We start from the raw sequence: 288,358 nt of genomic DNA on the forward strand, positions 1-288,358 counted from the left end.
AATAAGAAGCAAAACACCCCATCCCAATACCATTTCCCCCCCCAAAAAAAAACCCTCAAAAAAGTAAAAATAAAAGGCAGAAAAAATACCCATTGTAGCTCAGTGGTTACGAACCCAACTGGTACCCATGAGGTTTGATCCCTGGCCTCAGTCAGCGGGCTGTGGTGTGGGTCTAAGATGCCCCTCAGATCTGGCGTTGCTGTGGCTGTGATGTAAGCTGGCAGCTGCTGCTCCAATTCGACCCCTAGCCTGGGAACTTCATGTGCCACAGGTTTGGCCATAACAAAAAAAAAAAAAAAAAAAAAAAAAAAAGAAAAGTAGAACAAGTCCAAAGCACACAAAGCACAAGCAAAAATAATCACCTAGAACTGAGAATATGAAGTTTGCAATTTTTCTTCGAGTTATTTTCCAATGACAGTGGTTTCTATTCAAGTTTGCCATAAAATTAGAATTCAAGATACTTTTTCCACTGAGACAAAGTTAAATTTCATTGAGGTATGCATTTAATATTCCTACTGGTTACTGGATAACCATGGGTAAATTTGGAATAGTCTGCAAAGGGAGATAAAAGTCCAGAAATAGCAATGGCCCCAAGAACAAAAGGCGATCGTCTTTGTTCGGCTCATTTTAAAGGAAAATGCTCCCCTGCTCCCCCCGCCCCACGGCGGCTCCAATACCTTGTTCTCCCCGGTTCCTGCCCTACTTCCCTGGGCGGAGGGTCGGCGCGGAGCACGGCCTGAAGCACGAGGATTTCCGCGAGACGCCCCTCCGCATCGACCCCTCCGTGTCCCCACGTGGCCCGCCAAGAGCCAGCAGCAGAGGGTGAAGCCAGGCACCCGCCCGTGACCCCCCACCGAGGGAGGCCTGGGCTACAGGCAGCTGGGCGGCCACGGCGACCTGAAGGAAATGGGTTTCCACCTCACCACCACCGACCAGGGCGCCTCGGCCACAGGACCGGGCAGCAGCCTCAAGTTCTGGGGTTCAGCTCGCCCTGGAGCTGTCGATCTTGGGGGTCTGGGGGCGGCTGGGTCCGGCTGGGTCTAGCTGGGTCCAGACCCAGGTCCCACTTTGGAGAGGCGGGGGCTGGGGACCCACCTCAAGTCTCAGACTGCTAGTCTTAGGGAGTTTTTCCACATTTTGGTTTTATTTTATCTTGATTTGTATATTTGTATAATTAGATCATTTTCCCTGTCAAAAAAAAAGCCAAGATGGCTAGTACTGTTCCAGTTGTGGCTTATCTGCTATCATATATGGATTTATGTTTAAGTATTCAAATTCCATATATGGAGTTCCCATCTTGCCGCAGTGGAACCGAATCCAACTAGGTACCATGAGGTTGCGGATTCCATCCCTGGCCTTGCTCAGTGGGTTAAGGATCTGGCAATGCCATGAGCTATGGTGTAGGTTGCAGACATGGCTCAGATCCTGCGTTGCTGTGGCTGTGGTGTAGACTGGCAGCTGCACTTCCAATTGGACCCCTAGCCTGGGATCCTCCATATGCGGCAGGTGCAGCCCTATGAAGCAAAAAAAAAAAATCCATAAATATTTAACTTTTTTTTTTTTTTTTTTTTGTCTTTTGTCTTTTTAGGGCCACCTCTAGGCATATGGAGGTTCCCAGGCTAGGGGTCCAATCAGAACAGTAGCTGCAATCCTTTACCACAGCCATAGCGATGCCAGATCCAAGCCACGTCTGTGAACTACCCCACAGCTCACGGCAACGCCGGATCCTTAACCCACTGAGCAAGGCCAGGGATCGAACCCGCGTCCTCTTGGATGCTACTCAGATTCGCTTCCACCAAGCCATAACAGGAACTCCTCATCGTACTGTCTTAATCTCGTTTCCGGTTTGCACCAATTTGCCTCATTAATTTTGAAAGGTGCTGAAGACTACACAGAAGCGTACAAGCTGCTAGCAGTAATTTTTCAAACAGGGCAAAGTGTAAGGGGAAAAAATGAATCTACTATGCAAGTTATATTATCTCTAATTCCCACACTGGTGTGCTCTTCACTGCAAAGAACAGAAAGCCTGAGATAAGTTATCTTCCTCCTGCAGGTGTTGACAGCCTTCACCCACCCGCCTTCACTGCTCCCTCCTAAGTACTTGCTGCCATGTTTAGCAAAATAATTTATGGGTCAGTTTTCCGGATCAAAATCATGCAAGTACATGAACACACGCACGCACACACACCCTTATCTATGCTTAAGTGATCTGAAAACCCATTGCCACGGTTTGGAAATAAAAAGCCCTTAGTTCTCCTCAGGTACATATGCTTTTTTGTTTGTTTTTTGTTTTTATTTTTTTCCCTTAGGGCCGAACTTGCAGCAGATGGAGGTTCCCAGCCTAGAGGTCTAATCAGAGCTGCAGCTGCCGGGTCTATACAACAGCCACAGAAGGACTAGATCCGAGCTGCATCTTCGACCTACACCACAGCTCACGGCAACGCCGGATCCTTAACCCGTTGAGCAGGGCCAGGGATGGAACCCGAGTCCTCATGGATACTAGTCGCCGGGTTTGTTAACGGGAACTCCCAGCTTCTTCTTTCTGGTGCATATTTGTTGTACACTGTCTACGTATAATATAAGTATTTCCTCCCTACTTTTTTTTTTTTTTTTTGATTGGACTAAGTGGCTTTATTAGAGAAAGCCAGGATTACAAAGGACCTAAGAGTTGGCATTGGGTCCCTTCTTCTTGCCAAAGGTGGACGCAACGTTGACAAAGCCCCGGTTGTATAGCACTGTCTCTTGGCCCAGCCGATCTCCTTCTTTTTCTCGTGTTTGGCCACCTTGGCAGGCTGACCTCCGAACTTGGGAACATGGCCAGGGAACCATGAACTTTACCTCCAAGCATACAGCCAGCTACTTCCAGAGTGCTCAGGGCCTCCACCCCACACTGGCCCAGGATGCCCTCATCCTCTAGGGGCGTGCCTGCCAGGAGCAGGACTTGATCTTCTGGAGCGATGCCCTCCAGTGAGGCTACATGAGCCTTGATCTGGGAGACCGTCTCCTGGCTGGTCACCTCGAGAGGACGTAGCTCCTGGGCGCGGTCAGAGATTTGCATGTTGGTGACTGAAGCGCGGACACTGCTGCTACTACCTCAAAGATGGAGTCGAGCCTACTTTTTTTTTGATAGGCAAGATATAGATTTATTAGGATAGGACGCTTGTGAGAGATGCAAGTGGGCGGGCAAGGAAGCTCTGCCCTCCCTATTTTATTTGTATTGTTATGTTTGGTATCTATGAGACAAATTTTAGAAATTAAACATAAAATTCTGTGAGAAAACATTCTCATGATATATGACAATCTGAGCATCACTGTAAGCGCTCAAGTTCCCCTTGACTGTGCTTTTCCTCGGCCCCGCTGTCTCACTGAGGTAGCCACGGTCATCAGTTTGCCGCACTCCTTCTAAATGTCACCTGCGCTTTTGCAGATACATGCATGTGTCTATAGCAATGTACTGGTTATAGTATGTGCATCTGGGTGTTACCTGTACATTGTGCTCTACACGCCCTGCTGCTCTACTGCCTGCATTTTCCCCTGAGCGGTATGTCTGAGAGCATTATCCTGCTTCAAAGGATGAGCGCTTTTCTTTCTTTTTAAAAAAATTTTTTTAAAAATTATAGTTTATTTACAATATTATGTTAGTTGCAGGTGTAGAGCACAGCGATTCAATTATATATATTTATACACACTAATATACACATATATGTATATATAGTCTTTTTCTCAGATTCTTTTCCCTTATAGGTTATCACGAAATATTGAGTATAGTTCCCCATGCTATATAGTAGGTCTCGTTGCTTACCTTTTTTATATCAAGTCCTGTTTATATGAGTTCTCTTGTGGTGAAGCAGGTTAAGGATCTGGCATTGTCACTTCAGTGGCCTGGGTAGCTGCTGTGGGCGGGTTCAGGCAATCCCTGGACTGGGAACTTCCACTTGATGCAAGTGTGGCCAAAAAATAACATGGAATGATGGAATGTACTCCTGGGTTCTGTTAGCTGTTCTAGCACATATACATCTATTTATATATATATATATATATACACACACACATATATATATACACACACATATATATGCACACACACACATATATATTATATATGTGTATATGTGTGTGTGTGTGCATATGTGTGTATCTGCCTCTAGTTCCTATCTACAAGAGCTCCTACAATTCTTATAGATAAGGGGGTGGTGGGAAAATAGTTCGTTCTAATATTTAGACTTTAAACTAGATCTGACACAGAGCCTTTAAGACCCTTGTAATTTTCTGAGTGATAGAAGGGTCTTCTATGCTAATGAGATGATGCTTGGTGGGCTCCCGGATGGGGCTGTTCCACAGAAAGATCATGCCATTCATGCCGTGATTAGAAGCCTGAAACTTTCAGCCCCACCTCTTATCCTCCAGGAAGGAGAGGCTGGAGACTGAGTTAAAGATCAATCACATCTATGTGCCCAAGCCTTCGTAAAACTTCTAGAACTCGGAGTTCCCGTTGTGGCTCAGTGGGTTAGTAACCCGACTGGTATCCATGAGGACATGGGTTTGACCCCTGGTCCCTCTAAGTGGGTTAAGGATCTGGCGTTGCTGTGGCGTAGGCCAACGGCTATGGCTCTGACTTGACCCCTAGCCTGGGGCCTTCCATATGCCAAGGGTGCAGCCCTGAAAAGACCAAAAAAAAAAAAAAAAAAAAAAAACCCAAATCCCAGACTCCAGGTTTTGGAAGAACTTCTGGGTTGGGGAACACAACTATGGGGTGGAAGGGTGGCATATCGCAACTCCACAGTGACGGAAGCTCCTGTATTTGGGGCCCTTCCAGACCTTACTCTAAGGATTTCTTAATCTTGCTCTTCACTTGTACCCTGTAAAATATCTTTTAAAATATCGATGGAATTCCCGTCATGGCTCAGTGGTTAACGAATCCGACTAGGAACCGTGAGGTTGTGGGTTTGATCCCTGGCCTTGCTCAGTGGGTTAAGGATCTGGTGTTGCCATGAGCTGTCGTGTAGGTCACAGACACGGCTCGGATCCTGCATTGCTATGACTGTGGCATAGGCTGGTTGCTACAGCTCTGATTCAACCCCTAGCCTGGGAACCTCCATATGCTGTGGGTGTGGCCCTAGAACAGACAAAAAGATCCAAAAAAAAAAATATATATATATATATAAAAAATTAAAATAAATCAGTAAGAGTAGGAGTTCCCTGGTGGCCTAGAGGTTAAGGGTACAGCATTGTCACTGCTGTGGCGAAGGTTCAATCCCCTGCCTAGGAACTTCTGAATGCCACAGGCACAGCCAAAAATCTAAAAAAAAAAATCAAGCAGCAAGACTAAGCAAACTGTACTCTTGGGTTCTGTGAGCTGTAGCTAACCACTGAACCCAAGGAGCAGGTCATAGGAATCTCCAGTTGGTTACCGTTGCACAGAAGCAGTGGGTAACCTGGAGACCCACTCCTTGCCTTTGGCTTCTGAAGGGGTGGGGGGTGCATCTGAGTTTCCTGATACTGAGCCCTTGACTTGTGGAATCTAGGTAGTTAGTGTCAGGACTGAACTGAACTGCAGGATATCCAGTTGGTGTTGGAAACTTTATCCATATGGGAAAAAAATGGACACATCTGTCATCAGAAGGCCTGTGTATGAGGGTGAAGGAAAACAGTGTGTTTCCCCTAGACACCTTCACAGAATTGTGATGGGAAAGACTTCTTGGAAGTATATTTCCTCAACAACAGAGAACTATTTGTTTCAAATCTAATTCTCGTCATTTTTGGACAGTTTTTGAGAATGGTATCAACATCTGTATCAATACTAAAGGGTATACAATATGGGATAGGGCAAAAATGGACCAAAAAATTATATGTTCATTTATATATATATTTCTATAAACATATTTATATTGCAGATATGACATGTATAATATATATATATTTTTATAATCTATTTTACATTTAGAACATTTTATATAATATATATTTCAGGTTAAAAATTTTAAATATATATTGTATATTTACATCACATATATTCCTATATACATTTCTATAGTTTTTTTTTTTTTTAAGGGTCGAACCTGTGGCATATGGAAGTTCCTAGGCTAGAGGCTGAATCAGAGCTGCAGCTCCCGGCCTACACCACAGCCACAACAATACGGGATCCGAGTCTTGTCTGTGACCGACGCCGCAGCTCACGGCAAGGCCAGATCCTTAACCCACTGAGCAAGACTAGGGATCAAACCCGAATCCTCATGGATGTCAGTCGGGTTCTTAACCTGCTAAGCCACAATAAGAACTCCACATTTCTATAATTTTAGATCTTGGGCTTTTGAATACATTTTTACACAACTGATATTTCAAACAATTAAATTGCACTAAAAGCAGTTATAGATGACTATGCCTTAATATGCCCTATGAGCGCTAAAGAAAAAAATGAATTCCTTTTCATAGTTAACATTCCAGTGACCCCAGCAAAAGCAGCCTTGAGAAGTAACTGTTGCCATGCCAGCAACTTCATAAAGAGATCTACTGTTTTCTTCTCTATTTGTCTCAACTATGTGATAAATCTGAAAAATGAATTAGTCCAATTAAATACTGCCTTCGAAACACCCTGTTTTGGTTTTTCACTTTTTTTCATTGCTGCCCATATCCTAACTACAAGTGTTGGGTTAATTCATTCTAAAAAGCTTGAATTCCAGTCTCAGAATTCAAAGTATCTAGCTATATTTAACCATTTATTTGTTTGTTTATTCAACCAAAAGAACCTCATTGAGAGCCAGAAGTCCATTTTAAAGCTGGATCCTTCCCGTCTGCTTTCCACTGGCTGTTTTCCATTGGGCAAATCACTTGCCCTATCTGTGCCAAGCATAAAATTATGGGAAGAAACCCAAACAAAAAAGCTTTTTTTTCTTCTGTTTTTTAAAGTTTCATTGAAGAATAAAAGCGTTTTTTTCTTTTTTCTTTTTAGGACTGCACCTGCGGCATATGGACGTTGCCAGGCTTGGGGTCAAATCAGATGTGCAGCTGCCAGCCTATGCCACAGCCACAGCCATGCCAGATTCTTAACTCACTGAACAAGGCCAGGAATGGAACTCGCATCCTCATCGTTCTTAAGCCACTGAGCCCCAATGGGAACTCCTAAAAGTTTCTTAAAAGATCCAAAAATGAGAAAAATAAGGACAATGTAATGAATTTTTCACAGAATTAAATGTATTCAATTTAGATTACCCATATTTACAGATTATGTCCTTTCATGAAACAGAAATTATAGACCAAAGTTATGTTTAATTAATTTATTTTGGCCACATTCGTGGCATGTGGAATTTCAGAATATTTATTTTTAAAAATTTATTTATATTTATTATTATTTTTGCTTTTTAGGGCCACACCAATAGCATATGGAGGTTCCCAGGCTAAGGGTCTAATCAGAGCTGTAGCCACTGGCAGCAGCCACACCAACACCAGATCCGAGCTGGGTCTGCGACCTACACCACAGCTCATGGCAATGCCAGATCCCTGACTGAGGGAGGCAAGGGATCGAACCTGCACCCTCGGATTCATATCTGATGCACCAGAACAGGAATGCCAGTGGTAGATCCTTTAAGCCACTGTGCAGGGCCAGGGATGGAGCAAGACTAGGGATCAAACCCGAATCCTCATGGATGTTAGCCGGGTTCCATACCTCTGCTGAGACTGGAATTGCTGCAGTTGGACTCTTAACCTACTTTACCACAGCAGGAACTCCCCCCTAAACCTTTTAACTCAACAAAATTCCATTTTATACTTAGGCTTAGGGAGGCTGACTTTCTCAAGGTCACAGAACTAGTACCAGATAAACCCAAGATTTCAACCTAGGCTGCTTTTTTTTTTTTTTTTTTTTTTTGTTGTTGTTGTTGTTGCTTTTTAGGGCCACACCCACGGCATATGGAGGTTCCCAGGCCAGGGGTCTAATCGGAGCTGTCGCTGCCCACCTATACCACAGCCACAGCAGCGCCAGATCCTTAACCCACTGAGTGAACCCGCGACCTCATGGTTCCTAATCAGATTCATTTCCACTGCGCCACGATGGGAACTCCAAACCTAGGGTGCTTTGATTTTAACTTTAGTACTCTCTTTCACAGGGCTGTTTATAAAACTTGAGAAAAAGTTTTGACTGAACAAACCTGGAGAAAAGTAGCAGCAATAACGTTTGACAGTAATGTATGGGTGATGGGAATATTTCTGAATAATTGGAAAATGTTGAAGTTGAGGAAAATCATTAAATTGTGATATGCCTGGGATAATAATCTGTTCCACTCCCACATCCAGAAACCACCTGGTGGACCACCTCTCAGAAGATATCCACTTGCTTTCAGATCCCCTTCATCCCACTTTCAGCTTCCTCGCAGTTACCCAGTGTCTCCTAGGGTGTCCAGTGCAGCCCTAGACGTCATCTCCCAAGAGGGTCCCATTTCCTGGCTCTTTTGCATTATGATTCTTCCATCATCTCAATTCAGTGTCCTGTGCCCTGTTCCTTCACAGGGGGTGCCCTGTCTTACCCTGGGGAATGCTTTATTGTTGAATCAGGGAAAAACCATTAATGTGCTATAATTGGCCAATTCTTTGATTTACTAGAACAAAATTTTCTGTGAGGGTAGGACTGGATTTAACCTGTTCACAGTTGAGACCTCTGAGCAAAACCCCCCGCTAAGGACAGAGTGGAGCACAAATACATTCGTGGTATGGAACAAGTTCTCCGGTTGCATACTGGCATAAATCTTTGCCTGAAAGGGCATTTTTAAAGTATCTCATAATTAGGTCCAAAGTCCAAATAAAACTTGGGCAGGTGGGGAGCTCCTTTTCCTTTTAATGTTTAACCCTCTGGCACCTGGCATATAATTTCGATCTTAAAGTGACAACATACCCTCTTTTTCAAACGACCTAATTCAAGACCAAGTGCAAACAGAAAAGGTGAAGATTCTAAACCTGTGTTAGGAACCGCAAACTTTCACATACAGGACCAAGCCGAGAGATGGGAAAACTGTGTAAACTCCCGCGACACTTTCCTCCCCCCTCAAGTCTTTTCCTACACACATCCCCCACGATTATTCCGAAGGGGCAGGAGGGACGACCTGGGTCCCACAACCCGGACTCAGCCCTGCCCCCACAAAAGCGTCCGAAAACTCGATGTAGGGGGAGAGCCCTAGGAGAAAACGCTGAAAAGTTCTCCGAGACCCCAGAACTCACAGGAGGCGGGTCATAAACCCAGCCCCCCTGCCATCATCCCCGGGGACAGAGTCGCGGTCTCCCAAAGCCTCAAAGGGACCCTACGTAAATGCAAAGTCCTTCCCAACAGCTGACACTTTGGTTCCCAGAAAGGGTGGGAGCTTGCGCCGGGCGAGGCCTGAGGCGGAAACTTGAAGCCCCACCCAGACCCAGCACCTTCGAGGGCAACCCTGGCGTAGGGAGGGGCAGAGCCCCAGGCACCACTTCCACCACTCAGCGCCCGGAAGCCCTTCCCTCCTCGCAGCCCCCCGCACGCTCCTCCCCCCACCCGCTCCCGCATTTCCCTCTGCCCCGCCCCCCGCCGCACCTCCTTCCCTGCGTCGCCCATCCTTGTCCCTCCCGACTTCTCCCCCCTAGGAAGCCCCGAGGGCCCAGCGTGGGGCACGGCTTTGCAGCCCAAGGCCAAGTCCCCGGATGTCCTCCTCCCCTCCCCACCCCCGGCTCGCGCTGTGGCCCCACCCCACGCGCCGCTCTGCGTGCCACGTCACCGCTTACGGCGCTTCCGGAGGCGCAGCGGGCGATGACGTAGGGGGACGTGCCCTCTATATGAGGTTGGGGAGCGGCAGAGTCGGCCTTTTCCGCCCGCTCCCCCCTCCCCCCGAGCGCCGCTCCGGCTGCACCGCGCTCGCTCTGAGCTCCCGGTTCCTGCTAAGCTAGCGCCGCCGTCGTCTCCCTCCAGCCGCCATCATGATCATCTACCGGGACCTCATCAGCCGTGAGTGGGGACTGCACTCTTCCCCACTGCCGCGCGAAGGGGATGGGGGTCTGGTGGGGGGCGGGGAGACGGCCGCCGCCGCCGCCGCCGCCGTCCTGGGCCTGGGGGACGCCGGCGCCCTCCCGGGAGCGAGGAAGGTCGGTGCTTGGCGCGCGCCCTGGGGTTTCGAGCGCCGGGGAAGGGCGGGGGTCGCGTGCGGCGGGCGGGGCGGCGCGGGAAATGGCGCCGGCTCGGGCTTCAGGCGCACGGTTGACTGGCGGGTTTGTGTTCTCGGGCAGATGATGAGATGTTTTCCGACATCTACAAGATCCGGGAGATCGCGGACGGGCTGTGTCTGGAGGTGGAGGGGAAGGTGAGTCGGGCCGGGTCGCGGCGAGGAGGAGGCAAGGCCAGGCAGGCTCGGGTTTCCGCCGCTCCCCCGCCCGAGGTTGTGCAATCCTCTCCGTTGCCTCCTGGCGGAGGAGACGCTCTTTCCGGGCTCGGGTTTTTCTAGAAAAGTGGAGGCGGAGCTGAGTCTGGAAATAGGTCCGCCACTTGGGCGCCCATCCTCCCAGGCGGTCCCGGACAGGTTGTCTCCTGTTTGGGAGCCCGAAGCCCTCAGCGGTTGCCCTTTTCAACCCGACTGTCCACGCAAAACTTCCACTCGTTGTAAACAACCCCCTTCTCGTGCTGGTCAACAAAGAATTGTTAGGGTGTTTTAGGAAATCGAGGGGTCATAAATTTTTTCCCCATGTTTTCAGCAAGAAACAAGAATCTTTAGTGGAAGGCTGATGGGATGTATGAGCTGCTTAAATTGTTTTGATGCCTTTGTGGTAAGGTCGAGGATGTGTTAGCAACTAAACTTTTCCTTAACGCAGATGGTCAGTAGGACAGAGGGTAACATTGATGACTCGCTCATTGGTGGAAATGCCTCCGCTGAAGGGCCCGAGGGCGAAGGTACCGAAAGCACAGTAATCACTGGTGTCGATATTGTCATGAACCATCACCTGCAGGAAACCAGCTTCACAAAGGAAGCCTACAAGAAGTACATCAAAGATTATATGAAGTCGTAAGTGATCTTGGCACATTCCGTTGATGTCTGGAATCCTGTAGGATTTAGGGATCTTCTAACTATGGAGATTTTTTTAGCAAGCAGGCATGGTTGTCAAATACTTTATTAATGAGCTCAGAAGGGTGGTTGCTTTTCTATCAAATATGAGCATAACAGGTGCATACAGGTCTGGCTTTACCTTTTCAGAACAGCACTTTGGAAAGAAGCTGACAGGAAATTCAAAGTTGTGAACAGTCATAAAACATCCCTCCTGTGAGCTAGGAATTTCTTGATTGTGCTCAGTGATAGCTAGTTGCTAGTTTCAGTTTGGAGTTTTTGGAGAAAATTTCTTTTGCTCAGAGCTCTGTAACGAACTTAACCTATCAATAAAATACTTGTTTTAGAATCAAAGGGAAACTCGAAGAACAGAGACCAGAAAGAGTAAAACCTTTTATGACAGGAGCTGCAGAACAAATCAAGCACATCCTTGCTAATTTCAAAAACTATCAGGTAAACAAATGTGTGGATTAAAGGGCTATAGAGTTTAACTTAGAGCAAAAAATGAGTTTGAATGTCTGATGTAATTTAATTGTGGGTATTTTCTTAGCCTTTTGAGCAATTAATACTTGATATATTCAACGCCAGTAGTCTAGCTGGAGAGGGTAGCCTTCCCTACTCCTTCCCCAGATGGCATCTCCCAGTTCTTTCTCTAGAATTGCTCAGTTTGACCCCTAAGTGGTTTTCCACTTTGCTTTCTTTTTACAGTTCCATTGGGTCTCATTGCCACTGGAGCTCTTTCTGATGTGAGCTTGTACTGTTGAGGAACGTAAAGAATTCCCTTACCGCCAAGCGAAAGTTTTGCTGTTTTCACACATCCTGTGTGTGACCCTAACTTTCTTTTCATAGGGTGTGCATGCTCTCATTGCTAGCCTTACTACATTCCCTGTGGTTGACTGTAAACAGGCTTCTTTGTAGGGCTTGGAATTGGCTGTGTGGGGATGAGAAAGCCTAAAGTTTCTAGAGTGCTCTGTACTCTTTATTTTGGCTCTTTTAGTACTTTGGGTGAACAGATTGATTAGTGAGCATTTCTCTTAGGCATCAAATCAGAGCCTCTGGTTGCTGAGAGTCTCGATTAAATAGTGGTGTTCTGAATCATTCTTTGATTTGTTTTGATACAGCACATTTGTATAATCTAATTCTGGATATTTGTTTGCTTCCTAAGTTCTTTATTGGTGAAAACATGAATCCAGACGGCATGGTTGCTCTGCTGGACTACCGTGAGGATGGTGTGACTCCATATATGATTTTCTTTAAGGATGGCTTAGAAATGGAAAAATGTGTAAGTACAAAGAAGTGGGTTGAAATCAGTAATGTAAAAATGGAGAGTGTGGGCATAATCCCTTGTTTCATGCCACTGGGACAGTTAGAATGGGTTCTGCAGCAGTCCTTTGAAAATGAGGGTGCAGGTCTTTTTTCTTGGGGATCTAAAGAATGTTGTGATTCACATGTAAAGGATTTTTATGGTATAGAAAAGCTTAGAATGGATCTGCAGGAAACTTAGCATAGATGACATTATAAATAGCTTAAATACTGAGCCTAGAGATCAGAGATAACGTATATAATCTAAATATTTTAAGTTATTTTAAGGGATAACACCCTATGTTGACATTTCTTATGGAAATGGCCCATAGAAATCAGACTGCTTTTCTCTTCCTATTTTGCCACACATACTGAGCATTAAAACCCTTTTCAAAGAAACTAGTCTCAATTTACAGTAATTGGCAGGTAGTCTTGATGTTACAAACTTTTAGAAAATACAGTTTAGAGCTGGAAATGAATGTCTCATGCAAGGAGCTCCTGGAGGCATTCATTATCAAGAGGCTTCCTTGTAAATTAGGAGTAAGATATATTTAAGGATACACTAAATAGGGTCAGGGGCCCAGTGAACTGGAATGTTTTGCTCAATGAATTATTCAGAATGTCTTGTGTTTAGGTTGGTAGAACAGGGTGGGGCTTTCTCCCAGAATGAAAATCTGATCGGGTAAGGGTGGTTCTGCATCCACTGATAGACCTTGAACAGTCTGCTGTTGTTCTTTCGGTTTGCACTAGGATGCCAAAGCAAGCTCCCTGCGCTTTCTGTCTGCCTTCGTGGCAGCCCAGATTGAATAGGGGAAGACATCCTCAGGCTAGACGTGTTAAGTACTTTCATGGTGGAAAAGGTGTTAATGGAGTCTTGTCTTTGCAGTAACAAATTTGGCTGTTGGGATCGGATCTATCACCCGTTGTCATAACTGGCTGGCCACTGCTTTCCATCCACAAAACACCAGGACTTAGACAAGTGGGACTGATGGCATCTTGAGCTCGTTATTTTGACATTGATTTTTCTTTGGAGCGGAGGCATTGTTTTTGAGGAAAAAAACATGTCATGTAGGTTGTCTAAAAATAAAATGCATTTAAACTCATTTGAGAATGCCTCTTAGTTTAATATGTAATACCTAAATCATGCTGTGTAGCCTTCCTGGAGAAGCTACAACCTGTAGACCACAACTAGAAAGCCTAAGACCATCTTCAGATAACTTCTGCAGTTGAAAACTACTTCCCGGACTTGGAATATAAACAAGAATCAAAATAATTGAGTTGAAGGGAGAGACCATGGTCATAGCAGTGCCAACACCTGAAGTGGATTCCTTACACTTTCATCACCTACAAACGAAGAGATTAACCAAAAGAATAAAAAGACTAATACAGTTGCAAGCAAAGTATTGCCTGAGCTTTTTTATAAAGCAAGTAGAGCCAAGTTCTAGAGAAATCCTGGAATGCTTGTGCCAAACACCTTGGAACAGGGCTGGCAAACTGGGTTGTCTTAACCACCTGTTTCTGTGTGACTAGGGTGGTGCTTACGTTTTAAAGTGGTTGGAAAAATCAAATAGCTTATGGGACATAGAAAGTGTCCAGTTTAATTGGAACACTCAGTGCTTATTCATTTAGGTACTGTCTGGCTTTAACACTGCAGGAAGAGGGTTAAGGGACAGCCCGAAAGGTCTGTACAGGAAATGTTTGCTGGTCCTTGTTTTAAAAGATGAAATTAAGAATGGAATGTGGGATAATTGGTGGGCAGAGGAAAAGGCATCTGCTTTGTTACGTATCAACAAGAATATGAAAATGCATCTATTTGACAGGCCTGGAGCAGTTACTGTCTGCTACTCAGGTTTCCACGACAGATGCAAGAAGAAGGCATCCTCGCGCTTTCTGTCTGTCTGATGGTGGCAGCCCAGATTGAATGGAGGAATACAAGGGGAAATACTTTGCAACTCATAAATCTTTACCTAAAAGCCTGCTTTAACTCTGAAGAATTGTAAGTTTATTGGAAAAGTACTTGCCTTCTGATGGACTCTACTTGTAAAAGCATATGGGTTAAGTCCAAAGGCAAGCCAATGCTTTTATGTGGTTCTAAGCCATGTAAACCCAGGGTGCATGCAGTGATTTGGCAGTCTGGAATTTGCCCTGTGACTTTAAGTCTGGCTGGGTTCAGAGCCTGTCAAGTGCTAATCAGGTTGTTAGTGCCCCCTGGTGCCTGGTAAGTGCAAACCCAAATTCTAAAAACCTCAGTCATGCTGAGGGCGGCTTTAAGCATTCTAGTTTTTGACATTGAAGTGTAGAGGAAGTGCAGGTGATTTGGGGGGGCCACTTGCCTGTCTGAATCTAGTAGTAGTGAAAGAGGGTGTTCAGGCACTGAGCAGCGCAAAGGTGAGGGTAGTGGAATTTTTGAGGTAACTTCTAAGCTGCAAGCTGATTTAGTAAATTAGGCATGGAAAGTCTACAAGAACAGGAATGACCTGCAGAGCCTTTGTGTAGGAAGTGTAGTTGCCTTCATGCTTATTTTGGATCTTTTTCTAGTTACTCCCAGCTAGTTGGGTAAAGATACTTGGTTCTAGAATAATAGGTCAAGTGTACTTTGTGGCACTGCTGCCTAGTTTTAATGCAGGCGTGTTTCTGATGGCCTTAGTGATGCAAGATACTTGAACAGGAAGCTGAGGAGGAGGTGCAGTGTACATGGGGGGGGGGGAACAGAACATTCCAGGTAAAAACAGCAAATTGCAGAGTCTCAAGTGGAGTGTGCGTGACATGGTTTGGAGACAAGGTGGCCAGTATGCTGGACCCACGATGGCAAGAAGATTGAGCCTGGGAAGTAAATGCACAGGGAAAGAAACCACTTGTGGAGTGGTGACATGATCTGATCCATTTTGATTGCTGGGTAGCAGGGTAAAAGCAAAGAGCAATGATAGCTCTTTAGGTGAGATGACTAATAATGTGGAGGTGTCTGGAAATGAACAGTTTGTTGATGTGTTGTATGAGGTGAAAGAATGGATTTAAGGGCGGTGCCAAGTGTTGTCCCGAGCATCTGGAACAAAGGAGTGGACACAGGTGAGCAAGACTAAGGAAAACAAAAGTTTGGTTTTGGGAAGCTCCCTCTTGACTTTGGATCACGCACTATTACTATTGCCTCAGCTATGGCAGGGGTTCAGTCTCTGGTTCGGGAACCTCTTCTGTGCTGTGTTGCAGCCAAAAAACACTTGGTTTTGGACAGACCAAATTGAAGTGCAGTTCTTGATGGAAATGAATCAGGTAAGCAGTCAGGAAGAGCTGGAGAGTTCGAGAGAACACGTTTCCCTCAGTGTCTGAGTAGAACCTTCCTGTGAAACATGGTATGAAGCAAAGAAGCAATTGCCTTAGGACACATCTTGTTCATGGATGCACAAAACAGAAAGCATAGGAGCTTGCAGTCGTAGTTCAAAGCCATGGTAGCCTGGTACAGAGATGTTGAACGTAGTTCCAGGGAAGCTTCTTGGGGTGCATTCTGCCTCTTGTGGGTTCGCTATTTGATTCTACTTGAGGAAGAGGAAAGGTTTTGTTTGTTTGTTCTTTGTCTTTTCGCCTTTTCTTGGGCCGCTCCTGTGGCATATCGGGGCTATAGCCACCAGCCTATGCCAGAGCCACAGCAACTCGGGATCCCAGCCGAGTCTGCGACCTACACCACAGTTCACAGCAACGCCGGATCCTTAACCCACTGAGCGAGGCCAGGGATTGAACCTGCAACCTCATGGTTCCTAGTCAGATTCATTAACCACTGAGCCACGGCGGGAACTCCACAAGTACAGGTTTTTAAATTACATGTGCATTTGCTTAAGCAATAGGTGTGGAGGAGACTCACTTGAACCATGTATGGGCGCCCACTGTGCATGGAGGTTCTGAGGCTAGAGGTCAAATCAGAGCTTCAGCTGCCGGCCTACACCACAGCTCATAGCAACACCAGATCCCCAGCCCACTGAGTGGGGCCAGGGATCGAACCCATACCCTCATGGATAGTCCGTTACTGCTGAGCCACAATGGGAACTCCTCAACTGCTTTTAAGTTTAGGAAACATTGCGTTAATAAATTCCATCTGAACTGCAGTTTAACCAGTGACTACAAACTATACTGGTAAAATTGCAAGAAGAGCAACAAAACCCTCAACCAACTTGAAAAAACACTGATAACAAAGCCTCCTTGTAAAGTTCTGAGCATCTGTGTGTGCATGTGCTTGGGGCTAAGTGGCCTTGGCGTGAAGCCATAATGCTCAGTAAAATGGAATGTGAGTCAGGGGCACTCGAATTAGATAGAGACCACATCTTAGAGGCTGGTAACTTGCATCTAGGAGGTCACTACAACACAACTCTGAAGTCTACGGTTGCTGAGTATTTCCAGAGACTTTGTCCATAAGAACTGAGAGCCCAACTTGCTGTTTTCTGGGAAGATTTAATAAGTACAAATAACATCCTGGAGAGGGTGTGGAGAAAAGGGAACCCTCCTATACTGTTGGTGAGAATGTAAAGTGATAAAACCACTATGGAGAACAGTATGGAGCTTCCTCAGAAAACTAGAACTAGCACATGACCCAGCAGTCCCACTCCTAGGCATCTCCAGACAAATGACATGCACCCCTGTGGGCACGGCAGCAGTATTCACAACAGCCAAGACATGCAAACTGTAACTGTCTGTTGACAGGAACGGATTAAGATGTACGTGTACACTGAGGAACGCTGCTCAGCCATTAGGAAGGATGAAATAACCATTTGCAGCAATTCGGATGGACTTAGAGATAACATCCTGGGCCAAGGAAGTCAGAAAGGCAAACACCATATGGTAGCACTTCCATGTGAGATCCGAGATGCACCACAAGTCAACACATCCGAAACAACGCCCGTGGCTGCCAAGAGGGAGGGAGGGATTGGGAGTGTGGCCTAGAGACAAACTAGGATGGATAAACCAGGTCCCGGTGCATAGCCCAGAACCATATTCAATGCCCTGTGATAAACCATAATGGAAAATGGTGTGTCTGAGTCACTGTAGTACAGCAGAAAGTAACAACACGAAGTCAACTACAGTAACATTTTTCAAAAAAGTTTCCCTAAACTTGGAGTTGGCAGGTAAAGTTAAGCACCGTAATGTTGGTAGTTTGTTCTCCCCACTAAAGGCCCCCAAGTCCATCCCTCAGTACAGCGGTGGTACTTAGTACTCCGACTCTGCTTTTGGCTGTCCCGAGCAGATTTTCACCACTGTGGGGCATGCTTGCAGCTACCGGCGCAGTCCAGTTTATTTTCTTTTTTATGGGCTGCACTGGCAGCATATGGAGGTTCCCAGGCTAGGGGTCCAATCAGAGCCGCAGCTGCTGGCCTACACCACACGCTCACAGCAACTGTGGATCCTTAACCCACTGAGTGAGGCCAGGGATCGAACCTGCGTCTGCATGGATACTAGTCAGATCTCTTTCTCTGCTGCACCACAATGGGAACTCCAGTTTATTTTTTGTGAGCTTGTACATTTGTGCTGCTATGTGTGGTTTTACACACCTAAGAGTCCACACTGAGCCACAAGAGCCTCAAGTGGATGTGATCCTAGCAAGAGTTCATACAATTCAGTGAGAAAATGCGATGAGCCTGGGGCCGGGCCAGGGTAGGGGGTGGGAGGGTCCTTTCCAAAGCGATTGCTTGCTCAGTGATGTGTCCCTCAATGACTACCCCTCCAAGCTCCAGGATACACGCAACATCTGCTTTCATTTACATAAGCACAGTGCTCTTCTCCGAGGGTTTTTTTTTTTCCTCTTGTCTTTAGGGCTGCACCTGCGGCATATGAAAGTTTCTGGGCTAGGGGTCAAATTGGAGGTGTAGCTGCCAGCCTGTACCGCAACTCATGGCAATACCAGATCCTTGACCCTTTGAGCAAGGCCACGGATTGAACCTGCATCCTCATGGATACTAGTTGGATTGTTACTGCTGAGCCACGAAGGGAACTCCTCTGAGTTTTAACATAGAGCAGGGAGCACAGAGGTAGGGGACACGGTATGCCATGATTTTGCATGTATGAGTCACCATTTAAGAGAAATGAGAATTCAGATACCAGGTGGCTCCCTTGAGGGGACACAGGCCACAACTGCTAGTCAAGATTACAGTATTTTTTTTTCCTTTTCTGGCCGTGCCTGCGGCATGTGGAAATTTCTAAGCCAGGGATATAACCCAAGCCACAGCAGAGACAATGCCACATCCTTAACCCTCTGTGCTATAACTCCCAAGACTACGGGTTCTTTTTTTTTTTTTTTGTCTTTAGGGCCGTACCCATGGCACATGAAAGTTCCCGGGCTAGGGACAGCCACAGCCACAGCAGATCTTCATGTTATCTGCCACCTACACTACAGCTCACGGCAACGCCGGATCCTTAACCCAGTGAGCAAGGCCCAGGGATCGAACTTGTGTCTTCATGGATATTAGTTGGGTTCATTACCACTGAGCCATGACGGGAACTCCGAGACTACAGTATTTTTAGTCGTACCATAGAGCTGCTAGTCATCATTCAATCCTGAGTTTCCAACGTGTAGCCTGACACTGGAAATCCAGCTGTGTACCTGGTAATTTTCCTCACGTGTAAGACAGCAGGAGAACCTAGTTTATGATCAAATGCAGCCTGCCTGTGGCCCCATCTGCGGGGCAGGATTACACACTTACTCCACTTGGAACACGGTTTACCATCCCCTAAGCAGGTGGGAGAAATGCGACAAATCCCAGAGCAAGCCGGCGTTTGGTGGACTAATATTCCAAACAGAGCCTGTACGGTAATCTCCTTGAGAACATTAGTTTGGAAGCCTCCCTCGAGAACTGCCAACTTTTAGTTTGAGTCAAATACCCAAACTAATATTCAGCCTGGAGGGAAAAGGCGCATGGGAAAGGGGGGACATTCTTGCATAGCTCTTCTGACTGCCTCACGGAGGTGGCATGATGTCTGCAAGCATAAAAGCGGAAGCCGAGTCAACTCGGCGCTCGGGCTGCATCGTGATGTCTTTCTCCATCTCCCTCCTGGCACCCCGTCCTGCCCCCCCGCATCCTGCCCAAGCCTCCTGCATGGCACTGGCTGGAGGGGAATCCACACGGGTGGGTTTGGTCAAGTGGAACAGGGGCTGGGGGGCGGTACCCTTGGTGGCTGCCGTAACACCAGCAGGGCAGTAAATACCAACTGCTGGCACCTATTAAAAGCAAAAGTGACTAAGCCTTTGCAAAGTGCTTAAGTAACGTGCCACCTGGTCTCTGTTCCACAGACGAGGGAGGAGGAGGACTGGGGGTGACTGTGAGAGCGGCAGAGACTGTAGCATCTCGGGAGCCACATGGAGGCCTGGTTGGCAGAGGGAGTTACCAGCCCCTGTGGTTTATGGGCGTGCGAAACGCTTTCCAGCTACTGCTTCCTGTGTCGGTGTCCTGTGAGAATTTTGCCCAATATTCTCTTCTATCCCTTGAAGTCGCCGCCTACCCCCTCATCCCCCGATCCGATCTGCCCGTATCCACGTGGTTTTGCTCCTCCACACGCCCCTTGGTTTGGTGGCATGCGTGGGCCAGCCTCGGGCATGCGGCCCACATCAAGCAGGGCTGTGTGCTTGGTTTAAGGCTCTGCTTTTGCTACCTTGAAATCCCTAATAAAAGGGAGGGCTCGTTTCATTTTGCACTGGGGCCCACAGATTAGGTAGCCAGGCCCCAGGGCCAGCACGGGCGCCCTGGGCGAGGTATGTCCTGTGAGAGGCTGGTAAGCGGGGGCGGGGGGTGTGGGGGTAAGATGGTCAGGAGAGCTGCAGGCGGCTTCTTGGCCCCAGGGAATTTTGCAGATATGCCGCTGACCAGTGTAAGATCCAGCCCACCCAGGCATACTAAAAGTGCAAACGTGGAGTTCCTGTCGTGCCTCAGTGGTAATGAATCTGACTAGTAACCATGAGGACTCAGGTTCGATCCCTGGCCCTGCTCAGTGGGTTAAGGATCTGGCGTTGCCATGAGCTGCGGTGTAGGTCACAGACAGGCTCGGATCTGGCGTTGCTGTGGCTGTGGTGTAGGCTGGCAGCTGTAGCTCTGATTCAACCCCTAGCCTGGGAACCTCCATATGCTGCGGATGCGGCCCTAAAAAGACAATAGTAATAATAATAAAAGTGCAAACGTGAGCTTCAACTAGGTGGATTTTGACATTTGGCTCTTCTCCAAGGGAGACATGTGAGAGCAGCCGGAGACTCCCGAACGGTGCTGGAGGTTGGAGCGGGTGAGCGCACTCCACCAGCCACCACATCCCAAACTCAGACTCTTATTTTCTCTAAATCATAGCTAAGGCCCCGGAGCACCCAGCCCAGAAACGACGCATTTGATGGAAGGACCAATAGGGAATTTCAATAGGGCTGTTCTGCATGAGGGTGTGCCCGTATTGCCAGCTGGGCACTGTGCAGTTAGCCTTCTACTCTGTGTCTGTGTGTAGAACTTGGGAAGGTGAACATGGGAAAGCTGGGTTGGCTGGTTTGTTTTAAGGAAGAAACTCATCATTTCCTTCAATATACACTTATGATGAAATTCTGTACGAAGCCCTTCGTAACACCGGCCACTTGCTTACCTGTCCAAGCTTACCTGCCTCCCCTTTCCGTCTGCCCTCAGCTGCCAGGGAAACCAGGGGGCATGGCTCTGATCCTCAGCATGAGTTCTCGCTCCTCAAAGGCCCGTCTCAATCTTTTCTACAAGGCAGCGCTGTGTTTTATCCTGGAAGAGGGTACCGACTCCTCCAACCGTTCCCGCCATCCACACTTGCGCTCCGGCGAGGTGACCGCCTTCCATTTAACCGAGGCCACCGGATTCCTGTCTGCGTCACTGCTACTCCTGAAAGCAGGGATGGGCTTTCCTCAGTCTCGCGTCTTTGCCATTGCCATTCCTTACAGATCTGCTGATGCAGTCAACAGTGAGCTTTCGCCCGTCCCTGAAGTGAAACCCCGGACCACATTTCTCCGTGTCGCTCCTGTTTTCAGACACAGTCATGACATTTATATGCAGGTTCCCTGGCTAGGGGTAGACTCGGAGCTACAGCCGCCGGTCTAGACCACAGCCACCCAATATGGGATCGCAGCCTCATCTGTGACCTACACCAGAGGTCAAGGCAACGCTGGATCCCCGACCCTCTGAGCAAGGCCAGGGAACAGACCCGCATGCTCATGGATACTAGTCAATTCATTTCTGCTCCGCCACAAGGGGAACCCTAAGAAGAGCAGGTATCTTCTGTCTGAAGGGCTTTCCGCACAAACCACGGGTCCTGGCTGTCATGAAAGGAGCAAAGGTTAGGTACCTAAGCTCCAAGACTGCAAAATGTTTTTCTGCCTTAATGATGAAATCATTCTTCTTCGGAGAGCTCTTCATGTCTGTGTGTGCTCAGCTTTCCCGAGTGTCCGGACTTAACTGTATGTGATGCTCTTTGCATGTGCTGCTACCTGATGGACTTTTTCTTATCCTCCACCATAGAAAAATGGGGGGAGGAAAAATGGGCAAGGGGTATAATCAGAGAGTTCACAGAAAAGAGACTCCACCTCACTCAGCAGACAAGAAACAGAAGTTAAAATTGGGAGTTCCCGTCGTGGCGCAGTGGTTAACGAATCCGACTAGGAACCATGAGGTTGCGGGTTCGGTCCCTGCCCTTGCTCAGTGGGTTAACGATCCGGCGTTGCTGTGAGCTGTGGTGTAGGTTGCAGACTCGGCTCGGATCCCGAGTTGCTGTGGCTCTGGCGTAGGCCGGCGGCTACAGCTCCGATTGGACCCCTAGCCTGGGAACCTCCATATGCCGCGGGAGCGGCCCAAGAAATAGCAAAAAGACAAAAAAAAAAAAGTTAAAATTGCACTCTGATACTATTTCTGACCTATCAATTGCAAAGACAAAACATTGTGCTCCCCCTCTGTCATGGAGGTGGCAGGGGAGCAACCCCCCCCCTCACATCACAAAGGTGTAAAATCACTGGACCAAGTCCTTCCACGTCTAGGAAGTTATTCTACTTATAGAATCACTGCAAATGAACTAATGTGTATACAGAGTTGTTCTCTGAAGTAGCATTTGCGACAGTGATGGAGGGCTGTTTGAATACGTTACGGCATCCTCTCAATCCATTTAGGCTGCTATAGCAAAGAATCATAACTGGGTGGCTTGAACAGCACAGCTGTCTCCCACAGTTCTGGAGGATGGCGCATAATTGGGTTCTGAGGAGGGCCTACTTCCTGGTGTGTAGACAGCTATCTTCTCACTTTGTCCTCACTCGGTAGAAGGGTCAGAGAGCTCCCTGGGCTCTCTTCTCATTAGGGCACTAATCCCATTCCAGTGACCTAATCACTTCCCGAAGGCCCACTCCTGATACCATCACACTGAGGTTAGGAGTTCAACATATGAATTTTGGGAAGGCACAAACATTCAATCCATAGCAGGCATTGTATAGATTAAAATATTCTGTATATTGAAATATATATCAACCATAAGTTTAAAGAACTCTTTATGAACTGCTGTGAAATGATCACCAAAAAAAATTTTTTTTCTCTGAAAAAGCAAAGTTTAGAATAGTATGTTTGGGGGAAAAAAGCTTATTTGCTAGGATAGGCGTGGAAGGTCTCTAAAGGAGGCATAAAGGAGTTCCCATTGTGGTGCAGTGGAAAAGAATCTGACTCGCATCCATGAGAATGTGGGTTCAATGCCTGGCCTTGCCCGGTGGGTTGGGGATCCAGCATTGCTGGGAGCTGTGGTGTAAGTCGCAGATGTGGCTTGGATCTGGTGTTGCTGTGGCTGTGGTGCAGGCTAGTGGCTGTAGCTCCAATTTGACCACTAGCCTGGGCACCTCCAACCTCCATATGCCTTGGGTGTGGCCCTAAAAAGCAAAAAAGAAAGAGAGCGAGAGAAAGAGAGAAAAGAAAGAAAGAGAGAAAAGAAAGAAAGAAAGAAAGAAAGAAAGAAAGAATACATAAAAAGGATACATGAAGGAGTTCCCATGGTGTTTCAGTGGTTAGTGAATCTGACTAGGAACCATGAGGTTGTGGCTTCTATCCCTGGCCTTGCTCAGTGGATTAAGGATCCAGCATTGCTGTGAGCTGTGGTGCAGGTCACAGATGCAGCTCGGATCTGGCATTGCTGTGACTCTGGTGTAGGCCGGCGGCTACAGCTCCGTTTAGACTCCTAACCTGGGAACCTCCATATGCCGCGGGTGCGGCCCTAGAAAAGGCAAAAAGACAAAAAGACAAAAAAAAAAAAAAAAAAAAAAAAGGGATACATGAAGATAGAACATCTCTTGAAGGAAACAGGAAATACCCCAGAAGGGAGACTCTTCATGGTGTACCTTTTGTGATATTTTTTCTTCCTTTTTTTTTTTTTTTTTTTTTAAGGCTGCACCCACAGCATATGGAAGTTCCCAGGCTAGGGGTCTAATCAGAGCTACAGCTGCTGGACTATGCCACTGCCACAGCAACGTGAGATCCCAGCCGCATCTGCAACCTACACCAGAGCTCACAGCAACGCCAGGATCAACCTCTGATTTTTTTTTTTCTTTCTATGGCATATGGAAATTGCTCAGCGATAGGGGTGGAATTGGAGCTGCAACTAAGACCTACGCTACAGCTTGTGGCAACGCCAGATCCTTAACCCACTGAGCAAGGCCAGGGATCGAACATGCATCCTCATGCATACTATGTTGGGTTCTTAACATGCTGAGCCACAATGGGAACTCCACCTTTTGTAATTTTGGAATCATGGGACTGTACCACCTACTCATTAAATGAATGCAGCTTTTTACAATGCCGAGCCCCACACCACACCTACTGAGTCAGAATGTTTGGCATTTCAAAAGTCCCTCTGAGATTCTGCTGCCTCCCGGGGGTTGAGAAACTATGCCTGCAGCAGGAATATGGGTAGGAAATGACTTCATCAGATAACCGAATGGGAAACAGCCAACACAGCTGGCCCGCAGTTCCCGTCCTCTTGCTGGAACAAAATATAACACATCTGGGTGGAAAGGAGTCTTGAAAGCCAACGAATGCTTCCACCCAATGCTCAGGACCCTCTTGACCAAGTGCCCTGAGAGCCTGGCATTTCTGCAGGTGTGTCTTGGCCGCATTTTCCACATGCTATGTGAATGTGATAACATTTTAATCCCGCCTACACTTATATTTTGTGTGTAGGGTGTTGTTACAAGGTCACACAGGTGACTCATGTTGACCTTTCTACCAGCTGGCACGCCTAAGTCTTTCTTCCTGACTGCCGCCGCAAGCCAGGGGTGCCCCACACAGACACGGGTGCCACTGGGCTTTGGACTCACACACAGGGACTTGCATTGTGAAACCTTTTTTTTTTTTCGTTTTTGTCTTTTTAGGGCTGCACCCGTGGCATATGGAGGTTCCCAGGCTGGGGGTCAAGTCGGAGCTGCAGCTGCCACCCTACGCCACAGCCACAGCAATGCCAGATCCAAGCCGCGTCTGTGACCTACACCATAGCTCATGGCAACACCGGATCCTTAACCCACTGAGCGAGGCCAGGAATCAAACCTGCAACCAATCGGATACTAGTCGGATTTGTTTCCGCTGAGCCATGACAGGAACTCCTGAAAGCTTTTTCTCACTTTGCACACCAGATGTTTCAGCATCTGATTTGTGCTGCACACGGTCTCCTTCCTAATTCTTTTTTCTTTTTTGAAATTCCATTTTAGATTTGCTAAAATAAATGAAAGATGATACCGTTTTGCATCAGTTTGGCAAACATGAGAAAAAGTCATTATTTCAGTTTCTAGAAGAAAGCATGTGGGATGATTACTGCGCGGTGGTGACGTTTTGAAATCTGAGTTCTAATTAAAGCCCCACCGATCTAACTGTGAAAACTGCAACATCTCAACTTCTCTAAGCTTTAGAATATTCATCTAGAAAACAGAGACTAATACTTAAACCTCATTGGCTGGCTCAGTAAAAGGAGGTTATCATAGGAGCCGCTTTACTGTGAGAAATTCTTTTTTTGGCTTTTTAGGGCCGCACCTGAGGCATATGGAGGTTCACAGGCTAGGGGTTGAATCGGAGCTACAGCTGCCGGCCTACAGCACAGCCACAACAACAGGGGATCCAAGCCATGTCTGCAACCTACACCACAGCTCATGAATGGCAAGGCTGGATCCCCGACCGAATGAGTGAGGCCACTGTGCCACAAGGGGAACTCCTACCATGTGAAATTCTTTTTTTTTTTTTTTTTTTTTTGCCTTTTTTAGGGCCGCTTCCTGTGGCATATGGAGGTTCGCAGGCTAAGGGCCCAATAGGACCTACAGCTGCCAGCCTACACCACAGCTCACGGCAACGCCAGAGCCTTAACCCACTGAGCGAGGCCAGGAATAGAACCCGCAACCCCATGGTTCCTAGTAGGATTCGTTAACCACTGCGCCACGATGGGAACTCCCCATGAGAAATTCTCAAACACTGGTCTCTACTGTGAATCAGCTGCAAAATACAGGAGTCTGTTCACATTCTCTTCTATGTAGTCCTGAGAAAATCTTTCAGGAATATGTTTCAGTCCATGTGCATTACCTACTGCCTGGTCATCGTCCTCAAACACTGTTTTCACTCAAAATCTCCTGGCCATCACACATTCAAGATTTGAGAGAAGGCTGGGAGCACAGATCTGTGGAGCAAACCCTGGATGGGGAACCGTGAGTCCCAGCTCTGGTGTTGGCCTAGACCCGCAAGGCCACAGAGCCGTCATCCAAAATGAGATGAGTCCTTGCCACCTTCTGTACATTTATACTTCCTGAGCCTTCAGAGTCTTTGCTTCTTTATTAAAAACTCTGAGGAGTTCCCACTGTGGCACCATGGGTTAAGGAGGCAGTGTTGCCACAGCTGTGGTATAGGTCACAGCTGCAGCTCAAATATGATCCCTGGCCAGGGAATTCCATATGCTGCCAGTGCAGCCATAAAAAGAAAAAAATTAGGAGTTCCCATCACGGCTCAGTGGAAACAAATCTGATCCCGGCCTTGCTCAGTGGGTTAAGGATCTGGTGTTGCCATGAGCTGTGATGCAGGTTGCAGATGCAGCTCGGATCTTGCATTGCTGTGGCTGTGGTGTGAGCCAGTGGCTACAGCTCGGGTTCCACCCCTAGCCTGGGAACCTCCACATACCTCAGAAAAAAAACCCAAATAAATAAAATAAAAATGTAAGCTTAAAAACAATAACAAAAAACCCTCTGCGCCATTCGGAGATTCGCATTCAGAGTTAACAGGTAGTAAGATGGCACATTAAAATGGGCGACCCTAATGCCTTCCTGGACTGTGTGAATCTTTTCTCTCTGTACTCATGTTCTTCTTGTTTCCAAAAGAGAGGATGGAAAATGCAGGGCTGATGCCAGTCCTGAAAGCTGGTGCCTTTGCTCTTGGCCTGTTTTTGGAAGAAGCGCTGGGAAGGTGCACGAAACGCCACAGCCACAGCCACTCGGGATCCCAGCTGTGTCTGCGACCTACACCACAGCTCATGGCAACATTGGATCCTTAACCCACTGAGCGAGGCCAGGGATCGAACCCATGTCCTCATGGTTCCTAGTCGGATTCGTTTCCACTGAGCCACGACAGGAACCCCCTTACTTCCTAATCTTGTAAGGGGCCAGGATGACCCCTGACCAACCACTCACTTTGTGGTGTAGATCTGGATTGTGTAAACTGTCAATAACACATCGTGTAATGGACAGTCCTCTGTCTCTATAACTGTGCCTTGACCGCTAATGGGTGGAACAGTCTGCAGAGCTTCCTGAGAGGCTGTTCCCAGGTCATGATACTCATTTTGGCTGGAATAAAATTTTCCATTTCTTTCTTAGATTGACTGATTAATGTTTTCGCTGACAGGACATTATGGAGAATAAACACCTCATTGGATAACGCTAAAGTCATCTCATGCAATAAAAACCGTTGTCCTCTCCCTTCTGAGAATCTGAGGTCTAAGGAGACCGAGGTTTGGAGGGCTACCGAAATAGGGATTTATGATTTGAAAAAAGGAAAAATCTCCTAACGGCCAGGCATTCAGGCACTGACACGACTTGCTCACAAGGTTTTATGGGCTGATTAATGTGGCAAAGCTGGATATCATTCTGGAATTTTTTCACCTATCCCTTCAAAGAGGCCTGGGGTTGCATGAAAGTGCCAAGTGACAGATGGGGTCTTTTAGCCTCTTCAGGGTTGACAGCTTCTCCAGGCCTTATGATGTGGTTATGGAATATTGTCTTTTCTTCTTGCTTGGGTCCCGCTTCAGTCTGTCCTGGTGTTCTTGGATGCTGCCTTCTTCCTACTGAGCTTCTAACAGAGGCCAAAAACTGGGCCAAACTCATTCATTTCATACCTATCACAGGCGGATCTGGTTTTTGTTTGTTTGTTTGTTTTCGGGCAGGGGAGGGGCTCATGTGAAAGTTCCAGGGCCAGGGATCAAACCCATGCCACAGCTGTAACCAGAGCCACAGCAGTGACAATGCGGGATCCTTAACCTGCTGAGCCACACAGGAACTCCCACAGGCAGATCTTTTCAAAGTCTTTTGAAAAGGTGACTCTGAACTTCAATATGGCTGGGCTGAAAATGTTTCAGAGTTGGGACATGTGGGAAACTGATTGAGTGAAGGGCCCCGAGGCCCGTCTGGATCCCTGTCCTTTGTAAAATGTGACTCGGTAGCTGCTCCATCAAGAGAGGAAATCTCGAGTTCCTATTGTGGCGCACAGGAAACGAATCCATGAGGTTGCAGGTTCGATCCCTGGCCTCAATCAGTGGGTTAAGGATCCGGTGCTGCCGTGAGCTGTGGTGTAGGTCAAGGATTCAGCTCAGATCCCGAGTGGCTGCGGCTGTGGCAAAGGCCGGCAGCTGAAGCTCCAATTCGACCCCTAGCCTGGGAACTTCTATATGCAGCGGGTGCAGCCCTAAAAGACAAAAAAAAAAAAAAAAAAAGAGAGAGAGAGAAATAAAATTTGTTTCCCGCCCCTCCCCCTCCAGCCTGTGACTTGCTTTGACTATGAGAACGTGGCAGGAGGGTCAGTGTGGCAGTTCCAGGTTCGGGCTTCCAGAGGCCTTGAGCACTTCTGCTCTCTCCTGGGGAGCACCGCCTCCAGCAGAACAATCCTGGCTATAGCTGCTGGGAGATGGGAGACCACGCAGAGGAGAGGTGAGTCGGTTCAGCTGAGATCACCCTAGAACGGCCAGCTGACCCGCCAGCTGACGCAGATGCATGAGAAAGTCTGGCCAAAATGAAACAAGACCAGACCTGCCCAGTTAAGCTCTGCCTGAACTGCTGAGCCACTAAATCTTCCGCTAAGCAAGTGGTGGTTGTTTGAAGCCATTAAGTTTTGTTAGTTTATTCTGCAGTCGGTTTATCGTGCAGCCTTATTTCAGTAATTGTTAACTGTTTCAGGAGAAGACAAAGGAATTAGAACTATGATAATTAGATTCCCACACTTATACCACCAGCCAAGGCTTCTCCCTTAAATTTCTGACCCATGTAGCCAACCACCACCCCATAGTACGCCCAGATGTCCTCCTCCTCTGGCCACAGCCTTCGCGAGCTCAGCAAACAAGTAACAATGTCATCTTGCCCGAGGTTCAGACTGAAACCCTGACCTCATCTTTGGCTGTTCTTTTTTCTTTTTCTTTTTTTTTTTCCCTAGGGCCTTGCCTGCAGTATATGGAAGTTCCCAGGCTAGGGGTCTAATCGGAGCTGCAGGTGCCTGTCTACATGACAGCCACAGCAAGGCCAGATCTGAGCCGCATTTGCGACCTACACCACAGCTCACGGCAACACCGGATCCTTAACCCACTGAGTGAGGCCAGGGATCGAACCTGCAACCTCATGGATACTAGTTCAGTTTGTTACCGCTGAGCCACGACAGGAACTCATCTTTGGTTTTTCTTTCTTTCACATCCTATTAGCAAATCTCATGGGCTCTGCCTTCAAAATATACCCAGGACCTGTCTACTCACTACCTCCACGGTTACCACCTTCATCCAAACCGTTACCATCTCTGGACTGGATTATTTTTTAAAATTTTTATAAATTTTTTTGTTTTTTTGTCTTACTATTAGGGCCGCACCCACTGCATATGGAGGTTCCTGGGCTAGGGGTCCAATCAGAGCTATAGCTACCAGCCTATGCCACGGTCACAGCAAGGCCAGATCCGAGCCGCATCTGAGAACTTCACCACGGCTCATGGCAACACCGGATCCTTAACCCACTGAGTGAGGCCAGGGATCGAACCTGCAACCTCACGGTTCCTAGTCAGATTCGTTTCCGCTGCGCCACGACAGGAACTCCTGGACTGGATTCTTAAGAGCAGCCTGCTCACTAAGTTCCCTGCTTCCAAAGTGACCCCCTACAGGCTAGTCTTAACGCTCATCAGAGTGATCTTTCTGGAACAAGTCAGAAGATGCCTCTTCGCTCAGAACCCTTCAGTGACTTCCCATCTTTCTCAGAGTAAAAAGCCAAAGTCTTCACAGCGTCCTAGGAGGATCTTCAGGAGCTGGACCCTCACTATCTCGACCTCATCGCCTTCCCTCTCTTGACTGCCACACTCTTCCCACACCAAGTATTCCGAATGCAATTTGGGACATGCTTATACTGAGAAATTCTTCCTCTTTTACCAGAAATTCCGATTTCACTGGGCATGCTGCACTTGACCGGGCCACCCTAACTGGGCATGCTTCCACTGCGGTTTGTGCACTGGCTGTCTCCTCTGCCCAGGTGTTTTCCCAGACAACCACGGGGCTCATCTGTGACCACCTTTAAGTCTCCGATCAAAGGTCATCTTGTCAGAATCAGAAAGGCCTTCCCTGGAGCTCTCATCATGGCTCAGCGGTTAACGAATCTGACTAGCATCCATGAGGACACAGGTTCAATCCCTGGCCTCGCTCAGTGGGTTAAGGATCCGGCATTGCCGTGAGCTGTGGCGCAGGTCCAAGACGTGGTTCGGATCTGGCATTGCTGTGGCTGTGGTGTAGGCCAGCGGCTACAGCTCTGATTCGACCCCTAGCCTTGGAACCTCCATATGCTGCGGGTGTGGCCCTAGAAAGACAAAAAAAAAAGGCCTTCCCTGACCACCACACTTACACCTGCACCCCACCCTGGTATGTCCAACCCCCTTCTTCACTCAGTTTTCTCCAGAGCACTTATCACCACCTTTTTTTTTTTTTTTTTTTTTTTTTCAGTCTTTTCTAGGGCCAAATCTGCGGCATATGGAGGTTCCCAGGCTAGGGGTCTAATTGGAGCTGTAGCTGCTGGCCTATAACACAGCCACTGCAACGCGGGATCCAAGCCAAGTCTGGAGTCTACACCACAGCTCACAGCAATGCCGGATCCTTAACCCACTGAGCAAGGCCAGGAATTGAACCCACAACCCCATGGTTCCTAGTCGGGTTCATTAACCACTGTGCCACGATGGGAAAGCCTATCATCATCTATTTTTAACTTGCTTATTTATCACCAAGAGGGCAGAGGCTTGGCTCTACTTCGGTTTGCTCACTGCTATCTTCTGAGTGTTCAGAACAGTGACATTTAGCAGGCAGGTGCTGCATGCATGTGTGTCACAGGATTAAAAGAGTGAAGGGATAGACTACATATACTGTGCTCAACGTAGCCTGGACATGTTTCTTTTCTTTTTTGCGGAGGGGGGTTTTTTAGGGCCGCAGCCGCGGCATATGGAGGTTCCCAGGTTAGGGGTCTAATCAGAGCTACAGATGCCGGCCTACACCACAGCCACAGCCACACCAGATCCGAGCCTGTCTGCGACCTACACCACAGCTCAAGGCAACGTTGGATCCCCGACCTACTGAGCGAGGCCAGGGATCGAACCTGCTTCCTCATGGGCACTAGTCAGGTTCCTCTCCACTGAGCCACAGTGGGAACTCCCTCTTCTTTTTTTAATCCTTTCTATCCCTTCTCCCTGCCTCCCTTCATTTGCCACATCCACAGGGCATGTGGAAATTCTGGGGCCAGGGATCAAACCTGTACCACAGCAGCGCCAACGCTGGAGCCTTAACCCACTGAGCCACCAGAGAACTCCTAATCCTAATTTGTGAATAACTTGCTTCAAGTGTAATTCCTTTCTTTCTTTCTTTCTTTTTTCTTTTTGGGGCCGCACCTGCAGCATATGGAGGTTCCCAGGCTAGGGGTTGAATCGGAGCTGTAGCTGCCGGCCCACACCGCAGCCACAGCAACGCCAGATCCAAGCCACGTCTGCGACCTACACCACAGCTCATGGCAACGCCGGATCCTTAACCCACAGAGCGAGGCTAGGGATAGAACCCTCAACCTCATGGTTCCTAGTCAGATTTGTTTCTGCTGCGCCACGACGGGAACTCCCCAAGAGTAACTTCTTGATCTTTCGGTTTCCAAGTTTAGATTTCTCCTCTGAAGCCCAGGATCTGGCTTTCCGGCTGCCCTTCACTCCGATCTCTCCTCTCTCCGAGCCTTGTCACATCTCCCTCTCCATCCGCCCATAAAATTATCTCACAATTCAGTTACATTAACATTCATGATATGACTGGGTATTTTTCCAAATTGAGCTGCATAGTACAATTTTTAATTTTGCTGGAGTTAATATCTCTCACATTCCCTGCTGCTTCGTGTTCTAGGCATTCGTCACTCATCCATCCTCCAAACTCTCTGCAAGAAATGTAAATTTCCTCTTGAAACCTGATGAGCTCCAGGAACCACCTAGCCCACGTTTTATTCTCTCAAAGGCCTTGCTGCTCCAGTCCCACCTGGTGTCCACACCTGCTGCCTGAGGTCACGTGGAGATTTCTCTCCCCTCAGCCTGGGATTCCCTTCACTCCTCACCTGAATCCCGTTCTTGGTGAAACTGCTCTCTAATGGCTTATTAGGAACCTGAATTCTTTTTTTCTCCATTTATGATGATTTTTATTTTTTCCATGATAGCTGGTTTACAGTGTTTTGTCAATTTTCTACTTCGCAGCAAGATGACCCAGGTACACATACACGTATGCATTCTTTTTTCTGAGATCCTCATGTTCCATCATGAGTGACTGGACATAGTTCCCAGTGCTACACAGCAGGGTGAATTTTTTTGAGACTTTGCTTGTATAAAAAACCCTTAGGCTCCCCTCACACTTGATTGATAATTTGGCTAAGTTTGGACTTCTAGATTGGGAAGAATTATCTGTCAGATTTTTGACATTGTCCAAAAATCCATTGTTGGAGTTCTCGTTGTGGCTCAGTGGTAACAAATTGACTAGTATCCTAAGGATGTGGGTTTGATCCCTGGCCTTGCTCAGTGGGTTAAGGATGTGGTGTTGCCGTGAGCTGTGGTGTAGGTTGCAGACACAGCTCGAATCTGGCATTGCTGTGGCTGCGGCGTAGGTTGGCAGCTACAGCTTCCATTCAATCCCTACCTTGGGAACCTCCATATCCCGCGGGTGCAGCCCTAAAAGGAAAAAAACAAAAAAAATCCATTGTCTTCTAGCTCCCAGTGTTGCTCCTGGGAAGTCTGCTATTCTAATCATCAGTTCTTCGCAGGTGACTTGCTTATCTTCCTTTCTGGGCATTCTTAGGCGCTTCTCTTTGCTGCTGGTGTTCTGAATTTCCTTGGAATTTGTCTTTGTAATGCCTGAGATAGTTCAAATGAGTATGTTTGTAATTTCTTGAGAATTTTCTTGAAAAAAATATGTATTTTCCTTCCACTTCCTCAGTTCTTCCTTTCCGGCTTTCTTATTAGTCAAATGTTGGGCCTCCTGGGCATGCTTCTCCGGGGTGAACTTCAGTGTCATCTGGGTGTCACAGAGCTGACAGGGCCACGGAGGAAGTCAGGGCAAGTTCAGGGTCAGGAGGCTACAGCGTGACGGCAGCACGGCAGCGCGTCCCTGCTTCTAGTTCGTGACTCAAACGTGAGGAGCCCGCCTCGTTAGCACGGGGCTGGGTGCTGAAGAGTCTGCAGGTAACGGGGTGGGGGACGAGGGGTGATAAGAGCACGCAGGGCAGCTTCTGAGAACAGCAGGTAGGGAACATCGGAATATCCTCGTCATGTTTGTTCCATATTTTATGGATTGAAACACCTTTTTTTTTTTTTTTTTTTGTCTTTTTAGGACCGTACCCGTAGTATATGGAGGTTCCCAGGCTAGGGGCTGAGGCGGAGCTGCAGCTTCGGGCCTACACCTCAGCCACAGCCACAGCCACGAGGGATTCCCGACCCACTGAGCAAGGCCAGGGATTGAACCTCGTCCTCATGGATTCTAGTCCGGTTTGTCACCGCGGAGCCACGACAGGAACTCCTGAAACGCATTTTTACATATGTCACATAACATGGGTCAGAACCTCAAAATCTCAAAATCGTGGCTGCCCCCCCAGAGTGCAGGCTACTCAGACTCCAACCAGCAGTCCTCAAGAAGATCACCTGCTCCCTCTGTTCAAAGGTCTGCTTGTTGCTCACTGATTGTCTTTTTGTCGTGGGAATGTGCCTGCTCCCCTGGTTCTCCGTGTGCTCTGCCCTGGCACAGTGTGTTGCGGGGCAGGGCAGTGAGGCCCGAGGAGGGCATAGGTTATTATCTAAGGACACAGGGCACTGTCAGGTGCATAGCCCCAAACCTGCCACCCACCCCAGAGGAGAGTTCTTACACAGTGACAATTCCCGGCAGTGTCTTGTTGCATTAGCCTTTCCTTTTCTTTCTAGATTTAAAACACTTCCCTGATGTATAAGTGATTTCTTTAAAAAATCTGGAAGTAGCTATAATGTTACAGCAGGAAGTTAGCATTAGGAGACCAAAGTTTCAATTTCCCCCCATTATTTTGTTCTTCATTTATTGAATAGCAGCCTAGACTTTAATCTGTAGGTTAGCATAAAGTTCTGTGCCCCCTGCAGGAGTCTGGAGCCAATAGTGCCGTCATTCAATTGCCACTTTAAGGCTCCGCTTATCCTTGCAGCTCACACTCCTTCCCCATCTCCACACCTTGGGCAATCACATGTTTCTTAACAGCCAGATTTATTTATTTATTATTATTATTGCTTTTTATAGCTGCACCCATGGCATGTGGAGGTTCTCAGGCTAGGGGTCTACACCACAGCCACAGCAACGCAGGATCTGAGCCACATCTGCAACCTACGCCACAGCTCACGGCAATGCCAGATCCTTAACCCACTGAGCAAGGCCAGGGATTGAACCCGTGTCCTCATGGATGCGAGTAAGATTCGTTAACAACTGAGCCAGGATGGGAACTCCTTAACAGCCAGCTTTTAATTAGTTCTCTCTCTCTCTCCTTTTCCCAATAATCTAATGTAACTACTAGAGAAAAATCTTGTTTTGCATTGCTCTGACTCTAGTCTAGTGCTGCCCAAACAACCTATGGTAAGGGGCTGATTTCTTTACATTTCCACTGCAACTTTGTAAAATGCAATCAAATGTAAATTAGCAGAAGTGAGAATTTTAAAATCTAAAGGAAATGGGAGTTTCCACTGTGGCACAATGGGTTAATGATCTCTCTTGTCTCTGTGGTGGTGCTGGTTCGATCCCCAGCCGAGCACAGTGGGTTAAAGGATCTGAAGTTGCTGCAGCTGTGGTGTAGGTTGCAGCTGTGGCTCGGATTCAAGCCCTGGTCTGGGAACTTCCATATGCCACAGATGTGGCAATAAAATTTAAAAAAGAAAGAAAAAAGAAATTGCTGCAGCCACCCCAACCTTCAGACACCACTGCCCTGATCAGTCAGCAGTCATCAACACTGAGGAAGACTCTCCAACAGCAAATAGATTACAATTCCCTGAAGAATGTAGCATAATGACAGGTAGCATTTTTTAGCAATAAAGTCTTTTTTTTTTTTTTGGCTGCATCAGCAGCACACAAAAATTCCCAGGAAGGGATTGAACCTGCACCACAGCAGCGACAATGCTTAACCTGCTGTGCCAAAAGAGAACACCAGCAATGAAGTATTTTATTTTTTATTTTTTGCTTTATTTATTTATTTTTTTTTAGGGCCAAACCCTCGGCATATGGAGGTTCCCAGGCTAGGGGTCCAATCAGAGCTACCGTTGCTGGTCTACACCACAGCCACAGCAATGCAGGATCCGAGCCTTGTCTGTGACTTACACCACAGCTCACAGCAACGCCAGATCCTTAACCCACTGAGCGAGGCCAGGGATCGAACCCGCATCCTCATGGGTACTAATAGGGTTCATTTCTGATGCGCCACAACAGGAACTCTCAGCAATAAAGGATTTTTTTTTTTTTTTGGTCTTTTTGCTATTTCTTTGGGCCACTCCCGCGGCATATGGAGGTTCCCAGGCTAGGGGTCGAATCGGAGCTGTAGCCATTGGCCTACGCCAGAGCCACAGCAACGCGGGATCCGAGCCGCGTCTGCAACCTACACCACAGCTCACGGCAACGCCGGATCATTAACCCACTGAACAAGGGCAGGGACCGAACCCACAACCTCATGGTTCCTAGTCGGATTCATTAACCACTGCGCCACGACGGGAACTCCAGCAATAAAGGATTTTAAAATTAAGGTATGTATGTTGTTTTTTGTTTTGTTTTGTTTTTTGTCTTTTTGCCATTTCTTGGGCCGCTCCTGCGGCATACGGAGGTTCCCAGGCTAGGGGTCGAATCCGAGCTGTAGCCGCTGGCCAACGCCAAAGTCACAGCAACGAGGGATCCGAGCCAAGTCTGCGACCTACACCACAGCTCAGCTGGATCCTTAACCCACTGAGCAAGACCAGGGGCTCGAACCCAAAACAAGGAAAAAAGGGAAAAGAAGAAGAAAGCAAAAAAGGCATCAACCAAAGCCCCCGACTCGCCCTGTCAGAAGAAAAAGAAGAAAAAGAAGAAGACGGCAGAGCAGACCGTCTGAGGACGCCAGGTGGCAGACGGCGGCGGCCGGCGCGGGCCCTGCAGAGCCGGCCCGGGGAGGAGGAGGAAGCACCCCGGCTCCCGTCACTGCCCCGGCTTCTCTTCGGGCACAGGACGCTTCACACGGACGTGTGTTCCTAGTCGGATTCGTTAACCACTGAATGACGGGAACGCCATATGTTGTTTTTTTAGATATAATGCAACTGCACACTTAATAGACTAAGGATTAGTTTAAAATTTTTCTTTCATTCCTTGTAATGATTCTGAGATTCATCCATGTTGTCGGATGTATTGGTGATTGTTTTTCCTTTATGTTGCAGTGTGGGATTTCCGTTGAAATTCTGGTGATGTTTCTAGTGTTTGGTTATTGTAAATCAACCTACTATGAACATTCGTGTACAAGCCTGTGAGTGGACATATGTTTCATTTCTCCTGGGTAAACGCCTCAGTGTAGAATGGCTGGGCTGTGTAGTTGGTAAAGGTTTAACTCTAAACCTCTTTCTTTTTTTTTTCTAGGGCTGAACCTGTGGTATATGGAGGTTCCCAGGCTAGGGGTCTAATTGGAGCTGTAGTTGCCAGCCTACACCTCAGCCACAGCAACTCTGGATCCCAGCTGAATCTGTGACCTACACCACAGCTCACGGCAACGCTGGATCCTTAACCCACTGAGCGGAGCCAGGGATCAAACCAGCATCCTCATGCATCCTGGTTGGGTTCACTACCTGTGAGCCACAATAGGAACTCCCCAAACCCATTTCTCTAACTCTATTTCCCACTATTCTTTTTATCCACCTTTGAGCCAAACTTAATTCTCTACTTTTTCTCAGACATGCCCCAAGGTCTCCTGTCTACATGCCTTTCTTCATGTTACTTCCCTGGCCTGGAACACCCCTTTCCAGGTCACCCCATCCGCTTTAGCTCATCTCAAGTACCGTCTCCACAAAGCCTCTTTCTTCCTCTCAGAAGTGACTGCTCCCCCTTGGGAAGTCCCCAGAGCTTTAGCTGTCTCATCCTTTTCTCTTTCTGTGTTTCTTTCTTTCTCTCTGTCTCCCTTTCTCTCTCTCTTTCTCTCCCTTTCTCTCTCTTTCTCTCTCTCTCTCTCGTATTTTTACAGCCACATATGGAGGTTCCCAGGCTAGGAGTCTAATCAGCTGTAGCAACTGGCCTACACCAGAGCCACAGCAACTCGGGATCCCAGCCTCGTCTGCAACCTACACCACAGCTCACGGCAACGCCGGATCCTTAACCCACTGAGCAAGGCCAGGGATCGAACCTGGGTCCTCACGGATTCTAGTCAGATTCATTTCCACTGAGCCACGACCGGAACTCCTGTATCATCCTTTTCATCTTCGAGCTCTTGTCTCCTCTACTAGATCCTAAGCACCCCTTAGGGCAGGGAGTGCCTTTCATCCACTCCCATATATTCAGTTCTTTGCATAGCGTAGGTACTCAGCAAATGTTGGTTGAATTAAGGACTATCATTTGTAAAGCATGGAAAGGGTGAGCAGAAGGCTGTTTGAGAATAGGGAACGGGTAAATTACTTGGAGAGAAGAAACCAAAAAAAAAAAAAAAAAAAAAAAAAAACAAATTGGTTACAGTAGATCACTCAGGACCACCTTCTTTGAAAAAGAGCAAGGAGTTCCTGCGTGCCTCAGCAGGGTAAGGATCTGGCATCATCACTGAAATAGCTTAGGTTGCTGCTGTGGTACGAGTTCAGTCTCTGGCCAGGGAACTTCTGCATGCTGAGGGTGGGGCCAAAAACAAAAAACACAAAAAAGAAAAAAGACAAAGACCTTGCCCACCTTATGTGATGTGGAGTGTTATTTAAAGAGTGCCAAGATGCCCCGGTTCTCTGTACCCTAAAACAGTCCTCCCCCAACGGACCTGCTTGCAGATCTGAAATTCTGACGTTACATGTTCGTCATATAGACACTGAGTTTCAACTATCCGCAATATCGCAAAAGAGGCACAATCAGGCATTAAGTGCTTCCTGATGGAAGGCCACACCACCTCCCATGAAGCGATTTTGTCGCAAAGATCACAGCTGAATCTGACTGACAGGCGACAACCAACGTCCTGCAACTTCAGGGGCAGAGGACGTATTAAACTACATTACCGGGGAGTTCCCGTCGTGGCGCAGTGGTTAACGAATCCGACTAGGAACCATGAGGTTGCAGGTTCGGTCCCTGCCCTTGCTCAGTGGGTTAACGATCCGGCATTGCCGTGAGCTGTGGTGTAGGTCGCAGACGCGGCTCGGATCCCGAGTTGCTGTGGCTCTGGCGTAGGCTGGTGGCTACAGCTCCGATTAGACGCCTAGCCTGGGAACCTCCATATGCCGCGGGAGTGGCCCAAAGAAATAGCAAAAAAAAGATAAATAAATAAATAAACTACATTACCGTGATGCCACTGCCGAGGCTGGACTGCGGGGCAGTCTAAAGGACAACTCACCTATTTTATTTATTTTTTAAAACAAGTAAATGGAAAAGGAGTGAGAAAGGGAAATATATATATGTATATATGCATATATATACATACATATATTTATTATTATTGGTTTTTTTTTTTTGCTTTTTAGGGCCGCACTCACAGCATATGGAGGTTCCCAGGTTAGGGGTCCAATCAGAGCTGTAGCTGCCGTCCTATTCCAGAGACACAGCAACACAGGATCTGAGTCGCATCTGTGACCTACACTACAGCTCATGGCAATGCCAGATCCTTAACCCACTGAGCGAGGCTGGGATCGAACCCACAACCTTGTGGTTCCTAGTTGGATTCATTTCTGCTGCGCCATGACGGGAACTCCAGAAAGGGAAGTATAGATTAAGAGACTAAAAAAGATCAACCAATTGCAGTTTGTAGAACTTTTTTGGATCCTGATTGAAACCAACTGTAAAAAAAGTTATGATGTTGATGACATTGCATTTTTTTAAATTATTTTTTATTTTGGGGCATGGTGTGCAGCAACTTGACGTGGGATCTCAGTTCTCAGACTAGGGACTGAACCCAGGCCACAGTGCTGAATCCTAATCACTAGACCACCAGGGAACTCCAAGTTATTTTTCTAAAGAGTCTTAATCTTTCAAAGAATATTATATCTGAGTTTTGTTTCAAAGCAATAGAGAAAGTGGTGGATGGTGAAATAGATGAAACCAGATTGTCAATGAGTTGACAATAACTGAAGCTGGATGATGAATATATGAAGGTTCATTATATAACCTAAGTTTTCCATAATCAAAAGTTAAAAAAAAAATTGGGGAGCTCCCTGGTGGTCTAGTGGTCAGGACCTGGCACTTTCACCACTTTGGCTCGGGTTCAACCCCTTGTTTGGGTATAGAGGTCCCACATCAAGCCACTGCACACCGCAGCCAAATTAAAAAAAATTTTTTTTAATAAAAAAGACTGCCTTTGGATCAGCATTTGAGGGGGGCTCCTAAAGGCCTTTTTGAAAATGTAAGCGCTCCCAACAGGCTGGCACATTAACACATCACAACCGTTAACATTTCTGCCCTTGATGGTTTCCAACAGCTTAAATGAAACGTCTTCCTCAGCCCTGCCTTTCACTTCCTCAGCCCCACCAGCCTTTTCAGCTGCTTCCAGAGTGAAACCCCCAGCCCCAGCACACCCTTCACTGTCCTGCCCACAGCACCTTGCAGCTCAGGCCACTTCACCTCCTGGACCGCCGCTCTCTCTTCCACCCACTACCTGGCTGAACCCACCACTCCTTTTCTGTTTGTTTGCTTTTTAGGGCTGAACCCATGGCATAGGAGGTTCCCAGGCTACAGGGTCTAAGCTAGGGGGTCTAATCGGAGCTATAGCTGCAACTGCAACCTATACCAGCCGCAGCAACATGGAATCTGAGCCCAGTCTGCAACAGTTCCCTGGCTAGGGGTCAAATCCGAGCTGTAGCCGCTTGCCTGCCACAGCAATGCCAGATCTGAGCCAAATGTGCGACCTACACCACGAAGCAACACAGAATCCTTAACTCGCCGAGCCCCTACAGGAACTCCCTCGTCGGGTTCTAAACCCGAGGAGCCACAATGGGAATTTCCTGGGCTCCAGCTCTTTCTTCCAAAGGCTCTCCTATTAGAAAGGCCTTTCCTGGCCATTTCACGCAGCAACCCCATCACTTTCCAGCCCCCATCACACTCCATCCCCTTATCCTGCCTGATAGAGTATTACTTCCTTTTTTTTTTTTTTTTGGTCTTTATAAGGAGGTTCCCAGGCTAGGGGTCCAATTGGAGCTGTAGCCACCAGCCTACCCACAGCAACACTGGATCGAGTGCCATCTGTTACCTACACCACAGCTCACGGCGACGCTGGATCCTTAACCCACTGAGCGAAGCCATCGATCAAACCCATGTCCTCATGGATACTAGTTGGGTTCCTAACTGCTGAGCCACAACAGGGAACTCCCAGTACTACTTCCTGATCAGTCCTATACTTATTTGATGTTTATCCCCTTCCCTGTATCCCGGAAAACGTAAGTCCCAGGAAAGCAGGGACGTAGGCTTTGAGTTTCAGGGTCTCGAATCCTCTCATAGGCCTGACATCCCAATTTCTGTAGCTCTGTCCTGAAGCTCCCCACCCTCCCCGCAGCTTCCCCGGTAGAGAACCGCTGTCTGTCCACTACTGCTGGCCTCTAGGGGACACACATTTCAAAACATTTGTCCGCAGAATAATTATCACTGCGGTGATATGCAAAGGTGTTCACCTGTCTGCTGTTTGGTGTAGGATCACATCTTCTGAGAAACACTGAGCGAACACACAGACTTTTGGGAGTGACTTGCAGTTTGGGTCCCCACCCCCACCCCTCCCCGGTGATACCCGGGAGAAAATTCTAGGACCGAGGTTCAGAACCACACCCACGCATTCCGTCTGCCCGCCCCGCGCCCCTCGGCAGGGCCTTAGCCAGAGGCCCACGACCCGCGCCCTTTGCGTCCGCCCCACCCCCGGATCGCAGGCCGGTGCCACCTTTGCCGCCACGGAGAGGAGAGGAGACCCGCAGACACCGAACAGTCCCCTCGCCCTGGAAGCGCGTTTCCGGGCTGAGAGCGCGGGGACAACGGGGACGGATGGAGATGGAGGCGGAGGTCGGGGAGGGCGTACCAGGGGTCCCAGGGGACCGCAGCTGGCTCCGCGCCACTGCTTTTATGCAGAAAACTGATGCTGCTCAGGAGACGCCCCCACTTTTTAGCCTCTCCTGTACTGCCTTTTCCTAGCACTACGTACTTGAACTTGTCCAATTTTAAAAATTAAAAAAAAAAAAAAAAAAAAAAAGGCAACTCATCAGCATTATTCACCTCCTCCTCCTCCTTCTGGGGACTCTGACCAGCAGCCGCATCTCTTGATTACAGAGTGTGGGCCACCGCGTGGCAGCGACTGTATGAGCCACACGGCGGCTGCTCGCTTTGGCTCCGGAGAACGAAAATGAACTCCTAGCAGACCATCGGGTTTGCAGCACGAGCATCTAAACGGCCCAGGCTCTCGCCTCTCTCCCGCGGCCGCGGATGGGATATGTCGCCTGGAGCGGGGGCCTGCTCTGCGGCTTCGGCTCTCAGTGTCGGTATGTCTCTACTGTGAGCAGATCAGGGACATAAAAAGAAAAAAGGTCAGGAGGCAAACCACCACGAAGAGCATCTTTTTGATATAGTCAAGTTTCCTTCAAAACCATTTTTTGGCCCCCTGAAGAAGAGACCAGACTTGTCCTGTTGCTTAGCAACATAAAGTTAAAGTGTTAATAAAAACCGTTAAGGTGAACATTTACAAAAGCCAGGTGGATGGATGCCGAGCATCTCATAATTGAAATGCTTGAGGGCTAAGTGGAGGGAGGCAGTTTTGCTTCCAAATATGTCTTTGCGGAAAGCTACCAAACACATTCCTTTGGGTATAAATGGAAGCAGAGTCTAGTTCTGCTATTAATTTATGGTGTGGGCATTCTCAGATGGCTGAAGTGGTAGGCATGTTTATTATGAATTTGTTCCTTCTGAAGATATTAAATACAGCACAAAGTGCCATGTGCATCACGACGGAACTGCCTTCATTTATGTGAAGCGCTTCATGCCTGCACCTGTTATCACCCTTTCCTATCTTGTGATTCTGTTTTGCCCTCTCTATCCTGCCCTTTCCTACCCCCTTAAAAAAGACAAAGGCAGGGAAGATGATGACTTGGTAGGGATGCAGGGTGGGGAGGATAAACAAACTGAGAGTTAATACCTCAAATCTTGTGCCAAGGGCTTCGGAAACCAGCAACATGAAAATACAAGAGAAGGTGAGTCGTCTGTTGCTAGTCTAGCTCTCGAGAAAAATTTAATAAACTCTGCAACCACTCCTCCAAAACTTCCCAAGAGAATTCGACTGGGTGAAGGGATTGTTATGATTTTGTTAAAATGTGTTCAGCCAATAACCATAAACCACTAGTTGCACCACTGACGTACAGATAAATGTGGGAAGGAATGAAAAATATCTGCAACTGGTTACAAAAAGGTATGTAGGTCAATTTTTCTTTTTGGGGAAGTCACATTCCCAGCTGCTGCATCCATAGTGTATGTCTAGAAAATGGACTTCATTGGAGTTCCCGTCGTGGCTCAGAGGTTAACGAATCCAATTAGGAACAAAGAGGTTTCGGGTTCGATCCCTGTCCTTGCCGTGAGCTGTGGTGTAAGTCACAGATGCAGCTCGGATCTGGCGTTGCTGTGGCTCTGGTTTAGGCCGGTGGCTACAGCTCCGATTAGACCCCTAGCCTGGGAACCTCCGTATGCAGTGGGAGCGGCCCTCAAAAGTTAAAAAGGCAAAAAAAAAAAAAAAAAAAAAAAAAAGAAAAAAGAAAAGAAAAGAAAAAAAAAAAAAAAACGGATTTCATTAAATCCACAGGAATGTGGCCAAGGTACTTACAAAGGGCCCAGAAATGTTTGGGTGGTGTAGTTCCTTACGGCCACCAGAGGGCGTCCAAGCTTGCATCCTAAAAACTGCAAGTTGCAGTTCAAAAGCCAGATGGACCCCATGACAGTTTCAACACTTAAGAGGTCACCTTCCTGGAAAGTGGCATGGAGAAGCAGGACTGACAACTTAGGACCATCAGTAGGAACTGGAAGATGGCTGGGCTAATGCTCACTGGGGGAATAGAAGATCTGGACTTTATCTCCAGTTGCGGTGTGTTGCTATTTAGTCACAAGTTTCCTCTCAAATTGGCCGCCTTCAGGGGTTCTTAGAGAGACCGCAGACAATGGAAATCCCAGAAAAGGGGTAACTACAGCCCAACAAATGGACAGGTATGAATGAGGGGGTGTGTACATCCACGGAGGAGAACAATGCTTGAAATGAGCTCTACTTAATCAGGAGAACCGTGTCATACGTTCTAAAGTTAAAAGTTCCAGAGTTCCTGTGGTGGCTCAGTGGTTAACGAATCCGACTAGGAACCATGAGGTTGCGGGTTCGCTCCCTGGTCTTGCTCAGTGGGTTAAGGATCCAGCGTTGCCGTGAGCTGTGGTGTAGATTGCAGACTCGGTTGGGATCCCGTGGTGCTGTGGCTCTGGTGTAGGCCGGCAGCTACAGCTCAATTCGACCCCTAGCCTGGAAACCTCCATATACCGTGAATGCGGCCCTAGAAAAGACAAAAAAAAAAAGTTCCAAATAAATACTGGGATTCTTTTTATTTTCAAATACATTTCAGAATCTCTTTCATCTTGTTTACTGTGATTCATTGTATTAATTATCTCTTGTTGGGTTACAAATAACCCTCAAATGTAGTGTTTTTAAACAAGAGGAGTTCCCGTTGTGGTGCAGTGGAAACAAATCCGACTAGGAGCCATGAGGTTGTGAGTTTGATCCCTGGCCTCGCTCAGTGAGTCAAGGATCCGACGTTGCCATGAGCTGTGGTGTAGGTTTGCAGATATGGCTTAGATCTGACATTGCTGCAGCTGTGGTGTAGGCTGGCAGCTGTAGCTCCGATTAGTCCCCTAGCCTGGGAACCTCCACAGGCCGTGGCTGTGGCCCTAAAAAGCAAAAATTAAAATGAAAAAAACCCAACAGGAAACATTTATTACCTTGCAGTTTCCATAGGTCAAGAATTCAGGTGTGACTCAGCTGGGGGGCCTGTTTCATGAACATGTTGTTGTCAAAATACGAGCTGAGTTTGCAATCATGCAAATGTCTGACTGGGCTGGAGGATCCACTTCCAAGAGGCTCATTCTCGTGGTAAGAGGCTTCGATTCCTGGATCTGGTCATAGGGCTATTCGAGTGTCCCCACAACAGGCAGCTGGTTTTCCCCACAGTGAGATCGAACAGAAAGTGAGGTAGAAACCACACTATCTCCAGTGGCCTATCTTTGGAAGTCAACGCCCTTATTTCCTCAGCATCCTAAAAGTTTTGTGAGTCAGCCCCATGCGGTGCTGGAGGGGACTGACAGCTCAAGGGTGTGACCCTCGGGAGGCCAGAGGAGAGCCTCTTGGAGGCTGGCTGGCACTCACTTGGTTTTCAGTATGCGTATTTAAACTTTAACTTTTTTTTTTTTTTAGGGCTGCACCTGCGGCATATGGAGGTTCCCAGGCTAGGGGTCACATCGGAGCTGTAGCCGCCGGCCTACACCACAGCCACAGCCACGCGGGATCGAGCCTGGTCTTGGACCTACATCACAGCTCATTCATGACAACGCTGGATCCTTGACCCACTGAATAAGGTCAGGGATGGTCGAACCCGTGTCCTCAAGGATGCCAGTTGGGTTACTGCTGAGCCTGACAGGATCTCCCCAGAAAACAGTTTCTGAAGAGGTGTGTGTTGGTGTGTATGTTGCCCTATTGCGTATACATATGACATCTCACAGTGTAAAAACTGATGATTTCGGGAGAAGCTGTCTCCTTTCTGGCTGGGCATGCTCTCATTGCCTTCGGCCTGCATTCTTTCCAGAAGACAAGTTACACTACACAATGAAATTCAATAAAGTCCTTCAGGGAGTCATGGATCACTTTGCCAGACTTTTCTTGTAGGATCTGCCACTAGCCATCCCTGACTAAGACCTGGAGTGGGTTCTTAAGCTCTCTTTTCACAAATGAGGGCTCGAAGCAGAGAGGCTCTGAGCAGCCTCAGAACTGGCGAATGGCTGAGAACTCACGGTTCTAATTCACAGTGACTTTGAGTGACATTAAAAAGCTAAGAAACGCCAGGACAATCACTCAGCAGACCCCCCCCCCCCCCCGCGTGCGTTTCTGTCAGCAGCAGAGGCAGTGCTCAGGCATCTGACAGCTTTGTCATTGACCCCAGCACAAAACCGTGCTGCAACAGTCCGAACAGAGTGGCCCTGGCTTCAGAAACATACCTGAGCACAAGGCCCTCTGCAGGGACCTTTGGTGGGAAAGGGCCTGAGAGGGCCAGGCCAAGCCAAGAGCTTCGCTTTGTGTCAAGAAAGTCCAGCCTAACAAACATCAAGGGAATCAAGCTGCTTCTTCAGAGGATAAAGAATAAGACTGAATAGAGGCTAAAGGCCAAGGGACTCTCTGAACACGAAGACCGTCCAGTTTCTCTAAGAGACCCGAACAAAAAGCCTCTGTGGGGAACGGGGGTAAACTAAGCTCCGTCTAAACCATCCACCTCTCGTGGTAGGAGCACGTGACTTCTAGAGTTCGAGAGACCCGAGCTTCATTCTCCCTTCCCTTCCCAGGGGCTGCGTGACCCTGGAAGCTTTACGGAACCTCTCGAAGGCTAAACGTATCCCTCTGAAACATGGGGATAACCCTTGCTTTCCCGGGTAGTTGTGAGGTGATCTATCTCTCCATCTAAAACACATGACATTGCATGGGACGTTTCTCTTTAAAAAATTGGATGTGCAGTTCTCTTCATGGCTCAGCAGTTAATGAACCCAACTAGGATCCATGAGGACACAGGTTCGATCCCTGGCTTTGCTCAGTGGGTTAAGGATCCCACGTTGCCGTGAGCTGTGGTGTAGGCCAGCGGCTACAACTCTGAATTGACCCCTAGCCTGGGGACCTCCATATACTGTAGGTGCAGCCCCAAATAGCAAAAAAAAAAAAAAAAAAAAAAGGATAAACTCTAGGAACATCAGGCAGAATGTGTGATGTCTCAAATTTAGGTCCTCCACATGCTGGCATTTCAGGATCTCCAGAACCATGGCCAGCTTCCCACCTGATGGCCACCAAGCAGAGTCTGTTAGTTGAAAGTCCTGCCCCCCGCCAGAGCTCCTAATCAATCGTGCAATTCCCTTGTTTAAAAAATGTGAACAAATAAGCAAGAATCATCCAGAAAGTCTTCGGTGGAAAACAGAAAGAGGAATTTCACAACGAACAGAGAAGAGACCTAATTCAGGGGACAGAAAAGAACCACAGCAAACAGTGCCCTCTAATTACCGTCCTGAGAGGAAGTGACAAAGATAGAGCATCTGTAAAATCAGCACACGAAGCTAGGAAACATGAAAAGGCAAAGAAGAACCGAGTTTTTGGACATGGAAATCTTCTTAATTGAAGGATAGGAAGATAAAGATGAGGAAATCTCTCTCTCTCTCTCTTTTTCTTTTTTTTTTTTTGCTTTTTAGGGCTGCACCTGCAGCATGTGGAAGTTCCAGGCTAGGGGTTGAATCAGAGCTGTAGCTGCAACCTCATGGTTCCTAGTTGGATTCCTTTCTGCTATGCTCCGACAGGAACTCTTTTTTTTTTGGAGCCAAAATATTTTTATATTTTTATTTATTTTTTTTTGTTTTTTAGGGCCATGGCTGTGGCATATGTTAATTCCCAGGCTAGAGACCAAATTGGAGCCACAGCCACAGCAATGTCAGATCCGAGCTGCGTCTGCAACCTACACAGCAACACTGGATCCTTAATCCACTGAAGAAGGCCAGGGATCGAACCCGTGTCCTCATGGATACTAGTCAGATTTGTTTCTGCTGAGCCACAATGGGAACTCCCCTGAGTTATTAATTAATAAAGGAGACCACTTACTTCCTTTAAATCCTTTCTTAGGAAGTTACTTAAGGATGAAAACAACAACAAGGAAAAGAGTGATGAGAGAACTCCCAGGATGACAGAGGGATAATCTAGTTTGGAGAAAGATGACTGACGGTTCCAAATGGGAAAGAGGAACTCTGGAATTATTGAGAACTTGAAAACACTTGAGGGTCAAGATATAGAGGGGAACCAAAAAAAAAAAAAAAAAAAAAAAAAAGGCATTTTAAACTTCAGGAAAACAAAAAGTTGCGGAAGTCCTGGTTTAGATAAGAAGAGACTGGGGAGGAGGCGGTGGGATGCTCTAGGGACTGCTGCCTTTCCTCCTAAGTCCTTGGTGCTAGTTGATCTTCTCGCCTTACGCACAGTGGTATGGTATCAATATGTATAGCTATGACAAGACACAATTTAAATTTTTATTTTTATTTTTACTTTTACAGCCTCACCTGCAGCATATGGAAGTTCCCAGGCTAGGGGTCAAATTGGAGCTGCAGCTGCCAGCTTACACCACAGCCACAAAAACGCAAGATCTGAAATGCACCTCCGATCGACACCACAGCTTGCCACAACACTGGATCCTTAACCCACTGAGGGAGGCCAGGGATTGAACTCACATCCTCCCAGACGCTATGTTGGGTTCTTAACCTTCTGAGCCACAACAGGAACTCCAAGGCATAATTTTTCAAATGAGTTAAATGTTCACAGTTGTGTGGGTAGAAAGAAGGAGAAGCCTTTATGTAGGAGTGGATCCTACAGCAAGATTCTGAACCAAACAAAAATATGAACAGGCAGGAGTTCCCCATGGCACAGTGGGTTAAGGATCCACTGTTGTGGCTTGAGTCACTGCTATGGCTTATGGGTTCAGTCCCTGGCCTGGGAACTTCTACATGACACAGAGAGCCCCTTCAAAGTCTGAGGAGAAAGTACAAAAAGTAAAAACCTGAGCTTTCTTAGGTAGAAATAAACCTGTTTTTGGTTATCGGCGAAGGGAGAGAGCTCACTGCGTGGATATTTGAAGGTGGGTAAACAGGCGAGGGTGCGACTGCTAATCCCTGGTGTTTACGGAAACGTGGCTCTTCATGCTGTTCTCAGAGTTCCCTTCGTAACGCAGCCAAAAGGAATCCCACTAGGAACCATGAGGATGCAGGGTCGATCCCTGGCCTCGCTCAGGGGATCAGGGATCCGGCGTTGCCATGAGCTGTGGTGTAGATTGTAGAGGCAGCTTGGATCCCATGTTGCTGGGGCTGGTGTGTAGGCTGGCAGCTGTAGCTCCAATTCGACCCCTAGCCTGGGAGCTTCGATATGCCAAGAGTGCGGCCCTATTAAAAAAAAAAAAAAAAAGTGGCAGAGGTCCAAGCAGTGATGCACAGAGGTTGGTGAGGATGAGCAGATAGAAAAGAATCCCCAAGGCCCCATATGACTGGAGGGAGGCCACCAGCACTGCGGGACCCAATCCTACTTGTCCACCCCGCACCAGGAGCTTGTTTAAGTCCAGAGGCATTGTCAGCACCGCGGCAGCAGTTACTCTGTTGTCCTGCCCAGAGCGCCCTCGCCCAGGGTGCTAAGCGGGCTGTGGACGACAGCAACTGACACACCACCCATGTCCTGAGCATCTAATCCCAAGAGCAGCTACCACTTTCTTTTTTTTTTTTTTTTGGTCTTTCGGCCTTTTCTAGGGCCACTTCCCATGGCATATGGAGGTTCCCAGGCTAGGGGCTGAATCAGAGCTGCAGCCGCCGGCCTACACCACAGCTCACGGCAATGCGGGATCCTTAACCCACTGAGCAAGGCCAGGGATCAAACCCGCAACTTCATGGTTCCTAGTCGGATTCGTTAACCACTGCGCCACGAGGGGAACTCCAAGAGCAGCTACCATTGATACCAGTGCCTACCATTTGTTAAGCCTTACTGTGCGCTACAAGTATGAGCTCGTTTCATCCTCAATGTTATAATATCCGTGCAGCATCACTACTATGTGGACGGGCTTAGAGAGGGTAGGTCAGTGGCCTCTGGTCACACAGCTATAGTAAGAAGCAGGGCTCAGAATCAAACAAGACCAAATGTTAACCTCTATGAAGAAGCTTAATTATCTACTTAGTCCAGAGATAATCTATTTTCTGCCTCTCTTACATGTTTCTATACTTTCTCAATTTTCTATAAGGGACACCTGCATTTTTTTTTTTTTTTTTTTTTTGTCTTTTTTTTGCTGCACCCACAGCATGCAGAAATTCCCAGGGCAGGGACTGAACCCGTACCACGGCAGTGACAATGCTGGATGCTTTAACCGCTAGGCCACCAGGAAACTCCACATTCCTTTTTTAAAAAAATTACAGTTGATTTATAATATTATACTAGCTTCAGGTGTACAGCATAGTGATTCAATACTTTAAGAGATTATACTCTACTTAAAATTAGGGTAAGTACTGACTATATTCCCTGTGCTGTACAATACAGACTTGCTGCTTATTTTATTCACAGTAGTTTGTCCCTCTTAATCCCCTACCCCTGTCTTGCCTCTCCTGGGACATGCATTCTTGATGGGCAGGGGTGAGGAATCTATTTAAAAATTAAACAAATTATTCCCAGGAATGGCCAATCAGAGGAGGTTCTGAGTGGGAGGTTTCTCCAGGCAGCTGAATGCGGGGACTGAGGGGCTGCTGAGGGGGAGCTGGGGACATGTGGGAGGCCGAGGGCTGTGGGGACGGCCCCTGGGGAGCAGCGAAGTAGAAGTTGGGGGCAGACCCTGGAGGAGAAAGCTCTGATGGGTAAATGTAGACGCAGCAGACAGACAGGTAAGGGCTTTGTGGGGCCATGGGAGACCAGCCAGAGGCCAGATCAAGCCAGTGGCTGCTTGGCCTCCTCTGCCCCAGGCTGCCCGCAGGCTGTTGGCTGGATTCCTTCAGAGTGGGCACCGATGGGCAGAAAGCTGGGAAGAACTCACTCCTTTTGGAGGGTCTTAGTTTCCTCCAACAGAGGTTAGAATTAAGCCTCTACTGAGCTTCTGGGCACAGGGGTGATGGCTAAATTGGGGGTTTACACTTAGCTGCCCATGACTCCTAAGACTCTCTCACCCAGGAAACGCAGCCGGCCTCAGCTCCTCAAGTTCAATTAAGGGAGACCAAGGTTTGCCCCCCAAGCCCCAAACCCATCCTGCATGCCCTGGAGCTGAAGTGTGGTACGTGGTTACAAGCGTGCCTGGCACTCCTGCGCACAGCTTTGGCACATGGTGTGAAGTGGGGGCCACTTCAGAGGGGTGGGGGGATGATTACACTACCCATGGCGGGGGGGGGCAGCTCCCCGCATCTCAAATAAAAACAATCTTTTTTTTTTTTTTTTAATTTTGCTTTTTAGGGCCACACCTGTGGCATATGGAAATTTCCCAGGCTAGGGGTTGAATCGGAGCTGTAGCCACTGGCCTACACCACAGTCACAGCAATGCCAGATCCAAGCTGCATCTACGACCTACACCACAGCTCACAGCATCCTTAACCCACTGAGTGAGGTCAGGGATCGAACCTGCCTTCTCATGGATACTAGTTGGGTTCATTAACTACTGAGCCACGATGGGGACTCCAACCTTTTTTTTTTTTTTTTTTAAGGGCCGAACCTGAGGTATATGGAAATTCCCAGGCTAGGGGTCGAATTGGAGCTGTAGCTGCTGGCCTACACCACAGCCACAGCAAGATCTGTAGGAGAAAATGTCCCAATAAAATGTAGGAGAAAATGTCCCAATAAAATGTAGAAAGAAGAGACCCCAGCCATGATGACTAAGCAAAGTCTAGCCAACTGCCCCAACCAGTCCTCCCCCATGCATCTGCTTCTGTAAATTTGTTTCCGCATCTACTCCCTTGCCTGACGTCACTCCAGTCCAACTAGTCAAGCTTGGACCCGGAAGACGTAGCCCAGAAAAGCCTTGGGAAACCCTTCTTCCGGGCTCAGACTCTGGAGAGCGATCTCGTCTGAGCCCGCCGGCGTCATAAACCTGAGTTCTCCAACTCTCCGAGTGCTCCCTTGGTTTCTCGCCGGGTAAAAGAGCTGATCCACTGCGGCCACAGAGCTACTGGAGCTGGTACACGACAGCCACGGGGCTGTTGCCAGAGCTGATACGCCTGCAGCACAGGGCTGCTGGGTATCTGCTGTAACAACATCTGTGACCTACACTACAGTTCATGGCTACACCAGATCCTTAACCCACTGAGCGAGGCCAGGGATCAAACCCAAATCCTCATGAATTCCAGTCGGGTCCACCACCGCTGAGCCACGACGGGAACTCCCCAATAAATACAATCTTCACCACCAGTCTCATCAACCACCACCACCTGCCAAACTCTCCCAGTCTCTCTCCTCTGCTCAACTCCTCCACTTCCAACAACTGTCACTTCCATGTCATCGACTGCTGTCCCTGGACTTCCAGTCTCTAGTTCCGCACCTTCAACATGAGTGCCCTGACTGCAGTTCAGAGTCAAGTCCAAACAACTGCCAAGGCTTTCCCCTATCAATCCACAGTAAATAAAGAGAAAAACCCCTATCATTTCATTTTGGATCTTCCTTCTCCCTCCTCCCCCGTATAAGTTACGAACTCCGGCTCTTTCTTTCTTCACAACATCTCTGTTCTACTGTTCCTGTCCGTTTCCATCTTAGCTCTCAACTTTATCAGTGTGTTCATTTAACACGTATTTATCAGATGTCTCTTGTGGGCCAAGCGCTGTGCCAGCTAAGGGTCAAACACTGATTCCACTTGCCAGTTTGGTAGGGGGAGCAACCCATGCGTGCCCTCCTCACGTGGCCCCTGGTGTCCCCCTCCTCCCCTTGCCTGGTGGCCTGCCAGGCCGGGCAGTCTGAGCTTCAAGAGCAGATGCCATCCCACGAATCCTTCCCAAGGGCCTAGGAGTTTGAGCAGGGCCAGTACTGGATCATTCTCACATCTCTCGGTAATTGTTACTCTAACAGCGCTTCTTAGAGAAGGAAATTTAAAACAGCAGCCCGACCAACCCTCCCGAGTCCCCTGGAGCATGTCTGCCAGCAGAGTGACAGGACACCATGCCGCGGAGAAGGAGAAGGTCAGAGCTCTGAAAGCGTGGGGATCTGGGAACCACGGACAGGACACGTACCAGCTCTGTCGGCTTTGTAAGCCCAGTGTTTGGACTGAATTAGTCTCAGAATGTGATGACCTGCACGGCGTGAGCTTAGCTCTTTATTGATACGCCTCCGAGAAATTACGACATTGTGTAATGAGTGTTCGAGAAATGGGGCCATAAAGTACATCAATAAACCACTGCGTTTGTATCCCACGGGGGGCAGAGTTGCTCTATTTTTTAAGGCGGTTTGAATGTCTGTCATTTGCAACTGAAAGGCCACGCTAATAAAGTCGTTAACACCTGCGTGCTGGCTGACAGCCTGGCTGACAGGAAACTCGGTAAGGTAGGAAGAAGTGCCAATGCAGAGAGAGGCTGTCCCCAAACAGCTGGAGGCTGAGCCAAGGTTCCAGCCCCAGAGCCCTGCTCCTTCCTCTCAGCCCCTCCTCAGGAGTTTTCAGGGATCCCAAACATTTTCTGAGATTGGGGTGGTTCACAGTGCGTCTGCAAGCTAAACTGAAGTAGCGCGATTAGGAGCTAGGTTTTCTTTAAACATTAGTTTGAATATTTCCACAGCCTGATTCCTAAAGGTTCTTTTAATTTCTTCCAAATTCTGGACCATGAGGCCTGACCTAAACGGAGATTTTGCCAGACCTCAAACTTCCCTTTACCCAGGTTAAAGAAAGCCTGATGGGAACCCCTAGCTTCTCAGCCAGCACTGCCCCCCTTCACCTCACCCCTCTAGAGGAATGAGCTATTTCTTTTTTTTTTGTCTTTTTGCCTTTTCTAGGGCCTCTCCCGCAGCATATGGAGGTTCCCAGACTAGGGGTTGAATCCGAGCTGTAGCTGCCAGCCTACACCACAGCTCACAGCAACACCAGATCCTTAACCCACTGAGCAAGGCCAGGGATCGAACCCACAACCTCTTGGTTCCTAGTGGGATTCGTTAACCACTGCGCCACAATGGGAACTCTGAGGAATGAGCTATTTCTGCAGCCAGGTGAGGGGATGGTGCCAGGTGCCAGAAAAACTAGGGGAAGCCTGCAGGCCTGACTGATAGAGCATCTAAATCTCCTTTGTCAGGTCCCCGAGCCAGACGCTTAGAAAGACAGCCCCCGGGCTGACCCCGCTGCCTGCTGGCTCTCAGCTGTTTTCCACCACCGCGAGCTCCGAGGGCGGTCGGAGTGTTTTCAGCCCGCCTGCTGGACTGGCTCTTCTCCCCGATTTAGATGAGCTTGGCGAGTCAGTCCTCCTGAGCTGTGGCAGCCCCACCCTCTCCAAACCCAAAGTAGATCGTGTAGGTGTAGCCCCTGCTTGGATAAATAACCGAGTTGTGAGCTTGGTTCCCAATGTGGATGGAAGGCAGCAAATAACTGCTTTCAGGAAGGTGTGTTCATCATTAAACAAAAATGATCTGGAATAAGTTCTCCTATCAGGCTCATTCAAGGAGTGAGAAACTAACTACTGCATCAAAACAAAGATGTGCCCAGATTCCTTGTTCCCCAACGTGTGGAGGGTCCCCCAGTTCAGAGGCATCTACTTTTCTGTGTCAGGAAAGCGAGTGAAGGCAGGGACCCGGGGAGAGCTCCAAACATCACACACCGTCTGGTTTTCCCCACTCCGTACCCGGAGCAGGCAGGGTACCACTGAAAGCACCTGCCCTCCAAGGGGTGACCTGAAGATGTGTTTTCTCCATCTATTCTTAGCGCTCTTATCTCCTCAGACATGCGAGTCAGAGACCTCGACGAGGAAGGACACTGGAGCAGACGTTGAAGGAAACCAAGGGACCTAAAATCCCAAATGACTGGCCTGGTGCTGTGGAGGCTAAATTAAGGCACAGCCCACAGGGGGCCCGTCTTCCTGCTCCCATGTTTACACTGCGACACTCACTCCTCCGAGGCTCTTGGTAGGAAAACCGGCAGGAGGTGGGGGATGTAGGGCAGGTTCTCCCACTGCGGTGGCCCCAATGGGGCAGGTGAGTGTCCCAGGCAGGTAAGGGGAGACCTGGCCTTGGGGCACCTGAACCCACAGGGTTGTAAACCAGTCAGCAAGGCTTGAGGGCCAGTCGATATTTACCTTTTATCTTACACTGAGTTGCTATTTGGCCTGTTTGATCAAAAACAATTGCCGTTCTCCAGTACTGCATTTTCCTAGGTCTTCCGCTTTCATCCCTGTTAGTGCTTTGGGCCATTTCCTGTGAAATGGCTAGAACTGAAAGATGGCAAGTGCGTGTTCCCTTTATCGTTTGGTGACCACTCTCTGGAACCAGATTCCACCATAAACACTTACTGGACACATACTATCGGCAGGCACCGAGCCACAAAAGCCGCAAACTCTGACCTCACCCTCCGGTGCTGGCAGGGAGGGGTATTCTGGTCTTTGTTGCAGAGGAGAGCAGGGAGGTCCCCTAAGGTGTCCATGTCCTACGGGCAGTGTGGATTCATCCTCCCGTTCTCAGGGCCAGCGGTGTGTGGGTGTGGTGCGTACATACCACCAATTCGATTTTTCAGGGAAGTTGGGAACTTTCCTATGCCCAGGAAAACACAACCACCCTTATTTACTTCTGGGTTGAGTGTCTTGATGGAAATGCTATAAAATTGGATTGTGATGATCACTGTACAACTATAAATGTAATAAAATTCATTGAGTAATAAAAAATAAAAAAGACCCCCCCCCAGTTTATTTTTCATAGGTGTAACTTAAAAAAAAAAAAAAAAGGTCTTGAGGAGTGCAACTGTTTCCAGACCTGGCTGATCATCAGAAATAACTGTGGAAGTGCATTAATACAAAGAGCGAGAGCTCCCTTCCAGGGGTGTTTCGATTCTCAGGCAGTGCCAAGGACTCCGCACGCTGTGCTCGCCCCCCAGTGATTCTGTTGGCGACTAGATGGGCTTGAGAGGCGGTGGCGCTGGGCAGGAGCGCTCAGTGGCCCCAGCTCGGCCACAGAAAGCGGGGGTGGGGGTGGAGGCACGGTTCACCTCTCTGTGCCTTTGAGGTCTCTGGGTCTGTAGATTGGGGACAGAAGAACCGCTCCACTGCAATGTTCACAGCGCGTTGTCAGTGCACATTCACAAACGGTGTGAATCCAAGTAGCACCTCAGCCTTCTCAGCTGGGAATCACGTATTTTTATCGTTGCTAATTGGATGTGTGAAATGGTCCTGTATTAGCTGAACCTGCAATGTGAGCACGTCACCCTTTTATCTTTACAGGAGAATCACAGGAACGTTAAATCTGGAAGGCCTTTTTCTTGTAATTTTCCCAGCCATTAGCCGGGGCCGCTGGTGAATCTTGGCAGGGCTCTCTCTTCAGTGTGGACCCTGAGGCACAGCGATACACCGCGGCGGCAGCGAGGACCCCCGAGGTCGCTTTGGCCGGGGGGCTTGGCTAGACAGACTGGCTTCCTTGGGAACCTCTCCTGTCCTTGTACCGGAGGGGGCTCTGTGGATGGGAAGCAATCAGGTTCTTGGTGGAAATCAGGAGACGGGACCCAAAGTTAGGCCCCCGAGCTGCAAAGTCTGGAAAAAGGAGGCTGGAGCAGGAGACAACAGAGCTCATGCGGCAGTTCTGGGGGGCGGGGCAGGCAAGGCTGCGGAGCGCAGGGCGGAGGCGGACGGCGGCGAAGACCACGTGGCCCCCGAGAGGGAGGGAAGAGGGGCGGGTCCTTCCTGCCTTCTAGCCCGCCGGAGTGGGTTTTTCCTTCTTACAAACAAGGAGCCTGGAGTAGAGCGGAGCCGAGTCAGGCCTGGGCGACGGACAAGAGCAGGCGGGGGGCCCGCAGCGGGGCGGCGGTGCTGCAACACCAAGTCGTGAAATGGTCTTTCCCCGGGCCCACACGCCTGTGTGGTGCCTGCCATCCTGTCCCCGGCGGGAAGTCCATGTGTCCACGCAGCGTGTGCTGCGGCTGTGGCCCATGCCATGTGCAGAAGCTCCGAGGGGAAACAATAAACCCCTCTCTGCTCCTGGGATGGGCAGGAGCAACAGGCAAGCGCCGGGGTGGGGGGGGGAAGAGAGAAAGACAGGGTGTAGATATAGGGAATCTTGGCAGAGCCTCCTTGCCTGCCTGCGGCTCTCACAAGCGCCCTATCTTAATAAATCTATTTCTTGCCTATCACTTGGTCTCTTGCTGAATTCCTTCTGTGTGGACACATGAAGAACCTGAACCTCAGTGAGTCCAGACACCAGTACTGTTATTCCAGGCAATAACCCAGAAAACCACCACCAGCATCATGCTGAGATCTCCTGATGCCAGCTTGGAGGACTAAGATTCCCCCAAAGAAAGAAGAAAGCATGTCTGCCCCAATCCTGATTCTTATCTTAAAACCTGTTTTTCTCATTTTAGACTATAAAACTCCTGCAATGCTTCCCCAAAGGGGTGGGGGTACAGTCTTTAGGGCATTAGCCTGCTGTGGCTTCGCCTGGCAATACAATAAAAGCTATTTTTTCCCCTTCACCCTCCCACCAAAAAAGAAATATGGAATCTTAACATCGGAAAGGACATCAGAGATCATCTTTGCCAACTTCTCCCCATGTACAGATACCCTTTTCTGCTGAGCAGTGTCTCTCTAGCCCCTTCCCCTAAACCACAAGTTTCTCCATCCTAGAATACCAGGGATAGCAACTGCCTAAAAACACCTGGCAAAGGAGTTCCTGTCATGGCGCAGCAGAAACAAATCTGACTAGGAGCCATGAGGTTGCAGGTTCGATCCCTGGCATCGCTCAGTGGGTCAAGGATCTGGCGTTGCCGTGAACTGTGGTGTAGTCGTAGATGTGACTCGGATCTGGCATGGCTGTGGCTGTGGCATAGGCTGGCAGCTTCAGCTCTAATTCAACCCCTAGCCTGGGGACCTCCATTTGCCGCGGGTGCGGCTTTCAAAAGACAAAAACAAAACAAAATCTGGCAAAAAAAAATAAGTACTAGATGCAAGAGAGAACATGGAACCCCGGTTCTAACTTCCTGGCCCCTCTCATTCTTTTCTAGCACATGCAATGGCCTCGCCTTGACTGACATATTCAGGTTTTTTTCATGGGGAATCAATAATTGGGCCCAATAGAAAAGTGTTTTCTCAAAGTGTTTTCAGAGTTCCTGTCATGGCTCAGCGGTTAATGAACCCAACTAGCATCCATGAGGATGTGACTTTGATCCCTGGCCTCGCTCAGTGGGTTAAGGATCCAGCGTTGCTGTGGCTGTGGCGTAGGTTGGCAGCTGCAGCTCCAATTCGACCCCTAGCCTGGGAACCTCCACATGCTGCAGGTGCAGCCCTAAAAAAAGACCAAAAAAAAAAAAAAAAAAATCAATACTGTTTTCCTTTCTTGTCCTTTTCCCAGTTGATTACTTGGTATCCATCTGCATTTAACCAGAGACGTCCACATGCTGAAGTGTTCTCTTCTCAATGTTCTAAGCTTGCAGGCAGAGGTTTACAGGCTTTTGGATGAATCTCTGTGTAGGTGGTTAACAAAATGCAATCTCAGAGCTGACTGATGCTCCTCAGAGCTCACTTGCCAATCCTGTCTGAAGGTGATTAAGAGTCTTCTGTTTTTGATACAAAGCTTGGTGAATAATAAGTACTCACTACTTCCAGAAGCTGCTTCTGAACCGGTCCATTTGCCCGAGCCTGGGCCCTCCTCTCCATCCCCGACTCACTTGTGGGGATCAGACTCCTCACCCTGAGGCATGAGACGTGAGAAAGTGGTTGTTGTGGGGCTGGTGACATCAGCTGACTCCAGTTCTGGCCTTAGCTTTTCCACAGTTTCAGGGGGACACGGTCAAGAACTGACCTTGTTCTTTTTTTTTTTTCCCCTTCCTTTAAAAACAGTAGATCTCTTACTTCCACTACAGTAGGAAATAATTATTCAAAGTTGCTTTCTCGTGCATTCGGCAAATCAAAGAAGCGATGGGTTTCTCCTTCCTCAGTGACACCCATCTTCCCAGTCTACTGTGGGCATGTCAACGACTCAACCCACTGTTGACATCCTTGTCCCCTTTCGGCTGCACCCGCAGCACATGTAAGTTCCTGAGCCAGGGATGGAATCTGAGCCGCATCTGCAACCACGCCGGATCCCTAACCCACCTCGCCGCGCTGTGGATCAAACCGGCAATGCCAGAGAGACAAGCCAGATCTCTGACCCACTGCGCCACAGCAGGAACTCCCCACGGCTGATTTTTGGTGGACCCTCTTCCAGTGCGCTTAATTCAAGGCCTGCGTTGTTGCACCCCGGCACTTTCTTCCCTTTTGGAGCTGGAACTGACCCACTTCCTTCTCACCTCTCTCCCTGACAGAAGCGATCTGCACTCCCGGGCTGAGAACTGAGCCTTGCCCAGCTCCCCAGCGTTAGCAGCTAGGGTGGCACCTAGGGCACAGCAGGCGAAGTTCGTTAAATGTCTGAGGAGGTGCAGTCCAGCTCCCTCCCACACTGAGTCCTCCAGGGAAAGGTTCTTCCTTGATGGCAGGACTTAGGTATGCCTGACCCTACAAGGCTCCAAACGGAGGATTACATACCTTTGGAGTTGGCCTTAGCTTCGTTTAATTCAGAGCAGGCATGCTCTCCTTTTTAAACATATAAACATACGTGTGTGTGTGTGTGTGTGTGTGTGTGTGTACATTCAAATATTCAAATGATTCGTATAGTCCCATTACCTGAGCTATCTCTCAGGATCTGCAGAGGACTGGTTCCAGGAGCCTCCTCGGATGCCAAAATCTGGGTGCCCAAGCCCCTTATAAGGCTGGTGAGGTACAAGGAACACTCCTACAGAGGACTGACTGTGTGCACATAAAGACAAACTCCCCCCTTGCCCTTCTCCCTATTCTAGTCTCCTTCCTACAGGTAGCTGTTAAGAATTTGGTGTGTGTTCGTGCATCCTTTTTCTTGTGTTTATATACAAGTGTGCTCATGCAGAAACTACTTTTTTAAAAATTTTTTTATTTTCTACTGAAATGCATCTGACATAAAAACACTACGTTAAGGCACGTAACATCATGTGATAACTTACATCTTGCGATATATTTGCCACTGTAGTGACGGTTAGCGTCTGTATCACATAATTACCTTTTTGTAGTTTTATAACTAAGATCTAGTCTCTTAGCAAGTTTGGTGATTATTAACATAATAATGTTCTTTACTCTAGGTCGTATTTACTCCCAGCTACGAGTCTGTGTCCTTAAACATCACATTTCTCCTACCCCACCCCCACAACCATGGTAACCACCGTTTTCCTGGTTTTGAGTTTAGCTTTTTTTTTTTTTTTTTTTCCCCCCCCAAGAGCCGCACCAGGGGCATATGGAAGTTCCCGGGGTAGGGGTCAAATAGGAGCTGTAGCTGCCAGCTTACACCACAGCCGCAGCGATGCAGGATCCGAGACTTGTCTTCGACCTACACTGCAGCTCACGGCACTGAGCAGGGCCAGGGATTGAACCTGCATCCTCATGGATACTAGTTGGGTTTGGTTCTGCTGACCCACAATGGGAACTCCAGAGTTTAGCTTTTTTACATTCTACGTGTATGTGATATCATACACTATTTGTCTTTCTCTGACTTATTTCATCTAGCTTAATGCTCCAAAGGTCCATCCATGTTGTTGCAAATGGCAGGATTCCTTTTCTCTCATGGCTGAATAACTTCCCATTGCATAGACATATATATACGCCGTACCTTCTCTATCCGTTGATGGGTATTTAGGTTGTTTCCATTTCTTGGCTACTGTGAATAATGCTGCAATAAATTAATACCCTGTTTTCTTTCTTTCTTTTTTAGTATATACACTCAGAAGTGGGACTGTTGGATCATATGGTAGATCTGCATTTACTTTTTTGAGGAACCTCAATGTTGTTTTCCATAGAGGCTGAACCAATTTACATTTCTACCAACAGTGCACAAGCGGTCCCTTTTCTCCACCTTCTCACCAACACGTCTCTTGTCTTTCTTGAGGACAGCCACTCTACCAGGTGCAAGGGGAAAGCTCACTGTGGTTCTGACCTGCCCTTCAGCTCACTGGTCTGCATTTCCCTGATGATTAGTGATGTTGAGTATTTTTTTCATGTACCTGCTGGCCATTTGGATGTCTTCTTCCAGCTGCTCCAGATTTTTCACCTGCAAATGGTAAGTCAGGCCAACCTCCCACCAGTGGCCAGCCAGTTGTCAGCGAGGAACAGGGTAAGTAGAGAAAATTCTACTTATACTTAAGTCTCAGCTCTTAGCTAGGTCCTCCAGTCCAGCTAAGAGTTATTGGGCCTCCAAAGCCAAATCATTTGACCCCATTTAGCTTTTATTCCCTATTTATCTTTATTGGTTAAAGTTTGTAGTGGTGAGGGGTAAATGACTGGGACCTCAAACCTCTAACACGTAATTCACTGAGGCTGGTTTCATCTTCTGCTTTAATAGGACTACATTAAAGAAATGTGTTCAAGGGATGAATCAAAGTGAAAAGCATGATACAAGGAACGAAGCGACTGGGTTGTTTGCATCATTTTGAGCTTGTGGGTACAACTGAAGGAGGTGAGCCCTGCCCAGCTCGTCGTCTGTTCCACGTCCGTTCCACCTCCGGGCCCCTGACTTGGACGTCAGGGTGCGATTACCTGACCTCCAAGTTCTGCCATCAGACTCAGGCTGGACTCAGCCTGCCCAGCCTCACTCCTTTGCTACTGAGTGCTATGGGTAAAAAGAGTGAAGGCGTGTGTGGGTTCTCATTCCAACCACCTTGAAAAAAAGGCTTCCCCTAAGGTCCTTGTTCTTTGTGTATTCTCTGCCTCTTGACTTGTATTAAACTCCCAGACCCTTCAAAACCCACTTCAGGAGTTCCTGTTGTGGCTCAGTGGTAACAAACCTGACTACTATGTGTGAGGACGCAGGTTCGAGCCCTGGTCTCGCTCAGTGGGTTAAGGATCTGGCGTTGCCGTGAGCTGTGGTGCAGGTCACAGACGTGGCTTGGATCTGGCATTGTGGCGGTGGTGTAGATCGGCAGGTGCAGCTCCAATTCAACCCCTAGCCTGGGAACCTCCATATGCTGCAGGTGTGGCCCTAAAAAGCAAAAAAACCCAAAAAACCCCCAAAACCCCCCAGCGCCCCCAAACCCACTTCCGATACCAGCTCCTCTAAGAAGACTTTCCTGATTTCCCAAAGATGTAATTAATCATTTTACACTCTGAGCTATTTCCATATTTATATATATATATATATATATATTTTTTTTTTTAAATGGCCACATCTGCAGAACATGGAAGTTCCCAGGCTAAGGGGCTGAATCACTGCTGTGGCCTACGCCACAGTCAAAGCAATGTGAGGTCCAAGCTACATCTGTGACCTACGCCAAAGCTTGTGGCAACAGCGGATCCTTAACCCACAGAGTGAGGCCAGGGATCAAACCTGCATCCTCACGGATACTGGTTGGAATATTAACCTGCCAAGCCACAACGGGAACTCACATTTTACATATTTTGTATATGATAAAGCTGAAACCAGTAAAGGACTTTCTATGTGTCACATAGTACACAAGGTAAACAACTTTGCTCTAAGTCACTGACTTTGTGTTTTGTTTTTTTTTTTGCCATCTCTTGGGCCCCTTCCTCGGCATTCGTTAATCACTGAGCCATGACGGGAACTCCCTAAGTCACTGACTTTGAATCCAAGTAGCTCTTAAAACATTCTGCCCTATATTTCTATTGATGCTCTTACTATACTATGTTGCCATATATTTGCTTCCAAGTCCTCTTCAACACTGTTTCTCTCTCTCTTTTTTTTTTGGTCTTTTTGCTATTTCTTGGGCCGCTCCCGTGGCATATGGAGGTTCCCAGGCTAGGGGTTGAATCAGAGCTGCAGTCACCAGCCTACACCAAAGCCACAGCAACGAGGGATCTGAGCCGTGTCCGCAACCTACACCACAGCTCACGGCAACGCTTGATCATTAACCCACTGAGCAAGGCCAGGGATCGAACCCACAACCTCATGGTTCCTAGTCGGATTCGTTAACCACTGTGCCACGACGGGAACTCCTCTTTTTTTTTTAACCACTGAGCCAGGACACTGTGAGTTTCTGAAAGAAAAGACCTGTCTTACTTGCTCAGCCCTGTACCTGTGGTCTTATGTTAAAGAACCTTTGTGCTCACTGGACCATGGCAGAGCCCCTCAACTGTCACCAGCCAAGGCAGCATCTCTTTCCTAAGCCTGGGACTGAACACTCACTGGGCTCAGGGATGTATGCAAATCAGGTGCACTGGCCATCTGCATATTCATTCCTGGGAAATGCCTCATCTGAATCTAGAGCATCCCACAAGTAAGAAACTCCAGGACCTGAACAAGGAGTGAAAACAAATCTCTAAAGGCAAGAGACTTTGCTACCCATGAGTTAGTGAGAAGTCAAGCATGAGCTATGTACATCAACTACACCTCGATAATAATAATAACAACAAAACACTGCCCCCCAAACATGAGAGACTCTGAGCAGGTGGATTACAGCTCTGGGTATCCAGCAGCATAGCTCCCATTATCTGCACGTAATAGTAACCAGGAGCCCGTGCCGCAGAGTGCTGCTCTGTGGTTTGAATCGGACTCTGCCTGACTACTACACGACCTTGGTCAGGCTTGGTAACCTTTCGGTGCCTGGAATTCCACATCAATGTAACAAGGGTGATAAGAGAACCATGCTGTGGGGTTGTTGTGGGGACTAAGTGAGTTAGCACAGTGCCTGGCACACAGTAAGAGTCTAATAAACACAAGCTATTCTGCCTGTTTAGTGACACAGGCAGAGAACTGGTGGCACGGAAGGCACGTGATCACCATCGTTACCCCTGGAGTGGGCACTCAGTGCGTTTTCATTGAATGAATGAACAAATAAACGGCTAAAGCGGTTCAGAAGCTTTTGTTCAAGGAGAAATTAGAATGGCAAAAAGAAGTAAGGCTTAAATGTCATGAGGACTAGCCCAGTAAACACTTTAATTTAGCATTCTAGTAACGAGATCGATGTATCACTGACATCCACTGTATGTACTCATAACGATGACTCAGGCACTGCAGAAATCCTTTCGTCTTAGGAATTATCAATGGTTGAATTATTTTCAATTAATTTTTTTTTTTTTTTTGGTCTTTTTAGGGCCACACCTGCAACATATGGAGGTTCCCAGGCTGGAGTCAAATTGGAGCTGTAGCTGTTGGCCTACACCACAGCCACAGCAACATGGGATCCCAGCCGTGTCTGCGACCTATACCACAGCTCACGGCAACGCCAGATCCTTAACCTGCTGAGCGATGCCAGGGATCAAGCCTGCGTCCTCATGGATCCTAGTCAGATTCATCTCCGCTGAGCCATGACAGGGATTCCCAAGGAAGTGTTAAAATTAAGTACGTACTACTACATTCAAATGCTTTAAAAACTGGAAATCCATGTAAAGCATAAATGGCGACAATGAATTAACTGAAATATTCTGACTGATTGCAACTCGTAGTTCACACTTTTGTGCCCACATGCTGTTATTATCCATCTACATTCTCTATTTCCAACTAGATTTTGAACACCTCTAATGCCTAGTACTCCTGTATCCACAATGCCTGGGATCAACTAATACTCGCCAAATAAACAGTCACTGTGTTCCATGACCACATCACATTAAAGATTTAGGCCAGCAACATATTCCTTTGGTGTATTTATATTTATAAAACAATTAAAAACTCTTTTATCTTTAAGACTTTTTAAATACATACCTCAACATTTAAAGACAGGATCTACTCTAAGAAGTCATTCTTTTTTTTTTTTTTTTTTTTTGTTAAAAAGGTGATGCATGACTTCCGAGACCACTTTATTATTATTATTATTATTATTATTATCGTTGTTTCCTTTTCTAGGGCTGCTTCCCACGGCATGTGGAGGTTCCCAGGCTAGGGGTCGAATTGGAGCTATAGCCACCGGCCTATGCCAGAGTCACAGCAACACAGGATCCGAGCCGCATGTGCGACCTACACCACAGCTCACGGCAATGCCAGATCCTTAACCCACTGAGCAAGGCCAGGGATCGAACCCGCAACCTCATGGTTCCTAGCTGGATTTGTTAACCACTGCGCCACGATGGGAACTCGAAAGAAGTCATTCTTTAAAACTGTAAAATTTAAGACTAAATGACATGACAGCATCTAGTTTAAATTGGCAGTTAGAGCACTGAAAGAGTCCCTTTTATTTTTTAAATTTTTTTGTCCTTTTAGGGCCGCCCCTGTGGCATATGGAGGTTCCTAGGCTAGGGGTCAAATCAGAGCTACAGCTGCTGGCCTACACCACAGCCACAGCAACTCGGGATCCAAGCCTCATCTGTGACCTACACCACAGCTCATGGCAATGAGGTGAGGCCAGGATTGAACTCGAGTCCTCACTGGTATTAGTCGGGTTCGTTAACTGCTGAGCCACGAGAGGAACTCCCAAGAGTCCTTTTAATTTACAGGATTTCTAACAAAATCAGACAGAAGTTGTTGATTTTCTGTACTATTTCTGCTGGGCTGTCTGTTAGATGTTACATCACACTGTTGTATAGTGAACGGTGGTACCTGCTCAGAGGAAAGAAGGAGAAAGACAGGATGGGAGTATGTGAAGCAAGTAAGGTTCCAATGTGCTCTCTGGGCCCTCTTCTTAAGTACATTAAGTTTAGGAACCTACTCTGGACTCACACGGCAATGAAAACTGAACCAAAAAGATACTCGGCTTACCACATCCTGGACTGTCACACAAATGCCAGGGAAAATGACCAATGCATTGAGACAACAGCTGGCTTTGCAGTAGGTGAAGGTGGACTCTGAGGCAGCATCGCTTCAGCTAGTGCCCCATCCTCCTGTCACCTGTCACTGCGGATTCTTCACTCCGACGGAGCTCGAAGAGTCTACTCTAAAGGTGCACACCCTGTCTGGGTACCTCGAGTGTAACAGGGAGGAAAATTTCACCAAAAGGAGCTTGACTTTAAAGGCGGGACTTTAATCTCCATCCTGTGGGTAAGGGTCGCTTCGGTGTCTGGATTCAAGCAGGGAAGCCAAAGACAATTTGGCTGCCACGCTGCTAACCGTTTTCCTGGTCTGGAGGTAAGATGTGTGGTTGGGGGCAGAGGGACTGATGGGCTCTTGGGAAAGTGTCCTCGAACAGTCACTCTGCCCCAAGCGCAGACTCCCCCTATGGCGGGATCAGTACGCATGGTAATATGGGCAGGAAACGGTTCTATACAACGGATATTATCTACCTCTCAGCACTAACGCTGGGGATTAAGTGAGATAATATTTTAGGGCATTTAACACACTGCCAGTCACTTTTTACTCTTATTTTCACTAATATGTACCAACAACGATGAAAACAGATTCAAAGAAAATGCGTTCATAGACTGTAAGGAACAATTGTAACTCTGCTGAAATTCTTGAGAGCTGCTTCTGATACCATGGAGCAAACCCTGTTTACGTTTTAAAAGACGTATCAACTTTAGATGTTACTGTGGAAACATGTGATTTCAAATCTTTCTAAAGCTCAGCAACCATGATCTTATTACATTTTGTCAGTTAAGCTATCGCTAAGTGTGTGCAGTAGGTGAGTTTAACAACCTCATTTATCACACACGGCCTTCCTGTCCTCTTAGGACGTGACATCTTACCAGATGTGCATCTCCTTATCAGCCTTCCTCTCTCTCCATCTCACCGTGGTCCTAAGTTCAGGATTTCTGGCTGCTAAAACCATGTTTATCAGAGCAAGAGAGTCCTGAAATAAAGAAAAAGGAACCCAGGTGGAAGGAGAGTCTCCTCCATGACCAAAAGCTACATTTCTGCACTAAATAAGAACGCAATTTCAAAAAATCAATCAAGAATGGCATCAGTCTAGGAGTGCCCATCATGGCACAGTGGTTAACAAATCTGACTAGGAACCATGAGGTTGCAGGTTTGATCCCTGGCCTTGCTCAGTGGGTTAAGGATCTGGTGTTGCCGTGAGCTGTGGTGTGGGTTGCATCCCGCGTTGTTGTGGCTGTAGCGTAGGCCGGCGTCTACAGCTCCGATTAGACTGGGAACCTCCATATGCCGCGGGAAGCGGCCCTAGAAAAGGCAAAAAGACACACACACACACACACACACACACACAAAAGAACGGCACCAGTCTACCACGTAGATGAGCTATCCTACTGAACAGCTAAGTCTTTAAGATGCAGATACTGTCAAGTGTGACGAGGCACAAGGTAACCAAAATAAGATGAAGAAACCGGTTTTGTAGAAAATACTAAGGCACAGCTTTGAATGAGACAAAGCTCTGCCCTGGAAACTCTACCAGCTGCCAGCAAGTTCCATCTGGCAGGTGCTGTCACCACAAAAACAAAAGGTGGGTCAGGCAGAGGAGACACAGGTCTGCTCAGGGCAGCACTATCCATCCAAAAAGATGAGGTTTGGGGGGCAGATGTACACTATGAACAAGGCGTATGACAGGTGTCCTGAACTCTCAGCTCCGCAGATTTATCACACCATCCCCACCTGCTTTCTGCCACTGAGCCGTGAGGAACTGGGAAGTGAAAGGTAATGGGGAAACAACATTTGGTTCCCGCACCACAACGAGGCAGAGGAAGACCACTGGAGGCGGGTGGGGAATGGGAACACCCTTCTCCATTGACCTGATTTACAGTGGGAATGCAAGGACAAAAGTTTTCTTAATGCAGTGGTAGGCAGCCTCCGCATGCTGGTGTGCCATTGCTAAAAATCATGTAACACGGGAAAAACATCGATCTCAACGCATAGATTATGTCCTTGGTTTGTTTTAGTTACATAACATTTAAAATTGTTGGCATTTGCTGCTTTTTGGTTGCAAGCATACAGAAGCAGCTGATAAACTGAACAAGTAAAAAGCAACTTGCCAGTGTGTTTAGTTTGCGAAAGCTTCTTCTTTTTTTTTTTTTTTTAAGTGGCGCACCCACGACATATGGAGGTTCCCAGGCTAGGGGTCGAACTGGAGTTGTAGCTGATGGCCTACATCACAGCCATGGCAACGTGGGATCTGAGCCGCATCTGCAACCTACACCACAGCCCATGGCAACACCAGATCCTTAACCCTCTAAGCAAGGCCAGGGATCGAACCTGCATCCTCATGGATTCTAGTCAGATTAGTTTCTGCTAGGCCAAACGGGAACTCTTAAAGCTTCTTTTGTTTTGATGGTCTTGTTACGAGGTATGCTTTTGGATTGCCTAATATATAATACTTTGTGCTGGAAAACCTTTAACCATGGACATGTATTGCTTTTACTTTAAATTAATTAAAAAAAGAAAGATAAAAGAAACATTTTTATTCCCCAGGAAATGACAACCTGTCTGTACATATCAGCCTTAGCTGTCCAATCTTCCTCTAGTTTATAAACAGCATTTGTCAGTCAATACATGTCTCCTGAATGTGCAGTAAAATCTGGGGTCAAAGACAGTCTTTTTTTTGGCTGCGCCCGCAGCATGCCAAAGTTCCCCAGGCCCTTAACCTGCTGAGTCACGAGGGATTCCTAAAGCCAGTCTTTGAGAAGCTTATAATCTGGATAGACTATACACTAGAAACAGTATTTAATTTCTAATTATTTTAAGAGCCTCCCCAACAAAAAAAAGAAGGAAGAAAGTAAGACCGAGTGACCGTGACTTTTTCCATTTCTCATGTCACTGGGGTAAACTAAGCTAGTGACGAAAACTGCTGTCTTAGTACAAACACAAATGCTATCCTTTCATTAACGTGTGTGAAGATGAAACACAACCAACTGTTACAAAAAATAAAGACAGCTTCATACTTGGACCATTTCAGAATAAGGAACTTTGGCTTTTTAATTCCTTTTGAGAGTCTGTGGCTGACTGCTTTTCTCCTGCTATGCCATTCTCTTGGCACAGAGAGAAACAGGGACGGGGAGGCATCTCCTAATTTTACATTTTAAAAGTTAACATTTAAAAAGAAAAACCTTCTTCAACCCCCAACCTCGAACCCCATCATGAATAATCTGGTTTAATACAAGTTAAGTCTATAAATAAATGTGTTCTTTTGCCTCAAAAATCAGTTAAGCAACTTTACAAGAATTCTTGTTTAAAAACTTTACCTAGAGAAATTAAAGTACCAGTCATTTTCCCCCTACACAGACGGTGCTCAAGTCTTCAGGTATCAAGGCCGCTTGCTTATTATTATTAGCGCGTCACCCTTGAGTTGTTCTGTTAACAGGCGGGCCTGAGTCTTCTTAATCACTCTTTTCTTCTGCTTGATAATGTCTGTACTCTGGCTTCAGCTCCCAAGTGTTTTTGTGGATCCCTTTTACATTCTGAATACCGATTTCTTTTAAGATTTCCTTCAGGTACGACTGGAAAACAAAAAAAAAGTTTGACAGATGAGATTATGAAAGCAGGAGACAAAATTTAAAATAAAATGATACACCAAGCCACATTTACAAGTCATAAAAACTATGACCCAGAAAGCTTAACAAGATTTCTTAGAGTTTCAGTGTGGCTCAGTGGTAACGAACCTGGCTAGTATCCATGAGGATGAGGGTTCAGTCCCTGGCCTGGCTCAGTAGGTTAAGGATCCAGCATTGCTATGAGCCACGGTGTAGGTTGCAGACGTGGCTCGGATCTTGGAGTTGCTGTGACTGTAGCATAGGCCAGTGGCTGCAGCGCTAATTTGACCCCTAGCCTAGGGACTTCTGTATGCTGTGGGTATGGCTCTTAAAAAAAAAAAAAAAAAAAAAAAAAAGACAAAAAAGATTTCTCTGCAAAGAAGTTTACCAAACTGCATCGTTTGATTTTATACGTACAATATGTAATAACTGCATTAAATATATGATCATTGCATTAAAGGGGTTGGAAATCCTGAATGCCAGCAACCTTGAAAGCTTGAAAAAAAAGTCTAGATGAAAATATACTAGAGGAATTCCCTCTGTGGTGCAGTGGAAATGAATCCAACTAGTATCCATGAGGATGTGAGTTTGATCCCTGGCCTCACTCAGTGGGTTAAGGAATCCAGCATTGCCATGAGCTGCAGTGTAAGTTGCAGAGTGACTCAGATCCTGCATTGCTGTGGCTGTGGCGCAGGCCAGCAGCTATAGCTCTGATTTGACCCCTAGCCTGGGAACTTCCATATGCTGTGGGTGTGGCCCTAAAAAGCAAAAAAAAAGAAAGAAAAAGAAAAAAAGGAGCAGGAGCATATATTTAAAAAATGACATTTATCTTTGGAACATTAATATTCTATGAAGCAAGCACATGACAGATACTCAGAATGCTCAGTTCTAAGGTGAATTCTCAAACTCGCTATTAGGCCACTTATTTTTCTTGGGTAATAAGGTAAGTTATCATGTAGGTTTACTATTATTTGTATCTGGGCCCAGCTTGCTGAGAGAGGGTGAGGCATAGTAAGACACGTTAAAAACCCTGGCGGGCGTGGCTGTGGCTTTCTTGTGCTTGGCCAGCACAGGACAGGGGAGTGACGATGGAGGGCAGAACTCACCCTGCGGTACTTTAGGCACCTGACAATTCAGTGTGGCCCAGAGGACTACATCATGGAAAGGATGGCTATTCGACAGATGAAACACCAAACCCCACCTTTGCCTGCCGATGCCCGAGGTGAAAGAGCACTGCATCATAAGCTGACCCATACGAGTTACAGTACCTCCTTTTTGGAGGAGACAAAAGTTCACCATTTAACACAATTTCTTTTGTGTGTGTGCTGCTTCCAGTTACAGGTACATTACACTGACTCATTCCACTGATAGAAGGTGTGATTTTTTCCTATTCATTGAAATGAGGCACTAATTAGAAAACTAGCTGAGAGCATTCACCTTGTTTAAGGCAGTGCCTTTCTCGAGTGTGGTGCTAGAGAGACTACGTGCGTCCGAACCTCACGGGAGCCTGTGAGATCAGCCTCGTTTCAGGTCCCGTCAATCAGAATCCTGGCGCCAGGCCTGGGAATCTGCACTTCACAAGCCCCCAAGAGCCTGGCTTAACGGAAGTTCCGGAGCATCTGTTTCAAGGAGTCTTTTGGCTCTAAGACTCTAGGATCTTTGGGTCGTTGAAGTGCCACTTCGTTTTCTGAGCCCGACAACATCTACCACCACCTGACAGTGACTGTACGATGCTCTATGGTTGATAATGTACTTTCTTTTAGGGGCTCCCGTGCAGCACTGGAACTACATATGGGCCCCTCAAACAGCCCCCGCTGGCTCAGCGCTCACCTGAGCCGCTTCCCCATCCGGGCAGCCAGGCCCCAGCAGGTGGCAGCAATGAATCGAAGGAGGCCTGGATTTCCTCAGGAGGAGGCCGGCCGGCCTGCCTGCCTGCCTCCCACGTCTTCAGTAGCTGGCTTCACGGAAGGACCCCGGTAAATGAGTAAGCATATTACTCAAGTAAGCCGCAGACAACCAGGTAATATGCACGCCTGCCATCTGCTACTTCAGATTGCATTAAAAAACAGGGACTCTGTTCATTAATTACTTTCTAATTAAACATGATTCATAAATGGAAAATGATGGGCTGGGCTTTGATTTTCAGTTGAGGTGCCAGAATGACTTCTTTGTAAAATTCCAAAGAATGGTTTATTGTGAGAATGGCGAGACCCTGGGCACCAACAATCATACTACTGTGGATGCACTGCAATGGGTCAAAAATGAAGAGAGCAAGTGCCACTAGCACTGTGGTTGCCTGACAGATGCTCTCTCCACTTCAAGTCTAGCACACTCATTTATAATGTGGATACAGAAGATGAAAAGCCTACAAAGGGTTAAATACAAAATATTAGGAGTTCCCCTGGGGCACAGCAGGTTAGGGATCCGGCGTTGTCACTGCAGTGGCTTGGGTCACTGCTATAGCACAGGTCTGATCCTTGGCCTGGGAACTTCCACATGTTGTGGCACGGCCAAAAAAAAAAAAAAGTCTTAAGTGTACAAATTCAGCTGCCTTCATGTATAGTGCATTCTCATTTTGGTGAAGTAGTATAATGAGGCTATGGAGTTTTTGGGTTTTTCATGAAGACACCACTCTTTTCTTCTTCTAAACAATAAGAATGGAATGAGGGAGTTTCTGTAGTGGCTCAGCAGTAACGAAACCGACTAGCATCCATGAGGATGCAGGTTTGATCCATGGCCTTGCCCAGTGGGTTAAGGATCCGGCATTGCACGGTGGCTACAGTGCCGACTGGACCCTTAGCCTGGGAACCACCATATGCTGCAGGTGTGGCCCTAAAAGGACCAAAAAAAAAAAAGGAATGGAATGAGAGAGTCACGGTCTCCATCTGCCAGGTAACATGATGGGATGAGGGCCACCATATCCAGGCATGGTACAGAATTCTGTTTGCGGGGGAGGGAGGGACAAGCTTCTGAAGTTTGAGAATGCTCCAAACTGCGACCTAAGACCTTTCAACTACAACTAAATGAATTAACTTGGCACAAAGCCTTAGCAGAGAAAGTAGCAGTAATAATGGAGAGAAACAAGGTCAGGAAAACCTTGAAAGGAGGTCACAGGGGAACAGTGAGATCATGTCATTTCTGTTTAAAACTTTTCTGACTTCCCCTTTGGCCTACAGGTTACATTCCAAACAGGCATCCAGGGGGCCTCCTTCCCCCTGGGCTGCAGTTGCGTCCCTGAGTATGCAGGCCCTTGGTTTTCTTTCTTTCTTTCTTTTTTTTTTTTTTTGGTCTTTTTGCCTTTCCTAGGGCCGCACCCGCGGCATATGGAGGTTCCCAGGCTAGGGGTCGAATCGGAGCTGTAGTCGCCGACCTACACCAGAGCCACAGCAACGTGGGATCCGAGCCGTGTCTGCAGCCTACACCATAGCTCACGGCAACACCAGATCCTTAACCCACTGGGCAAGGCCAGGGATCGAACCCACAACCTCATGGTTCCTAGATGGATTCGTTAACCACTGGGCCATGACGGGAACTCCAGGCCCTTGGTTTTCTTCCTCGTGCTCTTCCCTTGGCCTGCACGCTTATCTCCTTCCCTCGAATCTCAACGCCTCATCCTTTAAGATTTAGTACAAATGTCACACTCTTAAGAGAAATTCTTCCTAACAGTCCCACCTCTTAGACCTACATTTCACACGTACGTCCTCCAGGGAGAGCCTCAACCACCTAACAACACGAACCCCGTGCTCCCACTGCAGGGCCTGCCTGCACATCACAGAGGTGCAGGCGCTTACGCTGAATGGCTCATGCGTGCTTGCGAGTACCAGAAGGCGCTAAGAGGACTTTGTGTTTGTGGAAGGGGGGACAGTGTGGTTGAAGGGAGATCACTTTGAAGGCCCAGAGGCATCAACCTGCTCACTCTAGCTGTCTTCCGTTTTCATCTAATTAATACACACGGCAATGTCCCAGTCTGAGAAATAAATTGATTAAACTGTATTATTTGAACGTGAATGACGCTAACTACTTAAAAAATCTGTACTACAGTGCTAAAATACTGTTTGAAACAAAGCCAACAGAGGTGGAAATTTTAAAGGCTCTAGAAGGGCTGAAAATTAATTGGTTATCTAACTTTCTTTTTAAGAAATTTCTATCTTCACACAAATATTTATTTTAGCACCAGGTAGTGGCACATATCCTGCTTTTATCCTCACAGAGCTCACAGTTTAAGAACAGAGTGAGTGCAGGGCAGACAAAGGCATATAAGCAGGAAGCCATAAACTGAAACAGAAGCACAGAACTAAGGATGTACATGCAGGACACGATGGGGAACTCGGGCAGTGGCACCTGACCCAGCCGGAGTCAGGAGGCTGGATTCCCGGAGGATGTACATTTGGTCTTTTGAACTGAAGAACAATTCTGTGCAGGGATCGAACCAAATCAGTTCTCCTCCTCTTTCCTATTCTATCCACTGATTTTGCAATTTAATTTTTTGCCTGACCACTTGTATTTTAAACAAAAGATTCTAGAACTGAGTAAATCATCCTTCGGTCACAAAGGATCAGAAAGATTTCTCATTGCTGGCAATGGGCAGTTTTACAAAACAAGATCTGAAATAATAAACTGGCACAGGTCCAGCAATTCTTCCTCAAAGGGATATGTGGGGGAGTATTTAAAGCCAGTCTGAATGCAGAGGGGAAAATGGATAGAACATTACTGCTTCCTTGCAAGGAAAAGGCAAAGCACCTCTTTCTGCAGCTGGGAGGTCGAGTAGGATGTGGTTTGATTTGTGGGTCAAGATAAAACTGTGGTGGCCAAAAAGCCAGAAATCCACAGATCAAATTCCTAATTTCTCCCCCAAGATCAAGACAAACCTATGTAGAGTCATAAGGCACAGGAACCCCCTATTCTGGCCTCTCTTCTTCCTTCCCGCCTTCACCGCTGCCATTTCTCATATATTTTGTTCTGTCAACCAAAGGAAGGATTTATCTGCATTTGCTTTGTCAGTAATTTTAGTGTCAAGCATTCACATACATAATAATAAATTATTAACTATATCTAAATTTCTACAAGTTGATAAAAAAAATACATCTTTAGCAGAGAGCTGATCACCAAATAATAATGCTTTAGGTAAGCTAATGCTACAACCCTCCTAGACCTCTCATCACAAAATCTTCCCCAAAAGGTTGGACTGAATATGCATTTTGTAAATCCATACCAAAGATGGTGCTGATTAACACAGGCACCAAAGGGAAACAAACCGCTAAATGCTTTTTATAAAGTGAGCCAGCAGCAAGGGCACTCATTATCAGTCCTGTGATAATTTCAAAGTTATCACTTCATGTTTATGTGTGTTTTGTGTGATTGACTGTGACTCCTTTAAGCAAGGTTAACAGAATAGAGGACTCACTGATGAGGATCTTAGTGGCTCCAAGGCACAACATTCTTTCATTAAAAAAATAAACAAATCACACATTATGCATAAGCTGTGCACCAAGGCAACCCATGTTTTCACCCCTTTAGGCAGAGAGAACCACGAACAGGGGAGGGAAGATGATGCCGAGGACTCCTCTGGAACATGGGCCATCTCAGCATTCTGCTCCTCTTTCCCTTCTGCTTTCATCTCTGTTGTTCTACGATTCCTGCCCTATCTTCCTCTCAGGGTCCCACAGGCTGCATTTCTCCCTTTGTAAAACTCCAGGAAGCAGAGAGATGATGGCTAATGAAATGGCCAAGCCACAAACCCTACCCACTGCCCAAGCCCTATGTTATGGCTTAATGCAAATTCTAAAAAAGAAATGTATTGCTGCATGAACACTTGTGTGCTGGTGAAGCATCTCACTTTTAGTACAGTTCACCTATCCAGCTCTGGCACTTCTTCTTCTTCTTTTTTGTCTTTTTGCCATTTTCTTGGGCCACTCCCACGGCATATGGAGGTTCCCAGGCTTGGGGCTGAATTGGAGCTGTAGCCGCCGGCCTACACCAGAACCACAGCAACTCAGGATCCGAGCCACGTCTGCAACCTACACCACAGCTCACAGCAACGCTGGATCCTTGAGCCACTGAGCAAGGCCAAGGATCGAACCCACAACCTCATGGCTCCTAGTCGGATTCGTTAACCACTGAGCCACGACGAGAACTCCTAGCACTTCATTTCTATGTTTGCATATTTCAGATAAAGTGTACTTCCTTTCGGACAAAACTTTTGATTATTTTTTTGGCCCTGGCATGCAGTGGCTTGATGATGTGGGATCTCAGTCCCCAGACTAGGGACTGAACCCAGGCCATAGCAGTGAAAGCCACCAAATTCTAACCACCAGACTACCAGGGAACTCCCCAAAACTTTCCATTTTAACTATCTGTTTAAAGACATGCTTTCTAGACTCTATTAGTTTATTTCTATGCTAAACATAACTTAACCTTGGAATACTCATGCTATTCCAAAGCTGGGATATGATGGCTTCTAATTGGGGGAAACAAACATACAAGCAGACATAAAGTTCATGTTAAAAATGTTAACTAGGAAATACGACCAAAGACACCAAAACTTAATAAAGATAAAAAAATCTTACTGAAAGATAAATATAAATTCTTGCATTTAGAATCATGGAAACTACCTATTAGTACCACTGTTGTGTAGTTTAGAATGTACAAAAAAATAAGGTATCAATTGACATAGTTACTATTAGTCCACTTGAAAATACTTCTAGAAATTAAATGGCAAGCAAAGAAAATCTTTAGGTACGTATTTTACCATAGAACATTTTTAGAAAATTAGCTGGCATACTCAATGATGAAGCATTATTCACCCTTAAAATATTTGGAACAGACAGGAAAACTTTATCTCAGTAGTACATAAAAGTTTTTGCTGGCTAAGGATTACAAAAGGATTGATGACAATGCAGTTCCTCAGCTCAAACAGTTATTACCAACCGACCCAGCAATACTACCCCCAAGAAAAATAAAAACACACGTTCACACAAAAACGTGTACATGAATGTTCACAGCGGCTTCAGTACAGTAGCCAGAATGCGGAAACAACGAAGGTCCGCCTATGTGTGAACTGATAAAGAAAATGCTGTCCATCCAAATAAGGATATACTATTTGGCACTAAAAGAGAAGGAAGCACTGATACATGCTACGACATGGATAAAACCTGAAGATACTCTGCCTAACAAAAGCAGCCAGTCGTAAGAGACCAACCATATATTGTATAAATCCATTCATATGAACAGTCAGGAATGGGCCCATCTTTAGAGACAGAGAGCAGATTAATGGTTCTCTAAGGGCTGGGCGGGGGAGGGGTGTGTGTGTGCAAGGGAGTGACTGCTAATAAGTACACAGTTCCTCTGAGAGCCGAAGAAAATGCTCTAAAATTGATTATGTCAATGGTCATACAGCTACGTGAATATATTAAAATCCACTGAATGGTAACTTGTACTGAAAATAAGGTTTTAAATTGATAGGAAAAGAAAGAAAGGAGACCTTTTCCGCTCATAACAAATAAGATAACACCATTTTTTATTAACAAATTGCTACCGGTCGAGTAACACTTCCAATTCCCAGTGATTAGCGTTGTGGATCAGTCCCTGTGTACTGGGAAATAGATGGAATTAGGGACATCCGAGAAGGAACGAATGGCTCTAGCCTGCAGTACAGAACTGAAGGTGGCACAGCCTCTGGTATCTCAACTCCCCTGCTGAGTTAGAGAAACCAGAAGGCTTCAAACACTTATCTAAATCCACAGAACAATGTTTTCTCTAATGCAGAGACCAATGCAAAGAAAATGACTTCTTTCCCAAGATAATTCGCATAAGGGTGGCAAGCTTAAAAAACGTCCTTCCTTCTAGCTTGCTCAGGGACTAAAGAAATCAAGAGAAGACAGTTAATGAGCTTAAACACTTACTTTTATGTCCCTTTAAAATCAGATGAGACTCGGAAGGGCAGAGAAGATTTTATGGGTAATAACATTTTTCAGAACAAATATAAGTTCTGTGGCCTACTGCTTTAATTAAAAACTCTACATAGGAGTTCCCATCGTGGTGCAGTGGTTAACGAATCCGACTAGGAACTATGAGGTTGCGGGTTCGATCCCTCGCCTTGCTCAAAACAACCCGGCATTGCCGTGAGCTGTGGTGTAGGTTGCAGATGCGGCTCGGATCCCGAGTTGCTGTGGCTCTGGCGTAGGCTGGTGGCTATAGCTCCGATTCGACCCCTAGCCTGGGAACCTCCATATGCCGCGGGAGCGGCCCAAGAAATAGCAAAAAAGACAAAAAATAAAAAAAACAACTCTACATAAAATTTTTACGTCAAAGATGCCCTGGAGTTCCTGTAGTGGCTTAGCAGGTTACAAACCCAACACAGTGTCCATGAGGATGTGAGCTGACCCCTGGCCTCACTCATTGGGTTAAGGATCCTGTGTTGCCACAAGCTGAGGGTAGGTCATAGATGTGGCTTAGGTTTGGTGATGCTGTGGCTGTGGTGTAGACTGGCATCTGCAGTTCTGATTCAACTCCTGGCCCCCGGAGAACTTCCATATGCTGCAGGTGCAGCCATTAAAAAAAAAAAAAAAAAAGATGCCCAATTTTGTTTACTGAGAGCCTATTTCAGATATCACTTTACCTACATAATATCTCATGTAAAATCTGGACTCAATTGGTTACGTTAGTAAATTCATCTCCAATTTTACCTCATTAAGAAATAAGGTTAAAAAGAAAAAAAAGTAAAAAAAGGCTGAAAGGAACCATGTAAGTTAAAGAGAAAATATTAGTATTTCACAATAAACTTGGTAGTAAATTATTAGTTATTAGAAACTTCTGTTCATAAGGAAAGCATTAAAATTTCATAAATGTGTTTAAATTTTACCACTTATATTCAACATAGTTAATAATTTATTTTAGTATGACACTTCATATCTAAAACTTTTAATTAAGACTCAAATTCATAAGACAGCAACCATAGCCTAACTGATTACACGACAAATAATTTCTTTTTCCTTTTTTTTAAGGCACTTGTGGTATATGGAAGTTCCTGGGCTAGGGACTGAATTGGAGCTATAGCTCCAGCCTACACCACAGCCACTGCAACGTCAGATCCGAGCCGCATCTGCAACTTACGCTGTAGTTTGCGGCAACACTAGATCCTTAACCTACTGAGTGAGGCCAGGGATTGAACCTACATATTCATGAACACTAGTCTAGTTCTTAATCTGCTGAGCCACAACGGGAACTCTATAAATAATTATTTTTTAAAACTTAAGTCTCACAAAGGGCTGTCATTAATTAACCCCCTCTGTTGGAAAACTGGCAATCTTTTTAGTTTTAGTAGTACCACTCAAAAATAAAAACTTCCAGCTATAGGAAAAATGAAGACAGAACTGAGAGGGGACTATGGGAACAGAAAGGAAATGATAAAGACTTAGGGAAAATAAAAAGAGAAAAGGAATCAAGTAAAAAAAGGAAAGCTACGTCAGAACAAAAGACATTATAATAAAAATAATACTGATTTAGTCATAAATATGGGAATCAACTTCAAACATTAGAAATATCTATTTTTATCTTGAATTAGGAACTAAATGAGCTAAGATAAAATTTAGACTCCATTCTCTATGTACCTGGCTTACATTAATGATGATGATTCTTAATAATACAGAAATTTGAAAGAAGCCTGCCTGAGAGAGAAATTAGCCTTTTCCCCCCTCATTAAACAGGGTTCATTGTCAGAAAAATATTTTCCTTGCTTGTCTTTTTTTTTTTTTTTTTTGTCTTTTTAGGGCCGCGCTTGCGGCATAGGCACGTTCCCAGGCTAGGGTCCAATCCGAGCTATCAGCTGCAGGCCTACACCCCAGCCACAGCAACGAGCACCACGTCTGTGACCTACATCACAGCTTTGGCAATGCCAGACCCTTAACCCGCTGAGCGAGGCCAGAGATGGAACCCGCGTCCTCAGGGATGTTAGATTCATCAACCACTGAGCCACGACAGGAACTCCTTGTTTAAGCTTACTGTGAGCCGAGTTTCTCTTTCTCGTAGTCTCAACCAATTCACAGATCTATCAGAGCATATACCTGTAGATAAAATTTTATCTTTTGACAGGAGAAAGGCTCAGTAAATCAAATTCTCTAGCCATTTTATCCTTTAAAAAAGCATGTCTTCTTTTATCATACTGATGCTAAATCTCACTTCACTTATTTCAATTCAAGCCTTTATTTAGGTATGCCTGGAAACAAACTCTGAGGATTAGGTTAACACTACCTAACTGCAGCACTGGCTTTATTAAAAAAGGCTACTTTGTGCAAATAAACAACAGCTCATTGAGCAATATTCTGTGCTGGGCAACCTGAAGCATGGGCATCAAGCTGCTTCAAAAATCAAAGCCATGCAAATCTTTGCTTCACTGTCCTTGTTGGTTTGAGCTTTTATCAAAGTGTGCAAACTGTTCAGTTATATGCTCTGAATCAAAAAGTAAACAGCCCACTGGATCAACATGATTAGGGACTGCTGATTTAGAAGGCGCCATCAACAATTAAAGATAAACTTCCCTGAATACCGACCTGAAACTGAGTGCATTTAGAGCACAAGGAAATGAGAGGTTCACTTAAAATCAGCGCTGATTTTCAATGACACTTTTAACAGAAAAAGTGTGTGTTTGAAGAAACACTGGTAAACAGATGCTGTGTTGCAGAACAGTAGCTGGGGCTCAAGGTGGCCTGGCAGTGTGGTGATTCAAAGGAGCAATGACAGAGTGTTTCCAATGGTTTGTATTTTTGAAGGAAATGCTGTTATGCTTCTATTTTACAGATATAATAAAATATAAAGAAAGACTAGACTTAACACATTTAAGGTGAAAGAGCAAAGACTGTCAAAAGAGAAATAATTGGTTTACTCTGATATTTCACTTCCAAGGGGGAAAAAAAAGCCAAAATTTAAACTGCCTAAAAGCACTCCTTTAAATGGATACCGTGTTTCTGACTTTTTATCAGTTACCAGAGCGTGGCCTTTTAAAATTGGCTCATTTGCCCTTAATGAGTATCTTTAATTCTCTGATTGCTTATGCAAGTCACATACTGGAGCAGGAGAGAAAAAACCCGGCCCTAAGCCTAATCAATCATTTTGCCTGTAGAAGTTAAAGTCTTTAGGAAGAAGAGTATAGAAGGGAAGGAACTGGAAAACAGAGGACTCTGGATTCACTCAGAACGTCCAAATGACATACTAAAGGTCAGAAAGCAGATGGTAACTTAGGAATATACCAATAGTGTTACTAACAAAAAGAATGTTATATACTTCATGGTTAGAAATGTGGGGGCCATCAGAAATTAGAGAATGCCATTAAATGCAGCTACTCAAGAACTGATTACACAAATAAGGCCTTTTTTCTTCCCTTTTCCCCAGGGCTCAAAAACTTCTTTAATAATACTAGTAATGAATATTAGTCAAATATTCTGCTTTGACAATGCAGCTTTCATAAGCATTGATTATTATGAGGATCCTGAAAACTAGGTATTTTTTAAAACATATTTATAAAGTAGCTTATAATCATAAAATGTGAACATACTGGTAAATTTTATATTAAGCTTGTCAATTAAATATTAATAATGTATTAAACATTACATGTATTTAAGTGCCAAGTGGCTAAATGGCAGGGCTGGAACCTGAATGAGATCCTATTACTCCAAGTGCCACACGCTTAACATTATACCAAGAAGTCTCTTTTCTGGCTCTCTGGTCTTCAGGCTGCACTGGGTGCCTTCATTCTCTTGGTGTTGCTCAGACAAAATCCAATTAGTAAGGGTACCAGTAGACGACCGTTAGCGCAGACTGACCTCTGAACCTTTAAAGGGGATAGTTAGGGGAGTTCCCATCGTGGTGCAGTGGTTAACGAATCCGACTAGGAACCATGAGGTTGCGGGTTCGGTCCCCGCCCTTGCTCAGTGGGTTAACAATCTGGTGTTGCCGTGAGCTGTGGTGTAGGATGCAGACTCGGCTCGGATCCCGCGTTGCTGTGGCTCTGGCGTAGGCCAGTGGCTACAGCTCCGATTCAACCCCTAGCCTGGGAACCTCCATATGCCGCAGAAGCAGCCCAAAGAAATAGCAAAAAGACAAAAAAAAAAAAAAAAAAAAAAAAAAAAAAAAAAAGGGGGGGGGGATAGTTAAATACACAGAGGAGAGATGGGCTCCAGCCACTTTCTGGGTCAATGGGCTTTGCCAGCTCAGTTCAAATGTGAGTGGGAGGTGGACAGGAGGAGATGAAACAGGAGAGGGAGAGAATCGCAGATGGAGAGCTGCAAAGACTGGGAACGATTATCCAGACCAACTCCTTCCATTTCGGATATGGAAGCGACTTCTCCAGATCCCACTGAGATAGCACTGGAACCCATGCTGACCACTTCCTGCCCTCTTCTCTAGGCAAGGACAACTTAGCTCTGGCCTTCCATGCTTTCTTGAGACTGACCCTCTGTACTGCATGTCTGCCACAAAGCACGTGAGGCCTATCGAAATCCGTCTGAGGAAAGTACGGCGGTCCTTTAAGATGGAGGATGTGACCACATGCTTTATCTCCAATCAATCTGTCTAATAGTTACTGAATTTCTACTATGTTTGTGTTGTGGAATGTAGGACTATTTAGGTATACGAATAATATACAAACCTGCCTTCAAAAACTTTATGCTTGCTGAGGCAGTTTAGTCCTTTGATGATAAAACTATTTTAATTTAGTTTCTTTCTAGATCAGTGGTTCTTAAGCTCTGCTCCCTAGAAAAATCCACACACTTTACCTATATTCAGGAAATTACTGGATCTGAAGAATTGAGATTGAGAGAAATATCAGCTATTCCTTTTCTTTGATGCAAAAAGAATAAACTTTAAAAACAGTATGTCATTCCATATTACGGCAAAGAAACTGCTTCCCCTAGAACTGTCTGAATGTTCCTCTACAAACACTTATTTTCCCATATCTAATTTTGTGTGCATGTTAAAATTCACGAGAATACATTGTTTGCATTCAAAATTTGTAGAATGGCCTTTTCATGCATATATAAAACACAAAGATAACCTTCATTAAAATCAGAAGAAACAGAGCTTAGCTTATGAATTATTCTATTTCAAAATTTTTATCTAGCTTGGAATGAATGCTGTTTCTAAACCTTTGATGCTGAAGGGAGTGAAGTCATTAAGATGAGCTGATAATACTGCTGAAAGCATGAGCACTTTCTCCTCTGGTTAAAAAAAAAAGGTATTTAGATCTTTTAGGATTCAAATCTCTTAATGAAAAAGTGAAAGGATGTAATATAACAATAAAGAAATCTCTACAGAAGTAGGCAACTGTATCATCAACACTGAACTTTCAGAAATCATTTCCTAAAGCTTCGAACAAATCAGAAAAAAAAAAAAACAAAACCACGCTGTTTATGTTAAAATATTTTATAAAACTGGTTATCTTGTTATATATTCTGAAGCAAATAAATGGAGCAGTTACAATTAACATATTCTTGAGTATTCTGGCTACAAAATGATAAAGGAAAATGGAAAAAAGGATAGAAAATAAAGGGGTTTCCAACTGATTTTTTTTTTTTTTTTTTTTTTTGTCTTTTTAGGGCTGCCCCTGCAACACGTGGAGGTTCCCAGGCTAGGGGTCAAATTAGAGCTGTAGCCATCGGCCTACACCACAGCCACAGCAACGTGGGATCCACGCCAAGACTGTGACCTACACCGAAGCTCACAGCAATGCCAGATTCTTAACCCACTGAGTGAGGCCAGGGATTGAACCCGCAACCTCATGGTTCCTAGTCGGATTCATTAACCACTGAGCCACGACGGGAACTCCTCTAATTTTTAAAAACTGTTATGTTATAGGTTTTATTCCGTTATAATTCAATTTGATACTCTGCTAACTTTAGGTGTGAGAAAGTTAAATAGGAGGAAATGTGACTCAAAGGCTGGAGAAAGGATTCAGATCTCATTTGTTACCAACATTTTAAATGGATTAGAAACACAATTTATTAGCAAATAGGCACAAGAATCTGGATAAATGATAAGAACAAAAAAAATTTTTTTTTGTTTTTTGTTTTTTGTCTTTTTGCCATTTCTAGGGCCGCTCCCGAGGCATATGGAGGTTCCCAGGCTAGGGGTCTAATCGGAGCTGTAGCCACCAGCCTATGACAGAGGCACAGCAACGCAGGATCCGAGCCGCGTCTGCAACCTACACCACAGCTCGTGGCAACGCCGGATCGATAACCCACTGAGCAAGGGCAGGGACCGAACCCACAACCTCACGGTTCCTAGTCGGATTCGTTAACCACTGCGCCACGACGGGAACTCCACAAAAAAATTTTTTTTTCTTTTGGTCTTTTTTTGCCTTTTCTAGGGCTGCTCCTGCAGCATATGGATGTTCCCAGGCTAGGAGTCCAATCGGAGCTGCAGCCACTGGCCTACACCACAGCCACAGCAATGCTGGATCTGAGCCATGTCTGCAACCTACACCACAGCTCACAGCAACGCTGGATCCTTAATTCACTGAGCAAGGCCAGGGGTTGAACCCACAACCTCATGGTTCCTAGTTGGATTCGTTAACCACTGAGCCACGGATGGGAACTCCAAGAACAAAAACTTTCTAAAACCTTAATTTATTAAAATTTTCCTTGAAAATGTAGATTTGGCCAACCCAACCACAATCTCAGTGAGCAGTGTGAGGCAGTACAGCGCAAGTTTAAAGGAGCTAATGTTAGTGCTATATAGATGCTGATTAAATTAAAAAAAAAAAATCCACAGATAATAGTTCACAAAATGGGAAGAGACCAGTATGGCTTTTAAAACAATGTGATTCTATGAGGCACAACCTTTACCTCCATTCCCTCCAAAAAAGCTGAATTGTGTAGAGATGGAGGGGAACAAAATACAAGAAATGATACAAACAGACTTCGGGCTTAAGGTCAAGGATCAATCAAAAGGAGGACAAATCCACCTTTTTTCAGATGAAACTATCGGTAGTGAATGTCTTTAAAGTTTAAAATAATGGGCATTGTTCCACCTGCTCCTAGACGAGCATCACCTTCTGCTCAGCCAACCGTGACCTGGCCTGGCCTCCACCATTGCTTTGAGGCTGCCCCTGCCAGAGCACAGCTACACATGGAGTTGCCCATGAGAGGCACTGATCAACTGCTAATCCAGTTTTGTTATTTAGAATGTGTACCCTGGTGACTTTCCACTTGGAGCTCATTTTTAAAAGTCACTCTTAGACAGAAATGAAGAGACATTTTTCAAAAGAGGTAGTGCACAGGGCCGAAAGGCTCATGAAAAGATGCTCAACATTAATAACCATTAGGGAAATGAATGTCAAAACCACAATGAGATATCACCTCACACCAGTCGGGAACAGCTATCATCAAAAACAGTAACAAAAAAACAAAGCCCAAAAACCAAAAAATTCCAAAAAACCTAAAGCCCACAAATAACAAATATTGGTGAGGGAACCCTCCTACACTGTTGGTGGGACTGTAAATTGGTGCAGTTGCTGTGGAAAACAATATAGAGGTTTCTCCAAAAACTGGAAAAGAACCACCACATGATGCAGCAATTCCAACAGTGGATATATACATCTAGGGGGGAAAAAAACAAAACTCACCAACTCAAAGGATATGTGCACCTCAATATTCATAGCAGCATCATTTAATTTTTCTTTTTATGGTCGCACCCAGGGCATATGGAAGTTCCTGGCCCAGGGACTGAATGTGAGTCACAGCTGCAACCTTTGCCAGATCCTCTAACCGACCGCGCCAGGCCACAGATCGAACCTGCATCTCCACAGCGATGCAAGCTGCCCTAAGTCAGATTCTTAACCCACTGTACCACAATGGGAACTTTTTTTAAACTTCGTATTTCATTTTTTTGGAGTGGGGGGTAAAGGAGAAAAAGATAGCTTTATTGCTTTGCCAGGCAAAGGGGGCCATAGCAGGTTAGTGCCTTAAAGACTGGCCCCCTTTTTTAAAAAAATAATTTCCAAGATGTGAAAGCAACCCTAGGTGTCCACCAAGAGACGGATGGATAAAGATGTAGTGTCTATATACACACAGTGGAACACTGCTTGGCCATAAAAGTGAAAGAAATGTTGCATCTGCAGCAACATGGATGCACCTGTAGAGCCTTACACTAAGTGAAATAAGGCAGAGGGATAAAGACAAACACTCTACGTTAAAACTTATATGTGGAATCTGAACAATACAACAAATTAGTGAAGATAACAAAAAAGAAGCAGACTCATAGATACAGAGAACAAACTAGAGGCTACCAGTGGGGAGAAGGGAGAGAGGAGGGGCAATAGAGGGGGAGGGAGTAAAAAGGACAAACAATTAGGTGGAAAGTAGGCTACAAGGACATACTGTGCCATACAGGGAGTATAGCCAATATTTTATAACACTCTAACGAAGTATAACCTTTAAAAATGAAACAAGCAAAAAACCACAGGTACCATTTTTTTTTTTTTTAAATGAAAACGAGTTTCTAGCACAATGCCTGGCTTACAGAAGGACACAATAAATATGAATTGAATGAATGAGCTTTCATAAAAAATAAATAAATAGATTTCACAACAATGAAGCTAAAGTTACCAAATAAATAATTAAAAATAAAAACAAAAAGGAAAGACAGAGAAAAAAGGCTACATTCAGACATCTTTTCTGTGCTGGAGTAAAACCTGGCATCAGTGTGGGTGTGAGTGAACTTACTGACAAGGCACTTCTCAGGAAAGCCGTACGAGTGAAGGGTCAGTGTGAGCAGATACATACCACAGGCTGTTTCGTGATGTCCACCAGGTCCTTCAGGTTGTAATACTGGTGTTTCTCAAAAGCCGAAAACAGCATATCCAAAACATATTGCTTATCAGCTCGGGCTCGTTTTCCATCTTCTTTCTTTTTCCTTTCATATTCAATCTACATGCAAAAAGAAAAAGGAAAAAAAGAAGACGACGTCAATCCAAGACGCTCCCTCTGAGACGGAGCATTGTCTTTTCAGCCGTTCACACGACTGTGAGACGTTCAGTCATGAGGCAGCAGGTCCAAGAGCAGCGTTTGGAACCGGGGGCTCACTGCTCGCAGGGCTCCTCTCACCTTTCAGGCTCTAAGAAGGTGTGCATGCCTACTGGAAACCATTTTCATTATTTCCTAAAGCTTTAGGGAATGTGTCCATTTCCCCCCAAACAGCCTTCTTTGCTGAAATTATATCAATGCAGCATGGCTACTGGTTAGTACGATGCTGATCACAAGGTCTAACTGCAATTCTTTGTTTCTGATTACCCACAATACAGTAAAAATAGTTTATCTGATGGATACAGTTTGGTAGGTAACATCTTTCAAAACTGGAGTTTTCTCAGGGCAGGAAGAGGGCTAAGGGGCAGGCGGAATGTGGAACCGGTTCTCTAGGAATGAAACATTGGTAAAAAGGAAAGAACATGGGCTGTGACAGAAGCCTGTTTCTCTCTAAAATTTGTGACCTACCTGAACTTGTTTCTTCTGTAAAATGAAGCAAGGACGGGCAAAGAACGTGTAAACTCTCTGCTAGCATTACCATCCAGAGATACGTACACTTGTTAAAAAAAATTACCTTCTTACTGAAAGCGTGCAACTTACATTCACGTTAGTTGATTAATCTTTTAATTTTTAAAGAAAATATTAAAGAAAATATTAAAGAAAATATTAAAGCCTCAGGAACTTGTTATAGGACATAAACTGCAGCAGCCCACCTGGTAAATAAAGCATCAGGGGGCTAGGTGAAAGCTGCCAGAGAATAATCTTCTGTGCATCAACTGGAATTACTATAATCTAGAGACCAGCTTCAAAGACAGTGAAATGCCTGTCAAAACCTATGATTAAAATTATGCACAAATTCTAGCCTCATAGTTAGGTTTATTTTCTGTTTTTTTTTTTTTTTTTTTTTTTTTTTTTTTTTGTCTTTTTGCCATTTTTTGGGAAGCTCCAGCGGCATATGGAGGTTCCCAGGCTAGGAGTCGAATCGGAGGTGTAGCCGCCGACCTACACCAGAGCCAGAGCAACGCGGGATCCGAGCCGCGTCTGCAACCTACACCACAGCTCACGGCAACGCTGAATCCTTAAGCCACTGAGCAAGGCCAGGGATCGAACCCGCAACCTCATGGTTCCTAGTTGGATTCATTAACCACTGAGCCATGACGGGAACTCTTCTCTGTATTTTAACAATAGAGATTTAAAAAGATAAAGTCTAATTTCTACTGGTGTTAAGAGTTAAAAAAAAAAAAATATATATATATATATTTTACTTTTTAGGGCTGCACCCTTGGCATTTGAAGTTGCCAGACTAGGGGCGGAAGTGGAGCTGCAGCTGCTGGCCTATACCACAGTCACAATAATGTCAAATCTGAACCACATCTGCGACCTATACCACAGCTCACGGCAACACCGAATCCTTAACCCATTGAGATAGGCCAGGGATCAAACTGGCATCCTCATGGATACTAGTCAGATTCATTTCTGCTGCGTCACAACAGGAACTCCCAAAAATATATTTTACATATAATCAGAAATTTTCAAACTATAATTTGCAAGAGGAAACTTTGACAACAATGGGTATCTGCCTTTCGATTAATAAAATTAGGAGACGTGGAGAAAGGACCAAATTAAAATGTCTTAATTTTTGTGATATGTACACCTTGGGAGTAAAACTCAAAATCCATTTCTCTCCATAACAGATGAAGCACGGATGATGTACTCGGTATTGTACTAAAATATGGGGAAAATAAGATACTCTCTTTTAAAAGACACTCCTTAGAGCTTGTGCATTAGTAGGTATACCGAGGGTCTTGGGCATTTTAAACGCAGTCAAAGTAACAGTAACAGCAGTAATGTAGTAAGCGAACCATGGAGCTCCCCAGGGCAAGACTAGGATGCTGAAAAAGTGTGCAAATGTACAGCACAGATTATATTGTTGGGGAGGAATGAAATCCAGCCAGCCTCAAGATTTTCTGGGTGGGAAGAGCCTGAAAGAAAGCAACTAAGGGCAGCTGTGAAGGAATTATTAAAGAGCAGAGTGACTAGAAGAGCTGGATTTAAGACTGGAGAGGAAGAGACCAGAAAAATCCATGACCAAGGGGAAAATTCATGCCTGCTCAATGTGCGGAAGATGGAAAAACAGGTGAAAAAACATGCACATTAAGGACAAAGGCAGAAGTACAGAGTCTGCCCCAATTCTTCAAGAAAGGAGGCTGTATGGATAGCCAAGAGCAAAGGCTTGGACCTGAGGGCCACTCAAGGGAGAATTTTCTTTCTCTTGGGTCAAAAGTAGGACAGAACTAAGAGAGTGTCTGTATGTGGAGAAAGAAAGCATGATAACACCAGGACAAAACCCACAACTCCAAGCAGGAGGGTCTTTGGACTAAAAAGAGGAATGATAATCATAGAACACCTTAAAGGGATTCATATATATACACACACACACACACACATATATATACACACATACATATACATATTTATATGTATATATGTCTTTTTAGGGCCACACCCATGACAGTATGGAGGTTCCCATGCTAGGGGGCACTGGTCTATGCCACAGCTGCAGCAACACAGCATCCGAGCCGCATCTGCGACCTACACCACAGCTCATGGCATCGCCGGATCCTTAACCCACTGAGTGAGGCTAGGGATAGAACCTGCATCCTCCATGGATACTAGTCAGATTCATTTCTGCTGAGCTTCTACTCAACAGGAACTCCCAAGAGATTAATATTTTAAGTCTTGCTTTGTGGACCAATGTCTGAAATATGTCATATTTTTCTCAGTTTACAACTGTACTTAGTTTGCAGCCTGAAAGTCCAGATTTTTTAAAAAAAAATTTATTTAAAATCTAACTTTAAATTTAATTTAAAAAATCTTGGTTTACATGCTTTGATCTCAAAAATACCACGCTTAACACTGGTGCTTTCCTACTTTAAATTAGAGTGACAAGAGACTAGAATTGTATGCTTATTTTCTGTATTAACCATGTCTATCAATGGCTCAATAACCCAGGGGACAGGGAAGCCTAATTTTATTTTTTGACTAATGAAATAAAAACACTTAGAAGTGTAACCTGGAGTTCCCGTCGTGGCGCAGTGGTTAACGAATCCGACTAGGAACCATGAGGTTGCGGGTTCGATCCCTGCCCTTGCTCAGTGGGTTAACGATCCGGCGTTGCCGTGAGCTGTGGTGTAGGTTGCAGACGCGGCTCGGATCCCGAGTTGCTGTGGCTCTGGCACAGGCTGGCAGCTACAGCTCCGATTAGACCCCTAGCCTGGGAAACTCCATATGCCGCGGGAGCGGCCCAAGAAATAGCAAAAAGACAAAAAAAAAAAAAAAAAAAAAAAAAAAAAAAAGAAGTGTAACCTGAAAACAGACATAAAAAACCCCCCAGCAATGACAAAAATGGAAATATTCTTTCTTAAAGAAATTTAATTCTACATTTATTTAAAAACAAAAAAGTAAACTGGAAACATCTCTTTAATGCCCTCAGGGTCTGTGCCTATAGGATTACCTACAGAAAAGATTGTTGTAAAACAATTTTTTTTTCCAATGGCCACACCCACAGCACATGGAAGATCAAGGACCAGGGACTGACTCTGAGTCTAACTGTGACCTAAGCTGCAGCTGTGGCAATGCAGGATCCTTTAGCCCAGCGCATCCATCAGGCTGGGGATCAAACCCATGCCTCTGCAGTGACCTGAGATGCTGCAGTCAGATTCTTTTTTTTTTTTTGTCTTTTTGCCTTTTCTAGGGCCGCACCCTCGGCATATGAAGGTTCCCAGGCAAGGGGTCTAATCAGAGCTGTAGCCACCGGCCTGCACCAGAGCCACAGCAACGCAGGATCTGAGCCACGTCTGTGACCTACACCACAGCTCATGGCAATGCTGGTTCCTTAACCCACTGAGCAAGGCCAGGGACCGAACCCGCAACCTCATGGTTCCTAGTCAGATTCGTTAACTACTTGCCACGATGGGAACTCCTGCAGTCAGATTCTTAACCCATTGCGCCACAGTGGGAACTCGGTAAAACAAAATTTTTGAAGTAGAGCACTACAAAAAGTTAAATCTTTTTTGATAATGTCCAAGACAGGCTCATAACCTATATTCTGTTCTGTGGTGTCAGGTAGCTCCAACGTTTGTGTAATTATGAAAATGGATTGAAACGATTTCCATGATCATTAAGTTACTAATAACTAATCTTATACTCAAGACAAAACTAAGGTCCCCGAGGTATCTTTTCTTTTTTACACCAAACAGTAGAAACGGCAATCTTACTGTTACAATTACAGCTTTGTACTACAAATAAAATTAATTCTACAAATAAACTACCAACAATATTAACTAGTCTATCTAGGAGAAGAGTACTGTTTTGAGATAATGCTACTTCTCATTTTAGCTCTTTGGGCATTTAGTTTTGCACTGACTTTGTAAGGAAATAACACTCAAAGTAGTCAGATATCTAACTTGTTAGCAGCCACCACGAAATATTAGTAGGATAGTTATAGGACTAGAAATAGCTTTTATATTACATGAATTTTAATTACTGATCTTACATCGGAACCCAATGACCATATACTACTACATAATCCGCTGCACAAAAATAAATGTCAATTTGGAAAGAACCTTATTACAAATTTTTACAGTCCAAGAAATCCATCACATACCATTTTACTTTCGAAAGAGAAAACAAATTATTCGAGACTAGAATGCAACCAAATGCTGAAAATCCACTGTGGATGTGGTATAGAGCTGTTCACTCGTCATTATTGAAACAATAATCACTGACTAAAATTATAAATGCCACCCACTGCCAATTAAAACATTATAATACAGATGTCTGTAAATTTCTAGATTGTTGTTTGCAGAAATACTTTGATTGCTTTGTCAAGGCAGCCTTTGTGGAGGCTTTTATTTTAACTTTTGAAGTGAGCACGACAGCCTTGAATATCACGGTTTGCATTTTAAATTCTTATGAAAGATTCCCTCACCCCCAAAGCTTCTATTTCTGCCTAGTGTGTCGTTATCTCTTGGGAGGAAATTAATTTTTTAGAGTTGATCAGCCCATGGTGTGCAAATTCAAATGGACAAAGCATGCAGTATTCTTACTCTATGCCATATATTACAGTGGGCAAATACTGCTGAAAGGCCTTTAGACACAGTCCTGCAGGCATCTATTTTCATCAGTAAAAGTCTAAATTTATACATATACATAAAAACAAAACAAAAAGCCAAACAAACAAACAAACAAATCTTAGTTCCCAATAATCTTAGTTCTGAAAACTAACACAGGTAGTTGCCATGCAGAAGAAAACAGAGCATGCATTAAATAAGTTTTCCTTTTGGTTCCTGGGGGTTTACCTCAAGCTGGTACATAACAGTTCTATTCCCTCTAACAATAATTTTCTTTTTTCTTTTTTTTCTTTTTTTAAGGCCGCACCTGTGGCATATGGAAGGAAGCTTCCTGGTTGGGGGTCAAATTGGAGCTGCAGCTGCCAGGCTAGGCCACAGCCACAGCAATGCTGGATCCAAGCTGCATCTGTGGCGTACAAGCCTTGTCTGCAACCTACACCACAGCTCACACCAGCAAGGCCAGATCCTTAACCTACTGAGTGAGGCCAGGGATTGAACACACATCCTCATGGATAATTAGGTTCATTAACACTGAGCCACAACGGGAACTCCATTTTTAGAAAAATAAAAAAAAATTTTTTTTCTAGTTCAGTTTTTCTAACTCTCTATCACTTTCAGATTAAAGGCTCTTGATAAGAAAAAAGGGAAAGAGAAATCTTTTTTTCAAGCTGGCTAAGGGGAATGAGGGTGGAGGAGAACATAACAGAGGCAAGAAGATACTATTTCTTATTTATTTTTATTTTTTTATTTTTTTATTTTATTTTTTGTCTTTTTGCTATTTCTTGGGCCGCCCCTGTGGCATATGGAGGTTCCCAGGCTAGGGGTCCAATCGGAGCCATAGCCACCGGCCTACGCCAGAGCCACAGCAACACAGGATCCGAGCCGCGTCTGCAACCTACACCACAGCTCACGGCAACACCGGATTGTTAACCCACTGAGCAAGAACAGGGACCGAACCCGCAACCTCATGGTTCCTAGTCAGATTTGTTAACCACTGCGCCACAACGGGAACTCCTATTTCTTTTTAAAAACCTTAGGTCTAGGAGTTCCCATCGTGGATCAGTGGAAATGAATCTGACTAGTATCCATGAAGATGCAGGTCTGATCCCTGGCATCACTCAGTGGGTTAAGGATCTGGTGTTGCCGTGAGCTGTGGTACAGGTCGCAGACATGGCTCGGATACCTTGTTGCTGTGGCTGTGCTGAAGGCCAGCAGCTGCGGCTCCCATTCGACCCCCAGCCTCAGAACCTCCAAATGCCGCAGGTCCGGCCCTAAAAAGAATCCTCCCCCTCCAAAAAAAACCCAAAACCAAAATACAGTGATCAGTCTCCTATTTAGGATGTCTAGTTTTTTCGTTTTTTTTTTTTTTTTGTCTTTTTTTAAGGGCCCACACCCGTGGCTTATGGAAGTTTCCAGGCTAGGGGTCGAGCTACAGCTACAGAGCTATACCACAATCACAGCGATACCAGATCTGAGCCACATCTGCGATGTACACCACAGCTTGTGGAACTGCTGGATCCTTTTACCCATTGAGATAGGCCAGGGATCGAACCAGCATCCTTGTGGATACTACTAGGGTTCTTAGTTGAGTCGCAACAGGAAATCCAGCGTGCTTAGTTTCTAAATGAATTGCAAACTATGATAGCTTCGAACCAGCAATAGCTAATACAACTTAACATATGACACAGAGGTCAAGGGTCACTATGTCAAATTATTTTCAACAAGCCTTCGGCTCCTGGCCTTGGAGGTGGTGGTGGCATCAGGGGACCTGCAGGCCATGTTTCCAAGACTCCCTTGCCAGCAGCTTGTTTCCAGCTGGGGCTCTGTCAAGGGGAGAAGGAAAGAGGAGGGAGGGCTGTGGGAGCGCCTCTGGCAGCAGCATCCTCATCACTGGTAACCAACCCCTCTGACCCTCGGCGATGCCAGCCCTCCTGTTTTGTGCTTCATTTCGTAAACACCTGTAATCAATTCTCTACTTTAAGTCCCGTTCTGACTGAAATATCTAGAGTTGCTTCTGCTTCCATGAGCAAGCCTGACTGAATCATCATTAAAGACGGGGAATCACAAGCCGTATTAAAAATGACAGTGATGAAATTAGAACATTCCCTAACACCATACACAAAAATAAACTCAAAATGGATTCAAGACCTAGATATAAGACCAGACACTATAAAACTCCTAGAGGAAAACACAGGCCAAACACTCTCTGACATAAACCACAGCAACATCTTCTCTGATCCACCTCTTAGAGTACTGACAACAAAAACAAAAATAAACAAATAGGACCTAATCAAACCTCAAAGTTTCCGCACAGCAAAGGAAACCCTAAACAACACAAAAAGACACCCCACAGAATGGGAGAAAATGTTTGCAAATGATGCAACTGACAAGGGATTAATCTCCAAAATTTATAAACACCTTCTGCAGCTCAATACCAAAAAAACCAAACAATCCCATCAAAAAATGGGCAGAAGATCTAAACAGACAGTTCTCCAAAGAAGACATACAGATGGCCGAGAAACACATGAAAAGATGTTCAACATCACTCATTATTAGAGAGATGCAAATCAAAACCACTCTGAGGTACCATCTTACACCAGCCAGAATGGCCATCATCAAAAAGTCTGCACACAGTAAGTGCTGGAGAGGGTGTGGAGAAAAAGGAACACTAGTACACTGTTGGTGGGATTGTCAATTGGTGCAACCACTGTGGAAAGCAGTATGGAGATGCCTCAGAAAACTAAACATAGAACTACCATTTGATCCAGCAATCCCACTCCTGGGCATCTATCCAGAGAAAACCACGACTCACAAAGACACATGTACTCCAATGTTCATTGCAGCACTATTTACAATAGCCAAGACATGGAAACAACCTAAATGTCCATCGACAGAGGAGTGGATCAAGAAGATGTGGTACAGGAGTTCCCGTCGTGGCGCAGTGGTTAACGAATCTGACTAGGAACGATGAGGTTGCGGGTTCGGTCCCTGCCCTTGCTCAGTGGGTTAACCATCCGGCGTTGCCGTGAGCTGTGGTGTAGGTTGCAGACGTGGCTCGGATCCCATGTTGCTGTGGCTCTGGCGTAGGCCGGTGGCTACAGCTCCGATTGGACCCCTAGCCTGGGAATCTCCATGTGCCACGGGAGTGCCCCAAGAAATAGCAAAAAGACAAAAAAAAGAAAAAAAGATGTGGTACATATACACAATGGAGTATTATTCAGCCATTAAAAAGAACGAAATAGCAGCATTTTTTGCAACATGGATGGACCTAGAAACTATCACACTAAGTGAAGTCAGCCATACAATGAGACACCAACATCCAGTGCTTTCACTGACATGTGGAATCTGAAAAAGCAACAGACTGAACTTCTTTGCAGAACAGATGCTGACTCATAGACACTGAAAAACTTATGGTCTCCGGAGGAGAGAGTTTGGGGGGTAGGGGGATGTGCCTGGGCTGTGGGACGGAAATCCTGTGAAATCAGATTGTTATGATCATTATACAACTACAGATGTGATAAATTCATGTGAGTAATAATAAAAAAAAGTGGATGTGATAGCTTTATATCCTAACAAGTTCAAAATACAATGTATCTGTATTTATTTTAGCAGTAAAAAGAGAAAAATGGAAAACATTCTAAAAACATGACATTTGGAATCTATCTTCTATATCTGCCAAGTCAATATTGGATCAATGTCGCTCTGAATATGAATTAGAGGTCAGGACTTTGATATCAGCAAAAGTGGCAGCTTTGATTGACCTAAGGAATAATGGATGCAACAGTACAACAACAGTGACTCCTGCAGTGGAATTTAGGGGAAAAAAATTTATAATATACAAATTTGACTAAGTCAAAGGAAATATAGATTATACCCTAACTGAGGTCTGAAAAGGCATGACCAGAGAAACTGAAAGAAGTAGTAGCTCCTTGAAGACAGAAATTTTATCTATTTGGTTCACTAAGAGTAGGTAATTTCAGGCACAAGGCAAGCATTAAAAAATTGTTGTTGTGGAGAGAAGACATGTATCATGTAACTGTGGCAGGACACTGGCATGGCCAAGTGCCAACACTGTTCCCTATCCATCTCAACGGAAAAGTTCTGCTGCCCACTCGGACAGTTCAGACAATACATGCTCATGGTGACAACCTCAACAATTCGAAAAAATTTCATCAAGAAGAACGCTAGGATAAAATCACTCTAGCACCTAACATCAAAAAATAACAGTGGTTAGAAGGACTGAACGAATCCTTATTTTTGGACATTTGTTTCCAACCTTTTCCTATCTTAAACAATAGAGAGAAATGTTGCCATATTATACACTTTTGGGCACTTGTCTCACTGAGATAAATTCTTAGATATAGGACTGCCAGATCAAAGGCTGTACCCTTACATAGTGCTTTGGACACAAATGACCACACTTCTCTCCGTGAAGGTATATTTTTTTATAGCTTACAAAAAGTGTGGTCTTTTTTGTCCTCACTGCAAAACCAATGTATGCAAGAGTAGAAATGGTATACAGTAGCCTGGCCTAAAGGGAAGAAAAAAGCTAGTCCGGGGCTACAAGAGAAGCCTATTGATGAAGAAGAAAGGCAAAGAGAATTAAGATTTATGCTACTTTACTCCTCTATTCTCACTTAGCTCGGAGAAGTTGTATATATTCTCTTCTAAGAGTAGAAAAGACTAGAATAGACGAGGACAAAGTAGTACACGTCTAGCCACTTGTCTCCATTAAGAGACATCATAAAGATATGTCTCTTGGATTATGTGATACTTATGTTTGCCCCCACTTACCCTGCGTATCCCCTTTAGTTTACTTTTCTCCTGAAGCATCACCAGAGGCTGTAAAACAGAAGCCTGGGTGGATGCAGCTGAATTTTGACTTGCTTGATTTATAATCCACACAGTATAGCAATTCTTAAAATCTGTGTCTTCAGAAGGAGCACATGCACTCCCGGTAATCACCATTCCTGGCATTTACCTTCTTGAACTTCAGTATCTTGTTCAGAGAGATGCCTGCTTGGCCCCGGAGGCATCTGCATTTGCTACCCTTCACATAAAAGCACTATGAGAATATCAAATACCATAAAGTAGCAGTTTGGCAGATACCATTCTGCGTCACTTAATAAGCCTGGAACTTAAGGCTAGTCTTAAAGGGAGTTTATTTCTTCCTAAACTCAGTATCAAAGGGAATCTTAAGCAACAAAGTAGGACACAAGGCACCAACTGTTATTTGCTACTTGACTTAAATGAGGCTTTCTTTTACTTTCAGAAAATCATCACATTTCTCCTTACCTTGCCGCTACTTCAAGACCCAAAACCTTCAGCCATCTTAGTACTGCTAATGCCTGCAGCCACACAGTATAGTGGTTCATTAAGAGTAAGGCTTCTTCTCACAGATAGTGAAAACAAACTTATGGTCACCAAAGGGGAAGGCAGGGAGGATAAATTAGGAGTGTGGGATTGACAGATATACACTACTATACATAAAACAGGTAGACAACAAGGATTCACTACAAAGCACTATATTCAATATCTTATAATAACCTCTGATGAAAAAGAATAAAAGTATATATGTACGTATAACTGAATCACTTTGCTGTAAACCTAAAACTATCACAATATTGTAAATTAACTATACTTTCATTAAAAAAAAAAAAAAAAAAAGTAAGGCTTCTAAACCAGACTGCTTGTTTCAACACCTGGACTAGTTAATTACTGAGCTGTGTGACCTCAACTAAGCTAACCTGTTTGTGGCTCAGTTACCTCCTCTGTGAAACAAGGATAACAGAAGTAGTTAAAGTAGTTAGAACAGTATCTGGCCAAGGGTACACATAACATGTATACAATATATTTGTGTACTATGTATCTGTGTATGTATAGGTACACACACACAGAATATACTGTATATATTAGATATAATAAATGTAAGATATGCTGCAATAAAAAATATTTAAGTATAGATAGAACGGCAGTCCTCACTGTGCATGGTAGTGTGAGTTCATAAAAATGCTTGTGAAAGCTGAAACTATGCAAAACAATCTTAATAATCAATAGGAAAAATTACCATCGTTTCATGACCTTTAAAATTTTCTGTCGAAACATTAAAAACTCCCAGTTCTAAAGGTATAGAAAAAATAGTAAAGCTAATATTTATGATTTTTCCATTACAGTTGATTTACAGTGTTCTATTAATTTCTACTGTACAGTAAAGTGACCCAGTCACACACACATACATATTCTTTTTCTCACATTATCCTCCATCATGTTCCATCACAAGTGACCAGATATAGTTCCCTGTGCTATAGAGCAGGATCTCATTGCTTCTCCATTCCAATGCCATAGTTTGCATCTATTAACCCCAGACTCTTGAGTCCATCCCACTTCCTCCCTCTCCCCTCTGGCAACCACAAAGCTAATAGTTTTAAGGATACTGATTTAGGAGTTCCCATCGTGGCACAGCAGAAACAAATCCAACTAGGAATGATGAGGTTGCAGGTTTGATCCCTGGCCTCGCGCAGTGGGTCAAGAATCCGGCATTGCCACGAGCTGTGGTGTAAGTTGCAGACGTGGCTCGGATCTGGCATTGCTGTGGCTGTGGAGTAGGCTGGCAGCTACAGCTCCAATTGGACGCCTAGCTTGGGAACCTCCATACGCTGTGGGTAAGGCCCTAGTAAGACAAAAAAAAAAAAAAAAAAAAAAGGATACTGATTTAAAACATTAGCAACACTGAAAAATGAGGTGTTTTATTTCTTTGGAATACTTTTTTCAAGAGGCATTTGAAAACTGGTTGCCCTCTTCTCAGTGTGACTTAGGTTACAGAGTGAACTTTCTTTCTATGCTTGGCAAATGGTTATATTATTCCTCACTTAGTCTAGATAATGCAAGCACCTGACAGCACGGGGTGCGACTGCTGAGGTCCTTTCGAAACCTAAGAGTCTGTGATAGTCAAGATGGAATAGAATAAAAGAGACATGAAGACTTACATTGTATTGATGATTAGCAACAGGTTTGTAATTGGTTGTCACGACTTTGTCCAGTTGTTGTGAGAGCCTTACAGGTTTAGAAGATTCTTCTATTTGTAATCTGAAAAACAGAAGGCACTGTTAACAAACGTGTTTATTACAGTGAAACTTTATGAATTATTCCTGTTGTTTTTCTTATTCAAGATCTAGTACTTAATATGAAAGGAAGATACTGGCCTTAATTCTTCAAAAACACACTGAATATGTATGACTCCAATATAGAAATCAGATCATAAACTAAACACACAAACCATTTCATTTTAATTCTACAACGTCCTTCTAAATCTACACTATACAGTCAAACCTAGGTAACTTTTAAAATGAAGAAGCTAATCAGTTTTAAATTCCTGGAAAAAAAAATCTTCATGTAAAAATGAATTAAACTACAGGGTCTAAAACTAATGAAGGTATTAATTCAAAACTTCTACTCATTTGGTAAGAGAGAAATATATGATAAAAAGATGACACACCTGCCCTCAGGATCCCAGCGGCTAGCAGCTGCTTTGCTGGACAGTGCAGGCAAGTAACATTTCCATCATCACAGAAATTTCTACTGGACAGCACTTGTCTACAACTATTGGAGGACTCTAGCCAACTAAACTTAAAAAATAACTAGAATTCGCTTGTGGTGCAGTTTGTTAAGGTTCTGGTGTTGTCACTGCAGTGGCTTGGGCTGCCGTTGTGGCATAGGTTTGACTGCTGGCCTGAGAACTTCTATATGCTATAGGCGTGGACAAAAAAAAAAAAAAAATTAAAAAGTAACTAAAAATACCACTTCTGCAAAAGAGCTATAAAATAAATATATGACACTACATACAGTAAAACATAACATTTTTAACTAGTATACGTCTGAGAAGATTTTGTTTTGGACTAAACAGTATCATGTCCAGTGACTCACATTCAATTATTTCTTTATTTATGTGTGTATGTATCTGCACCTCCAGCATGTGGCAGTTCCTGGGCCAGGGACTGAATCTGCACCAAAGCAGCAACCCAAGCTGCTGCAGTGACAACACTGAATCCGTAACCTGCTGTGACACAAGAGAATTCTTCATTTGCTTCTTATTTTTAAAATTAGATTAATTCTTTTGGTTTATGAGCGCAGCGAATAAAACAAATTTTAAGAGGAAAAAAGCACAGCTTTCTAAAGAGGCTATCTTTAAAGGACAAAAGGTATCATTTGTACCTTTAGACTTCTCATCAGCAAGATATCAGAATATAAGACTATATTCAAAGCACTACAGGAAAAAAAAAAAGCCAAGCATGTCTAGGTAAATTATAATTGAAGAATGAGAGTAGAAGGAAAGTATCTTTGTACAAAAACAAAGTTGAACATTCAGAGATCCCCATAGGGAGAACTATTCAAGGACTTCCTTCAGTAAGAAGTAAAGTGAACCCAAAAGAAACCAGTGGGATATAATAGTCACAGCAAAGAAACTGAAAACCATGTCATAAAACTGACTTACTTGATGCATACAAAAAAAAGTTTTTTTTTTTTTTTTTTTTTTTTCGTAAAGAGAGTGGAACTAACATGAAAGACGAGAAGAAAGAAATCAGAATGAATGCATTTAAGATTTCTGCATGTTTTCTAAATTTCTGTTAGGCATCTTATCACTTTTACCATGAGATAAGGAAGTATACTTTCATAAAGGAAAAAGAAATATCAAACTAAAAGAAGGTTAGTTTGAAAGCCATAAAAAATTGGTCATTTATCATGTATTACTTCTTTTAATGGGACTTCAAATTCTTTGATTCAACAGAATAGGAACTAAAAATAGTTTTCATCTGAAATTTTTTCAAAGGGAATAAAAACAAAGGTACCTGCTTATACAACATTCTTACGATTTAATTCCTTGGATGAAGTCATTTCTGTTTATTTCTGCCTATTTTCTGGTACATAATACCAAATTCCTCAGAGGATATTAGATATCTACCAATTGTTTTTCTATTTATTTTATTTATTTATTTATTTATTTTTTTGTGGCCACACCTTTGGCATGGAGAAGTTCCCGGGCTAGGGATTGAACCCACCCCCACAGCAGCGACCTGAGCCACAGCAGTGACACCAGATCCTTAACCCGCTGTACCACCCGAGTACAGTCATTTCTGTATTAAAATATAAATATTTTAATTCTTCTAATTATTTATAAGTCATATATATTCTTTAAATACATAAATCATTACTTTATGAAGTATAAAAAAAGTACTCTAGAAATGTCTTTAGAAACTTACTGTATATGTACACATAAATTGTATGTGCTTTGTTTTTCATGTGCTAAATAAACTTTCTATGAACAAGGAAGACGGCACTAGTTAGACTTCTAGAAGAGAGACGTCCACCCAGAGGTGGACTTGGGCTTACAACCCTTCAATGGCCTCGTAACTGTTCTTGGGGGACACACAAGCTCCTTTCCATGACTGCATGTCCCTCTGGGATCTATTCTGTGCATATCTCTCCAGCTTAATACACCCTTCTCCCACGTCTGCATCCAGCTGCAGCTGTGCTACAACCAGACTTTAGAAGGGCCCTCTTACTGGAAATCATCTGTCATATGCTTACTGGGCACCTATCTCTGTGAAGAAAAAACTGGCTCTGGTGGAAGACAACTGTTAAACAAATGTTTATCTCTAACCAATTATCTGCAGGACTAAGGAGGGACGGGGTTGGTATTATGACTACTGACCGTGTGCTGCAAAGAAGCAGGACAGTTCCTGTTTATAAAGAGGTAAGGCAAAAAAAAAACTGGCCAGAAATGACTCCTCCGAATTGAGATGTCTCAAAGGGACTAAGAGATAAACCTTTAGAGAGAAAAAGTGACTGAAAATAGATAGAAGAATGTTTACAAAGAAGTAGACAAACCAAGCATGTGTAATGCTTTGAGCTAAAAAACCAAAAACCAAAAAAACAACACTTACTTAACTAAGTGGCAGTCTGTTTCTGAACACCTCTCTGTGTTCTAACCTTAGCCCTATCCCTTAATGCAATCACTTCTCAGGGGTCTGTTCTCTCTAAATGATAATCTACCTGTTATGCTGCCACTAAATTATCTTTCCTGTTTCAATCACCTCACTCCACAATTCAAGCAGGGAGGCATGAGCTAGCTTCCTCCTTCCATGCTAAATGATTATTCCATTACTTCACAATTTGAAAATTCCTTGGGGTTTCAGTTTGTTTAGGTAAGTATGTCTTTATAGACGGCAGCTTATTCTTGTCATGCTCTTATACTAGAATTTATTTCCAACCACTGCATCTTGATTCAGGATTATGTGGCATACATTCCTTTCAATTCTAATGCAACAGTTCTAAAAGCCAATCTTATCATCCATTGAGTGCCATGCCATTTGCATCCTCAAAGTATTTAGTATTTTAAATATATAAAGGAAAACAATGACTTAACTTTTCAAAACTAAAGAGCTCATATAAAATTTAACCTTTTTATTATAAATTTCGAAAGTCAATTCTAAGGGTTTTATTTTAATTAAAGGAGGCTACCTTATGATTCAAAACTCAAAAGGTTAAACTATGGACTGAAAATGTAACACATTTTTAAAGAACTAAATCTTAAAATACTTTAATTAATCTGAATAGTTTAAAATAATTTAGCAGGGTTCTTTACTTAACACTAAATAATTCATTTAACATGACCTCATGAAGTGTCAGAACAATTTGCAACTCCATTTCACCACCCAACAATGCACCAAATTCAACAGCCCTGACCTCAACATGGCTTCAAAGTCAAAATATGGTTTAGCTGGGCTTGTAAAAAAACAACATAATTTGGAAATACTTGGTTTGTACAGCTGAACAGCAAACTACATCCCAAAGTTTCAGGCTGGACTCTGAGGAAGCTAAAAGTTTTACTATCACAACCATTAAAAAAACGGCTCTTAACTTTTTCGGAAAAATTTAAAACATGGTGTTATTTTCAAGAAGTAGTAATAGGGAGTTCCCTCGTGGCGCAGTGGGTTAAGGACCTGGCACTGTCACTGCAGTGGCTCAGGTGTCACTGCTGTGGTGCAGGTTCAAACCCTGGCCCAGGAAATTCCACATGCTGTGGATGTGACAAAAAAAGAAAAAGAAAAGCTCATTGAGTTTATTTCAGAATTAGCAGTTCTCTTATAATAACTATAAACAGACTATAACCTTTAAAAATGGTGAATTTGGGTATACTTTGTTTTACACCTGAAACTTACGTAATATTGTGCATCAACTGTATCTCAAAAAAAGTAATTCTCCTTGATGCTCATTAATCTTTCAACTCGACCAATTCTACACACGCACAAGCACAGGCAAAGAAGAGCACTTTCTCCTTTGTAAAACTGACAAAAAGATGCCTATTAAGTCAAATATCACTGGTCAGTAGGCTATAAATCCTGGTGCACAATCATCCTTCTTAAAGTTACTTAAAAAGATCTTCATTATACTTTACTAAGATTCATGCACTATAGTGGGAATTCAATTCTCAAAGTCTTTAGTATATTTTCAAAATTAAAATTCATTAAAAGTCAAATTCTATTGCTCTAAGCTGTTGGCAGATTGGGGAAGAGAGGTCTACAAATTTTAGTCAGTAGATCCTTCATTTACCTTGGTGCTAAGTACAGTGCCTCTTATGTAAAAGTAATTCAATAAATATCAGTTAAGCAAATCAACAAATGACACCTTTACTGGACAACTAGATCACAAAGGAAAGGCCAAATCCCATATTAACAAATGCCTGATTTTATACATGGCGACTACTCTCTTGCCCAAGTGAAACACCCTGATACTGCCTTGCTCATCTGGTTATCGACTATAAAATTTAACCACAAAAACAGTGACGAATGTTTCCATAAGCAACTGCCAATGTAGAAGTCATTTTATAATGTAAATATCATTATTTTAGCTCTCATCTATCCTTTGTACTCTAGCTGCATTTTTTTTTTGTGTGTGTGTGTTTTTGTCTTTTGTTGTTGTTGTTGTTGCTATTTCTTGGGCCGCTCCCGCGGCATATGGAGGTTCCCAGGCTAGGGGTCTAATCAGAGCTGTAGCCGCCGGCCTACGCCAGAGCCACAGCAACGCGGGATCCGAGCCGCGTCTGCAACCTACACCACAGCTCACGGCAACGCCAGATCGTTAACCCACTGAGCAAGGGCAGGGACCGAACCCGCAACCTCATGGTTCCTAGTCGGATTCGTTAACCACTGCGCCACGACGGGAACTCCTCTAGCTGCATTTGACTACAATTTATGCTATTCTTAAAATGACAGCTTTCACCAAAGAAGGTCAATTTTCTCAAGATGTTGATTTCATTTTTGAAAGAGAGAGAGTAAAGCAGTGAAGGAGGTAAACGGTGCCTTCCAAGGAGAGAAGGAGGCTGACATTTGCAGGGTGAGAGCGAAAAGTCTCCCAGCAAGTAGAAACAGGAACGTCCTGTGACGAGAGCACACACGTTTGGCCCAAAGTCAGACAACGAAAACTGAAGTTTCAGAAGGCCCAGCTTGGGCAGAAGGCTGGGAGAAAGTCCAGGTGAGGTAATACCCAGGTGTGTGCTGAGCTGACTGACTAATGCAAAAAAATGTTCTAATGATGCCTAGTGTTAAGACATTTATAGCAACTTTTACCAGGACAAAGAGAGCTTCTCAGAGGAATAGTAACAGTAGTAAATGTTAGTCAGAATGTGGATTCGAAAAAATTTTAACATTTGCAATTGATAAGTAATCAAAATATATCTGGCAGGACTACTAGAATAATTATAGATATTACATATTAAAATTAAGTAATTTAAGTATCTCTTACAAATATTTGTTAATTATTTGTAAGCTTCATGAGAACAGGGACCTTGCTCATATCCCTAGGGCCTAGAAAAGGCATGCAATTTAAATGTGCTGATAGATAAGAAAAAAAGGATGAGAGAAAGAAAAATTTTAGGTTGCATTTATTTTAGGGTTGCACCCATGGCATGTGGAAGTTCCCAGGTTAGGGGTCAAATTGGACCTGTAGCTGCCAGCCTATGCCACAGCCAAAGCAACGCCAGATCCGAGCCTCGTCTGTGACCTACACCACAGCTCACGGCAACACCAGATCCTTAACCCACTGATCAAGGCCAGGAATCGAACCTGCGTCCTCATGGATCCTAGTCAGATTCGTTACCACTGAGCCACAACGGGAACTCCTCGGCTCCTGCATTTAATCAGGGATGGTAATTTGGTTGTCCAATCCTAAGATTTACAGTAATAAATGCTAACACTTTAGATCTGGCATTTAAGAGAAGAGAGTGTAAAATAAATTAAGGTTTAATTTTCACTCTGTAGGAAATACCCAATAAAGGAAAAAAGTCCATTATCTACTTGCACTGTCCAGCACAGTAGCCACTAGCAATACACAACGATTTAAAGTTAATTGAGGAGTTCCCGTCGTGGCGCAGTGGTTAACGAATCCGACTAGGAACCATGAGGTTGTGGGTTCGGTCCCTGCCCTTGCTCAGTGGGTTAACGATCCGGCGTTGCCGTGAGCTGAGGTGTAGGTTGCAGACGCGGCTCAGATCCCTCGTTGCTGTGGCTCTGGCGTAGGCCGGCGGCTACAGCTCCGATTCGACCCCTAGCCTGGGAACCTCCATATGCCGCGGAAGCGGCCTAAAGAAATAGCAAAAAAAAAAAAAAGACCAAAATAAAGTTAATTGAAATTAAAACCCCAGTTCCTTAGGAACACCCGTCATCGTAACTGTTCACACACTGGGTAACACATACACATACTGAACACCTCTGACCCTGCGGGTCGTTCTACTGGATAGCGCGAAAGGATCACAAACGAATGTCTACACGGGTCTGTAGCACAGTAGAGAGTAACAGGGAGAGGTGGGGGCTGTGGAGAAACAGAGCCATGGGCAACAAGCCCTCAGCACCAGCTGACTGTTACTCTGCAGGAAAGCAAGACCACGACCACCAGGTCTTCCAACTGAGCAAGAAAATGCAGAGTCAGATTTTTATGTGAAATCATTTATTAAACACTGCCAATATAATACAATTTTTTAAAAGGTCAATCCTCCTCTCTCCCCAAGCAAAACAAAAACCCCTCAAACCCAAAAAACACAAACACTAACTCTATCAGGCCACTAGTTAGCAGCCCTCTGATCTATATACCTGTATCCCAGGGGCCTTTTGTTTGTTTGTTCGAAGCAAAGCAGCAGCAAAGATTTAAGAAACAGGAAAGCTATGACACAACTGCATCATAACCAACTGGCATCAAGACCACGCGGATTTGTGGAAGGACCAGCAATTTTCACCTGCCATCCCACGCCACCATCCTGAGATCCATGGGCTGGCTGACGGGCTCTCCTAGACTGCTCTTAGGGGAGTGCCTTTCAGCTGGTGCTCGGACTAAGAGTTGACTATATCTCCTATATAATACAGCAATCTGTTTGGTTTGGGCTTTTTATAAAACTAGCAATTTCAGGATTCAACCTCACAGCTTCCTCTTAAGGAAAGACTTAACACTGAGTTGAAGTCTTCTGCATGAGAATAATATAATTCAAATTGCTAATTAAGTCCCAGTATAAGGGTGACTTCCTCATGATCACAGAGCTTGTCAGAGGCAGAGAGGGGGAACCCCCCCCACAAGATTCCTTGTCCCGTGCTCTTCACTTACATCACTGCTTCGTAAATAATAATGAAGCAATCCAGATGTCTTTTCATTTTGGTAAATATATACTACCTCAATTAAAAAATTTTTTTATTTTATTTTTTTAATTTTTAAATTTTTTTTTTTTTTGGTCTTGCCTGTGGCATATGGAAATCCCCAGGCCAGGGATGAAATCAGTGCCACAACAGCAACCCAGACTGCTGCTGTGACAATACCGAATCCTTAACCTGCTGTGCCCCAAGGGAACTCCATGCCCATTTAAGCTATTTATAGCTATTTAAGAAAATATATTATGTCCAAAATATGCCCATTATGTTTGTTAGCAAATTGTCCAGAGGAACCTACACCTAGCGACGGAATGCTGATGTGCAATGGACTTTGTTAATTCGTTAGAAATTAATAGACACCCACAAGGTTTCGGTATGTACTGAATAAGGTAAAATAAATGGCAGTGTAATAAAGACATTTTATAGGTGTCTTGGTATTCTTTTTTAATTGCTGCCTAATTTTTATTTTTCATTGAAACCCTGTAAGACTGTCAATCCCTTAATTTTCACTTCTCCAGGAAGAGCATAAACCATCAACATTCCAGAGAGTTATCTATTTAAGCTCTGTTGGCTAATGACAAAGAATTTCTGCTCAGTAGACCAAAAAATAATTCTCTTACCGATGCCCAGAGCATTTTTACTATCTTAGGTAGCTTTCTTTCCTCTCACATTCTTTCCTTATTATCCTGAACTTGAAAGCATGTTCAGTGGATACATGTAGCCTAAGCAGTAGCATCACTTCGCAGTCACCAATGCTCTGGTTGCAGGCAAGTACTACAGATGCCCAAACGGGAGCAAGGGGGTCAGGGAGAAGCACACACAGCTGGTTCTTGTGAGTTTTGTGCAACAACCAGTATCTAAGCTTTGCACTGCCTGAAGTGTTCAAGTAATTATAAATTTTGGTCACTTGCAACTTATCCATTGCAATGTGTTTTTTCTTTAGTCGGAGTCAGGCATAATTTCTTCACCATCTCATTAAAGCCAATTGTTTTTCACCCTGGAAAGTCTGGACTGCAGTGTGAGTGTGTGTGCGATGGGGAAGGGGAAGAAGCGGGGCAGGCAAAAAGGAAAGATGCGGCAGAAGGAAGCAACAGCAGTTGACGTAAAAAACCCCTTACTGCTTATGCTTTTCCTGTTAATCAAATCGCCCAGTCCATATTTTAGCACAGGAAATAAAGTAGAAACACATGAGGAAAAAAAAAGTTTAGCTAATCAGAGACCATTTATTACTTCTCAATACATGACTAAGTAGCTACTCTTTCTATGCTAGAAATGAAATTACCATAAATTCCAATGGATGATGAATGACAAAAACACAAGTTTTATCTTTAAGAATTTTTCTTTTCTTTAATTTTACGGCCGCATCCGAGGCACATGGAAGTTTCCGGGCCAGGAATCGAATCCAAGCCACAGCTGCAGCTGAGGCAGGAGATAGATGGGCTCTGGGACAGACAACGGCAACTAGCCTCGTATTTATACTTCCTGAGACAGGAGCTAGGTGGACTCCGGGAAAGACACTTACTACCAGCCACCCATCTCTACTATAAGACAGAAATGACAACAGGCACAAGGCAAATAACTGCTACTCGCCTTCTGTGAACTTGTTAGACAATGGTGATGACAGGACCAGAAGAGGGGCTGAGCCCCGCTGGGGCAGAACAAAGAAGTCACGTACTCCCCATCCTCAGCATCAGGGAGACCCCCAACTACGCATGCGCAGAGAGATGCCTCTGGGTCAAAAAGGGAGGCGGTGCCAGGCCATAATAAGTCTGGATAACCTTCCCATCATGTTCTGCTTTGAAATCCATCTTGGCCAAAATGTGTGCACGCAGATCGGGGGAGGGCCCTAGATCTGGTGGGGGTGAAAGATAAAACAAGTTAACTGGCCCAAGGAAGACAAAGACCCTACAGAAGTCATTTAAATCACCTCTCTGGTGTGCGCCTCATTCAGGGGGACGCCTGCACCCTCTCCTTTGGGTGTGTATTACAGCTTTACTTCTGCCTCAGAAAAACAGAATAATACTCTGTATTTCTGTGCTCTCCCACATGTTGTGCTGTGTTTCTAACAATAACTTTATACCTGTTTTCGCAGTCAGCCTCCTTGAAACATTCTCGCTTTCAACAGGAGCAAGAATCAGGCTAATTCTACTTCTAGCCTCTAGCTGGTTTAGTGGCTAGAATTCCTGGTTTTCATCCAGACTGCCCAGGTTCGATTCCTGAGCAGAGAATTAGGATGCCACTTCAAGCCATCACCCACTGCTGCCTCTCCGAAATCACAGCAACAGCAGATCCTTTAACCCACCGCATGGGAGATAGCCGCTGGTGGGACGCGCCTCCACGATGACCTGAGCAGCTGCAGTTGGATTCTTAATCCACTGCACCACAGTGAGAACTCCAGAAACTTTCCACTTTATTACCCTTATCCATACTCGGAGAAAAGTAGAAAGCCTAAATAATTTGGTATGATTCCTGGGGGATGAAAGCTTATCTATCAAAAGGACTAGAAACAGTATTTGTAATTTATACGGTCAGTCCTCTGTGTCTGAGGATGCAAAACTCGTAGATAACAAGGTCCAGCTAAATGTAAATTTTTTGTTTTTGGACATCCTGCGGCATATGTCACTCTCAGGCCAGAAATCAGATCTGAACCTCAGTTGTGACCTATGCTGTGGCAATGCCAGATCCTTTAACCCACTGTGCCGGGCCGAGATCCCTGGCCTGGTGCTGCAGAGACACCACCCATCCCGCTGTGCCACAATGAGAACTCTTTATACAAAATGGTAACCATGAATTTTGGTGCCTGCAGGGGATTGTGGGAGTCCTGGAACCAATGTGGCTACCCAGGGACAACTGTATTCAAAAAAGTAATAAGAAATATCTTCTGTATTCAGTTTCATGCTAGTAATTTTGCATTAAAAAAACTGGAGGAGTTCCTGTTGTGGTGCAGGGGAAATGAATTCAACTAGTATCCATGAGGATGCAGGTTCCATTCTAGGCCTTGCTTAGTGGGTTGGGGATCTGGTGTTGCCATAAGCTGTGGTGTAGGTTGCAGATGCAGCTTGGATCTGACATTGCTGTGGCTGTGGTATAGGCTGGCAGCTGCAACTCTGATTCAACCCCTAGCCTGGGAACTTCCATATGCCTTGGATGTGGCCCTAAAAAGCACACACACACACACACACACACACACACACAGACGCGCGCGCGCACACACACACGAAAAAAAGCAACAACAAAAAATGGAGAGTAAAGCAAACTATGGCATACAGAATGACTCTGAATAATGCTTACCTTAGAAAGACAGTATCATGGTATGGCAGGGTCTGAACCCAGACTCTGGTTTTAAGGTCCAGTTATATATACCACTAGTTGTTACCCTGGTCAAGTTAATCAATCTCTTTAACACCTTGGTGCCCTCACGGGAAAAAATGATTATAATAATAGAAATAAGTGAGATAATATTACAAAACACTTAGTAACTAACACTTTATAAAACACCAGTAGGGGAGTTCCTATCATGTCAGCAGTAACAAACCTGACTGGTGTCCATGAAGATGAGGGTTCGATCCCCGGCCTTGCCTAGTGAGTTAAGGAACTGGTGTGGCTGTGGTGTAGGCTGGCAGCTCCAGCTAAGATCTGACCCCTAGTCTGAAAACTTTCATATGGCATGGGTGTGGCCCCCAAAAGACAAACAAACAAACAAAAACACACATACTGGGGGGAGGAAGGGAAATTTAGGGGGATGGGAATTAGAGATACAAACTATTGGGTATAAAATAAGCTATAAGGATATCTTGTACAACATGGGGAATATAGGCAATACTTTATAACAACTATAAATGTAGTGTAACCTTTAAAAATTGTGACTCACTATACTGTAAATCTCTAACTTATCTAATATTACACAGCCATTACATTTCAGGTGAAAAAAGCAAAAAACAGAACAAAAACCCCCATTTAATAACCGGTCTGTCCCACAGTATTGTATCCAGTCCATTTTAGCTGCTATTGTACTTGCTGTAATCACTGAAGCACCCTCACTAGACAGAAATGCATGGAAGTTATTTGAATAAACACAACTTCTAATAATTCTCTGCTTCACTGATTAGATTTTAAAATCAAGACTCATGGAATCTGTGCTCATTCTTTTTCTGATGGGGAATATTGGATATTTGGCTACGACAGATTAAAAGCACTTTCTCTGATCTCATCTGTTGTTTTCAAGGATAAGAAAATTTCTTTCTAAATGCCACTCAGCTGCAGGTAAAATGTGTAATGCTCATGGAAATGCTAATTAGAACTAATTATACTTTAACCACAGTACCAAAAGACGCATTAAAAATACGGTAGCTTACAGTTTGGGGTAACTATTCATACATCAGATTTTAAATATTCCCTGAATTTTAGATGTAGTCAAAATATTTTTTGGAGTTAAACCTTAGGGCATTCAAAACCAGTCTCTCATCTATGACTTTAAGCAGCAGTGACTAGAATGTGTGTCTAAGTTTTACAAAAAAAAAAAAAAAAAAAATGCATTTGAGCAGAACATTAACTCATAACCTATTTAAAGCTAAAACTAATTTAAAATTAAAACTATTAAAAATTAAATAGTCTCAAAAATTATCTTTCCCCATCATATTAAAACATAATTCAAGGTGCTTATGTATATTTCTTCCCAAAAGATAGGGTCACATCCAGACAAACCGCACAGTGGTTTGCAACCGAAGAAAACTTACTCCTCTCTTTTCCTTCATTGTATCTCTTTGATTGAAGCTAGTATCCAATTTTTCACCGCCTTGACCTTTTTGGCTGATTGTATCTAGATTTTCTATATAGCTCTAGGTTATTCCATATGCGTTATTTTACCTCAATGGCCATATAGGCTAATGCATTCAGAGAACATTAAACAGTAAAACTTGGGCTCCTTTTTGCCCACAATCTTTAGGAATTAGTTTAGATTTCCATATTCTTTAAATACTTTGTCCAACACTTATCTACAACCACCCTCATAAACTTCTGTGTGAGGTGGATCCACTTGGACAGGATTCAGAGAGCTTTCTGACATCACCGGTTCGCTCAGAGCATTCAGAGGTCACCGTCCACCTCTTCTCCCCATCCCTTCCATCAACAGAAGGTGGGTTCTGCCGAAGTACTATTTCCAGGGATTCTCGCTGCTTATACTCTCCGCCCATCTAGGGAAGTGACTCCTGTCTCTGCTTTCCTGTGGCGCCCCCACACACCACAAGAGCCCACAGAATTCCACAGAGACCTGTGAGCCAGAGGGACGACTGGGTGAGAGAACACGAGCCAAACAGTCATTCCGTGTGGTGGCTCATGTGGGGGACTGGGGACTGCCAAGTCCTCGAATATTCTCAAATCATATCATACACATCTGGATTAAAAATATTTTCATAATCAAGTATTTAATAGAATGCAAAAGCTTTTTCTCTTCACTAAGGATTGACATGCACCCAACAAAAAGACCAAAAAAAAAAAAAAAAAAAAAAAAAAGGATTGACATGTATCCCTTATTTTAAAATTGAATTTGGTTTGGGGAGTTCCCGCTGTGGCGCAGTGTTAACAAAGGATTCGGTGTTGCCATGAGCTCGGCTCAATTCTGGTGTTGCTACGGCTGTGGTGTAGACCGGTGGTTGCAGCTCCGATTCAACCCCTGGTCTGGGAACTTCCATATGCCACAGGTGTGGCCCTAAAATAATAATAGCAAAAAAAAAAAAAAATTGAATTTGGTTTTGAAAACTTACAAAAGTCTCACACAAGTTTTACCCTTGTGGTCAAATTCTTTAAAAAGAAAAAGGAAAACTGCTAAAAATTACTGTTCATAAAATTAACTCAGTTTCATAACAGAAACATTAATGCTCATGTGTTTACTACATTGATAAAATGCTGAGCGTAAACAGTAAATATACTAAGATTTTCTCTTTTCACAATTTTGTCAGTTGTGTTACCAGTCCTCTCAAGAGACATTCAACCCCTACTTCTGTAAGCTCCCCAAACTTCTAAACCAATGACTGATAAAAAGGCTTCCTCTCTGTTATCATTTGATGGAGAATTCTGAACACTGACATGAAGCTGGCAACAAGCAAATTTTCTCTTACACAGAGCCTATGGCTAGATTTATTAAGAATTGAATATATATCATCTTATTAGTTTAATAAAATAATTTTTTCTTGCTATTAGTGGAGGGAAGAAAGCATTATATGCTTTTTCTAAATATAACATTACCTGGTTCAATTCTAACCTAGATTTTTTTATAGCTGGTCTTAATATATAAAGACAAAAAACTTAGCACACAGGAAAGGGGTTTCTAAACAAGATGTGGGCAGAGACAGTTCTGATGCTTTATAGAATTGCAGGCTTTATGAGTTATTTTACTTGCATAGCTAGCTCTATTTAAAAGCAGCTTTACCTTTCAGTCACTTATTCTATAGCTTATACCTCCTAGAAAAGATGAGGGCATTAGGCTATTCTTCATGTAACTCTGGTTAGTCACAGAAAGACTACCACTATGAACCCAAAATAAATTATAAAAATGTTTTCTGCATCATCAACATTCATGGATGATTTTACATAGACTACTTATGGCCATGGTGCATATTCAAGAAGGATGGACAAAATCATTTTATTTTGCTAAACTGTTGATATGATGATCTGGGCCATTTGTCTTTTTTTTTTTGTCTTTTTGTCTTTTTTTTTGGCCTTTTTCTAGGGCTGCTCCCATGGCATATGGAGGTTCCCAGGCTAGGGGTCTAATCGGAGCTGTAGCCACCGGCCTACGCCAGAGCCACAGCAACGCGGGATCCAAGCCGTGCCTGCAACCCACACCACAGCTCACGGCAACACCAGATCCTTAACCCACTGAGCAAGGGCAGGGACCGAACCCGCAACCTCATGGTTCCTAGTCGGATTCCTTAACCACTGGGCCACGACTGACTGGAACTCCGAGGGCCATTTATCTTTTTAAATTTTGCTTTGGCAGACATCTTTGTTGAGGCTGAATACCAGTAGGAAGCATAAACCCCTACATTATTTTTTCCAGTTGCTGCTGCAATTTTTTTTTTTTTTTTTTTTTTGGTCTTTTGTCTTTTTAGGGCTGGACCCTTGGCATATGGAGGTTCCCAGACTAGGGGTCTAATTGGAACTGTTGCCACCGGCCTACATCACAGCTCACGGCAACCCCAGATCCTTAACCCACTGAGTAAGGCCAGGGATTGAACCCGCAACCTCACGGTTTCTAGTCGGATTTGTTTCCGCTGCACCATGACGGGAACTCCTGCAATGGTTTTATACAAAGCTCTTTTCCCCAGTTTCCTGTAGTAAGAGCAAAGTTTATGTTTGTGGAAAAAAATCCAAGGCGACGTACTCAATCAGCAACTGACCCTACAACCTTAGTCTCCCGGTGCAATCCATTCAGCAACTGAGTTAGGTAGGAAAAAGTGAACTCCATACGTACGTACGTCTATGTACATACGTACATTTGAATGAACACATTCTAAAATATGCCTATGTTTCTTCAGGTTCAGTATTTACACAAAGAAAGAAATTAGAATTTGAACTTGCTGTTTTTTTCTGTAGATTAAAATAAGAACATAGATGACTAAAGGAAAGCAGGTTTCTGTGAGTTTCGTTCACACACAAGGTAGGGGTTAATACGGTGTGTGTGTGTGTGTGTGTGTGTGGTCTTAATACGGTGTGTGTGTGTGTGTGTGTGTGTGGTCTTAATACGGTGTGTGTGTGTGTGTGTGTGTGTGTGTGTGTGTGTGTGGTCTTTTTTGTCTTTTCAGGGCCGCATCCGAGGCATATGGAGGTTCCCAGGCTAGGGGTCTAATTGGAGCTACAGTTGCCAGCCGACACCACAGCCACAGTGATGCCGGATCTGAGCTGCTGCGTCTTCGACCCACACCACAGCTCACAGCAACGCTGGATCCCCAACCCACTGAGCGAGGCCAGGGATTGAACCAGCAACTTCATTGTTCCCAGTCAGATTCGTTTCTGCTACGCCATGATGGGAACTCCTTTTTTTTTTTTGGTCTTTTGGTGTGTGTTTGATAAAAGCGATTTAGGTGTGAAATAAACTGAGTGGTTTAAAGTGAGGCTTTGTACGAACCTTCCTACACTGCTGGGGTGTGTGTGTGTGTGTAAACTGGTGCAACCATTACGGAAAACAGTATGGAGGTTACTTCAAAAATGAAATACAGAACTACTTTATGGAGTTCCCGTCGTGGTGCAGTGGTTAACGAATCCGACTAGGAACCATGAGGTTGCGGGTTCGATCCCTGCCCTTGCTCGGTGGGTTAAGGATCCGGCGTTGCCGTGAGCTGTGGTGTAGGTTGCAGACGCGGCTCGGATCCCTCGTTGCTGTGGCTGTGGTTCAGGCCAGTGGCTACAGCTCCGATTGGACCCCTAGCCTGGGAACCTCCATATGCCGCAGGAGCGGCCCAAGAAATAGCAAAAAAAAAAAAAAAGAACTACTTTATGATCCAGCAATCCCACTCCTGGGCATATGTCTAGAGAAAACCATAATTTGAAAAGATACACGCACCCCAATGTTCACTGCAGCACTATTTACAACAGCCAAGACATGGAAACAACCTAAATGTCCATCGACAGTGGAATGAATAAAGAAGATGTGGTACATATACACAATGGAATATTACTCAGCCATAAAAGAGAACAAAATAATGCCATTTGCAGCAACATGGATGGACTTAGAGATTATCATATTAAGTGCAGTAAAGTCAGAGAAAGATAAATATCATATGAGATCACTAATATGTGGAATCTAATAAAAAATGGTACAGAAGAACTTACAAAATGGAAACAGACTCAAAGATTTCAAACCAAATGGTTACCAAAGGGAAGTGCTGTGGGGTAGGGAGGGATAAATTAGGAGGTTGAGATTAACACACACACACACACATATATATATATACTACCATATATAAAAGAGACAACTAATAAGGACCTACTTATAGCCCCAGAAAATCTACTCAATACTCTGTAATAACCCAAATGGGAAAAGAATCTGAAAAAGAATGTATAACTGATTCATGTTGCTGTATACCTGAAACTAACACAAAATTGTATGTCAATTATAGTACAATAAGATTTTTTAAAAAATAAAGTGAGCCTTAGCATATTTTGAAACAGATGGCACAGAAATAATTTTTATATCATTTAAGAGATCAGATTCTTGAAACTGTGAATTCAACCACCACAAACAGGCTATACTGTCTTCTCCAAATAACATATATTAGAGAATGTGTATTTTCTGCAAGGTACATGTTTACACCATGTGAAATCCAAAGAAAACACATTTTAAAAATGAAAATAGATTTATGTAACTGTTAGATTCAGTAGTGACTGAAGAAACTTAGAGTGGGTGTGTAGGAGGGGAAATGAATGACGTAATGTAGTTCAAAGAGGCTGACCTAACGGAAATCAGACAATTAAAAGGCTGGAAAAATTACTGTGATGCAAAATACTTTCCAATTTTCATATTTATTATCCTGTAACTCGAGGGCTTACAAACCAGAATTATTTTAAATGGTTTGAAGCTAAGCACCCAAGATTATTAAGCTGGCCCAAATGCTAACCTCTGATCACTTTCTTTTACTCCTAAAAATATTTAGGTTAGGGATTAAATAAGCTGCTTAGGATGATAGATGCAATGTTTCTCTAGCCAGTCCCTGTGATATATACTGCAAGTATGAATCATTTTTCCAAATTAAAGTGTCTATGATCCTATGACTATGTGATGGGTGCCAAGAGAACACAACAGTGGAATCAAACAACTTCTATTCAGCAAATTTAAAAATACTTCTGCTACATTCCAGTTGCCTCTGAGTAGAAATCAGAAATATTAGCTGCATATCATGTCAAACTGTAAGAAGCTACCCAGGCGTACACCAACCAAGACACTGTTGCCATGGTGACTAAGCAAATACAGCAAATGGCTACTTCATTAGTGAATCCCTGAAAATATAAATGCTGGGAAATATCTGGCAGGATATGGCCATCATTGGGAGCTGGGATTCGGAGAGAATTTCTGAAAAGATAAGGTAAATTTTAATATGCTATTTTAGCAGCCTTTGAAAAATTGAGAGATTTTGGTTCTAACTTGAACCAAATGAAGCGGGGAAAAATGAGAACAGTGGTTAGGCTCAAGAGAGGGTGCTCCATTTAGGAGCAGCTGCTGTGGTACTGATACTGATGTTAAAGAGTGAGAGTCACTTAGACTGTCATTTAGGACGTCGAAGGGAGAGAGGAGGACGCCCTACTGACTCACTGCTTCAGACTTTTCACTCTGAATGGGGTTCTGGCCCATATGGTTTCACTTTCTCTCCATCAAGAACAGAGGGGTAAGAAAGACTATTTTTGCCTATGTTTCAATGAATTCAGACTTTACATTCAACGAATTTAGACTTTACATTCAAGAATGAAAATAGAAGCTAAAAGTTCCTGATGTGGCGCAGCAGAAACGAATCCGACTAGCAACCCTGAGGCTGCGGGTCTGATCCCTGGCCTCATTCAGTGGGTTAAGGATCCAGCATTGCTGTGAGCTGTGGTGTAGGTTGCAGATGTGGCTCAGATCTGATGTTACTGTGGCTGTGGTGTAGGCCGGCAGCTGTAGCTCCGATTAGACCCCTAGCCTGGGAACCTCCATATCCTGTGGTATGGCCCTAAAAAGCAAAAAAGAAAAAGAAAAAGAAGAAGAATGAAAATAAAAGCTAGATATGAATTTCTATAACATAGCAACAAAAGATTAATGCTAGAATTAGATCTATGTCAAACTTAAGTTATCTTGCATTCCACATATTTCTATGAGACTGGAGTAAGAGCTCCAGTCTCATAGAAATAAAGGCTGCAAACTAAAACACCCAAATGCTTTTATCTTTTCTTTATGAATTTACAATGCCTCTCAGAACTTTTAACTGACACCATATAGGAAGGAACTAAAGACATGCTTATCTTTTAGTATCTCCTAAATGTTAGTTGTACAAATATTATATTGATACATCATACTATGTTCATTACATAAATGATGCTAGTTATAGTATGACTTTTGATTAAAAAATTTACTATAGTTAATGTACAATTATTATGTAAGTTACAGGTGTACAATACAGTGATTCACAATTTTTAAAGGTTATACTCCATTTATAGTTATTATAAAATATTGGCTTTATTCCCCTTATTACACAACATATCCCTGCAGCTTATTTTCTATCTAAGTTTATAACTCTTATTCCCCACCTCTATCTCGTGCCCCTTACCGTTTCCCTTTCCCCCACGAACAACCACTAGTTTGTTCTCTTTATCTACAAATCTGCTTCTTTTTTTTGTTATATTCACTAGTTTGTTGTATTTTTTAGATTCTACATATAAGTGGTATCACTTAGCATAATAACCTCCAAGTCCATTCAAGCAGCTACAAATGGGAAAATTTCATTCTTTCTGTGGCTGGGTCAACTTTCTAACTCCTACTAAATACTAGGCAACTCTCTGCTTGTTGTCATCCTTTTTTTGATTGGCCTAAACATCAAATTTAAAAGTCACATTCGCTAGACACCTTGGTTTATCCTCCCAGATTTTGATTAGGATTTTGTAATTCTATCCTCCTTAGCCCAGTGACTCATACACACTACACCACAGCAGACTCTGCCCTTAATTCCTATTTGAATGGCTTTTTCATCAGCATTGCTCAAGACACACAAATTAAACTGGAATTACCTTGTTATGCCAAACCAAGCTATTAGGAGTCAGTTGTTAAAACACGGAAACTCCAGGAAAGGGCTCACTGTGAAATGAAGATTAATTCTGACAGCAATAAGGAGACTGAAGCAGGGCAGGAGAGACTGGTGTCAGGGAGGGCAGTGAACGAGGCTGAAAAGAAGCTGTGCAGCCCCAGGGAGTGGAAGGACAGAGCAGCACGTGAGTCCAGTAAGTGTACGTATGACACTGAATTCAAGAGGTTCTGGAGGAGAAACCAATATGAAAAGGCCCAGTGTCAGGTACTGGAGGAGAAACCAATATGAAAAGGCTACCGGCTATTGCAGGAGTGGGCAAGACAGACGGCTACCCACACAAAAGAGCTTCCAGAACTTTTGAGGATCCCCGGGCATTCGCCACCTTCTTTTCTATCCTCGCACCTTTTCTGTCTGGCAAAGTTCTCCCTGGGCCATCACCTCCCCAGCAAAGCCAGCCTTAACTCCCGAGGTGGCGGCTCTGTTTCTCACGTCCTTTCCTCACAGCTCACAGCTCTCACCGGCGGAGGGCGGTATTCCCACAGGCACCTGCCAGGGAGTGCTGAGAGCATCACGCTCAAGAAGGAAAAACAGTCCAACGGGCCTCAATTCTATCTCACCTAATACATTCAGACTGTCCATTACCTGTCAGGGACCACCGTAACTACTGAGCTGCACTCCTTTTAAAGTTCATTAGCAAAAACTAGAACAGAAATCTTCAATGAAAACAAACGAAGGCAAGATTATCAGAGAAGAAACCTGACTCAAGCAAAGGTTTCATGATACTTGTTTTTTAAAATAGTTTTGTTAAGGTATATGTGACAAACAATAAACTGCAGATACTTAAAGTGTAGAATTTGGTAAGTTTTCACATTTGTGCATACCTGCGAAACCATGTGATACTTGTTTCAGAAAAATTGCCCAGCCTTACAACTTAGGTTCTTCACACTGCATTTTTGTTTTCCCCATGGAGGAATCAATAAACTCAAACTGAATTTTTTAATGGAACAATGGCTATGTATATATGTATTATGTGTGTGTATACATATATACACACATACAAACACTATGTTTATGTATTTATATAAAATCTCCTATATTTCATATGGTAATGAAATGTTTTTTAAATGTCAGTATACATTTGCAGGCAATATAATTATATACTTAAAAAAAGAGAAACAACTGAAGACAGACTAGAAATAGTGCAAATACACGAAAGAAGCTTTCCTCTATTCCAGCTATATATTATTTTTAAAGGGAAAAGTTACAATAGCAACAAAAATATAAATACATTGGGCAACTCTTACCAAAAATGTTCAACTATTACAAAGAAAACTACATTTTGTTACTGAAAATATAAAGAAGGCCTGAATAAATGGAGAGAACAACTGTGTTTCTAAATAGGAAGATTAAATAAGTTAAGAAGCTGATTCTTTCCAAATAATTTTATAGGTTTAAAATTAGAATTTACTGGAATTTTCTGAATTTGCACAAAAAAATTATTCTAAAATTGACAGGGAAGACTGAACAGATAAGAAGAATTAAGGAAAACATTTTCAGTATGACTGGGCCACTTTGCCGTACAGCAGAAATTGACAGGACATTGTTAATAAACTATAATAAAATTTTTTAAAAATTTCTTTTTCAGGGACCTAATTAAACTTAATAGCTTTTGCACAGCAAAAGAAACCATAAAACAAAAAGACAACCTATAGGCTGGAAGAAAATATTTCCAGATGATGCAAATGACAAGGGATTAATTTCCAAAATATACAAACAGCTTATACAGCTCAATATCAAAAAAATAAACAACCTGGAGTTCCCATCGTGGCTCAGTGGTTAATGAACCTGACTAGGAACCATGAGATTTTGGGTTTGATCCCTGACCTTGCTCAGAGGGTTAAGGATCTGGCGTTGCCGTGAGCTGTGGTGTAGGTCGCAGACGTGGCCGGGATCCCAAGTTGCTGTGGCTGTGGTTCAGGCCAGTGGCTACAGCTCCGATTGGACCCCTAGCCTGGGAACCTTCATGTGCTGGGAGTGCGGCCCTAGAAAAGACAAAAAACAAACAAACAAACCCAAAAAACCAAAAACCAATCAAACAATGGGCAGAAGACCTAAATAGACATTTCTCCAAAGAAGACAAACGGATGGCCAACAGGCACATGAAAAAATGCTCAATACTGCTATCAGAGAAACACAAATCAAAACTACAACGAGGTACCATCTCACAGCAGTCAGAATGGCCATCTTTTAAAAGTCTGCAAATAACAAATGCTGGAGAAGGTGTAGAGAAAAGAGAATCTTCCTCACTGCTGTGGGAATGAATATAAGTTGGTACAGCCACTATGGACAACAGTATGAAGTCCTCAAAAACTAAAAACAGAATTACCATATGATCCAGCAATTCCACTGCTGGGCATATATCCAGACAAAACTGTAATTCAAAAAGATACACACACCCTTATGTTCACAGCAGTACTATTCACAACAGCCAAGACATGGAAACAACCTAAATGTTCATCAACAGATGAATGGATAAGGAAGCTGTTGTACATACATACAAATGGAATACTATTCAGCCTTTAAAAAGAACAAAATAATGCCATTTGCAGTAACATGGATGGAACCAGAGATTTTCATACTAAGTGAAATAAGTCAGAAAGAGAAAGACAAACAGCACAGGACATCACTTTTATGTGGAATCTAAAATATGACACAAATAAGCCTATTTATGAAACAGAAACAGACTCACACAGATAGAGAACAGACTTGTAGCTGCCAAAGGGGAGGGGGGAGAGGAAAGGAGGGACTGGGAGTTTGGGGTTAGCGGATGCAAACTATTACATGCAGAATGGATAAACAACAAGGTCCTACTGTATAGCACAAGGAACTATATTCAGCATTTTGAGATAAACTATAATGGAAAGGAATATTTAAAAGACTGTATGTATAACTGAATCATTTTGCTGTATACTTGAAACTTACACAGCATTGTAAATCAACTATACTTCAATTTTTAAAAGGTTAAAAAACATTTTCAGAAAAATAATGGGGATCATAATACTCCAGGCATTAAAATATATTAGAGTTCCCGTCGTGGCTCAGTGGTTAATGAATCCGACTAGGAACCATGAGGTTGTGGGTTCGATCCCTGGCCTTGCTCAGTGGGTTAATGATCCGGCGTTGCCGTGAGCTGTGGTGTAGGTTGCAGACGCGGCTCGGATCCTGAGTTGCTGTGGTTCTGGCGTAGGCTAGCGGCTACACCTCTGATTCAAGCCCTAGCCTGGGACCCTCCACATGCTGCAGGAGCAGCCCAAGAAATGGCAAAAAGATAAAAATAAATAAAACAAAATGAAATATAAATAAATGGCAAAAATTAAAATGATACATTTATGATATAAAACTACAATGCTGAAGTAGAAAAGACTGCTTAGAAACAAATCCTATGATGTGCAAGAATGAAATTTATGATAAAGTGGTGTCACGAACCTAAGCAAATAAAGTGCTCACAAGAGGAAAAGCTCCACCCTCCAGGATATGCCCTAGAGGGCAGGCTTAAGAGACATCTGCAGTGAAACAGGAACCGATGGCACACTTTTAGAGCCAAAGTTCTGTAAGGCACAAAAGGATGCATGATTAAAAATAAGTCTTTCCCCAGACATCCAGATCTTCTCCCTGGAGGTAACCACTGACACAATTTCTCATGCATACTTCAAGATGCGTTCAATGATACTTCATTTCTAAAGAAGCTGAGCGGAAATGTTTGGCCTGTGCTCTAATAGCTACTATCTTTGGATAGCTACTATCCTGTTACTGGCCAATGTTATTCTTATGGAAAAAATTAATTGTGGATGGGGTATTTAAAAGAAATAATCATAGTTTCCAGTAATTTTACCTTACCATAAATGTAAAAACATAAGCCAGTCATTTCAAAAACAGACATGTGAAATAGTTTAGATTATAGATGAAATACTGATCAGGTTAAACACAGCATTATATTATTCCTGTCCAGAACCACTTATATCAGAATCATCGGGCTGCTTGTCAACAATGCATATGTCATTGTTAACAATGCATAGTCCCAGAATAAGACCTACTGAGTCAAAAACTCTGGGGACTGGGCCCTAGAATCAACACTTGTAATAAAGTTCCCAGGTGATCGATACACACAGGTAGAAGCCTGATAGTGACTGGGTACTACATAAGCCCTGTAAACACAGCAACCTTGCTTTTTTTCCGTATTTATTTTAGGCATAGTACTGAGGATAATGCCTAACAAAGAAGGTATCCCATTGTATATGCTGAAGCCTTAATGAAAAGATATTGGAGCTTAACTGCTAAGTATCTTGATATATTGTTAACCTCAACTGATTCTGAAACTCCATACTTCATCCATGAGAGTAAGCAGAGAAACAGCTTTTAGAGTTCATTAAGTTGTATGACTCAGTTTCATGGCAAAGCACTTGGAAAGATGTCAGAGAATTTAATTAGCAATACTTTATTGTGTATCTGAGCTCCAGAGAGACGGTACAGTGTATCATGTACCAAGGACCAAATGACCCAAAAGAAGGGTTCCAAAATGAGATATTCTACCTATTTTCTATTTTATGATTTATTAAACACAGTGACATCTGTCCCAACCAGTACCAGAAAAGAAGCAAAAAAGAGCATCTCAGCAACCAAAACAGATGTCGCAAGGCCAAGTATGACAGCTCTGAGCACTTGACTCATAGGCGAGCCCATTAGACCTTCACTCAGTCTATTTGGTCTTCTTTTACACACATTATTCACCCTAATAGAATTTAAAAACTGGTTTCCTAGCTCACAGGAAATTAAAAACACTAAATCAGAACGAAGAGAGGGGTTGCAACCGACAGTAACTCAATCAACATGACAAAATGATAGCTGCTAAGAGAAGAGTGAAGAACTACATAAAATAATCAAAAGAACTCATAAAGCACAATACTCTGTGGCCATCTTGTGACAGGGTAACTAACCCGCTCTTCCTCATGGTGTCTGGAGGCAGCCAGCACATAATTCAAAAACAAGCATTCATGAGAAAAAACATGTTAAAAAGAAGGCTAACTTATGTTCCCAATAAATTCTGTACATGAGATATGGATATAGGTGTAATGTGTAATATATTTTAGAAAGGTTTTCATTCATTAAAGCTAATTTAAAATTTTTAATGTTACAAACTTTTAAAAAGAATTTCATAACAGCTTTTTGGAAAACTATTAGAGACAACTCAGTCCTCTGGATTTCCAGGAAGAAAAAAAAAAAAAAAGATAAAAATGTACCAAACCAACAGAGGCAACTATCAAAACAAAATGTCCTTGGAAAAAAAAATTGTTATCTCTTTGTTGACATGGTCAGCAACAGGTATTCCTATTTTCTTTTTTCTAAAATTTTATATGATTTTTATTTTTTCCATTATAGTTGATTTACAATATTCTCTCAATTTCTACTGTACAGCAAAGTCACACATTCTTTTTCTCACATTATTCTCCATCATGTTCCATCACACGTGACTAGATATAGTTCCTGTGCTAAACCAGCAGCATCTCATTGCTTATCCACTCTAAATGCACTAGTTTGCATCTGTTAACCCCCAACTCCTGGTCCATCCCACTCCCTCTCCCTTCCCCCTTGGCAACCACAAGTCTGTTCTCCAAGTCCAGGAGTTTCTTTCCGTGGAAATGTTTATGTGTGCCGTACATTAGATTCCAGATATAATCCTATTTTCTATATCTGAAGGAATGTTAACATATCCTGTCATCTAGTCACCACTTAGAATCTACATGGGGGTTATTTCTAGAAAAATCTATGATTATTTTGATCTTGAAGAATAATATTTTATGAAAAAGAAATATTCAAATTTACTTTACCAAAAACAGTGCTATTGAAATGCACTAAAGATAACACACATAGAAGTATAAACCCCCAGCAATTTAATGGGCTGCAATAATATGCCATATGGCATTCAATGTAATTATGTAATAAGTATTGAAAATTCTGTGAACAATAGCATTTGGCCATACTCGCCCCCTCCAAAACTGGTGTGTGTACCAGACAGTACTGATAAACAACAGATTTGTAAATTAACATTAAATATTTCACATTCATGTAAGCTTTACAAAGTGTACGTCTGTGTTTTTTCTGTACAGCAGCATCATTTTAGACTATGCAGTAAAGGCTTTTCAAAGGCTAGACGACTGAATGTAGTTCATGAAGTAGATTTATTGCTTTTCTTTTCAAACTCACAGAATGTTGCATATCAAAGCACAAACTTTCTAAAGTGAGCAACTTAAGAGCAGGTAAAGGGTCTTACCTTTTTGTTTGCAAGTGTCTGGTACACAACAGGTGCTCAACATTTACTGAATAAATGGTTTTACATGGACTTGTGAAGCTTAGGCTTTGAAACCTCTGCCTTATGATGTAAAGACTGATTTTGAGGGGTTAAAACCTCTATATTATTCACTCTACATTATTAACTTCTGTTTCAAAAGGAAATGGAATCTTTAATTCCCTGTCCAAGCTATAGTACATAGAGTGTGTCATGCCAAGGACAAGCCATTTTAAAGAAAAAATGATTTCTCTGAGATTTTAAAATATGGACTACCTGTAAATATAGCTGAATTCAATTTTATGAGAATTCGAGAAATAAAAAAGTATTAGAATTTAACAAAGAAAATAACTCTGCTAATCTTAAAATAAATTTCCAAAATGTAAGAGGCTAAAGAGATTATGAAAAATATCCACTCACACAACAAACATTTATTGGCCATTATCTTGTGGCGGACACTATGTTAGGTGACGAATAGTGTAAGTCGTAATGAATAACTAATTAATAAAGATAGTGCCGCACAGTAGCAAGTGCTAAGGGTACAATAAAACTGGATAATGGTGTAGCAGGTAACAGGGAGAAGCTATACCCCTTCACCTGGGGGTGGTCAGGAAAGGCCTGAGGAGGTGACATATGGCCTGAGAACTACGTGATGAAAGGAGGCTGACCCTTTAAGATCTGGTGAAAGACTTGGGCTTTGGCTGAAAGAGCCCTGAGACAAGACTGTTCCAGTTCTGAGGGACTTTTTAGTGGCCATTCTGGCTGCTGCCTAGGGAATGAGAGAGGAGTACGATGGAAAAGAGGTGGAAGAAGCTTCAGGAACAGATCACGTAGATTTTCTAAGGCCGGATCATGCAGGATTCCTGTAAATTCTAAGTAGGAGAATATTAAGATGGGATCTACTCTAACGACTCTGATGCTGTGTGAAGGACGGTCTATGGGGGGAAGCAGGGAGCCATAGTCAGAAGGCTTAGGAAGGCCAGCTTCCCTGACAGGTACCCTCGGCAGTCACACTGGGCCTGCACTTGGAAGGGCCTTGCACTTGATTTAATGCAGTGCCGTCACCATTATGAAATTCTTCATGATTTATGAAAGAAGGGCTGTATTTCCATTCTGCATTGGTTCCTGCAAATTACAGTCAGTCCTAAAGACAGGTGAAGAAGGCACCTGAGAACAGTGTAACAGCAGTGGCGATACGTAGCAGGTCAGGGTGTATAGTGTTGGTACAGCTGACAGAATTTGAAGACAGACTGCAGGTGTCTTGTCAAGAAAAGAGGACTCAAGGATAACTCCCAGGTTTTGTGCCTGAGTTAACCAGGTAGAAATGGTGAAGACTGGGGGAAGACCTGTAAGAGGGGTGTGGGTGCAAGGTGGGTAAAAACCAAGAATTCAACTTCGGACATGTGAAGTTAAGATGCCTCTGAGATATCCCAGTGGTGCTATCAAGGGGAATGGTGTGTATATGTGTATGTATGTATGTGTGTATGTATGAGTATGTATGTGTGTACGTATGAGTATGTATGTATGTGTGTATGTATGAGTATGTATGTATGTGTGTATGTATGAGTATGTACGAATATGTGTATGTATGTGTGTATGTATGAGTATGCATGTATGTGTGTGTATGAGTATGCATGTGTGTGTATGAGTATGTATGTGTGTGTATGTACGAGTATGTATGTATGTGTGTGTGTATGTATGTCCATATGTACATGAGGAGAGAGGGCTGAGCTGGAGAGACAAATTATGTTACCATGAATACATTTTTAGAGGGGATGTGATTACTTAACAGGATAGTGTAGGGGAGAAATAGTTCAAGAGAGAGACAGGACCTACACAGACTACAAAGGCAAGAGGAAAACTAGAGGTCACAGTAACCAGGGGAGAAGAGTGTGCCAAGGACGGAGCTTTGAAGGGAGCCTGGGAACTCCCTCCGAGTGACATATCCTTAACTAGTGATTCACTGGATTGTCTGCCTCTTCAGTCTAACACTGAAATACCCTATAATCAGCCCTCTGCCAGGCTGATCTATGTCTCCTAAAACACTACTATTGATTTATCTCAAATTATGCTGTGCAGTTCCACCTAGAATCTCTCCTTCCCCCTCTCTATCTATTCAAACTCCATGGCTCCTTTTTCTGACGTCCCCAAATAAATATTTTCTGAAATCTGATGTTTACTACCTGTGCCAACCTCTCATACTGCATATAATCACATAATATTCTAAATTATTACCTAATACTCATCTATGATCCGCTTCTTAAAAAAAGTAAGCTCTGGTTGCTCTATGTCACATGGCTTAGTATATATTAGATGTTCAATAAATATCTATTGAGCAAAGGAGTAATAGGTGACACGCCAAAGCTACAAAATATGGGGAAGTGATAGAAGTAAATAAATTAACTTGGCATGCAAAAGCATAAAAAGGCATGACTCACTGTGATCAAAGTCCTGCGCAGCTGTGACACAAAGCCCAAGCCTCATTCCTTCCTTTCTTCATTCAACAAATATTCACTGCACACATAGTAGCTGCCAGGCCTCTTCCAGTCATTAGAGATACACCAGTGAATAAGGCAGACAAACGTCTTGCCCTCATAATACTGCATTTTAGTGAGAACACAACTTACTGGCATATTTTGTTTTGCATAAGCTTATTACTAAGCTCACATCTTTCTCTCCTGGTTTCCCGTATGTCTAATATTTTTCAGTTTGAAAAGTTTCTCCCCGAACATCATCATCATCAATTTCATCTCTCCAGTTTTCCTCAAGTACACAACACATTACAAGAAAAGGGCTTTAGACAGTCTGAGGCTTTCAAAGCCATACACACACATATGACATACATATGACAACTTTAATACTAGGGTTATTAAAGAGAACTAGGTCTTCGAAATGGCACAACTACTAGTTCATCAAAATTACTCAAAGTATTATACATTTCACATAAACACCACAAAAGTAAGATAAACTCCAAAGACATAAAATCACTTAACATCACAAAAAAAATAAAATAAAATAAAATAAAAAAAATAGCGGAGTTCCCGTCGTGGCGCAGTGGTTAACGAATCCGACTAGGAACCATGAGGTTGCGGGTTCGGTCCCTGCCCTTGCTCAGTGGGTTAACGATCCGGCGTTGCCGTGAGCTGTGGTGTAGGTTGCAGATGCGGCTCGGATCCCACGTTGCTGTGGCTCTGGTGTAGGCCTGTGGCTACAGCTCCGACTGGACCCCTAGCCCGGGAACCTCCATATGCCACAGGGGCGGCCCAAGAAATAGCAAAAAGACAAAAAAAAAAAAAAATAAAAATAAAATAAAATCACTTAACATCCTACCTCTCTCTTGCAGATATATGGAACTTTGAAATTAAAATAAGTGATGCTAGCAAAATTTATTTTTAAGTTGTAGGATCTGAAATTAGATAAAAATTCTAGGAGTGCCCACTGTGGCGCAGTGGGATTGGCGGCACTCTGGGAGCGCTGAGATACAGGTTCAATTCCTGGTCCAACTCGGTGCGTTAAGGATTGGCATTGCCGCAGCTGTGGTATAGGTTGCAATTACACCTCAGACCTGATCCCAGGCCCAGGAACTCCAAATATCACGGGGCAGCCAAAAAAAAAAGTCAAAAAAAAAAAAAAAAAAAAAAGTCTTAGTGAAGCCATTATATATCTCATATATAAATCCATAAGTCTTATTTTGTAACAAAACAGAACCACAGTGCTAACAATACTAGTTGTGGGGCATCAGGGCAATGATCACCCAGTATAAGGGGGAGAGGGAGAGAACAAACTCTCTTTCCTCTTCCTCCTGATTAGCCAGGCAAGGTTTTGAAACTAAGGCCAGAAGAGCCAGTCTGCCATCTAACGCACTGCAATCATTCAGATCTTGGTTCAAATTCTAGCTTTGAGATTTACAAACTGTGAGCTTGGGCAAATCACAACTTCTCTATGACTCAATATTCTCATTTGTGAAAATGGAAATAAGACTTAAAAAAGTAACTAAAAATAATAAACATCTAATATAATATGATGCCATTTACAAGTGGGTGACACCTAAAGTCAATTCCCCATAAGCAGTCTTTTTTTCCCCCTCCTTTTTAGGGTTGCACCTGCGGCATGTGGAAGTTCCCAGGCTAGGGGACGAATCAGAGCTGCAGCTGCCCGCCTACACCCCAGCCACAACAACGCCAGATCCAAGCTGTGTCTGTGACCTACACCACAACTCACGGCATCACCGGATCCTTAACCCACTGAGCAAGGCCAGGGATCGAACCCATATCCTCATGGATACTAGTCAGTTTCGTAAACTGCTGAGCCCCAGTGGGAACTTCTAAGCAGTCTTTTAAAATCTGTAAACAATTTATTTTCTTTCTCTGCTTATAAACTAAAGGATTCTTTTTAAAAAAACTCACATTTTCTTTATAATACATCCTATGGCAAATACATCAGAGTCACAAGCAAGAGGCACAGTAGATAAGACATTCATGAGTGAGGTTTTCTTATAATATGACTGACCAACCACTAAGAATATTTAAAGCCTGATCACCCCACAGTTTAAATTAGTAACTCCTCGTAGTAACAGTAAGTTAAAGGCTTGATTAACATACTGATTCAATGTACTAAATGAGATCCTTGTTCCCTAATAAAGGATCATGAGGTATCCTTCCTTAGTTTTCAAGTGCTTCAGGGAATCTCAGGCGAATGCTAAAAATCCAGTGCCTGCAAGGATCAGGCAAGCAACTTAAATTTTAAGCTAAGTGGTAAGAAAATAGGACATGAAGGCCTGAGGCAAACCAGAGAGCACAGCGCCTTGCCGGCTGTGTGCGCTCAGCAGCGTAGAGTGGTGCCACACTGAGGTACGTTCACCTCAGAGACAGCAGAGACTTGTATAATTATTGTGACCATATCCTATCAGTAATATTGGCAGTAATGTCTTAGTTAATAAATTAGGCAAATTACTATGATTTTCTGACAGATAAAACTAAAAACACTCGAGGAAGGATTACCTTTAAATGTTTTTTAAAGGCACCATATGGGCAAAAGTTATTGATGGTCCTGATCCTGCCCAGGGACATCTGGCCACGTCTATGGGTCACATTCAGCAGCAAGTTTTCAATTCTCAGGACAGATCTCCAACAAATACAGCGCAGCCAGGTCTACCCACCTGGGCCGGGAAGCGGAGATGACTCACCTGGTGATGAGGCCCCCCGATCACCGAAGAGGATTACTCAGTTTTGGGTTTAGGGCCAACCTACAAATGGTATAATTTCTATGACTTTTCTTCCCTTCCCATGAAAATCATCTACCTACTTAATACCTTGAACAGGTAATCTGATGGCTATTGCCTCACATTTAGTAGTCACAGGTTTAAAATAAATGCCCAGTTTGACTTATATCCATCATTCTTAAAATGTATTCAGAATTGATAGAATAAAAAGGATCAGAACTGGAGTTCCTGCTGTGGTGCAACAGAATTGGCGGTGTCTCTGCAGCAGCCGGACGTAGGTTTGATCCCTGGCCCGGCACATTGAGTTAAAGGATCTGGTATTGCCGCAGCTGTGGCATAGGTTGCAACTGCAGCTCGGATCTGATCCCTGACCTGGGAACTCCATAAGCCATGGGGCAGCCAAAAAAGACAGAGGAAAAAAAAAAAAAAAAAGGATCAGAACAGGATAAAAAGTAGATGCCTAAAGATACACATTACTAAGGGGAAAAGGAATGAAAAAAAGAGATGCTGAGATAACAAAGATAAACTTTCCATACTTCATAGTTTTGCCTAAGGTTAGCCCTGCTGATTTTCAGCTGTGAGTGAACAAAGAGGAATTGTGTACTGAGGTATTTTTAACCTGCAAAGCTGCGAGGCTTTGTACAAACACCACCACATGCCAATACCGTTTCTCAGGACCTGTAATTTGAATCTTAAATACAGCTAAATACATTTTTAAAAGAGTACTAATTCCAGAGAGATTCATTAATCAAGGTATACTGTAAATCCTTTAACTTTGACTGATGTTTGGTCAATTACTCTATTAGCATTTACTGAACATAAAGCTGTTGGAAGAGAGATGAATGAGATTACAGTCCCTGACCTCAAGAAGCTCACTACTGAGTAGAGACATAAACAATAATAGTAACAAGTAAAATCAAAAGCGAAATGTGGGGAGTTCCTGCTGTGGCTCAGTGGGTTACCAACCTGACTAGTATCCACGAAGTATCCATGACCTCGTTCAGTGGGTTAAGGATCTGGCATTGCCGTGAGCTGTGGTGTACGTGGAAGAGGCGGCTCGGATCTAGTGTGGCTGTGGCAGCTGCAGCTCTGACTCAACCCCTAACCCAGCAACATCCATATGCTGCAGGCATGGTCCTAAAAAGGGGGAAAAAAAAGAAAAGCAAAATGTGAGTAGTGGTTTATTAGGAAAAGTACAGCAGGAGCCTGGTGGAGAGAGATGGCTGGGGAGGTCTGCATTTGAGCTGAATCTTAAGGGATGGACAGGAGTCTGACAAGCAGAAAACCAAGGCGGTGGGACATGAATGCACATGGGGAAGATGGAAAGTTATGGATTTTGCTACCGCGCACCCCTGAGTTGTCAGAAGCCCAAGGAACATCAGGAAGGCAGGCTGAAGAGACGAGGAATTCTAAAGACGAGAGGTTTAGGGGGAGACAGTAGTACCCAGATCCTGAAAAAATCTCTCTCCTCCTCCTATCTTAAGGCAAAAACATCTGAGGACTTGAGCAAAGGATTATATAAAAACTGCATTTGTTGTTTAATTATATCGACGGCTTAATTTTTTACATATATTCCCAGTAACTTTTTACAATGCTTTGGAAATCCCTATTTCATCAGAACAGTAAATCTTCAGAGCAGTCTACAGCTCAAGGGCTGTGGGGACCGCTGCTATGGCTTTTCAGAGGAAAAGGGGCCATTTTTACTGTCATTCTCTCTAAAAAGTCTTCCTTGTACCAAAGAGCATTCCTCATGAGGACCTGTGACAGTCCTTTAAAAAAATTCTAGATAAAACACACTGACTAGTTTTCACGGTAGTTTTATCCCACTAGTATTTTCGCATATATACTACAGCTAACTACTTATAATACATTGTAAAACTGCTGTACTTTTTTTTCTTTTTCAGCTGTACCCGTAGCATATGGAAGTTCCTGGGCCAGGGATGGAATCCGAGTCACAGGTGTGACCTACACAACAGCTCTAGCAACACCAAATTCTTAACCCACTGTGTCGGGCTGGGGATTGAACCAGCACCCCACAGAGATAAGCCAGATCATTAACTCACTGCACCACAGTGGGAACTCATAAAACTATTGTACTTAATAAAGACATCCAGCTTCTCTCACGTAATCCTTCGCCTTTAAGTGGTAATTAAAAAGGTGCAGTTCAAGAAGGGCATACTTAAGCGAAGAAAGTTAGCTGCTCTCTTGGGTCAGCTCTTTAGGACGTCCTGTTCCCTGGCCATTAAAAAACATCTTGGATGAAAAAGATTCGTAGCCCCACATTTAAAAAAAAAAAATCACACATTTGGATATCTCAGGAGAGCCAACAGCCAAAGTATCACAGCCGGAGGGGATGATGATAAGACTGTTTCCAAAGACAATGTGGGAAAATTTCAAGATTAGCATCCTTTACAGTTTCCATAAAGATTCCGAACATCCAGTGGAAGATTTATAAATTAAAAATCCATGGCTTTCTGATCTATTCATGACAGTATGCACATTAAGGAGTCTTTGAGGGCAGAGACGAATAGATGAAAAATCTGTGAAGAGAAGGTTAATTCTGTTCTCTGCATCTGAATCTGGATACTATCTAGGAACTTTTTTTTTTTGCTTTTTATGGCTGCACCCATGGCATATGGAGATTCCCAGGCTAGGGGTCAAATCACAGCTACAGCGGCCAGCCTACGCCAGCCACAGTCACAGCAACTCGCCAGATCCCAGCCGTGTCTGCGACTGGGACACCACAGTGCACGGCAATGCTGGATCTCAACCCACTGAGCAAGGCCAGGGATTGAGCCCGCAACCTCATGGTTCCTAGTCGGATCCATTTCTGCTGCACCACAACGGGAACTCCATATCTAGGGACTTCTAAACCACTCTGTTAGTATTTTTGTTATGAAAAGAGGATTATTATCAAGGACTCATAAAAAAAACCCTTCAGATTTTTTTTCTCAGTTCTAGTTCTTTTTCTGCCCTATTTCCAGTTTAAACATATTAAACTAATTTATCCACCTCAGGGCAGGGATTCAAAAAGAATCCTTGGGTGCAAGTCTCTTTTATCGTGAAAACTAAGACCAACTGGATGGGGCTTGGAACACCTGCAGCAGAGTTTTAGGACAGGAGTATGTACTCAAGTAGCTGTCACAAGCAAAATAGTTAATATTTACTTACTCTGTGTCAGACACATCATCTATTACACAGTATTATTCAGTCATTATCGTAACAGTAAGATAAATGCCACCATCACCTTCTACAGATGAGGAAACAAACGCACAGACAGGCTGTGTACTTTGCCCACAATCATACAGCCAGTCGAAGGGAAAGCCAGTCTTTGAAACCAGCCAGTCTGACTTCAGGACCCAACCTTTAACCATCTCACCCCTATTATTAAGACATCTTCCCAAGTCCAGAGTTGCTTTCTAATAAAAGCCCTGATCCTCTTTCAAGAGATTAGATCGTCATTCCTCATCTTATCTCTCTAACCCTAGCACCCCACCTGCCCCTTCCCGGCTGAGGAGCAGCCACAGGTTTTGGATGGAACTGACCCACATAAGCCATTTCCATGGCGGGCCCGAAGCATGAGTCCATGCTTCCCTCTTCACTGACACATTCACTGGTTCTGGGATAAACCCAGAAACCATACTGGTCCATGGAAGGAAGTGAAGGGTTCTGTTTAATGGTTGGCTGAGGACAAGGTCACTTAACTCCTGAGGCCCCATATGAATAAAGAAGCATAAAATCCTGGGAGCTGCGAGTAGCTGTCTTGTCATAGGCAAGCTGGAGAAAGACAGACCCACGAAATTTAGAAACAGAGCTAGAGCACTGGTGACATTGAGAACCTCTAGATAAAGCCATGGCTAAAGGCCACAGTACCACTGGATTCAATTTATTTGAGTCAATGAATTTCTTTTATCTTTAAGCCAGTTTGCATTGGGTTTTCAGATACCTGCAAAGAAAGCATCTATACAAATATATTAAGCATTAACCTCAACACTCGCCAGAAACTCCGTTCAATAAGACTTGTTTCAAATAATATCGTCTGAAAGCTAAAATCCAGTACTACATTTCCCTGATCATAAAATTATCTTTACTGAACTCTGAGTTGCTTCCATGACTTCAACTTTTATTGAGGATTAACAGAAAACCGTATTTCTATACAACTATTTTTAGTTTGTTTTCCTGTTTAATAAACTTTACATACAAATGTAAATCACATTACATAAATACACATTTAAACATTAACATAGCACTATTACATGCCCAACTGCGTGACTCCTGGGAAGCCCCTAACAGTTGATGTTCAGCCATAACGGTTTTTATTCTAGATTTTCCAGTATATGTTTCCTAATTACCAGAACTTTCACGACTTCACTCCTACTGTTTAGTTCTCATTTTAAGTTTAGCATTTTAATATACCAGGCTATTCACAATAAAGGTGATCTTACATCCCAGCTTATCCCTCTGGTCAGGCCCACTTTCGTTCTTAAAAGTATCCTGTTTTGAAACAGACTCACAGACAAAGAGAACAGACTTGTGCTTGCCAAGGGGAGGGGGCGGGGGAGGGATGGATAAGGAGTTTGCAATTAGCAGATATATGGAGAGTGGATAAACAACAAAGTCCTTCGTATAGCATAGGGAACTACAGGCACTATATTGTGATAAACCATCATGGAAAAGAATATGAAAAAGAATGTGTGTGTTGGGAGTTCCCGTCGTGGTGCAGTGGTTAACGAATCCGACTAGGAACCAGGAGGTTGCGGGTTCGGTCCCTGCCCTTGCTCAGTGGGTTAACGATCCGGCGTTGCCGTGAGCTGTGGCGTAGGTTGCAGACGCGGCTCGGATCCTGCGTTGCTGAGGCTCTGGCATAGGCCGGTGGCTACAGCTCCGATTCGACCCCTAGCCTGGGAACCTCCATATGCCGCGGGAGCGGCCCAAGAAATAGCAAGAAAGACAAAAAAAAAAAAAAAAAAGAATGTGTGTGTATATATATGTATGTATATATATATACACACATAAATAAATACATATAACTGAATCACTTGGCTGTTCAACAGAAACTAACATAGCATTGTAATTCAACTATACTTCAGGAAAATAAAAAGTTTTTAAAAGCATCCTGTTTTAACAACATTGTAAATCAACTATACTTATAAAGGGACATAGCTATAAGATAATCATGCTAATATGTAAAAGAAATCATTTATAAAATAATTATTCTTTATAAAATTTACATACATGAAGAAAAGTAAAAATTCCAAGGACTAAATATATTCAAAAACTAGTTCAAATGTGGAGAAAAGAAAATGCTTCAGTGCTGTTACTGCATTAAGCAAAAATTTTATTTGTAGAAACTTTTCTAGGTATGAATTTAGTTCACCCACAAATTACATAAAGAATGAAAGCGTCTTTCCACTTCCCTTTAATAATAAAGTCTAAGCTATCTTTGACCATAAGAAGAAGCATCAGGAATCTAGGCAGGTATAGTGTGATAACCTCTCCCCAGGAGAGAATATGACCCACAACGTGCTTCCCACTGTCTGGGGTCTCAACTGAGAAAAGAAATGCTGACTCTTCTTTTCTCCACCCCTCTACAGCCAATGTTCTGTTTCCAAAGGAAAGGCTTTCCTTAGGTTTTTGAAGAAAACCTACAAAACACTGAAAGAATGAAAAATAAAAACTTCTGAGACAAGTATTTTTAGACGACAGTGATATAAACATGCTGAAGTTAAAAAGCCATTTATTTTCCTATTACTAGGACTTTCCTACAAGAAAACACATATTAGGGTGATTGTCTTATATATCCCTTTACATTTAAGACAAGTACAATGTGAATTTTAAATCAGGTGCCTACATAATTAATCATTTAATTACTAAGGAAAAATTTAAGATGGGTAATAAAGTTAGACTTAATAAAACAATACAAATTAAAGTTTAATTAGTACATCAAATATGAGCTATTTTAAATACATTTACCAATTTAAGATAAATTTCCTCCTAATAAAATATTCAGATCTGTTTAAATTAACATCAGATAAAAAGAAAGTAACAGAAGCACTGGATTTTTTTTTTTTTTCCATTTAGGTTTTCTTGGTGGCTATATATGGATTCTTGCAGAATTTTATATTATGTGATGTGACTGGACAAAAAATTACAGCACAGGATTTTTTTCTTTCTTGGCTTAAATTTCGCTGACTTAAAGGTTTACATATTTCTTGGGTTTACTGCAATACTATTTTCTACCTTTATCTAAATGAATGACAGAATCTTACAAACTAAAAGAATCTTATTTACATCTGATTAATATGGGAGTTATAATTCTCATAACATTTGGCTAATTTATACGCTAAAATTTAATAACAGAAAGCTAGAGTAAGAATTTATTACTAAAATTAAATTCCCACTAAAGTAACACATCATTCTTAGAGTATTGTCTATAAATATATACTTTGTATATACCCATTTACATTCCTAAGAGTGTTGTTCAGCTGCTAACTGCTAAAATATAACACAGTAAAAACTCACTGATTAAAAGAAAAAAATCTCCCCGATGAAGTCAAGGAAGGAAAGGTCTTCTTGGATATTAACAGCTTTCTCTTCTAATCCTCTATAAGTGGAAGACTATTTAATTCTTCGTATTTTGAAAAACTCTTTTATTTTTGATGAAACATTTCTGTATTTGTTTTACAATCACTTTCTTCTTCTCAAAGCAAGATGTGTGTGAAGTTCCCTGGTGGCCTAGCAGTTAATGATCCCGCACTGTCACTGCTGTGGCATGGGCTCGATCCCTGGCCTGGGAACTTCCATATGCAACAGGGACGACCAAAATAAGTAGTACGTAAGTTAAGTAAATAAATGAATAAACAAAAGGGAGTTCCCGTTGTGGTGCAGCAGAAACGAATCCGACTAGTATCCATAAGGACGCAGGTTTGATCCTTGCCCTCACTCAGTGAATAGGGGATCCAGTGCTGCTGTGGCTGTGATGTAGGCCAGCGGCTGTAACTCCAATTCAACCCCTAGCCTGGGAACTTCCATATGCTGCGGGTATAGCCCTACAAAGCAAAAAATAAAAATAAAAAAGGGGGGGTGTGTGTATATGAACTGAAAAATTAGGTCCAGGTTTCAAGTGCAGTTGTGAGATTTAAAAAAAAAAAAAATTAACGAAGCTGAATAATGCTGATTCCCATATTTTGTACTTAGTTTTGCCATTTCTTTCTATTTCTTTCCATTTCAACCCCACAAACACTTCTGATAGCTATTATCTATAATACTATGCTAAGTGCTGAGAATACAAAAAGGAAAGAAGGGAGGAAAATTGAAAGGAAAAAGAGAAGAAAAATAAAGCTTATAGTCCCTGTTCTCAAGAAGTTAATAATCTTGTAGGAGATGCAATTTGGTGCATATAAATAGAAGAAAATATAGACATTTATACACATCATTAAAGAAGAACAAGTATATGGGAACACAGGCAAGGGGGGGTGGCAGATGCTGACGAGTGGGGAGTGGAATGATAAACAAAATAGATGAGATCCAACTTATGACTCAGATTACTTTCCTATTTTGATTACCCATCAGTAGTCTTCTTCCAGTTTAAATACTTTCTGCTTCTAAGTTTTTATGTCAACTGTCAACAAGGCTTTAAATTAAGCTATAAAGACCTCCCCACCCCTTTTCCCTCATCAGTTCCCTGCACAGGACAGTGGGAAGGCAGTCTGAGGACTCGCAGCAGATGTGCATCCAGGCCACACAAGAGCCACCACTATCAATCTGGTCCTAGAGACATCCTGACTCACAACCATGAGACGAGTTTATCAAGTCCTACCGACTCTACTTCCAAATATCCTCAAAACCCAGATTCTCTACCCCCTTCTGCCTAGAACCACCTTGTTTGGTCATTCTGATATTTCGTACCTGGCCTATTGCATCAGTCTCTAGCTTATCTCTCCGATTTCCATCTTTATACTACAGCCAGAACGAGCCTTCCAAAACACAAATCCCTTTGCTTTTCATCCGGCTTAAAATTCTTTAGTGCCTCACTAACAGCAGTAACACACAAGTTCAAATTTCTTGCCACAGCATAGCGGACCCTTTAACAAGTAATTTAACACGCATATATGACTCTTTCACATGTCAAACCTTTCCTCCTACCATTCGTTCACTCAACAAATATTTACTAACTACCTACTACATGTTATGAACTATTCTAGACAACTTGGTGTGTGTGTGTGTGTGTGTGTGTGTGTGTGTGTGTATGAGTGAACAAAAATTGGTGCACATAAAACAAAAGGCAAACCTCAGGAGCTTAAAATGCACCAGGGCAAAGCTAGCAATACATATAGTAAGTCAATTATAGTATATTAAATGATATGTGCTATGAAGAAAACACACCCACAGAAGGAAATAGGGTGGTGGGAGTAGACCTTATTGGAGAAGCAGAATTTGAGAAGACTTGAAAGAGGTGAGGCAGCGAGCCATGCAGCTGCCTAGAGGGATCATTCCAGGCAGGAGAGGACGGCCGGTGCAAAGGCCCTAATACGGCAGTGCGCCTGTGCTCGGACCAAGGAGGTCAGTGTGGGTGGAGCAGAGTGAGGGAGGGGAGCGGGGAGAAGACTCAGATGGGGAGAAGGGGAAGGGAATGGTAGGTGATCACAGAGGTCCTGGGAGACAACTCAAGGACTCGGATTTTGTTTGAGTAACACAGGAAGCATTGCAAGTGACAAGTGAGCAGAGGTATGGCATGATTTGACAGATTTTAAAAGAACTGCTCCGGCTCTTGTGCTGGCAACAGACTCCAGTGGGGCAAGGGAGAAGCAGAAACTGCTAGGAGGCTACTGCAGTGATCCAGGTGAGACACAACAGCAGCTCAGGTGGGTGGTGAGAAATGGTCAGATGGCGGGTGTGTCATTATTTTGAAGGTACAGTCAGTAAGATTTTTTCTGACATACTGGATGGCTGTGAGACAGGAGTCAAAATCATAACCAGTGTTTCTGACTGAGAACACGGGGGAACAGAGCTGGCATCGGGTTGGATGAGAACGACTACTGGAGGGGCAGGTTGGAGGAGAAAGACTGGGAGTTCAGTCTTCAACAAATCTGAAATGTCTACTGGACATCCAACCAGGCTTTTGGATGTATCAGTTCAGAGTTCAAAAGAGGGCTGGAGCTTGTTTGTTCTCTCTCAAACAAATCCTGCGTTCCAGGCTCGCAGAACTACGCACAGGTCCCTGATGGTTTCCCCAAGTCTTTATGCCGGCATGTCTCTTTAGAAATTGTTCTTATTCCTTTTTCCACTTGAGCAAAACAATACAACAACAACAACAACAAAAAAAAAAAAACAAAAAAAAACTCAGCCTTCAAGACTGATGTCACACAGCATCTACTGTATGAAACTCACATGATTATCATCTCTTGAATCATAACCTGGTTCCTTAAATCATTTAAGTAACTGAAATATGTAATGGCTGCTCTTCTTGCATACTCCAAAAGGTTAAACAATCTTAATGTCTTTTTGGTAAGGAAAAAGCAGCCATTTCATAAACACAGCAGGTGACCTGCCTGATTTCATCATCAGAAATCTTTAGAAACCTTTAAAGAAATTAAGACCACAGAAAAATATCTAGGCAAGCAGCTCAGTAACCAGATTTGGCAATTTCCAATTTCAGGAGTTACTTGAAAAAGATAAATTCTGAAAAAGACTTGTATTATATAATAAACTTTATAAGCAGAAACAAAGAGAGAAACATCTTTGGCCTGTGTTCCAAAGTTATTTACTGTTATAAAAATTTTTCATTTTGACTGTCATCCTTTTACTTGCCCTAAGGAGGCACTGAAATTACAGGAATTATTGGACAAGAAAACCAGTCTCCTTGCTTCATTCCAGAGAGACAGACTTCCAATCTAATCGAGAAAAGGGGAAAAATTAAAAAGATGTGAAACGGAGGCGTTCCCGCTGTGGCACAGTGGGTTAAGGATCCGGTGTTGCCGCAGCTGCGGCTCGAATTCAATACCTGGCCAGGGAACTTCCACACTGAAGCTGATGCAGCTCAGCCAGCGTGGCTCTCCACAGAGGCTGCTGCCAGCACAGGAATGATGCGCTCCCCACCACCAGTTCTGAGCTGGAGCAACAATCTTCTAAAACCGAAGCTCCATGAGGGCAGAGATGTTTGCTGTGTTCACTATTTTCACACAGTAACCGCAGAGTAAACGGAAAAAATGTGCAATTCTAAGCTATATAGGGTTAAAATACATTCACTATAAACTATAAAAACAAGTATAATACATTTCGTCAGGGTTTAAAAAATTGCTGGCTCTTTCAAAGTCATAACGTCTGAACTATCAAGAATTAGCAACCATAACCTTTAAGTATTAATTCCAAGAAGTTAATTACATACAAGAGGAAGGGAGGAGGGACCCTGAAGCAAAATTTCTAACAAAGTAATGTTTATAAAAAGTTCTTTGTAGATCAAGAGAAAAAGATGGTATTCTAGCAACTAACTGTACTTGCTTTTTACAGTACAGTATTTTAGATAAATATTCATCATGGGAAAATTATAGCCTTTGAAAATAAAGCAGTACAAAGATTTTATTACATGTCTTTAGAGAATCAAGATTTCTAAGGAAAACTAGAAAAAAGAAGTTTAAAAAGTTTGATTCCAGGTTATATTAACACAGTAGCTTAAAATACCCCAAATTAATAGCCCAGGTTCTGAAAGTTCCCTTGCCAGAAAGTACTACTTGTTTTTTTTTTTTTTTTTTTTAATAACTGAAGTATGATTGACATATAATATTAGTTTCAGGGGTATAAGATAACAATTCAATAATTGTATACATTGCGAAGTGATCACCACAATAAGTCTGGTTAACTTCCATCAGTATACACAGTTACGAAAATTTCTTTTTTCTTATGATGAGAATTTTTAGGATCTACTCTCTCAGCAACTTTCAAATGTGCGATACAGTGTTATTAGCTACTGTCACCACATTGCATGTGATATCCCCCTGACTTATTTTATAACAGGAAGTTTGTTCTTACCTGGTTTTAAAATCAACCAACCTTTGAAGAAAACACTTTCAACAATAATCACAGTTTTTATGCAGTCAACAGGCAATCTAATATGTGTATGTCAGTCCCAAGAAAGAAATACTGGGTATTATTAAAGTTAAAAAAAAAAAGCACCAACCTCTTTAGTCTCATGTAGTTTTCACTGGCGGCAGGTCGGCATTCTGCTCTTTGTACCACTATTCCTTCCAGGGACAGCTTATCTTGAATGGAAAGGAAAAAATTAACAAAAGTATTCAGAGACAACATTTTTTATTTTCAAGATGAAACTTTGACACACTAACCGCAGTAACAGTGATTACCATCAAATATAATTAATAATAAAAATCAAAGACAGAAAGAGATTAACTTTTACAGTAGTATCACTGATCAGAATAGAGAAAAACCTTAATCTTGGCTAGGAAAAAACTAGGCTCCTGTCAAGTTTATTGATTGGGCTGCTGCAGCCCCTTGCCAATAAAAGCTTTTATACACTTCGCTCTTTCTAAAGGCAGACAGAGGCTTAAAAGGGCATAAAGTCAAACAAAAAAATGTGAAGGGTGTGGAGGCAAAATCGTCTTTGGCAGAGAAGTAAGTTTTGAGAACACTGCTAGTCTACAGCACCAAGTCAAGGATATCGATTTCAGATTATATTAACACAGTGGCTTAAAATATCCCAAATTAACAGCCCAGGTTCTGAAAGTTCCCTTGCAAAGAAACTCTTCTTTAAAAAAAAAAAAAATAATTGAAGTATAAATGACATGTAACAAACATTAGTTTCAGGTAGATGATTCAATAACGGTATACACTGGGAAGTGATCACCACAATAAGTCTATATTTTGCACACAAACAAAAATGTGCAAAAGAAAATTCCAGAATATACTGTAACTAGAACAGCCAGCCTAGAAAATACTGTGACCCTAGGCAGGTCCCAGTCTGGTTTATACCGAGTACCGGTTCTGCCTGCCAGTTGCTCTGACTTCTATTTTCCAGCCAAATGATTAATAAGGGTGTGTCCAAACTAGAGCTTTAACTGCTGTGATTATCTGTCCAAACAGAAAGGCAATTTCCCCACCATTAGTAAGAACTCTTATGGTGACCCTAACATGAAATCTAAGAGAAACAAAAACGTTACACCTACTGCGTGCCTACCAGGCACCACATCACTTTAAGGCCTCATCTTCCTTGATAATACATATATGACTGACCCATGATGGCACCACCTTTACTGCATTCTGGAAATGCATGACCACGCTTCAAAACAGTTATGGTTCAGTCCTACTTCTGGGAGAGTTCACCCAGATTTCAAGAAGAGATTCAAGAAATCCTTTGGCTCATCAGCAATGCATTTATGATTCATCTCTTCAGAGTGAATGAATGACCTCATGCATTCCACTACCATTAACTAAAATGCCTACTATGTTAAGGATACCATCTAGGCACTGCAGAATCGGAGGTGACTAAGACACAGTGCTTTCCTCAAGAAACAGAAAGTTCACTGGGGAGATAGACAAACTGACCAGAATGCAGGATGCACATAGAAACATGCCTATATGATTTATATTAGAACACTTTTCTTACCGTGACCTTTCTCAATTTTGTCTTCAAAATCTAGGGACTCATTATTATAGCCCTAAGTACTAACAGAAAACACTCAGTAACTCTAACAGTTTCAATGCAACATATGCCACCAACCTCAGGTACAGGCTGACAGATGACTGGGAAGAGCAGTGATGACAAGCATGTCTACCTAATACCAAAATATGCCAGGAAGGAAATAATAAGGTTGTGATTATTTTATATTAAATTTAAGTTTAAATATCCAAAAATAATTTCCTCTCATTAATGAATTAAGATTAAGATTAAAATTTGAATCTTCTTAAAGCAAAAACAAATCTTACATTTGAGTGTGCCTCTCCAGAGAAGCTGAAAGCTTTATCCCATCCAGCAAAATCCAACACTATCTACTGTTGCTGTCAATAACAATGACAAGATTTGGGAAAGACTCCAATGCATAGTGTCTTAAATGCACGGGGAAAAGCTCGCCATTGAAACATAAACGAATTCTTTTTTCAAAAAGAAATAAATCTAGAATACTGTCTCTGAAAATAACTGAGTTACACATCCATGTGTTTACTAATATTGAATACTAAAGAGCTACCTTTCGACACCACCTGCGAGTGTTCCCCACTTATTCAGCGGTACCTATTCCCTAAGGTCAGGATGAATTTACTTTCTACTTAAAGGTTTCTGCTGTCAACGTTCTGCACATAAAATCCAACAGGGTAAGAAGCATCCGAAGCCTCCACACATTTCGACTTGGCCACCATTCTCATCACTATGCTTCAATCAAGGTCACTCACACAAAACAGTAAAACTCACTTTCCCAAATCCTAAGTTCCTGTCCATCATACCCCCTTTTCAAATCTAAAATAGCTTTCAAATGCTTCCAAGTGAAAGGAAAAGCCTTCATCATCAGCAATAAAATTTTCCACCAATTGGCTGCTCTTAAAAAACCCCACATCTCTGTTCACTTCTCCCTTCCCCCCTCTTCTTAAATACACTTTTGGAAAACCAATTTAACTTATAATATAGCCCCCTAAGCAAGATTTAAAGCCTTCGCACATTTTTTAAAACCCCACAGGAACATGTTTTCATACTCTTTCCACAAAACCGTATTTCTTCAAAACACTGCCTAAGATTTCATAGGAAAGCTATTAAATATTATACTTCAAGGCATTTGAAAGCACTCACTTGCCCACCACTGCTATTAATTACAGATCATACTCATTAATATACTTTTACTCTGACTTAAAACAGTTTGAAAGACTGTGGAAAATATGCTCATATATTTATCAAATATTTACTGAGTGCCTTTTACGTGAAAGGTAATGCAAAAACATATCAGGAATAACAAAAATAAGTAAAACTTGGCTCCTCCCCTCAAGGGCAGAGTCCAGAACAGACACTCACAGACGGTCTGTGGCATATACGCTTAAAAAGCATTGAAGGATCACCAGAGTTTTTAATGTGGGTTTTATCTACTGATAAAACTCTATCACTAACTATACTAGACTAAGCTAAAACTTACTATACTAGAAACTAGAACTGAAAAAAAGGTTGAGAAAATCAACGTGAAAAAGGCAAAAAGCCTTGGTATTATCATGACAAATAGTTTTGATTTCACAGGCCCCTTACAGCGTCTTAGGGACCCCTCTACCCAGTGGTTTCTATATCACATTGTGAGACGTGCTGGTCTGGCAGGATGATGAGACAGGCATATATAACCCACTAGAAGCATTTTGATAGACCTCCACTTAACCCACTTCTAGGTTAGCAAGGCTCTCGGTTCCCCTCTTAAATACGGTGATGGATGCCCACAGCTCACTATATACTAGTGGGTATTAGGTTCATCTCTAGCACCCCCACACGCTTCTGCTCAAACTATGCTGGACCTTGTTGATGCTAGTTTTACTCTGTTAGTAATTATGTGATTTGATTATTTATTACATAATCCCACTAACTGTGAGTTTTCTAAGCAAACTAGGTTTAATGCTTTGGTAAGACTTGATATAAAGGTAAATTGCTAACGATTTACTGTCAAATTAGTACTCGAGACACAACCAGAGACTAGAAGAGAAACAAGTCTAGAATGATTCTGCATTTGTACTGTTTCACCATGTCTGAGTTCTTGCTCCTTTTAAAAGAAACCAAAATTGAACTCCTAAAGTAAATTAAGGGTTGAATTTTCACAAGAAAGAGAAACTGGATGCTCGGTCAGCACTGTATCCTGAAAGCAAAGGGCCCTGTCCTGCATGTACACTGGCGACTAAATGTACGTTTAAAGCAGCAGGAATACATACTAATATCATTTTATGATTCCCTACCTTCGAATTTAGCTGACCAACTATTGGTCCTTTCATAAAGGCTGTGAAATTCTACTGTACTAAGTAGAATTTGTTATGGTTTATTAGGGTTATAATCTGCCTAGAGAGGCACACAGTATTGGGTTTAAAACACACACACACACACAATATGTCTAGCTGGGAATTAAGAGCTCTGATAGAGAAAGCAGTATTTGCCTTCAAAAAAACTGGGTAGGATTTAGACTGGGAGGTGAGGCAGAAGGGCACTGAAGGTGGTGGGAAAAGCGTGAACAATGGTTTTTCTGGTCTCTTCTTTGTTTCTCTGTGTCTCTCTCAGAATTTTAAACTAAAGGACGCATACCAGAATCACTCCACCTCAGAAATCACTGGAAGGACACTGTCACAACACGTTGAAGAGAAGCCCATACGCTTATCCAACTGAAACCCCTGGAATGGCTTGGTTCCTATTTCCCCCTAATCTTGGTCATTTGCTCAACTCTTCTTTAGATTCCGGCAAATATTCCAGGATCTTTTCTCAATTTTCTCTTCTCCCCTGCTTTTTTTTGGTTAGACTGGTTTGCTAATTGGTTTCTGCTACTTGTAACCCAAAGAATCTTCCTGAGTATGAACACACACTTTTGGTGATGGCATTTTATTGATCTATATCCTGCTACTTAGTTTCAGGGGAAAAAAAAAGGAAGTTTTAAAGGTAAGTTACACAAAGTGCATCCTATAACCAGAATGGGAGCCTTCTAGTTCTGATTTTGTCACTAAATAGCAGTGTTGCCTTGGAGAAGTTACTTCATATCTATTTGTATAATGAATCCAACCTCCCTTCCTCTCTGGTTGGGAATGTTTTATTATTTATTAGTATTTATCTTGTTTGCTCTAATATGTTCTAAAAGACCTGGATATAACTAAATTTTGAGTATAAATTACAGAAAAACTGCTTCTTGGAACAACGAGAAAATGTTGAGAAGCTGCTGAAGACCTGAAAATATACAAACTTCTGTTCTAAACTGGACCCTCCTACTCTTAAACTCAATTTGAGATATACTCGATGTTGAAGAACGCAAGATGAACAACAGACTGGCACTTTTTCCAAGTTAAGAGCATGGCTGGTTTGGACAAGTTCAAGTGATAAGTAAGCAGGAAGGGTGCCTATTAGCATCGGCATGTAAGTGATGACGGCAGGTGTGTTAAGATGATGGTGCATCAGGATGTGACAGGTGTTCATTTCCACAAGACCACTCTGGATCCAGTTCAACAGGGAGGCCTTTAAGAGCACTTCCAATCTGAGCTAAAACACAAAGCTGGAAACAAGATTTTTGACTGATCCTTGAGACTCTGAAGCTACTTTCCTGATTCTTATGTAACACCTGTGTCTACCATCTCTGGAAAAGTAGACACACAATATTTCAGCAGAGCAAGAACATTTAAAAGGTAAGCCATTTTTAATATTCCTACCAGTCTCCATTGTTCTCATTTAAAAACTTTTCCTACCAGTAAAATTTTGCCTGAGGTTCACAGGGTAAAGCTGATTGAAACAAGCTACTTGGCAACTTAACAAACCAGTTGGGCGAAGGTGCAATCCCTATATTATTAAGCAGGTGTTTCTTACTGTAATCAAATTTGTGAAATGATGTTCTGATTTCTATTTAATATTCAGGAATTTTAGGAATAAAGATGATGTTCAGGTTTTTGTAAACCTACAGAGTCAAGCATTTGATTATTTACCTCGAAAGCAACAAAGTGAGTAGGTATATAAGTATTCCCCTATATTATCTGTTTATGTAACATGTTTTCTTACAATGACATTCCAATTACAAACATGCCTAATTTGCTGGGAACTCCCAATTTTATTTTTTTTATTATTTAATTTATTTATTTTTTTGGTCTTTTTGCTATTTCTTGGGCCGCTCCTGCGGCATATGGAGGTTCCCAGGCTAGGGGTCGAATCGGAGCTGTGGCCACCGGCCTACGCCAGAGCCACAGCAACGCTGGATCCGAGCCATGTCTGCAACCTACACCACAGCTCACAGCAACGCCGGATCGTTAACCCACTGAGCAAGGGCAGGGATCGAACCCGCAACCTCATGGTTCCTAGTCGGATTCGTTAACCACTGCGCCACGACGGGAACTCCGGAACTCCCAATTTTAAACCAAATACTGAAACCGTAATTTGAGGACTAGATTTAGGATGAGAAAACATTTTAGCTTCCTCACTCAAAGCATCGCTCCTCAACTTTCCCCTACGGACTGGGAGAAGAAGGTGCACGTACATTCCCACACAAGGGATGCGGTGATGCTCATCGAAGGGCATCTGCGCATGACAAGACTGGCTGCTCAGGAGTGGAAAGCGGAGTGGTTACCTCGGGTACACTCAGCTGTACAAATGAGTCTGGATTGTCCTATAAGTCTACGGAAGCCATAACAAACTTTTGATCAAAGAAGTAACTTAGTGAATATTTTAAAAACAAACATTTGTGGGTTTTAATGTTTACAAAGCAAGTTCACAAGTTATCACTCCTCCCATACTTCACACAAACAACAGTCCCCTTTTTGCTTGTTACACCACATACATGTAATTAATCAACATAAATTCTCAAATATAGATGTGGGCATGATGTTGTGATGCTGTATAAACAGACAAAATCTCTAATCTCAAAGATGCTTTCAAGAATAGGAGGTTGACTGAAACTCAGGAATAAAACACAGCTTTATACAAAATACGAAGTAATGCTATGTTGTAATAAAAAATGAAAAGAGACAGGAAAAGCATAGGACTGTAATAGTTTGTTTTAGTCAGACCTTCATCAAAGGGTGTTAACCGGCTCTGGCTGTTGCACTTGAAATTAGAATTTAAAAACAGCAAATGTGACTAAATGGACAGAAAAACAAATTCTTCAGGAAAGATTACATCTCCCAGAAAAAACAACTTTTACTATAGTACTATACTACCGTTACAGAGTACCAAACACTGTGCTAGATGTGATGAGGAAGAAAAACACAGACCCCCACACTCAGAAAGCCTGTAATATAGTTGAGGGATACAATATTAATGAAATACTTATAGACGAGCTAACAATACATTTTTTAAATCTACTGAATATGACTCAGGTTTCTTCATTTCAACCTCAGTAACGCCTGTTCTTTTTACCATGTTTAGTAATAGGAATAATACCACCTACTAGTTATGACTTTCAAGATACTTTAATATACAGTGATCCTCACAACCACAGAGTAGAAATTATGCCCCCATCGCTCAGAACTCCACTGAGCTAAGTTCACTTTCTAAGCTCATTGATTTCCTTAATACGGTAGTTCTTCATCTCCGCTTGTTCCTAAGAATCACTTAGGGAGCTTTTTAAAAACCACTGAGCCCACTCCCAGAAATCCTGCCTTAATTGCACTGTGTGGGCAAGACGTATTTTTATACCCTCTCCATATGACTCTAATATGCAACAGCCAGGGTTGAGAACTGCTGCCGTGCTATCTCTCTCTTCTCCTCACCCATCTTTTCCACTATCTATATCTCTGTTGACTGTATTTTCTGGTGGTAACAGCTTTCAGAACTACTCAAATATTTCATCAAATCTAAGATACCATCAACTGTAATATATGCCATTATTTCACATGCCACCAAGAAAGACAAAATACTACCATGAAATTTTATAAGCCAATGATTTTAAGACATATCCTGATTTCAGAAATACCAAATGTGAAAAAGTGTGCAATATGATAGCGTTCCCCTTCCCTGATTTATAATCACTCTACTCTACTCTGTGAGTAAGAAACTCCATTTCCTCCTCTGAACCATCATCTCCTGGCCTGCTGGTCCTGCCCCCCGGCACCCCTATCCCGCACACAGCATCTCATCACTAAAGACACAAGGAGATCTAAAGAGAAGATGATAACAGGAACAGTGGCAGGGGACAGCATTTGGGAGCAGAGATCCTTTTGGTCATAGATTTCATAACAACATTAACTTTACAAGTTTTCAGAGTCGGGAGTTCCCGTCGTGGCGCAGTGGTTAATGAATCCGACTAGGAACCATGGGGTTGCGGGTTCGGTCCCTGCCCTTGCTTGTGGGTTAACGATCCGGCGTTGCCGTGAGCTGTGGTGTGGGTTGCAGACTTGGCTCGGATCCCGCGTTGCTGTGGCTCTGGCGTAGGCCGGTGGCTACAGCTCTGATTCGACCCCTAGCCTGGGAACCTCCACATGCCGCAGGAGCGGCCCAAGAAATAGCAAAAAAAAAAAAAAAAAGACAAAACAAAAAAAAACAAGTTTTCAGAGTCATGTCCCTCATGTGAGATTGTAGACAACAGTTATTAACTTAAAATATCTTCTGAAAGAGAAGGCAAAATTTTGTTTTGCCAAATAGCACTATAAAAATGAGTTCTATACAATAATATAATTTCAGTGTTCATTTGATGGCTCATAGAAGTGCTCTGCTCATCTGGTTACAATAAAAAAATTTTCCAGTGAATAATAATGCATAGTCTGCAATTCAAAAAAAGAGCAAACTCATTTTTAAAAACTTAAATGACTTCTGCTATCAGGATTATAAAACACAGGTTTCCCCTGAAACTTTCATCTCCCAAAGCACATTTAAAATATGAATATGATTTGTAAATTGTTTTCAAGATGACCTCTGTAATGAAAATCAAAGAAATGTGCAAAGGAATTTTGCTGGGACTTGTCGTTTAATCGTTGTTTTTGTTTGTTTGTTTGTTTGTTTGCTATTTAGGGCCGCACCTGCAGCATATGTAGATTCCCAAGCTAGGGGTTCAATCGGAGCTATAGCTGCCAGCCACAGCCACACAGGATCCAAGCCATGTCTACAACCTACACCACGGCTCATGGCCATGCCAGATCCTTAACCCACTGAGCGAGGCCAGGGATTGAACCCACCACCTCATGGTTTCTAATCAGATTCGTTTCTGCTGTGCCACGACAGGAACTCCTAATCAATCATTTTTATTAGGGCTCCTTTGGATACAAAGTGCTTTAATCTTTTCTACACTCAAGTGAGGCTTAAAAATTTGCCTATGTTAGCAGTTTCCTGGGCTTCTTTGAAGACTTAGTTCAACACTACGAACCATTTACAAGTGTATTCATCTGACTGGAATTACACACCCACATCACGTTCCTGCCAGATGCTATAGTGAGTGAGTCTCAGGGGCATTCAAGCACTTTGCATAGCTGGTGAGAATCTGGTCAATCACCTCCATCAGGTAGCTGAGGCAGGACTTGTGCTGATGCGACAAGCCCAGTAGTAGACAACATCCAATGAAGAAACATTATATTTCAAAATGAAACTAAAGTTTTGACATTCAAATAGAATTAGATTAACACAGAAAAACCCCTGATTCTTAAAATATGTTAAAACATTACACTGTTAATTATTTTTATTTTTTTATTTTTGTGTCTTTTCTAGGGCCTCACATGCAGCATTATGGAGGTTCCCAGGCTAGGGGTCTAATCAGAGCTGAGCCGCCAGCCTACACCACAGCCTCAGCAACCTGGGATCCGAGCCGCGTCTGTGACCTACACCACAGCAACACCGGATTCTTAACCCACTGAGCAAGGCCAGGGATCGAACCCACAACTTCAAGGTTCCTAGTCAGATTCATTAACTACTGAGCCACAACGGGAACTCCTATTTTTATTTTTTAACAACAAAAAAAAGAGGCTAAAGCAACATGATTATAGCTGACTATCAAAATGAATGCTCCGCACATTCAATGCTATTGACAGGATGCTATGAAGAAGAAAGACACGCATTAAAAAGAGAAACTTAGCTTGTGAAAGGCATAGGAAGGTCAAGCCAAAAAGGAATCAGAGGACATGAAAGTCAGATGGCTAAGTGGTAGCCAGATTTTGGAAAATGAACAAAGATATCATCACAGAATCAAGTAGACAGGTATCAAATTCAAGTGAAGAAGAAAGACATAGATCAATAAGCCTTAAAAAATGTGGCGAAGTTGAGGGCAGAGACACAGTGCCAGATTTAAGTAAAAATGGACAGTGGCTGCTCTTCCTTGGAGTTGGTTTTCATTTCTTTCTTTTCTTCCTTTTTTTTTTTTTTAAGGGCCACATGGGAGGCACATGGAAGTTCCCAGGCTAGGGGGTCGAATCAGAGCTGCAGCTGCTGGCCTATGTCATAGCCACAGAAACACCAGATCTGAGCCACATCTGTGACCTATGCCACAACTTGTGGCAATACTGAATCCTTAACCCCCTGAGGCCAGGGATGGCACCCACATCCTCATGGATACTAGTCGGGTTCTTAACTTGCTAAGTCACAATGGGAACTCCTGGTTTTACTTTCCTCTAAGGTAATGGGGAAGTAATCTTTTTTTAAAAGCAGGCATTAATGCATACAGGTGAAAATAACCAAAAGGATTTGGTAGAGGCAGAGAATGGGAAAACAGAAGCCCAGTGTTCCTGTTAAAGGCAGCTTCTGAGACCATCTCTTTTCCTTGAAAAGGAGTGTCTGGAAATTCCCGTTGTGGCTCAGCAGTAATGAACCTGACTAGTATCCATGAGGATGCGGATTCAATCTCTGGCCTCAAACAGTGGGTTAAGGATTGGCATTGGCATGAGCTGTGGTGTAGGTCACAGATGTGGCTTGGATCCCGCATTGCTGCGGGTGTGGCATAGGCCAGCAGCTGCAGCTCCAATTTGACCCCTAGCCTAGAAGCAGCCCAAGAAATAGCAAAAAGACAAAAAAAAGAGAGAGAGATAGCTTCTTCTTCTTCTTTTTTTTTTTTTTTTTTTTTTTGCTTTTCTTAATCAGATTCATTTCCGCTGTGCCACGACAAGAATTCCAGGAGAGAGCTTCTTGGTAAGGTTCCACTTCCTTCCATGGCAGGGGTATATCTCTGGCATGTAAATGGAGCAAGGACATATTAATGATGATGTCTTATGTCAATCACAGTGGTGACAATGACCTCTTTTCCCATCAATGGTTGGTAGATAGATGGGAATTACCACTGTCCTGGGATGAGTTCTGCCTAATGCAGACAGTGGAAGATTAGAGTCACCATGTAGTGGAAACATTTTGCTAAAATTTGGTTTGGCATTAGGCCTAACCAATGATATACTCATACCAAGAACCTGACAATGGCACTGTTTAAACCCTCAGAGGTGGCTATCATCAACAGGAACACAAATAACAAATGTCAGTAAGGATGTGGAGAAAAGACAACTCTCATACACTGTTGATAGGAATGTAAACTGGTGCAGCCACTGTGGAAACCAGCATGGAGGTTCCTCAAAAAACTAAAAATAGAGCTATCATATGATCTAGAAATTCTAGTCCTGGGTATACACATGAAAAAATGAAAAGATAATGCACCCCAATGTTCACAGCAGTATACTATTTACAATTGTCAAGATATGGAAGCAACCTAAGTGTCCATCAACAGATGAATAGACAAAGAAGATGTGGTAACACACACACACACACTGGAGTAGTACTCAGCCATAAAAAAGAACAAAGTGGAGTTCCCATCGTGGTGCAGTGGTTAACGGGTCCGACTAGGAACCATGGGGTTGCGGGTTCGGTCCCTGCCCTTGCTCAGTGGGTTGGGGATCCGGCGTTGCCGTGGGCTGTGGTGTAGGTTGCAGACGCGGCTTGGATCCTGCGTTGCTGTGGCTCTGGCGTAGGCCGGTGGCTACGGCTCCGATTCGACCCCTAGCCTGGGAACCTCCATGTGCCGAGGGAGCGGCCCAAGAAATAGCAAAAAGACAAAAAAAAAAAACAAAAAACAAAGTTTTGCCACTTACAACAACACGGATAGAACTGGAGGATATTATAATAAGTCAGACAGAAAAAAGACAAATACTATATGATAACATTTATATGTAAGAACTAAAAAAAATTTAAAAAAGTCAGATAACACCACATGCTGGAAAAGATGTGGGGAGACAGGAACCCACAGGCACTGCAGCGGGAGAATGTATAGACAGAGCTGATCTCAGGAGTCATGTGGCAATTCTAATTGAAACAGAACATGGCCAACAAGCCCTGCTCTGGGAATCTACTGCACAGACTTTCAGAAACATGCCTGAAATTGTTCATCTCAGCAAGGAATTGAGGCAACCTGGGTATCCAATACTATGCAAGCAAAAGCAACATTTACCGGATGCAAAAGTGTTGAAGTTATTATTGTGCCATCCAGAAGTGGTGCAACAGATGTATAAATAAACATATGAGAAAATAAGTAAATCTTCAAAGTTGGCTAAAGGGCTATTTTATATGTGTGATTACAAATGTCTATGACAAGCGGCCCAAGAAATAGCAAAAAAAAAAAACCAAAAAAAACAACAACAAATGTCTATGACAGACACTTTGTTTTGTTTTTGTCTTTTTAGGGCCACACCTGCAGCATATGGAAGTTCCCAGGCTAGGGGTTGAACTAGAGCTACAGCTGCTGGCTTGCACCACGGCCACAGCAACGCCAGATCCGAGCCACATCTGCAACCTATACCACAGCTCATGGCAACACTGAACAGCGCCAGGCATCAAACCCGTGTCATCACGGATACTAGTCGAGTTTGTTACCACTAAGCCCCAACGGAACTCCTATGACAGACACTTTTAACAAACATATCTTTCTGCATGCAAAGCAGATGAAATCGTCAGGTCTAGTGGTCGAGTGGATCTAAGTGAGCTAATCTGTGAAGGGCAAGTTAAGCCCCTCTGCTGAAACCATCGAACTGATTAACTCCAGTTCGTGCTGGCAGTGAGGCAGAGAAACATAGTCACATCAACTGTGGATGTTTGCCCTGAAACACTTATCAGCACCATTTTTACAGTTTTTAGGGCCATGTGGACTTGAATGACACAACCCCTCCCACCCACCAGCCCCCAAAATAGGCAAATATAAGCTTAGACTAAAAAGTAGACAACCCGGCTCTCCCCTAGGGGGCATATGTACAACCACAGCAGCAATGATCAACAGAGCCCTGCAATTTCTGTAAACGGCAATCATCTTGCTTTAACGGGGATGGAGGAGTAATGCAGAGATGGTGGGGCCTACTTGGTACCATTTCTCTTTCTTAAGATTGCAAGTTGGGAGCAAGAGGACATAAATGAAAAGTCCTATGGATTCTTATCAGTTTCTAGAGAGGCGCCAGCACAAGGCTTCTATCACACTACTGTTGCCAGGCCACGGATGGCAAACAAATCATATGGGTCAGGTGTGCAGGAGCCAAGAACACCAGAGTAGAGACTAAAGTAAGAAAAAGCAGTCAAGGGTTAGAGGCACATGATGAGGTAGTTCAGGGCCTGTCAAGGCAAGCCAGCAGAAACAAAGAATCAGTAGTTTTGAAAGGCAGGAAGCAGAAGTCAGAAGTGAGCAAGTTGGCATGTGGTCCTAGGGTGATGGCTGAAGAAGTCAGTGGTCCAACTTCCTGCAGTCTTGCCTCCCGCCCCCTCCCCCCATGGAAGCCCTGCCTCTAGCAGCACCAGCTTTAAGGCTTCCCCACGAAGGCATCTGCAAATGGGCCAAACAGTGTGTAAGGAAGCAGACTAAGCCTTACAGAGAATTCAACTATACCACTTCAAACATACAGAGAAAATTCTAGCATAGTCTCCACCACTATCAACAGTTATATTCTATTGATTCTGATGCTCCATAAAGCTCACTAAAAGAGGACTATACCTGTAAGTGAAATTGGCATGCCCTCACTGACTTTGCTATTGCATGCTGCTATTCTTACGCACTGACTGTTTTTTTTTTCTCTTTTTCTTTTTTTTTAGGGCGGAACCTGTGACATACGGAAGCTCCCAGGCTAGGGGTTAAATTGGAGCTGCAGCTGCTGGTCTATGCCACAGCCACAGCAACTTGGGATGTGAGCCACATGTGTGACCTACACCACAGCTCATGGCAATGCTGGATCCTTAACCCACTGAGTGAGGCTGGGGAACACGCATCCTCATGGATACTAGTCAGCCTCCTTATCCATTGAGCCATGATGGGAATTCCTGCAAATAGTGCACCAACTATTAACATAAGAATTACATGAATATATTTTTAGGTTGCAACCCCCCCAAATCTTTTCAATATTTCAGAAAAAAAGATCCATAGGTAAGGCTTGATTTCAAAAACACAAAATCAGCACATCTGAAATTGTTACAATATACAAGCAAACTTCTCAAATGATGCAGTATTGAGAAGAAGCTTTAGACTGTTAGCTTACTATTAACAGGATATAAAGTTCTGGATAAAACACTAAAAACTCTCTAGAAAGCAACCTTATCTTTGGCGAAATTTTATCTTTGGTTCGATGTCACGGTCTCTCAGCAGAAACTCAGCCCTAAAAATGCTATGCCTCAGATTTCTAGTTTAATTTCAAAGGACTTTCTGACAAATTCGATACAAAAAGACTCAATTCAAAAAGTGCTATAATTAAAAACAAAATGTTTTTTACCTGAAGAAAATCTAACATTGTTTAGAGAAAATACAAGGCAAGCATTTTTAGAAGAACCTGTACCAATATTTTATCAACACAAAGTTGAAAAAATTATATATATATATATATCTTTAATGTAATAAAAACATAAATCAACTTAACAACATCTAAAGTCCAACTCTGAAAACAATGCAGTTCCTCAGAATAATTCTGCAGGTGGAATACAAGTGCAAGGGGGACGATGTTCTCATTTCTTACCACTGGGCCTTTAAATTCTAGAAATGAGAACTCAGACCTCTAAAATGCTTTGGAAGCCAGTTACAGGGGAAGGAGGAAAAAAAGGAGGAAAAAAAACCATACACTGTTCTAGCTCCAAAAAAAAAAAAAAAAAAAAAAAAAAAAAGCTAGGCTTTGGTCTTTTCTCTCCCTCTTTGTGAACAATGAAAACAAACAAAAAAAATAGCAGCAAAAGAAACGAAACGAAACTAACTTGGCCCATGACACTATTTTACAGCAGGTATTCTGAGTCTGTCTCTCTGCTATCTTCTCGAGAGAGCATGTGCACACACGCGCGTGCACGCACGCACACACGCGCGCACACACACAGTTACGGTATTTTCCACAGCATTCTGTCTTTGTTCAGCAGTGAAGCAGGTTTAGGATGAAACAAGCTTATACATTTTCCATAAGAAACCCTTCCCCCCAGTAAAGATTATTGCAAAGCCTATGTGATTTTTATCTTTAGGGTTAAAAAAAACACCCCAAAAAACAAAGTGACAGAACCTTTTGTTAAGAAAATTTCTTCTTACTCGCTAAAGACCCCCAAAGCAGAATCGCATGCAAATCCAATTAAATTCAAGTATAATGTCACAAAAAACAGGTTTAAATATTCTCATTTGTGTCCCTTAACATAACTAGACCACCGTGAAATGTGTGAATTTCTATAGGACAGAAAATTCCATACGCCCAACTCTTTTCTCTTTGGGTTTCCTATTTATGATTTCCGTTAAAAAATGATACTAATGCAACATACATCATTCTCCAAAAGACGACAGTATTATTTAATATTAAGCCTGCCTGATTAATAACTTAAAAGACATTTAGAAGTGGCTAAAAATTCACACTTAGCTGGAGAATTAAACATTAGTAACTGCTTAAATGCCAACAGAAATTCAATTCACTGAGTAACTTTTATTACTTCAAAGAATACACATCAAAGTCTTTTCACAGCAAGTTCCTTCCCTGATACGGTTAAATGCAAATTATCTTTTTTCCGCCTTACTCCAGAACGCTCCTGCACACATAGCTGATACGCCACCTACTGCAAAACCGAGCTGACAGCGCAGGCGATGCTGCCAGCATTTCCATTCCATCACCAGGCTGGGGCTGAATAAAGGCGTGTTTGTGTGGTAGTGTTTCTTTTTTAAAAATCTCAAAGCCAAGAAGAACAAGCTGCAATTGCATTTCCGAACATGGAGCGTAAAATAAACAGAAGAGAAAAAGAAAAGGAGTATGAAGGGAAACATAACAGCCTGGAAGACGCTGACCAGGGCAAGAACTGCAAATCCACCCTGATGACCCTCAACGTTGGTGGATACTTATACATTACTCAGAAACAAACACTGACCAAGTACCCAGACACTTTCCTCGAAGGTATAGTGAACGGGAAAATCCTCTGCCCGTTTGATGCCGATGGTCACTATTTCATAGACAGGGATGGGCTCCTCTTCAGGCATGTTCTAAACTTCCTACGAAATGGAGAACTTCTACTGCCCGAAGGCTTTCGAGAAAATCAACTGCTTGCACAAGAAGCAGAATTCTTTCAGCTCAAGGGACTGGCAGAGGAGGTGAAGTCCAGGTGGGAAAAAGAACAGCTGACACCCAGGGAGACTACTTTCTTGGAAATAACAGATAACCACGATCGCTCACAAGGACTGAGGATCTTCTGTAATGCTCCTGATTTCATATCAAAAATAAAATCTCGTATTGTTCTGGTATCCAAAAGCAGGCTGGATGGATTTCCAGAGGAGTTTTCAATATCGTCAAATATCATCCAGTTTAAATACTTCATAAAGTCCGAAAATGGCACTCGGCTTGTCCTGAAGGAAGACAACACCTTTGTCTGCACCTTGGAAACTCTGAAGTTTGAGGCCATAATGATGGCCTTAAAGTGTGGTTTCAGACTGCTGACCAGCCTGGATTGTTCCAAAGGGTCAATTGTTCACAGCGATGCACTTCATTTTATCAAGTAATTACCTGTGTCATGAACAAAGGCAACAAGCATGCAGCCAGCAAGCTTCGGAAAACCACAGCATCAGAGGCACCCCAAATAACGTGCCCAGCTAGCTCTGTACTCAGAGCCCTGCTGCTAATCAATTACTGTGAGCTAACGGTATGTAAATCCTATTGCTAAAGATGTCCTTCTCTAGGGTGTTCTGCAGATCAGACTCGTACACTTAAAGTGAAAACAGTGATCCTCTACATAGTGTAAATAAAGACTGAACGCTTTTGCTATTTGTTTATTTTTCCTTAAGCTGTCGTTCAATCAGAATGTCTTGGGTACTTGCACAATGAACAAGCATCATGTACGTTATCTATCGTGCTTTTAAATAAATGGTAACAAAATATTTTTAAGGGACTATAGATTTAAATCCCTTCTATTTATGGCAAAAATCTACGAAGAAACTGCACTGGCAAAATTAACCATTGAGAGCAAGATAGATGTGCAGATCTACTAAAACAGAGCTGTGGTGAAACCAAGTGAGACTGTAAGAAGGTATTAAAGCTGTGGATTTCATTTTTAATGGTAGGCACCAAAAGCTTGTTCCTAGTTCCTGTATTTCATACTAGAATTATAGCTGAATTGATATATTGTTGAAAATTCCTAGAAAACTGCTTGACGACAATAAAAAAAATGAAAGTGCTACTAACTTCTTTGCGTGTATTAATAATTTAAAAAGTTTACATGTGCCACTTTACCTTTTGATGACTTCACACAGTATTATGCATTGATGTGGTCAACTGCCAGGCTACAGTAATCCTGGCTGGACTCACAAGTGACAAAAATCAGGCAATTCATTTCTTTGCAGGCTGAGCTCCAATATAGCATGGATAACTTAGTCACAACAGAGAACATGGCAGGAGAATAATAAAGGAGTTGATTTTCAGAATCATCTTAAATATCTATTGATTTTTCATGTTCAAAAATATCAGATGAGCATCACTAGACATTCTTCTTATGAAGAACTTTACTGATTTTTTTTGGTATCTCTTTTAATGCTAAATCTCAGACGCAGTGAGTTCTGTCAATTTCTTTACTTCATGCTGAACAAGAAGTTATTTTTAAAAATAAGTTTTATATATGGCTATCTCAAACAATCTAGAAACTCAACTTTAAATGTGAGTGCATTGTTCTCCTTCCAAAGAACAGCTACTCATTTATTTCTATGCAACTTATCTTCATTGGCTTCTAAGAACAAATCACATCTTAAATTTGCTCCTTTAAAATTTAACCATTAAAACTGGTAATTAAATAACAATTAAAAAAACTGGTAATTAAATCTTAACTTTAACAAAATATTTCTGAAAATCTTTGCTGAGGTTACACAAATTGGCATATGGCATATATGCCAAAAGTGTGCTTACAAATAAAAACTTAGAATAAATTAGCAGCAGAGCCACTATTCGTTCTCAGAGCTATAACTGACTTCCCATTAACAACATCTTAGGTGATACAAAAAAGTTGGCTGTAAGTACTAAAAGAAGTATTTTAAAACTCACTGTACAAAAAAGTCCTTTAAATATCCACATTAAAAACAAAAACCTCCACATCAACCACACAATCTTCTTTCTGTATAACAAGAAAACAATGTTTCTATTAGAACATCAAATTATGTTATGTGTTTAAAAATGGCTTAATCAGGATTTAAAGGAACTATGAAAACAGAGGGAAAAAAAGTAAAATTGATTTTAGCAGTCACTATTATTGAACTGTTTATATACCTCTCCAGCTTATGAGCTGACTTTTCCTTGGCATTTGGACTTTGTAATGAAAAAAAAAAAAAAAAAAAAAAAAAAAAAAAAAGTAGTGATTTAATGTCAAAGCAAGATTTTCTCTAACAAGGTTTCATCACAGATGATAAAAACAGCCCTGACAAATCTTTTTACAGGAGATACAGTTGAACAAATCTCCTTAAAGCATTATAAGTAAGGCTTTTGCACCAATTCACAAAAAGAAAATTTAACTATCAAAATTATTACTGGTAGAAACCATTACTTAAAGAAATTTGTCCCTCATTTTTATGTACACCTCTAAAAAATCATTTCTGGAATGCATTTAATTCCTCTCTCAAACTTTTGATAAATTATAATATTCTAGAACAACTTAGTAAAAGGAAATATGGCTAGATTGATCACTCATGTTAACTTTTCACAAATGTATCTTTTGAAACTTACAATCACTTGTATTTATATGTTCAGGCGCCTAAATATTTTTAATATAGAAAATACCTACTTTAAAATTTTTCACTGTAAAAAAAAAACTTAAAAAAGCTTTCCATTCAAAAAACAAAAAAAATTGTACAAAATGGCAATTATAAGTCAGGGTGAAGCTGTCATAATATTTTTGTTTGCAGTCAATGAATTTCTTCCTCAAATCTTTTCTCATAAGCAAATACTGCTCCAAAGAATAAATCAAAAAGTGACTATATTCTTTTCCAAAAGGAAGTTAATAAATAAAAAAGAGGCTACTGTACTTGCCATGAGCCAAACACATACACTCGTGTATTCGGAATTATATCACACAGTGATTCTAGTACTGCTCTTGAAATATGAAAAACAAACACATAGCTTGTGGTATACCGTATTTCTAAAATGCATATGGATGGCAGTGTGCAGAACAAATGAAGTGAAACATTTAAGAGACTTTTCAAATAATATAAAAAAGATGACTACCATTGCAGACTGAAGATCAAGATACCAATTAAGCTTGTTATTTTTTTTTAAAGAAAACTGCTTATATTTCAAATGCTATTTTTAAGATGATAAAAGGTAACATTTATTGTCTTATTACATGCCAGATACCATGCTATGAACATACATTATCTCAATTAATCCTCACGGTGACCCTAAGAAAGGTACTATTATTATTTCCTTCTCACAGATGAAGAAAGAAACTTAGAGGGCTAGGGAACCTGCTCAGATCACAGAGTTAATGAGAGGTACCAACATTTGGAACCCAGTTCCACAGACAACAGGAACCATGTTGGCTTTCAAAGACCAATTATTTCTCTAACACCTACAACCTGGCACAAAACAGGCATTCGTGAAGTACATGCTAAATAAAAACTACCAAAACATAGGTTTGCCTCACCTGATTAAAAAAAATCTTACAATCCAGGTGTTCTTAAAATGTTGAGAAAAAAGCTGAATTTTGGGAAAGCAAATAATATTTTAAATGTCATGTCGTGTCATTTAAAGAACATGATATGAGTCATCTCACAAGAATAAAGAATATCCTAAATTTGTACACTGGCAAATCTAGTTTCCACATGTCAGGTTTGCTGAAAAGGAGGGTTACTTTTTGTGATGTGTACAGTCCATAGGACTGGATGTGTTATGAGGGAAAAACACAGCACACTGAAATACACAGGGCTCTGGAGTCAGACCTGGGTTCAAATTCAACTAACTTCCACTAACTTGCTTACATGACCATAAGCAAGATTTTTCACTTCTTTGAACTTCAACATCCTCACAGTAAAATAGAGATAATGATGATTAGCATTAATAAGGCTTAAATTAAATTCCAAATTACATGTAAAATGCCTCACCCATCACAGACTTCCCATAAGTACTGGTTATTATCTTATCCAGCATAAAGGTATCGTCATGACATAACCATGAGTAACAGGCACAAAAATGCACATTAACATTAATTAGGCTTTCAACTTAGGAACAGAATAGAGAACTTTCAACAAATGCATGCTTAATACTGTGATGAATACTATAAGATACAAGAATCCACTTTAAAGTGCTACAGGCAAATACAGTTTTCAATTATACTAGTTTAAAAATACATATGATAAGTTTTTCCTGGGACTTTTAATCTTCTAGCTTCATGTACAAAAATCTGTAAGAGCAAAATAATCATTACAGCTGTTTTATCAGCAATTTAAAATCAGTCAGCAATAATACATGTGTAATCACACTCCTAAAGATACCCCTGTCTAGTAAATTATGATCAAATGCCTTAAACTGCAATGATGTCAGTCAAGGTTAAAATGAGAGCAACTGAAACATAACTATCTTTGCAAATAAAGCAAAAATATAATATGGACTATCCAAAACAGCATGCAACTTAGAAATTATTTAGCTTTGAAATACATAACAGCTACTTCTGTAGTAGACTTATCTTCCTAATCATATTTTGCTTAAGCTAATAATAAAATTAATTTTTTCTGTGAACAAATACTAAGGGGATAGTGATAAAGGAAGATGCACTGGGCAGAGGGAAATATTTAAGAGGGAATTTTAAATTTGCCTAAAATAATTCATAAAGAGGTAACTGTATTCCTACTTCTTTTCTTTGCAAGGATACAAAATAGTTTAAGAGTTTCTATCAAACAAAAATCACTGATATAAATCTTATAAACTATTATAAATGACTTACATTTAAATTTTTCCAACAATGCAAAACCACTGTATTAAGCATTCTGTGCATAAAATATGGCTCTAGATTTATCTAAATCACTCATTTTAGAAAAAAATATTGAACTGGATATTAAAGAGCTGGACAATTACACTTATTACCTGTCTTAAAAAACTGTTCCCTAGCATAAATCAAAACACTATTAATCTAACAATACAGTAAGTTTTTCGAAACTGAGGATTCCAGATCATTCAGTTACATTTAAAGCAAGTTTTACTAGTTACTTTTTTTAAAAAAAGATCTAGTTAATTCTGCAAATTCCTTTTTGAAGACGGTCCAACTTTTCAAAAGAAATTTTGATTATGGTCCTACAGAATCTTTAGCATATATTTCTGTACATCATTAAAGTATAAAATTGAGCAAGTCTACTTTTTAAAAAAGAATGCCACCCTACTGATTTTGCCTCATTATAAAAGAGGTTTATTAACTATTTTTAAAGGTTCTTAAAATTGCTGAATGACAATAACTTTAATGTCAATGGTTGCTTGAGTTTGATAATCTACTATGATTTAATGTGGTTTTACAAAGAACTACACCATTTAGCACTTTCTTTAGATACCATAACATATGATGAATTTTTATTTATATTTATTTTTAACTTTAAATTAAAATTAAGTAGGAATGCAGACATCCATGGTCCTATATCCTAAAAAAACTACTTTGATTTTTGCTTATTTTTTACCCAAGTGTAGATATTTTAAAAGAAACCACTATAGAAAGAAAAAGGAAAGCTTACATATAGCTGCCTGCAGAAATAATTTTTTTTTTTATATTTTGGCCCCTCCTGTGGCATGCAGAAGTTCCCAGGCCAGGGACTGAACTTGTGCCACAGCAGTAACAACAATGGACCCTTATTCAGCTTGAGCCACCAGGGAACTCCAGAAATAATTATTAGTAAAGGTTGATGATTACTGGAAAGAATGACTAAGAGAATCTAAAAGTAACAAGTAATTGATTTTTTTTTTTTTTTTGTCTTTTGTCTTTTTTTTTTTTTGTTGTTGTTGTTGTTGCTATTTCTTGGGCCGCTCCCGCGGCATATGGAGGTTCCCTGGCTAGGGGTCCAATCGGAGCTGTAGCCACCGGCCTACGCCAGAGCCACAGCAACGCGAGATCCGAGTTGCGTCTGCAACCTACACCACAGCTCACGGCAACGCCAGATCGTTAACCCACTGAGCAAGGGCAGGGACCGAACCCGCAACCTCATGGTTCCTAGTCGGATTCGTTAACCACTGCACCACGACGGGAACTCCAAGTAATTGATTTTTAAAACAAAACCAGATGGAGCATGATGGAGGATAATGTGAGAAAAAGTATGTGTTTATGTATGTGTGACTGGGTCACTTTGCTGTACAGCAAAAAGATGACAGAACACTGTAAACCAACTATAATGGAAAAAATGAAAATCATTTAAAAATAAACTAAAAAAATGCAACCACAGGCATTTCTGATATATACATGTTCACCTGTTATAACACAGTCAGAAAGTAACACATTGGTATTCAATATAAAAATATTCAGCTACCTTGAGGAATTCCTGTCGTGGCTCAGCAGAAACAAATCCGACTAGGAACCATGAGGTTGCGGGTTCGATCCCTGGCCTTGCTCAGTGGGTTAACCATCTGGCGTTGCCGTGAGCTGTAGTGTAGGCTGCAGACGAGGCTTGGATTCCGCATTGCTGTGCTTCTGGGGTAGGTCGGCAGCTACAGCTCCCATTCGACCCTTAGCCTGGGAACCTCCATATGCGTGGGAGCGGCCCTAGAAAAGGCAAAAAGACAAAAAGACAAAAAAAAAAAAAAAAAATTTAGCTACCTTGAAAACCGGAGGCAGGCTTTATTAAAATGTCACTTTGGTTCCCAGTTATATATCCTTTCCCTCTTTTTTCCTTCTTATTAAAATTTAGATTGTTTGGATATAAGGCAGATTGTACTTAGGCAAGAATATATCAACCGAATCTCTTGCTATTATAGAACAAAAAGATTATATACTGTCAAGTTCACTGAAAGATGAATATATAGAAAAATAAAGTTTGATATAAAAAAATTTTAGTTAACATTGAAGTGTTTAGTGAAGCAAGGCTATGCATTAAGTAAAATCATACCCAGTCTTCATTCTGTATCACCCTAAGACCATTTAACTGAAGGATATAATAAAAACATTTTTAGGTAGAAGTAGTTTAATTTTTTAAAAAATCAAGCATATACCAAACAGTGGTCTTTTTGGTTCAAAGTAGTGGGAAGGAAAAGCAGTTGAGGATTTAAAAATCAAATTAAAAAGAGACATATCAACTCTACCAATATTAAGAACTGCTAAAGAAGCAAAGATGAAACCTCTTGCCCAGAAACTAATGGTTTTCCATGATGGGAACAATCACTATCTACCTACCTCTTCCCTTCAAAGAAACTATCCCTGGTTGTTTTTGTAAGTTTCAGGTATTATGATATTATAAAAGGTCACTACCCTGGAAAAGTGTATGACTGGGTGGAAAGGAATAAGAAAAAGAAAGTAATCTGACCTTAATATTAGCAAAGATCATAAAAGTGCCCAGCCTTCACTGAGGTGTTACTATGCATCACTTAGTACTTAGTACTTTATATGCGTTACCTCACCTTAGAGCTGAGCTGCCCAGATTGCTAGTTACTCCCCCAACATCCATTCTCCCCTTCTCTGTTAGTAACTGAACCCTAATTCCACTGAGGTGGCAACTGTACTCAAATAAAAACCTGATGTTTCCTGATGTTGTGTGGCTACGAAGGCAAGTTATTAAGTTCTGAAAAGAGGAATATAAAAAAAACTGACAAGGTGTGACTTCTGGATATAGTCCTATTAAAGTTGAGTGAGCCCTTCTGCCTCGCCCTGTTCCCTTCACTTTGCTGCCTGGAGTGTAGATGTGCTGCTTATAACACAGGAGTCATTTCTGGATCATCTCGAGAAAGAATGGAAGCCACTAATGATGGCAGATGGTGGCTGAAAACCATGGAACTGCCTCGGCTTCTTACCTCGGAACTTCCATACAAAGAAGAAAGATGCATTTAATTCACTGATATTTTATGATACCTATTAACCCTAACAAACAGAGGTGGGTATTATTAAAGCCCTTGCTTTACCGATGAGACAAGAGACTCAAAGAGTTAAGCAACTTGCTGGGGGCACATAGCTAGCAAGGAGCCTCCGAAGGGCCAAGCTCCTAACCACTGTGTAATAAATAACCTTTCAGACCAGACACCAGGAACTGAGGGAGAGACTCAGCAAAAGACTTGAGCCTTGAAAGTGGGCAAGGTACTGCGGAAAGGAAGCTGGCTCCTCCAGTTGTTACACTAGGTCAAAACATAGCTTAAAATACTGGAAGCTGCCAAAGTTAACGAAAAGAGAATCTGGTGAGTTTGCTGCAAAAAAACCTCACACTAGAGAATCAATTCACTGAAAAGTGTGGGGCCACAACCAAAGAAAGGAAAAAGGGTAACTGCCGGGTCAGGGAATAAGTCTACCCAGGAGTGAAACCTCTGGGGGCCGGGCAGATTCTCCCCATTCAGGTAGAGTATCAGTACTGGATTAAATCCAGAAGAAGAGCCAGCTGGGAGTAACCACCAAATGGATTTCTAAAAATTCTTCCATGGGAACACCAAAGAAAAAGTAGACCATCTCTATGTAAATAGGGGAAGGGTGTTTATATACTAAGTAAGCAAAGGTGTTTATATATTAAGGAAAGGAGATGACAGATTTCTGAGCGATAGTCAACTTTTGTACGACAACCCCTCCCTGCTCTGGGAGTGGAGGGGGCGCATGAAGGTGGATGGAAAGCATAGTCCTCCTGTTAAAACACTGAGGATGGAAAAGCATCTTGTACGCTTGTTTTAGAATCTTTTAGGAGGGAGAGAAACAAGAAAACTGGACAAGAGAAACAGTCTGAAAAATGGAACCTGTGGAAGCCGGGAGACAGACATGGACAATTTTTTAGAAACAGGAAGGGATGACTGAAAAAAGAGTCACATAAGGAGCTACCTCCAGACACAGAGAGGGGTCTGAGGCTTTAACCAGCACAGCGACCATTTGTTCCCCAAGTAGCTAGTATTATCTTCAATTTTCCAAGTTAATAAGCTTGTGCTGAACTACTCAAATAATTAGACATTGTCCCCAAGAACTTGTTAACAGAAGGATGAAGAAAAGCTACTGCTAGCTTTTTTACACATAAAATACTGCAGCACAGATGCAAAAGCTCACACACTTTTAAAAATAATCAGATAAAAAAATGACCTGAGGACAATCATGGGTGAGTTTTTCTATATAACACAAATTTAATGATCCCTTAAGAGGCAACACACACTCATCCACATTGTAACAGATTTACTTTGTATTTACGTCTAAATAAATACTAATTGGTTTTGTGTTGCACAGCTTTAAAAGATAAAATGTAAAGTTACTGTTGATTAAAATTTTATTTTACACAGCCACCTGGAAGACAAATTATTTACAAATCGTTAGACAACTTAAACACAAGAACACAGTGTAGAAGCATTCATTGGAAAGAACAAGAATTTTAAAAATTAGTAAACTAATAAATGAAAGATGTGAACTAAAACCAATGCAGTTAAACAGCCTCAAATGTTGCCTTGGAACTCAGGCATCTCTTAGCTTTTAATCACTTACAGATTAAACAACAGATGAGGACAGGCAGAAAAATGTTCTTTTTCTAAAACAGTCAAGGAAGATATCTGCTAACCTAGATCCTCCCAATCTTTCATAAAATTAAATACAGAAAGACAGAATCAATGCCAGTGCTTGGTCTATCTTTCGGGACTGAACACACACCTAAGTTGCTAATAATATCTTCTGCTTGCCTTCACATTAATGAAAGACCTCTTTTAAATTTTATTGTAAGCTGATACAGGCAAAAGCAATTCATTTTCTTAGACCTGTATTTTATTTATTTTTATATTCACTTATATATTTTAAATATGCATTCTATACCTGCTAAAGTTGTTGCTTTTTTTTTTTTTTTAAGGCCACACCTGTGACATATGGAAGTTCCCCAGAGAAAGGGCAAATTGGAGCTGCAGCTTCAGGACTATGAGCCACAGCTACAGCAACCTGGGATCTGAGCTGCATCTGCAACCTACACAGCAGCTTGTGGCAATGATGGATCCTTAACCCACTGAGTGAGGCCAGGGTTGAACTCACATCCTCATAGACACTATGTTGGGTTCTTAACCCACTAAGCCACAATGGGAACTCCCTAGACCTACATTTAAAAACATATTTATACTGGATACTTATTTAAATCCATCTTTATAGCTTAAGACTCTTATACCTTTAAAAGTCTATTGCTCATCTCTGTTCAAAATCCTAACCTACACAATTATGGGCTCATATGTGCAGAATAATAATTAATAACAACAATAATAATTAACAAATAAAAGTACAATAAAGATGAATAAAAGGTTAGTAACGTTTACTGAACATTAAATCATGCCAAGCACTTTGCTAAAAACACTTTGTTATTGCTACATCTAATTCACAAACGGAGAAAGTTTGGCAAAGAAGTGTGTCAAAGGTTTCAGAGCTACTAATGAGAGACTGAGAAGGGTTTTCATTCATCAGTCAGGTTCTAGAATCCACTCTCCATTATTATCACATACATTCTGTCAACCCAAATTCTCCTTCTAGCTTTGAAAAGTAGAAAATTGCTTTTTCCTCCATCTACGAAAAACAGTGTTCATCAAACAATTTTATAATATAAACATGATTTAGGGGTGAGATGCCTATTAGTTCATCGGAAAACTATTTATAAGAATATGAGGAAGAAATGTTTATATATGTAAGTAAATAACACATTTTAAATTGTCTTATAGTTATCCACTCAAAAATTCTCCCCAAACCTCCCTAGGCCATCTTCTGACTCTGATTTATTATTTGAGTATCACTTTTGTTTTTCTGATGATGATACACAGCAAATACCACACAAGAGACTGGCAATCTACCAGTGCAAAAATATACTTCTTTTAAAGAAAAAGTCCTGTCTTCCACATGTGACTACACCCTTCTGAAAAAAATATTGACTTACATGAAAAATTAATTGAATAATTTTTATTGAATAAAAATTTATTAAAGCAATACTTTAAATGACTTATCATTTTTACAGGATATAAGCAATACCAAATTAAATCAGAGTTTATAATTAGGACAAAATGTACTATAAAAATTAGATTGAGACATCAAAGGAAATAATGGAAGAGGGGAGAAAAGAAAAAAGCAAAGTATGGTTCAATAGGCAAACCGATTCTTTCACAAAAGCATTTAGTGTACAGTTTAAAAATAAACACTTGTTGGAGTTCCCGTCGTGGCGCAGTGGTTAGTGAATCCGACTAGGAACCATGAGGTTGCAGGTTCGATCCCTGGCCTTGCTCAGTTGGTTATGGATCCAGTGTTGCCATGAGCTGTGGTGTAGGTCGCAGACGCGGCTCAGATCTGGCGTTGCTATGGCCGTGGTGTAGGCCAGCGGCTACAGCTCTGATTCGACCCCTAGCCTGGGAACCTCCATATGCTGCAGGAGCGGCCCTAGAAATGGCAAAACGACAAATAAATAAATAAATAAACAAACAAACACTTATTACTTGCCTATAACTCTTTGAGAAGTAAAAATATATAATATATATCATTTATTTTCAATATATATAAAATTATAACTATATGTAAAAAACAGACACAAAATACCAGGCCTAAAATGGAGACTAAAATTCTACAATGGAGCTGAAAAGAAAATTATGCAAATTTTGTTAAAGTCACACATAAATCCATTTTGAATAAAAGCGACCCAATGTTGAAATCTAGACAGAAACGAATGAAAACAGGTAATTCAGGAATAAAATGGCTTGATCAAAAGAACAGAAGAAAAACACAAATCTATTTATACAACTGATACCAAGGTTAAAGAGCAGGAGAATGAGTTCCAGAATGGAGTATTACTCTTAATAAAGCCTTAATAAAGTGAAAATACAATGCATGAAACTTAAGGAATTATGTTTTGAGGGAAATAATTTCCTAGTTTTCAGTAAGAAAGAATCAACAGACTGTCAAAAAGCGAAACCTGGAGTTAAAAAAATAAATGACTCCAGCCCTTAAGGTTCCCACTTCACATATACTCCCTCCACCTTCCAACTTCAGAAGCTCCTGGAAACTCCAATTTCTTATGGAAAAGAAGCATTTACTTCACATTCAACAAATCTTTCTTTTCTCTTTCTCCTGTGAATTCAAGTAAATTAACTACACTTGTTCTATTCCCTCGTAATGGTGGGCTCAGTTATTCAGATCAAATCTCCCACTAAAAACAACTATAAAAAAGCTGAATAAAATCTTGAAAGTATCAAAAAGATTACAAGATAGTAAATAATCACCACGTTCTAAAGACAGGGAGAGCAACAACCTCTGAAGTCATGGGCTAATTCAAAGAAAACTAGACCCTTTTTTCAGACAGACTCCCAAGGCAAGTGAGGGGGACCAAAATCAAAGTCCAGAGCCTGCACAAGGTGGAAAGCCTAACAGAAGTTCCTACCGCAAAAAATTAAAATCCCAAAAGACTAGACACACCGGGAGTTCCTGTCGTGGCTCAGTGATTAACGAATCCAACTAGGAACCATGAGGTTGTGGGTTCAATCCTTAGCCTTGTTCAGTGGCTTAAGGATCCGGCGTTGCCGTGAGCTGTGGTATAGGTTGCAGACGCAGCTCAAATCTGGCACTGCTGTGGCTGTGGTGTAGGCCGGCTGCTACAGCTCTGATTCGACCCCTAGCCTGGGAACCTCCATATGCCGTGGAAGTGGCCCAACAAACAGCAAACAGACAAAAAAAAAAAAAAAAAAAAAAAAGACTAGACACACAGGATAAGAGTAAACACAATGTGGGGAAGCCCCCCAACATTCTATCATTTAAAACTTGCCCATTCAGGGGCGTTCCTGTTGTGGCGCAGCAGAAGCAAATCTGACTAGTAACCATAAGGTTGTGGGTTCAATCCCTGGACTCACTCAGTGGTTCAGGATCAGGCATTGCTGTGGTGGTGGTGTAGGCCAGCAGCTAAAGCCCTGATTCGACCCCTGGCCTGGGCACCTCCACATGCCGTGGGTGCGGCCCTAAAAGGCCAAAAAAAAAAAAAAAAAAAAAAAAAACAACAACAACTTGCCCACTTAGTCAGACTAATCAGTGAATTCGATAACTATTTAAGAAAGGAAGAAAACCAGTCCTACATAAATTCTTCTGGGTAACAAAAAGGTCACCTTCCCAATTCATTTTATAAAGACAGTAAAACCTCAATATGAAAACTTAACAAAGACATTAGGAGAAAGAAAAATCATGGGCCAATTTTACTCATGAATATAAATGTAAAAATCTTAAATGAAAGGCAAATTGAATCTAGCAACATTTAAAAGTACTATAAGTCAAAGTGAAGTTGAGCTTATTCCAAGAACAGAGGTTTGATTAGAAATAAAATCATAAATTAACATAATTTTCCACATTAATAGATAAATTGTAGGAGTTCCCGTTGTGGCACAGTGGAACTGAATCTGACTAGGAACCATGAGGCTGCGGCTTCGAGCCCTGGCCTCGCTCAGTGGGTTAAGCATCCAACATTGCCGTGAGCTGTGGTGTAGGCCGGCAGCAACAGCTCCTATTAGACCCCTAGCCTGGGAACCTCGTTATGCCTTGGGTGCGGCCCTAAAAGGACAAAAGACAAAAAAAAAAAAAGGAAAAGAAAGATAACTTTTATAATCATTTCATTATATACAGAAAAACTAGGAGTTCCCGGCATGGCTCCTTGGAAACCAACTAGTATCCATGAGGACGAGGGTTCGACCCCAGGCCTCATTCAGTGAGTTAAGGATCCAGTGTTCCTGTGAGCTGTGGTGTAGGTTGCAGACAGGGCTGGGATCCCGAGTTGCTGTGGCTGTGGCATAGGCTGGCAGCTGCAGCTCTGATTTGACCCCTACCTAGCCTGGAAACTTCCATATGCTGCAGGTATGGCCCTAAAAAGACAAAAAAAAAAAAAAAAAAAAAGAAAGAAAGAAAAGAAAGGAAAAAGTATTTGATAAAATTCATTATCCATCCACTGACAGACTTAGCAAACTAGGAAGAAAAGGGAATTCCCTTAACTATGAGTTAAGGAAGTGTGGAGAAGAGAGAAAAGCAACATTTATTACTTGCCTAGAACTCTGAGAAATGAGATACACTATATATGTATATAGTATACATACAGTGAACTATCAAAAACAACAAACTAAAAGTTACAGCAAAGATACTTAAAGATGAAACATTAAACAGAAGTGACCCCATCATTACCCCAAATAGTACAAAAGCAAGAAAAAGAAATAAAAGGTACAAAATCTTGGGAGTTCCCGTCGTGGCTCAGTGGTTAGCGAATCTGACTAGGAACCATGAGGTTGCGGGTTCGGTCCCTGGCCTTGTGCAGTGGGTTAAGGATCCAGCGTTGCTGTGAGCTGTTGTGTATATGGTGCAGATGCAGCTCGGATCCCGCATTCCTGTGGCTGTGGTATAGGCTGGCGGCTACAGCTCCTATTCAACCCCTAGCCTGGGAACCTCCATATGCCGCGGGAGTGGCCCTAGAAATGGCAAAAAAAATTAAAAAAAAAAAAAAAAAAAAAGGTAGACAATCTGGAAAGAAAGACACAAAACTGATTATATTCATAGATTTTAAATTATGTTATTATAAAACTTTAAAAAAATCTATAGATAAACCAATAGTATGAGTAAAGGCAGTTTTGGCAAGGTTGTTAGATATAAAGTTCAACTGTATTTCTATATGTCGGCAACAAAGAGATGATAATTTTTTTTCTTTGCTTGTTAGCGCCACACCCGCAGCATACGGAAGTTCCCAGGCTAGGGGTCAAATCAGAGCTGCAGCTACAGGCCTACACCATAGCCACAGCAACTCGAGATCCAAGCCACGTTTGCAATCTACACCATAGCTCAGGGCAACGCTGGATCCTTAATCTACTGAGTGAGGCCAGGGATCGAACCTGCATCCTCATGGATTAAGCTGCTACACAGATTCAATACAATGACCCCCTCCCCACCCTCAATCCAGACAAATCTTTTGTGGAAAATTTCAAGCTGATTCTAATTTATATGCAAATGGTAGAGGAACGACCAAGAAACTTCTGAAGAAAAACAAGGTAGGAGGGGGGGTTGCGGTCCTGGATAGTAAGAGCTATTATTGAGCTAGGAAAAGAAAAACAGTGAGGTTCTGCATAAGAATAAATGAACTAACCAATGGAACAGACAGACCTGTGCTGCAGTAGTTACATACGGCAAAGATGGCACCATGCAACAGTAAGAAAAAGATGGTCTTTTTTAAAAATATGATACTCGTTCATATAGAGGAAAAATAAAATTTGATTCCTATCTCACACCAAACAGAAAAAAGAAATCCAGATAGATTACAGATCTAAATGTGAAAGACAAAACAAAAAAGCTTCTGGAAAATGATACAGGGATACCTGGAAGCCGAAACACTTCTTAAATGAGACACAAAAAGCATAAACCAGAAAGGAAAGGACTAAGAGTAAGCTGGACTGCACTAAAGGCACTAACTTGTTTATCAAAAGACACCTTTAAGAGTGAGAAGGCAAATTCAAAATAGAAGACATTTGTGGAGTTCCCGTCGTGGCGCAGTGGTTAACGAATCCGACTAAGAACCATGAGGTTGCGGGTTCAGTCCCTGCCCTTGCTCAGTGGGTTAACGATCCGGCGTTGCCGTGAGCTGTGGTGTAGGTTGCAGACGCAACTCGGATCTCGCGTTGCTGTGGCTCTGGCGTAGGCCGGTGGCTACAGCTCCGATTCAACCCCTAGCCTGGGAACCTCCATATGCCGCGGGAGCGGCCCAAGAAATAGCAACCACAACAAAAGACAAAAGACAAAAAAAAAAAAAAAAGAAGACATTTGTAACCCATGTAACTAAGGGGCATGTCCAGAATACTTAAAAAATTACAGGAATTCTCTTACAGTGCAGTGGGTTAGGGATTTGGCATTGTCACTGTAGCAGCTCAGGTTGCTGTTGTGGCACAGGTTTGGTCCCTGGCCTGGGAACTTAAGCCTGCCACAGGCATGGTCATAAAGAAAAAATTACAACTCAAAAAGTCAACTCAATAAGAAATGAAAAGAGATCTGAGCAAGCATTTCATAAAACAGAAAATCCAAACGGACAATAAATACATAAAAGCGGTTCAACTTCTTTAGAAATCAGGGAAATGTCAGAGTTCCCGTTGCGGCTCAGCAGAAACTAACCCAACTCGTATCCATGAATATGCAGGTTTGCTCCCTGGCCCTGCTCAGTGGGTTAAGGATCTGGAATTGCTGTGAGCTGTGGTGTAGGTTGCCAACTCAGCTTGGATCTGGCGTTGCTGTGGCTGTGACGTAGGCCAGCAGCTGTAGCTCCAATCTGACCCCTAGCCTGGGAACTTACATGTGCCACAAGTGTGGCCCTAGAAAGTAAAAATAAATAAAAATCAGGGAAATGTCACATCAAATCACAAAGATAATACCAGTTAACACTGGGTGGGGGGGGGGGGGAAGAGACACAATACCACTGGGGAGGGACTGAGACAAAAAGGAAAAAAGAACTCACATCCACTGCTGATGGGACTATAAACTGGTGCAACTTCTTTGGAAAAGAGTTTGGCATAACCAATAGAAGTGAAAGAACACCTTGTGACAAGACAAAGTTCACACTCAGTTCATACCTTTCAAAATTTATGTACCAGGGCATGCGTATAAAAATGTGATAGCAGCACTGTTGATAAGCCACACATATTCAGTAACAGTAAAAATGGATAAACTGAGTTAAATACACCCTGTGGAAAACAGCCGAGAAAATGAATAAACTACAGCTGTACACAACATGGATTAGTCTCAGAAAACAATGTTCAGTGAAAAGGTCATGCCAAAAAATAGTGCATACTCTACAATTTAACATTAAAAAACAGGCAACTATTGCAGAGGAATGATGGCTTAAATGCTAAAATTACAGGGGGAGGAGTGATTATCATCAATGTTCACAGTAATGGCTACCTCCCTGGAGGAGGGAAAGAGCTCTGATAGAGGAAAGATACCCAAGAACTTCTGAGGCTGGACATGTCTTATTTCAGCTGCTTATGTTAATGCATTTTTTTCAGTATTTGTTAGTATTTTTTAATGTTTTTAAAAATTATCTATAAAGGGTAAAGAGTACACAGGATCTCTGTGTTAGCTTTTACAACAACATGTGAATCTACAATTATCTTCAAAAGTTTAAAGTAGGAGTTCCTGTGTGGCTTGGAGGGCTAAGGTTCCACCGAGGTTGTCACTGCAGTGGCTCAGGTCCTGCTGTGGCACTGGTTTGATCCCGGTCTGGGAACTTCCACATGCCATAGGTTCGGCCAAAAAAAAAAAAGTTTACAGTTATTTAAAAAACAAAACAAACAACAATTTCTCTCTTTCTCTACTTTTCTTTCTGTCTTTATGTATCTTTATTATGTACAGTTGGAATGATGCTCACCAAATGACAATTATTTCTTGATAGTAGAATTCTGGATGATTTGAATGTTCTTACACTGTTACAATATTTTCATAACTGGCATCGCTCTTTTTATAAAAATAACAAGGCATTACTTATTTTTTTTAAAAGGCAATATAGTACAAATGTTATACTCTTAAAAGTTAAAAGACACTATTAAAAAACTAGAGAAGACCTAAATTAATGAAAAGACAACTATGTTCATGGATCAACAGACTTAAAATTATCAAAATGACAATATTCTCTAAAAGAGACAGTCATGAAAAAAAAAAAAAAAGGAAGCCAGAGGACTCTCAACTTCACAATTTCAAAACTTAACTACAATCCTACAGTAATCAAGACTGTGGTACTGACATAAGGCTAGATATAGAGAACAATGGAACAGAACAGAGAATCCATTAAAAAAAACCTGCTGATCAACTGATTTTCCACTACGGTACAAAGACAAATCAATAGGGAAAAGAGAGTGTTTTCAAAAAATAGTGCTTGGACAACTGGATATCCACATGCACAAGAATGAAGTTGGACTCCTACTTCATATCAAATACAAAATTAACTCAAAGTGGATTGTAACCTAAATCTAAGAGCTAAGACTACAAAACTCTTTGAATAAAGCATAGGAGTAACTATTTTGGACCAGAGTTCGGCAAAGCCTTCTTAAATATGACAACAAAAACAAAAGCAACAAAAGAAAAAACAAACTGGATTTCATCAAAATTAAAGTTTTGTGCTTTAAAGATTACCATCAAGAAAGTGAAAAGACAACATACAGGAGGAAGTGTTTGCAAATTATATATCTGATGATCTCACACACACACACACTCTTACAATTCAGTAACACAAGACAAGCAAGTTTAAATATGGGCAAAGGATCTGAAGAGACATTTCTCAAAAACAAACAAACAAAAAACCCCACAAATGGCCATCAAACATGTGAAAAGATATTCAATGTCATTAGTTATCAAGAAATGCAAATCAAAACCACAGGGAAATGCAAATCAAACCCACAAGACCAAGTTGCACTCATTAGGATAACTATAACAAAAAGACAGACAATAAGAAGTGTTGATGAGAATGTGGAGAAATCAGAAAGCTCCTATACTGCTGATGGCATAAAAAGAGTACAGTTGCTGTGGGAAAGGGCTGAGCAGTTCTTCAAAAGGTTTAACATAAAATTACCATATAAGCCAGCACTTTACTTCTGGGCATATGTGCAAGAAAAATGAAAATTTAAGTTTGCGAAAAACTCATACACAAATGCTCATACCAACACTATTCACAATAGCCAAAAAGTGGAAACAATCCAAATATCCATTAATTGATGAATGGATAAGTAAAACATGGATTAGCCATAGAGAAATATTCGGCAATAAAAAGGAATGAAGCAATAAAAATGAATGATTAATGCTAAAACATGGATGAACTTTGGAAACAGCATGTTATGTGAAAAATGCCAGTCACAAAAGACCAAATATCATGTTATTCCCCTTATATGAACTATCTAAACAGATAAATATATGGACACAAAAAGTAGATTAGTGGTCACCTATGGGTTGGGAGATTGGGGTGAAAGTAACAGGTGACCACTAAAAGGTATGGGGTTTCTTTTTGAAGTGATAAAAATGTTCTAAAGGCAATTGTGGTGATGGGTGCACATCTCTGAAAATACACTAAGAAACAATGAATTGCACATTTAAAGTGGGTAAAGAGTGTGCTAAGTGAATTATATATCAATAAAGCTGTTCTATTAAAAAAGGCAATATAATACAAATGCTTTTGCATTTATAAGACCACTAAATACACTTGCTTACAGACAAAATAGGGAATTATGTCAAATTCAGATACTCAAAATGTACTTTTCTAAAAATCGATCAGTAACTGTATTATATTCTCATCTATTATGTCACCAGTTACTTGTTTTTAGGCATCAGGTTTGTCCAATTCCAGTATTACTAAAAATGCTGGGTTGGAGTTCCCATTGTAGCTTAGAGGAAACGAATCTGACTAGCATCCATGAAGATGCAAGTTCAATCCCTGGCCTCACTCAGTGGGTTAAGGATCCAGTGAGCTGGATGTGGTGAGCTGTGGTGTAGGCCAGCAGCTACAGCTCCAATTTGACCCGTAGTGTGGGAACCTCCATATGCTGAGGGTGCGTCCCTAAAAGAAAAAAATGCACACTTAATGCACACTTAGGGCACACTGCTTGGAAAAAAAGATCAAAAGAAGTAGTTGAAGATACAGTTAAGATGCATATTTTTAGCTTTTGCCCCACCCTCCACCTAAAACTGAGCAATAGTCAATCTCCCCAGTTAGTTCTGGAGGTTTTTAGATAGACTATATAACATATTAATCCTTTCAGAAAAATAAATAAATAAAAACTAAAAGTATAACCTTAAGTGCCAAACTTCCAGAGAATTACTTAAAATAATACAAAGTCAGTTTTGCAAAAACATCTATGGTTCTGCAGAAATGGTACAATTGATTTTCAAATAAATCTGACACCCTAAACAATTTAGACAGCACTATCGTATCCTCCACAATAAGGCAGACTGCTTTAAAATGGAAATTCTTACCAAGTGCTATCAAATATGCATCATCTGATTAGATCTAAAGCAGATTAAATGTGTTTCCCTTTTTTTTTCCCTTGGCCCCACCCGCAGCATGTGGCCAGGGATCTAATCTGAGACACAGCAGCGACCCAAGCCCCCAAGCCCCTGCAGTGACAACACTGGATCCTTAACCTGCTGTGCCACAAGAAAACTCCCTAAATGTGTTTCTTACTATTCATAAGACATCACTACACCCAGGTAACAATCTGCACAGACAATCAGACAATGTATCAACCAAGACAATTAAAAAACTGGCGCCAAATGAGGGCTAATGATTAACATAACGGAAAGGATCTTAAACAAAATTATAAACACTAGTATAGCTCATTCTTTTCACTGAAGGGTAATTGCATGGAACAAATGATCATAAAATGTGAAACCCTTCACAAAACTACTCAAAGCAAATTAAGTTTTAGAATGACAAATATTCAAGTGCTACGGTATGAGAAGTACTGTGTAGTGTCTGAATAAAAGTAATGAGAGATAATACTGAAAAACAGTCACTATTCGTGAATGAGGCACTAGAAGAAAGCTAACAGTTGTCTTTTGAAAATTATTATATCCCCAAATGATCAAAACATTTCTCATTCTTCAGTATGAGCAATAAGATGAAATAGAAATGTATATAAAATATTTATAGCTACATGACAATTAACTTCAAAATGATAATCTCTCATGAAAAAAATGGTAGCCCTCTCAAAAGGAGGAGCCCCTTCAGAATTGCATAACACTATCTGACAAATGCTAGGCATTAAATGTTACTTCTCTGTCCCTTTCTTCAAACCTTTATTCGAGCAGCACTGTTCAGTCTGATGTGCTCTGCACCACGGCCCCGACCTCCTGGGCTGTGAGGATGCTACCAACCTTTAACACTCCAAAAGCATTTTCCTCAGGATTCACATCGTGGCAGGAGTTACCATTTTCCTTCAGCAAAGTAGGGGAAAGCAGGCATCACCAGAGCTCGATTCGCTCTGTGATGTGTACCAGATCTAGTCCCGAGTCTCCTCACTCCGTGCCTCATCCTTTATACTCACAAAGTTCCAAATCCATTCTGCTCTCACACCTCTGCACATGCTGTTTCAGAAGGCAACAGGCACGCTTTGCTTGGTCAAGGAAGAACCCCCAACTAATAGCTCAGGTCTTAATTCAAGGATAGGCTGTCCGTGAGCCTTCTCTCACTGATCCAGGATAATTTGTTTCATCTTCTCTCTTGTTCCCAGTGAACCACCTCCACTACTCCCCACCGCTTTTCAGACACTAATTCTTTTATTTATTTATTTATTTATTTATTTATTTATTTATTTATTTATTTATTTTTCGGTCTTTTTAGGGCTGCACTATGGCATATGGAGGTTCCCAGGCTAGGGATCGAACCGGAGCTGTAACTGCTGGCAACTGCATAGCCACAGCAATGCAGGATCCAAGCCATGTCTGTCTGCAGCCTACATCACAGCTCACAGCAACGCTGGATCCTTAACCCACTGACCAAGACCAGGGGTTGAACCTGTGTCCTCATGCATACTAGTCAGATTCATTTCCACTGAGTCACGACGGGAACTCCCAGATACTAAGTCTTCGAGGACAAGAACTGTGTGTCTTGTCATAATTTTTCATTTTCAGAGCTTGGTATAATAAGGATCCCATAGTAGGTCATCATAGTAAATCTGCTTAATACACCTCGAGTTATTTTTCCTGTCAGAATTCTTAAGGATCATGTGAGAATAACACAAAAATATTTTGTAGTACTGTACAAATGATGGATTTTTATAGACTAAATCTTTTAGACAGTGAATCACAGTGCTCCTCATCCTAAATTACAGTTGGGAAAAATAAACACCCGTCAGTCTCTACTGTCGGATTTCTTAATTCCCTAATCAAATAAACTATGATTCCATCCCTAAGATGGGCCTGGTAACCTTCCGGAATATTATCACTCCAGGAATGTTTTCTTTTAATTTCCCCTAACTTCAGATGGAAAGGAAAATTTGTAGTTCTATTACAGTTTCTTATTATTTGCTTCAGAGGTACAAAAGGAATAGTCTCGCAGGACCCCCTCCCAAATCACTTAAAACCTGATTCTTTCAAGCTTCTGTCCAGACTCCTGTAGCAAAAACTACAGAGCACATTATCATTCTGTCCTGTGTTCAAAGAGATATAACTTGGCTTTTTACTCATCTCTTCACTTTTTTTCCTATTCTTTCAACAGCAGGAAGGACCTGGACACAGAATATGAAAACTGGTCTCTATTTCTCAAAGGTATTCAAAACAATTTTGCTTCCTCAAAAAAAGGGGACTAATCCAAATGTTTTCTGAGACGGGGCAAGTAAAATAAGCATGTAAAACAACTAAGCAGGAAATAAGGAACAACGATTACTATCCCGGCCTTCTAGAGAAGAAATGCCCCAAAATCTCAGTATTCACTAAAAATAAAGCAAAAAGCAAGCCAAATATAACAGGCCTGCAGGCTGGACCCAGTTTGTTACACCGGCAGTATTTTAGTAGCCGTAACCCACGGAAATTTGTGAGTTACATTTGTGAGTGCACTGCTGAATTGGAGGATCTTTAAGTACTTCCTCCTCTACCTTTGAAATTTAACTCAAGAAAAAGGGCCATGAGAGCCATGTTTTCCAAATTAAAGCTATAGGTAATGGCAGCTGCACCAGGCCAGAGTTTGCTGGTCCCTATTTTACTTTAACGATGAATCATCAACCTTGAATGTCTTGTCCTAAAACATCTTTAGCCTAGTACCTAAACCTCTACCTTCAGTCTACAACTCTTTATCCTCCAGATATACTCTCCTTGGAACTGTGCAACAAAGCCACCATCTCCGAATGTCAGAATTACCTTTATTAGTAAAACGAGGTCTCTTCTAACCAATAATCCAGCACCACCACAATCCACCACGACCCCAACACCCACACACAAAACTCCTATTCAGAAAGGGTCTGAGTCAAAAGGCATCACCTTCTCTACTAATAATGTGAAAAGATTAGCATTTAAACAGCACTCCTTCTAATTCTGTAAGTTCAGCCAATACAGTTCTATTGGCTGAAGTAGCTGAGTATATACTGCTCTCCAATGAAGCACACACTACAGGACAGACACGATCTTGTGCTGTAGAATCAGGGTCAGGATCCCAATCAAATGTCATAATACAACCACAGAGTCAGCTTCTGGAGAAATCCAAGCCGAGACAAAGATAGTAAACTATAATTCTAAAGTTACTGTTCTGTACTGCTAGGGTGGGCGCTGATCCAAAATGACTGGTGTCCTTCTAAGAAACGGTCACAAAGAGACACAGCAGGGGTGCATGGACACAGGGGATGATCATGTGAAGAGGCAGCAAGGAGGCAGCCATCACACACCAAGCAGGCCTCAGAAGAACCCAAACCTGCTGCCAGCTTACAACTGGAGTTCTTGCCTCCACAACTGTGAGAAAAACTGCTGTTTAAGCTCTCCATCTGTGGTATTTTGTTACAGCAGCCCTAGCAAACCAATACAATGTGATTTAAATCTTTTAAGCCAACTAAGAGATCTGGTTGCTGGATTTTTAGAAAAACTTCTTTTCTCCTTATACTCTGCTTTCGTAATAAAATTGTTATTGAAATATAATCTACATTTAAGAAAAGTATATAAACCAGGAGTTCCCATTGTGGCTCAGTGGTTAACGAACCTCTGACTAGCATCGATAAGGACACGGGTTTGATCCCTGGCCTCGATCAGTGGGTTAAGGCTCTGGTGTTGCCATGAGCTGCGGTGTAGGTCACAGACATGGCTCAGGTCCAGAGTTGCCGTGGCTGTGGTGTAGGCCAGCAGCTGCAGCTCTGATTCGATCCCTGATATGGGAACCTCCATACGCCCTAAAAGACAAAAAAAAAAAAAAAAAAGAAAAAAAAACCAAACCAAACAAACAAAAAAAACAAGAAAAGTATACAAACCATAAGTTTACAGCTTTGATGAATTTTCACAAAGTGAACACATCCACGTAGCCACCGCTCAGATCACAACGGAAAACACTGGGAGCTGTGCTTTTTGAATTCATGGATTCAATATTCACTTTTCTATACTATGTTCTCTACTCTTGACACATCCTGAGTAACTTTGTTTCCTTCCTAATACAGATTAGTTTTTAACTTTTAAGCGTAAGTCTTATACGGACATAACTAGTACTGCTTAGAAATACTGCGGTATCAGAAACATTAGACTTCTTAAGGACGAATGTATTAAAAACAACTGACCAGAGTCATGATTTCTGGTATTTTACTTATTTATTTTACTTACTTTCTTTTTCTTTTTTTTCTGAACAGGCAGAGACTGTGGGTTATCTTTGTGAGACACAGTCTGGTAAAACTTATCATCACAAAGACTCCCATTAATTGTTCTTTTTCCCACTTAACATACTTTTAATATTTTTTTCTGACAAGACTTCGAAACAAGTAAAGGCTCTGTGGAAAGGGAATGTCAGTGGAATCAGTGATGCAGTTAATTTATTTGAATTTCTTTTCACAGACTTTCTAGTCTTGAAATTGTTTCCAACAAATGATAGTTCTTTTCAGCTAATGAGGTACTGTGTATTATTTTCCCCTTGCAACTGTCTTCCTGAGTAAATTATATTCTAATGGAGAAGTTCTATGGCTTTGAAGTAGTTATTTCAAAAAGCTGGAGAATACAGAGAAACTGCATAAGTGAAAGACCAGGTGAGTCCCAAAGAGACCAGGGGCAGAATGTGAGAGTTTTATTGGAATCCTAACAACAGCTCACGAAGGAGCTGGAGAAGTCCAAGTGAAGAGAGGGGCAAGGATGAAAAGGGTGGGATTAAAAAAAAAAGAAAAAAAGAAAAAAGAAAATTAAATTTTAAAAAAGGGTGGGACTGCCCTTGGGGACTGAGGGGAAAAGGTAATACATGCCCAGTGGAGACAAAAGCAGTGTGGCCGGTCATCCTGGTGGGAGCAGAGACAGATGACGAGGATGACAGGGGCCGGTCGCAATGATAACGGGCAGCTCGCGGGGACAGCAGCGGACAGTGATTAGCGGAGAAAAGGCAATGTGTGCAGTGGCAGAGCCATGAAAAAAAAAAAATGGTGTGCCTAAAATGACATCGTGGCTTCCTATTTTAAATTTTTCCGGAGTTCTCTTGTGGCTCAGTGCAGGTTAAGGAGCTGGTGGTGTCCCTGCAGTGGCTTGGGTAGCTGCTGTGGTGTGGGTTCGATCCCTGGCCAGGGGACTTCCATGAGTCACAGCCAAGAAAAGATTTTTTAATGAAATAATATAATATCTTCCTGAACCTCCATCTCAGGATATTTGGGTCTATTAAAGTCTGCATTACATGTGGTATCCTTAGGAATCATACACGGATTTAAAGTCTCTTGGATGCACAGACCCTCCAAGAGAGAAGGCTGAAGATCAAAGAACACATCAGAACTTTCACAAAAAAGCTAGCATAAGTAGACAGTCAGTCGTGAAGTAGGACATTAGTTTAATAGGCTTATAATACCGTATCTGGGCCACGATTTTAGGGGGATGTGTGCCAAGGAAATCCCTACAAAGACATCATTTTCATTCTCCGAATCAAGGCAGAGCTACAGTTTACCATCTCTATTTTGGTTTGGATCCTCCAGAAGCTGACTCTGAGACAAGGTTTTAAAGTTCAGGTAGTTTACTGGCGAGGCGATCCCAGGAAACACTGAGAGGACTGGCAAAAGGAGAGAGGAAGAGGAAAGGAGTGAATGAAGTGCTGAGTCTAGAAAACTGGTACCAGCTGCACACAAGAGGACAACTGTTCTTTACCCCTGCCCAGAACTCTGCCAGAGGCGTGCCCAGGGCCACGCCACCTGAGGGTTAGGGGAGCTGGGTATTGACCCACCAGCTCCTGTCAGATACTGGTTGAGGGCTGCTCCCAGAGTGAAGGTTAATACCCTGGCATTTCTGACCAGCCCTCCAGGCCAGCAGAGAGAGCTCTCAGGCAGAGACACCGATGCTGAGATTGAGAAGTCGGCCACATGCACAGAAACAGCAAGGGCTGAGGGGCTGGGGGAAGACACCGAGAGCATCTACAGCACTGACGCCACAGTCCCGGAACTACGGGAATCTGCCCCTAACTTGGGAATGTAAGAAACATCACCCTTCACCTAGAAGATGCAACAGAAAAAAGGACTGAGAACTGCTCTAAATCACCGGACATTTCCCTCTGCTCAACAGCAGAGGTGCCCCTCGCAAACTGTTGAACTATGATAAAGAACAAGTTTCGAAGGGAAAAAAACATCTGCCAAATCCTTACGGCCATTAAATATGCACAGTTCCATAAAAGAAACCAAGCTGTAAACAACCCTGGGTGGCGTGCTTTTGTCTCTAGGAGCAGAGAAGGCCACAAGTTCCAATCAGAAAAAAATTCTCCAGAAAGGCTCTTTAGAGGAAAGAGGAAAAAAACTGAAGACAGTATGTGTCTGCAGGGTTCTGCCCCTTCTTCTTTTGGGACAGCTCATGGTACAGCATAAGCAAGAAACTGAAGACTGATACACATACATAGATAGAGTTCTTAAAATAAATTTTTTAAATGACTACAGCTGAGTTTCTTTTCAAACACAGTCTTTGAGAGCAGGCTGGCTCTCCCATCAGCGTTTTACCTCTGGCCAGGCCACAGCTGTCTATTTCTAACAGCTGGTAAGAACATACAGGAATGAGGTTTTATTTCATAACATAAAAATGTGTACCAAGTCATTCTGCATTAAAGACATAAATTGACCTAATTTTCAAGAGGTTTAACTTAAACTCAACTTGGATGAGACTGGTTTCTCTACTTTTCTTGACCAATGTCTTTGTCTTTAATTTTCCAAGAAACTGATATTCAAAATTGAGGTTTGTATACAAATTCTATGTGTCCCTATTGTTTACACTGAGATACACTAACACATTCCGTGTTCAGTAACTAAACTGAATTAAATAGCATTTTTCAGTCCATTCATCATACATAAATTCTTATACTGCTTCTATTTCATCGTTAGCTTTTATTTTAAAAATTCCTTAGAGTTTGGTCATATTGCATTGACACGATTTTTTTCTTTCTAAATGTATCTGTTTGTTAACTTTATGCAATCTGAAAATAATCTATGACATTCGGTAAACACAGCTTAAGTATTTCTCCCACCAACACTGTTACGCATTTGACATCAGTGGCTTGGTACAGCTCTAAAAATGATTTTCTATTCTGTCACTTCTTTGTCAGCCAAATTCCTCAAACAACTCTGCAGAAAGACTGCTTTATGCCTTCGCAATAATACAAATGACTCGATGAATTGTATTTTCCCCCGTGGTACCTTTACAAGTGGATGTTGCAAGCTGTAAAACTGCAAACCACTGTGATTTCAGATAGAGTTGGACCATAAATCATAAAACAGTGTGTAAAAAGGAAAAAAACAAAATCAAGAAACACTGGAATCTCGGCATTAAGCAGGTACCACTGACTACATGTATGATGATATTTTGGAATTACTGTTTTTCTATTTTTTAGGTACCATAATGGTACTGTGGTTATGAATTTTTTAAAAAAGGAATCTTTACAGAGACAGGTACTAAATATTTAAGGACAGAATGATACGCTATCTGAGATTTCCTTTAAAATAACCCTGTAAGGTACGCAGGCAGTGGCTGGGGTAGAGCTGAAATAAGACTGAGCAGACACTGACAGACAAGTTGGACAACAGGTACTTGGAGTTACTTTTGTATATGTTTAAAATTTTTTCCACAGTGAAAAGTTAAATAAGCTACAAAAAAAGCAGTCTCCTGAAATCCCAGAAATTTCTTCTGACAGAACAAGGGAAGAAAAAAGGCAGAAGAAGGAGGGGTGGGGAAGAACAGGAGGAAAAAAGCAAAAACAACCACTGGAGCAGGGACCAGGTTCTGGTCACTCCTGTTGGCTCCATCAAAAAAAAAAAAAAAAAAAAAAAAAGGATTTATTTTATAACTTTAAGTAATCAGTAGTTATAGCAAATAGTTTGTCCACAAAAAAATAAGAGCTTCTCTTACACTAGACTGAGTTTCTCATCTTTGGCACTACTGACATTTGGGACTACGTAATCCTGAGCTGCGAGGGACTGTCCTGTGCAGAGCACCCTGTTTGGTGGCATCGCCAACATTAGATGCCAGGAACACGCACCCAGCTCTAACAGGCCAACATGTCTCCAGACACTGCCAAGGCTGTCTCCAGGTGGAAACCACTGCACTAACTAATACATACACATAAATATACATCTAGAAAGTGGTAGGTTAAAAATACATTCATAATCTGCAGGCAATGATAGGACAGATTATTTTTATTTCTTCAGGACAAAAACCCAAAATAGGGAATTTATGAAGGAACTGAGGTTTATAATAAGTGAAGATATATATGACATTGATAAAATCACAGTGATATATAGCCTTATAGAGCCTTAGGAGATAAAATGCAGCAGGGCAATGAGGGGTGCAAACATATATATGAAAAAATCAAAATTGCATCTTTTTGTCTTTTTAAGGTCACACCTGCAGCATATGGAGGTTCCCAGGCTAGGGGTTGAATGAGAGCTGTAGCTGCTGGCCTATGCCACAGCCACAGCAATGCCAGATCTGAGCCATGTCTGCGACCTGCACCACAGCTCACGGTAACGCCGGCTCCTTAACCCACCGAGCAAGGCCAGGGATCAAACCTGTGTCGTCATGGATGCTAGTCAGGTTCGCTAATCATTGAGCCACAACAGGAACTCTGAAACCGCATCTTTTTACAAAAGTAATTGTTCTTAAATCACTGACAGCATGTTAAAAAACTGGGTAGGCATAGTATATAAGGCTTGTTATTTTATTCCACTTCAGTGTATGTTTGAAATGTTCCAAAATAAAAAGTTAACTTTTTGCCTATTTCTTTCCTTTTTTAATGCTGCCTTTTAGAAACGAAATCGATTCTGCATCTACACTTTGATGATTAAGGGCACAGGTTTACAAGCTGCATGATGCTGGTCAAATTATACCCTGTGTGAGCCCCACATCCCTCATCAACCAAATAACAACGGCACCAGCCTCACAGGCTTGGGTCTGAAGTACGGTGAACAAACTAAGTGCTCAACAGGTTACTTGCTTCTGTTAGCTGTCACTGCTTAATGACCAGGCGTAAACCTTAATAAGAAGTTCCTTTAATTCTTCTAAACCAAACAGTTATAAGAATATGAAGTAACAGAAGGCACTCTTTGCATCGCAGCAAAGGTAACCAAGAAGAGAGTTCAAGTGTAGGCTCCAAATCCATTCTGTTGTGAGGCAGCTGTTCGCCACGTAACAGTTTGGTCAGCACTGGGCACCCTAGAGTGGGGCTGGCAAAGGTGTGGGAAAGGACGGGACTGCTGCTTTACAAGAAAGCCTTCTCTACGCAGTGTGTCTTTGTAATAAAAAGTGCGTGTCTTGTTTTTTAAAGCAATAAGCCAACTTTAAAGTCTGAACTGCTTCTTTCTGTGGGGAATTACTATAATAGTACTATTACCATATTAACAGAATACAGTTTCAAGCAATAAAAGTGCATAAAGGCAACCAAGTAATGAGTTACATGGCAGAGAAAGAAACACCAGTTTACATGTATCTTCTCCATTTTAAATTTTGATAGAAGAACCATTTTAAATGTTGCTCAAAGAACTGGAGATCATTCACACATGCAACCAAAAACCTGAGTGAGGTCTGAATAAAATTACTTGAAAAAACCAAAGAAAATGAGTTTTCAAAAATTAAAATTTTTTTTTTTTTGTCTTTTGTTGTTGTTGTTGTTGTTGTTGCTATTTCTTGGGCCGCTCCTGCGGCATATGGAGGTTCCCAGGCTAGGGGTCGAATCGGAGCTGTAGCCACCGGTCTACGCCAGAGCCACAGCAACGCGGGATCCGAGCCGCGTCTGCAACCTACACCACAGCTCACGGCAACGCCGGATCGTTAACTTACTGAGCAAGGGCAGGGACCGAACCTGCAACCTCATGGTTCCTAGTCAGATTCGTTAACCACTGCGCCACGACGGGAACTCCCCAAAATTAAAATATTTTTAATGAAAACTGTTGCAATGACTTAGTTTTAATATCTCAAGTAATTTACATTGTAAAACTGACTTTACCATGCTGTGTTTGGCTTATAAAGAAGCCAGGTTCTTGAGTTCCTGTTCTGGCTCAATGGATTAAGACCCAGTCATGGTGTCCATGAGGATGTGGGTTCAAACCCTGGCCTCGCTCAGTGGGTTAAGGATCTAGCGTTGCCACGAGCTTCGGCATAATTCTGAATGCAGCCAAAGGTGTTTCTGAGGCTGTGGTGTAGACTGGCAGGTGCAGCTCCAATTCAACCCCTATCCTGGGAACTTCCATATGCTGCAGGTAAGGCCCTAAAAAGAAAAAAAAAAAAAGAGAGAGAGAGGGAAAAAGAGACCAGGTTCTTTCTAAGATCTTAAGCACACAGGAATCAAAACAAAGAACCAACTTTAAAACCTAGAAGCTATAGTAAATGAAAAGGCAAAAACAGAAGCATGCTTATACAGCCTGTCCTTCCCCTCAGGCACGATAAAAACTTCGGAAGTTCTTCCCAACTGCTTTACAAACCAAGATGTGACAGAAGTTGAGCATCACAGAATTTTAGAAACAGACAGATAGAAAACACAATAAAGGTAAAAACTTGATGCTCTCTGACATTCTCCATAAAGATCACAAAGATATACAGAAAACAGAGGTCCAAAATAAATTTATTTAAAAGAAATCACAACCTAAACCTCAGTAAAATTTAGGAAATAAAATTTATGCAGAATTCATGAATAGAACTGGAAATTTAGGTTACAAGAATGACTAAGACTGGAAAAAAAGAGAAAAGTACCAAATATGCCTAAGTCCTTGCCATTAAATCACAGATCAATTCTTCTGAGGAATAATACCATAAATATTATCAAAGTCACACAATGCCAATGTGGTTTTTCAATACAGATGAAGAAGAACAGATATAACAACATTTTTACTACCAAATAAAAAAATGCATGGGTGGTAAGGCTAAAACAGAATTCTAACATCTTCCTTCATCTTTATAATGCTCTTTACTGATCTATTGGTATTTCCCAGCAGCAAACTTGGGACTGAATTATTCTCTCACCAATAATTACTCTGATCACACGATTTATGTTAAAACTTCAGGAAATTTTAAAAAATTTATGTACTAAAGAAACAGAAGAAACAAACAAAAAAGGCTTATGAAGATATACTCTACACAGAAAAATCTTTATTCGGTCTTAACGGTGAACTTGTGTAATTGCCAGAAATATGGATGAGACAGCTTAAACCATCTCTGGGGAACTTTGTGGGTTTTCTCCAGTTAAATTGTGAAGCTTTTCTTGTAAGCAACAGCGGACTCATCACCATGAGTCACAAAACTACAAGCTACCTCCAAGACAATGGCTACCTCTGGAAAGGGAGGTGGGTGGGACCAGGAAAAAAGAAAATGGAATGTCAACCGCATCTAAAATATTTCCTTAAAAATACATATGGCAAATGTTTAGAGTTATGAAATACAGCTGATGAGCGCAGGTTACACTATTTTCTACACTAATCCATAGGTTTGAAATATTTTATTATAAAAAACTGAAGATTTAATCCTAAATGTTAACACATTTCATTTGTGCTCCCACACTTTAATATTACCCTCACACTCCAGCTTTTTCTTTTTCTCCTCTTCGCCCTCACACTGGATTATTACAGCTACAGTACACAGCAACCACATGTTGATGCAGGCGCACCTCAACACGAAAAGAGTACAAACATGCCTTTTACTTTCTTTCCAGGCACTGAACAAAGGAACAGTTTCTGTTCCTAGGTTTACTTTTCCAGAGCGCAGACATGGTTCAGAGGGTTAGCGGGAAAACTGAACCTCTGTGGTCAGCCACAAACTTCAGTGGCAGTTCGGGAAACATACAAAACACTCGAGTGATACATTTTCATCTTAGTGCCGTTCATCCTCGGAGTAGAAGACTGTCAGAAACTGATGTGACCCCAAATGTTTGGCAGCACGGCTGCTGCTCAGAGTAATAAGCAAAAACTAGAGTTCCCTCACTCTGTCCACACGGCTGCTCCCCTGGGAAAGCTGGGGAGCCCGTGTGGTCGCTGGGGGGGGTGGGGTTGAGACAGCTGCCTCGGGGAGGGCAGGGAGGCCAGAGGCAACCTGGAGCTGCCAAAGAATTCCTCAGAGCTGGGTGCACACCATCTGCCCGGGTGGACCTAGCAGCATTTCTGTTACCATTTAGAGACTGTTTGAAAAATGTATTGCTAGTTCCCGTTGTGCTCAGCAGGTTAAGAACCCGACATCATGTTGGTGAGGATCCCTGGCCTGGCTCAGTGGGTAAAGGATCTGGCACTGCCGTGAGCTGTGGTGTAGGTCGCAGACACGGCTCAGATCCTGAGTTGCTGGGGCTACGGTCTAGGCTGGCAGCTCTAGCTCCGATTCGACCCCTAGCCCAGGAACTGCTATATGCTGCAGAAGTGACCCTAAAAAAAGAAAAAAAAAGTATTTCTAAATATTAGGAAATAGAGAAAGCTAGTCACACATTCTCTTAGATCTTCTGCTCTCTCATCTGCATCCACAGTTATCTGAAAATGCTATTAATTACTCCTCTCTTTTCTAACTATTTGTAAGAGGCAAAAATTTTCTTTAGATGCTTCTACCAAAATAACATATTGCTAGACATTGAAGGCACCAATGGTTATGAGAACTCACCTTGTCTTTCACGTTGGACATCAGTGAGATCTGCAAAATGTCACTCTTCCCACTGATTTTTTTTCTGAATATTTTATGGTAACACAATACATAAAGGGGTCCTGACACCAAAAAATTTAAGAACCACTCTATTACAGTGACACATATAAATTAGAATGGGGGAGTTCCTGTAGTGGCTCAGCGGAAACAAATCTGACTAACATTCATGAAGACGCAGGTTTGATCCCTGGCCTTGCTCAGCGGGTTAAGGATCCAGCACTGCCGTGAACTGTGGTGTAGGCCAGCAGCTACAGCTCTGACCAGACCCCTAACCTGGGAACCTCCATATGTGGCGGATGTGGCCCCTAAAAAGAAAAAACGAAATTAGGATAGATAAGGCTAAATAAAAGCTCAGAGCTTCCTGCTGCATGGCAACTAATAATATGCAGATGGTGATAATTTATACCACAGTATAATTCATGTAAAAGCAGTGATAAGGAAAAATTCAACAAAGAAGAAAAAAACTGTAGTTTGAATGCTAATAAGCACATAGATATACATAGCACTTACTTCAAACCTCTGGAAAATATATAACGGATATCTGATTTTCAATACATGGGGGAAATGTACCAAGCATGATTATAATGTGTCCAGTGGTTAACCAAGTGTCACATCACACAGCCATTGAACTAATCCAATTAGCAAAGAGAAAGTACAAGAATAACCTGTGCCAAAATAAAAATATAATTTAATATTCAATTTTGAACCTCAAGTGTCCTAAGAAAAAGCCTTAACTTTGAAGGAAGAAAACCCATCCTTTTGTCACTAACAGGCCATCTGACCTAAAACCACTCTACAGAGTACCTTTAGAGTACTAGTAACTCCAAGGAGAAAACTAGAGAAAATAAACTATTTCAACATATTTGCTTTAACAAGCCCATGTGCTATGTGCTCAATTCTACATTAGATGCTCGAGATAAGCATGAGACATGGTTCCCTGCCTATAAGGTTTAACCCCGGGGAAAAATGAGTCATGTAAGCCTTGCTGCCATTCAAGTCCAGACAAAGGAAGAATTAACAGAGGCTGGAGCCATAAAAGGAAGGATGGTTCTAAGTGTAAAAGGCAAAGGAATCCCTGGCAGAGGAAAACAAGGGAAAAAGCAGAGGCGGCCGTGTCAGGAAGCTGTTGTAAGAGATAAGGGATTCCTGCAGAATGGACCGGAAGATGGCAGGGAGGACGGGTGAGGTTTTCGGAGGATTTGGGATCAAGTGGTATTGAGAAATGCGTATGTGTGATTTGTGCTAGAGGAATGACCAAATGGGCAACTGACTGAGTATGAGAGCCAGAGGAGGCTAAAAATCACTACGGCCAAGAGAACAGAAGAATGATGGATCACTGAGAGAAGTGTGGGTGTACAGAGAATGAAGGAAGGCAGGGGTAAGACATCTGAGCCTCAGGCAGTGAGAAATCCAAACGGCTTGTCTGTTAAGACAACTCAAATGGGACTGGCCATCAGATGAGAGACCAGACCTCCGTCACTGCTACCGCGCTGGTCCAAGTCTCCGTCATCTCTCCCCTGGATTAATGCGATAGCCTCCAGTCTGCACCCTTGTCCTCAGGGTCTCTTCTCAACTGGCCAGAGTGAGCGCTCAAGATTCATCATACCATTACACGGCTTAAAACCCTCCAGTGGTCCCCATTTCACTCAGAAGAATTCAAAAGCCTTAAAACGGGAGTTCCCGTCGTGGCGCAGTGGTTAACGAATCCGACTAGGAACCATGAGGTCGCAGGTTCGGTCCCTGCCCTTGCTCAGTGGGTTAACGATCTGGCGTTGCCGTGAGCTGTGGTGTAGGTTACAGACGCGGCTCAGATCCCACGTTGCTGTGGCTCTGACGTAGGCCAGTGGCTACAGCTCCGATTCGACCCCTAGCCTGGGAATCTCTATATGCCGCGGGAGCGGCCCAAGAAATAGCAAAAAGACCAAAAAAAAAAAAAAAAAAAAAAAAAAAGCCTTAAAACGGTTCACAAATCCCCTTCATGATCTGCCACCACCAACCCTCTTGTCCCTGGCCTGACAGCCTACTCCTCTGCCCCTGCCCATCTGTTCCGCCCACGGTGACCTCCTTGCTACTCCAAAAACATGCCAGGCTTGCTCCCACCTTATGGCAAATGTTTCTTCTGCCTTGAAAACACCTAGCTGGCTAACTCCACGAGGCTACCTTTTGTGCTTCTTTCAAGATTTAGTTCAAATTCCACCTTCTCAATGGGCCCACATCTGCCCACACTATTTACTCTGTCAGGCCCTACCCTCAACCTAGTACTTCTGATCCCACTTCCTGCTTCTTTCCCAGAGAACCTACTCCCTCCTAGGCTGTGATATAATTAGTTGTTATGTTTACTATTTGCTGCTATCTCCCCTTACTAAAATGTAAGTACCATATAAGCTGAGAGATTTCGCTTGCTAAAATATCCCAGGCCTAAAAAAAAGAGGGCTTGCAAAAAGCAGGCACAAATATCCACTTTTTGAATTAATGAGCTGCTATAAGCAAAGTCACCTTGTCTCAATCAGCTGTAACCTGCCCATTTCTTCCAATACTTTCTAACTCGATAAGGGTCTCATCATTCAACCGGGTAAGCCAAAAAGGCTTGGAAGCCATTCTGGATTTCTCACTCTTCCAGCTTCCCCCACCCAGTCAATGCTTCACTCGCTGTCAAACGTCCTCCAATGTTTCCAGAACAGGATCCCACTTTTCCACTGTCACAGTACTGGCACACAGTTTTCATCTCTAAACCAGACTATAAAATCCACAACTGGACTTTTTTGCTCTGATCGAACCCGGACCATTAAATGGGTTTTAGATGGATGACGGAGTGTAGCAGGTAGGAGAAAGCTAAGAACAGGATACCTGAAAGTCAGAGAAATAAATTCTATCTTCATTTTCTTTTCTCCTACTGATGCTCATGTGGTCATACACTTAAAGATTCAGTTCAAATATTTTGACTTCTGAAGCCTTTCCCAGTTTCTTCAGGCAAAGAGCATACTTTTTTTTTTCTCTTTTGCACACAACTCTAATAGAGCACTTCCCGTAGCAATTATTTTTTCACACGCCAACCACCCAACTGGACAGGAGTCTAGTCTCATCTTAGCATAGAGCCTAGCATCAAAAATATCTATTGAATAGATGAACAACTTTTAATCTGGAATTGGCAATTATAAAGTAGAAAACCTACGTTTTAATAAAGGTAGGGGTGCAGAGGACAAAAGTTACCAGCAAATAGTATATAAAAATACTAAACTGAGGACCCAAGGGTGGGAGTGGAGGGGAATAAAAGCTAAGCACATGAGGCATTTCCATGTACATAAAGGTGGAGAGGTAAGCTAATAGAGATCTCATGAAAATAGTTAATAAATAGATTATTTAGAATTTCATAGAAAAATTGGGAGGTGAAAGGGCTAACCTTAATAGCCCTTAAAAATGAAACACCTCTGAGATAAGAACGCTCAATTAGAAACAAATGAATTGTGTTCATAAAATGCTCATAAGATACAGATGGCTTTAATTAAGGAGAAAGCATTGTAAAATGTATCATAAGTCCCCTCTAATCCCAACACCCAAAGACACTCAAATATGCTGAAAAGGGGTCTTTCAAAAACCAGCAAAAGTATTTTAACTGAGGAAATAAAGTTATTAAAATTGGAGTTCCCATCATGGCTCAGTGGTTAACGAATCCGACTAGGAGCCATGAGGTTGCAGATTCGATCCCTGGCCTTGCTCGTGGGTTAGGGATCTGGCGTTGCCGTGAGCTGTGGTGTAGGCCGGCGGCTACAGCTCCAATTAGACCCCTAACCTGGGAACCTCCATACGCCTTGGGTTCAGCCCTAGAAAAGACAAAAAAAAGAAGTTATTAAAATTGAACTCAAGTTTTAAAGTTATTAAAAATCAAACTACACTGACCTTAAGTGAAGGTTAATTTTTTTCTTATAAAATTCCATTTTATAGACTTGTGTATTAGTAAAAAGAAATAAAGAGACCAGAAAAGCAAGTTTTCATATGAAGGTATGGTTCTATGCTTGAGGGAAAATGTAAAATATTCAGAACCATGTCTGCCTCATGCATATTCCAATGTAAAATCAGTGGCTTGCTTGCTGTAAAATGACTCGGTTACTTATACCTTGGCAGGGTCACGATAAATCAAGCTAACACTAGAGTGGTGACTCTTCAGCTTTTTTGGGTCCCTGATGCCTCTGAGACCCCAGTGAAAGCTATGGTCCTGTCCTACAGAAAAACATGCAGATGCCTATACAGAGCAAACATTTTAAATATGACAGAGCAGGCACAGAGCCCCTGCTGGCTACTTATGACTTCCTAGAGAGCCACAGGACCTAGCTGTAGAACTGACACCTGAATAAGTAGAAAGAGCAAATGATGCAAGGCTCCTCAGAAAAGGAAATAAACTGCTAACAATTCTAGAGCTTTTTTTCTTGGTTATCCAGGCAATCAAAAAACACTGAACATAAAAATCTCTGTTGGCTGAATTTTATCAAGGTATAGCTAAAATGCATGCACACATCTTAAAATAAATTTGAAACCTAAAGTGTTCAAAAATAAGATCTAGTATTGGAGTTCCCTTGTGGCACAGCAGATGCTGTTGTCACTGCAGCGGCCCGCCCAAGTCCCTTAGATCCCTTCCACGTGCTGTGGGTGCAGCCCAAAATTTTAAAAAGAGTAATTGAAATAAAAATAAGATCTAATACTAATAATAGTAATAATAGTTATTATAGCATGTCCTATGTACTGAGTGTTACTCTATTTTAAACATATTCATATTTATACATTAATGTAAATATTATTACCTGCATGTTAGAAATAAGGAAATCAAAGCACAGAAAGGTGCAAAGAGAGTTAAGGAACAATGACATGAGACAGACGTGACTGAGATTAAGAAGCAAAGGCTTGCCTCAGAGAGTGCACCATCTAACAGCCACTTTAGACCTGCACTTGCATCATCGCAGGGCTACGAACTGAGAACATATTGTCCAAACTCCAGGAGAAGGATGACAGTCTTGATCTTTTTCCATATTCCTGCCAAGATAACCCGTCCAATACCACATTCATTCTGGAGTACACCATACCCAGCCATGTGAAGACAAAACGTTCAAGAAGAGCATCACGCTAACTAAAGAAGTCGCGAGATTAAAAATGAAAGTGTAATCTTAAGGACCATAAACCTTAGATTTCTAAACCACTATCTTTTGTATAAGTAGCAACAATGAACTATGTTTTGGAAAAATTAGCAACTTATTAAGACATAACAAATCTGAAATAGGGTACCTCTTTCTACAAAGGAAATGAAAGTTTCCCTCCCACAAACTCTTCCAGGCCCTGCTTCCTTTTCATCATCTTGGTGCCGTGCCTCTTCCACTCCAGGGATGACCACAAAAGTATAGAAAACTGCACAGGTTCAAAAGGACTTATTAGAACCTATCAATTGCAAGGCAAATCTCAGATTCCCTGGGTGCGCCTATGCTAGGCCCTGCACGATGTAACACACAATAGATACTCGCTGAATGGTTGAATCTTCTCCAGGACAAAATGCGTATGTTTAACATTTTCTACTTTCCATAATACCAGACTACAAATTACTAGGGCAGCAGAATAATGTAATAAATGTTATAAAACAAATCTTTTACCTTAAACCACATGACAGAAAAGTTATAATTTACCGCATTTAAAATCTACATCCAAGGGGAAAAAAAAGATTTTTTTTTCTTTTTTTTGGTCTTTTGAGGGCCGCACCAGTGGCATATGGAAGTTCCCAGGCCAGGAGTCACATCAGAGCCACAGCTGTGACCTACCCCACAGCTGTTGCAATACTGGATGCTTAACCCACTGCACTGGACTGGGGATCAAACCTGTGCCTTAGCAGCCACTACAGAGACAACACCAGACCTTGATCTCCTGCACCGGAGCAGGAACTCCGAGACGACTATTTTCTGACATCAGTTTACGCATCTGTTGGCATTCCAAGACACCAAAAAAAAAAAAAAAATTATCTGAGTATAGCAGACCCTTGAACAACATGGCTTTGAACTGTGTGGGTCCACTTATGTGTGGATTTTTTTAAATAGCAAATCCTACAGTACTACACAAGCTGCAGTTGTTGAATCCGAGCACACAGAACCTCGGATATAGAGGAATCTCAGATGAGGAGAGCAAGACTGTAATTTATATGTGCATTTTCAATTGTGTGAGGGTTGGTGCCCTTAATCTTCGAATTTTAATCCTCACAACAATAATGCCCTTAACATATTTCTTATGGTTTTCTTTGTAATGTTTAATGAAAATACAGCAAAACCACGGATCTTTTTCTTTACACAACCAATCAACTTTCTTTTTTTTTAATTTTTATTTTTTTACAGCCACACCTGCTGGAGAAGTTCCCAGGCTAGGGGTCGAATTGGAGCTGCAGCTGCCGGCCCACACCACAGCCTCGGCAACACCGGATCTGACCGGCATCTGTGACCTACACTGCAGTTTTCCACAATGCCAGACCCTTAACCCACTGAGTGAGGCCAGGGACCTAACCCACATTCTCACAGACACTAAGTCAGGGTCTTAACCTGCTGAGCCACAACAGAAACTCTGAATCAATATACTTTCTAAATTAAGTATGAGAAATTAGTTCTGAACCATAATTTGAAAAGACACATGCACCCCAATGTTCACTGCAGCCCTATTTACAACAGCCAGGACATGGAAGCAACCTAAGTGTCTATGAGCAGGGATGGGTAAAGAAGATGTGAGATACATATATATATATTTGATTATTAGCCATAAAAAAGAATACTGCCGTTTGTAGCACCATGGATGAACCTAGAGATGATCATTCTAAGTGAAGTAAGCCAGACAAAGACAAATACCATACAAAATCATTTATATATGGAATCCAATAAAAAATGATGCAAAAGAACTTATTCACAAAACAGACTCACAGATTTCAAAATCAACCTTACGGTTACCAAAGGGAAAACGTAGGGGGGCAGAGATAAATGAGGAGGTTGGCATTAACATATACAAACTACTACATATAAAATAGATAACTAACAAGAATCTCCTTCACAGCACAGAGAAATCTAATCAATATTCAGTAATAACCTACCTGGGAAAAGAATCTGAAAAAGAATGGATATATATATATATGTTTGACTGATTCACTTTGCTGTACACATGAAATACAACATTTTAAGTCAACTATACTCCAACAGAATTAAAAAAAGAAATTAATTTTGTTAAAATGAGGTGACCTGGCCTAAAAAGACAAAAAGGGGGGGAGGGTGGCCTGCTGCTTTCATAGTCATATTCTAAATTTAGTCAAGGTTATACTCTTGCAAAGGCCTCAAAAAAGTTCCCTCTGTATTTAATTCACAAACTGAAACATGTGCTCCCTATTCATTGAGCTGTTAAAGTATTTGAGAGCAAACACACAAAATTAAACAAAACACTTTACCCAGAGCTTCTTGGAAATCGATACCAATTAAAAGAAGTTAATCGCTATGCATTACAAACTACAGAAAGCACCCAAGAGCCAAAATCCAGACTAAAATATTCCCCAATATAAAGCAGTTTTGCGTTTGTTTTTTGGCCGGGGGAGGGGGGGGGGTGCCTGCACCTGCAGCATATAGAGGTTCCCAGGCCAGGGGTCAAATCAGAGTTGTAGCTGCTGGCCTATGCCACAGCCACAGCCACACCAGATCCAAACCGAGTCTGTGACCTATACCACAACTCATGGCAATGCCTGATTCTTAACCCACTGAGCAAGGCCAGGGATCGAACCTGTGTCCTCATGGATGCTAGTCAGATTTGTTTCCACTTAGCCACGATGGGAACTCCTATTTTGCCTTTTTTTAAAGGGCCGCACCTGCAGCATATTGAAGTTTCCAGGCTATGGGTCGAATCAGAATTGCAGCTGCCTACCCCAGCCACAGCAACAGCCCAATCCAAGCCGCGTCTGTGACCAACACTGCAGCTCGTGGCAATGCCAGATCCTCAACCCACTGAGAAAGGCCAGGGATTGAACCCACATCTTCACAGATATCAGTTGGATTTATTTCCACTGAGCCACAATGGGAACTCCATGAAGCAGTATTTTTTTAAAACACAACTTACAGTTGCTAAATATCAATTTACCAAAACAGGCACAGATGACCTTATCTTGGCAAAACTCAGAATACTGTTTCTTCAACATCCCAGAAGACAGCTTGATGCACTACACTCTTCCATCTGCTTTGTTCTATTTCTTCATGTCCCACACAGAAATTAAACCCTTTGTGTAACAGCCAAAATTCTATCAACCACAGGAAGGTATACTTAGAGCAGAGAAATACTACGATATGAATGAGAGGTAAACAGAATGATAGGTGGGACAGCCCTGGTAATGGCCTTAGAGTGTATGCTGAGCCAGGAAGTCTACACAACACATACAGGAATTGCATTAAATAATTCTATCCCTACTTACCTGATGAGCTCTCAGTAAACACTGTTAATGTCTGTCCTCCAACACTTTGCAAGACAAATGGATGTTCTCTAGGAGCACTGACTGAAGCTGGTTTGCCGCCAATATCATGAATATTTGCAAGTTCCTCATTCAAAGTAAATGACACCTAACAGACACATTAACCAGAGATTATTACAATAGACTTTTGTACTCAAAGTATCTGTACAGAAGTTCTGATTATAAATCAAATACTTTTTAAAATGTGAATCTTTTCCAGTCACTTTACGAAGCATTTAAAAGAAAATTTTCAAAAAATCTTTAATAATTACCCATAAAAAAAGAACCTATTCCCATTTGTCAGAATGATGGGGCTAGTCTACCATTATAAAGACAATTTTCAAATATTTTCTCTGGTCTATGGATGAAAAAATTCCATTTATAAAATAGAACAACTTTTTTTCCAACCATGTCTGAGGTCAGGGAGCCATGTCTTGCTATGTTTATACCCTTAAATAAATTAGATAAATATTAGATGGATGGGTAGACAGATTGATAGATCGATCCATCCATCCATCCATTCATCCCCTAGCAAACTGCACAACACATAGAAGGAAAATAGTATCTGCTGAATGAGTGAACATTTTAAGAGTATTAAGAAAGCGACTGTACTTGAAGCAGGGGGAAGGGAGCTATTTACTCAGAAAGCTTAAACACTCCCATAAGCAGAGGATGCCTTTCTTTTTTAGGTTCAAAAACTACTGTATGAGTACATGGTGCCATTTTTTGGTTTTGGTTTTTTTGTTTTTTGGGGTTTTTTTTTTTGTCTTTTTTTGTCTTTTTAGGGCTGTACCTGCAGCATATGGAAGTTCCCAGGCTAGGGGTCAGTAGGAGCTGTAGCTACTCGCCTACTCCACAGCCAGGTGGAATCCCAGCCATGTCTACAACCGACACCCCAGCACACAGCAACACCAGATCCTTAACCCACTGAGTGAGGCCAGGGTTCGAACCCGCATTCTCATAGATACCAGTTGGGTTCATTCCCACTGAGCCATGGCAGGAATTCTCAGTGCTGTTTTATTTGTGAATACTTCAACAAATCCAACTAAATATTTATACAAATAAATCAGTGTTGAGGTTTAGAATAAAAAGACACAGTAGGTGTTCTTTCAAAATGACTTTTACTATATGCAGATCTCCCTGAAGTTTCCATCAAAGGGATTTATAAAACTTAAAATACTGACCTCTAATCATGATGAAAGATTAGGAAGTACTATTTAAATAGCTCTCTACTATGTGACAGGTATCACAAATTATGACCTGAACTTAATGAGTCAAAATCTAAAGCCTTCAAAATTCCAAATCAAATGCAATACTAATTTTCATAGTACAAAGAGAGGGGATATTTAGGTCATAGTAGAAAAATGCGAAGCATGAACAACTTAGAAAGGAGCCTATTCATTCGCACAAGAGTGGCATTTATACTACGTGTTCCCGACCATCAGCCACCAGTTTGATGCGGAGTTTTCCAGAATGCAGACACTGCCTTCTCCTTACTACTACCAATGCAGAGTAAAATAATCTGGCATTTTAAATGTAAAATTTCCACGGAAATAATCTTACCTCAGTCCTTCCTTGATTCCTGGAAGGAAAGAAAAAAATATTTTCAATTATTTAATTTCGTATTTTTTTCAAAAGTCAGCTAAGACCTAAAAGAAAACACTACTTCATATCTACATAAAATATTACATTTACAGCAGAGATTAACCTAGTATTTACCCTTAGCTCTCCTGAATACTACCCTATCGGTAATACTACAGGAAAAACAAATTCACACTAATCCTACATGAGTATTTTAGATATTATGAGTTTGTGTCTCTTAACACTATTAAAACCTGTCCTAATAATATTTTATCCAAATAATGATCTTGTTACAATTCTTATTTTAATTTCTGAGCATTTTTACATTCAGCCACATGGGAACGGCATCTTTAATACCAGACATATAGTACGTCAACAAATTTTACTGTTTATTGAGACTTCCCACCGTGGCTCAGCAGAAATGAATCTGACTGGTTGGTATCCATGAGGATGCAGGTTCAATCCCTGGCCTCACTCAGTGGGTTATGGATCCAGTGTTGCCGTGAGCTGTGGTGTAGGCTGGTGGCTACAGCTGTGATTCGACCCCTAGCCTGGGAACTTCCACATGCCCTAAAATTAAAAAAAAAAAAAATTATTTTTAGGAGTTCCCACTGTGCCACAACAGGATTGGTGGTGTCTTGGGAGTCCTGGGGCACAGGTTTGACCCCCAGCTTGGCACAATGGGTCAAGGATCCAGCATTCTTTCTTTCTTTTTTTTTTTTTTTTGCCTTTCTGCTATTTCTTGGGCAGCTCCCGCGGCATATGGAGGTGCCCAGGCTAGGGGTCCAATCGGAGCTGTATCCGCTGGCCTATGCCAGAGCCACAGCAACGCTGGATCCGAGCCGCGTCTGTAACCTACACCACAGCTCATGGCAACGCCGGATCGTCAACCCACTGAGCAAGGGCAGGGACCGAACCCTCAACCTCATGGTTCCTAGTCGGATTCGTTAACCACTGCGCCATGACAGGAACTCCCAGCATTTTTTCAGTTGCAGCTTGGATCTGATTCCCTGGCCTGGGAACTCCATGTGCTTTCAGGGCGGCCAAAATAAAAAAATAAAATTTTTATTTTGAAATTACAATTTTCCCAGTTCCCATTATGGCTCAGCAGTTAACGAACCCAACCAGCATCCGTGAGGACATGGGTCTGAGCCCTGGTCTCGCTCAGTGGGTTAAGGATCTGGCATTGCCATGAGCTGTGGTGTAGGTCCAAGACGCAGCCTGGATCTGGTGTGGCTATGGCTGTGTGGTGTAGGCCGGTGGCTACAGCTGCGATTGGACTCCTAGCCTGAAAACCTCCATATGCCCTGGGTGTGGCCCCGAAAAAAAGGCAAAAAAAAAAAAAAAATTATAATTTTCTCTACTTTAAAAACAATATATGCCCATACAGAAATAATTTTATTACAGACAGATCAAAAAAATTTTACCTTAGCCATAACTCTACTGTTACCATCTCAGTAAATATCCTTCCACACAACTTTTTTTTTTGCTTTTTAGGGCCGCACCCATGGCACATGGAGGTTCCCAGCCTAGAGGTCCAATCAGAGCCACAGCTGCAGGCCTACACCACAGCCACAGCAACATACAGCACAGCTCACAGCAATGCCGGATCCTCAGCCCACTGAATGAGGCCAAAGGATCAAACTCGAATCCTCATGATTCCGAGTTGGGTTCCTTAACCGCTGAGCCACAAAGGGAACTCCCAAGACTATAGGTCTTTATCCTCCAGAAGGTCCCGGTTTAATGAAAAAAAGATGAAAACAACTATCAACAGGATACTAAATTTAAGACGGAGGTACTACTGTCATGGAAATGCAGGCGAGAAAGATGGGAAAGGATAAACTGAGCGAGGGATGAGGTCAACAACACAGGGCAGAGTTTCTGTTGTGACTCAGCGGGTTAAGAAGCCGACTAGTATCCATGAGGATGCAGGTTCAATCCCTGGCCTCACTCAGCAGGTTAAGCACCCGATGTTGTGGCCACTGTGGCTGTGGCGTAGGCTGGCAACTGCAGCTCTGATTCAACCCCTAACCTAGGAACTTCCATATGCTGCAAGTGTAGCCCTAAAAAAAAACAAAAACAAACCATGGGGACACTCCAGGCTAAAAGAATCCAACTAAACACCAGAAATGAGAAAGTATCTAGCACAGTCTTTCTAACATCAGGGAATGGTAGGCTGGCATCAAGCAGTCAAGAGCCTTTTAGGCCAGATTAAGGATTCCAGATTGTTCTCTCTCTCTCCTTTTTTTTTTTTTTTTTTTGCTTTTTAGGGCTGCACCCGAAATATATGGAAGTTCCCAGGCTAGGGGCTGAACTGGAGCTGCAGCTGCAAGCCTATACCATAACCACAGCAACTCAGGCTCCAAGCCACATCTGTGACCTACACCACAGCTCACCGCAAAGCCAGATCCCCAACCCACGGAGCGGGAGGCCAGGGATCAAACCTGCATCCTTATGGATACCAGTCAGATTTGCTTCCGCTGAGCCACAATGGGAATTTCGGATTCCAGATTCTTAAACAGATTTGTTTACTGTAGGATCTCCCAGTCTTTCATACATTAAAATGCAATATCAATCTTCTTTTTTGTTGGGAAGCATCTTGAACAGAGGTGAAAATTTTTAAGATTTCACATAAAAATATGAATTTCTACCTTCTCCTACAAGGCTGGAAGATCGGGCAACAACGTGCCCCTGATTCAGCACAACAACAATCAACAAGTACACATAGTCAGGCACTGAGATCACTATAGTCCCTTCCTTACTGCTCTTGAACTTGGCTTCTAGACGAATTTAATTTCGCTACCCTTGAGACAGAGGCATTGTGAGGCAAAGCAAAGGCAAAGATGCAGAAGGCACTTGCATAATTTTTACTGAATTGAACTGAGACTAATGCAACAACCCACATAAAAAGTAATGAAGGTTTGAACCAGGCAGTGGTAGAAAGCAAAGAGGAGTGTGTGGCAGAACTGACAGAGGAGGAAATGACTGGGAGTGGGCGACACTGGAAAAATGGATTAAAGATCATGCTGACATTTCCAGCCAGTGATTAGAAATCACCCAGATGCAATCAGGCATCACAGGAAGAGAGGACAACTTGATTTTCATATACAGTTGACCCTTTAACAACGCGGGGGTTAGGGTGGACCACACCCTCTGTACTCATGGCTCCATATCCATGGATTCAACCAAAAGCACATCATGTGGTACTGTGGTGGGTACTGAGAGAAAAAATCCATGCCATCGGGGGACCCATGCAGTTCAAACTCTCCTTATTCAAGGGACGGCTGCATATATTATAACGGCATCTTAGCTGGAATAAGAGATTGATGAGTTCTGGATAAGTTAATTTTCTAGAAGAAAAAGTAATCCTTGAAGGCTTAAAACGTATTTTAAAAGGGTTACATATTTGTTTGTCTTGGTGCATGAATGTATGAAGTACACATGACCTTTTGTGGTTCTATAACTAAAATATACCCTTTTTAGGAGTTCCCGCTGTGGTGCAGTGTGTGAAGAATCCGACTGCACTGGCCTGGGCCCCTGTGGAGGTGACCTACACCACAGCTCACGGCAACACCAGATCCTCGACCCACTGAGCGAGGCCAGGGATTAAACCTGCATCCTCATGGACACAAGTCGGATTCGTTCCTGCTGCGCCACAATGGGAACATCCAGAGCCTAGTTTCTAAATCCCATTTTCCTCTAGAAGAAACCAGAGCTCCTTAGAGAAATGACTGACTCCAGGGTTCAGACAGAAATGCAAAAGATGAGTATAAAACATCTTTCCATAACAAAAAAGAAGGATGAGGACATGTCGAAAGGACAGAGAACTTACACTACTGAACTACACTAAAAATGGTTAAGATGGTAAATTTTATAAGTATTCTTCACCACAATAAACAAAGACCATGGATGCCAGTTAGAAGGAGCTTCAATTGGCTAAACTTTAAACAATTTGAGCATCAGAATAAATAACAAATTGTGACCCACTGAATAAAACTGGAATCCATGTGTTCATTCTAACATAGGTAAGTGGAAAATTTGATGAGGAATGGGGTATTTTTTATTACATAGTCTCAAAGTACCACCCCACAGAATACTTAATAATGGAAAGGGGAAAAGAGTAAATTTACCATGAGAAAGCTTAAAAGACACTCCTTAATCAAATGACCAAAGTTACCACTACCAGCAATGAAACAAATGAAAACACGCAAACCTTTTTGGAATGCAAGAAGAACCCAGCTTCACCTCTGCAATATTCTTGCCAAAGATGCATAACCAGAATCTAATCATGAAGAAACATCAAACTCAAATTTTATAAGATAATCACCTTGAAAACATCCATAGTGTTGATGCTCATACAGTATACAAATCAAGGAAAGACTTCCAAGTGTTCCAGATTTAAGGAAACTAAAGGGACGTGAACTAGAAGGTAACACTAAACTGTGGAGTGGATCCTTTTATTGTAAAACGCCACTGAGACAACTGGTCAACCTTGAGTGACATCTGAAGATGAGGCAGCAGCACTACTTGAGGTTAGTTTACTGGTGTGGAAGCGTGAAGCATGACTGCCCAGGAGAATGTCCTTGTTTGTAGGAAAATGGTTGTGTTTTTCCTCCAGTGAGGTATACACTCTAACACATTTTGAGTTTAGGAGCTATTCCTAAGGGAAATCGGACTGCTTTCCCTAGAGATTTAAATATTATTCATTAAAATAATACCAACAATGAAACGATTAATGTGGCTTTCAATATTTCTAACTTTATAAAGATCTCTTGTTAACATCAATGTATTATACAATAGAAGATATCAACTTAATTACATTCCTAATATGGGTGTGTGTAATGAAAAAGTTCTTTATATTGTTCTTACAACTTTTCTGTTGCTTGAGACAAGTTTAAAATAAAAATACTAAATAATTTTAAATGTACCCCATTTACTTACTTAATCCTTTACTAAGATATTTGAGTACATTACTCATTTTTCTCTATAACAAACAATGCTGAAACGTATATCAATCTTTGCATCATTAACTTGCTGCTTCCATAGGATTAAGTTTCCAGAAATTGATGGAATTGCTGGGTCAAAGGCATGACTATTTTATTAGCAATATTTCTAAGCTTCTCATTATCCTAGTTCCACTCTGCTGGATGAGTCTGTCAGTGTCGCTTTGTAAGGGCAGCACCAGGAACTGAACAGAATGCATGCGATGCGAGTAAACTGGCAGAGAAAACAGTGGCATTATTATTAGTCTCCTTAGCCTTGAGCAGTAATGTGTACCCGTGCCTATGTGTGTGTTTTATATGTGTGTGTACGTGTGTATGTAAATGATCACAGACACAAAGTTTGCCAGACTGCCTTTCAGAAAGTCTGCACTTATTTAAACCTACAACAGTATAAGACTGTTTTAAACTTGGTCAAATTTTATATCAAAAAATCATCTCATTGATTTTTTTTGTATATTTCCTATTATTAGTGGGCTCCCATATGACCTTGAATGTGAAATGTGTTTAGAAATAAAGCTAGAAATTAATTACTTCTCTGAGAGAAGCTGTATTAGCGTAGACTCTATGCGTGATTGTCAGTAAAATATGACATATACACATTTTGAAAACGGAGGTTTTCAGAGGCAGGATGGTGATGTCAATAGGCTGGGTTTAAATTAAACAAGCTAAAGCAAAACTATAAACTAAAATGCAGTACACATCAGATGTCCAAAGGTATAAAAATAATCCAGGTACAATGATTTAGGAACATGACACGAACCGCTTGATGAAAATGGCCCAAATATTACCCGCTGTTAAAACAGCCTGTGACTCCCATCTTATTCTTAACTGGACTCTCCTTTTCTCAGGTATAAACAGAACCAAAGTGGGGAAGAGCTGCACTCCTAGCTGCGGGTTTTCTCCCTCCCCTCTGCCCCTCCTCATCCTCTACTCCACAGCTCTGACTCCAGGGAACAATGGAACGCACAGCCACACCAAGTGCCTCTTCCCAGATTCTGGCCTGTGGCCCAGCAAACTGCTGCTGCCTAACTTAGGGAGATCTGCCCAGGAGGAGAGATGGCAGACACGATGCACGGTCTGCTGCCTGTCCTCTGGCATGACAGCAGGTGGACACTCACTAAGTATTTTACATGCACTGGACCCATGAGGTATTAATATACCTCCTTTTAACAGAAGAGGAAACAGAGAGGGTAACAAGCAACCTACCTGAAGGCACACAGCTAGTAAATGACAAGATCCAGAGAAAACCCAGAGCTAACTGACTGCTGAGTCCACACCCATAACCAGTATGCCTTTTTAAAACCTTAGTTGTCTTTCATTTTTTTACCCAAGCATATACTTTTTTAACCACACAGACAAACCACAAACTGGTTAATCTGCCTCTAGAATAAAGTTGATTATACATCTGGGTTTTATACATCACCTGGTCTTAAAAATATTCAAAGACGGTTTCATATTCTTTGCCCTACATCTTCTCTCAACAGCCAAGCTTCCTCACAGGAACCTTTTTCTCATTGTCCTAGTCTCACTCCACTGAATGAACTTACTTGTCCGTGTCTTAAGTGCAGCACTAAAAACTGAACACAACGTTTGCACTGTAAGCTAACTGGCAAAGACAAAAGAGTGGGGTTATCATCCCACTTCACTCCAAACAATCTACTACTGGAGCCTTCTGTTTACAGCCACAAAATCTTGATGACTGAGGTCAGCTGAAGCCCACTAAAGTCTTGATAACCTAGTCAAATGCACTGAGAAGCCATGCCTTACTCATCCTACACTTGCTTTTAATAGTGAATCTCGTAATTCAGTAAGAAGAATGAAAACTGAGTAAATTAGAAACAAGCAAGATGGCCAGGAGACCTACTCCAAAATAAGCAATCTTAGGGTATTAATTACCATAAAACTGTCCTAATTAAAAGGATCTAGACCTTTTACAAAGCAAGATTATGCTTCATGTTAGGTAGAAAATCTGCTAGATCTTTCATCTACATATAAAATACGCATATACACACCTATTAATATTAAGGGCAACCAAAGAGTTTATTACCAAGACCAAGAAACTCTGGAGAGTGAAAGAGGGGACATTATTAACACCTGCACAGGAAAAACCTGCAAACCAGGGCTGTAAAACATGTAAACTGGCTGCAACCTGGGGGTATGGCCACCCGCTGCTTTAAACTAAGGATGAGCTTGAAATTTTCTTCCAAACAAAGGGTATTCAAGAAAATCACAGCACATTCATTTTGCTTGGTTACCTGCTAACTTTAATATTTACTTCAGGCTCAATGCAGTACCTAGGGCCTGCACAGGTTTCTGTAAAGCTTAGCTCCTTTTACTCTATTTCTTGTACTAGCCCCCTCCTCCCCACATCAAAAGAAAGATTTTACATTCCTCACTTTGGTATTTTCTTTACACGGAGGTTTTCAGAAATGCAATATTCATGGTAGAGCAAGGCAGGAAATCTAAACTCAGAAGGTTAATTAAGTATCTGTCCAAAGTCTAAATGACAGTAAGTGACAGGGCTGGAACTGGAACCTGCTGGAGTTTTCTTACCACTCAAAGGCATGAACTCAAACCCACTTCTGCTACGAAATGTGTAGCTATTTCTCAAGAAAAGAAGATATTACTTGTTTCTTCCTAACTTTAGAACTTTGGACATAAAAGCACGCCTGTCTCCACAAATACCTTTTAAAACAAAAAGAAGAGTTAAAAGCTATGTAAGGCAAAGGCAAGTAAGATAAAGAAAGAGATACATGAAGGTATCAAAGTTCTTACTTTAAAGACATGACATGATCTGAGAACACAGCATTGCTCCTCCAAAGAACAAAACCCAGAGAGTGTCTGCCAAATCCTCCACAGCTGACTGGCTTTAATGAGGAAACTTTAAAACGATCTCCCCAAAAGTATAAGCTTTGCAAAGAGACAGAGGATATTTCAGGCAAAAAGAAGAATAGGCTCTATACTGTGAGAAAGCAAGAAGGCAAAAGGTAAGCCTTAAAAATACCACTCTGATTTTGTAACTATCTCACTTTTGAAGTAGAGCCTAAGGAAATAAAAGCATACAATTGTTACTAATTTGTCACAGCCGTTTTCATTTACTGGGTCAACAAAAAGTCACTGAGTGTCTCCCATGCCAGGCACTGCTCTAGGCCCTGAGGATGCAGCAGTCAGTTCAGACAAAAATCCTGACCTGTGGAGCTTCTACTCGAGCAGGAGAGATGGACCATACACAAACAAGCAAACACACACCAAGCCAGGTGAGCAGAGCACAAGCTGGGTAAAGGTACAGCTTCATGAAAGAATGGTGGTAAGTGCTACAGAGGGAAAAGAGGAAGGGAGACAGCACAGGGCGCTGAGGAAAGGCCTCGCTGCGCTGCTATCAAATCAGAAATTTTCAAGACGAATGGCAGACACCATGGGGATTTCTAGAAGAAATGTGCTCCAGAAGAAATGTGCTCCAGGGAGAATGAGCAGAGGAAGAATAACTATTCAGTTTGAGATGCTTCTGAGCATCCAAGGAGAAATAGGAAGGAGGCAGTCAGATATGAGTCTGGTGATCAGGGTAGAGGACCGGCTTGAGGTATATCTTTCCATATTTACTTATTTTCTGGGCCTGCGCCCACATCATATGGAAATTCACAGGCCAGGGATAGAATGTGAGCCACGGCTGCAACCTATGCCACAGCTACAGCGACACTGGATTGGCAGCCCGCTTCGCCACCAGAAACTCCTGAGACATATTTAAACGTCCCCGGGAGGCTGTGAAACCAGACAAGACCTCCTAGGAAGTCACTCAGAAGAGAACCTAAGACTGAGCCTTGTGATCAGATAACATTTAGAATTTGAGAAGAAGAGAAGGAGCCAGTAAGAGACAGAGAAAGAACAGTCAGTGTGGGAAGAGGAGAAATCAAGAGAGTGGTGTCCCAGAAGTGAAAAAAAAGGGGAAGTGATCAAAATGGAAGTGATCAATTATGTCAAATTCAGCCGAGGTCAATTAAGAAGGGCTGCTGGAAAAAAGAAAAATCATTATAAAAATAAGTGCATAAATAAATAAAGAAACGTAAGGGCTGCTTGTTGACTCTTAAAGAATGTGGACATGGTAGATTATAAAAAAGGACTACAATTTTCTTTGCCATGATTCCCACCAAGAGGTGGAGTCCACTCCAAGTTACATTTACATTTGGCAAACGTGATGCAAGCGTCGGCCTTTAAAGTGCTCGCGCACTGGGGCCTCCCTTTCTTCGGCAACTAGGAGCACTTTCCCCATCATGAGAAGGAGCAGGCTGGAGATGGAACACAAGTGGCCACTACCCCAGCCGACACGAAGCCAACCATCAGACACACAAGTGAGGCCATTCTAGCCAGCAAGACCAGCCAGGTCCGCCCCAACCAGAACTGTCCAGAACGGGCCCACAGAATTATAAGCAAATAAAATGGTTTTGTTCTAAGCTGCTAAATCTGGGAGCAGTTTGCTACAAGACAAAAACTAAATGATAAAGAGGAGGATATTGGTGGTAGATAAGAGCTATTTCAGGAGTTCCCGTTGCAGCTCAGGGGAAACGAATGTGACTAGCATTCATGAGGACGCAGGTTCGATCCTTGGCCTTGCTCAGTGGGCTAAGGATCTGGCATTGCTGTGAGCTATGGTATAGGTCGCAGATGCGGCTCAGATCCCACATTGCTGTGGCTGTGGTGTAGGCTGGCGGCTACAGCTCCAACTGGACCTCTAGCCAGGGAACTTCAACATGCAGCAAGTGCAGCCCTAAAAAGCAAAAAAAAAAAAAAGAGGCGATTTTGGTGGAGTACTGGCTGTGGAAATCAGATTAGAATTGGATTAAGGATGAATGGACAGGAGTTCATTCACCTGTGGCACAGCAGGTTAAGGATCTGGCATTGTTACTGCTGTGGCGTGGGTTCAAACCCTGGCCTGTGAACTTCCACATGCCATGGGTGTAGCAAAAAAAAAAAAACAAAAAACGAATGATGGGACAAAAAGAAGGAAACACAAGGCCTGTGGCTGACACCAGCTGACGTACAGAGGCTTCCCTTTCAAACAAGGCCACTTCCTCAACCAGGAAACAACACTCTCACATTGTTTACCAGGGGTTCCCTACCCTCATCAAAAGCCACTACAAATAGGTATGGTGGCACAGTGGCAAAATCCTTCTACTGAAGCACTTGGTGCATCTATTTATGCCAACTCAAGCATGCCTCCTCAAAGATACACAGAAGATGGAGGGATGAGGGAACTATATACTCTGCTACCTCACTGCCAACAGACTCATTAGAGAAGAGTGTGTGTGTGTGTGTATGCATGTGTGCTCGCTCACTCTCTCACGCATGCACACAAACCAATCCTCATAGGGCAACTAACCATCTCTTGGTAAGCCTTGGTATGCTCATTATTTCTTATTTTCCAGGTAAATTTTCAGTCTGAAAAAGAACTCCCAATTACACTTAAAAGCATTTATTTATAAAAAGCTTTATAAAGTGTCAAAAAATCATAACTTACTTGGCAATCCGTAGTTTCCCAACTTCACCTCTTCCAGGGGCTTTAGCCCACTGCTGTGACAAATATTTAGGAACCTAAAACAAAACAAATGCTGATAAGACTATGTTTTGGATGCTAACAATCTTTTTAAACATAAAGTTATATATGGCTTCTATTCTTACTTTCTGGTCTGTAATAACTGATCATTAAGTAGCAAGCTCCCATATGTTTTGCACTAAAGAGACACAAAGATATGTAAGAAAAGATTTTTAGCTCTCAAAGTGTTTAAAGTCAATTGAATTGATGACATAAAACTAAAACTGGTCATATAACTTAACGATAAGTGTTGGAGTTCCCTGGTGGCTCAGCAGGTTAAGGATCCAGTATTGTCAGCACTGTGGCTCTGGTTACAGGTGTGGCACTGGCTCAATCCCTGGCCCAGGAACTTCTGTATGCAGCCAAAAAAAAATTTTTTTTTATTTAAAAAGACAGAAGTTCCCACTGTAGCACAATTGGTTAAGAATCCAACCACAGCAGCTTGAGTCACCATGGAGGTGCAGGTTCAATCCCTGGCCCGGTGCAGTGGGTTAAAAAATCCATCATAAATTGCAGCTGTGGCTTAGATTCAATCTCTGGCCTAGAACTTCCATATGCTGCAGGTGCAGCCATAGAAAATAAATAAGCAAAAACAACAACAAAACCCCAAAAAACAACCAATACTGAAATGTTAACTTATATTCTCAAATGAGTACAATAAAAGGTGCAGCCAAAAAAACAAAAAGTGCAGAGAGGAGAAAGGCTACTAGATGAGGTTTCTCGGAGAAGCATAACACACTGACATGATATTATTTAGAAACACTCCTGAGCTTAAGATGACTTCAAAAGTCACATTTTATTATGAATAAGGCTGGAACTCTGACCAATAAGTTATTTGATCTGCTCAAATAAATTATTCAACATATAGCTAACACTTATTTGACACTACTTACTCTCTCCCCCCCCCCCATTTTTTTCCTTTTTACAGCTGTACCTGTGGCATGTGGATGTTTCCAGGCTAGGGGTCAAATTGGAGCTGCAGCTGCCAGCCTGTGCCACAGCCACACCAGATCCGGGCAGCATCTGTGACCTATGCCACAGCTTGTGGTAACACTGGATTCTTAACCTAATCCACTGAGCAAGGCCAGGGATCCAACCCACATCCTCGTAGATACTAGCTGGGTTTTTAACCCACTGAGCCACAAGGGGTTACTCTTCAAATAACACTTCACCTCACATAAAGTAGGCAGGTTCTTAAGTCTTTCGTTTGCTTTGTTTTGGTTTTGGCCACACCCTCTGCCTGAGGAAGTTCCTGGAGGGGGGGGGGTGAACTCGGTGAACTCGCACCACAGCATCGACCAGAGCCACAACAGCAACTCCTCCTGACACTACTATATGTACTTTTCCTATATTTACACATTTAATTCTCATATTTCTATGAAGCAGGTATTGTTAATTACTCCCATTTTACAAACTATGAATCCAAGACACCCAGGGATTCTAAAATTTAGCCAGAGTTATGTATTAGCAAATGATGGACCCAGGATTCAAGTCCAGGCAGTCTGAGTCCAGCATCTATGTTCTTAACCAATACACTGTGTTGAGTCTGTAATTAGATACATGCAATCAGAAAGGTTTTAATTCTTGGACTTCCCATTGTGGCTCAGTGCTAACGAATCCAACTAATACCCACAAGGATGAGGGTTTGATCCCTGGCCTTGCTCAGTGGGTTAAGGATCCAGCATTACATTTGGCTGTGGTGTGGGCTGGCAGCTGCAGCTCTGATTCAACCCCCAGCCTAGGAACTTACATATGCCACAGATGCAGCCCCAAAAAGCAAAAAAAAAAAAAAAAAAAAAAAGAAGAAGAAGAAAAAGAAGAAAGGTTTTAATTCCCAAAAAGTTTAAGGGAATATATGCTGAATGCCTACTAAGTACCTTATCTCTCTTCTTCTAAGAGGTAGTCTGAACTCTGAAATCAGTGCATACCTTTAAGGTTACCCTATTTTGAGGAATGAGATACTACATATAAAGCACAAAGCCATAAGTTTTTCAAAATGTGTGAGTCGGGAAGGGGGGTGGACGGGGGTTTGAGACTGACACGTGCACACTGAGGTATATAGAATAACTGGCCAACAGGGACCTGCTGTATAGCACAGAGAACCCTATCCAATATTCTGTGATAATCTGCGTGGGAAAAGAATCTGGGAGAGAATGGACGTGTGTATATGTGTAACTGAATCACTCTGTTGTACAGCAGAAATGAACACAATTTAAATCAGTGATATGTCATTAAAACTTTTTAAAAAGGAAAAAAGCATGACGCATAATGCTTCACATAAAGCAAGTACTCAGAGAACATCAGGTGTCACTGGAATTTCCCACAGTACCCGTGGAATGATAACATGAATGTATAACTGAGAGAATTTCTAAAGCTGGAAACAAAGAAACGAATTCTACTTAGTAAGATTTTATTTACAAAAGGAACCACCTGACTATCAGCCAAACAAACTGCAGTGCTTTGGACATAGTAAAAATTCAAGAATAAAAGAAAATTCTTGTTCATTCTTTACACTGAAATATACCGAACAGCTACTAGGTGTCAGACAATATGCTAGAAGTTTGGAAAAGAGGGGGCAGGGAGCTAACACCACCTCTCTCATCTCCTTCTCAGCACACTGGCTCACTTCTTTGGAAGTCTCCCCCCTTGCATAGCGACAAGGCTGAAGCTGCTTCTGAAGAGCAAGCTCTCTCCTTCCCCAAATGCCCAGCAAAAATGCGATTGTGTCCCATGGCTCTGACTGGGTCAGGTGTCCTTCCTTGGGCCTCTTACTGAACCCAGAGATCCTGGCACTGGCCACAGTTGAGTCAATGACACCTTCGGGGAGGGCGAGTCAACACCATTAGAACCACACAGACTGAAAAGGGGAAGCAGCGGTTTCCCCAAAATAAACTCAGGGTCCTGCTACAGTGTCAGAGCAAAAAGATCCTGGTTAGTCAAAGAAGCAAAAGTACACAACGTTACCTGTCAAAACTAGACACAAGGTCTAAAACTGAGCTGGACAAGTACGTTTACAACCTCAAATAAAACCTTAATCCTTGGACTATGTAAATTATTATCTCTTGTCTCAATCTTGAAATACTGTCTAACAAGTTAGCCTTTGCTTCTGGCTTTGTCTGGTTTTTAGCCCCAGGGAACGTACCTGACAATTACTCTAATGCAAAGAGAAAAACGATGTTCTCCAGATAGCAGCCTATTCTACCAATCAATCAATCATAAGTTCTATTTCCCTCACGAAGTCCTTAGTGGAAAGACAGTGGCTTTTCTTCAACACATTCCCAATTACTGAGGCAAATGAGCCCTATATTTCGATACTGCAGTCCTTCTCATGATCACTAGCAGTAGCCCTTTCATAATCTGTATTTCCAAGAACCATTCTGACCACCATCTCCTAACTTCCTGGCCCTCTCCTCAGCCCATCAAGTCTTCCACCCCTCAAATCACTGACTCTGACATCTTTACACGGTCCCCTGTCTGCTTAAGTCCTCACTCCTCTCTTTGATGGAACTACATGTCACAGTTCATCCTTATAACCATTCCCTTGCTGCTAACTCTCTCCATCATACTGGCCTGGAAGGACCCAACCCTGACTAAAGCCAATCTACACTACTACTATTGGATTAATTAATCCATTGTTTTATTTGATTGTGTTATTCCTCACACTTGTACCTGAGCAGCTGAAGAAAAATAATCATGCTAAATGTTCTCCCTTGAAACACAGGCTACTAACATCAAGTAAGCCCTCCAAGATGCCAGGCCATTCAACTCCCTCTCCTCGGGCAGTTCTTTTTTTTTTTTTTTTTGCTTTCTTTAGGACTGCACCTGTGGCCTATGGAAGTTCCCAAGCTAGAGGTCGAATCAGAGCTGCAGCTGCCACCTATGCCACAGCCACAGCAATGCAAGATCCAAGCCTCATGTGCAACCTACACAATAGCTCACCTCAATGCCAAATCCCAGATCCACTGAGCAAGGCCAGGGGTTGAAGCCCCATCCTCATGGATACCAGTGGATTCGTTTCTGCCACGCCACGATGGGAACTCCTCCCTGGGCAGCTCTTAGCAGCAGTGGGAAAGCCACTGCAGGGAGGTCATAGGTCCTCCTCACTCCTCAAACCTCTAACGCCTTTTCCTATCTCTTCCCTTGGTGCTGATAACCTGACTTTCTCTTCTACTGAGAAAAGACGAACAATCAAAAGAATACTTCTAAATCTACCACTTAGCCACACATGCAGAGTAAAAGGCCCACGTGTGGCTAAGTGGAAGATTAGATGCATTCAACAGATGAACCAATGGCCAATCCCTGCACTGATTTTTTTCTCTGTAGTCTACCCTTTCTCTCCACTCCCTTCTCTACTAATTATTCCCTCATCAGAACAATAATGATGGTGATGATAATGATGCCGTAGCTCACACTCAGAGTGCTTTAAAACTGGCAGAAGACTCTAAGACAGCCCCCAGTGATCACCACCTCCTGTCATCCACGCTCTTGTGGAACCACCTCCCCTTGAGTCAGTTCAGAACCTGTGACTTGCTTCTGAACAATACAATATGACAAAGGTGATGGACGGAATGTTTCTTCGGTGATTAGGTTACATAAGATCGTGACTTTCTTTTCCTTTTTAGGGCCGCACCTACAGCACATGAAAGTTCCCAGGCTAGGAGTTGAATCCAAGCTGCAGCTGCCGGCCTATGCCACAGGTGGAGCAAGACCAGATCCAAGCCACATCTGGGACCTACACCTCGGCTTGCAGCAATGCCTTACCCACTGAGTGAGGCCAGGGATCAAACCTGTTCTTAACCTGCTGAGCCACAATGGGAACTCCAAGATTGTGACTTCTGTCTTGCTTCTCTCATGGTTATTTCAGTTTGCACACTCTGACGAAGCAAGGTGCCATGGTGGAGAAGCCCATGTAGAAGAAACTAAGGGGAGGCTCCAGCCGACGGTCAGCTAGGAACTTATTTAAACCCTTGAATTCTGCCAACCACATAACTTTGGAAACAATCTTTCCCCAGTCACAACTTCACAGAGACAACATTGGGTCCTTAACCCCTGAGCCACAACGGGTACTCCTGCCAACTCCCAATTTATATGTCCAACTGCCTACTTAAACTCCCCATCTGAATATTCAGGAGATACTTAGAACTCAAAGTCCGCACACCAGAACTCTTACTTCTCCCTCATAAACCTGTTTCTCCTGCAGTTTCCATACCTCAGGGAAAGTCAACTCCATCCTGCCAGGCACTCAATCTGAAACCTTGCAGTTACCTTGAATAGCTCTGTTTTTCTCACATTCCACATCCAGTCAACTGACATAGCCTGTCGGCAACACCTTAAAAATTATATCTGGACTCACCTTTTTCTCACCAATTCGAGGGTATGTTCCCATCTAATCCAAGCCACCATCATCTTTTGTACAGTGATTGTAATAAGCCTCCAAATTTCCTTGCTTCCTCTCTTGTCCATGTCCACTTAATTCTCAATGCAGCAGCCAGAGTGACCATGTTAAAATCTAAGTCAGATGATACCGTTCTGCTCAAAGCTCTTCAGTTTAACAGACATCTATGTGCCAGGTACTTTCCTAAGCACTTTAAAATTTTATTTCATTTACTCCGCATAACAATTCTATCATCCCATTTCACAGATGAAGAAACTAAGGCACCAAAAAGTTATCTGTTCAAAGTCACAGTTACTAGCGGTGAAGTCAGAATTCTAAGCTAGGCAGCCTAGCCCCACAGTCACCAAGCCACGCTGCCTCTCTCTGTGTGGCTACTAGCTTCCCATGCCACTCACTGCAAAAATCCCTTAATGTCTTAGATGATCGATCCCCTATGATCCATGGCCTCATCTCCTACTGCACTCACTTGACTCTAACCATACAGACCTGTGAACATTCCCAGCGCCCCCAACGGAGGGCCTCTGATTCACTGTTACAACTTCTTTTTCTTTTTTGGCACGGCCACACCCGCAGCACGTGGAGGTTCCCAGGCTAGGGGTCTGATCGGAGCTACAGCTGCCAGCCTATGCCACAGCCACAGCCACGCTGGATCCAAGCTGCATCTGCAACCTACACTGCAGCTCATGGCAACACCAGATCCTTAACCCATTGATCGAGGCCAGGGATCGAACCTGCACCCTCGTGGATACTAGTCAGGCTCCTTACCGCTGAGCCACGATGGGAACTCGTGGGGATTCGCTATTACTTCCATCTGCAACGCTCTTCCCCCAAATAGCTGAAGGGCACTGCATAATTGCACGTAGGTCTCTGATCCAGGACCACCTTATCAGGGCCTCTTCTTACTGTATTTAAAATGGCATTCCCAGCTACTTTCTATACCTTTTATCCTGATTTATTTTTCTTCAGCGCACTTATCACCGGCTATATATGTATCTGTTTATTGTCCATTCTCCCTCCCCATCACAATGTAACCTGCCTGAGGTAGATATCTTGTCTGTTTTGTTTACTGCCACAACCCTAGCATCTAGAACAGCCTGGCAGGAATCCCGTCGTGGCTCAGTGGTTAACGAACCTGACTAGCATCCACAAGGACTCAGGTTCAATCCCTGGCCTCACTCAATGGGTTAAGGATCCAGCGTTGCCGTGAGCTGTGGTGTGGGTCGCAGACATGGCCCAGATCCCACGCTGCTGTGGCTCTGGCGCAGGCTGGCAGCTACAGCTCCAATTTGACCCCTAAGCCTGGGAACCTCCATATGCCTCGGGTGCAGGCCTAAAAGACGACAAAAAAAAAAAAAAAAAAATAGCCTGGCACACATTAGGAGCAGAGCTATATTTTAAGGACTGGATATTGCTGAAGAAACATTAGCTAATGTTAATGTAATGCCCATGGCATTATTAGGATAAATCCAGGATACAGAATTTAATTTTAATAAATCTCACTGCATTCTCAAAGTGAAACCAAATTTCAGAGATCTACCTTAAGGGGGGGAGGGAAAAATGTCAATAGTAGAGTGGAGCATTTTCCAACCTGCTGCTGACCCTCACATGCTATTAAAATAAAGGAAACAAATGTTCTGGAGCCTTCGAGCTCTTGACAAGAACACAGTTCTTCAATGTATTAACCAGGTCAGCTGATTCTGTGTTCAAACTGCTGGCGACTACAATCAAACAACAAGGAAATAGTTCTAAGTGAAGTAAACATCTATCAGACACTAAAACAAATTTAAGAATCAAATTCAGGAGTTCCCGTCGTGGCACAGTGGTTAACGAATTTGACTAGGAACCATGAGGTTGTGGGTTCGATCCCTGGCCTCACGCAGTGGGTTAAAGATCCCGAGTTGCCCCATGAGCTGTGATGCAGGTTGCAGACATGGCTCGGATCCCGCATTGCTGTGGCTGTGGTGCAGGCCGGCAGCTACAGCTCCCATTAGACACCTAGCCTGGGAACCTCCATATGCCTCAGGAGCAGCCCTAGAAAAGGCAAAAAAAAAAAAAAAAAAAAAGAATCAAATTTGGTACAACTGTACCTAATACAGGCAACTAACAACTGGGGGGAAAAAAAAAAAGATTATATTCCAGAAGTTAATTGATAAAAACAAGTTAGGAACTCACACTGCACTGTCATCATTATTATAACAAAACTGTAAGTTTCCAGCCAGGCCCACCAGCTTATTTAATTCAAAAGGTTGCCAAAATACCATACCCTTGTAATGAAAAACAGCTGTATACAATGAGGCTAGTATGTCAGTCCTCAAAATTCAGCTCTTTATACCAAGAGCTCATTAAGTTGGCTGCTGTATAGCAGAAGTTAACAGAACCTCCTAAGTCAACTATAATTTAAAAAATTTTAGTAAAATAAAATAAAAATATCTTTGGAAAAAAACACATTAAGTTAGGAAAAAGAGAGGGAGAAGGAAAAGGAAAAAATAATGGTATACATGGTTGCAAAGCTCCATAATACTTTTTTGGGGGATAGTTGATATTTTTAATTTAAACATCTTATTTTATTTTGCCTTTTAGGGCTGCACTTGCAGCATATGGAGGTTCCCAGGCAAGGGGTCGAATCAGAGCTATAGCTGTTGGCCTACACCACAGCCACAGCCACGCTGGATCCTTAACTCACTGAGCAAGACCAGGGATTGAACCCGACTCCTCATGGACACTAGTCAGGTTCATTACCACTAAGCCACAACAGGAACTCCTGTATTTTATTTTAAAATAAAATTGTATATATTTAAGGTGTAAACATTATGATTTGATATACAAAGTGATTACTATAGTCGAGCTAATTAATATATCATCTCCTCACATAATTACCTCTCTTTTGGATAAGAACATCTGAAATCTACTCTTAGTAAATTTCCCCCAAACCCTCTTGTGGACATGTCACTTCTAAGATATCTGTGTGGTTTCCACTGGCTCCACATTCATTAAAGGAAATCAGATGGAGACAAGACAGCAGGTACTACAGGGGCTGTTTTCTCAGATTTCCCAAAACCAAGGAAAGTGGAGAAAATGGCTCACTTAAGCCTTACTTCCTCGGGGAAACAAATCTTGACCTCCTAGGCTAAGTCAGGTTCCTTTCTTATTCACACTCACAAAACTATATTCCTTGCTTCACTGTCCTTAGGACTAGCATTTTTTTTATTATTCAATTATTCAATGAATTACATCTATAGTTGTACAGTGATCATCACAATCCAATTTTATAGGATTTCCAGCTCATCCACCCATCCCCAACCTGTCTCCTTTGGAAACCATAAGTGTTTCAAAGTCTGTGAGTCAGTATCTGTTCTGCAAAGAAGTTCAGTCTGTCCTTTTTTCAGATTCCACATGTCAGTGAAAGTATTTGATGATGGTGTCTCATTGTCTGGCTAACTTCACTTAGCATGGTAATTTCTAGGTCCATCCATGTTACTAAAAATGCTGTTATTTCGTTTCTTTTAATGGCTGTGTAATATTCCATTGTGTATAAGTACCACAGCTTCTTTAGCCACTCCTCTGTCGATGGACATTTAGGATGTTTCCACGTCTTGGCTGTTGTATACAGTGCTGCAATGAACATCAGAGTACATGTGTCTTTGTGAGTCATGGTTTTCTCTGGATAGATGCTTCTTAGGACTAGTATTTGATTGGTGACTGTCTTCAGCAGCGGACTATAGGTGCTGTCTGTTCTGCTCACCATAACATGCCCAAAGCTTAGGCAATGACTGGTGATCACTGACAGCTTGTTGGATTAAATCAATCCACCTACCCATTCACTTAGGCTACAGACTAGTAAAGTCAACTGTGGCCTTGAAACCAAGGTGCCAAGGTGATATATACAAACATTACCCCTCTAAGCTTGTTTGCCAACCTTGAGCCATTAAATATCTAGTTCCCCAACTACCAGTCTCCAAAGCCCTGTTCCTCCCAGAGTACACGCCAATTGACGGCACTGTACCGGCCTGAAGTGACACCCATTTCCCCATTTAGGACTGAAAGCCTTCGTCCCCCAGCTGCTGGGAGTGTGGCCTTCAGCTGAAGCACCCTTTGAAACTGCCTCCACGGAAGAGATGCCCATTAGCCAGGCTTATGCCCTCTTCCTGGGGCAAACCACGGGCAATAAATAGCACAGGGTGTAACTCACCCCAACTAAGGACAGCCTGACAGCTCCCCATGGAATCCTGGTCCTCAGCCTTCACTGACACTGCCTCACACTCTCTGCCCAATTCTGCTTAAGTCCTTTTCCTTCCACCGGTGACCATCCCAAGAGACCCATGACAAAGGCTTGCATGCCAATCTCTACCTCAGAACCTGCTTGCCCAGAAACCCAATCTAGGGTTTTACTCAGGCAGCTTTTACTCACATGTTTTCTTTTCTTTTCTTTTCTTTTTTTTTTTTTGTCTTTGCTATTTCTTAGGCCGCTCCCACGGCATATGGAGAATCCCAGGATAGGGGTTGAATTGGAGCTGTAGCCACTGGCCTACACCAGAGCCACAGCAACACGGGATCCGAGTCGCATCTGCAACCTACACCACAGCTCACGGCAACGCCGGATCGTTAACCCACTGAGCAAGGGCAGGGACCGAACCCGCAACCTCATGGTTCCTAGTCGGATTTGTTAACCACTGCGCCACGACGGGAACTCCTCACATGTTTTCTTGAAGGTCAGCACATGGAGCTGAAAGACCCAAAGTCACAGAAACAAAGTCCCTCACCTCTGTTATCCAGGGAGCTAGCTCATTAGAGAGACCGGAGGGGGCAAAAAGACATTTCCTATTCCTGGCATAAGTTTTCAGCCAAACAGACCTAAATTTGGATTACTGTTTCAAGCTTGGGCAAGATAATGAAGCTCCCCAAGCCCCAATTTTATTATCTGAAAAATATAGATAATTAGTACCTTACAGGTTTGTTTGGTAAAAAGTTCCATAGGTTTGCTTTGTAAAATACTTGGGACATTATAAATCTAAGTTCCTTTTTCTCCTGCAAGGCTTTGGGGGTATCACCCATCCCAGTTTCATCTCTCCCTGGCATGTAGCTTTCTCTTTGGCCACCAACGTCCAACTGCTTATCTGTATGTGAAAAAGTAAAAGCTGAGCTTGGTAGCAGATGAGCTGTGGAATGGACACAATATTCAGGGGGGACAGTGTCCACCCCTCCTGTCCTCATCCTCTCCATCAACAAACAGCAATCAAAACGCTTTCAAGGAGTTCCCGTCGTGGCGCAGTGGTTAACGAATCCGACTAGGAACCATGAGATTGCGGGTTCGGTCCCTGCCCTTGCTCAGTGGGTTAACGATCCGCCGTTGCCATGAGCTGTGGTGTAGGTTGCAGACGCGGCTCGGATCTCGAGTTGCCGTGGCTCTGGCGTAGGCCGGTGGCTACAGCTCCGATTGGACCCCTAGCTTGGGAACCTCCATATGCCGCGGGAGCGGCCCAAGAAATAGCAAAAAAAAAAAAAAACAACAAAAAGACAAAAAAAAAAAAAAAAAACGCTTTCAAGAGGAAGGATGACTGGGCTTGAAACACATCTCTTTGCTGGCTAGAAAGCTGCTGGCTGGACCCACAGCAGCCCGTCAATACCTCGACCTGTCCATTCCCTCCGTTCCAAAAAAGATAGCGTTTCTTATAACTCAGGCTCTAGTACGATATTCATTACTCACAAAAAGCCCACCACTGCTAAAAAGCCAGCAAGCTTTATCTCTTCCTCTTCCCCATCATGTAACCTACCCTCCAGCCAACCATAAGAACATGACTTTTTTGGAAGTCTAAATATCAGAAGCCAAACAACAGAACTGTGCTAAAATACTTTTAAATATCGTTTTAACATCATGATTTGGTACAGGGTGTGCAGAAGTAGTGTGACCAGTTGGCAACCTAACAATGGTGCAGCCTGAGCAACAGGAACAGGGTAATGCAAATAAGGGACCAGCTCCCTGACAAGGTAAAAATTGTGGTTGCGGTTTAGCAGGTGACATCGATTGTAAAGTTAAACCCAACCATATCTATTACCTATCAAAACTTATTTAGATCATCATTCTCTTGTAGATTTAAGACATTCAGGAGTTCCTGTCGTGGCTCAGCTGGTTAAGAATCTGACATAGTGTCCATGAAGATGCAGGTTCAATCCCTGGCTTCGTTCAGTGGGTTAAGGATCTGGCACAGCCACAAGCTGCGGCGCAGATGACAGATGGGGCTCAGATCTGTTGTGGCTGAGGTATAGGCCAGCAGCTGCAGCTCCAATTCAACCCCTAGCCTGGGAACTTCCATATACTGCACGTGCGGCCCTAAAAAAACAAAAAACAAAAAACTCTAAACCCCCCAAGGGGCATTTCATTGGGCCAGAACAGTACAGGTACCGTATATTCTGGTACACAACCTTCCACAACATCTATCTTGCCCTCAACACACTCTAGTTCTCCCCAGCCCTGCTGGAACTTTTCTCCATAGGCTCTTCTTAAGTGTCACCTTCCCTGTAAAGTTTTCACTGTTCCCACCAGACAAACAACTTTATTCCTGATGAAAAATCCTCAGAGAGGAGTTCCCTGGTGGCCTAGTGGGTTAAGGATCTGGTGTTGTCACTGCTGTGGCTCAGGTATGATCCCTGGCCCGGGAACTTCTGCATCCCTCTGGTGTGGCCAAAAATAAAATAATACTCTCAGAGATCCTGTATGTCTAGCCCTTACTGTATTTATCCTTTTCATTCTTTTTTAAAAAATACATTTAATATCTTTACTTTTTATAATTTATTTTCATTTTTTAAAGTTTTATTGAAGTACATGTTGTGATAATTTCTGCTTTAAAATTAGAGGGTTTTTTTAAATGGCCACACCTGCGGCATATGGAATCTCCCAGGCCCCGGACTGAATCCAAGCTGCAGCTGCTAACCTACACCACAGCTGCAGCAACACTGGATCCTTTAACCCACTGTGCCATGCTGGGGATCGAACCCTAGCCTCAGCAGGGACCAGAGAAACTGCAGTCAGACTCTTAACCCACTGCACCACACAGGAACTCCTGCATTTATCCTTTCCTATACCTATCTAGTGATGGAATTAATAAAATACGAACAAGATGACCCATAAAGAAGAAACACATATTTTAGCAACAAATGATCCTCAAAGATCAGAACTCAAGATACTGTTTATAATTAGAAATACTAATGTATACTAATGTATAATTAGAAATACTAATGTATAATTAGAAATACTAATGTAAATCATATGCAGTTCTAGTTACAAATTCTAACCGGGTAGGAATGAGGACAGGAGTTCCAGCCATACCCCAGTGGGTTAAGAATCTGACTGCAGAAGCTCTGATCACTGGGGAGGCACAGGTTTGATCCCTGGCCCAGAGCAGTGGGTTAAAGGACCTTGTGTTGCCACAGCTGTGGCTTGGATTCAATCTCTGGCCTGGGAACTTCCATATGCTGTCAGGTGCAGCCATAAAAGCATTTTTTTTAATTAAAAAAAAAAAGACTTTCTAAACAGCATATTTTATTTTACTATCACACAAAGAAAGCTGAAAATAAAACAATTTTACACTCTAATTAAATTGATTCCCATAATTCAGAGATGAAAATCCAAATACGGAGTTTCCACTGATCTAGCTTATCTCTGTGGAGGTGCCAGTTTGATCCCTGGCAGTGGGATCCCTGGTGTTGCTACAGCTGTGGCATAGGTTGAAGCTCCAGCTCGGATTCGATCCCTGGCCTGGAAACTTTCATATGTCGTGGGTGCGGCAGGAAAAAAAAAACCCCACACCAGATGCTAACCCTGGGGAAATGAAACAAGTTCAAACTATCTGACAGGGGTGCAAATCAAAACTCACTGCCTTCTTGGACTCCTTTAATTAAAGCAGAAATAAAAGTTGTCATAGTGGGAACATGAACAGATTTTAGAATACAAAGTATTTCCTAGTAATTCTTTTTTTTTTTTTTTCTTTTTGTCTTTTTGGTTGTTGTTGTTGTTGCTCTTTCTTGGGCCGCTCCCGCGGCATATGGAGGTTCCCAGGCTAGGGGTCGAATCGGAGCTGTAGCCACCGGCCTACGCCAGAGCCACAGCAACACAGGATCCGAGCCAAGTCTGCAACCCACACCACAGCTCACAGCAACGCCGGATCGTTAACCCACTGAGCAAGGGCAGGGACCGAACCCGCAACCTCATGGTTCCTAGTCGGATTCGTTAACCACTGAGCCACGACGGGAACTCCTTTCCTAGCAATTCTTATCCTCTTTCAGAGGCAAAGTTTGTCAAAGGACAAAAACTGGTTAAAAAAAAAAAAGAAAAAAAAAAGAAAAACTTCTTTCACACCCTGGAAAGATGCAGTAATTGCAAGCCTGTTATTTTCTTTGATATGTAAGTTTAGAAAAAGAAATACTACATGCCAAATTGATAGGAGGAAACAATGATATTGCAAGAAATAAACAAAACATTACAACTACCTTCACGAAACAGAACAAATCAATGGTTTGAGCTGAGGTGTTTTTAAAGTGGTAAAATGTAGTCTAATGGCCAAATATAACACTTAAATTTCTTAAGCTCATTTTCAATTCATTACATTCTTTCACATACTCCTTCACTCAGTCATCATATCCTGACAACTTTTTGCTGGAGAAATTTCCCTAACTTCTCAGACCTAACTATCAAATGCCTATGAGCCTGTGACAATTATCTAATTTTAACTAGTTATCTTCCCCTCAAGCTTTTTTTTTTTTTTCCTAAAACAATCATGTGCCTCCCTGTTTTACTTAAAACCCTCCAAAAGGTCCCTCACTTCTGGTAGAGCTAAGACATCTCCATCTCCCAGTGTGACATTATGAGTATATGGTCCCAATCCTCTCCTCCAGGCGCAGTGATCTCTGTTTTCCAGGACACACCATCTTACTGGGCATTTTCACTCCTGGATTTTGGTTCCACTCGCCATGGTATACTACAGAGATACCATGGGTGGCCTCGGTTCAACGAACCAACTCTCTGGAAGGCAAACACCAAATTTGTTGAGCATTTTATGGTGCTCCAAGCCCGAACACATCATCTCAAGCTTCACCATTTTTTTAAGCTCTAAGTCTCCAACAGACATCTCCTCCCTAATGATTCCCCTCCACCTGGTAGGCAGGAGAAAAGAGACACTTACTCCATCAGTTTACATGGTACTGATATAGCTGTGACAGGTCAAATGAATGCCAGAGCCTAAAGCTAGGCTTGAGGAGTTCCCTCATTCATTCATCACGTATCTACTGAACTATTACTATGTGTCAAATACAATTCTGGGTGTGACAGGCAAGGATCCTAGTCTCCTGAAATGGTACTGTGTGTGTGCTAATCAAAGGGAGGTAAACAACACTGAACACAGACACACTTAAGACTCTGACAAGTGCTCTGAAGACTATAACACAGGTTTAATATGCTGGTGAATAAAAGAGATTTAAGACAGATAAACAGGAAGGGCCGCTCACATTTAACTGATGAGAACTCAGTCATGTGATCAAAGTCTAAAAAAATTTAGGAGTTCCTTCTGTGGCAGAACAGGATCGGTGGCATCCTGGGAGTGCTGGGAAGCAGGTTCGATCCCAGGCCCAGCACAGTGGGTTAGGGAGCCAGCATTGCTTCAGCTGCGGTTCAGGTTGCAACTGCAATTCGGATCTGATTCCTGGAACTCCATACGCCGCGGGGTGGCCAAAAATGAAAATAAGTAAAAAGTAAAATAAATGAATACATTTAACAAACCAAAGATTTCCCTACATCTCATTTCAGTTTCAAAGACTGTCATCATCACACTTTGAACACACATGCCTTATGAAACCCTCCTAAGAGACAACACTCTCCAATATGCAAAAGTAAAGTACAAATACTTTGCTAAGGGCTAAGTGCTCTCTTTACAAAAAAAAATAATTGACAATTAGTTTTTAGGAGATCCAGTTGTACTCTAAAAGAACTCTCCAGTCCATGGCCTCTTCTTCCTTGAATTCAGAGCTCTCTCAGCTCTCCTGAGAACTCCACAACAGCCATCAACCTAAAAGAACACTTTAGGGGTACGCAGGGGTCAGTTCTACCCAATGGCTGCAAAAAAAAACTGTACAAGAAGCAGACACCCAACTTCCTTACACAGACTGATAACTAAAATCAGTTTCACCAAGAAAAGACGCAGAAATTCTTCAGTATAGGGTAAAAAATACATCGGTCACATTGAGGGAACATCAAGATAGGGTCCCGAAAAAAACAGGTTATGGGGAAAGGAGATCCATCACAAGCAGGTTCAGACTCCTAATTGGCTAAAAGGTATCGGGCGTCCCTCAACTAATTTCCTTGTCTGCAAACGAGCGTAACAAGGAATCCTGCCTCTCAATAAGCGAAGATCTAACGAGACGACCGTAAAGAAGTTTAAAAGGTACACGGCGTGGGACAGTCTCAAGTCACTTCAACTACTTTAAGGAGGAGCACAAGCAGGAGCCGCGCAAACCTTACCTTGACCAGCCACACTCCAGTGTTCTGTTTGGCGCCCGTGAGGTCGAGTTCCCCGCGCTCAGCCATGGGTCTGTCGCCAGCGGAGGCGTACAAACCTGAGCAGCGGCCCCGGGAGCTGGGTGAACTGCGGGGCGAACGACCGGAGCACAGGGAAGGCCGCGAATGGGAAGCGGTGCAGAGTCGGCGTCCACCGACCGACCGGGATGCCGGGAGCCCCAGGAAAAGAGGAACACGCCGCCAGGAGTCGAGAATTGCGCATGCGCGCCGCTACCGTCACTACGGCGCGCTGCTGCGGACAAATTTCCTGAGAGGGCGCCTGCTTGAGTGGGCGTGGCTACTGCTGCTGCTGCTGCTGCTGTTGGCTGTGCCAGAGTGTTTAAAACACAGGAAAGGATGGGCGGAAACGTCAACAATACAGATCAGTAAAGATCACGTCAGTGTAACTGAAAATGGAAGGTGTCAAAACAGAAAAATGGAGTTCAGAGAGACAAAGGCTGTCAGTATATGTCCAACCCTGGCCATGGTGAGAGAGACAGCATTTGGAGGCCAGGGTAGTAATAAAGTGAATTAGCACAGCGGTCTCAATTGAAAGGCTACCCTGCGCACCTCCATTTAAACAAGCAGAGCACAACCCCTTCAGACTCCAAAACCCAAAGCCCTGTGATTAGATCAATGACAAGGGACATGTAACAGACAAATCTGATTGTTACACTCCCCTGCTTAAAGAGTCTTGCCTCTAGAACAAAATTCAATCCTCTCCACACAGGCCCTGTCAGTTTCATCCCTGCCACTCAATTCACCAGACATCCAACCACACTTAACCCATCAGACCTCTCCAGACACATCAGCATGCTCCTCAATTATTTCAGGGCCTCTATACACTGGATTCCCTTTACTCAGATGCCCTCTTCTTCCTTTACCCTTATTCTCACCCTTGAATTCTGATTGGCAGACTCCTACTTAGGTGTCAAGACTAATGGAAATCTCACTGCCTCTGAGAGCTTTTATCAACTCCCCCAGAGGAAGTTCATTTTCCTTCACATCAGAAAGAAGGGTGTGATACTTACCACAATGCACTATTATATACATGTTTACATGCTGCCTTTGCTTTCTAGACTCTGAGCTCATCCTAGGCAGATAAAGTGTTTTATTCATTTTTTATTAACAGCATCTAACACAGTGCTGACACCTTGTCAGATTTCAATAGGCTTTGGCTGCTGAATGAACATTTGCTGGAAGAAACAAACAGTAAGATATTGTAAGAATGGCCCAAAAAAAATGTGCTGAATCCCTCATCAGAGTTATACACATAATTTAAAAAGTTCTGTGTCTGTGCAGCATAGGGCTGGGAAAAGCTGTCAAGTCTTTGAGATTAGCTGGGAAAACCAATAGGAAAAAAAGGGAGATCAGGCATGTATTGAAAGGGAAGATTGCATTCTTATGTCACAGCTTGGGAAACAGCCTCAAAACATATAAAGGACAAGTGGATAACGAGACTGCCTTAAGCTTTGATCAAATAGAAGGAATAAACTGAAATAGGAGACCATGAGAGAAGAGGATTAACATAGCCTAGATCACCCTAGTAATGAGCTTTAAAGTAAAACATAGGCATTGACCTATAGTTTATGGGAATCCTTAAAAGGTGTGTGTGTGTGTTTGTGTGTTTACAGGGGTTAAGAGAGAATAAATGACTAAAGAAGAAGGAACACCTAGAGAAGAAAAGAAAAAGTGAGGATATCAAAATGATTATATAAGGAAGAAGAAAAAAAGAGCAATTGATTGAGCACCCCATCCTCATACACTATAGAACAAAGAACACACTTCTCCTATCTGTCCTTTTCCAATCTCCTGCCAGCTTGAAGAGGATGCTTACAAGCTGTGAGAGAAAAAGAGGGCTCCATGAAGCAGACTCACAGGTTTACTCCGGACACCAGAATAACAGATATTGCAGCCAGATCCTTCACCCTCCCAAGGGCCTACTGTAGCCTGATATAGATAATTTGGGCCTGATCCAGCTTTATGTTCCTTCTGCCATGATCCCAAACCCTTAATATCCATCCTCACACAGTTCCCTGGATTTCTGCTCGTGGTCACTTAGGCAGATCCAGTGCAGATACTGTAGGTATCATTACTACCCAAACATGCCATCAGTGGTCTCTTTATCCTGGAAATAGAGTCATTAGCATCTGTTTTATTTATTTATTTTAATTAATTAATTAATTAATTAAACAAAGCGACAGTCATCAAAACCATATGGTCCTGGCACAAAGACAGACATATAGATCAGTGGAACAGGATAGAAAGTCCAGAATTAAACCCACACACCTACAGTCAACTCATCTATGACAAAGGAGGCAAGAATATACAACGGAGAAACAACAGCCCATTCAATGTGGTGCTGGGAAAACTGGACAGTCACATGGAAAAGAATGAAATTAGAACACCTCCTAATACCATACACAAAAATAAACTCAAAATGAATTAAAGACCTAGATATAAGACCAGATACTAAAAAAGTCTTAGAGGAAAACACAGGCAAAACACTGTCCAACGTAAATGACAGCAACATCTTCTCAGATCCACCTCTTAGAGTAATGACGGTAAAAACAAAAATAAACAAATGGAACTTGGTTAAACTTCAAAGTTTCTGCACAGCAAAGAAAACCCTAAACAAAACGAAAAGACACCCCACAGAATGGGAGAAAATCTTTGCAAATGATGCAACTGACAAGGGATTCATCTCCAAAATTTATAAATACCTTCTGCAGCTCAATATCAAAAAAACCGAACAACTCCATCAAAAAATGGGCAGAAGATCTAAACAGACAATTCTCCAAAGAAGACATACAGATGGCCAAAAACCACACGAAAAGATGCTCAACATCACTCATCATTAGAGAAATGCAAATCAAAACCACGATGACGTACCACCTTACACCGGCCAGAGTGGCCATCATCAAAAAGTCTACAAACCATAAGTGCTGGAGAGGGTGTGGAGAAAAAGAAACCCTAACACACGGTTGGCGGGAATGTAAATTGGTGCAACCACTGTGGAAAACAGTATGGAGATTCCTCAGAAAACGAAAAATAGAATTACCATTTGACCCAGCAATCCCACTCCTGGGCATCTATCCAGAGAAAACCATGACTCAAAAAGACCCATCTGCTCCAATGTTCATTGCAGCACTATTTACAACAGCCAAGACATGGAAACAACCTAAATGTCCATCGACAGAGGAGTGCCTAGAGAAGCTGTGGTACTTATACACAATGGAACATTACTCAGCCATTAAATGGAACAAAATACCAGCATTTTTAGCAACAAGGATGGACCTAGAAATTACCATGCTAAGTGAAGTTAGCCAGACAATGAGACACCAACATCAAATGCTATCACTGGATTTAATGTCTGGCCTGGGAACTTCTATATGCTGTGGGCATGGCCAAAAAAGGGGGTGGGGGAAAGAGAGAGAATATATCCTAAGAGTTCTCATCACAAGGAAAACATGTTTCATTTTTGAAAATGAACTGTGGAAGTCAAACACAGTTTTGGGTCATGCCTCCGCTGCCTATTAGGCTAATTATTTTATCCTCTCTGCACCTATTTCCTAGCTTATAAAATGGGATTATTATGCCTACTTCAGAGCGTTCTTACATGATTCAATGACAAAACAAATCAAAAAGACTTAACATTACAATGTGAAAACTCTTTGGTGACTGCATTAAGTATATTGGGTCAAATAATTAAAAGGAAGCACAAAGGGAGTTCCCATCATAGCTCAGCAGCAACGAACCCGAATAGTATCCATGAGGATGTGAGTTCGATCCCTAGCCTTGCTCAGTGGGTTAAGGATCCAGTGGTGCCGTGAGCTGTGGTGTAGGTCGGCAGCTACAGCTCTGTTTGAACCCCTAGCCTGGGAACCTCCATATGCTGCAGGTTTGGCCCTAAAAAGACAAAAAAAAAAAAAAAAGGAAAGAAAGCACGGAAGATATAGGCAGTGATGTACTGGTAAATGCTTAACAACAGCCTTTTTCTACTCCTCATAAAAGAGCCCCAGTGTGTAACATTTGCCTGACTGGCAGTATAAAAGTGGATGAGATGCACGGTACAGTATTTTCACCATATGAATACATTAGATGCAAATAGAGAGCATAGATAATCATACAATCCAGTAAAATAATTGGGAAGTGATGAGGTTTTCGTTTTTATTATCTTTGTGTTCAATGTTATTTATTTTTTGCTTTTTGGGGCCGCACCCTCGGCATATGGAAGTTCCCACCTAGGAACAGGCAGCTGCCGGCCTACACCACAGCCACAGCAACTGGAGATCCGAGCCGTGTCTGCGAGCTACACCACAGCTCACGGCAATGCCAGATCCCTAACCCACTGAGCGAGGCCAGGAATCAAAACCCACACCCTCATGGATACTAGTAGGATTCATTTCCGCTGAGCCACGATGGGAACTTCCAATATAACTTATTTAATCATTAATATTCTGGAAAAAAGGAAGTGGCATCTGCAAAATCCCAAGGGACTGGTGTACTGGCGGCTGTGGAACAGAGGGGATGTCAGCAGGCAGGGCGCTGGGAGTGAGTGAGGAAGGAGTGCCAGTGCCAGCAGCTGTTGGAGAGGGGATGGGAGGCCTTGCTCAGATCATGGAAAAACTTGAAGGAGAATTTTAAGTTTGAGTTTTTTGTTTTTGTTTTTGTTTGTTTGTTTTTTGTCTTTTTGCTATTTCTTTGGGCCGCTCCCACGGCATATGGAGGTTCCCAGGCCAGGGGTCCAATCGGAGCTGCAGCCACCGGCCTACACCACAGCCACAGCAACGCAGGATCCGAGCCGCATCTGCAACATACACCACAGCTCATGGCAACGCCGGATCGTTAACCCACTGAGCAAGGGCAGGGACCGAACCCGCAACCTCATGGTTCCTAGTGGGATTCGTTAACCACTGCGCCACGACGGGAACTCCAAGCTTGAGTTTTAATATAAGCAGATCTACATTTTAAAAAGATCTCTCTAGCTACTATGGGGGAAAAAAATGGATGGGAAGGGGTGAGAATGGAAACTAAGAGACTAGTTCAGACATGACTGCAGATCCATGTAGGAGAGGCTGTGGTTTGTGTTAGGAAGGTGGCAGTGGGGATGAAGAGAAGAGGATGAATGGGAAACACAGAGAGAGATTTAGGAGGGCGAACTGACAACACTTTGTGATTCCTGGCTGTGTAGTAAAGCAGGACCATTTACCGAGCAGAGGACCTGAATGGACATTTTTCCAAAGACATACAGTCCCATCAAAAAATGGGCAGAAGATCTAAACAGACAATTCTCCAAAGAAGACATACAGATGGCCAAAAACCACACGAAAAGATGCTCAACATCACTCATCATTAGAGAAATGCAAATCAAAACCACGATGACGTACCACCTTACACCGGCCAGAATGGCCATCATCAAAAAGTCTACAAACCATAAGTGCTGGAGAGGGTGTGGAGAAAAAGAAACGCTAACACATGGTTGGCGGGAATGTAAATTGGTGCAACCACTGTGGAAAACAGTATGGAGATTCCTCAGAAAACGAAAAATAGAATTACCATTTGACCCAGCAATCCCACTCCTGGGCATCTATCCAGAGAAAACCATGACTAAAAAGACCCATGTGCTCCAATGTTCATTGCAGCACTATTTACAATAGCCAAGACATGGAAACAACCTAAATGTCCATCGACGGAGGAGTGGCTAAGGAAGCTGTGGTACTTATACACAATGGAACATTACTCAGCTATTAAAAGGAACGAAATAACGGCAATCGAAGCAACATGGATGGACCTAGAAATTATCCTGCTAAGTGAAGTCAGTCAGACAGTGAGACACCAACCTCAAATGCTATCACTGACATGTGAAATCTGAAAAAAGGACAGAATGAACTTCTTTGCAGAACAGATACTGACTCACAGACTTTGAAACACTTATGGTTTCCAAAGGAGACAGGTTGGGGGTGGGTGGATGAGCTGGGGGTGTGGGATGGAAATCCTATAAAATTGGATTGTGATGATCATCGTACAACTATAAATGTAATAAATTCATTGAGTAATAAAAAAGAAAGAAAGAAAGAAAGAAAGAAAAAGAACACATACAGATGGCCAATGGGAACATGAAAGATGTTCAGCTTCAGGAGTTCTCTTGCATGTTAAGGATCTGGCAGCAGTCACTACAGCAGCTTGGGTCGCCGCTGTGGCACAGGTTTGATCCCTGGCCCCGGAGCTTCCACATGCCTGGGGCATGGTAAAAAAAAAATCAAAAAACAAACAAACAAATAAAACGCTCAATGTCATTAACATCAGAGAAATGAAAATCAAAACCACAAATGTGATATCACCTCACACCTGGCGGAATGGTTAGCATCAAAAAGCCTACAAATAACAAACGTTTGGGAATTCCTGTCATGGTGCCGTGGAAATGAATCCGACCAGGAACCATGAGGTTGTGGATTCGATCCCTGGCCTGGCTCAGTGGGTTAAGGATCTGGCATTGCTCTGCTGTGTAGGTTCCAGACGTGGCTGGGATCTGGCATTGCTGTGGCTGTGGTGTAGGCCAGCGGCTACGGCTCCAATTAGACCCCTAGCCTGGGAACCTCCACATGCCATGGTTGCAGCCCTACAAAAGACAAAAAGACCAAAAAACAAAAAATAAAAAAATAACAAACATCAGCAAGCATATGGAGGAAAGAGACTGTGGGTAGGAATATAATTTGGTGCCGCCACTATGGTAAACAACATGGAAGTTCTTCAAAAAACTAAAAATAGAAATACCAGCAGAGCCTCCTTGCTGCCTGCCTGCATCTCTCACAAGTGTCCTATCCTATTTCTTGCCTATCAAAATAAACAAACAAACCAAAAAAGGAGTTCCTGTCGTGGCTCAGTGGAAATGAATCTGACTAGCACCCATGATGAGGACGCAGGTTTGGTTGATGGCTTTGCTCAGTGGGTTAAGGATCCGGCATTGCCTGAACTGTGGTGTAGGTCACAGATGCGGCTCAGATGGTGCATTGCTCTTGCTGTGGCCGGGTGCTGCAGCTCCTGGGAACTTCCATATGCTGTGGGTGCGGCTCTAAAAAGACAAAAAAAAGACAAAAAAAAAAAAAAAAAAAAAAAAAAAAAGATGAATGAATACTACTCAGCCATGCAAAAGAAATTCTGCCATTTGCAACAAGAATGGACCTAGAAGGTATTACATTTAGTGAAATAAGTCAGACAGAGAAAGACAAATACTGTTATCACTTATATGTGGAATCTAGAAAATAAACAAATGAATATAACAAAACAGAATCAGAATCACAGATATAAAGAACAAACTAGTGGTTACCAGTGGGGAGAGGGAAGGAGGGAGGAGAGAGATGGAGGGGATTAAGAGATACAAATTTATGTATAAAACAAACAACAAGGATAATATATCCAGCACAGGGAAATACAGCCATTATTTTGTAATAACCTTAAATAGAGTATAACCTATAAAAATATTAAATCACTGTGATATATCTGGAGTTCCTGTCATAGCTCAGTGGCTAATGAACCCGACTAGCTTCCATGAGGACACAGTTCAATCCCTGGCCTCGCTCAGTGGGTTAAGGATCCGGCATTGCCATGAGCTGTGGTGTGGGTCGCAGATGCAGCTCAGATCCTGAGTTGCTGTGGCTCTGGCGTAGGCTGGCAGCTACGGCTCCCTAGCCTGGGAACCTCCACATGCCCCTGGTGCAGCCCTAAAAGACAGAAAGACAAAAAAACAAAAATAAAAAAATAAATCACTGTTATACATCTGAGACTAATGTAATTTTTTTTTTTTAATTTTTGCTTTTTTTTTTTTTTTTTTTGCTGCAGGTTGCACCGGCAGCATTTGGAAGTTCCCAACCTAGGGGTCCAACTGGAGCCATAGCCGCTGGCCTACACCACAGCCATAGCAACACCAGATCTGAGCTGTGTCTGACCTACACCACAGCTCAGGGCAACAGCAGATCCTTAACCCACTGAATGAAGCCAGGGATCGAACCTGTGTCCTCAATGATACTAGGTGGGTTCGTTTCTGCTGTGCCACAATGGGAACTCCCTTAAATTTTTTTATTATAGTTGATTTACAATGTTCTAAAAATTGCTGCTGTACAGAAAAGTGACCCAATTATACACACACACACACACACACACACACACACATCCTTTTGCTCATATTATCCTCCATCATGTTCCATCACAAGTGATCTGACATAGTTCCCTGTGCTGTACAGTAGGATCTCATTGCTTATCCACTCCAAATGCTATAGTTTTCATATACTAACCCCAAGCTCCCAGTCCATCCCACTCCCTCCCCATCCCCCTTGGCAACAAGTCTGTTCTCCATGTCCATAAGGTTGTTTCTTTTCTGTAGATAGTTTCATTTGTGCCATATAATAGATTCCAGATATAAGTGATATCATACAGTATTTGTCTTTCTCTTTCTGACTTAGATCGCTTAGTATGAGAGTCTCTAGTTCCATCCATGTTTTTGCAAATGACATTATTTTGTTCTTTTTTATGGCTGAGTAGTATTCCATTGCGTATATGTACCACATCTTCTTAATCCATTCACCTGTTGATGGACATTTAGGTTGTTTCCATGTCTTGGCTATTGTGAATAGTGCTGCAATGAACATTTACAATGTTCTATCAATTTCTGCTGTATTTTTTTTCAGTGAAAGTTTTGTCTGGATAGATGCCCAGGAGTAGGACTGCTAGATCATAGGTAGTTCTACATTTAGTTTTCTGACATACCTCCATAGTGTTTTCTATAGTGGTTGTAAGACTGATGTAATTTTATAAATCAACTATACTTCAATTTTTTAAAAAAGGACAATTTACTAAGTGATCACTCAGTTCAAGAAAACAGAACAAAAGTCACTCATAAACACATACAGCATTGCTCCTTCTGGGAGATGAGACAAGACTCCGAATGTTCCAGCATGATGGATGACATAATTCAGTTGCATTGCTTTTGTTAAGTGTCTTATGTCTGATGTAACATATGGTTACTGTGTCCTGCTAGAAGCCCTCACTCTCAGTAAGACAGTTTAATTGCCCATTAGGGATTACTCTTGGAATAAAGTGTTAAATAAAGCATGAGAAAATTTAATTTGTCATTGCTGCAAGGAAATCCAATTTTTTTCATATATGATTTACCAAAACATTTATATTATACTTTACATATTAAATAAGAGTTAGGAAACAGCACTGAAATACTTGATCAAAGTGCCCAGATAAAAATCTCAAATAACAGTAAATCTTAAAATACCATATTAAACAGATGGATCCTCACTAGCGTTCAGATTTCAAAGCCAGGAAAGCCATGCGTGCTGAATATCAATGAGGAATTATGTCCATAGTCCTAATAAGATCAAAAGCTGGGGGCTTCCTTATTAAGGGATCAGACTTGCTACCCAAATACAAAAACATCAGGGGAAGGACAGTTTTTACATGCAGGGTGAGGTGAAAATATTAGCTGAAGCAAGGATGAGCCTCCCCCATCAATGGGTAGAGTCAAGAAAAGTTCAGTGTAAGGCTCCTTTCTATAAGTAGAGCTCCTGCAATAGCTTTGTCAAATGCAATTTTTACTTTTCCCTCATCTAACAACTGAGTTGATGATGGTGCTGCTCCATTTCGTTGTTGGTGACCTAAGCTTCTTCTATGTTATTATTTCACCATCTCTAGAGTGTTGTCCTTGTCTACATGATGGACCACAAAGTCCACATTCTCAAACTAGCAGGAAAAGGGAAATGGGGAAAAGAATTAGGAGTTCCTGTCATGGCTCAGCGGTTAACAAACCCGACGAGTATCCATGAGGACACAGGTTCGATCCCTGGCCTTGTTCAGTAGGTTAAAGATCCAGTGTTGCCGTGAGCTGTGGTGTGGGTCGCAGATGCGGCTTGGATCTGGCATTGCTGTGGCTGTGGTGTAGGCCAGCAGCTATAGCTCTGATTCGACCCTTAGCATGGAAACTTCTATATGCCATGGGTGTGGCCCCAAAAAAACAAAAATAAAAAAAAATTTTGGAGTTCCCGTCATGGCTCAGTGGTTAACAAATCCGACTAGTATCCATGAGGACACAGGTTCGATCCCTGGCCTTGTTCAGTAGGTTAAAGAGCCAGTGTTGCCGTGAGCTGTGGTGTAGGTTGCAGATGCCACTCGGATCCCGCGTTGCTGTGGCTGTGGTGTAGGCTGGCGGCTACAGCTCCGATTCGACCCCTAGCCTGGGAACCTCCATAGGCCACAGGAACAGCCCAAGAAATGGCAAAAAGACAAAAAAAAAAAAAAAAAGAATAAAGAATTATACATTGCTTTGGCCAGATCTTCAAAATATATACATAATTTTTTTTTGTCTTTTGTCTTTTTTAGGGCCACACCCTTGGTATATGGAGGTTCCCAGGCTAGGGGTCAAATTGGAGCTGTAGCTGCTGGTGTACACCACAGCCACAGCAACATGGGATCCGAGCCACATCTGTCATCTACATCACAGCTCACGGCAACACCAGATCCTTAACCCACTGAGTGAGGCCAGGGATTGAACCTGAGTCCTCATCCATACTAACGCGGTTTGTTAACCACTGAGCCTCAATGGGAACTCCTATATACATAATTTTTTGGCCACACTCATGATGTGCAGAAGTTCCTAGGCCGGGGATCAAACCTGCACCAAAGTGATGAAAACACTGGATCCTTAAACACCAGGCCACCATGGAACTCCCAAAATATTTATTTTTTCATGGCAGCATTATTCACAAGAGACAAGAGGTGGAAGCACTCAAGTGTCAAAGAATAGATGAATGGATAAACAAAATGTCTGTACACACAGTAGGGTATTATTCAGTCTTAAAAAAGGAATCAAATTCTGCTACATGATGCAACATGGATGAACCTTGATGACATTATGCTAAGTGAAATAAGCTGGTCACAAAAGGATAAATACATGTGACTCCATTTATATGAGGAATCTATGGTAGTCAAATTCATAAAAACTAGGTAGAATAGTGGTTGTCAGAGGCTAGGGAGAGGGGGAACCTCGAGTTGTTTAATGAGTACAGAATTTCAGTTTTGCAAGATGAAAAGAGTTCTGGAGATGGATGATGGTGATGATTGCCCAAAAATGTGAATGTACTTAATGACACCAAACAATACACTTTAAAAATGGTTAAGATATTACCTAAATGGTAAATATTATGTACATTTTACCACGATTTTTAAAAACACCTAAATTTTTTTTTTTTTTTTTTTTTTTTTTTTTGCTTTTTAGAGCCACACTCATGGCACATGGAGATTCCCAGGCTAGGGGTCAAATTGGAGCTACAGCTGCCGGCCTCCACCAGAGCCACAGCAATGCAAGATCTGAGTCACGTCTGAGACCTACACCACAGCTCACAGCAAAGCTGGATCCTTAACCCACGGAGGGAGGCCAGGGATTGAACTCGCAACCTCATGGTTCCTAGTAGGATTCATTTCTGCTGTCCCACGATGGGAACTCCAAAAACACCTAAACTTTAAAAAAAAATTTTTATTTTGTAGTTTGATTTGGAATCCAAATAAGGGCTCCACCCTGTAACTGGCTGAAATTGTCATGGTCCTGACACAGGTTGGAAGGAGAATTTTCAGACTCATAGTGAGGTGAAGAGAAAGAAGAGTTTAATTGAGATCTAAAACACTGCTAGCACTGTGGGGAAGCTTCCTGATGTTCAGGGAAAGCAAACCCCTATGGAAGCTGGCTGCTTCTTTTCATAGCCAGAGAGTAGGGGAAAGGGCAGTGTGGTTTTATTGATGAGCTGGGAGTCTGAAACTCTCCTGATTCCTTTTAAGGGCCTGCTTAAGTACACCATCCCTTTACCAAGAAAAGGAGAGCTTGCTAGAGCAAGCCACTTTTTTTGGGGGGGGGGCACCCCAAGGCATGTGGAGTTCCTGGACCAGGGATCAGATCTAAGCCACAGCTGAAACAATGCTGGATCCTTAACCCACTGTGCCAGGCCAGGGATAGAACCTGCTCTCAGCACTCCCAAGATGCCACAGATCCCATTGAGCCACGGTGGGAACTCAGGCAGGTTACGTCTTTTATCAGAAGAGAGCCAGGCCTGTCATGAGCATCATCTCCAAGTTTTGTCCATCAGCTTCAGGTTTTGTGTTTGAGCCAATATGCTGCAGCTTGAATTCCATAGAGATGTCCCCTAGTTCTCATTCTCTCGCTGTCTTTCTGCCTCTGTGTCTCTCATTGTTAAGGAAATTAGATTAGGGAGTTCTCTTGGGAAGCAGTGGGTTAAGGATCTGGCTCAGTTTGCTGCTGTGGTAAGGGTTCAATCCCTGGCCTGGGAATTTCCACATGCAGTGCGAGAGGCCAAAAACAATAACAACAACAACAACAACAACCACAAACAAAACTAGATTAGTTTTCCTGTACACTTTTCTACATTCTATATATTGCTCATTCCATCTCCAAGTTATTATTTATGATGTTTCTCCTTCTCTTTTATTTCCTACAAATTGCTGGTTAGATCTTGAGGCATGATCAGAATAGGGCTTGATTTTGGTGGAGGTGAAAATGATTTCATTCATATAAGTCCTTGTTCACTTCCAGCAGAGATATATCATGTCTAGTTTATTTTTGAGATATTGGCAGCCATTGATGAGTACTGCCAAGACCCAGTAATTCATTAAGGATTACAAAACAGTTATATTCAAATTCTATCATTCCGTCTTTGGAAAAGCTTTCTCAACATCATTCCCATGAGACAGAAGATAAAAACCTGATCCTGGCGCAGACCTGAGAAAAGGCCACATAAGGTTTTCATCACATGAAGCCTGGGCAGTTGGCCAATGAATACTTGGATTCCAAAATGCATCTTGAGTGCTGGAGTAACGCTTCAGGGAGGCCAGCTCTCAATCCACCTGCTACTCTGATTCCCAGACTCGCATCCTCTTTATTCGTCAACCCCAAAGCCATAGTCTTTTTTGTTTTATTTTTCCCACAACATTCTTTGATCACCCAGCAAGAAGACCCTTCACGACCCATTAAAACTGCAGCTCCCAAAAAATCTTCACACACATGACTGAAAAAGGATTAATCTCCAAAATATATAAACATGTCATAAAGCTTTATATCAGAAAAACAAACAACCCAATTAAAAAATGGTCAGAAGATCTAAACAGATATTTCTCCAAAGAAGACAGACAGATGGCCAAAAAGCACATGAAAAGATGCTCAACATCACTAATTATTAGAGAAATGCAAATCAAAAGGATTTCCATTGGGGCTCACTGGGTTAAGAACACCACACAGTCTCCATGAGGATGTAGGTTCAATCCCTGGCCTCATTCAGTGGGTTAAGGATCCAGTGTTGCCCACAAGCTACATTGTAGATCACAGATGCAGCTTGGGTCCTGTGTTGCTGTGGCTATGGCATAGGCAAGTAACTGCAGCTCTGATTAGACCCCTAGCCCAGGAACTCCCATCTGCCACAGGTGCAGCTATAGAAAGAAAAAAAAAAAAAAGAAGAAGCTCAAAAAAAAAAAAAAATTTACAATGAGGTACCACCTTTACCAGAAAGAATGGCCATCATCAAAAAGTCTAAAAACAATAAGTGCTGGAGAGGGTGTAGAGAAAAGGGAACCCATCTACACTGTTAGTGGGAATGTAAGCCTACCAGCATGTAAGCCAACCACTGCGGAGAACGGTATGGAGGTTTCTTAAAAAACTAAATATATAACTATCCTCTGATCCAGCAATTCCACTCTGGGCATCATCCAGGGAAAACCATAAATCGAAAAGATACAGGCACCCCAATGTTCATCGAGGCACTATTTACAGTAGCCAAGACACAGAAGCAACCAAAATGTCCATCAACAGAGGACTGGGTAAAGAAGATGTGGTACATATATGCAATGGAATATTTCTCAGCCATAAAAAGCATGAAATAATGCCATTTGCAGCAACATGGATGGACCTAGAAATTATCATACTGAGTGAAGTAAATCAGAGACACATGTGACATGAGATCACAAATATGTGGAATCTAGTAGAAGTGAAATAGAGCTTACAAAACAGAAACAGACTCAGAGATTTCAAAACCAAACTTACGTTTACCAAATAGGAAACGTGGGTAGGGAGGGATAAATTAGGGGGTTAGGATTGATACATACGTTCTACTATATATGGAATAAATGGATAAGGGGGGAAAAATAGAGTGTCATGAAAATGAAAAGCCACTAAATGAACAATTCTAAAGTTTCTGAGTTGGAGTTCCTGTCGTGTCTCAGCAGAAACAAATCTGACTAGCATCCATAGGTTCAATCCTTGGCCCCCATCAGTGAGTTAAGGATCCGGCATTGCCATGAGCTGTGGTTGTAGGTCACAGATGTGGCTTGGATCTGGTGTTCCTGTGGCTGTGGTGCAGGTCAGCAGCTACAGCTCTGATTGGACCCCTATCCTAGGAACCTTCATATGCCACTGATGAGGCCCTAAAAAGACAAAAATAAATAAATAAATACATAAATAAAAATAAAGTTTCTGTGTAAACCTTTGGAAAAATTATCTCAAATATGGTAAACTGCAAACTTGGGCAAAGCAAAAACAAACAAACAAAAACCCCAAAGTCATCAAGGAAGCTCAGCTATCCATTTATTCTCTCAGTCCTTCATTCAGTAAATACAATCAAAACCTGCTCTGTGGTAAAGCACTGTCCTCAGTGCGGGGATGCAATTGAAAATACGAGAGATGCAGTCCGTGGCCTCACCACGCCTACGTCCAGCAGGTGACAAAAAAGCCAAGAAAGAGAAGGAAATGGAGCAACGAATGGAGAAGAGAGGGCACGTTCCTGCAAACACTGTCATCACATTCACAACAGCAGCATCCCCCATTCACAACAGGAACTTTAATGTCAGACCAAGCTGGGTTTGAAACCTGCCTCTTCTTTTAGTATTCAAAACGTATCCTTGCAGCCTTGAAAAAATGATTTAATCTCCCGGGTCATCAGTTTCCTTCTAATAGCAACCTCACAGAGTTGTTATTAAGGTAAAATAAAATAATGTAATTCCCTTTTAAAAAAATCGGAGCTCTCAAATTTGCTACCGGCTGATTGCCTAATTGTTTTTTTTTTTACATATAGCATTTGCCTCTCACATGTCCAGAAAGAAAGGCATTGTCTTTACTAAACTAAAAGCATCAAGTGCTGGGGGTTTTCCTCGTGGCTCATCGGAAAGGAATCTGATTAGTATCCCTGAGGATGCAGGTTCGATCCCCGGCCTTGCTCAGTGTTAAGGCTCTGATGTTGCTGTGAGCTGTGGTGTAGGCTGCAAATGTGGCTCGGATCTGGTGTTGCTGTGGCTGTGTTGTAGGCCACCAGCTACAGCTCCGATTCGACTCTTAGCCTGGAAACCTCCATATGCCATGGGTGTGGCCTTAAAAAGACAAAAAAAAAAAAAAAAAAAAAAAAAGAATCAAGTGCCAAGTAACTCCATTCAATTTGTGCAGAAGTTTGGCTCTGCTGGGGGTTAACTAGGCTGGGTCACAAGTTGGCTCTGTAAGTAGCTGCCCTACGTGGACACATTTCTCAGCAATGTCTCGGAACAGTAAACAAGCCGTTTGTTTATTGTCCCCTGAGAGGACAGAGCTGATCAAGATGGAATGAGTCCTAAGCGGAGTCAGGGTTAGTGAAATTTCTGCTTCATTGCTATTTTATTTTTCTGACTGGAAGGCTCAGTTTCAACTCTAGCAGAAGAGAAAGCCCTTAGTAATTACATATTTTATATCCTTTTTTCCTATACACCCCTCATTAATAAGATAATCAGAATCTGCCTATTTCCTGAATCCAAAGAGCTTATGCAAATTATACTTTAAAATTGATTTTATTATATCGATTCTTTTACATTTCCTTCCAGCTTACCAAGACTTTGAGCCAGGAATGCTTTGTTGTGAAAAGCATGTTTAATTACTGTCCCTGGGGTCAAACATACTCTTTGTAAATCATGAATCCAATGGCCAGTGAGAACCCAGATGAAGAACAGACAATTAGTCTCAGAAGAGTTATAATTGAGCATTTGTTATTTAGCTCTAATGCAGATTTGTCTTCAATAAAGTTTCTCTTCTATCATCTTCTAAATGAAATGATGACTGAATCTTTAGACTGGGCTTATTCATTTACTGTACGAGGCTTCTTTCCAAGAATCTCTTCCCTCAATGGCTAAAACGTTCTCTCTCTCTCTCCCGGCCCGTGCCTGTCTTTTCAGCATCAAGCTTGAGTCACTGATGATTTACAAAGTGCACTGAACAGTCCTGATTTTCCGTACTGGTTTTAGGGGTGGGATTGGCAGGTGGTAGAGAGACAAAGACCAGGGCAAAAATTTTTATCCACATCCAGACAGATTTAACCAGTATCCTCTCCTGTGAAGAGGCAGACTAGTACGTCGCACCTGCGATAGGACTATTTGAATTTAGATGAAATTTCTATGTAATATTTAAATTCCACCAAGCAAGACAAAGGAAAACTAATACTTCTATTGAGAGAATGCCAGAACCAGCTACTATGGGACCTGAGTTACTGCCTGTCTTCTCAGGCAACTCCTACTGCTGCCATTTGCTTTTCTCTGGAGTAGTTTTAAATATATCCCAAGAGAATTCCCACTGTGGCTCAGAGGTAATGAACCTGACTAGTATTCATGAGGACTCGGGTTCGATTCCCTGGCCTTGCTCAGTGGGTTAAGGATCCGGCGTTGCTGTGAGCTATGATGTAGGTTGCAGATTTGGCTCAGATCTTGCGTTGCTGTGGCTGTGGTGTAGGCTGGCAGCTGCAGCTCTGATTTGACTCCTAGCTTGGGAACTTCAATATGCTGTGGGTGAGGCCCCAAAAAGCAAAAATTAATTAATTAAATTTAATATATTCCGGGATGTTCCCATTATCAGGGTTAAGAACCTGATACAGTGTCGGTGAGGATGCTGGTTCAATCCTTGGCCTCACTCAGTGGGTTAAGCATCTGGCACTGTTGCAAGCTGTGCGGTAGGTCGCAGATGTGACTCAGAGCTGGCGTTGCTATGGCTGTGGTGCAGGCCTCAGCTGCAGCTCCGATTCGACTCCTAGCTTGGGAACGTCCATATGCTGAAGGTGCAGCCCTAAAAAAAAAAAAATAATAATAATAATAAAATACAATAAATCCCAATTATTTGATACGCCTTCCTCAAAACATGATGCCTAGTATCTCTCCCCCTCAATAGAGTGACTCACTTCAAACAAAAAGAATGAGATGAGAAGTTCCTGTTGTGGCGCAGTGGAAATGAATCCAACTAGGAACCATGAGGTTGCAGGTTCAATCCCTGGTCTTGTTCAGTGGGTAAAGGATCCAACGTTGCCATGACCTGTGGTGTTGGTCGCAGACCTGGCTCAGATCCCATGTGGCTGTGGCTGTGGCTGGCAGCTGTAGCTCCGTTTCGACCCCTCGCCTGGGAATCTCCATATCCCATGAGTGTGGCCCTAAAAAAGCAAAAAAAAAAAAAAAAACCAAAAAAGAATGTGATGAGAGTGAAATTACATGATTTCCATGGCTAGGGTAACAAGGCCATCTTTCCACCTGTTCCTCTCTCTCTCTCTCTCTAAGCAACCAAATGAGTCATTTTACTTAGTATGCACACAGTCCCCGAATACTCATTTGTAAATCAACGATTATAACACAATCCAATTTAAGAAATCTCTAGGAGTTCCCGTTGTGGCACAGTGGAAATGAATCTGACTAGGAACCATGAGGTTGTGGGTCCGATCCCTGGCCTCTCTCAGTGGGTTAAGGATCCAGTGTTGCTGTGAGCTGTGGGGTAGGTCGCAGATACAGCTTGGATCCTGTGTTGCTGTGGCTGTGGTGTAGGCTGGTGGCTACAGTTCCGATTCGACCCCTAGTCTGGGAACCTCCATATGCTGTGGGTGCAGTCCTAAAAAGACAAAAGACAAAATAAATAAATAAAATTAAATTTAAAAATCGCTACTCTAATGAATAAAACAAAAGAGCTGCTACCAGAGGAAAATTCAGTTGGGTGTGTTTTATGATGAAAATACTAAAGGGAAGTTTGAAATTTATGGTTTAGAACCTCGACATTCAAAGTGTGGTCCCCAGACTAACATATCAAATCCCATCACTTCAGAGCTTAGTGAATAAAGCAGAATTTAAAGCCCTACCCTAGACCTACTGAATTAGAACCTGCCTTTTAAACATCCCCAGTGATTCACATGCACTTGAAGCTCTGAGAATGGAGGAGGGGCGGGGGTGGTTAATTCCCACATTCATTTCTTCAATAAATATTCCTTGACTATTCACTGTACTGATAAAGCAGTGAAAAAGGCAAATCAGAAACTTTCAATTCTTTTCGAGCTCTGAAGTTTTACATTTTTCAAATCGAAGTCCTTGACAGGTAGAATTATTTTTCTCTAGCTTTTCTCCTACTGTCACATGATGACAGCATCACGACACTGCCTAGAAAGACAGGTGCCAGAGTATGCCGGGAGGAGTGTGTGTGTGAAAATTCCTTCCAGATCGGAACTTGACTTACCTAAAACTGGCGTAGAAGTATGTGCATATACATTAAAACTCCCACTGCTGCTGCTGCTAATTTGTAACAAATTGCCTCCTTAAGGATTCCAAGGTTCTCTGACGTGACTCTCAAAACTGCTCCACAAATCACTGGGAAATTTCCCGGTATTCTGGAAACAGTGAGATTCTGACAGCACGCCAGGCATCCAGTGCTGTGTCTTGCAAAGTTGTATCTCTAATAATAATGGGCCTGGAGACAGTGGCAGCGTTTCCTCTATAATAACAAAGCCAAAACTTGCTATTTGCCACCAGCCATGGGTCTAGAAACATTTTTATGTTTCAAAGTCCACTGTTAGGACTTTAGGCAGTAAAACAGAAAATGGGGAGGAGAATAAAAGGACAGAAAAAAAGAAAAAAGGAGTTCCCGTCGCGGCGCAGTGGTTAACGAATCCGACTAGGAACCATGACGTTGCGGGTTCGGTCCCTGCCCTTGCTCAGTGGGTTAACGATCCGGCGTTGCCGTGAGCTGTGGTGTAGGTTGCAGACGCAGCTCGGATCCCACGTTGCTGTGGCTCTGGCGTAGGCCGGTGGCTACAGCTCCAATTCAACCCCTAGCCTGGGAACCTCCATATGCCGCGGGAGCGGCCCAAGAAATAGCAACAACAACAACAAAAAAGACAAAAGACAAAAAAAAAAAAAAAAAAAAAAAAAAAAGAAAAAAAGAAAAAGGAAGACAAAGCAAAAACAAAAGAAAGTAAGAGCAGTACAGTACACCAGGACCAACCTCTGTTCCTATTCAGTGTTCCCAGGCGCCTCGGGCTGCCTGCCTTTGGTCCACCGCCTTCATTTAGCAGCCAGTAAAGAAAAAGCTAAAGCTATTATTTTAAAATGTCATTTCCTTTCTCAGAGGTCAGATTTCCAATATGATTCTTTTTAAAGGTTGAAGGGAAAAATTGATTTGTAACACAAAATTGTCAAATTTATAAAGTCTCTCCTTTTTTTCTATTTTTTTTCTTTCTTTTTTTTTTTTTTTTTGGTCTTTTTAGGGCCACACATGAAGGTTCCCAGGCTAGAGGTCGAATCAGAGCTGTACTGGCCGACACCACAGCCACAGCAATGCCAGATCTGCGCTACGTCTGCGACCTACACCGTAGCTCACAGCAACGCTGGATCCAAAACCCACTGAGCAAGGATGGGGACCGAACCTGCGCCCTCATGGATGCTAGTCAGATTTGTTTCCACTAAGCCACAATGGAAACTCCTAAAATCGCTCCTTTTTTAACCCTTGCAAATAGTATTCCTCTTTCAATGCATATGAGATGCAGGGTGCTATTACATCTGGTCCTGTAAAGCTACATAAATTAAACTACATGGTTCAGATTATTTGCTGGGGGAAAATTTTTGTTAAACTAATTGTCCCGCTGTGTCTCAGTCCTTTCAAGTCTTAATGAGCGCCTGACACATATTAATATCTAGAACACATTAATAAATATTTGCGAAATAAATAAATGAAATAGAATTCAGAAATACAACAGAAAATGTGATTTAGACCCCATCTGTCAAGGACTCAGCAGTTGGTTACATGACCAGTCACCACCTGCTACCTCAGCAAGGATATTTTAATGAAAAGGGATAACACTGATTTATATCCTTTGGTTTCAGTTTGACTCCAGGATTGCTCAATATTATGGTCTTTGGGAGGCAAGACTGTTAAAAGCAATGCTGGATGAGGCAAACATATAATGGTCAAAAGGCCATGGAGCTGAAAAATCCTCCCAAACCAAGCATTCACATAATGAGCTTGGTTTGTGGGTTTGGAATTATAATGAGGAGCAGGCAGTGTTTGAAGCCCTAAAGACTGTGTTTGTGTGCAAGCAATGCCTTCAGAAGCACACTTTACAAAAGCACATGCTTCAAAGAAGCTAGCTGAGTGTTTTATGTCCACGACATGCTCCTTAGTAACTGCCCTCATTTCTCCTGTTTACCTCTTTTCTTACTGATCTGAAGGATGCAATTAAAATCCCAGTGACTTGTGGTTTCTGCTAGAGAGAGAAACAGTACCTGACCCCATGTGATCTGCTGCACGAATAGAGACCAGGATTTCATCTTCGAGCAATTCAATTTGGGGTGGTTGCTAAGGAGACTATTGGCATCCCTGTGTCCTAGGTGCCATATTGCTTGGAAAGAATTACAGCAGCATCGCCTGTTACTTTCCCAGAGAGAAAACCTGAAAACTCAGAAGAGCAGCCAACATTTTAAAATTCTGCTGGTTCTGATGTTTGGAGTGTCTCTGGCCTTGGAGTATAACTTGTGAACATGTTGGCATCTAAATGAGTACATTCTCAGAAATGACAGTGCAGCCTTGCTATAGAAAACAGAAGCATGAGTGGTCTGGCTGTGGGTACCAAATTCTCTGGCCCAAGCTACAGAACAGACCTGGATGGTTTTTTGTTCCTTTACTGGTTTTTTTTTTTTTCCTTTTTTTTTTTTTTCACAGCTACTTACTCCCCTAAAGGTCAGAGTCTACAATTACATTCAAACTCTTTTATTTTATTTTACTTTATTTTATTTTATTTAGGCTACACCTGTGGCAATGTAGAAGTTCTCGGACCAGGGATCAAACCCGTGCCACAGCAGTAACCAGAGCTGCAGCAGGGTTGACACTGGATCCTCAACCCATTTTGCCATCAGGGAACTCCCCAACACTGTTTTTTTTTTGTTTGTTTTTGTTTTTTTAAATTTTTTCCCGCTGTACAGCATGGGGATCAAGTTATTCTTACATGTATACATTTTTTCCCACCCTTTGTTCTGTTGCAATATGAGTATCTAGACATAGTTCTCAATGCTACTCAGCAGGATCTCCTTGTAAATCTAAGTTGTATCTGATAACCCCAAGCTCCCCATCCCTCCCACCCAACACTGTTTTTAGCAAACCATATGGCCCTGGGCAAGTACCTTCCTCTCTGACGTTCAGTTTCCTTATCCTTAAAGTAGATATATAGTGATCCCTATATGTTCATGGGGATTAAAGTAGGTAATGAAAACATGAAGTCACAAGCTACTTGCAAATTGCAAAGGATGTGTAAGTTTCTGTGCCAGGACATTAGTTTTTGTACAAATCCACATTAGCTCCAGCATTCTTTTTTTTGTTTGTTTTTTTCAGGGCCACACTCGCAGCCCTTATGGAGGTTCCCAGGCCAGGGGTCAAATCAGAGCTGTAGCCATGGGCCTACACCACAGCCACAGCAATGCCAGATCCAAGCCATGTCTGCCATCTATGCCACAGCTCATGGTAACCCACTGGATCCTTAACCCACTGAGTGAGGCCAGGGTTTGAACCTGTGTCCTCATGGATGCTAGTCAGATTCATTTTGGCTGAGCCACGACGGCTAGCATTGTCAGTGCTACAATGACCGTTCAAAATTGTCCCCAACAGGACTAATACGGCCAGGCCATTTTCCCCCCTGTTAGAAACTGAATGTTTGTGTTCTTCCCAAGTTTATGGCCAAAGCCTTAATCCCCATGTGAGGTGAGGCCTTTGGAAGGGGATTAGACTGCGACGTGGTTATGGGGGTGGCACCGCGAGATAGGATGAGTGTGTCCTTATAGAAAAAGAGCAGAACTCTCTCTCCACACCGTGTGAAGACACAATAAGGCCGCCATCGGCAAGTCAGGAACAGAACTCTCACCAAGAAGCTAACCAAGCTGGCACCCTCATCTTGGACTTCCAGCTTCCAGAACAGTACGAAAATAATGTCTGTATAAGGTACCCTATCTATGGTATTTGTTACAACAGCCGGAGGAGACTAAGACCCCCGCCATCGATCAATTATTGGACGTGGGCTGCCCCCGGAAGGGGCGTGACTTTTGTCTCTGCAGCCCAGGTGCGGCTTGTAGGGGCTGATTAGCTGAAGGCCGTCTGTGGGCACACATCGCAGTGGACGCACCATCCCGGTCATCTCAGCTTCCTCCCTAACAAGAAACCTCATTCCACCCAGATAGCTGGTCAGGCAGAAATAACAAGCTCATTACTGGCGTCTCATTTCACGGTTCATCTCTATTTGGCTCCGCTCCTCACCTCTTTTGCACAAATCTTTTAAAACTGTGGTTCTTAATTACCTTTTCATCTGCCTCTATCCAGGGATACAACGCACATCTACGAGCAAAGGAGGCTTCGCAGCTGCGATCTTCCCCAGGTGGGAATGGTGGGCTGTGGGCTCATGATTCCTCTCAGGGCAATATATTACGATTGCGGAACAAAAAACTAATCACATCCATTCTGCCTGAAGTTTAACTCTTACTTTTTTTTTTTTTTTTTTTTTTGTCTTTTTGCTGTTTCTAGGGCCACTCTCGTGGCATATGGAGGTTCCCAGGCTAGGGGTCTAATCAGAGCTGTAGCTGCCGGCCTGCGCCAGAGCCACAGCAATGCAGGATCCGAGTCGTGTCTGCAACCTAACCACAGTTCACGGCAACGCTGGGTCCTTAACCCACTGAGCAAGGCCAGGGATCAAACCCGAGACCTCATGGTTCCTAGTCGGATTCGTTAACCACTGTGCCGCAACAGGAACTCCTCTTACTTTGAAGTCTTGGGATAACTCACTTTTTTTTTAAGTTGATATATCGTTGATTTACAATGTTGTGTTAGTTTTAGGTGTACATCAAAGATAGATAAATATTGTTTTTCAGGTTATTTTCCATTATATCTTTCAATATATTGTAATAACCCATGTTGTTTATTTACTTTATATAGTGTAGTGTATATCCCAAACTTCTGATTTATCCCCCCCTTCTTTCTGCTTTGGTAACCATGAATTTGTTTTCTATGTCTCTGAATTTATTTCTGTTTTGTAAGATCATATGCATCATTTTTTTTTAGATTCACATATAAGTGATACCATAAATATTTGTCTTTCTCTGTCTTAGTATAATTATCTCCAGGTCTTATGTACTGTTACTCTTATGTAATAAAAACAAGTGGATTTAAGCAGATGAACCTCATGGTAAGATTTACAATATAGAAAGATTTCTCAAGCTAGGATGTGGACCAGTGAAGAAGGCTAGGAGCATAAGGTTGTAGAAGGATTTCCAGTCAAACACTGGAAGTGATAACTACAAGTTTACTTCCTATTTCTTCTTCCTTCAAATTCCCACTAAAAGGCTGCTGCCTGTATATAAATATATTTAAATATGTATATATTCTATTTTTAAATATTTAAAGAATAGAATAACAACAAACAGAGCCATTTGAAAGCTAGAAAATAGATGAAAGAGGGGAGCTTACTCAACAGTATGGAGAAAGGTCCCATCCAAGCGCTTGGGGAAAGAGACGTCTCATCACCGAGGAATGTGTTCAGCTGCAAGTAATGGAACATGTAACAAGCAGACGCTTCAGTATCCAGGGTTTATTTTTCGCATATCACAGGTGGCACAGAGAACATGGTTTCCAGCATTGGTTCACCCATGCCAGGCTCTATCTTTCCACTCAGCAATCTTTAGCTTGTTGACTTTCCTCTGCCTCGTGGTCCCAAGCTGATCCCTGCGGCTCCAGGTAACTTGTCTGCATCAAGAAGGAATGGATGAAGGAGAAGCCTTGTGAGAGTCACATCCATCCTTTTTTCTTAGGAAAACAAACATTTTCCTAAGTCTTTCCTGCTGCCTACCCAAAAATGGTTCTGTTTGGTCCCTGTGGCTACAAGGGAGGCTGGGAAAATATGTCACCTGCTGCTGGGCACATGGTTGTCTTAAAGGGAACTGATGTCCTATTGGCAAAGAACAAAGGCGTCCTGGATGTCAGGTAGCTATCTGACAGTGTTGGCCGTATACACCCACGAAACGTGAGTGATTTGCCTAAAAGACATCAGGTCCTGCGGAGAGATGACAGGCAGGCGGACATCCTTGAAATTTGTTCAAAACCGGTTGCCCATCCAGGTGGGCACCTCTGCAGATGGTCTCCTCCACCCATCTTACCAGCACTCAGCCCTTCCTGCTCTCTCTACTATGGAGACAGGACCTACTTGCTAAAGAAACTGAAAGAAGAGAGACTCGGGATCAGGGGACACTAGGCTCAGCCGAAGGGGAAAGTGAGGATCTGGACAGAAAGCATGGGGATTTGGGGGAAGTGGGCAGGCGGAGGGATGAAACCCCCAGGAGATGGCCCTGCTTCTAGAACACTAGCACCTGTGTACCACCCAGGCAGGGTGCCCTTTCTGGAAAAAGGGAAAAAAACACTTTTTTTTTTTTTTTTTGTCTTTTTAGCACCACCCCTAGGCATGTGGAAGTTTCCAGGTTAGGGGTTGAACTGGAGCTGCAGCTGCTGGCCTACACCAGAGCCACAGCAATGCGGGATCCGAGCCGTGTCTGCAGCCTGCATCACAGCTCATGGTAACACCAGATCCTTAACCTACTGAGCGGAATCAAACCTGCGTCCTCATGGATACGAGTCAGGTTTGTTAACCACTGAACTGTGACAGGAACTCCCACAGGCTAACATTTTTTATTTTTATATATTTGTTTCTTTTGCTTTTTAGGGCCACACCCGTGGTGTATGGAGGTTCCCAGGCTAGGAGATGAATCAGAGCTACAGCTGCCAGCCTATACCACAGCCACAGCAATGCCAGATTCTTAACCCACTGAGCAAGGCCAGGGATCGAACCTGCAAGCTCACGGTTTCTAGCTGGATTCGTTTCCTCTGTGCCACGATGGGAACTCTGTAACATTTTAAAATTTACCCTCTCAACAAAAATTGTAGTGTCCAGTGCAGTGCTGTTAACTATAGGCACACAGGGTACAGCAGATCGTTAGAATTTTTCATCAAGCATGACTGAAACGTGCTGCCATTAAACGACTCCTGGCATCTCCTTCCCCTGAGTCCCAGGCAACAACTGTTCTACTTTCTGCTTCTACGACTTCTGATGAAACAGCTTGATCAAAGGCTTAAGATTTTAGCAAGCCAAATCAGGCCATGTTGCAAAACAAGACGTGGTGAAACAGGCTATTTAGACTGTGTTCTAGAGATGTTCCGGACGAGCAGTTCCAACAACAAAAACAAAACTAGGGTTGAAGAAATCAAATTCTTTCTCTTTGGTTAGGACAAATTATTACAAAATTCCTGGTGTAATGGCCAGTAAAGGACCTAGATGATGGGGTGAGGGACCGAGAGCAAATCATCCAGGCATTGGTTTCTAGTCCTGAAATGTCAGTGTTCAACCTGAAGCTCAGACAAGCTTGGCTGAGAATAAACCTCGCTTCTCTGGGTTCAGGAATTAAAACTGTGCGCCTAGGAAGAAACAGAAATAAGAAGCAGGCCATAGGTATGGAGACAGATACATAAACATCGTTATAATGAAAAAATGGATTTCAATCCATAGTTTTAATACTTCTTATGATGTGATTTCTTTTGCGTTTATGATTCCTACTCATGTCGTGCAAAACTTACAGTATTTAAGCCCCGTTAAGACATGTTAAGTACTTCACAATGGAGTCACAGGTGCCAGCATGAACTTCCGTATTAGCTGTCTTGAATTATATGCTGGAGGAATTCGAGTGTCTTAGAGTGATAAACTAAGAATATTAGTTTAGATTAGAAGTGTGGGAGTTCCCACCGTGGCGCAGCAGAAACGAATCCAACTAGGAACCATGAGGACTTGGGTTCGATCCCTGGCCTCCATCAGTGGGTTAAGGATCCGGCCTTGCTGTGAGCTGTGGCATAGGTCATAGACAGGCTCGGATCCTGTGTTGCTGTGGCTGTGGTGCAGGCTGGCAGCTGCAGCTCTGACTCGATCCCTAGCCTGGGAACCTCCATATGCCGAGGGTGTGGGCCTAAAAAGACAAAAACAAACAAACAAAAAAACAAAGTGATTTGTGAATTGAATGTTGGCTACTATTTTGCCTCTCTCCAGATCTTCACTGTTGGGCTCTGAGATAAACAGTACTCCTTCATCCTGTTTATTAGGAGTATTCTGATCAGTTTTGTAATCATGGAGCTATTATCTAAATATTTTCCTTGCCTTGAAAGTAATTACTACATTTAAAGAAATCTAAAGAATTAGACTTGCAGACAATTTAATTGACTAAATTTGTAATTGATGTTTGAATGTTTGGAGAAAACTCATTTGCAAAATTATGACTTTGATTTATTATTTGTGTAAGTAGTCTGTGAATAAAAGGGACATTAATTATTGAAACATTAATAAATTTGGAATGAGCCTGGGTACAAGTAATAATGAGTATTCCTCTTCAGGAGGGAAAACCCTAGAGACAGTTCAACACAGCGAGCCTCTGAATCAAAGGTTGACACAAAGAAGCCAACTTTCTTTTTTTCAAGTTTTATAATTAACAGACAATACAGTGCACATATTTAAGTGTACAGTTTTTTCCTATGTAGGCACTTGTAAAACCAAGATAATAAACATTTTCGATCACCTCAAAATGTTTTCTCTTGTTCCTTTGTGCTCCGGGCCCTCCCTCTCCCCTCCCCCTTTCCCCTCAGGGCCCAGGCAAAATTAACCTGCTTTCTGTACCTACAGATTAATTTGCACTTTCTAGAATTTTATTTATTTTTATTTTTGTCTTTTTTTTTTTTTTTTTTTTTTTTGCCATTTCTTGGGCCACTCCCGCAGCATATGGAGATTCCCAGGCTAGGGGTCTAATTGGAGCTGTAGCCACCAGCTACGCCAGAGCCACAGCAACATGGGATCTGAGCGACGTCTGCAACCTGCACAACAGCTCATGGCAACGCTGGATCGATCCTTAACCCACTGAGCGAGGCCAGGGATCGAACCCTCAACCTCATGGTTCCTAGTCGGATTTGTTAACCACTGCGCCACAACGGGAACTCCTCCTATTTATTTTTAAATTATTATTTTTGGCCACCCCTCGGCATATGGAGTTCCCCCGCCAGGGCTGACCTACGCCACAGCTGCAGCAATGTTGCATCCTTAACCCACTGTGCCAGGCCGGGGAGTAAACCCACACCCCTGCCACTGCAGAGACAGTGTCGATCTCGTTGCACCACAGAATTTTAAGTATGTGGAATCACACAGTATGTATACATTTGGAATAATAGAAATAGAGTGCTATGAACATTCGTGTACAAGTCTTTGTGTGAACAGATGCATTCATTTCTGTCGGGTAAATACCAAGGCTGGAGTGACTGGGCCATATTGTGGGTATATGTTTAACTTTTTAAGAAACTATCAAGCTGTTTTCAAAATGCTTATTTCATCTTGTATTCCTATCAACATCGTTTGAGAGTTCTAATCGATCTACATCCTTGTGACTTTTGGCATGATAGCCTTTATACTTAAAGCCATGCTAGTGGGTGTGTAATGGTATTTCACTGTGGGTTTTTTTTTATCTTTTCAGGGCCGTGCCTACAGCACATGGAGGTTCCCAGGCTAGGGGTTGAATCTGAGCTGCAGCCACTGGACTACCCCGCAACCACAGCAACTCAGGATCCGAGCTGCATCTGCAATCTACACCACAGCTCATGGCAACGCCAGATCTTTAACCCACCAAGCAAGGCCAGGGATTGAACCTGCATCCTCATGGATACTAGTCAGATTCCTTCATGCTGAGCCACAACAGGAACTCCTCATTGTGGTTTTAATCTGCGTTTTCCTGATGACTAATAGTGTTGAGCATTGCTCATGTTCTTATTCATCATCCATATATCATCTTTTGTTAAGTGTCTGTTCAAATATCGTACCCATTTTTCAACTCGGTTTTTTGTTGTTTTTTTTTGTCTTGTGTTACTGAGTTGGGAGAGTTCTTGGCATACAAATCCTTTGTGAGGTACGTGTTTTGTGAATTTTATCTTTCACTCTATAGCTTGCTTTTTCACTTTCTTCTTTTTTTTTGTCTTTTTGCTATTTCTTTGGCAGCTCCCGTGGCATATGGAGATTCCCAGGCTAGGGGTCTAATTGGAGCTGTAGCCTCCAGCCTACACCATAGCCACAGCCATGCCAGATCCGAGTCACATCTGCGACCTGCACCACAGCTCACGGCAATGCCAGAGCCTTAACCCATGGAGCGAGGCCAGGGATCGAACCCACAACCTCGTGGTTCCTAGTCGGATTCGTTAACCACTGCGCCACGACGGGAACTCCTTTTTTTTTGCTTTTTTTTTTTTTTTTTTTTTTTTTTTGCTTTTTCACTTTCTTAATAGTGTCTTTTGAAGAGCAAAAGTCATTAATTTAGATGAAGTCCAACTAGACAGATTTTTCTCTTATAGTTGATAATTTTAGTCTCAAGAAATCTTTGCCTATGCAAGATTTTTAAGAGTTTCTCTTATGTTTCCTTTTGGAAACTTTATAGTTTTAACTTTACATTAGGCATATGGTAAATTTTTGATCAGTTCTTATTTATGATATTAGGTAAGAGTAAAACAACTTCTTCCTTCTTCTTTTGCATATGACAATCCGATGTTTCCAGGATAATTAACTGAGATTACCTATTGCTCATTGAATTGCTTTGATAACTTTGTCAAAAATCAATTGACCTGGAGTTCCTGTCAAGGCTTAGTGGAAACAAATTTGACTAGCATCTATGAGGACGCAGGTTCCATCCCTGTGGGCTAAAGGCCTGGCATTTCCATGAGCTGTGGTGTAGGTCGAAGACATGGCTTAGATCTGGCATTGCTGTGGCTGTGATATAGGCCAGCAGCTACAGCTCTGATTTGACCCCTAGCCTGGGAACCTCTATATGCTGCTGGTGGGGCCTTAAAAAGACCAAAAAAAAAAAAAAAAAAAATCAATTGATCTATATGTCATAAATGACCATATTTCTATTCTGTTCCTTTGACCCATAGGTAAATCTTTATTTATTTATTGTCTTTTTGCCTTTTCTACTCACGGCATATGGAGATTCCCAGGCTAGGGGTCTAATCAGAGCTATAGCCACTGGCCTACGCCAGAGCCACAGCAACTCGGGATCTGAGCCGCGTCTGCAACCTACACCAAAGCTCATAGCAACGCTGGATCCTTAACCCACTGAGCAAGGCCAGGGATGGAACCTGCAATTTCATGGTTCCTAGTCAGATTCGTTAACCGCTGTGCCATGACGGGAACTCCAAATAGGTAAATCTTTAATAGCTCACTGTTTTGATAACTGTAGTTTATTGTAAGCTTAAGATCAGGTACTGTAAGTCCTCGTCTTTGTTCTTTTATAGAATTGCTTTGGTTATTCTAGGCTCTTTGCACTTCCATCTGAACTTTAGAAACAGCTTGCCAATTTCTGCAAAAACACCTGCTGGGATTTTGATTGAGGTTTCATTGACTTTACAAATCCGTTTGAAAGTAACTGCCTTCTTCATAATATTGAGTCTTCTGATCAACGAACATAGTATATTTCTCCATTTATTTATGTCTTTAATTTCTCTCACCAGTGTTCTGAGTTTTCAATATACAGGTCTTGCACACCCATTGACAAATTTAAGTATTTCGTATTCATGACATGAGCATAAACTGTACTGTTTTAAAATTTCAACTTCTGCACATAGCTAGTACATATAAAAACAATTCTTTTTTTTTTTTTTTTTTTTTTTGGTATTGAACTTGTATTTCGAAATCTTGCTAAACCCAATAAGCTGGGGCATTTGTAGGGCTTATGTTACATATTTTTCCTGTTCTCAGGAATCATTGTCCAGTGCTGCCTGAATGCTGAATGTCTGATAAACATCGTTTTATATATCTTTCTTTCGTTTTGTTTCAAGTGGAAGAATAAATCTGGTCACCGTTATTCTACTGTGGCCAAAAGCAGAGGAAGTCAATCAAATTTTTAGTGCCCCTTTTTTTTTTTTTAATATCTAGACTCACAGCATATGGAAGTTCCCTGGCCAGGGATTGAATCTCAGCCTCAGCTGCAGCAACACTGGATCCTTTAACCCACTGTGCCAGGCTAGGGATCAAACCTGCACCTCCACAGGGACCTGAGCCACTGCAGTCTGATTCTTTTTTTTTTTTTTTTTTGTCTTTTGAGGGCCACATCCACAGCATATGGTGGTTCCCAGGCTAGGGGTCTAATCAGAGCTGCAGCAGCCGGCATACCCCACAGCCACAGCAACATGGGATCCAAGCCTCGTCCGGGTCCTACACCATAGCTCACAGCAAGCTGGATCCTTAACTCACTGAGTGAGGCCAGGGATTGAACCTGCACCCTCATGGATGCTAGTCAGATTCATTAACCACTGAGCCACAAAGGGAACTCCAAGAGTAAACTTAAAAAAAAAAAATTTAAGAGATCTGGGGATAGGCAGGAGATAGAGAACCTGACACAATAAAATATCAGAAATAAACATGTTTTAGGGCTTCTCAACAACTGTATTGGAGACAGACGATAATGAAGCATTGCCTTCAATATTCTATAAGGATACAATTTTAATGAATAGTTCTATTCCTTGCCAAATTATCAGTTAAGATTTGATGATGAAATAAACCGTAGCCATCTTTACATTTCAGCCATGTAAAGTTTCAGAGTAACCTCCCATGCATCTTCTTTTCAGGAAGCTACTAGAGGGCATTCTCCAGAATTGTCTAGTAATATACCATTAAGAGGAAACACACGAGCTCAGGTAGGAAGGGACCCAACACAGGAGAGCAGGTGTTAAAAGTCACCCAAGGACAGCTCTGCATGGGGCTTGAGAGACTAGTCCATATTGGAAGAGGAGGATGAAGGGCTACTAGAGGGAGAAATTCAAGAGGGAACAAAAAGCTCTTGGGAGCACTGGCTCAATCTCCCTTCCTATTCCCTGAATCCCGGTCCTTTATTCCACTCCCTTTCCCAGTATCACACCCGCAGCCTCTGCTGTAAGGTCATCTTGCCCCACTGCACCAAGACCTACAGAAGACCAGAGTCTCAACTTACATCCTTGCTGTGTGTGTACTAATGGAAACGCGGAAGTACCAATCTAAGCTGAGGTAAGCAAGGTGTTCAGGCTCTAAATTTAAGGATGCACTTGGGGAGTTCCTGAATCCGGCTGGTAACCATGAGGATGCAGGTTCGAGTCCTGGCCTTGCTCACTGGATTAAAGATCGTGCGTTGCCATGAGCTGTGATGTAGGTCGCAGATGCAGCTCAGATCCCGTGTTGCCGTGGCTGTGGCGTAGGCTGGTAGCTGCAGCTCCAATTCAAGCCCTAGCCTGGGAACCTCCATATGACTTGGCTGTGACCCTAAAAGGGAAAAAAAAAAAAAAAAAAAAGGAAAGGATGCACTTAATCTTAAATGCAAGCTCAGACCTCGGTGCTTCCCCAAATGTAGTTCCCCAGGGATGGATGTTGACCATCTCTCACTACTGCGTCTGCCGCACTGTCTTCTGTCTTGGGGTTGTCTTTACTCCCCTGTCTTCTTGTTCCCCTTTACAACGGGCTGAAGCATAATGGTAGGCAGATGCATTTCCTTTAAGGGTTTATATTGTCACTGAGGAGGATTCTATGGGGCCTTCCTGGGACAGGACTCTCCCCTCAGGTCCTCCACCTGCCTCTTGTTTGTAGAAAAGCTTTAGCCTCCCAGGCTTCCCATGAATCACAAAAAGCTAGCTTAAGAGTTAAAGATTGGAAGAATATGAATGTACAGTAACAAAAGACAGCAGTTGGGCCTGGAGAACTGGTAATCATTTAAACAACAGATCAGCCATATAGCAGTCACAGAATCTTTAGTTTCTCCCCAAAGGACAGAGATAAGAAGACCTGATGCACAGTCCTGAGTTGTTTTGCAGGTACTAAAACTGCCACCAAAAGAAAAGAGTTAACTGCATGATGACCAGACTGAAGCCATGACATAAGCTTAAGCAATACTGAATCTGTGGACAATTCCAGGAACCAGCATCAAGAAAATAAGAGCAAACTGACCCTGGAACAGAAGATTCATTGCACATAAAATCATCAGGATAACATTAACCAGATCAACGCACAACCAGTTTTGTGATGATTATAGACCTAACTGTGTTTGTTCTACAGGTAGCCCCCTGGCCTGTAGCTGGCTGAAACTCCCCTAACAAGGGGGATGGTTTGGGGGGACACAAGTCCACCATCTTCCCAGGCTGCCAGCTTCTTTTCTTCTTTTTCGTCTTTTTAGGGCTGCACCTGCAGCATATGGAAGTTCCCAGGTTAGGGGTCCAATAGGAGCTGCATGTGCCTGCCATAGAAATGCAGGATCCGAGCCATGTCTTTGACCTACTCCACAGCTCAGGGTAACACTGGATCCTTAACCCACTGAGCGAAGTCAGGGATTGAACCTGCATCCTCCTGGATGCCAGTCGGGTTCATTAACCTCTGAGCCATGACAGGAACTCCCCAGCTTCTTGAATAAAGCAACTTCTCCTTGTTTTACCAACAGCTTGTCTCTCAAATGTTGGCCTTCTGAGCAGCAAGTAGCCAAACCGAAATCCAGTTTGGGTTCTGGCCGGTAACACTAACGTTTTCGTATTTAATCAAGTTTAGGTCTTTTTTTTTTTTTTTTTTTTAAGTTCTATTAGAGATTTCTTTACATGTGCGTGAGGCTGAATTTTAAATTTTTTTCTTTTTTGGCCTTGCCCTCAGCACTTTTAAGTTCCCGAGCCAGCGATCAAACCCGTGCCACAGCTACAAATGGAGCCACAGCAGTGACAAGACCAGATCCTTAACCCACTGAGCCACCAGGGAATTCAGACTGAATTTTAATTTTAATTAATTATTTTTCTTTCTTTCTTTCTCTCTTTCTTTCTTTCTTTCTTTCTTTCTTTCTTTCTGTTTAGGGCCACATCTGTGGCATATGGAAGTTCCTCGGCTAGGGGTCAAATCAGAGCTGCAGCTGCAGGCCTGTGCCACAGCCCCAGCAATGCCAGATCTGAGTTACGTCTGCGACCTACACCACAGCTCACAGCAACACTGGATTCTTAACCCACTGATCGAGGCCAGGGATTGAACCCACATTCTCATGGATACTAGCTGCGTTCTTAACCCACTGAACCACAATGGGAATGCCCTGAATTTTAATTTATCAACACTGCCACCTCAAAATTTCACATGCAAAACCCCCTCCAAAATCACAGGGATTGTGACAATTATTTGTGATCCATGCATAATAAAGAACAGGAAAGGTAGGAAGAAGAAAAGAAAGTGGGTGGAGAAAACTGAAGTTTCCAAAACATGTTTTGTTCTCATTAGTCAAATGAATTATATTGTCCTCTGAAAATTTTCTACTTCCAAGATTTGAGGACAAAATTATTATTATTTTTTTCAAAATTTTCTGAAGTGACTATGGCTGAAAGGCATTTGAAAATACTAGAAATGGAAGCACACATGTTTTCTACCTCGGAAAACATGCAGAAAGCACTTCCAAGCAGTGCACTGGGCTTCAGGGTGTGAGACTGCTGCAGAGAAAGTGAATTAGCTTGATTTGCTGATCTTCAAGATGGGGAGTTAAAAATAAGTCTTTACTTTGGTCAATTATCTTAGAGAAGAAGGAAAGCTTTATACTGCAGTGGTACCATCCCCCAAAGCCAAAAGACTGTTGGCAGAGCTAGAAGAGAAGTCTTGCTACTCTTCCAGCTTCAGCTGAAAGCAGTGATGACTTAGGATTCCTACTGTGCAGTATGGTGACCATGAGAGCACGCTATTCTGCATTGTAAGAACTTTTAAGGAGGCCATTAAAAATTATAATACTAATTTAAACATTTTGATAACATTTGAGATTCTTAAATCGCAGCGGTCCATCCTAGGATGGCTATATTCAGCTTTGATCTGACCTTTGTCAAAATATTTGTTTGTGGCCACCAAGCATTCAGCCAGTCTGTGTATCTGTTGACTCTATCGGTCAGGTATTTATTTTACAAGTATTAACATGGTTTCTCCTCATCTGCCCTGCCCCACTCCCTCCCCCCTGCCAATTTGCCTTGTTATTTTATATGCGTTTTGGTTCTGGTTAAATTTTATTTTATTTTATTTTATTTTATTATGTCTTTTTGCCATTTCTGGGGCCGCTCCCACAGCATATGGAGGTTCCCAGGCTAGGGGTTTAATCGGAGCTATAGCCACCGGTCTACACCAGTCACAGCAACGCAGGATCTGAGCCACGTCTACAACCTACACCACAGCTCACGGCAACGCTGGATCCTTAACCCACTGAGCAAGGCCAGGGACCGAACCCCCAACCTCATGGTTCCTAGTCAGATTCGTTAACCACTGAGCCATGACGGGAACTCCTCTGGTTAAATTTTAATTTAGTCCACAGGTTACAGGATATTAAGATAGAATGTGATTAATCTAGAAGGAGAATAAAGTTACTTTAGAAAGAGATACAGGGACTTTTGTGACTTTGGGCTTCCCATCTCAGGGAGGAGGGGAGAGATTTAGATTAAGCAGATATTCTGTTGTTCAGAAATTTAAATATGAGAAAGTTGAGAGGCTGAGTAGCTGCAGTTGTGGACTGTTGCAGATACTGACTCTCCACACCAATTCCAACCACCTGCTGGCAGGCTACCTGCACCGGAAGCCTGAGAAACTAAAATGACATTCCCAGAATCCTTTGCAGCTAGGTTCTAGATATATTTTGGCTTCCCTGATTAGATGCCCAAATGAAATGTTGACTTGGAATGAAGACTATGGGAGAGAGAAGCAGGCTATGAACCACCTGTTGGGTGTTTTTTGTTTTTTTGTTTTGTCTTTTTAGGGCCACACCCGAGACATATGGAGGTTCTCAGGCTAGGGGTCTAATCAGAGCTATAGCCACTGGCCTACGCCAGGCCAGGGATGGAAACTTCATCTTCACGGATACTAGTCAGATTCATTTCTGCTGAGCCATGACAGGAGCTCCGACAAGCCAGTTATTATTTTTTTTTTAATTTTTATTTCGTATTTTTTTTGTCTTTTTGCTATTTCTTGGGCCGCTCCCGCGGCATATGGAGGTTCCCAGGCTAGGGGTCCAATCGGAGCTGTAGCCACCAGCCTACGCCAGAGCCACAGCAACGCAGGATCCGAGCCGCATCTGCAACCTACACCACAGCTCACGGCAACGCCGGATCGTTAACCCACTGAGCAGGGGCAGGGACCGAACCCGCAACCTCATGGTTCCTAGTCGGATTCGTTAACCACTGCGCCACGACGGGAACGCCAAGCCAGTTATTTTTAAAATGTCTCTCAAATTTGGATATCTGGATGTTTCTTCATGGAATAGTTTAAGATATATATATATAATATATTTATATTACATATCTTATAATATATAAAACTCGTATGTTGCAAAGAATTCAAACACGGAAGTCTTTTAAATAGAAATAAAAATTGCCTCTTCTCTAACACCCTAAGCATAAATAGCAAATTGTTTTGATTTTTAGAACTTTTTAGAACTTCAAAATGTTGCTTTAAAATAATTTGTTTGTTTATTCCAGGATGCAGGGGTAAAAGTTTGATTTCCTACTTTGCTAGGTGGCTGAAATAACATTAGCACCATAACATTAATAATAATTTAGTATTATCAAACATCTAGTCCACATTCAGTTTCCCCTGATTGCTCCAGAAATACTCTTTAGAGTTCATTTGTCCATACCAAGATTCATTCCAGAATCTGACATTTGTAACTGGTTGCTACGTCCTCTGTCTTTCCAACCTAAAGGATTTCCAAGGTCGAATGGTAAGAAGTAGCATGGTAAGAAAGCACCAGTCTGGAAGTTCCTGTTGTGACTCAGCGGTAACAAACCTGACTAGTATCCAGGAGGATGCAGGCGGATCTCTGGCCTTGCTCAGTGCATTAAGGATCCTGCGTTCCCATGAGCTGTGGTGCAGGTCACAGATGCATCTCAGATCCTGTGTGGCTCTGGTGGTGCAGACTGGCAGCTGTAGCTCCGATTCTACCCCTATCCTGGGAACTTCCATATGCTGCAGTGAGGCCCTGAAAGAAAAAAAAAAAAAAGAAAAGAAAGCACCAGTCTTTAATGTTGACCCTGGAAGTCTGTCAAGAAGAAACATTTGGCTGATGTTCTGAGGGCGCAGAGGTCACTCTTAGGGCAGCAGTGAGCGCCCTCACCACTGTGGACCAGGACAGGTGACTCGAGACCTGGCTGTTCAGGTACATCGCCTCTCTGTGCTTTGATTTTCTCTTTTTCCTCTTTTTTTTTTTTTTTTTTTAAGGGCCACACCCATGGCATATGGAGGTTCCCAGCGTAGGGGTCTAATTGGAGCTGTAGCTGCCGGCCTACACCACAGCCGCAGCAACGCCAGATCCTTAACCCACTGAGCAAGGCCAGGGATTGAACCAGCAACCTCATGGTTCCTAGTCGGATTTGTTTCTGCTGTGCCATGACAGAAACTCCTGATTTTCTTTTTCTTTCTTTTTTTTTTTTTTTGTCTTTTTGCTATTTCTTTGGGCCGCTCCCGCGGCATATGGAGGTTCCCAGGCTAGGGGTCCAATCGGAGCTGTAGCCACCGGCCTACGCCAGAGCCACAGCAACGCGGGATCCGAGCCGCATCTGCAACCTACACCACAACTCACGGCAACGCCGGATCGTTAACCCACTGAGCAAGGGCAGGGACCAAACCCGCAACCTCATGGTTCCTAGTCGGATTCGTTAACCACTGCGCCACGACGGGAACTCCTGATTTTCTTTTTCAATGCCAGTAAGAAAGTACCTACTCCCAGGGTTTTGGTTAAAAAAAAAAAACAAAAAAATCACCTCATCATTGATCTAATATGAAGTACTAAATACATGTATATTTGCTATAAAAATTACATCTAAAGCAGACAAGAGGGAAACTCAAGCATCAAGGAATTAGATAACGAATACTAGACTCACACAAAGGTAGAGAAATCTGTAGTCTGAAGGTCTTTTTTCTTTTTCTTTTTGGCTACATCCTGGGCATATGGACATTCCTGGGCTGGGGATCAAATCCAAACTGCAGCCACGACCTGCAGCAATGCTGGATCTTTAATCCACTATGCCACAGTGGGAACCCCTTTTTTCTTTTGATTTATTTTTCAAGTTTTTTTTTTTTTTTTTTTGCTTTTTAGGGCTGCACCTGCAGTATATGGAGGTTCCCAAGCTAAGAGTCAAATCAGAGCTACAGCTGCTGGCCTACGCCACAGCCACAGCAACGTGGGATCCCAGCACTGTCTTTGATCTACACCACAGCTCACAGCAACGCCGGATTCTTAACCCACTGAGCGAGGCCTGGGATCGAACCTGCAACCTCATGGTTTCTCGTCAGATTTGTTTCCGCTGCGCCATGGCGGGAACTCCCACAAATTTTTTTTCTTTCAGTGTTTTCTTTTTCATATCACAGTGGCAGTAAGTGAGAGTTAGACCAGATAAGCTAATGGAACACAATGGAGTAACATCACATCATAGACCTGACTGTAGTGGCGGTGAATGGACAGCCGTGACGCAGGAGAACAAACACCGAACAAGGTTCAGGTTTTACAAACTTTCTTTCCTATCAGCTAAATGTAAGGCTGTTACATTTAAAGGAGGCTGCAGTTTGGTTTGAGATTTATTTCATGTCTCTTTTATCTCCTATTATCTCATGTGTTCTGGCCCTAGAGAAAGGAATCCTTTATCACTCCTTTCATTGTAAACAGGCTAAAAAACCTAAAAATGAGACCTATTTAATGATGACTTTTGGACATTTGTACCAGGTTGAATAGCATCCCCCCAAATTCACCCAGAACCTCGGAATGTGACCTTATTTGGAAGTAAAGTCTTCGCAGATGTGATTAGTCAAATTAAAGTGAAGGTCATTCTGGGGAGTTGTGGCGCAGTGGAAATGAATATGACTAGTATCTGGGAGGATGTGGATTCGATCCCTAGCCTAGCTCAGTGGGTTAAGGATCCGACTTTGCCGTCAGCTGTGGTGTAGGTCACAGACATGGCTCAGATCCTGTGTGGCCGTGGCTGTGGCTCTGGTGTAGGCCAGCAACTATAGCTCTGATTCAACCCCTAGCCTGGGAACCTCCATATGCCACAGGTGTGGCCCTAGAAAAGACAAAAAAAAAAAAAAAAAAAAAAAAAAAAAAAAAAGAGGGAAGTTTGGACACAAACACACTGAGAAATGTCATGCAGGGTGGGATGTTCCATTCCAGTTTACAGCGGCAGCCTACCCTGTGGCACCTTGATTTTAGACTTCTGGCTGCTGGAGCTGTGAGAGTATGCATTTCTAGTGTTTTAAGCCATCCAGGTTTGTGGGGATTTGCCACAAGGGCCCCAGGAAACTAACACACCCTTGTGGTATCATATGTAAGCGGGCTTTGGGGAGCCAACTTATTCTAACCAAATTTCACCAGCTGCTTTCCAAACTCAACTTTCAACTTATCAATCTATAGCGGGAAATGGCTGGCAGGATAATATGCATTCCCTCGGGGAGCACCAACCTGGTACACAGGCCTCCATTAGAAGTCAGAATGTCAAGGGAGAAACTAATCTTTATTCAGCATCAGATTATGTTTCAGGCACTGCACATGCCACACGTGAAGTTCCAACTGCGATAAGGGCTTTGAAGAGAGAGAAACCATGGCCTGGCATCAGGGGAATTGAGGATGTGAAGGAGATCAAGGAAAGGGAACCCGAGTAAAAAATCTGGAGGAAGAACAGGAATTAACAAGGGGAAGGGGCTGCAGAAGGATGGCAGGTACCAAAACCTTACATGTTCCAGGAACTGCAAGAAGGGCCAAGGTTGAGGCAGGAGGGACAGTAAGAAGTGAGATGGGCCAGGGCTTCCCGGTGGTGTTCAGGGGTGTGCCTTTCTCCTAAGGGCAGTGAGGAGGTGTTAAGGTTTGCTGTACAAAGGAGCCATCTGATGAGATCTGCATTTGTGTTTATTTATTTCATTTATTTATTTTTTGGCCGCACTCACAGCACATGGAGTTTCCTGGGCCAGAGACGGAACCCTCACATAGCAGTGACAATGCTGGATCCTTAACCTGCGGAGCCACCAGGGAACTCTGGCCTACACCACAGCCACAGCAACGTGGAATCTGAGCCGCATGTGCAACCTACATCACAGCTCACGGCAACGCCAGATCCTTAACCCCCTGAGAGAGGCCAGGGAGCAAACATGCATCCTCATAGATACTAGTCGGGTTCATTACCTCTGAGCCACCACGGGAACTCCTAAGATTGTGATTTTGGATTCAATTTTTATCCTTTCCACCCCAAATGACGCAAGTTTACAAGATCAGATTTGTTATGGGGTATGATGACATAACATTCTATCTATACACCTGAGTGCAGTGTGAGTGAGGTCAGAGAGGCGGAAAATAAACATTCATCAATGGACCATAAACATCCTTTCGGGTCAAAATATATACATTCAAGACGTTCTTTTGTGAGTATACTGCCATTCATTTAACTATTTTCTTATTTATTGGTATATAATCTCTCTCTGCTACTTGCTATTACGTCAGCACCTTGAATGTATATCCAGATATACTTCTGAGAGATTTTTCTATGGCACAGAATTTTAGAAGGAGGATTTCCAGGTCTAAGAGGAAGTATATTCAAACACTGATAGATCCTGGCAAACTTCTCAAAAGAGTGTGCTGATGCCATAATTCTATCAATAGATCACACTTTCACACATCTTTCAGCCTGGGTATGATACTACTCTTTCATACATTATCTAATTTTTCATAATTTTTTCTGATTATAAAAGTTAAATGTGAATTTCTACAGTGGCACAATGGGTTAAGAATCCCACTGCAGCAGCTCAGGTTGGGAGGTGTGGAGGTGCGGGTTGGATCCCCAGCCCGGTGCAGTGGGTGAAATAACCCAGTGTTGCTGCAGCTGTGATCTACACCGCAGCTGTGGCTCGGATTCAGTCCCTGGCTGGGGAACTTCCGTATGCCATGGGTGCAACCATAAAAAATAAAATAAAATATTATATGCATTTCAGAAGATGGAGAAAAACCCTTTCACTTGACCCATCAAGGAAGGCACTTTGCATGTTGGAATGAGATGCCCGGATTAGCCGCCTGGGGTGAGGAGGCATAATTCTGCCCTGGGATGTTTGTGTGAGACACTCCCTCGGGAGGCCGGGCTCCTGGCTTTGCTGGGCCTGCATTTCAGAGTCAGCCTGAGCCAGAAGTGAATCTTCTGCCTTGCAGAGTGGAGACTTTGAAGCTGGCGGATGAGATGAGGACTTTGAGAGGAAGTCTCCAGAAGCCAGTGACAAGAAGCCTGGGCTGGGAAGGCCCAGGGAGGTAAAGCCCCAGATGCCAGGCAAGTAGAAAGGATTTTGGAAGCGAATGTACCATTTCCTAGAGTTCATAAATTCCATTCTTTTTGTGTTAGTTGTGCCGCAAAATACATACTTAACCTTTTATTAGAGATTCTGTGAGTTGATGAGTTCTGGCCTTTCTCCCAGGAAGGCAGCTGTACAGATTCCGTGAATTGTTTCAACATAGTAAAGAGAAGCCAGAAGAGCCAATTTCTTCCTCCCTCCCTCCTTCCTTCTTTCCTTCCTTCCTCTCTCTCTCTCTTTCTTTCTTTTTGCCACACCTGCAGTACGAAGAAGTTCCTAGAGCAGAGACTGAACCCAAGCCACAGCAGTAAAACGCCAGATCCTTAACCAATAGGCCACCAGGGAACTCCTACAAGAGCCAATTTCTGATGGTAAGAGTGGAAGAAGGTGAGGAAAGGTTGCCACTGATGGATAAGAGAGCCCATCTGCAGGCTTGCTCTAGGTACTGTTTTAGGGAACACATCTAAATCTGTTTTACTCTCCCTTCAAAACCCACGGGAGCAAGTGAAGGGGGAGAGGGGGCCACATAAACGTAAGACTGGTCCCAAGGTTCTAGTCACGCCTCTGAAAAGGGGTCTGGGAGTCCTAGCAGATGGTCCCGGAAGGGTTCAGGCATTTGTGCAACTGTGCAGAAAGAGATGACCCAGGATAGCTGGGTGTCCTCAGAAGACGAAACAAGAGTGATGGGTAAAGCAGCATAAGAAGGCTGAGAGCCACTGGGGAAGCTGGGCAACCTGGGGGCAGGGACGGCCGGCCTCTATCTGGGCAGAGAGAGCAGCACCCGAGCTGAGTTTGAAAGATGCGAGGAGATTTCCATGAAGACCAGGCTGTGGAAGGGTGAAGTGGCCCCTCGGGCTGCGGTGACAGATGGCCACAGGCTGGATGGCTTATACAAATAGAAATGTGTTCCCCCGCAGTTCTGAAGGCCAGGTGACCCAGAGCAAGAGGTCAGCGGGGTCACGCTTCCTCCGGAGGTGCTGGGGAGGCTCCCGTCCTTGCTCCTTGCACCTTCTGGCGGCTGCCGGATTCCTTGGCTTGTGATCCCATCGCGCCAGTCTCTGCTGCCATCTTCACGTGGCCTTCTCCTCTTTTGTCCCTTTTAAGGACTCCTGTCATTGAATTGGGGGGCCACCTGGAAAGTCCAGCAGGATCTCATCCCAAGATGCTCATATCAATTACAGCAGCAAATGAGGTAACATCCATTCACAGACTCCAGGGCTTAGGATGTAGACATCTTTTTGGGGGGCCACTTCTGTTCAGACACCTTGGGGAAGAACACAGACTCTTTGACAGGAGGTCCCTAATGATGCTGACCCCACTCCCTTCAAGGCCCTACTTGCCCTGACCTCAAGGGGGTGATTAACTGCTTTTATTTCCGCAAATGAAAGGTTTTTCCATGCCTCCATGCTTTTGTACATGCTGCTCCCTCTTTCTTTTGTTTTTTTTTTTTTTTTTTGGCTTTTCTAGGGCCACACTCATGGCATATGGAGGTTCCCAGGCTAGGGGCTGAATCAGAGCTACAGCTGCAGGCCTACCTGACAGCCACAGCAACGTGGGATCTGAGCCACATCTGCGACCTACACCACAGCTCACGGATCCTTAACCCACCGAGCCAGGCCAGGGATCGAACCTGTGTCTTCATGGATACTAGTCGGGTTCATTGCTGCTGAGCCACCAGGGGAACTCCCCTTTTTGAATTTTAATGAATCAGGTTGGAAACTCGAAGGAAAATCAGTAGGATGGAACAGTTGTAGGGAGCAGACTTAAGGGGTGAGGCAAACAGGCTCTATGGTTCCAAATGTTCATATTTTATCACTGAAAGCTTCTTTTGGATAATCTAGGTACGTTCTGAAGGTCCTTGTGCCATTTTGTCTGGCTCTGTGTAAGTTGCAATTAGAAGGTTTATTTGTGTGAAATGTGAAAAGTTCCTCTCTGAAATTTGATTTCATGTTTTACGCATGATAGCAGCTGCTCTCAAAAGTGATTCACTTTTGAGTCAATGAGATGTTTGTCTCTGAGCACATAAGTATCCTAAAGGTTTATTTTGTTTTGTGTCTCAGGAGAAGTAAGTGGGGCAGAATGAGCTGGATATTCATAAGGCTGCAGATAACTTGTTTTGAACGTTCTCAGTAGACTGGAGAACTTCAACCGAAGTGGGGAAATGGTTGAATTTCAACAGGAATTGTCAACATGGAGTGAATAACAAAGATGCCAGCTACACAATCAGCGTCCTCATATCTTTCTTTTATTGCCTCATTGTAATGAAAGCCTAAAGTGAATTATGAACATATACAAACAGTTTCTGCCTTGAATTTACGCCTGGCATGGTGTGAAACTGTGGTAGGATGACTGCTTTTGTATTATGCATGTTATAAAGGAGAGCCTTTAATATGTAATATGGAGTTCCCAAGTGGTAAAAATGTGTCTCTCAACACAAAGGCAGCTGAAAAAGTGTGTTGCTTATGAAAGATCGTAAATATAGACGAGGAGAAATTAAGAGGCAGAGAGGAAAAAGAAGCATGGTGGACCAGACACAGAAACGGTGTAGGAGTTCCCTCGTGGTGCAGTGGGTTAAGGATCCAGCATTGTCACTGCAGCAGCTTGAGTCACTGCTGTGGTGCAGGATTCATTCAAGGGCACAGCCAAAAAAAAAAAAAAAAAAAAGATGTAGGATATCTGGTACATAATCAAAAACACCTATTTGGGGGGGGCTGTGGTAGGCAAAATTCTAAGATGACCCTCCAATAATTTTTTTTTTCTTGGTCTTTTTGCCATTTCTTGGGCCGCTCCCGAAGCATATGGAGGTTCCCAGGCTAGGGGTCGAATCAGAGCTATAGCTGCCGGCCTGCACCAGAGCCACAGCAACACAGGATCCATCTGCAACCTACACCACAGCTCACAGCAACGCAGGATCCTTAACCCACTGAGCAAGGCCAGGGATTGAATCCCCACCCTCATGGTTCCTAGTCGGATTCATTAACCACAGAAACCATGAGGTGACTTGTATTCTTTTAGGGTGCTGCATCCAGGTGATCTGTTACATAGCATCAAGCTAACTGCTGGGGGGTATGTGGCTACAACCGTCCCCAAGGCAAACACAGGGACACAAACAAGGATGTGTGAGTAAAGGGTAGTACTTTTCACTTAGCTCCTCCCACTGCCCCTTCATCAGTGAATGTGGTTCTTTCACTGTAGCCCCTCTGCCATTATGCCTGCAGGGAAGAGAGAGAGAATTCTGGAAGGAAGAGACAATGACAGGAGGGAAATCCCTTCCAGGCAGGCAGGGAAGGAAAAACAAATCCCCTTGGGTTCTGAGAGGAGAGACAGAGGAGGAAGAAGGCAGTGGCGGGGGCTGGGGGGCAACCATGTGGTCTTGTTCCCCCAAAGTTGGGGGAGGGAAGAGGGGTTTTTTTGGTTTTGTTTTTTTGCTTTTTAGGGCCACACTCTCGGCATATGGAGGTTCCCAGGCTAGGGGCCCAATAGGACCTACAGCTGCCAGCCTACACCACAGCCACAGCCGTGCCAGATCTGAGCCGCACCTGTGACCTACACTACAGCTCACAGCAACACTGGATCCTTAACCCACTGAGTGAGGCCAGGGATCAAACCAAAGTCCTCATGGATACTAGTCGGGCTCATTAGGGCTGAGCCACAAGGGGGACTTCTGGGAAGAGGTTTTAAATAACCAGAAAAGTTGGGGGGAGATTTCGGAGTAAAGGATGCTGCTCCTCTCTCTTGGGGTAAATACTGGGAATCTTCAAGTGCCCGTAGGGAAGTGCTGACTTCATCATGCCCCCGCTTGGGTGGGAGGCTGGAATGGATCTAGGCAGAGGGACGGCCAGAAACAGGACCTTCCTCCTCATCTCACACCGCCCTGCCCTGCTGTGGCGCATTTGGTCCCACCTGCTTCTCTGGAGACACAAAACAAAATAAACCTTTCAGATGTTTATGTGCTTGGAGGCAAAGGGTTTTTTTTTGTTTTTTGGCTTTTTGGGGTTTTTTTTTTTTGGCTGCCCTAGGGCATATGAAGCTCCCATTCCAGGGATCAGATCTGAGCCATGGCCACGAACAAAACTGCATCTGTGGCATGCTGGATCCTTAACCAACTGGGCTGGACTGGGGATTGAACCTGCATCCCACCAATCCCAAGACAGTGCTCGTCCTATTGTGCCACAGCGGGAGCTCCAAAGTATTTAGCTCCCCCTTCTTTGAGTGTGTGTGTGTGTGGGGGGGTCACTCTGAGACACATGGAGTTCCTGGGCCAGAGATCATATCTGAGCTGCAGTTGCATTCTATGATGCAGTTGTGGCAACCCTGGGTCCTTAACCCAGTGTGCCAGGCTGGGGATCAAACCTGCATCCAAGAGTTCCTGTTGTGGTTCAGTGGGTTAAGAACCCAACACAGTGCCCATGAGGATTTGGGTTCAACCCAACACAGTGTCCATGAGGATTTGGGTTCAATCCCTGGCTTCACTCAGCGGGTTAAGAATCTGGCATTGCCACAAAGCTGCAGCACAGGTCGCAGGTGCAACTCAGATCCTGCGTCGCTGTGGTTATAGCATAGGCCTGCAGCTGTAACTCCAACTGGACCTCTAGTAATCAACTATTACCAAAACAAAAATCTGCAAAAGAATATATATTTATATACACAAATGAATCACTTTGCTATACACCTGAAACTAACACAACATTGTAAATCAACTCTATTTCAATTAAAAAAATTCAATGGGCTGTGAAACTTTATTTAACCAGATGTTGGTTAATTAGTGTTGAAAGGTGAGCTGTACGTGGAGGTAAAATATTGGCATTCAGCTACAAGGGCAGCATATTTAGCTCATCCTGCTTAAAGTGTGGCTCGTTTTTAATCACAACAACTTTCAGAGCATCTCCTACTCAGAGTCCACAAACAGATCTCCTTGAGTTTCTTAGGAGTTTCTTAGGAGGCACAATGAACCTTCTCCACGGACTCTATTTATAAAGGCCCCCAACCATGCAGCGGGGTGAAGGTGCCTCGTTTTGCCTGCTGTTCCACGGGTGGTGAAGAGGAGGATTCCGTGAATAAACTGCATTATTTACTGCCCCGGGGGCAACGATTGCTTAACAACTTCTCAGATGCAACCAAGAGATATTTGCCAATTAATGTAAGTTAAGACCAGAATAAATTTGAGGAATAATTTCCATCAGGACCCATGATTGTTTTTCATCATTTGACCTTAGAGACCATGCTAAGTCCTCTGAACTTATTTTCCTTGACTGTAGATGATACACGACACCCCTGGGCTCTAGAACCTTTGGGGGCTCTCTCCAGTGTCAAAATCCAATTCCAATATCAGGGATACAAAGTATTTTACAATTGGACTCCACCTACTCTGCCGGCTTTTCTTATGCTCCATCTGAGACCCCAACACGGAATCAGTGCGCAGGACCCATCGGGTGCCCAGTCACTCCTCATCTGCGAGGCTCTTTTAACGCCTCCTTGTTTCCGGCAGTGTTAGACAGTGAGAAACGGCCCTGCCACTCTGGGAGATGTCTTGGTGTAACTTCAAATAATGAATTGGTTGAGGGTGTAGGCAAAAATGACTGTGCTTGCAAACCCAGATTTTGGACATCGGAGCCAAGCTCCTTGTCCTCTGACCTGCATGTGAATGTCAGTGTTTTTTTGGTTTTTTTTTCTTTTTAGGGCCACACCCTCGAGGCATATGGAAGTTCCCAGGCTAGGGCTCAAAACGGAGCTGCAGCTGCTGGCCTCCACCACAGCCACAGCAATGGGACCCAAGCTGTGTCTGTGACGACCTATACTACGGCTCACGGCGATGCTGATTCCAGACCCACTGAGCCAGGGATCGAACCCACATCCTCATGGATACTAGTCAGATTTTTCCACTGCACCACGACAATGGGAACTCCATGGATATCAGTTTGATTCTTATGTGGTCACTGGCAAATGGATACCTGTTCAGCTCACAAGGATCCCCTGCTTTGGGGAACTTCCATCCCAATCCACAAGTCTCAGAAGGGAACCCCTGGCAGTTGTATTTGTTTCATAGGATCCACAGGGTTTTGTTTGTTTGTTTGTTTTAGTGGCTGCACCTGCAGCATATGGAAATTCCCAGGCATGGGATGGATCTGAGCCACAGCTGCAACAACACTGGATCTTTTAACCCACTGCAGTTGGCTGGGGATCAAACCTGCACATCCACAGCGTCCTGAGCTGCTGCAGTCAGATTCTGAACCCACTGCGCCACAGTGGGAACTCCTGGACTCACAAATTTTAGAGCTAGTGCTTAAAACCCTGTAAAGGAATCTCTTTTCTAGACATTTTAAATGGGGATCCAGGAAGAACTGGGCTATACACATTAGGTGGCTGGGGCTGTAATTTAAAAATTTAACAGTTGTGAAGCAGCCACCTTCACTGCAAACCTGCAGAGGATGAAGAGGAAATACATCCTCGGAGAGAGGAATATAAGCAACCTACATGGAGAAGCAGAGGTGAGAGATGGAGAAAGAGATCTGGCAGCTTCCCGGCCTTAATTTCACTTGCTTCCTAGGCCGGCCACATTCCTGTTCTCAAGGTCCATGAAATACTCTTACGACAAATCTTTGCCCTTTCATTTCTTTCTTACTCAGCTGCCAATTAACAACACACTAGGCTCATTTACCGGTTTTAATTACTTTTTCATCATCAATGTCTATTTTCTCACCTCAATCCCACCACCGAATAGCAATCCATTGTAATTACAACACAAATTGTTTATCCATTTTCCAATGGATGGACATTTAGGTTGCTTCTTCTTTTTTTTTTTTTTTTTTGTCTTTTTAGGGCCGCACCCACAGCACATGGACATTCCCAGGCTAGGGGTCAAATAGGAGCTGCAGCCACAGGCCACAGCAATGTGGGATTCGAGCAGCGTCTTCGACCTACACCACAGCTCACAGCAATGCCAGATCCTTAACCCACTGAGCAAGGCCAGGGATCGAACCCATAACCTCATGGTTCCTGGTTGGATTTGTTAACCACTGAGCCACGAGGGGAACTCCCCTCCCCCCTTTATTTTAATTGGCTACAACTATGGCATATGGAAGTTCCAGGGCCGGAAATGGAATCTGCAGCTGGGACCATGCTGGACTGTTAACCCACGGCACCAGGCTAGGATGGAACCTGCACTGCAGCAGAGACAATGCCAGCTCCTTAGCCTGCTAATCTACATCGAGAACTCCTAGGTTGCTTCCTTTTTAAAAAATTTAAAAAATTTCTTTCTTTGCTCTTTCAAAGAAAGCTGCTAACAATACCCTTGCATATGTCTACAGTTGCACACAATTAAGAATCTTTAGGGTATATTCCTAGGCGTGGAATCACTGAGTTGGAAGTTACACACATTTAACTTTACAAGATAAAGTCCAATTGTTTTCTTTCTTTCTTTTTTTGGTCCTTTTTAGGGCTGTACCTGAGGCATACGGAAGTTCTCAAGCTGGGGGTTGAATTGGAGCTGTAGCCGATGGCCTACGCCACAGCCATAGCAACTCGGGATGCAAGCCGAGTCTGTGACCTACACCACAGCTCACAGCAATGCCGGATCCTTAACCCACAAGCAAGGTCAGGGATTGAACCCCAGTCCTCATGGATGCTACTCAGGTTCCTTAACCACTGAGCCCCAGTTGTTTTTTAAAGTCACTGTACAAGCTTATCCTCTCACCATCATTAGCAATCAATAAATAACTAATAATATTTACTGAGCATTTACTGTATGCCAGGCAATAGGAGTTTAACATTGCCCACTCTTGCATTCCTAGAATAAACACTACTTGATCATGATATATCTTATTTGTAATATACTGTTGGATTCAGATGGCTAATATTTTATTGAGATTTTTGTATCCATGCTCAAAAGTACAAATGGCCCAAGTTTCCTTTTCTTGCCCTAATACTGCCTAGGTTTGAAAACAAAGTAATACCAGTGAAAAGAGGTTATCCCTCTTTTTCTACTTTTGGAATGATTTGTATAAATGGTTATTTTTTTTCTGTTCCTCAAAAATCATCAAAACTCAACAGAAAGACCATTTAGAGTGAGCCACATTTTCAAGGGTGAGATTGGGTTGTCCTTGATAACAATGTCAATTTCTTCAAATATTACAAGTCTTTTCAAATTTCTTTTCCCTCTTGTACCAATTTTGATAGTTTATGTTTTTTTCAGAATGTATCCCTTTTACCTAGGTTGCCAAACAGTTACTCATTTTATTATTATTTTAAACCTGTTGCGTTATTTTTCTTTTCTAGTCTCTGATTTCATTGCTTCTTGTCTAGTGGTTTCTCCATCAGTTTAAAAAACCACTTTTAGTTTTTTGATGTTCTCTGTTTAATTTCTGCTTTTATTTATATTGATTTCTTAGAACTATGGGTGTGACTTGTTTTTAGATTTCTTTTTTTTTTATTTTATTTTATTTTATTTTATTTTTTTGCCTTTTTGTCTTTTTCTGTTGTTGATGTTGTTGTTGCTATTTCTTGGGCCGCTCCCGCGGCATATGGAGGTTCCCAGGCTAGGGGTCGAATTGGAGCTGTAGCCACTGGTCTACGCCAGAGCCACAGCAACGCGGGATCCGAGCCGCTTCTGCAACCTACACCACAGCTCACGGCAACGCCGGATCGTTAACCCACTGAGCAAGGGCAGGGACCGAACCTGCAACCTCATGGTTCCTAGTCAGATTCGTTAACCACTGCGCCACGACGGGAACTCCTGTTTTTAGATTTCTTAAGTTTATTTAGTATTCTGATTTTTTTTTGGGGGGGGGGCGTGCCCAAGGCACGCAGAAGTTCCTGGGCCAGGGACTGAACCCCCACCCCAGCTGCAACCAGAACCACAGCAGGGACAATGCCAGATCTCCATCCCTCTGAGACAGGAGGGGACTCTAGCATGTTCGGTTTTGATTGTTTCCTATTTTTCTGCCTGGAACATCTTCCCCCAGAGTTCCACAAAGCTCACTCCCCTCCTTCCCATTGCTTTTTTTTGGGGGGGCCACGCCCGTGGCATATGGAAATTCCCAGGCTAGAGGTCAAATCGGTGCTGTAGCTGCTGGCCTACACCACAGCTCCAGCAATGCCAGATCCCCGCTGTGTTTGCGATCTACATCTACACCGTAGCTCATGACAACGCCAGATCCTTAACCCACTGAGCAAGGCCAGGGATCGAACTCGCATCCTCATGGATCCTAGTCAGACTCCTTACTGCCAAGCCACCATGGGAACTCGCCCCATTGTCCTTTAAATGCCACCTTCTCAGCAGCCTTTCCTGCCCATTCTATTCAAACTTGCAACTCCTCCTGCCTCAACAGTCCCCTTATCAGCTTTATTTTTCTCTGCAGCACTAATTACCATTAACATAGTTGATATTTCCTTTCTTTATTATTTATTATCTATTTCCCCGCATTAAAATGTGAGTTCTCTTTAATGCCATTTGCAGCAACATGAATGGACTTAGAGAAGTAAGTCAGCAGAAAGATAAATATCGTATGATATCACTTATTGTGGAATCTAAAAAAATGATACAAATGAATTTAGTTACACAACAGAAATAGACTCAGACATGGAAAACAAACTTATGGTCCAAAGGGGAAAGTGGGGGAATAAATTAGGAGTTTGGGATTAAAATATACACACTAAAATAGATAACCAACAAAGATCTACTGTGTAGCACGGGGAGCTACATTCAATATTTTGTAATAATCTATATTCAATATCTTGTAATAACCTTTTATATATACAGAGCTGAGTCACTTTGCTATATACTTGAGACTATCACAACATTATAAATCTACTATATATATATTTTTGGGGTGGGTGGGGGAGATCATGCCCACAGCAGGCAGAAATTCCCAGGCCAGGGATTAAACCCATGACACAGCAGCGACAACATCAGATCCTTAACCCAGTTGAGCCACCAGGGAAATCCTAGATCTTATTAATTTTTTTAGACTCTGAGAGTCTCTAGCGTCTGAATGGTGAGTTCATTTTATATCTCTCTGGCTTTTTTTTTTTTTTTTTTTGGCCATTTTATATTTTCTGTACTTTAATTTTGTGGATTTATCTCTCCTCTCCAGCCTTCTACTGGGTAAATTGAATTACGATCTTTAATTATTTCCCTATCACTTTCTTGCACAAATAAAATCTCTTGTCTTTGCCCCACATGAGACAAGGAGGACACCACATTCTCACTTTCCTCTGGTTGGTCTCCAGCCAACCCTGCTTCTTTCCCCGACATGCTGGCTTTAGTTCTAGGTTATAATCACAAGAAAGAAAAGAGCCCTCTCTCTTTCTGAGAGTGTCCCCCAGCACAGCTCTCCAGGTCCACACACTTTTTCTCTATAGCAGGTATTAGTATCAAGATTCTATATAGGTTACTTCTTTATTATTAACTACCTGTCTCGTCCTATTAAAATATTAAACACTTTTACTTACTTATTTTTTTTGGCCCGCACCCGAGGCACATGGAAGTTCCCAGGCTAGTGGTTGAACTGCTGCAGCTGCCGGCCTGCACCACAGCTGCAGCAACACCAGATCCTTAACCCACTGAGAGAGGCCAGGGATCGAACCCGTGTCCTCATGAATACAGTCAGGTTTGCTTCCACTGAGCCACAAGGGGAGCTCCAAATGTTAAACACTTTTAATTTTAATAAATTTATAGAACTGTTCCATTATTATTGAAATCCAGTTTATCAGGGCAGGGCTGGACTGGGAGAAGGAGCCAGCTGCCTTTGGAAGTTTGCCACTTTCTGAAGTTCTATCTTTTTGCTTAGGCCAGCTTGAATTTCTCTCTCTCTCTTTTTTTTTTTTTTTTTTTTTTTTTTGGCTTTTTAGGGCTGCACCCAAGGCATATAGAGGTTCCCCGTCTAGGGGTCCAATTGATTGGAGCTGTAGCCACCAGCCTATGCCACAGCCACAGCAATGTGGGATCTGAGCCGCATCTGCAACCTACACCACAGCTCATGGCAACACCAGATACTTAACCCACTTAGCAAGGCCAGGGATTGAACCTGTGTCCTCATGGATGCTAGGCAGGATCGTTAACCACTGAGCCATGACAGGAACTCTGCTTAAATTGTTCTTGATATTTGCAGCCACAGAGTCCTAAGAGCAGCACCTATTAATCTGCATATCACAGCATTTAGTCGTAGGCACCAGGTTTTGTGGATAGAAAATTATTCGGAAGGACATAGTGTACTCTTCCTTCTAATTAGTATATATTCATGGATTTAAGAAATTTGTAAAGAAAGCACACAAGGTTATTAGCATACCCCTTCTCTGACATTTTTACTCTAAAAAAAGCCAAGGGAAGAAATTATGGAATTTTCTAGTTCTTGGGCCACAGCTCTGCTCTGAAATAGTCGCTGAGTTTTGAAACTCTCCTCCCTGTTTCCTAGAGGATTGATATCAAACTTCTGGTAATTATTGAAAATAGTTGAATTTGGATCTTAGAACTCAACTTTTCTAAGCCATCATTTTCAAAAGTATCACAGCAAAATAAATTAGTGAAAACTTGGAGTTCCCGGCGTGGTGCAGTGGTTAACGAATCCGACTAGGAACCATGAGGTTGCGGGTTCGGTCCCTGCCCTTGCTCAGTGGGTTAACGATCCGGCGTTGCCGTGAGCTGTGGTGTAGGTTGCAGACGCGGCTCGGATCCCGCGTTGCTGTGGCTCTGGCGTAGGTGGGTGGCTACAGCTCCAATTCGACCCCCTAGCCTGGGAACCTCCATATGCCGTGGGAGCGGCCCAAAGAAATAGCAACAACAACAACAACAAGAGCAAAAAGACAAAAAAAAAAAAAAAAAAAAAAAAAGAAAACTTAAGGACAAAAAATGTATAAGGAGGAGCCTATGCCTGATAGTGACAGGATGGTGATAACTAAGAATCAAGAAGTGTTAAGGAGTCCGTGGCTCAATGGTAATGAACCCGACTAACATCCATGAGGATGTGGGTTCGATCCCTGGCCTTGCTCAGTGGGTTAAGGATCCGGCATTGTCATGAGCTGTGGTGTAGGCTGGCAGGTGCAGCTCTAATTGGACCACTAGCCTGGGGATCTCCATATGCTGTGGGTTTGGCCCTAAAAAACAAGATTAAAAAAAAGTTTTAAGTGACTCCTTTCTCTATGAGAAGTACTGACATGAAAGATATAAAAGGAATAAAATATGTCCCCTGCTTTTGGATGGCTTTCAATCCAGTGAAGAATGCATACATGCATTGTGGTAAGCGGAAACCTAAGACATCCCCCAAGACCCCAGGCCCTGGTGTGCACACACCTTCTCCCAGCTGGTAGATCACAACGATAGTCTAGGTACTGCTGTGATTTTGAAGATGTAATTAACATCCTAATCAGCTGACTTTAAAATAGGGAGATTTTTGGAGTTCCCATCGTGGCGCAGTGGTTAACGAATCCGACTAGGAACCATGAGGTTGCGGGTTCGGTCCCTGCCCTTGCTCAGTGGGTTAACGATCCGGCGTTGCCGTGAGCTGTGGTGTAGGTTGCAGATGCGGCTCGGATCCCGAGTTGCTGTGGCTCTGGCGTAGGCCGGTGGCTGCAGCTCCTATTCGACCCCTAGCCTGGGAACCTCCATATGCCGTGGGAGCGGCCCAAGAAATAGCTAAAAAAAGACAAAAAAATCAAAAATAAAAAAATAAAATAGGGAGATTTTATCCAGGTAGACCTGACCTCATCACATGAACTCTTTAAGTCAGTGTTTAGAGGTCAGAGACAGGGGAAGTCAGGCTTAAAGTGTGAGAGGGATTCAACCTGAGGAAGATTCTTCACCAAAGATGGAGTCAACCATGTGGCAAGGAATGTGGGTGGCCTGGAGAAGCTGGGAGTGACCCCTGGATGACGGCTAGAGAGGAAAGAGGGACCTCAGTCCTACAACCACAAGAAATGAATTTGGCCAACAACCTGAATGAGCTTGGAATGAATTTTTTTGCTGGAGCCCCCAGAAAGGAACACAGCTGGGCCAGCACCTTCATATCTGCCATGTGAGACCCTGAGCTGAGAATCCAATCAAGCCTGTCCAGACTTTTGATCTATAGAACTGTGAGCTCATAAATGAGGGTTGTTTTAAGCTACTAAGTGTCTGGTGATTTGTTGTACAGCAATAAAAGATTACTACATGCATGAAAAGAGAATAATAATAATACAAGAAAGCTTTTGTGCCAGACATGTTGCTGTGTCACATGCAGAGCTGTATCTGTCTCCATGTCAGCGACTATGTGGGCAGATAACGTGGAAGATTCTGGAGGATATTTTGAGAGTCTGTGTCGTTGCACAGTTAAGAGCTCAGGCTTTGCAGCCGAAGTGACCAGATTTAAATCCTGACTCCACTTCTCATAAGCTGTTGGGTGTTTCAAAAATTACATAACATATAAGAATATTCTGAAAAGTAAATGAAATATAAATACTTATTAGAATAGCTAAAAGAAGAGTTCCTGTTGTGGCTCAGTGGAAATGAATCTGACTAGTATCCATAACGATGCAGGTTTGATCCCTGTCCTCACTCATTGAGTTAAGGATCTGGCATTGCTGTGAGCTGTGGTGTAGGTCGAAGATGAGGCTTGGGTCCTTCGTTGGCTGTGGCTGTGGTGTAGGCCAGCGGCTACAGCTCTGATTCAACCCCTAGCCTGGGAACCTCCATATGCCACAGGTGTGTCCCTAAAAAGAAAAAAAAAAAAAAAAAAAAAAAAAAAGAATGCCTAAAATCTGGAGAAGTTCCCTTGTGGTACAGTGGGTTAAGGATCTGGCATTATCACTGCAGTGGCTGGGGTCACTGCCGTGGCATGGGTTCAACTCCTGCCCTGAGAACTTCCATATGCCTCAGGTGCAGCCCCCGAAAAAGAATGGTTAAAATCTGAAATAGTGACAACACCAAATGCTGGGAAGGATGTGAAGGCACAGGAACTCTCATTCATTGCTGGAGGGAATGCAAACATGGCACAGCCATTTTGGAAGATAATCTGACAGTTTCAACATAATTTTACCATATGACCTGGCACATGCATACCCTGGTGTCTACCCAAAGGAGCTGAAAACTTACGTCCAGACAAAAATCTGCACATGGATATTTAGAGCAGCTTTATTCATAATTTCCAAAACTTGGAAACAATGAAGATATCCTTTAATAGGTAAATGAGCAAACAACCTGTAGTACTTTCAGATGACATAATATTATTTGGCACTAACAAGAAATGAGCAATCAGGTCCTGCCAAGACACAGAGGAGGAAAGTTAAATGCATTTATGTCATACATCTCTCCAAACCTGTAGAATGTACAACACCAAGAGGGAACAATAGGGAGTTCCCGTCGTGGCGCAGTGGGGAAAAAAAAAAAAAAAAAAAAAAGAGGGAACAATAGGTAAGCTGAGGACTTTGGATGATTATGATGTGTCTATGTAGGTCCATCTTTGGTAAAAAGTATACTATTCTGGTGAGTGATTTTTTTTTTTTTTTTTTTTTTTTGTCTTTTTGCCTTTTCTAGGGCCGCTCCTACAGCACATGGAGGTTGCCAGGCTAGGGGCTGAATTGGAGCCGTAGCCACCAGCCTATGACAGAGACACAGCAACTTGGGATCCGAGCCACGTCTGCAACCTACACCACAGCTCATGGCAACACCGAATCCTTGACCCACTGAGCAAGGCCAGGGATTGAACCCACAACCTCATGGTTCCTAGTCAGATTCGTTAACCACTGCACCACGACAGTGATGTTGATGAGGAGGAGTATACATGTGTAGGGCATGTGAACGGCAGACTGGCCCTTGCCGTCTGCTTCTATAAGGATTAAATCATGAGCCACTGCAGGACTCCCTGAAAGAGTTTAGGGTGGAGATTGGAAGTGAGGCACTCTGTGCTCTGCAAAAACTGGTAGAACATTTTCAGAGAGTTAGATACTTTTAGGAGTTTTGTTTGTTTGTTTGTTTGTTTGTTTTTGTCTTTTTGCTGTTTCTTGGGCTGCTCCCTCCGCATATGGAGATTCCCAGGCTAAGGGGTCGAATCGGAGATGTAGCCGCTGGCCTACGCCAGAGCCACAGCAACTCGGGATCTGAGCCACATCTGCAACCTACACACAGCTCACGGCAACGCGGGATCCTTAACCCGCTGAGCAAGGCCAGGGATCAAACCCGCAACCTCATGGTTCTAGTCGGATTCGTTAACCACTGAGCCACAACAGGAACTCCCAGGAGATATTATGAGTGCAATTCTTGCATCTCCTCGTATCTAGAAAAGCACTAAAACCCTGCGTGGTGACCAATGTCTGCTCCTCGTGACCAGAGCAACCTTCAAGAGACCAGCAGCCACCTTCTGCAAATTGTGCGCCTGACTGCGTGGACCTCCCCCTTCACCAAAACCCCACGTACACGGACCTCCCCCCACTTCCTGCGAGAGATTTCTCAGCGCTATCCAAAATGCTGCCCCCCAGGCTCTAGTCCTCATGTTACCCCAAATAAAACTTCCCTTGCAGCTCTCACGTTGTGCATTTGTGTGTGTGTCTTTTTGCCATTTCTTGGGTCGCTCCCTCGGCATATGGAGGTTCCCAGGCTAGGGGTTGAATCGGAGCTGTAGCCACCGGCCTACGCCAGAGCCACAGCAACGCGGGATCCGAGCCAGGTCTGCAACCTACACCACAGCTCATGGCAACGCCGGCTCCTTAACCCACTGAGCAAGGGCATGGACCGAACCCGCAACCCCATGGTTCCTAGTCGAGTTCATTAACCACTGCACCACGACGGGAACTCCTCACATTGTGCATGTTTTAAAAAGTCAACAGGTATTGTGGGAAATCTTGGCACCTTCCTCTCAATTTTGTTGTAAACCTAAACCATTCTAAAACAAGAGTCTCACAAAGGGAAAAGTAAATGAAATAATGTTTACAGAAGGCTTAGGCAGTGACAGAATAGACAAAATGGAGATACACACACACACACACACGTATATATTTATGGCCACGCCCAGAACATATGTAAGTTCCTGGGTCAGGGACTGAATCGGAGCTACATCCCAGACCTACATTGCAGCTGTGGTAACACCGGATCCTTTAACCCACTGTGTCGGGCTCCGCAGCTATCTCAGCCCCTGCAGTTGGATTCTTAACCCACTGTGCCACAGCAAGAACTCTCTCTACATATATACCCATCAGTTTGTTTGGCTGCACAGGTGGCATGTGGAAGTTTCCAGGCCAGGGATGGAACCCGTGTTACAGCATTGACCTAAGCAGCTGTGCCACAAGAGAATCCTATACATACTTGTTTTTCAAGGGGTATTAATTAAGTCAAATGCTCAATAATTACAGTTTGCTAAAAGAGCCACAGACTGCTCATCGAGAAAGGCACTGTGTGCTATAATGGTTCTACAATTGAGTTCCCCCTCACGCACTGTATTCAGTGTTCCTCAACAAACGATAGGCTCTGAGAAATCCTGCAGTACAGAAACCTGTTTAACTTTAACTCGGTTATTTTTTTTTATTTTTTATTTTTTATTTTTTTGTCTTTTTAGCGCTGCACCCGCAGCATATGGAGGCTCCCAGGCTAAGAGTCAAATCAGAGCTACAGCCACTGGCCTACACCACAGCCACAGCATCACAGGATCCAAGCCGTATCTGCGACCTACACCACACCTCACAATACCGCAATGCCGGATCCTTAACCCACTGAACGAGGCCAGGGATTGAACCTGCAACCTCATGGTTCCTACTCAGATTTGTTAATCCACTGAGCCACGATGGGAACTCCCTAACTCCTCCCTAACTTGGTTATTTGATGGCAGAACCCTTCTGTCAGGAAACATCATCCATGAGAACAAACTTCTGTGGATCATTTATTCATCCAACAAGCACTTAGCACCCACGATGCAGCAGGCACTCTGCTGAGGGCTTCTTGGAAGAGTCAGATCTCCCATTTCTTCACACTTATCACACCAGCAGGGGAGCCAGACACTACTCAAATAATCATCAAACACATTAAAAACCGCAATAAGTGCTATGAAGAAGGGTAGGGAACTTGAGAGAAGAGCATTTACACTGGGAGAGGGTTGGTGTTAGGTTTACAGAGGGAGGAAGGCGTGAGGCCTAGCTGGTGAAGCAAAAGAGATTTTTGAAGGCATCAGAGGGGCACAGGCTGAGCTCAGGATGGCGCCAGCTCTGACTGTGGGGAGGTGCTAGGCTTGTAACCGATCTGTGGCAGGGATCAGTGGCTGGAGTTCATGGCAGGAACGACAAAGGAGGACGAGGGGAGGTCAAGGGAAGGGTAGGTGGGGAGGGGGAGGGGGTCCGAGTCCCTGGCGGAGGGCAGTGAATCCTTGGAGCTGGTTAATCTATGCTCCACATTCCAGGAAAGGCCGCAGATCTTGTGCTGGGCTGTACCCAGGTCTGCAGCAGGTCTCCAAGGTGACAGCCACATTCGGGGGGTGGGGTCTGTCTCCCTTCTCCTGGGAACCTCTCAGTTGGGAAAGATTTTTTTTTTGACAAAGCAAGTCGTTAAGATGGATAGAAGCCAATTAGGTACTGAATGGGGAGAAATCGAAGCAGAAATTCTAGGTATAAATGCCTTCCAAAGTCTGCAAACTGCACATGTGGGACATCAACAATATTTATTAATTTGGGGAAAAAGATCAAGATTTCAGATTTGGACATGATGACCTTGACATGCAGTGACATAGGAAAAATACATTTGGTCTCTGCTCCTGGTTCCTGGCACAGAGCTTCTAAAACCCTTACAAAGAAGCCTCACAAAGTATCTTTGTTATTCATAATAAATCCTTTCACTTCACTGGAGCTTATGCGAATCCACTGACTCTTGCAGGATGGGGATGGTTGCCAGAGGAACTAACCTTGTGACTTGAAAGTGGGAACCTTCAGCTCCTCATCCTGCCTCTGGGGAGGAGTGTGGGGCTGGAGATTGATTAATCATCAAAGGCCAATTAATCAATCACGCCTATGTGATGAAGCCTTAATAAAACCCATAAATGACAGGGTTTAGAGGAGTTCCTGTCATGGCTCAGTGGTTAATGAACCCACTAGCATCCATGAGGACTTGGGTTCGATTCCTGGCCTCACACGGTGGGTTAAGGATAAGGCATTGCTGTGAGCTGTGGTGTAGGTTGCAGATGTGGCTGGGATCCTGAGTTACGGTGGCTGTGGTGTAGGCCAAGTGGCTACAGCTCTGATTCGACCCCTAGCCTGGGAACCTCCATGTGCCTCAAGTGCAGCCCTAAAAAGACAAAACAAACAAACAGGGTTTAGAGAGCTTCTGAGTGAATACATGGAGGTGCTGGTGAGAGAGAAGGGGCCAGGACACAACCATTAAAATAATGACATGACTCTATACAATAGAAGCCAAGACATAAAGAAGATGTGGTATATATACAGAATGGAATATTACTCAGACATTAAAAGGTAAGAAATAACAGCATTTGCAGCAACATGTGTGGACCTAGAAATTGTCATGCTGAGTGAAGTTAGACAGTGAGACGCCAACATCAAATGCTGTCACTTACATGTGGAATCTAAAGAAAAGACACAATGAACTTCTTTGCAGAACAGATTCTGACTCACAGACTTTGAAAAACTTATGGTTTCCAAAGGAGACAGATTGGGGGGGTGGGGGGATGGGCTGGGGGTGTGGGATGGAAATGCTATAAAATTGGGTTGTGATGATTGTTGTACAACTATAAATGTAATAAAATGTAATGAAAAATGTAATAACATTTTTTAAAAAAATTAAAAAAAAAAAAGAATGGCATGACTCTTGAGGATATGACAGAAACTGGTTAGAACCAGCTATGCCCAAGATGGCGGAAGACTGACATCCAGTAGACCCTGAGTCTCATTATATGCTCACTGTAATACACTGGGATATCCTAAGTGACACACCCAGAGGCGCTGGGACAATTCTGAGGCCAACGAAGAAAGGCCAAAAAGTGGGTGGTGGCCCAGCTCCTGAAAATCCCCGTCCTCAAATACTTGGAATAATCCTCCTTCTCATTAGCCTATGAAATGACTTAATCCTGTGAAAACTAATTACCTTCGAAGCCCGGGTTCTCTGGCCCTCTGAGACAGCCCACTTTCTAAGTAAATTCTCTCTCAATAAATCCACATCTTACCTATCACTTTGTCTTTGACTCAATCCTTTCTGCACCAAGACGTGAAGAACCTGAACTTCATTAAGTCCTGAGAGGAGTTATGCGGTTTCATTTGGATGATTGTGAGTTCGAGTCCCATCTGAGGCGTGACTGGGTTTGTCCCACTTGAGGTGCAGATTTGTTAGGGAACCACGGACCGGTTCAATTTGGCAAGGAGACGGATGTGGTTGATGGCTACACAGCAAGGCGGATGTACTTACTGCCACTGAACTGTATACTTAAAAATGGTTAAATCTACGCTCCTAGATACAGGCTGCTTTTATAAGAGACACAATACAGTGGCTTAAGCAAGTTTTAGGTTACATGTATTTTAATCACAATAAAAATTCATCCAAACACATGGGCAATTCGTTATTCAACATCTTTCCCTGGAGCTAGAAGATAAGCCCTGTGTGCGGGAGACCTCATCCATCTTTTTCACTGCTGTGTGCTCACCATCTGGTACAGTGTCTAGTACGAAGGAGTAACTCCATAAATATTTGTCCTTTGAATAAATGGTCCTGGGAGTGGGATCTGGGGGCAGAGTATGCCTCAGGAAAGCAGTATCCCATGTAGAAACCACCTAGGAAACATGGGCAGGGGATGGCAAAATTTGCTTCTGATAATATTCAGTTGCCATAGTGCCTGGGTGTTTGTGAACACATATCTTGATTAAATATAGAAAGAGGAAAAATAGATATCATGCTACCTATAGTCACATGCTTTTTTTTTTTTTTTCTTTCTTTTTAGGGTTGCACCCACGGCATGTGGATGTTCCCAGGCTGGGCGTTGAATCAGAGCTGCAGCTGCCAGCCTATTCCACAGCCATGGCAACATGGAATCTGAGCCGCATCTGCGACCTACACCACACCTCATGGCAACTCTGGATCCTTAGCCCACTGAGCAAGGCCAGGGATCAAACCTGCGTCTCATAGATGCTAGTCAGATTTGTTTCTGCTGAGCCACGACAGGAACTCCACCTATAGTCACATTCTTAATCACTCGGGCCCTTGCGGGAGAGCATTTCTCCGGTAGAGCCTTTTAAAATGATGATGATTTTCTAAAATTAAATTTTAATTAATTAATTTTTTGGTCACACCTGCAGCATGTCGAAAGTTCCTGGGCCACAGCCATACCCTGAGTCACAGCGATGACAAGGCTGGATCCTTAACTCCTAGGCCACCAGGGAACTCCACAAAATTTTATATTCATTGAATTTTTATAGATTAGCACAAACAACTAACATGTGAACCTTTTAATTACAGAAAACAAAAGAGGGTGTTTCTGTTGTGGCGCAGCAGAAACAAATCCGACTAGTATCCATGAGGATGTGGGTTTGATCCCTGACCTCGCTCAGAGGGCTAAGGATCTGGTGTTGCCATGAGCTGTGTGTAGGTCGAGACAAGGCTCAGATCTGGGGTTGCTATGGCTGTGGTGTAGGCTGGCAGCCGTAGCTCTGATTCAACCCCTAACTAGGAACTTCCATATGCCCTAAAAAGACAAAATAAATAAATACATACATAAAAATAAAAAATTCATATGCCTTTTGACCCAGCAAGCCCACACCTGGTAATCTTTTATACAGAATTAAAATCACTAGTTCTTAAAGACATATATTCATGGATACTTATTGCAGCATCATTTGCTGTGACAAAAAGTTGGAAACAAGGCCTAGGGCTGAATGATTTCTGGCATATGGATATCATGAAATATTATTTGGCCATTAGAAAGGCTGAATTAAGTCTAAATCAAGAGACATTTTTATGAGGTACTGTTCAAGGGATTCTTTTTTTTCCTCTCCATGCACGAGGCATGTGGAAGTTCCTGGGCCAGGAATCAAACCAGTGCCACAGCAGGGACCTAGCCACTGCAGTGACAATGCCAGATCCTAACCTGCTGCACCACAAGAGAACTCTATGAGGTCTTGTCGAATGAGAGGAGAAAGATACAAAAATGTACATACACAATGGAATACTACTCAGCCATAAAAAAGAACAAAATAATGCAAGTTGCAGCAATGTGGATGGAACTAGAGGCTCTCATACTAAGTGAAGTAAGTCAGGAAGAGAAAGACAAATACCATATGATATCACTTATATCTGGAATCTAATATATGGCACAAATAAACCTATCTACAGAAAAGAAACAAACTCACGGACATGGAGAATAGACTTATGGTTGCCAAGGGGGATGAGTGGGATGGACTGGGAGTTTGGGGTTAGCAGATGCAAACTATTGCATCTGGAGTGGATAAGCAATGAGATCCTGCTGTACAGCACAGGGAACTATATCTAATCAATTGTGATGGAACCTGATGGAGGATAATGTGAGAAAAAGAACATATGTGTGTGTGTGTGTGTGTGTGTGTGTGTGTGTGTGTGTGTATAACTGGGTCACTTTACTGTACAGCAGAAATTGACAGAACACTGTAAATCCATTATAATAAAAATTTTTTTAAAGATGCAGAAATATGACCTCACTTTTGCAAAGTGTCTCCCCAATGATAAAAAAGCCTCCAAACCTCTGTATGTGATTCTCTGAGCATGGGGAAAAATATGGGAGAATGCATACTTCATTAGTGGTCTGGTTTGTGTGTGTGTGTGTGTGGTGTGTGGGAATGATTGGTGTCGGAGGAGAGGGAGAAAAGGGGAAAGGAAGGAAGAAACCAAGTAGAAGAGAAAAAAGAAAAAGCACTGCACCAAAATACTTAATAGCACATGATACAACATCTATGTAAAATTACATGTGATATAGAAAAAAAATGAAGTTAAAAATTATGCAGGTCCTTCCTCATGTCAAGGCCGCTCTTTAGCTTCGATTCCATCATCTCTGAATGCTCATGGCAGACGGAGAGGCAGCGTTAAGCAATACTGACCTCTAAAAGACATCGAGACTCTTGATCATGGCTGGTTTTCCTCTCTCTGACTGTGATGGGGGAAGGGCCTGCTGCCTGGTATGTGGGGAATCAAATTACTTATTTTTCTTAAGTTGTCTATTTTATTTATCTATCTATCTGTCTGTCTATCTACCTACCTATTGTCTTTTTAGGGCCGTACCCGAGGCATATGGAGGTTCCCAGGCTAAGGGGCAAATCTGAGCCACATCTATGACCGACACCGCAGCTCACAGCAATGCTGATCCTTAAGCCTCTGAGTGAGGCCAGGGATCAAACCGCCATCCTCATGGATACTAGTCAGATTCAT

At 42.8% G+C, this 288,358-nt stretch overlaps 3 protein-coding genes, 1 long non-coding RNA gene and 2 pseudogenes across 6 annotated transcripts; 4 read left to right on the plus strand and 2 right to left on the minus strand.

Moving 5' to 3' along the window:
• Positions 299-1,354, plus strand: LOC110255814 (annotated as a pseudogene).
• LOC100627076 lies at positions 2,598-3,699 on the minus strand (annotated as a pseudogene).
• On the plus strand, positions 9,842-13,453 carry TPT1 (tumor protein, translationally-controlled 1). The gene is given in 6 exon segments (NM_214373.1): positions 9,842-9,961; positions 10,240-10,313; positions 10,819-11,009; positions 11,396-11,501; positions 12,214-12,330; positions 13,237-13,453. Coding segments are annotated over 6 exon segments (519 nt in total). The 5' UTR covers positions 9,842-9,933; the 3' UTR covers positions 13,240-13,453.
• Positions 49,438-52,508, plus strand: LOC110255815. The gene is made up of 2 exons (XR_002336676.1): positions 49,438-49,919; positions 52,078-52,508. It is a non-coding gene; the product is annotated as an uncharacterized LOC110255815 (long non-coding RNA).
• Positions 67,958-225,469, minus strand: GTF2F2 (general transcription factor IIF subunit 2). Its single transcript, NM_001243628.1, is given in 8 exon segments — positions 67,958-68,504; positions 85,310-85,453; positions 97,668-97,767; positions 139,880-139,961; positions 197,136-197,280; positions 198,735-198,753; positions 209,268-209,341; positions 225,245-225,469. Coding segments are annotated over 8 exon segments (750 nt in total). The 5' UTR covers positions 225,311-225,469; the 3' UTR covers positions 67,958-68,384.
• Positions 137,291-157,049, plus strand: KCTD4 (potassium channel tetramerization domain containing 4). Of its 3 annotated transcripts, XM_021065610.1 has the most exons (4): positions 137,302-137,545; positions 144,546-145,047; positions 150,407-150,454; positions 155,317-157,049. In XM_021065610.1, exon 4 carries the CDS (start codon positions 155,502-155,504, stop codon positions 156,279-156,281), a length of 780 nt encoding a protein of 259 aa, XP_020921269.1. In that variant the 5' UTR covers positions 137,302-137,545; positions 144,546-145,047; positions 150,407-150,454; positions 155,317-155,501; the 3' UTR covers positions 156,282-157,049. The 3 variants fall into 3 exon arrangements, with proteins under 3 accessions (XP_020921267.1, XP_020921269.1, XP_020921268.1); XM_021065608.1 differs by lacking the exon at positions 150,407-150,454 and having other exon boundaries at positions 137,291-137,545; XM_021065609.1 differs by lacking the exons at positions 137,302-137,545; positions 150,407-150,454 and having other exon boundaries at positions 144,302-145,047.

Source organism: Sus scrofa, chromosome 11 (assembly GCF_000003025.6).
Source record: "Sus scrofa isolate TJ Tabasco breed Duroc chromosome 11, Sscrofa11.1, whole genome shotgun sequence".
NCBI classification, from domain to species: domain Eukaryota; kingdom Metazoa; phylum Chordata; class Mammalia; order Artiodactyla; family Suidae; genus Sus; species Sus scrofa.

Excerpts from the sequence above, each read along its gene's own strand:
- KCTD4 (XM_021065608.1), top strand. The coding sequence starts at position 155,502 with ATGGAGCGTAAAATAAACAGAAGAGAAAAAGAAAAGGAGTATGAAGGG.